This window comes from Apis laboriosa, unplaced genomic scaffold (assembly GCF_014066325.1).
Source record: "Apis laboriosa isolate Shangri-la unplaced genomic scaffold, ASM1406632v1 scaffold47_cov149, whole genome shotgun sequence".
NCBI classification, from domain to species: Eukaryota; Metazoa; Arthropoda; class Insecta; order Hymenoptera; family Apidae; genus Apis; species Apis laboriosa.
The window spans coordinates 2,178,142-2,466,499 of NW_025223437.1; the positions used below are offsets into that span (position 1 = coordinate 2,178,142).

General features: G+C 30.2%; 22 protein-coding genes, 1 long non-coding RNA gene and 3 other non-coding genes across 53 annotated transcripts in view; 14 read left to right on the top strand and 12 right to left on the bottom strand.

Annotated features, from left to right (window-relative positions):
* The first annotated feature begins 15,744 nt into the window (after positions 1 to 15,744).
* On the top strand, positions 15,745 to 55,902 carry LOC122716601 (BTB/POZ domain-containing protein kctd15-like). 2 transcript variants are annotated; one of them, XM_043939849.1, is made up of 5 exons: positions 15,745 to 15,938; positions 39,610 to 39,693; positions 40,234 to 40,437; positions 52,740 to 52,945; positions 53,612 to 55,902. In XM_043939849.1, the coding sequence occupies exons 2-5, from the start codon at positions 39,665 to 39,667 to the stop codon at positions 54,118 to 54,120; spliced, it is 948 nt and encodes a 315-aa protein (XP_043795784.1). In that variant the 5' UTR covers positions 15,745 to 15,938; positions 39,610 to 39,664; the 3' UTR covers positions 54,121 to 55,902. The 2 variants fall into 2 exon arrangements, with proteins under 2 accessions (XP_043795784.1, XP_043795785.1); XM_043939850.1 differs by lacking the exon at positions 15,745 to 15,938 and adding an exon at positions 33,547 to 33,613.
* Positions 55,903 to 58,251: 2,349 nt separating this feature from the next.
* On the bottom strand, positions 58,252 to 68,675 carry LOC122716713 (transcription initiation factor TFIID subunit 4-like). 4 transcript variants are annotated; one of them, XM_043940057.1, is made up of 12 exons: positions 68,187 to 68,675; positions 66,884 to 67,084; positions 65,436 to 66,192; positions 64,991 to 65,203; positions 63,505 to 63,621; positions 63,048 to 63,380; positions 62,538 to 62,687; positions 62,000 to 62,262; positions 61,745 to 61,911; positions 61,529 to 61,659; positions 61,226 to 61,408; positions 58,252 to 61,128 (listed from the first exon to the last, which is right to left on the bottom strand). In XM_043940057.1, the coding sequence occupies exons 2-12, from the start codon at positions 66,997 to 66,999 to the stop codon at positions 60,850 to 60,852; spliced, it is 2,709 nt and encodes a 902-aa protein (XP_043795992.1). In that variant the 5' UTR covers positions 67,000 to 67,084; positions 68,187 to 68,675; the 3' UTR covers positions 58,252 to 60,849. The 4 variants fall into 4 exon arrangements, with proteins under 4 accessions (XP_043795992.1, XP_043795993.1, XP_043795991.1 ...); XM_043940058.1 differs by lacking the exon at positions 68,187 to 68,675 and having other exon boundaries at positions 62,538 to 62,684; positions 66,884 to 67,523; XM_043940056.1 differs by lacking the exon at positions 68,187 to 68,675 and having other exon boundaries at positions 66,884 to 67,523.
* Positions 68,676 to 69,179: 504 nt separating this feature from the next.
* LOC122716715 (peptidoglycan-recognition protein LA-like) lies at positions 69,180 to 73,852 on the bottom strand. Its single transcript, XM_043940060.1, has 4 exons — positions 72,858 to 73,852; positions 71,240 to 71,813; positions 69,924 to 70,082; positions 69,180 to 69,812 (listed from the first exon to the last, which is right to left on the bottom strand). The coding sequence occupies exons 1-4, from the start codon at positions 72,912 to 72,914 to the stop codon at positions 69,295 to 69,297; spliced, it is 1,308 nt and encodes a 435-aa protein (XP_043795995.1). The 5' UTR covers positions 72,915 to 73,852; the 3' UTR covers positions 69,180 to 69,294.
* Positions 73,853 to 76,192: 2,340 nt separating this feature from the next.
* Positions 76,193 to 77,776, top strand: LOC122716637 (tubulin delta chain-like). Its single transcript, XM_043939910.1, has 2 exons — positions 76,193 to 76,737; positions 76,834 to 77,776. Exons 1-2 carry the CDS (start codon positions 76,410 to 76,412, stop codon positions 77,745 to 77,747), a joined length of 1,242 nt encoding a protein of 413 aa, XP_043795845.1. The 5' UTR covers positions 76,193 to 76,409; the 3' UTR covers positions 77,748 to 77,776.
* Positions 77,777 to 79,255: 1,479 nt separating this feature from the next.
* On the top strand, positions 79,256 to 88,925 carry LOC122716559 (mitogen-activated protein kinase kinase kinase 12). Of its 4 annotated transcripts, none has more exons than XM_043939763.1 (12): positions 79,256 to 79,900; positions 82,937 to 83,103; positions 85,361 to 85,635; positions 85,737 to 85,923; positions 86,010 to 86,201; positions 86,330 to 86,756; positions 86,847 to 87,073; positions 87,144 to 87,462; positions 87,536 to 87,933; positions 88,044 to 88,253; positions 88,318 to 88,513; positions 88,585 to 88,925. In XM_043939763.1, the coding sequence occupies exons 2-12, from the start codon at positions 82,964 to 82,966 to the stop codon at positions 88,702 to 88,704; spliced, it is 2,691 nt and encodes an 896-aa protein (XP_043795698.1). In that variant the 5' UTR covers positions 79,256 to 79,900; positions 82,937 to 82,963; the 3' UTR covers positions 88,705 to 88,925. The 4 variants fall into 4 exon arrangements, with proteins under 4 accessions (XP_043795698.1, XP_043795697.1, XP_043795701.1 ...); XM_043939762.1 differs by having other exon boundaries at positions 79,257 to 79,900; positions 88,041 to 88,253; XM_043939766.1 differs by lacking the exons at positions 79,256 to 79,900; positions 82,937 to 83,103 and adding an exon at positions 83,745 to 83,958 and having other exon boundaries at positions 88,041 to 88,253.
* A 2,688-nt stretch (positions 88,926 to 91,613) lies between these two features.
* Positions 91,614 to 93,351, bottom strand: LOC122716574. Its single transcript, XM_043939786.1, is given in 6 exon segments — positions 91,614 to 91,886; positions 91,969 to 92,178; positions 92,297 to 92,632; positions 92,691 to 92,795; positions 93,278 to 93,325; positions 93,328 to 93,351. Coding segments are annotated over 6 exon segments (897 nt in total). The 3' UTR covers positions 91,614 to 91,712.
* LOC122716575 (SOSS complex subunit B homolog) lies at positions 93,286 to 94,974 on the top strand. The gene is made up of 2 exons (XM_043939787.1): positions 93,286 to 94,280; positions 94,575 to 94,974. The coding sequence occupies exons 1-2, from the start codon at positions 93,825 to 93,827 to the stop codon at positions 94,809 to 94,811; spliced, it is 693 nt and encodes a 230-aa protein (XP_043795722.1). The 5' UTR covers positions 93,286 to 93,824; the 3' UTR covers positions 94,812 to 94,974.
* An 826-nt stretch (positions 94,975 to 95,800) lies between these two features.
* LOC122716573 (solute carrier family 35 member C2) lies at positions 95,801 to 98,173 on the top strand. The gene is made up of 8 exons (XM_043939785.1): positions 95,801 to 95,859; positions 96,067 to 96,078; positions 96,364 to 96,592; positions 96,667 to 96,881; positions 96,965 to 97,037; positions 97,108 to 97,360; positions 97,475 to 97,650; positions 97,737 to 98,173. The coding sequence occupies exons 1-8, from the start codon at positions 95,816 to 95,818 to the stop codon at positions 98,088 to 98,090; spliced, it is 1,356 nt and encodes a 451-aa protein (XP_043795720.1). The 5' UTR covers positions 95,801 to 95,815; the 3' UTR covers positions 98,091 to 98,173.
* Positions 98,174 to 99,499: 1,326 nt separating this feature from the next.
* Positions 99,500 to 106,626, bottom strand: LOC122716572. Of its 2 annotated transcripts, none has more exons than XM_043939783.1 (13): positions 106,568 to 106,626; positions 106,390 to 106,500; positions 106,011 to 106,180; positions 102,209 to 105,791; positions 101,843 to 102,068; positions 101,600 to 101,752; positions 101,320 to 101,518; positions 101,087 to 101,235; positions 100,701 to 101,010; positions 100,226 to 100,632; positions 100,051 to 100,149; positions 99,666 to 99,968; positions 99,500 to 99,586 (listed from the first exon to the last, which is right to left on the bottom strand). In XM_043939783.1, the coding sequence occupies exons 2-13, from the start codon at positions 106,473 to 106,475 to the stop codon at positions 99,500 to 99,502; spliced, it is 5,772 nt and encodes a 1,923-aa protein (XP_043795718.1). In that variant the 5' UTR covers positions 106,476 to 106,500; positions 106,568 to 106,626. The 2 variants fall into 2 exon arrangements, with proteins under 2 accessions (XP_043795718.1, XP_043795719.1); XM_043939784.1 differs by having other exon boundaries at positions 106,390 to 106,482; positions 106,568 to 106,617.
* Positions 106,627 to 107,254: 628 nt separating this feature from the next.
* On the top strand, positions 107,255 to 108,718 carry LOC122716638 (LITAF domain-containing protein). Of its 3 annotated transcripts, none has more exons than XM_043939911.1 (4): positions 107,255 to 107,371; positions 107,860 to 108,004; positions 108,086 to 108,242; positions 108,322 to 108,718. In XM_043939911.1, exons 2-4 carry the CDS (start codon positions 107,890 to 107,892, stop codon positions 108,425 to 108,427), a joined length of 378 nt encoding a protein of 125 aa, XP_043795846.1. In that variant the 5' UTR covers positions 107,255 to 107,371; positions 107,860 to 107,889; the 3' UTR covers positions 108,428 to 108,718. The 3 variants fall into 3 exon arrangements, with proteins under 3 accessions (XP_043795846.1, XP_043795848.1, XP_043795847.1); XM_043939913.1 differs by lacking the exon at positions 107,255 to 107,371 and adding an exon at positions 107,415 to 107,460; XM_043939912.1 differs by lacking the exon at positions 107,255 to 107,371 and adding an exon at positions 107,555 to 107,618.
* A 1,221-nt stretch (positions 108,719 to 109,939) lies between these two features.
* On the top strand, positions 109,940 to 114,011 carry LOC122716712 (pyruvate dehydrogenase phosphatase regulatory subunit, mitochondrial). Of its 3 annotated transcripts, none has more exons than XM_043940053.1 (14): positions 109,940 to 110,316; positions 110,395 to 110,607; positions 110,679 to 110,842; positions 110,904 to 111,067; positions 111,148 to 111,331; positions 111,403 to 111,608; positions 111,665 to 111,980; positions 112,100 to 112,257; positions 112,427 to 112,575; positions 112,679 to 112,886; positions 112,970 to 113,059; positions 113,149 to 113,328; positions 113,416 to 113,616; positions 113,795 to 114,011. In XM_043940053.1, exons 1-14 carry the CDS (start codon positions 110,072 to 110,074, stop codon positions 114,002 to 114,004), a joined length of 2,688 nt encoding a protein of 895 aa, XP_043795988.1. In that variant the 5' UTR covers positions 109,940 to 110,071; the 3' UTR covers positions 114,005 to 114,011. The 3 variants fall into 3 exon arrangements, with proteins under 3 accessions (XP_043795988.1, XP_043795989.1, XP_043795990.1); XM_043940055.1 differs by having other exon boundaries at positions 110,208 to 110,316; positions 110,400 to 110,607; XM_043940054.1 differs by lacking the exon at positions 113,795 to 114,011 and having other exon boundaries at positions 113,420 to 113,555.
* A 115-nt stretch (positions 114,012 to 114,126) lies between these two features.
* On the bottom strand, positions 114,127 to 123,879 carry LOC122716711 (CCR4-NOT transcription complex subunit 1). 2 transcript variants are annotated; one of them, XM_043940052.1, is made up of 14 exons: positions 123,386 to 123,879; positions 122,607 to 122,819; positions 121,992 to 122,426; positions 121,617 to 121,913; positions 120,600 to 121,543; positions 120,373 to 120,526; positions 119,304 to 120,305; positions 117,592 to 119,229; positions 117,264 to 117,527; positions 116,983 to 117,200; positions 116,696 to 116,902; positions 116,498 to 116,618; positions 114,885 to 116,413; positions 114,127 to 114,810 (listed from the first exon to the last, which is right to left on the bottom strand). In XM_043940052.1, the coding sequence occupies exons 1-14, from the start codon at positions 123,485 to 123,487 to the stop codon at positions 114,732 to 114,734; spliced, it is 7,203 nt and encodes a 2,400-aa protein (XP_043795987.1). In that variant the 5' UTR covers positions 123,488 to 123,879; the 3' UTR covers positions 114,127 to 114,731. The 2 variants fall into 2 exon arrangements, with proteins under 2 accessions (XP_043795987.1, XP_043795986.1); XM_043940051.1 differs by having other exon boundaries at positions 116,492 to 116,618.
* A 3,106-nt stretch (positions 123,880 to 126,985) lies between these two features.
* On the bottom strand, positions 126,986 to 129,557 carry LOC122716603 (negative elongation factor B). 3 transcript variants are annotated; one of them, XM_043939853.1, is made up of 8 exons: positions 129,543 to 129,557; positions 128,826 to 129,391; positions 128,558 to 128,725; positions 128,351 to 128,476; positions 127,996 to 128,265; positions 127,639 to 127,923; positions 127,340 to 127,540; positions 126,986 to 127,244 (listed from the first exon to the last, which is right to left on the bottom strand). In XM_043939853.1, the coding sequence occupies exons 2-8, from the start codon at positions 129,267 to 129,269 to the stop codon at positions 127,080 to 127,082; spliced, it is 1,659 nt and encodes a 552-aa protein (XP_043795788.1). In that variant the 5' UTR covers positions 129,270 to 129,391; positions 129,543 to 129,557; the 3' UTR covers positions 126,986 to 127,079. The 3 variants fall into 3 exon arrangements, 2 of the variants coding, with proteins under 2 accessions (XP_043795788.1, XP_043795787.1); XM_043939852.1 differs by lacking the exon at positions 129,543 to 129,557 and having other exon boundaries at positions 128,826 to 129,523; XR_006347056.1 differs by lacking the exon at positions 129,543 to 129,557 and having other exon boundaries at positions 127,224 to 127,244; positions 127,340 to 127,458; positions 128,826 to 129,523.
* Positions 129,558 to 130,393: 836 nt separating this feature from the next.
* Positions 130,394 to 133,112, top strand: LOC122716606 (coiled-coil domain-containing protein 102A). Of its 3 annotated transcripts, XM_043939857.1 has the most exons (7): positions 130,394 to 130,826; positions 131,124 to 131,857; positions 131,962 to 132,187; positions 132,277 to 132,486; positions 132,578 to 132,825; positions 132,926 to 133,011; positions 133,087 to 133,112. In XM_043939857.1, exons 1-7 carry the CDS (start codon positions 130,716 to 130,718, stop codon positions 133,101 to 133,103), a joined length of 1,632 nt encoding a protein of 543 aa, XP_043795792.1. In that variant the 5' UTR covers positions 130,394 to 130,715; the 3' UTR covers positions 133,104 to 133,112. The 3 variants fall into 3 exon arrangements, with proteins under 3 accessions (XP_043795792.1, XP_043795790.1, XP_043795793.1); XM_043939855.1 differs by lacking the exon at positions 133,087 to 133,112 and having other exon boundaries at positions 132,926 to 133,080; XM_043939858.1 differs by lacking the exon at positions 133,087 to 133,112 and having other exon boundaries at positions 132,896 to 133,055.
* Positions 133,113 to 133,922: 810 nt separating this feature from the next.
* On the bottom strand, positions 133,923 to 139,722 carry LOC122716576. Of its 2 annotated transcripts, XM_043939790.1 has the most exons (9): positions 139,569 to 139,722; positions 138,841 to 138,942; positions 138,339 to 138,479; positions 137,911 to 138,271; positions 137,707 to 137,820; positions 137,301 to 137,606; positions 136,482 to 137,225; positions 136,365 to 136,409; positions 133,923 to 136,239 (listed from the first exon to the last, which is right to left on the bottom strand). In XM_043939790.1, the coding sequence occupies exons 1-9, from the start codon at positions 139,626 to 139,628 to the stop codon at positions 134,192 to 134,194; spliced, it is 3,921 nt and encodes a 1,306-aa protein (XP_043795725.1). In that variant the 5' UTR covers positions 139,629 to 139,722; the 3' UTR covers positions 133,923 to 134,191. The 2 variants fall into 2 exon arrangements, with proteins under 2 accessions (XP_043795725.1, XP_043795723.1); XM_043939788.1 differs by having other exon boundaries at positions 136,365 to 137,225.
* Positions 139,723 to 142,286: 2,564 nt separating this feature from the next.
* On the bottom strand, positions 142,287 to 147,515 carry LOC122716540 (zinc finger protein 182). Its single transcript, XM_043939715.1, has 3 exons — positions 146,877 to 147,515; positions 144,720 to 145,553; positions 142,287 to 144,542 (listed from the first exon to the last, which is right to left on the bottom strand). The coding sequence occupies exons 1-3, from the start codon at positions 146,947 to 146,949 to the stop codon at positions 143,863 to 143,865; spliced, it is 1,587 nt and encodes a 528-aa protein (XP_043795650.1). The 5' UTR covers positions 146,950 to 147,515; the 3' UTR covers positions 142,287 to 143,862.
* A 1,677-nt stretch (positions 147,516 to 149,192) lies between these two features.
* Positions 149,193 to 154,744, top strand: LOC122716552. 2 transcript variants are annotated; one of them, XR_006347053.1, is made up of 6 exons: positions 149,193 to 149,334; positions 149,704 to 150,086; positions 150,157 to 150,343; positions 151,053 to 151,341; positions 153,197 to 153,971; positions 154,237 to 154,744. It is a non-coding gene; the product is annotated as an uncharacterized LOC122716552 (long non-coding RNA). The 2 variants fall into 2 exon arrangements; XR_006347052.1 differs by having other exon boundaries at positions 150,157 to 151,341.
* Positions 154,745 to 159,143: 4,399 nt separating this feature from the next.
* On the bottom strand, positions 159,144 to 160,225 carry LOC122716696 (A-kinase anchor protein 14-like). Its single transcript, XM_043940025.1, has 2 exons — positions 159,348 to 160,225; positions 159,144 to 159,279 (listed from the first exon to the last, which is right to left on the bottom strand). The coding sequence occupies exons 1-2, from the start codon at positions 159,516 to 159,518 to the stop codon at positions 159,160 to 159,162; spliced, it is 291 nt and encodes a 96-aa protein (XP_043795960.1). The 5' UTR covers positions 159,519 to 160,225; the 3' UTR covers positions 159,144 to 159,159.
* Positions 160,226 to 160,247: 22 nt separating this feature from the next.
* Positions 160,248 to 181,938, bottom strand: LOC122716697 (protein furry). Of its 5 annotated transcripts, none has more exons than XM_043940028.1 (46): positions 181,834 to 181,938; positions 181,006 to 181,136; positions 180,371 to 180,457; positions 180,172 to 180,213; positions 179,655 to 179,828; positions 179,405 to 179,586; positions 179,142 to 179,335; positions 178,856 to 179,065; positions 178,578 to 178,785; positions 178,355 to 178,492; positions 178,044 to 178,278; positions 177,567 to 177,970; positions 176,765 to 177,476; positions 176,515 to 176,685; positions 176,213 to 176,402; positions 175,938 to 176,114; positions 175,022 to 175,168; positions 174,551 to 174,721; positions 174,341 to 174,490; positions 174,065 to 174,234; positions 173,727 to 173,998; positions 173,498 to 173,652; positions 173,173 to 173,336; positions 170,944 to 171,150; positions 169,714 to 169,850; positions 168,039 to 168,143; positions 167,833 to 167,967; positions 167,495 to 167,763; positions 167,292 to 167,418; positions 167,031 to 167,221; positions 166,243 to 166,877; positions 166,005 to 166,170; positions 165,607 to 165,916; positions 165,209 to 165,512; positions 164,597 to 165,105; positions 164,197 to 164,505; positions 163,928 to 164,096; positions 163,320 to 163,492; positions 163,169 to 163,243; positions 162,347 to 162,520; positions 162,104 to 162,241; positions 161,839 to 162,020; positions 161,580 to 161,772; positions 161,254 to 161,511; positions 160,594 to 161,095; positions 160,248 to 160,512 (listed from the first exon to the last, which is right to left on the bottom strand). In XM_043940028.1, exons 3-46 carry the CDS (start codon positions 180,411 to 180,413, stop codon positions 160,349 to 160,351), a joined length of 9,741 nt encoding a protein of 3,246 aa, XP_043795963.1. In that variant the 5' UTR covers positions 180,414 to 180,457; positions 181,006 to 181,136; positions 181,834 to 181,938; the 3' UTR covers positions 160,248 to 160,348. The 5 variants fall into 5 exon arrangements, with proteins under 5 accessions (XP_043795963.1, XP_043795965.1, XP_043795964.1 ...); XM_043940030.1 differs by having other exon boundaries at positions 179,712 to 179,831; XM_043940029.1 differs by having other exon boundaries at positions 161,851 to 162,020; positions 179,655 to 179,831.
* On the top strand, positions 168,282 to 168,354 carry Trnaa-agc. Its single transcript has one exon. It is a non-coding gene; the product is annotated as a tRNA-Ala (tRNA).
* On the top strand, positions 168,583 to 168,655 carry Trnaa-agc. The gene has a single exon. It is a non-coding gene; the product is annotated as a tRNA-Ala (tRNA).
* Trnaa-agc lies at positions 169,434 to 169,506 on the top strand. The gene has a single exon. It is a non-coding gene; the product is annotated as a tRNA-Ala (tRNA).
* Positions 181,939 to 184,331: 2,393 nt separating the features above from the next.
* Positions 184,332 to 187,509, top strand: LOC122716564 (ADP,ATP carrier protein 2). Its single transcript, XM_043939770.1, has 4 exons — positions 184,332 to 184,586; positions 185,827 to 186,088; positions 186,196 to 186,430; positions 186,508 to 187,509. Exons 1-4 carry the CDS (start codon positions 184,424 to 184,426, stop codon positions 186,748 to 186,750), a joined length of 903 nt encoding a protein of 300 aa, XP_043795705.1. The 5' UTR covers positions 184,332 to 184,423; the 3' UTR covers positions 186,751 to 187,509.
* Positions 187,510 to 187,987: 478 nt separating this feature from the next.
* LOC122716628 (vesicle transport protein GOT1B) lies at positions 187,988 to 189,113 on the bottom strand. Its single transcript, XM_043939897.1, has 4 exons — positions 188,820 to 189,113; positions 188,611 to 188,702; positions 188,363 to 188,541; positions 187,988 to 188,261 (listed from the first exon to the last, which is right to left on the bottom strand). Exons 1-4 carry the CDS (start codon positions 188,842 to 188,844, stop codon positions 188,135 to 188,137), a joined length of 423 nt encoding a protein of 140 aa, XP_043795832.1. The 5' UTR covers positions 188,845 to 189,113; the 3' UTR covers positions 187,988 to 188,134.
* A 1,142-nt stretch (positions 189,114 to 190,255) lies between these two features.
* Positions 190,256 to 221,833, bottom strand: LOC122716538 (calpain-C). Of its 5 annotated transcripts, XM_043939710.1 has the most exons (17): positions 208,233 to 208,468; positions 207,246 to 207,713; positions 207,040 to 207,183; positions 204,297 to 204,366; positions 199,865 to 200,147; positions 192,832 to 193,015; positions 192,655 to 192,729; positions 192,409 to 192,578; positions 192,086 to 192,258; positions 191,872 to 191,966; positions 191,553 to 191,785; positions 191,298 to 191,467; positions 191,154 to 191,212; positions 190,914 to 191,061; positions 190,718 to 190,834; positions 190,585 to 190,643; positions 190,256 to 190,505 (listed from the first exon to the last, which is right to left on the bottom strand). In XM_043939710.1, exons 3-17 carry the CDS (start codon positions 207,175 to 207,177, stop codon positions 190,479 to 190,481), a joined length of 2,001 nt encoding a protein of 666 aa, XP_043795645.1. In that variant the 5' UTR covers positions 207,178 to 207,183; positions 207,246 to 207,713; positions 208,233 to 208,468; the 3' UTR covers positions 190,256 to 190,478. The 5 variants fall into 5 exon arrangements, with proteins under 5 accessions (XP_043795645.1, XP_043795644.1, XP_043795646.1 ...); XM_043939709.1 differs by lacking the exons at positions 207,246 to 207,713; positions 208,233 to 208,468 and adding an exon at positions 221,394 to 221,833; XM_043939711.1 differs by lacking the exon at positions 207,246 to 207,713.
* A 27,363-nt stretch (positions 221,834 to 249,196) lies between these two features.
* Positions 249,197 to 288,358, top strand: part of LOC122716613 (serine-rich adhesin for platelets) — a 110,943-nt gene continuing 71,781 nt past the window's right edge. The window contains exon 1 of the mRNA XM_043939865.1: positions 249,197 to 249,983. Within this exon, the coding sequence (XP_043795800.1) occupies positions 249,692 to 249,983 (292 nt within the window). The 5' untranslated portion in view covers positions 249,197 to 249,691. The remainder of the gene's footprint in view (positions 249,984 to 288,358) is intronic.

The following is a 288,358-nucleotide window of genomic DNA, read 5'->3' on the forward strand; positions in this document are numbered from 1 at the left end:
CGACGAAAAGGAAGGATGATGAAGAAGAGGTATACCTTGCCCGGGGCGCTGCAGGCAGATGCCAGTACGTGTACTTACATGCACACATACATACATACACATTTGTAAGAGCCGTTTCGGTTAGCCCGGGGGCGAAGGCGCGGAATCATGCAGCGTGGAAGAAGGAGGAGGAGGAGGAGGAGGAGGGCCCCCTCCGCCCCTCTGGCCCCCATCGTTGCACGGAAGATGGCCCCGGGGGCACACGCGGAGGTGTACCCCACCACGAACCACGGAGAGGAGCAACGGTCGTTCCGCTTCGGGCGCGGAAACGAGAGGAGATAGCGGCGAGCTTCGTGCACCCTCCGCACCCTCTCCCCTGTCTCCTCGCGGCCAGAGCCGGCGAAGGGCGGAGGGCACCGTGGAGAAGGGGGAGGAGGTGGGATTCACGGTGCCCTGAGGACGTTCAGCGAGACAATACGCTGTTCGTGGACCCTGCGGCGACTTCACGACGGACCGCTTGCTTCTCCTCTCCTCTCCTCTTCCCCTCCTCCTATTCTCTTCCCTCTCTTTTCGTTTCTCTTTCTCGCCGTTTATCCGCCCTTCCTCGTTTCATCCGCTTTCAGCCCCCTGGTCCTCGGTATTCGTCCTCGGATTCTCTACGCGCGTTCTTGTTTCGCAATTTTTAAACAAGGAGAACATTTGTGATGGGTATATTCTACTTCTGTCTGGTAGAGCAGAGAGGAGGTAGGTTTGATTGTTTCTCTTTCTTCGAGACGGTATCACGAATCGATTTTCAATTTATTGAAAATGGTAATGTGTTTGACGAGTATTCTAATTCTTTTTGTCAATTTAACGTTATAATCTTCTTTCTCTTCCAACGCTTCCTGAAAACTTCTTTCTTCATCAAACCTCTACGATCTACGTTCACGTCATACGTTCACGAACATCTCAAAGCAAAATTTCTTATACTATATTGCAACCCTACGCATAAATAATTTTAAATACATCCACGGATATTTGAAGATATTTGAAATATTAGATATAAGACATTCAACGCTGCCAAGTTTAAAAGATTGCAAGAAACGTAATAATTCCTTCACGAATACCTTAAAACATTCTTACGCAACTCCACGAATAATTTTGAATACACATATATTTGAAATACCAAAAGCATCCAACTCTGCTGTCAACTATGTCCTAAGAGACTTCTAGAAAGAAAATACAACGAATCCGCGTATCCATCGATAAACACCGTAATCCATCCAAAGGCATCCAACGCTGCCGAGTTTCAAAAGACTCGAGGAACGATTCAACGATGCAAGGGACGATGGATGTACAAGGAAGTCGTCGTTTCTCCCAGAGAGTAACCGGTAACAAGGATTATATTCGCGGAAACTTCGTCCTTGTTTGCGGGGGAGGGGTGGGAGGAAGGTGAAGAAACTATCTCCGCGGCTACGTTCCGTCTTTCGATGTAATAAAGTGCACCACGACCTCGCTCCGGGAATGGTGCGCCTCCTCCCCTCCGCTCTATATATATATATATATATTTGTCTTCCCTTCTTTTCCAGGGATTCTTTCTCGCCCTCTCCACCTCTTTTCGCCCGCCTTGTGTGCCCGCTCCTCGTGGGGGAGGGGGTAACGATGCCCCGAGGCGGGCCTCCTCCGCTGCCGCGCCGCGCCGCCGCTGCACCGCGGTAACGATAAGCAACGAAATGAAATATTAATGAAGTACCCTGGGCGCGCGCGACCATTTTTCGCGTCGCGTCTCACCACCGACGCCTCGGGTGTCGAAGAAAAAGTCGCGGGGGGGGGGGCGGGTGGATCATCCGGTGCTTCCTCCGGTGGGGGCGGAGGGGGTGAGGGAGGGAGAAAAGAAACGGGAGAACGGGTTGGAAAGGAGAAAACCGCTGACGGGAGCTGTGTCTCATCGCTCTCGATGGGTAAAAGTAAATTGATGACGCGGTGGGATTTTTTTATCCGGGCGTCGTGGTCAATCCTGCAACGGGATGAGTTGTAGGGTGGTGAGTTAGCGTAGGACTCGGTGCGTTTCTGGCGAGTTTCTTTTTTTTTTTTTTTTTTTCTGTTGGGTATTATTGTTAGAATATTTTGGTTGTATCGAGGTAAATAATAAAAGAGAATTTTCATATAAGTGGAACTAAGTATATAAGGGGAAAATTTTAATATTGTTGAATAATTTATTGTTCATTTATTGAAGCATTGAATAATCGCAGATAACGAGGTTGTACGAAGAGCGGATCAATTATAAGAGCTACGAATAATTGTTATTCGAGCATTTTAAATAAAGTATCGTTTAAAGTGAGTTTTATTCGAAATTATAATTAATTATTTTTTTAGTTGTTCAGAGTTCAATTCTTAATGCTATTGTTATGATACTTAGAATATAATAAAATAAAATGAATACATTATATTCGTAGATACTTTTTATTTTATAATAAAAAGATATTGTTTTTTAAATTAAATTTTGAAATTAATTAAAGAAATCAAATTTATGGATTCCAAATTTTTTAATTAAATCACGTTCCTAATTATAATTCCTACGATATCATCAATTTCTCTAATATTTCTTTTAGCTTCGAATCATCGAAGCTCTGTTTAACGAAATTTAAAAAAATTGATATTCAGAATTATTTTGGCTAAATCGCATAATCTCTAAGTCTAAAATTCTATCTTTCGAGTTGTAAAATATCCCGACTAAATCTTTCTAACTGTTGTCACAGGTTTAAATAAATAAATCTCTTACTTTTCCAACGATGATTGCTCGTCTGGATGCAATTATCCATACGATGCGCGTATGCAACATGGATTCGTCAAGGAGAACGCGGATCGCTTGTGAAAGGGTTAATCTATCGCGATATATCATTCGAGCGTCTGGCTCTGGTCATCAGGGAGTCAATCAGCGACACGTCGATCATATTTTTCTCACTCAAAGAGTTTCCTCGATAATTAACGATCGACACAATCGCACTTTCGATCACACTTTCGAGACATAATTTCTACGTGAAAAACATAAACACGTGAATCCATTTGAGAAAGAAAAAACTCTCGAATGAATATTATCACAGTCGTGAGCTGAGAGAAACCGTTCAAAGTAATTCCAGTCTCAAAAAATTTTAAATAAAAAGTCAATTCAAAAAGTTTCGCAAAACTTCAAATGCATTACGATATAATTAAGACTTATCTCTGTACAAATAGTCTATTTTCATTTGTATCTCAACGTTCTCAAAGTTTACAATTAAGTTTAAAATTTTAAATTTAAAAGGATTAAAAATATACTAATAAATATCGAAACGCTATTAATAAGAAAGGTAAGCGTTTTGAAAATTGATAGCGCATTTTCCCACCTAAAATGATAATAAAGCAACATCAAATCTGAAGCATTATGCAGCAAAACAAGTATTCAGGAAATACATACAACTCTCTATTATCGTTTGACAAGAATATATATATATATAACGAAAAAGAAAAAATAGAGGAAAGTAGAGAGAATCTACCATCCATAAACGAAACTTTCAACATCCCCCTTAAGAAACGATCCAATCCCACCCCAGGAAAACAGAAAAACGTAATATACGCGATAGAAGGCAGGATTCGGACTCGAGGAGCGAGCTAATTCGCCGAAGCCGCGTTTTCACGAACAATGCATGAAAATAACCCATTGCACACTTTTACCACGGCGGTTCATGTCAGCGTGGTTGCATTTGCGATGAATGCGAGATACCCCGGGCAATTCCCTAATTGCAGTGAGAGGCAAACGAGGCGGATGAAAGAGAGAGCTGGATGACCGCCGCGCGACAAGGACGACGAATCTTATCGAAAGAGAAAGACAGAGAGAGAAAGGTAGAGAGAGAAAGAGTGAAAGCTAGAGGAGCGAACGGTGGAAAAGGGAGAAGGAGAGAGAGAGAGAGAGAGAGAGAGAAGGCTATTCTCAGCTATGCTTCGAGCGCTCCAGAAACACACCGTGTCTCTCTCTCTCTCTCTCTCTCTCTCTCGTTCGTGCCATTCGACGTTCATCTTCCTCCTCCATCCTTCTCGACCAGCATCCCCCCTCCTCGCTATCTCTTCTCCCTTTCGCGACGTGTGCAACCGCTTCGAACGGCTCGAACGCCCCCGCGAGCCAACACGGGCCAGCGCCTTCTCCGTGTATCACCGTCTCCCCTCGATCTTCACGATCTTCACGAGTCGCCCGCGGGATCCAACTGCCTATAACCAGACTTCACGGACCGAAGAAAAGGGAACTTGGGATCCTTTACCAACGTTTCCCTCGATCTTCGCCTTCTTCCCTCCCTCCCTGTGCAGCCTACATCGACTCGATGTCCCTCTGCACGTCATTACCGCTTACTTCCATCTCTATCGGGATGCTCGTTCTTGAGTCGAGAGAATTTAAGCAAGTGCTTAAAAATCGATGGATATCGTCGATTATAAAATATATATTTTGTCGCGTTTGTTTCGATTTTGTTTCGATTTTGTTTCGTTATTATGGGAGGAAGGATTCATCGAAACGTGTCATCGTTTCCAATTTCCGCCGGATTTTTTTTTATAAAATGACCACGTAAAAAAAAATCGAGCACGGGCCAACGATCCCCGCTCGTATTTAATATCCTGCTCCCCGACGCGGTATCATTGCATTTTCCATGCCAATTGTTTTTAATAACTCTGCATTCAAATGAAGCGAAATTATCCTTTCCTCCCCTGTTCAGTCTTCTGTAAGGGAGCGGAAAAAAAAAACGGTTTCGAATCAATGGCAATTTATTCGAATAGCGGATGTATTTTGTATCCGTATAAAATGGGAGGGAAAAAAAAAGAGGGAAAAAAAGGGAAGAAAAATTAGCGAATAATAAATAATTCGTCGCGCTCACTCTCGCTTTCTCGTCGGGACAAATCGCGATCGTTCTATCACCGTGCAACGATCCGGAAATAAACGACAAGCCAATTAATCACGCCAGTACAGTTATCGATTCCACCCGCACGATCCTTCCATATACCCGATATCGTGGCCACGATCGCGATATCGAATCAGTGAACCGGATCATCCGAATCTGGCCATTCGATGGAAATACTACGTCCGCGATGGGATCGTCCAAAAATCGTCAGGATCTAATCGTCCGAGTTGCACGTCCGATAACGGAGCACCCGAGGCGGGCGTAATTACGAAACGCCTGGTTTCGGCGGAGTCGAAGCCAAGGGGGCGAAAGTTCGCGGCATAACGTGACGGTCCATTTAACAAACTGGTAAAAGTTTTGCTTTTGGTTATTCGATCGACTCGTTCCCCTTATTCTTAGCGTGTGTAAGTATATGGAGTAAGTATGTAGGGTGTGTTCGGCGGGAAAACGAAAAAGTTCACGACGGCCGGCCGGGAGTAAATCTTATTTCCCCGCGTAGGGATACTAGGCGATAAATACGAGGCGCGCTCAAGCGGCGGAGTTTAAAAGCTCGGCGTGGCCCGCTGGTGCCTGTTAATGGAGTGGTTATGGGAGAATTATTAGACGAGTGTGTGAGATTAATTGCGGTTAAGCCTCCTCGTTAAACTCACCGAACGGATTGAATTATAGCCGTCGGTGACGATAAAATAAACCCGCGTTATTACACTGTAATTTTCTTCGCCCGTGGATAGGCCGTTCCCTTTGTCGAAATACTTTCTTCTATTCTTCGTTCCACGATTTTATGTACGCGTCATATTTTATTACGTATTAAACGTAGAAATCAATTGGACGATTTCTACGTTTTATATTGCTTGAGAGATTTAACATTTAAACGTTTATTTAACGTTCCATTCGGTGAGAGAATATTGGTTAACATATCTATGGTTTATATTTTATCTTTTGAACAGATTTAGAAAATCCTTTGTTAAACAGTGTTAAATGCTTCAAAATAATATATTTTTAAATCCATTCTGATTGATATTTAACTGACGAATGGAATGATACTACTGAATTCCTGTGATCAGATTATGGATATTGCTACCAGCATCAACCGAATAAAACCCATGAATGTTAAATTTGAAAAGGAAAGTTTCAGTCACGATTATTCTATTTTTACACGACTTGCTTTAGCCTCAGTTTTTATTAAATCAACATCTACACAAATCTTTTCTTTATAAATCAGACATATTTAAAAAAAAAAAAATACAACCAAATGGAAAGTATTCCAAAAAATAAAAATTGTACGATAAATAATCCTTATGTAAAAAATTAAATAATTTATCCATTTTATATCATCTTATTGATCTCGTCTTAATAAAAACAAAAAAAACCACGAGTTGAAAAGCGAATGAGAAGTATCGAGGAGAGAAAGACGAGATACCCGACGACTTTCAAACTTACTGACCTCGAACGAACTTCTGCCTTTCTCCGCCAACTTTAACCCTTCAAACTGACGAACGACGTTCATTCCAAGTTCAAATATCGCGGATGATCATTGGAAACTCGATCGAACCGCATTCGCCATCGATATCGAACGATAAGGAACGAGAATTATCGAAATTCACGAGGTTCGTTAATCTCGTTTAAATCCTCGCGTGCGAATAACAATGCACGGATGCCGGGATACTGTTACGCGATTCCAATCACGTTTATATTCGTTTTATAATGGCCGATAAATTATCGTTGATGCGACAAGCGAGTGAAAAAAAAAAAAATATCGAAACACGAAGATTACACTGTCCATCCTGCCCATCAATAATCGTGTGATTATACGAATTGCTTTCGTTCATGCATGAATTAGTTCTGGATTAGAATTTTTATAACGATTCCACGTGATCTGCCTATCGTGGCAATTTTTCATGCAATCTTGGAAGAAGAGGAAGCGAGATCTACCACTCGATTTCATCTTGACGTGTGTGTGCGCGTATAGCAAGATGATTCTCGTCTAATATAATAGCGTGATCACGATCGTTCTGACAAGTTGTTATCTTTGGCTGAACGGTGGCGTGTCTGAAACTTATACGTGGCTTCCACTAATCCAACTCCTTAAGTAGCATGACCCTCGCGCGAGTAAATCGAGTAACATTTAGCTTCCACGTGTTACGAAAAGAGTAATCATCATATTTCTGAAACATCAGTCAATTGCTGTGAAAAGGATCCCAAATTAAAAGTCGTAAACTTTACTTGCACTATCCGAACGAATTTAATCGTTCGTCGTGTTTGAAATAATACACATTCTCGAAGAATTAAAATAAATTTGTGATACACAATTTGAAATAACGTAACAGAAATACGTAGTACGTTAGAAAGAATATCATTGTTCTCGCATCGATAAATTGCGAATATTCGAATATTTATGGAAAATTTAAATCTTCACGCACGTATCAACAAAATAAATCCAAAAAAAATTTTTAAAAAGGCAAGATTTTCCGCAACAAACATCTGCAATTTGATAATAATCAATTTTATAAAACAATTCATCTAATATTTACAACCAAAAAGTCAATATTTTATTTCCATCAAGAGGATATATAACCTAAGATTTTCAAACAAATATACACACATATATATATATATATATATATATATATTCACAACCGGTGTCCCCGCTTTCTGCCAAGAATTCCACAATTTCCATCGTGGAACCCGCGATGAGGGTTTCGTGAGGACGCGCGCGGAGAAAGAGCGAGGCCCAAGGCGGTTAATAAACGTTATTGGCGGGGCCCGGTCGCGCTAGGTGGGAGTTAAGGCCCAGAGCACATCCCACGGCCATCTATGGGAGCCGGGCTGCCTTTTCTCAGGGAGCATTCGGTTACCTTACGTAAGCGGACGAAGGTTAGACGAGGAGGAGATAGGACGATTGAACGAGGACAACTCTCGATGAGGACGTAGAAAAAGGCGTAGAAGGGGGTGAAAGAGGAGGAGAGAGAGAGAGAGAGGAGGGGAGGGGGAAAGGGGTATCAGCAGGCAGACTCGAAGAGAAGGAGCCCGGGGGCTGTCTGGAATCTTCTCAAAATGATTCACAGCCTCCGGTAATTTACATTCGCTTGCGTGGGTGATCGTCGGAGTCTCGGTATCCGGGGTGGGGGCGGTTGGGTGGTGGCGGGGGGCAAGGGGACCATACTCCTCTCTTTGCCGACTGCCATCGAAAAGGTTAAACATACACCCACAAGAGGTCACGTAACCAGCCGAAGAGAAAGAGAAAGAGAAAGAGTTCGCCACCTTCCTTCTTTTACGTTCCACGTATATAAGCGAGAACGTGGTGCACAGCGCGTCGGTGCGCATCAACGGTGGGCGAGCGGAGTTGACCCGTTAAACCCGTTGAAAAAGTCGAAAACTAAGTTAAAAGATTTCGAGTAAAGTCATTTTTGAGTGAAATTATTTGTTAAAATGGTTAAATAATTAATTTATTCGTTCGTCCATCACAGTCGATATGATTTAATTCTCGACCGATTATTATTATTATGTTTTGAACAATAAATTTATATTGAAATAACTTATGGAATTGACTTTACTCGTAACTTCAATTATTAAATTTATAATAATAATTTTACCCATTACTGGTGGACGAGGAAAGTAGAGGAAAGAGAGGAAGGAAGGGGGTGGACGCTCGAGTAGGATTTTATTCGATAAATTCACGAGTATCCACGAGTATCCATATATTTTCAATGGAACGGATGCTTAAGCTTCGAATTAGTCCAGAGTCTAATTTAATAATTTAATAATTTATTTTGTTGCATTTATATTTGTTAAACGTTTCGTCTTCTGCCGATAGATTTGAATTTGAATAAGATTGGATTGTGCATGGATGCACAAAATTGATAGATCCCTCTTTTTTTTAAACGAGGAAAGGAGATGATTAAACGACCATCAAGTTTTTATCACTCTTAATATTTTATACGCAGCTCGTTTCGAATTTCAGAAGAGAAATTTCAGAAGGGATTTGAGAGACAGTGGTCCCCCACAGGGGATACTTTTTAATGCTCTTCGCGAATTGTATCCTGCAAATCGGATTTAATGCTTCGTGACTTCATTGGACGGACCACTGGAAGTCGTTCTCTCAACCATTTGGAGCGTTCCAGGGGGTCGAACGCACTCGCCCTCTCCGCTCTTTCTTGGCACTTGATGTCTTTAGTTTCGGTCCACCGATCCAGACTCGACTCATCAATCGTTTCCTCGATCATTCGGGAATCAGGGATTAAAATAGCATCTGTGCACGGTCGTCATCGTTACATCAGCAAATAAAAAGGAAAATACTTAGCTGGATCCTCGAAAATTTTTTCGTTCAGAGACAAAGATTCTACGAATGACTGATTATTACACTCTTTCTCTCCCTCTCTCTCTCTCTCCATGATTCATTCAAAAGTGGACATCGAAAGAAATCGCGTAGGAGCGACGATGCTTTATTATAAGAGGAAAAGCAAGCATCCAATAAAATATCGATTTCAGTAAGCACTCCATGTAAACATGACATCTTACATCCATTAAATAATATTCCAAGCAGCATTCACATATGAAACGAGATGCGCGCAAAAAGAAACGTATACGTAACACGCGATTTAATTGCCTTGACTGGCGTGGACGAGGACTTGTATCGCGGTTCTCTAGCATTAACAGAAGTATGAAAGGACAGGGGGAAAGGACGAGAGAGGAAGGAAAACGAAAAAAAGAGAAAAGAAAAGAAAAGAAAAGAAAAGAATTGTGGAAGAGAGAAAAGGAGGAAAGAGACAGGAGGAGGTTCTCGCCTTGGGCACGACACGACCCGTTTCAAAGACACGTAGGGCCAAACCAGAGGGCAAAGGAGGGAGGGAGAGACACTTCTCCCTAAAATATATGGAGCCACGGGCAACACTCGGACTCTCCTCGTTACATCCTGGTGGACGCCTCGGGCTCTCACTGGTCTGTATATATATATATATATATATATATATATATATATATATATCATATGATACAAAAACATCGCGTTATTTTCATCTTCCTTCATCGCGACCGCGTTGTCTCTGTCCTGTCCATCGTTCTCCCGTCTCTTTTCTTTGCTTTTCTCCCGCGGACGAGGCAAGAAAGTTGCCGGGGGGCATGTGACCACCACCATTATGCCTTCCTACTCCCCTTCTCGACCTCCTCCTCCTCCTCGTCGTCCTCCACTCCCCGTCTACGTACTCGACGAATGCACTTCGCCACAGTGTACGTGCGTGCGTCCTTCCTCGTCTCCTTCGTCATCTTCGACAACGAGAATTACGCATTCGTTGCGACCATATCCGTCTCAGAGATCGTAGATCAAATACATACATACGAGTTTGACAACAGAGAATTTTCCTTCTTTTTTTTTTCTAATCCTTCACGAGAGTGAGGAGTATCTGTATGAGGATAGACGTGGATGTATTCGTAATTTTCGTTATGCAATTAGAATGAATTATTGTTGCGACGTGTTGTTTAATTGATTAGAAGATCGAAACGGATATTTGAATCGAAATTATCTGAAAAAAATTAAATATGGTATAAAATTGATTTTCGATTGGTTTCAATTTTCTTTAAATGGAAAATTCTTCGAGTAATTTTTGTTTTTCTTAAACGAGGATAATAATTCCTGTGGGAAGTTGTTAAACGAACGCGTCAATTGATTCGAAACGAAACAATGGCTCGTTTTCTTTAAACAGTTCCTGTTTAATACATAGCATTCAATAAAATATTCCAAAAATATATGGTTAAACGTCGGACGGCATCATTGACAAAGGCATATAAACTCTAATTTTACGAAGGTACTCGGGGAAGATAAAGAGTACTACAAGAGTTTAACGAGTTACAACATGGTATAACCGTGCATCAAGTTTTTCCCCCCAACGAGTCGAACAGGTGGACAAATGAATACTTGAATATATATATATATATACAATCCATAAATCTATTAAAGACTGAGGGAAAAGATAGATACAAAGAGATGGCTAATAAATCGACGACAATTCCGATAAAACTAGCTGTAAACTGTGCTCGTCTCGAGTCCATTAGAAAGATAACGCAATCGTATCGTGTTTCCCCCTCCTTGCAATGTTCCACGAGATCTATCGTGGATCGCGTACGAACATGGATGGATCGATCCATCACTGTGAACGCCAGTTGATTCGACGATTCGACGTACATTCGTCTCCTCGCGCTCGAAAAGAACGATCCGCTCGATTTGTTGCGTTTTTGTGGACGGAGGCGAGAGAGAAATCATGAAAGAAACGAAGAAGAAGTAAGTAAGAATTACGATGAAGGGAAATGTGACGAGTTAATTTCTGATGAGATTTGGCGATTAGAATACGAAAAGAAGCCGTTTAGATATTTAAATGTAATTTTGAAAAGAAGAACAGAACTTAGAAGTTTGAAGATTTGAATTCTGTTAAAAATAATAAATTTAGGAAATTTTAAGGATTATTATACAGTCTTGGTAATATATTGGATTGTAAAACAGAAAATGTTTTGTAAAAAAAAAAAAAAATTGAAGATATAAATCTCTGATTCGTTCTACAATTCTACAATTAGAAGAGTAGTAGAGAAAGTATAAATTATCGATCGTCAAGTAGATCTGGAACACCAAACACAGACATACTCGATATTACGAATTTCTGAATCGCTCTGACTCACTCATCCTAATTAGATAAGTAGAAAAGAAACTAATACAAAACCGTCTTTATTCGCGCTAATTAATTCTTCTCTCGTTAGTCTGTGCTCTTTATGGTACTCTTTGAAAGATCTCCTTTCTACGATGTTCTATTAAACAGATGTAGCAAAAGCAAACTTAAAATCTTTCGCAATACGATAAACCACAAACAGAAAGCATATTCATTATATTTTTCTCTTAGAATTCAAAAGAGACAATACAATTTTTTAGTTACAATTTCAAATAAAATAAAACAAAAACTTTTTCCTTCGATCTTTCTTCACTTATATCCATCCTAAAGCATCTTAGATCAAGAAAGAAAAAAAAAGGAATACATTTCACAATATTCCCTTTAATTTAATAAAAATTAATTTATACAGCCGAATTTTCAAATATATATATATATATATATCAAATTCCTTCCTTAACCTTTCTCCTTCGATCCCTTTAATGCCTTTAAGAAAAAAAAGAAAAGAAAAACAATTCCTCTCCTCTCCCTTCCCACCATCAAACCCAATCATCTCCCCGTTGAAAAAAAAAAAAATCGCTCAACATCGACTCGCTTCCACGAACGATCTCCTCTTTGACGAAGATGGCATCATCATCGCGGAATCGGATTGCTGACACCGGTTTAACGCGTCCCTTCGATCGAGGATCCGAAGCGAACGATCGAGAGGCGGCAAAAAAAGCCGTGGACAAAAACGTGGCGCGGATCGTGCCCAACGATTTCGAATGTTACTCGAAATGGCGAAGTAACAACCCCCTTTCCCCTCCTCCCCACCTGTCCACCACGACTCGTGGTGGCACGTATACACGAGAGCGTCACTTTGTCCCTGACGAAGTTAGCGTTTACGTATGCGAGCAGCATCGTCCGTTCGGTGGGTTTGGAAGTGCCCCGGGCATTCTGGAACGATGTTGTCGGCCGTGGCCGTTTCAGCCCGGGGCGGCTCGAATACGACAGACACCGAGAGGCTTGCCTCCCTTTATATCGGCCCTCGCCAACTGCCCCATTATTCTCGATGGCCGATGGCCAATCGTATCGGCCGAGTACCAACTCTAACTTTACGAGGTATACCCCGACGAAGGTGGCCGGCCCTTCGCTTGGAAAAGCTCCAGCTGCGGATTCGGCGAGCCAGCCTCGCCTCACGAGAATCCACCACCTATTCGAAATCCCCTCCTCCCCCTCTCGCCGATTATATTTGTCTTTTATCCTTTGTCTCATGTATGATTTTTCGACCGTACCTTGTCCGGACGTCTGGAAGAGAATTCGATTCGAGGGGAACAAGTTTGAAGAGATTGGAAATTGTTCTCAGAATGGATCTATCTATTAGTTTGGTTCTGGAAAATTTTCAGAGAAGCGGAAAGAGAAATTTTGGGAGAAATTAAATTAAAGAAGAATTTGTACAAGTTGAATTATCATTGTCGTTAAGTATTTACGGCCACGAATTGTTTTCTGAACGAAAACTGAATCAAAAAAAAAAAAAAAAATAAAGGATTAATAACAAAATACCAATACCAGATTGTGCATATTTATACATGGGTATGCGCAAAAATGATTCGAATTTTTGATCGATCGATCAGTATGTAAACAGTGGTGGTGAAGAAGAAGAAGAAGAAGAAGAAAATACATTAGCCCTATACAGACAGTTTTTATACAACAAGAAGAGTAAGAAAAAAAAAAAAAGTAGTAATTCGATCGAAGATTACCCCCTTCCGGGATAAGATACAGTGGCCCGTAGGGTGCTCGATCCTGTTTTCGTATATAAATCTTTCGGACAACTCACTTCCCCGCACCAGTAATTTCAATCGTGAAATCATCGATTCCTTTTATTCGCGCCGATATCACTCCGAAACGCGACAATATCGCCTGCTCGCCGGTAATGACGCACGTCCAATGCTTCTTGAGGATAATTTATAGCGGCGCGCAATTACCGTCGTCCCCCTCCCTCCCCTCCTTTGGCCGACTTAAAAAAGGTAAATGAACGGGTGAGCACGACCAGGAGGAGGGAGAGAAGGGGAAGAGGGAGGCGGTGGGCAATACCGTGCATACTAAATATCTCATTAGTTAACTTGAAGGTGGATTCGCAAATTATTGTTATTAGTATAACGTTAAGTGGAAGCGGTAATAAATACGGGAGAAGGGAGGCAGATAGACAGAACCGTTTATCTAAATTGTTTATCGAGCAAATTATTTTCGAAGGTGGAAAAATTACATGACACCGAGGTCGCGTTTCCGTTTCTTTTCTCTTCGATTATGATGAAAAAAAATATCACGTTCCCTATGTGCGATAAGAATACGAGTTTGAGGAATAATAAAGTATAAATAATAATGTGTTGAGTTAATTGGTGCATGACGCGTGGAATGGTTGTTTCTAAAGTTTTGAATATTATTTACGAGACTATGCAAATTGAAATTTTTATGAAACAATCGTATCAATTTTCGTATATCACGTGCATTTTCTATATTTTTGTATATTTAAATTTTTTATAAATACATAAACATCTGCAATCTATTTACATGATGAAAGTTATGTCGTATAAAATTTATACGACATATATATATAATAATATTAAAAAATCGCTGATGAATCAACGATTAAAACATTTATACAATTTTCTTGTAGAAATTGCCATAAAAGTTACTAAAGAATGTACATAAAAAAGAGATTTGAAAGAGATATCGTCCATCCATTATTTTTTATGAAGATGAATAAATTGCGAGAACTATATTCTAAAATCATATGTATTATAAATATGATATATGATCCTTAAAAAAAAAAAAAAAGAAAAAAAAAACATGAAGCAATGTTTCTTATACATTATAATTTGTAATTTCGAGAAAAAATTTCATTCGAGAGAAGAAAAATTTCATACGATGTGCATCAATCTAGGTATCTGAATCGACGAGCTATGCAAAAACAAAACGATATCGATTCTTAGATAAGTCCTAGAAGACCAACCTCCTCGAAGAACAGAGGAGCTCGGGGCGGTTATCAAAAGGCCGCGAGACGTCCAAAGGAAGAGAATCCAGGATCTCCGTTGAAATAGAACGAGGAACAGGATGACGAACGCGATAATCTAAATTAAAAAAGCTAGACATCGGATTAAAGGATCGAAACGCGGAGAGACCGCGACACCCCGGGCGTGCAACGGGATGAAGTTGTTTCTCCGTTGATTAAATTTGCATCGCAACAAAGTTGTCCCCACCGAACCCCATTTTTCCCGCCGATCCTTCACGAGCAAATCGAGTTCAAATTACACACGCGGAACGTTGTATTGGAAAAGTAACTAACTAAGTAGTACGTCGAAATCGTATGATGGATCTAAACGTCGCGATCGAATCTGATAAGCATCTGAAACTTGGAACGGTAAAAGATTGGATAAGTGCACACAGATGATCAACTGAGTAAAAGGTATTCATCCTCGCCGCTGCGCGAAGGATGGACTTCTTCTCGACGTATCACGAGAATCGAATAATATATCTATTTTGCACAAAGACGACGATTTTTCTACGTATGTTTGGCATATTTTGATTAAAATATATAAATGCAATAAATATTGGACAGAATATTCGAAAATCTGGATTTAAGTTAGCGCTTAATTAATAATAATAACAGTATTTAAAGATTGAAATTTAACCTCGATATAATTCGACCAAAGCTCAGAGTTATCTTCGTAGTTTATTGGTGTACGTAGAAAAGAACTGGAGTGAGAGGAAAAGAAAACAAAAATATTAAAATAAAACTTCATCAATATTTATGCAACGTTTCCTCCTAATCGAGATTAAATTTCAATTCCACTATGGGATTTCGGAATAGTTATTCAACATTTACCGTACGTAAGTTAGCAATAGAGAAATAGTGGAAGAGAACGTGGTTGGAAGTTGTAACGATGATAACCGCGAATATCGAATTGACCGGGGGGCGTCCACGGGGTTGAAGCCAATTGACACACGGTAGAGTGGGGTGACCTCGAGGGTGAAGAGGATTGCAAGCTCAGAGCGCTTACGGGAAACGCTGGCGGCTGTTGGAGAGCGGCGGCGGAAAGAGGGATAAGGCTGACGTCGAGATAGCCGCAGGTGGTGGGGATACGAGTGGTGGGGAAAGTAGCGCGAACGCGGTGACGCCGGCAAAGACACTTCAGTTCTGTTAAAGCTACGGTGACGTGTGGGTCGTGCTCGGTTTACATATCGAAAGAAAACACGTGAACTGTGACCACGTGGATCTGTGCGTGACAATCTATTGCGCGATACCTGCACCGTGTGGGTTCAAGTGTTGAGTTTACTTTTTTTTGGTGAGCAGTCGGGAAGATTTTTTTTTTCGGGACCTCGTGGACGCGAGAACAACCGTCAACCTGGAGCCCACGTGTCAAAAACGGTGAGTGATAAAATGTTTATTTTTATTTAATATTGAATATCGTGAAATCGATAGTGCAAATGTTTAGTGGAATTTTTATAATATTTTTGAGAATGTAATTCGTTGTAGAAACGTTAAATTCTTCGTGAAATTATTTAAAAAAAGGCTCAAGAAGATTTTTATGATTTTTGAACGATTTTTTCTGTGCATATAATTATTGCATATAATTGCATATAATGCATTAATATGCATAAATAATTGCGGTAATTTTCGAGATATTTGCAAAAAAAAATTGCTATACTATTATATAGAATTTTTCTTAAATATAAATCGTTACTTATTCTCTGTTATATGTAAACATATAATGTCAAGCAATTAAGACGTATAACGAAAATGAATAAAAAATTCAATCAAAAATTATATTGGATACAAATCACGATTTCGATACAAACATAACATATTTTGTTTCGTTCGAAAATATATATCTCGAAAATTAAATCAATCGAGCGACAATTATATGCATTTTTGAAAAAATTGTTCAAAAATTGGTGAAAAAGTTCTTTTTTTAAATAATTATCGTGAAATTCTTTATTGTTCAAAAGTTGAAAACTGAATTTTTGATACTTGTATAATTTTTAATCATTATGAATAATATTATTATCATTTATTATATTCCAAATAAAAATAATAAACATAAGTAGTGAAAAGTATCGTGGTATATACAAAAAAAGAATAGAAAAATCCATAAATATATTTCATGCTCCGTTTTTTCTTATATTTTTCTTCAGAAGTTAAAATAATAAATCATTTCACGCAAGCATTTCAAAGTTTAAAATATTCTAACATTGTTCCAACAATATTAAATTTACAATTTCGTTATCGTAACATTAATATTTGATTTAAAAAAAAAAAGAAAGAGAGAGAGAAAGAGACTCTAAATATTAAATTCCATAGAGCAATTGGAGATCTAAAACAATCTTCGTATCACGTGATTTATCTAATCAATCGTTTTACTTTCGCGCTGACTGCATGGCAATTAACTATCTAGCGAATTTACCGCTTAGACATAGTTAGCAGATAACGCACGACATGCCTCTCTCCTCATCAGCCACTAATTTAAACCTCTCGTCTAATGCTAAACCCGTCTTTAGTGAAATTTTATGCAGGCCGTATGCAGCTTTCTACAGTCGCAACCTTCCCTCGTTCTTTACAATTGACATAAAACGATAGAATGTACAATTAATATGTACATGTCGATACTCAAATTGGAGAAAAAAGCAAAAGTTTCCTATTTTTCGAAATAGTCATCTTCATCTCTATTTTTCTTTTCCAATATCATTTTTAATCTTTAATTCGCGAAATCTTGCGATTAGATTGCGATAAACGTTTATGCAAATTCGATACGTTATTAATAATATTATATACAATTAGAATGTAAATCAAGATTTTTTTTTTCGAACACGATAAAGATCATTTTATATTATTTTATTGTGTTTTCTAATTTATTCACAAATATTCACAATTTATCCACGATAAATTAACAAATCAATACCCGAAAACATAAATCCATCCACCAATTAAGCGTCTTGATATCCGTCAAATGTCAATATCTTCGTGATTCAAATTTAAATAAATCGATCACGCATCGAGCGATGACGAGTAAGCATTTATCTCGTTGATCACGATTAACCTCGTGATTAACCTATTGGTTCGTCGTTCAACGTATATGAGCATATATTACTTCATCGAAAAATATTTAAGGAAACGTGAAAAAAAAAAAACGGAAATGTTAACACGATCTCTCCATGACTTTAAAAAGAAATAAAAGAAACGACGGGTTAGCAATGTTCGAACGGTCAGAAGCGATAGGATGGCAGAACACCGAAGGCACAATGAAATTGCTCAATTGTAACCTGCATTCCGGCGTCATCGAACAATGCTTGCGATCAATTATGCATCTAGCGTTCTCCAACGGTGACATATTGTGTCGCATGGAATCCGCTTTCGAGAGCTAATGCAAGAAGTAACTCGATATACGTTGCATAAACCCTCGATCGTTTCATTCCATTTCGTGGATTATCAATGGTTAACAAGAAATGATATAAGAAGATTGGGAAGTTGAAATTGCATAGGCTTTGAACACTTGGCTGTGTACGGTTTTGTGTGTAATCAAACACGATGTTCCCTTGGAGATTAAACAAGAAGATTATTGAGCGTTTTAATAATTATTTTGAAGATATTGTCATAATTCTTCTAATATTTTAATTATTTCTGATACGAATGAAATACAGGTGATTATATATAAATGAAAAACAGAAAAATTCGTGACGAATATTTATTATTAAAAATGAATTAAAAAAATTTTTTGAGTTGGAAATTTGTTATTCTTATTTTAATAAATTTCTCTTGCTATTTTAATGACATAAAAAAATCCGTGATTTGCATCCAGACTTTGTCAATTAACGAATCGATAAACATTCGTCTTTCCTCTCTCCCCTGCATTCAACGTGAATAATTATTTTCAATGAAAGAAGGGAAAAGAGGAAGCAAAGAGGAACCAAAAAGCAAAGAAGAAAATAAAAAAAGCTCGAAAGTGTTTCGTGATTTCGAGGAAAATTTACGAGAACCAGCTCGACAACGAGCTTTTAAATTTTCTCGCGTGTCAGAGTTTTATAGCGGAGCCGATCGTACCGTATCGGGCAAGATTCCAAGCTCTCTGGAAGCGACGAACTATGGAAGAAACGTTCCAGTTCGTTAAGACGTTCCCTGCTATCTGAAATAATTACCGGCCTGTCATCCGGAGGGATCCGTGGCAATCCGTGACAAAACGAGATAACGGTTCAACCCGCAACACGGTTGTAGGAAACGCGTTCCTCCATGGTGCATGAAAATGACAAAATGACGGTGTGCACGACATTTATCTTCCTTCGTATATGTATAGTTTTTTTTATTTATTTTTCCGTTTCTCTAAACCTTTGGAAATTTTGAAACTCTGATAGTGGGGGAGGAGGAGGAGTCAAAATGCAATGAACGAGAATTTCATATAAAAAATTGAAATATACGAAATCAAAGTTCCCTTTATTTTGTTCACTGTTTAAAATTCCGGAACTCGTGCGAGGATTGGCAAAATGCAATGAACGAGGACATTCTTCGATAAAGGAGGTTGCAACGAGTTGACGAGTTGTACGTGTGTTATCCTCCTCGATCCATTTAATATCGTTAATAACGAAGCCACGAGGACTGTTACCATGAAATTTGTTCGTTTTAACCGTTCCACGCGATCGATCCGGCTGATAGATCGATCAGGGTGTATCGGGGCTCTTTCCTACGAAGATCCGGTTAGCCCCGTGGCGAGACTCGCATCAGTCACGAGTCTGACAATCGCGATATCGAGTAACTTTCAATTACGACCGATCCGTGACGCTTTGACGTTCTGTGTATTCTGCGCTAGAGAGAGATTCGAGAATCGATGGCCTCCGTGCACCTCCGGTTTAATTAGCGAATGGCTGTGTCGTAAAATTATTTTCGATTTCCATTTTTTTTTTTTCCTTTCTTCTTTCTTTTCTCTTGTATATATTCCTTCTGTTTATAAGCGTTCGAACATTCTGTTTGATTTATAATAGGTTTTAATAATAGTAGTTAAATTTTTATGAAAGTACAAGACGGCGATGGGCTGACGATGGCTCCAACTCGTGTTTATCATCGTCTTATATATACTCGATAGACTAAAAAATTATTATGCACTAAAGAAAGTAGTGTCTACTGGTATGTTATGTAAATTCATTCGATTCCTCGAGTGCCATGTTTAACGTTGTAATGAAAAATCCATTGATGGGTGTAATGGCATTAAGAGAATCTTTATTAGTTTAGAAGAATTTGTGTTTCCTATATATTATATAATCTTATTTGCAAATAAATTGATAGTTTTATTTTCGCAATCAACCATCATTTCAACAATTTCGAATCTCGATTTCGAACCATTCAAACCCCTTTTCATTTAAAGTCTAAAAAATTTTTCTTAACTACGTCTCTCTTCTAATATCATCCCTCGAAATGAATCGTCGTCTCGTATACACTTGAACGAAATCCACTTGATATCTTACTCCAAAAAAAGAAAAAAGAAAAAAAAGCGACGATATCGACCGATAACAAAAACTGCAATAACAATCTCTCTCTCTCTCTCTCTCTCTCTCTCTCTCTCTCTCTCTCTCTCTTTCTCTCTTCACGAAATTCAACGTGTTTCACCGTTCGAAACACGTATATATACATACATATATACATCTATTCCGCGACATCTCGTTCCTCGATCGAGGAACGCAGCAGCGAGAACGCTTTCAAACTTTTGAAACCGGTTACCGTTGCCGCGCCACCATGCATCCCGGCCGACGTTGGCAAAAGGAAGGGTGGTAGGTGGTGGTGAAGGGAGCCGTAGGTGGAGAAGGAAGGAGGGAGGAAAGGAGGGGTGCGGCGGCGGCAGCAGCGTTTCAGAGAACGGACGTGGAAGGGATGTGGACTCTGTGGAAATTGTGCTGGGGTAGGAAAACCGGAGGGGGGTTGGAAACTGACCCGAGGGATCGCCCCGGGCTTAGACGAGCTCTGCAGTTGCCGTAATTAGAACCGAGCGCCCTGGGCGGCTGGCCGACGGCTGACGAGTCTCCTGCGGACTGAAATTATTCATGAACCTGGCTCCCACCCACGGCAAAATTTTCCCGTAAATATTTTCCCTTGTCAGATATGTGTGTGTGTGTGTGTGTGTATGCGAACGGAAGCTTTCGAATTCGATGAGAGAGAGAGAGAAAGAGATGTGATCGTGTTTATGCAGAAAGGACATTATTCCTTTTTTCTTTTTTCTTTCTTTGGGATGGACCTGTGTCCGCCTTTGTACAAATGGAAATTTTCGAGGCTGTGCACGAGGATTTTATTTTATTCGATGAAGCGTTTCGTAGGCTTTCTCAAGATTTTATTTATTTATTATTTTTTTTTTTTTTTTGTAAAAATTCTCTTTTCGAGATATGGAGAATGAAGCGTTTAAACGAGTGGACGTTTGAAATTTTCGAGTTTTATGAAGCTGTGGATACTGTTTTTACTGTTTTATTTAATGGCGCTTTTTGAGCTTTGGGTAACGAGATATGAAAATATTTATATGTACGTTAGGATTTATTTTTGTAAAATTTGGAATTCTAATAATCGGAGTAATGTAAAATAACGATATCGATTTCACGAAAAAATTTTTATTTTACATTAGGAATTATTTAATTCGCGATAATCCAAGTTATTCATTTAACTTTAAGTGGAACAATTATTCTTAACTTTTGGATCGAGAAATTCTCTTAAGATTCACTATTTTTAACCCATAATTTTTAACGTTATTTATCTTAATATAATTGCATCGTATATTAATTCATAATCCTACTAATCGTTCCACCGTGATAAAATTATTCTCTATGGAGAATTGCAAATTATTCGAATGTTTACGAAAACGAAGATTGGAATTCAAGAAAAATTAGGAAAAATCGTTATAGAGAAGAGGAAAGGGGAAACGTTTGGCTATTATAATCGAGGAGAGATTTTAATCAAATTCGATCATCATTTAGATTTTATGATCCAGCCAAATCAAACAGATTTTAATGAAACTTTCGATGGTGTCTCATTTAATGGGTTCGAGAACACGATATTGATTAATCGTTGAAAACGATAAGGCTGAATTAAAATAATCGTAATAAATTACTGTGGTCCGTGGAATTACAGTAGTCGATGCACTCGATCTCGATACATCCATTGATCCATCTTCTCCCGGACGAGGAAGATCGAAGTACACGTAACGCAGATTGCAGAACAGAAAGTCGGATTACAAAATACCTGCATGTAACATCTAGCAACGCATAGACATCGGCCGATCATCAAAGCAATAAAATCAAGACCGCCGACTGCGCGGTATTCCTCTTGCATTTTATCGAATCGATTAATTACAACGATCGCTTCTATCCAACTGTTCCCACATCCATCGATCTTCTCCAAATTGTATCTCCCTGTCCGTTTGAAGAGCACGATCGTTCGCCAACTGCGCTTCTCGGGATCCTCGTTGACGGATACATCTTCGGATCGTGAGAATGTTTGAGATATAGACGCGATACACGTGTCAGATTTGCCGATAAGTTTCCGTTTATGCATTCCGTGCACATGAACATTCAAGTGAATTGAAACGCGAGTAAAGTGGAAAAATATTTGTTATAAATAAAGAGATGGAATATTGAAATGTTAGTAGAGAAATGAAAGTAAAGATTAATAAGCTTCTAACGATCTAAAATCTAAAAGTCCAAATTGCGTCATTGGAATTCTCCTCGAATTTTTTTCTAAAATTTAATATCACAAATTGTTATTTAAAGTAATTGAAACTACATTTTACAAGCTAATTTTGGAAAATTTTTTTTATTCACTATTCAATAGCATTCGATTATCATATTAATGAATACAAGATTTAATGTTAAAGCAATAAATCTACGGAATCATCTGTAAGAACATAAATAAACACTTTTAAATTTTAAAAAAAATCTTAAAAATCGATTACAAAGCATAATAGGATGACATTCACGAGTGAAAAGAAAAAAGAATCGCAAGAAATTTATGCATATTTTCATCCAATTGGCAAAGTGGTATCACGATACACAGAATCGCAAAGATATTTCTTCGCGCGAAGTCTCTAAACGTAAAGTGATAAAGCGATAAAACGATAAAGCGACGCCAAGTTCTTCTCACGACAAAATTCCTTTATGCAAAATCCTTAATCCCCAACGACAAAGCAACACGCGTGTAAGTAGAATCATCTCACGTGAATACCGTGGATACCGCGTGAACATAGATTTTCTTAAGAAAATAACTCTTTACGCAAACTCCATAACTCTACAAAATAACGTGCGTGTAAGTAGAATGTAAGAGAATCGTAGAGACGCAAAGTTGTGAGAAAATGACTGCGCAAATACTATAACTCACAACGTAATAAAGTAATATGTAGAATCTAGAATGCAAAATAATATGAAAATTTTTATTTACGCAATATCCGTAATTTTCTGTAATAAAAAAAAAAAAAAGAAGAAGAAGAAAAACGCTTGTACGTTGCATCAATCACTTGAATTTCATGATGAAATTTCTTAACGATAAAGCAGTGATATATAGAAACTTAAGAAAATTCATTCACGCAAAATAATAACATCTTCAATAGTTGATTTTCAAAATCGATAATGTAAATCTTTTCACGTGAATTTCTTTACATAAAAGAAATCCTTTTACACGAAAACCTGCAATTAAAGTATACATTTTATATATTTTATATAGAATCGTTTACCTGTATATAAAAATCACGAAGAAAAGAAAATCTTTCATAAAGGAAATACGTATTAAATTTCCAATAAATTAACGCATACACTACCATAGATAAAATCACGAATATTTTCAAAATATAATTTTCACAAAATCCTTAACATAAAGTATATTCGTTATATATATATAACAAATTACACAACTTCATATCTAAATTTGTACAACAAACTGTATCAAAAAATTATTGAATATTAAGAAACGTATAACAATTTTCATATTACACAATACGCGAATACGCAAAAGAAAGAACGTACACCATTCAATCTACCTTATTGTTTCAACAATAATATACCATTAAAAAACTTTAAATTTTGTATTCCATACATATTGTACCATTGTGCCAACGGAAAAGCAATGGAAAAGCAATGGATAATGGCGCGCAACATCGGATAGAGAAGTGTCGACACGAAATTAAGGAAGCAAGGAGAGGTAAGAAAGAATGAAACTGCAAGATACGAGCGCAGCTGGTCAATCGCGGCGCGTGTTGCAAGAGGCATGGTGTTGCATGAAATTCCAATCTCGGCCGCGGCTCGACAACTCGCCAACGTCTCGGTCAGAGTTTCCGTCTCGTAGGGTAAGTAGGTGAGCATAAGTGGTGGGAATAGGCGAGGATGAAATGGAGCAAGACACGCATTGGCGCGTGTCGGGAGTGCCTTCTCGGCCTGTTACGTGGGCCTCTATGAATACTTGGTGTCCAAGTAACGACGGCGTGCAACCTCGTCGTAGGTAGATATGCATGTACAGGGTGATCTTGATTAAACCGATGATGTCAATATACGTACGATTGCAATTGTGTTTGTGCATATATGTGTATGTGGTATTTGTCGATTAGAAATCGATGGCCATGCTAGTTGTAATGAAATAATTAAGATCATCCTTTTATACATAGTAAGATGTAAATGATATGATCCATCGTTTTTGATGATTTCTTTTTTTTAATAATATTAATTTAAGAGGATTTGAAAGATGAATGAGTTTAAAAGTTTCTCTATTGTTGCAAAATTGAAATTAGATATTACATTGAAATAGTTATTTAGTTGATAGAAAATGTGACTGATACCGAGCCTCCTCGAATTAATATTCAATCGATTATTCAAGTAAATCGATTATTCAAGTAGAACGTATTGAATGTGAAAAAAAACTTGAAATTATATGCAGTATAATAATGTTAAATATTCAATACACAAAGCAATATATTATTAAAAAGACAAAAGGACAATACATTATATAGCAACATGTTTCAAAAACTTGCCAAACTGTTTATCAACTTTCCCGTTTGATTTAATTTTTAGAATTTCCTTTCCTTAAATTTTTGAATACTTTGTACAATATATTTATATTAGCCATCAGTACGTGGCGATACAACACGAGCACGAAGCTCGACTTGAAAGATTCTTCTCGTGTCCTCCTGTCACTCGCGATTTTGAATTAATAAAAAAATCGAGTGAATTTATTCGAGGATAAAAGGAGATTGGCTCGCGACAAGCGTTTAGAAGGCACCGTTTTTGTTGGCACGCGAGCAAGAAATCCTCCCGTGGCAGAATTATATCCGATTCTGGCGATAAAATTCGTTAAACGATCGGCGTTCGAGAGAAAACGTGTTCTCCGCGTGTATCGTATTCGATCGATTTTTTAAGGATGCACTCGCGAAACACGTTGCATATTGGAGATATAATTGAGCGATAATAGGATCGTTTTTTGCTGGTGGTAATAATTCCAACTGGTCTCGATAATTTATGCTCATTAGATAGAGAATAGCGATCATTCCTTGATTGGAAAATATCGAATAATGAATAACGTCCGCTTCGTTATATAATCCGATGTAGACGATTTGATAAGTTTAAATTTAGAGCTTCTTCGATAACTGAATTTTTTACCTCGTCAAAAGAAATATATGTATTTATAATCGACTAAAAAAGAAAAAAGAGGATAAAAATGCGTCGCATACGAGATTGAGGATCAATAGTGAAACATCTTTGAATTTATCGAAGATCGAAACTTTACACAATACGCGTAATTGGGATCCTTAAAACGTGTAATCGATCGTTCGAGCACGGACAGACTACACATTGGGTACACATAGACATTCGGTTTTTTATGTTAACTGAAACGCTCGCCGAAAGATTTACATCGCGGTCGGTCGACAACACATGTGCACATATGTTACACGCTCCTCGCGATCAATGAAAAATATAAAAGCTCGCGTGGAATTTATTCGCCGATAAAGGGGATACTCCGTAGGCGAAGCGGGCAGTTAAGTTTTTCGGGGAAAAATTACAAGGCGGGGATAAATTATCCACGGTGCCTGATAGAGTTGACGCGATTAAACTTATCCGCGAAAGTGTCGTAAATCACAGGAAACGCGTAGGATGGTGTGGTGGCAAATGTGACGAACGTTTAGAGCTTTCTATGCACGTTGTCGCCGTTTCTTCGGAATTGGAAGAAAATTAACGTTGTTTGGAATGATAAAATTGATAATGGATCGTCAATGTGCCAATATATCGATTAACATTAATTAAAAATTGAAACTACCAATCTGTAACTTTTACCACACATGTATGTATAAAATGCTGTCGTGAAAATAATTACAAAAAAAATCCATAGTTAATCAATTTAACTCGATTTAATAATCCTACGTATTAAATTAAATTATCTATTTATAAAAAAAGAATAAGAACGTTTCTTTTCGGTAAACTAATTTCAATCATAAATAATATTAGACAATAAAAAAGTAACTAGCAATGAAACTAGAAATAAGTCACTAGTTTAATCCTTCTCGTATTATTTCGTAAACATTTTGTGCATTTTGCATTTCGAAAAAAGATATTTAGCTAGGAACGTGTTCATATCCATCCTAATAGAAGAACGATAGTGGTTACCTTTCCATGATGTATCGCGGCTTAATTGAACCTCCTCTAAACGAGAATTAAGCGACAAGCGCTGGCGTGTGCTCTGAAAGGATGAGAGAGACTACGTGCCAGGCCGTGGCATCGATAAATTTCAGACTACCTACATATATATATACATATATAAATGTTCGTGGTAACTACGAGCGCAAGCCAAACCGGTCGGCACGCGCTTCGACCATCCGCTATCGAAGCACACGGTGCATGCACCAAAGAAAGGAGCCACTCTCCTCGTTCGTTCCCTTCTTTCGCCTTCTTTTCTTTTTTCCCTCCTTTTTTTTCCCTTTCCTTTTTCCTTCTTTTATCTCGTGCCCACCTTTCTGCCCTCCGCGTCAACCTTTTTCTTCGCCTTTTCTTTTTTTCTTTTTTTTTTTTTTCCTTTATTCGCGCAACCGTACACGGGATAATCGACGGGGCAATGAATACACGAACGCCTCTTCGTTTCTTTCGCGTTACACCTTCGGTGACATTACCTCCTTCTTTCGTGTTCAACTTTTTGCCACGTCTTCCTTTCACGGTCCGCGTCGCCGTTGACATTTTGAATTTGCCGCCTCTTTCGTGCGTGACGCATTCGCGGATGCACGTGCGTTTCTTTTTTTTTCTTTCTTTTTTTTCAGCGAAAATTTAGTTGGAAAAATTTGCGTTCCTTACGATCGAGGTGGAAAAATAACGTACGATTGAAAGGGAATAATTCTATTTCGATTATTAAGAATCACCGTTTAAAACGAGTAGTGAAGAATTGCACTCAGAAATTTTATCGTAATTCTTACAGGTTACAAGTGGCCAAAAAATTGAAGTAATCATTACGTTGAACTTCCCCGCTCATCAACGAAAATTGCTTTTACCCGATTACCTTTTCTAAAGAAACGTTTATAATCCAACGTGATCGTCGTCGTTTTACAACCTTCCCCTCAAACCCCTCGCGATCATACTTTACACGCGACACCTTCCCATCCACTTCTTCTCCTCTCCACTTCTCTTCCACTTCTCCCTCCCTCGTCCTTCCTCCCTTCTTCATCTTCATTACATCACATCCTTTCTGACGTGCTCACGATGAACTAAGAAGGCTTCATCTATCTAGCTGGAAACACCGACGCTTATTAAACTTCGTAATAACTGCCATTCCATCACCGATCTTCAATCAACGAATCCAACGAGTTACCCGCAAACTGGCGGATGTAGGTCAGCGCGAAAGCTCGGTAACAGGAAGCTCTGTCAGTCAAGGTCTTGGATGAACGGATCCTGATGAGTTGGTGATCGTAAAAAAACGCGATAAGGAATCGATGGACGAAACAATCCTCGTTGGATGCTCTCTAGAGAAACCAAGCTTAAGTAGAAATTTTCTATTCGATTCTTCAAATATTATATTTTTAGATGCAATTATGGATTTTTTTAGGTTGAAGTTTTTTAGTATTTCTTTCGATGATAATTGGCTCTGGATTTTTTAAAGAACGTGCATTTGTTATCGAGGAGAAAATTTAATTTTATTTCTGAAGACTTTCTATCCTTATGTTAATATTCAATCTTATGCAAGATATTATAATCTTAAGATATATATTTTTACAAGATTTTCAGCAGCGGTCAACTGATTTCAATAATTTTCTGATAATAAAATTATATACAATTTAAAATGAAAATTAAAAATTTTAAATATTGTCTTAAGGAATGCAATTAAAGAATGCATAAATATCCGTGTATTGACATAAGAGTTTAAAGAATCGAAATTACATAATTATATTCCATGAATATATGAATATTGTATACAGACTTGTATAAGCCTCTAACAAATGTATAATTCAGAATTTATTTGCACGAATTTATTTCTATCGGATGAATCATCCTAATGCATAAACAGATCACGTTCCACCTGTTTTTTACATTTTTATTAAAAAACAAAACTGCAAGTTGTAAATGTCATCCAAATGTAAAAATTTATATGCATCACAAATCGGTAGAAAATTGTCATTCGATCCGTATAAACCTCGTTCTCCAATCATTCAAGTTGGCAAAACGCGAGTCATCGACATCCCATCATCGTTATCGGATTAAACGCTGGAATAATTTTGTTTTTACTTTTTCTCTTTGATAAAAACCACTTTATTTAAGATAAACTCTTGTCCCAGATCCGCTATAGCATCGAAAATTCATTTATCAAGTTAAAAAGAATCCATTTTCTTCTTCTATCCTCGAGAATCCGTAGATTTCGATCGATACTCGATTAATCGAACTCACGATTTATTCTCGTTCCATCACGCGATAATTTCAACGTGAACGAGGAACAGAAGCGAGAAACGTTCGTAAAAACGTAAATCGCAGTCGTTTTCACGCGTCGCTGATCCACGTAGAAAACGTAAAATACAAACAATTCAATCGTGTCGTTCTACTTAAAAGAACAGAATTCAAAAGAAAAAAATTCAATGACATTTTGCGAAAAAAATCAAGTTTTTCGATATTCTATTTTCTAAATGTTTATCGATCTTGAAAATGAAAATATTAATTAAATAATAATAATACGAATTTTTAATGAAACATGTAAGATCTAACAAGATTAAGAATAACGATTGAAAAAATGTATATATTCATTCAGAAATTTAGAAAACAATCGTAACAGTTGAAAACAACAATAATTAAAGATTGCAGTTTTAATAAAAGATAGGATATATTTGATAATTGCAAAGTAATCCCAAATTTTTTGCGATTATAAAATATTTATTGTTATTACAATTAATCAAAATTCGATTATTGGAGAACTCTATTTAAATAATAAAACGAACATCGATTGCTTGATCTTAACTCTAAACTACAATGACAGAATGAAATTAAATTTTGAAATAAACATATCGAAAATATCGATAATTATTTTTCTAGAAAAAGAAAAAAAAAATATCACCGAATTTTTCAATTCGAACCACCATGTGAAACGTAAAATCCTCATCGCCGGATAGAAATGCAATGGAGGATACGTGACAGATTAGCAGAATTCGCTTTAAAACGGGCGAGTGTTCGAGCTTAAATAACGACGGTTCACGCCGACTAATTTCTCTGAAAAGACGCTTACGACTGGTACCAGAATCGGCGAGGGTCGTTAACGTCTTTCCAACCCCGTTCTTCCTTTGTCGATGGTCGCGTGGCTCGTCCTGAAAATTTATGACTCTGTGAAACCGAGTACCGGAATTACTAGGATGGAGAATGGATTGGGAGAGGAGGGGAAGGAGGTGAACGAAATAATTTCGAGAGCGAGCAGACACAAGGGACTCTGTAACTGTGGCGAAGCATTTCTGAAAAGCGATCGCGAGTGACGATTACGGAGGTGACGTAAGAAGTGGTGTGTAGTTAACAGTAATGGCGTTTTATTTGAACGCGTCTTTTACAACTTGGTGAAAGTGCCGGCCATTGTTTTCCGAGGATTTAGAGGAGGCTAATGAAGCTGTGATTGTATAGTGTGTTGAAATGATCGTTGTATACGAGCATGTTAATGAGGGATTATTTGAGGTCTCGTTGAAAACGAAATGGAGATTCTTACGAAGAAGATTGTTGAAGAGATGTCAAATTAGTTTTAGAAAATAGTTGCTGGAACAAGTAGTGTGGTAACACCAATCGAAATAATTTTGAATTAAATTTTTTCGACTGAAAGAAACTTAAAGAAAGAAATTATTCTTCCAAAGAAATAATCGTTTCATTATTAGAATACTTTCGATCGTTGTATTTTTATATATATAAAACTCAAAATCTGATTTAAAATCCTTTCGTATTTCGAGTCACGAAATTTTAAAAGAATAATAAAAGAAGTATCGAAGCGTTAAAGATATAATTTCGAATTTAATAGAAGAATTTTAAAAATCGGACAAAAGAAATTGGATTTGGATTTGGACTGAATAAATTCTCTTAAATAGTACAAAGTATGCGATGTTTGAAATCCAACACGGAACACGTGCATGAAAGCGAGCGGACGTAATTGGCAACAACAGATTGTTGATCGTAATCGACACACAATCGAAACGTTCCTCGCGGTAAAGCGGTTCTTGTACGAGAGCAGCTGTGAATCAAGAGCGAGGCAACTCTCGAGACCAGATGGTCCCAGACTGGTCGCCACTGAAAATCGATGCAAACGAAACGCAAAGAGGAAGTTAATGAGCCACGGGTATTTGCGATGCAAAGCTCGCGTATAGGTGAACGTATTTATAGTCGTTTTACGAACACGAAGGGTCAATGAAACATGTCGGTGAACAGATGCACGCGTTAATGTAGCGCGGATAACTTTTTAAACGTTTACGTTAAAAGAGGTGTGCCATTATGAGCGAATTATTTCGTTAATTTACAAATCGTTGTCGTTGTTCGTCAAAGGATAAACGAATGATAAATATTTTCTTAGGAGTCTAATAATAAAAGCATCATCAAGAATATTAAAAATTCGAATAATACGTACATCTGATACTCGAATTATTTATAAATGGTTTTTTCTCGGAGCTTGGCCTATTATTTATCTCAATAGAATGCAAAATGTTTCAAACTTTTCTAACAAATGAACGATAAATAAATATGTAAAATATATACAAAGGAAGGAAAGGAAGAGGAATTGATAAATAGGAAAGGAACAATGAATAAATTAATTAATTGTTACTAATATTCATATAGGATTCATCTTCTTCTTTATCACTCTCTACTTTCTCTTCCTCGCCATCTTTATCATTCTATACTCAACAGAACTTTTATCTCTCTTTATATTTCTTTTCCTTTCTTCCTAAATATCTCTTTATCGTACATTTGTTTAAAAAATGTTTTATATTCGTATTTTTTATATCATAATTTAACATTACTCGTTTCAAATGACAATTAAATTCGATTTTCATAGACATATATATATATATATATATATACATTCAAACAGAATGCAACAACTTGGAAATGCACATGGATCATCGCTTCCATCATGAAAAATCATAACTCATAATTCAAAATCAAAAAAAAAAAATAATCAAATTTACGAGACATAACTTCGACTTGTCGAAATTGAGAGAATGAAAACTTGTACAAGTCCGATCCCTTTTAAGAATTATTATTTACAGCTTCAGCTCCACTGTTCTCGCTCGAATGAAAGCTTACACGACGTATCCCTCGCGATCAAGACCACCCGTGCCCACCGTGTTCTCTCCTCGAGCAGAAAAGAAAAAAAAAAAAAGGAAGCGCTGTTCCCGCGGTAGCCTCGTCAGAGAGAGGAGAGAAGTCCCGACTTCTGACCACGACGTATCCCGAGGCGTTTAAAATAATGCTATTCGCGAACGAAAATGAGGCATTTTCGAATTTGCATTCGCCGTGGCCTCGAGCCATCGGTGTCCTCACCGCTCCCGGACTCTGAGTGCAGAGAACAGACACAACCACACGTTACACGCGTGTAAGTACGTACGATTGATCTGTGCAACGAGTTGAACATCGCTCGCGTCTTTTCGTAATCTATAATCGAAGCTTCCATTTTCTCTTGAATTTATATATATATATATATATATGAATATTGCGACGATTTTGAGATGCTTCGATGAATTTTTTTTTTTTTTGGAAATCTTAATACTCGTACATTCGTGGATTTAGGATGTAAAAATATAATATTCATTGGTAGGTGAAACAGGTTTTGGTTTTTAAACTTTCTCTGTATTCGTAAAAATATGATTTATGCACAAACAATCCGCAAATTCTGATCGTAATGATTAAGTTCTAAGAGATAAAATTAATCAAATCACATTTTATAAGAAATATTATTTAATCACTCTGATTATTTTCATTCGTATCATTTTATATAGCAAATAAATAATAACAAGTTGAATCAGAATTGAGAATGATTGATGAAAATATTAAGATAAAAAAGGATAGTTTGTATTAAGTAAAATTGAATCAGAATAATTATGGGATTATATTGGACTGAATAATTTTGATTCGATATTAAGACAGGAGATATCGACTTCGCGAATAATTCGATCAGACGAGAGAAATATCGAGAGAAATATATTCGAATATATGAGAGCACATTGTTTGTTCCTCGTTTTTTAATTCGATATTTTGCCGATATGGTACAACAAATATAATATTATTGTGATAATATCGATAATGGAATACGTAAACAAGCACGAAAATACCATTCTATTATGAAAGTTATTCAGCGGAAGGCCGACGTGGTCGTAATGAAATCACGTAATGGAAATCCGTCAATTCCCAACCAAATTAACATTGTACGATTTTATCAATTTACACTGCAATCTCGTTATTTCTCAATGCGTCCACATACGTGTAAAGGGATTGTAACATCCAAATGAATGGACTATTAAATTTTCACGGTCGATTCTTCAACGAGGATGGACAACGAATCGCAATTAACCCGAAATTTCGAATACGAAAACATTACACCCGCGACACGTTACACTTGTCGTGTAATATAATACTCGTTATTTCTTCGATTAGAATCGCGTATAGCCTATAAAGATTACATAAATCCGCGAAAAATTATATAACACATTATTAATTGAAAATCCACCTCAAAGACAATTGTATACAAGGAATTGCTGATAATAAATTAATAATTACTATTCTACTCCTCAATATGATATTTTGACTTCATGGTAAAACATAATCTATAAATGCTACTGCTTTCTATATTAATAAAATTAAAATTTTAATTCCTCATACTCTATTTAATTTAAATGAATAATAAAATATATTTATAATACGAATATATATCATTACAAAATAAAATGAAGCTCCATTTATATAAATAAGTTGAAACACTCATGTTGAATTTATATCTTTTATAATAATTGATCAAAATGCAATATCAATATCGGGGCAATAATATATAATGATAAAATAAATCCTGAAATAACTTATTATTAAAAAAATATTAAGAATTGAATCAAAATTTCATATATAATTAATATTTATTGATATTGGTAAATAAATTGTTGATATAATTATTTCAGTAAAATATGAAAGAAAAAAAGAACGCGATAAAAAAGTAAGAAAAAAAATTAATTTTTTGCGAAGCGATTCTCGATCACTTTTCCCCATCACGTGATCCCCATTCGAGAGAATTTTCACGTGGAACGACACGTTTTGCGGAAACGCGTGCTCGATTGGCCGACAACAGGGAGAATTTGCATACCGCGATGCCCTCCGGTAATTCGACGACGTCCACGCAAACTTACCGGCAGACTTCTAGTTTGCGACGTCGTACACGCGCTGAGGACACGCGCATGTCCTCAGAACGTGTTAGACCCTTTCTCACAGATTCCCCCCGGGTATACTCATCTTGGCACACGTGCATGCGGCTGGTCACTTGAAGCGGGGTGCCTCGCCGTTGTGCACACAAGAGGACACAAAGCGGCCACGACCATCTTCTCGGTAATTGTGGGTCCACACTTGTTGTACGTACGTATCCGCTGTTTGAGTATCGGTGTTACCAATGCCCTACAACATTTTCTAATTTTATGTATCCCTGTATCCGTATCGGAACTAGGAATGCGTCAACGATGCAATTCGCTAACGTAATTTGTTCGATAGTGATGGAAATCAATCAAAAACAATTTTCTTTCGAATTAATTTAATTACACGTGGCTTTTTTTAAGATTAAATTTACGAATTTACTTAAAACGAAGATTAATGAGAAAAAAGAGCGAAGTATCCTTCGAAACTTTGAGGGAAGATATGATGTATAGGAAAATTATATTTTACAATTACTCAAATTGCGATTTCTTTGTTCATTCCTTTTGAAAACTATTCATATTGATCTGACTATTGTTCAAACGATCCACAATTCATTTTAAAGTAAATTATTATCAACAAGCTCTTTCAAGCTTTCATTTGCATTCTTTGCATCAAAGAATTTTTTTTTCTTTTACACGTTTTCTTTTTCCTAGCACAGTCTGAATATTAACCAACCGACTCGTATACATTAATACACATTATGTGAAATTCCTGAAATTCCATTTTTTTTTCTTTTTTTTTCAGCTTCTAATTTTATTACCAAGAATATCACCGCTCGTATAAATACTTTCTTATTTCCTATCATTCGCGTATCTCAAAGATGTCATCTAGGAACGTTAAAAACGTTCTTTAGCATCCACCCCGCGGGTGAATGTTCATTATCCTAATGCACGACTTTGCTCCACGACTTTGTACGTATATTGATGACGCGCATTTAGACAACACTCTTAGAACTTACCCACACGCGCGTAGAAAACAAGGACGGATTGATTTTTGCAATTCGAGGCGCCAACGCGACGGGACAGCTGTTACTGAAATCGTTCCCCGCGATGTTCTTTCACTTTCTCCGACTAGTTCTCTCCCTCTATATTCGTAATTTATCGCGAGTGTCCGCAGACACAACCGTAACTAACCAATCGAAACAAGAGCAATTAAATTGCCTTGATCGACGAAAATTTAAATTAAAAATTAATGTAAAATGACTTGCATGTCATACGTTTGTATTTTTAAAAGTTTGTTTTATTTTTTTTAACAGACACATACAGCTTATCGTTACCAGAAATAGAAATAGATCAAAGAAATAGATGTAATATTATTTATATTATTTCGTAAAAATGAATGAAACTTGTTTCAAGCTTTCACGTTTGATTTCTTGTTTATATAGCGATAAAATAGAGGTTTTTAAAAAAAGAATCGTAAAATTATCAAAAAAATTTCTTATTGAAAAAAAAGAAGACACTTTTACTTTCTATCCAGATTTGAGATTAAATTCAAAGATGCAATGATCAATTCATAAACGAGGGTTAAAAAAATGAGAAATTTTAAACAACACTGTTTTGATCGATCGATGTTTTCTTACACAATTTTTGTGATCGATTTACCGTGCAATTATGATCAAAGTTAATTACAACTACGTTCATACGCGTATCTATATTAATGGAATTTGCATATGCTAATCGATCGCCCAAAGGCATCCAAAGGTCGATCTCCGTTATTGGCGCTGTAGAGCTTCTTCGATCGATTTCTTTCGGTTCAATTTAACATAATATTTAAAATACAAAAATTATTTGTACGGAATATTAAATATATATCGATTATATGATTCTAGATATAATTATACGATTCTGATATAAAAAAATAATATCGATAATGATTTATTCATTGCGAGCAATTTAAATTTGCATTAGATGAAAAGACGAAGATAGTGTCACACAACTTACGTAACTTACAACTTAATAACTTAATAATCTCAATCGAAATTTTTCGATATCGATTTTCCCGTTTTGTTTTAACTTTCACAATAGCACGAATATATCACTCGATATATGATTCGTCGCATTTTGCTTCAAAACAGTTTATTTACATTATTATATTACCATATAACTACATAACTACATTCGTGTTCAACCGTACACATGATTTTATTTTGCATTTATTAGACTACCATAAATCAATCTCTCAAAAAAACCTTACCATATATATATACATCCTTTCGAAATTTTACTCCACGTAAAGATTCATAACAGAGTTGCGATTCATTAACCCGTTGAAAACTGGTTAAAAATTTCGAACGAAGTAATTACATTTATTCATACCTCTTATAATCGATCCCGTTTCTCATGTAATCTCAAGCCATTACAATTATTATTATTACATTTTGAACGATAAATTATCGAGGTAACTTTCACTCGTAACTTCGATTATTAAATTGTTCCCCATCACTGATTCATAAACACAGATTGCCGATCATCGTTCAAAGATACAAATTCGATCGTTACCCCTGTCGTTCATCAACGAACGGACAACAAGTTTTTCTTCGCGTTCAACTTGGCGGCGACAAGGGGACCGCCCGACGACCTCTAGAAAACGAAAACGGTGTGCGATACGCCGCGACTCGTGCCCCGTGCAACGAAGAAAAGAAGAAGGAAAAGAAAAAAAAAAAGAAAGGAGAAAGAAGGAAGGAAGCGGAGGTGGATAAGGCGGACGGCGAAGCGAAAGGGGGCGAGAGGGAGCCAGAAGGTGGAAAGAGAAAACCAGTCCCCTCGGCCTTACCTTCGTCGTCCCCTTGCATCGACGACGTCGCAGCAACTCTGCCCGCTCGGAGGCTGAGAATAAATATCGCCGCGGCGACGAGAACGTTCTTTGCCTCTCGAGTTTCGTGGTTGATGGTACTCCTCGGCCTGCTGGGTTCCTTTAATACCCCCTCGACTGTTGCACAGTCTCGTATTTATCGGTGTTTATACGGCGGAGGTTAACGTTGCGGGGACCGGTGTAATGATTTATGCCGCGCAGAGGGAGAGAGAGAGAGAGGGAGAGGGGGGGGGGGGGGAAGGTGGAACGAGAGCTCGAACGCGCACATCGAGAGGGGGTGATGTTGCTCCGTTGATTTAAGATTGCGGTATCCTTGATGCGCTCGTCTCTCTGACGAGCGTGCTCGTGCGTTATTGTGGGAAAAAGATTTCGAGATGTCGATATGGTGGTAATTGAGGATTCGGATTACGAGTTGAAAATTAGAGGATTGTTTAGAGGGGAGAGAAGTGCAGGTAAGGCATCTCAGTAACATTGGAAAAATGTACGTTGTTCGTATGTACGTTGATGAAATTATGATCGATCTGATTGACATGTGGTGGAGTAAAATTTATTATTATTATTATTATTCGCATTAATGGAGATCTGATTGATTCGAATGATTTTACGAATGGGATATTTAAAAATTTGTGATAAGCAAATTCTTGAATAAATGTACGATATAATATATAAGATTGTTTGTATTGTAGGAATTATCTGATTCTCTGTGTTGAAGTCTGGAGAACGCGCTTTGCGGATCAATTGAGAATTAAATGGCTTAAAAGAAAACACGAAGTGCATTGAAACAGAAGAGAATTCGTGTACATTGCTGCGTGGGTTGTACGATAAATCAATGTTACCTCTTAAGCCAGCAGTAATATTTTAAAAACGTCAATGGAACATGATCAATCGTGAAACGTACAGGAAATACCAGACGCCTCGGTGTTGTGAAAAATCAAAGAAGAAAAGTAATGCGTGAATACGATTCACGTCCGTGAAAGAATTAATACAACGTCGTATAATCGAAATATCCGAGAAGTGTATTTGAAAAACGAAAATTAAACTTTTGGTAAATTAATTGTATTTGAATTAACGAGAAAAGTAATTATGACGGTTAATTATTAAGAAAAAACGAATATCCAGATACGGTGTGCAAATGTAACTCTAAATTACAATCTCTGATAAGACGCAGTCTGAAACGGTAAACCTGATTTCACTCATAAATTCGTTCGCGTCGTGTTTCACGCTTTCAAATATCTCCAAACGTATTTCTAACCTGAATCCGAACAACGAAGCAAAATTATGCACGATCTACTTTATACCAGTTACAGTTACGTATCCTTATTTTCCAATAACAGCTAGCTCCATATTTCATTTCCATAACATTCCGAATTTTTGTAACGGATATGAAAATCACTATTTTATATTACAAGTCCTTTCGTTTTATCCCACTAATCATCGTTATACCTTTGTCTATATTAATTTTATTATATAATATCCTTCTACTAATAGAAATAACTTCAACGAATAAAAATTCCTCCAAAACTACTCGCCATTTTTTTTCGCTGAGGGAAAAGAGTGAAATTAAATTTAAAAATTCCTCCACGCATGTTACAAGCACTCCCTCCCTATTTTCTATTTCTATTTCACGTTTTCAAGAATAATAGCGAAAATTTGCCGGCATTTTATTCTCGAAACGAAACCACGGTTCCGTTAAAATCGCGAAACCGGAAGGATATCCGCGCAACGAAGGCAGGAGCCGTACTTTGGAACAAAGCCGGGGCCAGGATCTCGGTGTGTACACAAGCTTGGAAATGAATCCAGCCTTCCCTCTCTTCGCAAACCATCGTCCACCAAAACCTCCGTCCATCCTCCCTTCCACTTTTCTCTCATTCGTCGGACCAACCCAGCCGGGGGTTTCGCTTTCCCTCGTTAAACATTGTTCCCCCCCCCTCCCCTCTCTCTCCCCAGGTTAATTGCCTTATTAATACATATGGAAAATCCACGGGCGCGGTATCCAAGGGGTATGGAAGGATACTTGCGCGTTCCATTCGATCGGCCGAAAATCAAAAACAACGCGACCAGATCATCGTCGGCTTTTGTCGTCGTCGTCGACCAACCGCGAGGATCGATAAATTAAATCGAGCCGGTTGAAATGGCGCGCGACCTCGTTAGAGGGAAAGTTAGCCGCGCTAATGTCAGCGTGTGCACCGTTGTTTTGACTTCTAAATGGCGGCCGTAAACCGTGGCTTCGCCTTGGTTGAATGTACGTGAAGTGAATCGGCTGTTCTTTCCACGGCTCGTTCCATTTTTATCGTGTAAGTAACGGAAATAAAAATTTCGGCTCATTTAAAAAGGGGAAGAAAAGATTAAGAGATCAAGTTGTAACAAGAGTGTTAACAATTTTGTCGTTTTATCCCCTTCAATATTTATGATTAATAAATTGCGGCCTTTAAATGGTTATGGAGTGAAAACGATAAATTGGGTACCAATTCGTTCCATTTTTATTGTGTAAATCAATAAAAGAAATTTTGATGAAAAATCGAGAAATGTTAATATTTTGTGTCATTTTGTCTCATAATATTTGTTTATGAGTTACGCGCTCTTAAATCTTAAGTAGCTACGATACAAAAACGATAAATCGTTTCATTTCTCTATTGTGCGAAACAATGGGAAAAATTTTGGTTAATTTAAAAGGGAAAAAATTGAGGAATGAAATGGGAGATGCAATTAGTCATAAGAATATCCAAGTACGTTTTGTCTTCTCTAATGTTCACTTATGACTTATAAATAGCGGTCATAAAGTTTAGCTATGAATCGCATACGTTACGGCGTGGAAACGATGAATGGAAGTCGAGGATTTTCTTTCGTTCTTTCTGTTTTTATCACTCTAAAACGAGAGAAAACTTGATAAGTGTATTTAAAAAGAAGTGAGAGAGGAAGCTATTTTAAACATTGTTTCCTTTGATACTCGTTACGAAAAGTAATCGAATGTGACTTCCGGAATAGTGTGATTTCCGGAATAGTTTTTGGATCCATGAAAAGGTAATCAATCGGAATTTAAAGCGAAAGATAAAATATTTATATCGCGTTTTGGAACTTCTTTCAACTTACTATCAAGTCTCTTGATTGCAATTCTGGAATTTGTTCGTTCACACAACGTTTTAAAAATATATATCGTGAGATATAGTTTATACGTGATATATTTCTGTAATTATCACTTTTGTAAAAACTTTTGTATGAAATCCGCGAATTTTTATTTTATTACTAGCACAAAAGAATTCAAAGTGAAATTCACGTGAAGAATTTCTTGAAATTAAACTTAAACGAAGAAGTTGAGCATACTGGAGGTTTTTAATCATTTTTAATTGCAGACGGAAATGTGAGGCCGACGTAAAGGAGGCGAAGGCGGAGCTGGCGCAACGCAATATGTTCCCTAGCGCTCAAATTAAAATGAGGTAAATAGAACTACGCTCAATTTATACCTACCTCTTAAAGATCAACGCTTAATATACCGTGGAACACGGAGAAAATGATACATCTCGATGCAATTGAAATTCTTCGATCTTGCGTAACGTCTCACAATTGATCGTGGCGTGTAACGAGAATTGCTCACGAACGCATAAATCTCAATAATGAAAACGGTGTAATATCTTTCCTCTTGCTAAACTGATAAATCAATTGAATTAATTCGAAACGACGGACGATAAAAATTAACACGAAATAATTCTCTTCGAAATTGATATCAGAAGTAATTTTAAAGTTATAATCTTCAAAAATTTGCATCCCCTCTTAAGAGTATCGATTCGCATCGAAATTAACGCAGAATAATATTCTCAAGAGTTTGAAAGAAAACACTACCCTTTTCGAAACAACAGCTTGAAAAAAATTGTAATCTCTCCGCCATCATTTTCGCCAAAGCATCGAAGCAAACGCTTCGAATCCTCGTAGAAGGAACAGGGCCTGATGGTGGTTAATGTTGAAAGTATCTTTTTCAGATTGCTGTCGCCAAGCAGTTCGCCGGCCACGTCGCCCACAATGTCCAATTCTTCATCACCGACGCCACCGACTCCGGCTGCAGCATCCTACAACCAGAAGATGACCGGAATACCCTGCGTGGCAGCCGCTTCCAGGTACACGGCTCCAGTCCACATCGACGTAGGTGGAACGATATACACCTCCTCGCTCGAAACTCTGACCAAGTAAGTGTGCCCAATATCTTTAAAATTCGTTAAAAATAATATATTACGATTTTCGAGTATCGATAAAGATCGAAAGGGTTAAAGGTCGAATGTCCTAGTATTGTGGAAAGTTCGAAAGAACGTTTTAATATATTACGCGCTGAAAAGTGAAATCTGATAATGAATGCGAGATAGAGATTTTTACCAAGTATCGAGAGACGTTCGACAACATTCCAACGGGAAAGTTGAAATCGACTTCGAATATCTTGGTTTAATCAATTTTTGATTGATCCATCTTCATCGCATTTTTTATTACTTCAATAAAGATATATTTAGAATTTTATATTATATTTGGAATTTTCTTATTCGAAAATATATTATCAAAGATGATCGCGAATATTATTGTAAAGTGGATATTAAATCATTATCTGAAAGCAAAGGTCTTAAGCGATTTCGCGAAAAGCGTTTCCACAGTCCGAAGAATTCCATGGCGAGAGAGTAGAAAGGGAGCGTGATGTCCGGATCGCGGAAACGTGACCATCGACAACGCTCCAGGATGTTCGTAGCAGGCAATATCTCAGAGAACATATCGTTCGTAATCAGGCACACCGTTACCATACCCGACAGTGTCCAAAGGCTATTTGCGGTATATTCGTGCACTTTATGCATAAAAGAGACGTAACGTGAAAGCACAGCGCCGGTTTGCGCCAAGAAGACGCTTTAATCTTATACCATTTTGATGTCTAAAGTCTTGGTAACCAAATCGAGAAATATTACTGATCATCTAAAAACTCGATTAAATCTTAAACCGCTATAAGTCTAAAAATATGAATCTATAGAGAAGTCCTCTAGTCTTCAATGAAGGATCATTAAAAACCTGAAACCTTGTTCTTTAAAATACCTCTTTATTTATCTCGATACGACTTCCGGTTCCCGAAATATCATCGTACAAAGAAAAGAGTGGTTTTTAATCGTACCAAATCCAATTGTATCCTATTAAAATTAGAAAAACTTTGAATCGTTGTAACTCCGAAGATAATGACTTCCGGTCAACGAGTGAACGATCGTTGGAAGCGTGAGATTTTCCACTTTAAAACGCTTTTCGATTTATTTCGATACGACTTCCGGTTCCCGAAATATCATCATACAAAGAAAAGAGTGATTTTTAATCGTACCAAATCCAATTGTATTCTATTAAAATTAGAAAAACTTTGAATCGTTGTAACTCCGAAGATAATGACTTCCGGTCAACGAGTGAACGATCGTTGGAAGCGTGAGATTTTCCACTTTAAAATGCTTTTCGATTTATTTCGATACGACTTCCGGTTCCCGAGATATCGTCGTGTAAAGAAAAGAGTAATTTTTAATCGTTTACCGTCTTCTTTTTGGTAGCTTACATGGACTCGCGCTCACCTATCCCAAACACCAGACAAATGACAGACGCGATTCTTGGAAAAGTACACGCGATATCTGGAACAACATAGTAAACATTTCCGGGAAAAAATATAGGTCATTAAATCGCGACTTTTTTTTCTTAAGCGCTACGGTGAACTTTGAATTCTTATAACTCGACAATGAATTGTGATATCGAGACGAATCAAAAAGTGACTTCATTGGTATAGTTTCTTCTATATTCTGAATAAATATAATAAATATTAATAACATATGACATGTATAATATAATATGACATGTTTTCTATTAGAGAAAAGAAATCTTTTCAAACTTTTCATCTCCTCACTGATCAACTATATACACGTCTCGATATAATAACGATAAATCTATTATTGATCGATGTTAATAAATTTCGATTCACGACGAGCACATATCGCGTATACTTGCTTCGTTTTCTCGTGTTGCTTCGAGAGTAGTCGCGTAGCACGGTGAACCATAGAATGGTACCGCGATACAGTTACTGTTCATCCAATCCGATATTCACGGCGATACTCGTTACGATCCACGTAGGCCAACTAACCTGGACATGGATGGATATCCAATTTCCCCCAAAGAGATGTAAAATATAATCGTTAAATCCTCGAAACCGAAGGAATAGTAAAGTTAATTCTAATTGGCAAGCTGCTGTCTGTTATCGCGGTGGATCGTTAGCCGAATTCTGAAATCAAGCATCGTGTTCCAATCCTCTCCTTCTTTAATAATTTAATATATTTCTTTCCTTCTTTAATAATTATTTTTTATTATATTTATTATTATATTTTTTATTATATTTATTATTTTTCTCTCCTTCTTTAATAATTTATATATTAATTTAATATATGTTTATATTTTAATATAATTTAATAAATTATATGAATAATATAAATATATGAAATTCAAATTTTAAAGAAACGAGAAGAGAAATTCATGAAAAATTTCTTAATCTTTACCCGAATCATTTATTATTCCTTAAACCTGTCATCATTTGCATGATAATTTCCGCACAAAAAAGTTTAGCATCGAATTGCAATCTATCGATTTCCCTATTCGCATCAATTAACCATAATAAACTTAAGAGAAGAATCTTTATCTTGAGCCAAGAAGAAAACAAAATTCAAACTCGGTCGGCAATTGAAAAGATGGGTTGAAACGAGAACGAGGGACGAGATTCGATAGAAGTCTTTCGCTTTCGTGGTTCGCCGAGATCTCCTTAGATCCAAACAGATCCAATTTTAATCTCTAAAGGAACGAATGGAAGTGTCGCGCGAAACGAAATGAGAAAGGTGAGACCGATCGTGGATACGTGGTAAGAAAAACCGCCTGGACAACCTCACCGCCATCCCCTTCTTCCGTCACGCTTCACTCCACTTCCCTCCACTTCGTTCACAAACCGTCGACCTTATTGTTTTGTCGAAAGCGAGATTACTGTGCCCGCTCGATCGTATCGAAGGGGGAGGGGGGAGAAAAAAAAGGAACTCGCGACAAGGTCTGCGCGACCGTTGTTGCCGTGTTTTTCCTTCATCTCAGGCCTTATACGAATATCTTATCGATTGCTGGGATTATTTAACGTGATTATTTATACGTGCGAGTGTGTGGGTGTAAAAGTTTCTTCCAAACAACAAAGATCGATTTCAATGTAAAAATGACTCGATTCTTGGTGTGACTAACAAAAAGGAAGTGTGTACTGGTGTTCGAAAAAATTAGACGTGAGACTTGAGAAAGTAATTCAACGATAATTGAAATGTTTTATTAACTTGTTAATAAAATAGTTTTATCAAGATTCGTAGAAAGTATCGATCGAAGAAAGCAATTTTGATGAGGGAAGAAAATTTCATACTATGTGTAGCGAAAAGTAAAGTATAAATATAGCATTTAGAAGAGAATTTAAATAATTTAAATTCCAAACTGCCAACAAAGATCGATTTCAATGTAAAAATGACTCCATTCTTGGTGTGATTAAGAAAAAGGAAATATACTGGTGTTCGAAAAAATTAGATGTGAGACTTGAGAAAGTAATTCAATAATTTAAACTCCAAACTGCCAACAAAGATCGATTTCAATGTAAAAATGACTCGATTTTTGGTGTGACTAAGAAAAAGGTAGTGCGTACTGGTGTTCGAAAAAATTAGATGTGAAACTTGAGAAAGTAATTCGTTAAATTCCAAACTGCCAACAAAGATCGATTTCAATGTAAAAATGACTCGATTCTTGGTGTGACTAAAAAAAAGAGAATACTGGTGTTCGAAAAAATTAGATGTGAGACTTGAGAAAGTAATTCAACGATAATTGAAATGTTTTATTAACTTGTTAATAAAATAGTTTTATCAAGATTCGTAGAAAGTATCGATCGAAGAAGGCAATTTTGATGAGGGAAGAAAGTTTTATACTATGTGTAGCGAGAAGTAAAGTATAAAAGTATAGCGCAGCACTTAGAAAAGAGGGGGGAATTTAAATAATTTAATGGGATACAGGTTCTTTGATTGAAATAGGATTAACGGGAATGAAAAGATCGATCTTCTCTGTTTAGACTTGCAAAAGCGAGCTAGTCACTTCCTGGTGTAACCATCGAATGCATTTTACATACTGTGGAAGGAAAAAAAAAAAAAAAATGCATAAGCGAAAGGCAGTAAAAGTCACGATCGTTTCAATACATGGCGCATTGTATGATAAGTAAGTTACACCTTTCACCCATTAAACGCACGCCGAATCGCGCCTAAAACGTCTGGCTAGATAGATACGATTCAACGCCACGAATCGAATCGCTTTAATGGGCTGTTTGCTTCGAAAACTGTGTGTAAAATTTCTTTCGATTGAATTTTCTCGAGATATATTTATTTTCTCGCAAAACATAGAGAATTGAATACGAATCGATTATCGGCAATCTTTAATATTAATAAATCTGGATAATTAGTGTCTGAAATATATTTTCCAGACACTTTTGTCAAATTTTGTTAAAGTTATCCAAAAAAGATATTCCGAGTTTTCAGTTTATACTCCACAATGATAGAAAAAACGAAATGAAAATTCACTTTGGATCGTCGTTTACGCTAAAAGTCCACCACGTTAATTGAGAGCGAGATTCATTTCAGATAGAATTTTCAAAAATATTAAAATTTATTTTCTCACGGTGGAAGATAAGAATCTTTTATTTCGTAGTTGTACGAATGCCTGTACATTCCATCTATATATAATTTCGCAAAAGTGATATCGAAACGTTGCAGAATAGTTTCGTACCCCCGTGTTACACGAAAAATTGATTTACGCGAGATAAATTATCGTGTAACGGCACACCACTCGAGATCGTATCGAAGATAGTGATTTCCCAAGCTGAGACACCTACGAGGATTTATACTCTGTTCGAGAAACGAACGACAATGGGCAGCGATCCATAATAACGATGATGGATAGATAAGATTACAATCGGCAAGTTGCGAAAGAGAGAACCGTTCTTGAATCGTCGTTGGAAAATATTTTCTCGAATCAAACTTTGGCGAAAGGGATGGGCGAAAGAAAGAAAGAAATGACGAGTGTACGTGGATACGGAATTCTACCGGTTTATTATTATAGGCATAATATGGGATGTTGCAACAGAAAATTATTTTCGCTTGATGGCATCATAAATATCGGACGAAACGTTGTATTAATCATATTATGATGTTTAATGTGAACAAAAACAATTTGAGAATTTTCAAGAACGGGATAATACCCGTGAAAATTTATGGTGATTACTTTGAGTTATTAGAGAGTACAATCTATGAAATCATTCTTCACTACTCCTTTATCCGTGAAAAACGTTTCACGAACAGTTGTATATTTTCATGAAGATTAATAAAACAAATTCCTTGTATATAATTATTAGAAACGTTCATTTTTACTCGAATCCAATATGATACCGATGATATAATTTTAAAGATCTCTAGAATTTTTATAGACTTTCCAAATAAAATTTACAACTCTAAAAAATCTTCAAATACTCTCTAAAGTTCTCAAAATACTAGATCAACATATCTACAAGATCTTTCAAGCCTTCGATATATATTTCAAATTTTCTTAAAGATCCATGAATCTGATCGATCGTTGAAATCGTTACCTTTCAACTTAAGTTTTCAAAATTTTTATCTTTCCTCAATAAATCTTACCTTCCTGATCATCGTCGTCGCGTCGATGAAATTTTCGAAACGAAACTGATCTGAAACCAGGCAACGCACCGTTTCTTCTTCCGCGCACTTTCAGAAATTACGTAACCATCGATCATTAGTTTGCGCTTCCGGTATCACGTAATCCCTAAAACATCGTCCATCATCCCGCCGGACCGGAGAGTCCTGTTGAAGACTTAGCAACGCCCTCGGGCAATCCCATGGAGATCCACCTAGTCCTCGTTTCCTCGCCCTTCGGTCCACCACGTGCAATTTGCCCAACTCTGACAAAGCGATCCTGTATTGGTCGAGATGTTTCGTTCTTGCACGCTCACATATACGCATCTACGAGCGAACTCTCGAGTCCATTGTCGCTTGCGCGCATCGAACCACGGCATATATTAAACCGTGTCTCGTACGTATCATCAGCGTGTACAATATTACCAACCGGAGCCACTCTTGTTGCTAACTTTTCATATCGAAACAAAGAACGAGGGAAACGAGTTTATAAACCGATTTCCGACAAAAGGAAAACGAATCGTATTTATATTTATTAAAGAGAGTGAATGAGAAATAAGAAAACTTTACAAATCTTTCGTATAGATACAATTTCGATAGAATTCTTTTTTTTCGAAAATTTATTTTTAGGTTATATTCCATAACGTCATTGACAATGAAACATGGAAAATTCGATTCAACTCGCGAGAGGATCGTAATATCGATGTATTCACACTGATGTATCAATATTCGCGATCGATTCTAAAAATTAATAACAATAAAAAATCTAAACAATAAAAAAAATAGAAGAATCGAATTATGACCGGTTGAAATGTAGAATCTTTAGAATTTAATTCAGGGATACATCCGATGCATTGTGTAATGTCGGACAATGGGTGATCGCGGCACGAACGCATATATATCCACGCGTGGACCAAAAGCAGGGCAGGAATCTGAGTGATGTGAGCCGATCGTTTAGCGTTTTCCCATAGCGAGCGGATCTGACCCGGGATCGGACCTCGGCCGGTCGGTGGGCCCAACAAATCGCCCCGGGTAATCACGCCGCTCGTCCTCCGCCCCTGGTACCGTTTCCTCCCCCGCACACCCACCCTTACCGACCGAGGATCCAACTCAAGAGCAACGCTTAACCCGCTGGCGCATACATCCTGCTCCTCTTCTCCTCCTTTTGTTTCTCCTCCGTGCTTTCTCGCTTTTTTTCACCTCTCAACACTGCTCGCCTTCGATATCGCCCTCGCCTTCCCTCTTCTTTCCTTTTTTTTCTTTTTGTCTTTGTTATCTTTCTGTTCGATTTCAAGTGGTGGTCTGGTTTCTTTCTCTAGCATATAAATTGATGGAAGAAGTGTAATTGTACAAAATATAGACAGACAGAGAATATTTTTTATCGAAATTTTAGAATTTTAGAAGATTAGAAGAATATAATTCGAGAAAAGGTGGCGAAAATTTTCTAAAATTATTATTTATTTGACTGTTTTGTGTTTAATCTTTATGCACTTGTCTGTTTACGCGAGCAATTGAATTTATTTTTAAATTTAATTGGGAAATTTTTTTTTTTATTTATATCATTTTTAATTGTCAACTTTATGCTTTAAACTGTTGTACATATACAAAAATATATAAGAAAAAATATATATAAAAATATATGGAAAACATGCAATTTAGAAATATTAATTAAATATATTTAAAAAATTCAGGAGAAAATAGAAATATATATATATATGAAATATACGCGTATATAACATATAAAAATACAAAAATATGTATAAAATTTGGTATAATGTATAAAAACATGTAAACATTTTGTTTATTAATTAGAGAAAATAATTAAAGAAAATAAATAGAAGAATTTAGTACCGGTGGCGCCATCTCGCGTTTGGACGCTGGAAGCTCCGACTTGTTACTAGCATAGCAGGATATGCAAGGAGGTATTCGTGACGTCACACTAGGACATAAGGATAGCAATATTGTGCGAGAAGGACAGAAATATTAATATGTCGGAAACATAACATTGAAAATTAAATAATTAATTATTATTTTTCTACTGAAAACTTCTGCAAATTTAGATTCATATCTTAAAACTGAGACTTCAAAGAAGTTTTTCATATTAATTCTAATTTAAAATTCTTTTCAATTAATTATTTATTAATAATAAATATCTCATCGTGCAATTCATATAACCGATATACAATGTATTTTTCATTAATTTTACGTTATTGCAAGATTTATTTCTAAATATTAATATATGCATTTTAAACGTTGTTTCCTTCCCTACATTCACATATAATTTTTATTCATAATTTTGCTGTTATTTTAAAGAATAAATTGATTATATATTACTCGATTACGAAGTAAAAGTTATCGACTGAAGCACTCTCTATAATAATCATTTATAAATAATTAATTAAAAAGAATTTCTTATCAAAATTTATACGAGAAAGTTATTTGAGGTTCTAGCTTTGAGATACAAGCTTAAAAGTACAGAAATTTTTCCTGATTAATTATTTATTAATGATTATTATGAAGAGTGTCTCACGCGCAAACCCATTATTCCATGGTCGAGTAATAAACAATCAAATTAATCATTTAAACAATAACAAATTTATAAATAAAAATTATACGTGAAAACAGAGGAAGAACTAACCTTTCAATTAAGTATATTTATATTTAGAAATAAATTTCGTAGTAATGATAAATTAACGAAAAAGTATTGGTTATCGATCGAGCGTCGGCCCGATATGACGCATTAATTATTAATAAATAATTAATTGAGAAGAATTTCGAGTTAAATTTAATATGAGAAACTTCTTTAGGATCTCAGCTTTCAGACGCAAACTTAAAAGTATAGAAATTATCAATAAAAAATTAATAATTAATTAATATTCTTATATAATGAAGAATATTAGGAGCCGCATAACCAAAGTTAGTGGCACGTTTTCTCTATCCTTCTCGCACAATATTGCTGTCCTTATGTGTGACGTCACGAATACCTCCTTGCACATCCTGCTATGCTAGTAACAAGTCGAAGCTTCCAGCGTCCAAACGCGAGATGGCGCCACCGGTATTAAAATTTTTCATTTACTTTTTTGTTCAACTTATATATGAAATATAAACAGTTTATAAGAAATGCAATGAATTTTATCATGTTCAGAAATACATATTCGTTTGAAAAATATCTCAAAGGAACTTTTATATAAATATTCCAATATGAGAAATTTGTAGAAAGATAGGAAAAAAAAATTTGTTGGAAAAAGGGAAAGAAAATAAAAAATATAAAGATATTAAAATATACGTAAAATATATTTTTTTATTTTATTTTAAATAAATATTACAGCATATAAAAATAATATATATCTACGTATATAATATTCTTATAATTATTATAAATTCATATTATATAAATATACAAATAACGTCAAAATTAACGAATTACTATCTTATTTATTACATATATACATATATATAAGAAAATCTTCAATATGAACGAAATTCTACGTTCTATTAACTTACATTATAATTTCTTTGGCAAATCAAAGACGTACAACTGAAAACTCATAGCTTCAAGTAATATAAACTAATATTCATAATATAATGTTTTTTTTTTCAAAGGAAGAGAATTTCCAACACAGGATTCGCAGAATTTTCATTTTCTCGAGAGTTCTTCTTATCCTTCGCTCTCGACTTTCGCGGTACCGTCGAAAAGTACGAAACAGGGTGAGGAAGAGTAAAAGAGATGCCGTTCACCCGTCTCTCCCTCTCTCTCTCTCTTTCTCTCTCGGCCCGTATACACGTATATATAGCGTCCTACCTACCCCGCGGTATCTTCCCTCTTTCTCTCTCTTCCCCGCTGAAGTCAGATCGCCCACGGGCTCCACCAGGCCGTCGTTATTATATGTTATCGCCGTGGAAGGTATGGGAATCGGCCTGAGGGGGCACCGGATACCTACGTCGGTATTTCCCCCTCGTTGTGCCATAACGCACCATCGAGGTACACGAAGAACCGAGCTCTCCAGCTCTTGTTCTCTTTCTATCTTCATCTCTTTTCTCTCTCTACTCGCGCTCGTTCTCCCGGCGGCCTTCGTCTTTAGCGCACTCTTCCTCCTTTGTCCCTCTCGTCCTTTTTCCAGGGCACTCGTCTATTATATGCTAAATTACAACGACCTTCGGTCGTGCACGCAGAAGAACATGGCCGGTACCATTGAAAAAACGCATTGAAACCTATCTATAGATAACGGATGACACGATCACGCCAAGGGTTGAAAAGCATTGGAAAGTTGGTGGTCATTGAAAAGTGACCAAACTTTGGTAAGGGAGGAGACTCTTTTTTGTTTTTAGATAATTATCAACCTTTTTGACCTTTAATTGAAAAATTATTCAATGAATTTCTTCGATGCATTGCGCTGTTTTTTCTTCGAAAAGTATTTGAAAAACTTAGATCGATTTGTTGATTGACGATAGTCATTAGTTAGTTGAGAAAGAAATATGTCAAGCAAAGAGTTACGATGAAAATACGTTGGATATTTCTAAGAGAAAATATCCTTTACATTTCAAGGTGACCTTCATTCCTCTTTGAACATAATGTTATAAATATATCATGAATATAAGATGCATAAATTGCCTATCATTGCACCGAGATATAATTCCCAGATACGACATGCAAATAAACATAACAAGAACGTGACGCTCCTCCATTAGAAACCTATTGGAAAATGTCACCAGCCACTTTCTCTAAACCCAAACCGGAAACGATTCGACCATTCATATCCGTTCGAATATCTCTCATTAATACACGTTGTCAGTTCTGTCACCGTTATTAAGATTGGACTCCATTTCCTCCGCACTTTCAATGCGAAATCAAAAAACATTAATTATGTTGCAAAAGTTTTTATTATGCATCGAGGAATGACATCGTCTTTAATCGACTTCAATATATAGAAAATATTACAAAATTATCAATAATTTTTGACCTCGCTATATCTAGAATATCAATTTTAACGTTAAAAATTTATAATATTGAAACTTAAGAATTTTTAAACATCAATGTTGATCTAGGTCAATCTTTAAATGCTTTTAAGTAACAACACACTTCAGGCGAGTAGCCTGGTATCGATTTATGGTTATTTATTAAATATCTGTATATGTTAAATCTTATTATTCCTTATTATTATTATATTTTATTTTGGCCCAATATATACGTTTCCAGTCACGACTACTCCCGATTCCTCCCACGTCCGACCTTTCTCCATCCCGAACGGATCCAGAAGGCATTCGTTCCGGCAGCTTTCACGAAAATGATAGCGGCTGTGTCCTCCGGCATGATAGCCGCAATAAAGAGATGAAATTCGAAGCCTTCCCGATGTCGATAATCGATCGTCTTGGATTGAGCGATCGAAATCGCGCTCGTGTAATAATCAACCATCTTGGAAATATTTTAATCCAATTTCGATCGTATCTTTATTTATCTCTTCTTCTCTATGTCCTCCTATCTAACTAAATTATCCGTCATTATATAAATGACTTTACAACATAGTACAAATGTATTATTTATATTATATATTAACATAGTGAAAATGTATTATTTTCCATCAATCAGAATGATTTGTTAAAAAATTATTAAAAAATTAAATGATAAGAATATCTTTTTGATGAAATACGATAAATTTTAATACATTCGATAAACGTATGCGTTAAGGAAATTTTCTATTCTACATTAAACTTTTAAAAAAATGCAAAAGATGGAAAAGAATTTTCACACGCGATTTTGTGTTCAATCAATGTTATCATTTTCAGTCTCGTTATATTTTTCGCCATTTTACAATTATATTTCTTATATTCATCAAAAATTAATATCCGGAAGCATTCATTTTAATTTTCAATGAATCGTATCGACCGTGTTAAAGGAATCACTCGACGAATCAACGTTATTTTCAACCCGTCATTTTATCGAAACTGCCACTTTTCGTCCAACGATCCCTTCTCTCAACAAATTTCCTTTAACTTTTCATCGGTCGAAAACAACCTGTTTACAATGCGACGTTAATTGGCCCCGACTCGTCCAGTAATCGTCAATTAAGTCGAAGCAAGGGAGGCATATATAAATTGGTTAAGAAAAATTTTGGAACAGCTGCGGCTACTTCACGGTCTCGCTTCGAATAACTCGAAGCGTTTTCGGCAGGTGACCGAAATATCGGCACCTGCCTCGCCTCAACGCGACTTCTTCAATAAGAAAGCGTAATTTATAACCATCGGTGACCAAGAACCGGGCTGTGTACACGAGTATGTATACCCTTAAGTAAAACTGGTCAACGATTTATCGAGCGAGCCGATCAACGAGATTTAACAACAAGCGATATAACAAACCGTGACCGTGTACGTGGTTAAAAACGACATCGTTTTAATCGTGAAATTAAAGGTAATCAGATTTCGAATCTAGAACAATCGTGTCACCGTGATATTTTCATATTTTCGAACGTTTATCTTTTTTCGTGTGAACGAAACCGGAACGAATCATTACAATTAATCTCTCTCAAATATTCGTATGAATTTGGTGAAATATATTTCCAATAATACAATAATTCAATAATAATTTTCTATGAATTTGGTGAAATATATTTCCAATAATATTTTAATAATATTTTCAATAGTAATCGCGAATAAAAAAGTCAGTTTTGCGATTTCCTCGTTTAGCTTATTAAGAATATATATTAAATATTGTTTCTAAAAGTACATACTATTTTCTTCAGGTATCCAGAATCGAGATTGGCAAAATTATTCAACGGCAGCATCCCCATCGTGCTGGACTCCCTGAAGCAACACTACTTCATCGACAGGGACGGCGGCATGTTCAGACACATTCTAAACTTCATGAGAAACTCCCGTCTCCTGATACCGGACAACTTCGCAGATCTGGATCTCCTGCTGGAAGAAGCGCGATACTTCGACATCGCGCGTAAGAGAAATTTATCGTACATCCCCTCGATTCTGCTAACCCCACGATAGATACGCTTCAATTTTCTTCCAATCTGGCATCGATTTTAAAAGAGAGGGATAGCTTGAGTTAAGAGTTAAGAAGAAAGTATTCAAATTCCCTTGTAATTATTACTTAATAACCTCGTTAATGATCTATTTAAAAATCAGCACATGCTCGTCGAACACCAAACTTCTTTAACTTCTGTAAAGAAAGAAGGAGAGATCATGATTCGAAACGGTAACGATAAATCGCGTAATCTGGACCCCGGAATCTCGATTCTCGGATCATTTTTCCTCCCATTAAACTATTAATACAGCAGCGTTACGGGGAAAGATCGAATTAAAATGCTAGTATCTCGATAAACGAAAGACCACGGCGCGCTCGCGAAAATCTCGATATATCTTTCGATCGTAATCACGTCTCATTGATCCACGTTTTGCACTGGGGGAGAGGGGATACACAGAAGCGTTAAATGATATTTTAATCAAATATTCAAAAATTCGATCGTGAGACAGAAAAAAGGAAATTTTTTTTTTTTTATAGAAAAACCGAAACGTTAACTTCGATCACACGATATACCTCTTCCTCTCTCCTTCCATCCGCGTGCCGCGCGACAAACTCATCTCTCTACTCGTTCTTTTGCAGCGATGTGCAGGCAATTGGAGCAAATGAAAAAGGAGCGGATAAAGAACGGTTCCACGGGCACGACGACCATGTCCTCCTCGTCCCCGAGCCCCCCGCCGGCCAATCAACTAGGAAATCGCGGCACAGGGTGCACGACGGTGCCGAGCAACCGGGATTCCGAGAAAATCCGCGGCAACGAGGGAAATTGCAATTACGAGTGCGTCGCCCTCCACGTGAGCCCGGATCTCGGTGAACGGGTGATGCTCTCGGGCGGTCGAGCTCTCCTCGACGAGGTGTTTCCGGAAACGACGCAGGCGGTGATCGACGCCCGATCAGGGGTCGCCTGGCACCAACAGGACGCCCGCCACGTCATCAGATTCCCCTTGAACGGTTACTGCAAGCTCAACTCCGTGCAGGCCATCACCAGGCTCCTGAACGCAGGATTTCGCGTGGTCGCGAGCAACGGCGGAGGGGTGGAGGGGCAACAATTCTCGGAATACCTGTTCGTTCGACAAGCCGTCAACACTTGACGGAACACCGCGCACCAGCGAAAGACCAGCTCGAGGATGGTGCGCTGCCTTCAACGCGACCACGACCCCGAGTGAACCTGTCCAGGAGACATTTATTCAGAAGACTGCGTTCACGAACGATGAACGATCGGTGTTCCCTTCTCTCGTTGCGAACGGAACACCGGAGGTGATTTGAAGCTATCGTCGTTTCAGATGAGATATCGTGACTTCGTAACTTCGTCGATCCTTCGGTCAGGGATAACGCGTATATTTAATTACTCATTCGGGATACTCAGCGGCTCCCCTCCTTCCCATTGTTCTTTCTCTAATTTCTTTTAAATTATGTTGACGGGATGATCGATTAATGGTAAAAGATAAAAGGAGAGATAAATAATGAAAGACAAATGTATCGAAGGTAAAAATTTCATTTATTTTTTGCAATTAGTTTGTATACATTCTGTGATATAATTTTCGGATTTTATTATTGGTTTGTAGGGAGCTATTAGTGTGAAATATTTGCGCTCGTTGATCGTGAGATTGTTCGAGAGTTCGTAGTTATTAAAGAATAATATGAGAGCGAAAGGGGGTAATTATGTGAAAGAAATTCGCAGGGTATATTCTTGATCAAAAGTTTCGATTTTCGTCCAGATTTTCCAATCGCGGTTCGACTTTATGGAAATGTTTATGTTTATAACTTGTGTGCTACTTACGAGTCGATAAAATCGATTGTATTTCAATTCTGATACGAGTTACGCGTGGAAAATAAAAGAGAGATTAGCCATCGTATTTTTGGAAATCATTTGGAATGTAATCTAACTTAATTTACGCTAAATTTTATTCGATAATTCCGAATATTTGACAAATCGAGTGCCTTGAGTTATGCGTATTTAAGTTATAGAATGTTCGACCGTGCATAACGTAACGAAAATTATAAGAATCACCGTTCAACGATTCTTTCTAAAAAAAATCGAGCCAACAAACGTAATTTTCGCAGTTATGCATTCGTCGAACGTATCATCACGCATGCTCGTGACCCACTTATGCATATAAGTATTGGTAAACCGCTCCTTACTTTGCTTTTATTTAATAAGGTGTATCTATATGTATTTAAATGCCATACTAATTACTGTAAATACCGCGAATAAACGTGTATCTATATCGATATATATATATATATATATAAATATAAATATAATTATTCTATGTACTTAAATTGTCGATATCTAAATGCGGAACATTCGGACAACGAAATAATTCGCGTTGATCTCATCGGCTTAAGCTGTGTTTCTAATTGATAAACTAAGATAAAAATGGGTTTCGAATGGAAGAGAAACAAGACGAATAACGTTAAAAAAGGGGAAATAAAAAAAGAAGAGAACAATTCATACGTTTATTTTAATTCGAGACTTCGCTAAAATCATCTCATTTGTCTCGATTATTTTTAACGCGTTAAAAAAGAAATAGTTTCTAATTCTCGATAGGAAACACACTTATCGCTACGATAATTATCGTTTCGATTGATTTAATAAAAACGTTTATAAATTGAACTAGTAGAAACGATCATTATTTATTTCGTATAAATTAATCACTTTCCCTTCCACAGAACGAAATTATCATTTAATGTTCTATTTAATAGGCGAAACAAATATGAGAGAAACATCGAATGTTATTTAAATATAACTACTGTTTTTTGTATCGACCTGCACACGTGCAAGAGGGAGGAAAATTGTCGCGACGAGAGTTGCTGCGTTTGGTCCAGTCTCGAAAGCAAAAATAAAATCTGGCAAAGCAACCAAATGGAATAAAACCATTAGTCGGACAATGCAGTTTTCATAACGTTCCGACAGAAAAATCTGGAATACGTTGAAAATTGGTTACGCGATATCTGATTTCGACTTTTCCACCTGATTGCGAGTAACTCGTGCATCCTACGCGTTGACCTTTCGCTCCGATGACTTTCCATCGATCCGATCACTTTTAAACGCAACGAGGACAAAAGATAAAAATAACGGTGATAAAAAAGTCGCATCCTCGAATTCGAATCAACGAATTTCGTTTTTTAAATAATCCTGTAATCCACTCTGTGCCATTCAACGAACCATCCAATTTTTCGATAATTTTCGAGAGAAAATCTCTGTCTCTGGTAATTAGCAAGGAACGAAGAGAGGAGAACAATGGTAATAACCAGATTTGTAAATCCATCTAACAATAGATCCTTCGTAATATTAGGATAAAGAGAGAAATAAGGCGATATGCGGAGGAACGAGAAGAGGAAGAGGCGGAGGAAGAGGAGGAGAGAAGCAGGAGAGAGCAAAAGAGCTCGGAACCGCGTTGATCACGTAACCGCGGGAATAAGGGATAAAGCGCACAAACGTCATTGCCTCGGGCCCCGTTTCCATGGTTACCGTGAACTCAATATCCGCGACGCCCCGGGGTAGCATGGGCCGCGGGCTGTCATCCCTCGAACCTGGTGAGCGAAGAGCCCAACGTTCCGCTTCGACCCTCTCTCCCGACTATCTCGCTCTCGACCGTTCTCGCTTCGCTTCTCATTCTCTCATCCGCGCTTCTATTTTCCTCCTTCCTTTATCTTTTCGTCCATTCTATCTTATTGTTTCCGTCATTCTCTTTACAATCCCCTCTTTTTCCCCACAAAACTCCTTCTCTCTTTTCTCTCTATCATTTTCCGCACTGTATTTTTCCTTCTTCCATCTTTTATATTTTTCCTTCCTCCCCCTCCTCTTTTATAATCCTTTTATAATCCTTTCTTTTTTTTTGTCATACCGAAAACTCTACTTCTTCTATCTTCCTCTCTATTCATAAGCATCTTTTTTCTCTGTCTCGATCGTGCGTCTTTTTCCTTCTACTCTTTCCCTCCTCTTCCTCTCTTTTTCTCTTTTCCTCTCTATTCTCCTCGTTTCTTAAATCCTTACTTCCCCTCTCGCTAGCTATTGCACATTTTACCACCCGCTCCAATGTTCTCCGTCTCTGTCGAGCTCCGATGTTGATTATATTCCATTTCTGGATCGCCTCAGGGCCATCTCAGTCCCAGGTCCTTCAATACACGACACGAGGCGAAGTAGCCTTTGGCGTCAACATGGAAGACGGGCTTGAAATTCGAGGATACGCTGGTACGCAATTCTCTACCAATATCTGCATCAAGGTTGAGCGAGCAATATTTTTCACGATATCATCTCTTTTTGCTATACGCAAAATTTCGCCGTAATTTCATAACATTGCAAATTTTTAATCATTTTAAAGGTAAAATTGCTTTAATTCTCTTTGTTCTTTCGTCACCATCTTATTGCTTTATTTATTTTCTAAATATATTATATCTATTTTTAATATTTTTTTGTTCTATTACTTTCTTATATCGCAAAAGTAAATTTTGTATATTTAAATAATAGAATTTATTTAGGGAAACCAAAACTATATTTGTAGTACGGAAGAACTATCTTTGACAATCAATTTTAAAGATACAATTGAGAAAAAAAATTTATGATCGTGATTAAAATAAATGCGCTGGTATTCGATTGTTTAGTGATTTTTTTAAATACAACGCCATATCGAACATTATTTGGAATGATCGAATAATGAATAATCACAATCCGATGTATATTTTAACACGCTTGTATATATTATTATATAATCGATCTTTTTGCCACGTATTTTCGCGATTTTTCATTAAACGATGTAGAAGTTTTGCAAGTTTTAATTGTTGTAAAGATTATTACAATTTTTCTGATGGGATTTTTAATCCAATTTCAAAGAATATTATTCGATGTAAACATATGTTAAATATTTTTTTGTTAACATGATATCTTAAATATAAATGATAAAATTCAGATAAAAATGATACAATGATATGATGATAAAAATAACATTTACTCGAATATACTATAATACTTTTAATATTTATATCGTTTAATTTTTTAGATTTTTAGATTTAACAGCCCGAAATTTTATGAATTTTCATAGTTTTGTGAAAAATATATCTAGAAATTGAACCATGTAACCATACAAAATAGAAATTTCTATATTCCTATTCGCAGAAACTCAATAATTTTTATGTCACGCATAAAAATTAAATTTTTTTTGAACGAAAAAGAAAAAAAAGAAAGTTAGTAGCCTAAGAATAAACAATTCGGGCTATTCTTTGGTGAAACTTATTCTCGTGTTTTATTATCTCTCGGTTACGACTTATCCAATTACAATTTGTAAAAATATCATAGTGTACCAAAACTGCTATGTACTTTAGGTTTCTTTTTTTTTGTTTTTTTTTTTTTTNNTTTTTTTTTTTTTTTTGTATCTTTATACATTCTTCTATTTATATATTTATATTAATAATTCCACCTAGTGGCAGTAAGGAGAACATTATAACTAACTTCGGAAATTTGCGTTTTTTTCAATCGAGCTCGTAAAAAACGATGCAATCATTGTAAAGAGGAACACGCAGCTAAGTAAAAATTTTTTATATGGTGAAGTGCGCGGCAAAAAGTATGGTACAAGTAATGGTATGTGCGCCTTTTCCGATAAAAGTATATAGCTACTAAAAAAACGAATTATTTACATTTTTATTCGAATAATTTTGCTTCAACGATCCGCTTCTTTTTTAATTGTAAGCTCTCTCTCGCTCGCTCGCTCGCTCGCTCGCTCGCTCGCTCACTCTCGTAATGAAAAACTTATCAATTGCTATTATATATATATATATTTATATATTTATATATAAAAAGGCAATCGTTTCTTGGTGCACGCAATAACAAATAGAATTATATAGTTGAGATCAATATTGCAATTATAACTTTGCACCTATTACACTTTTAAATAATTTTCTTCCTTTCTTTTTTTCCTTTTTCCTTTGTACTGATTCATCTCATAATTAATCAGCGCTATGGATAGTTAATGTTAATAGTTCAATTTAACTTAATATCTTTTACACAATTCAGTCTTGTGCGCGTATTATTATTTTAATCAATATTGAACCGTTGAAGCAATTACGTTTCACGTAATTGTAACCGAAACGTTACGTAGATTCGCTTTTTATTTTCCTGTTATTTACACTAGAAGACTCACAGGTGTACGTGCCTTTTTAATATATCTTATTTTTATTTTTTTTTTTTTTTTTTATTTTATGAATGCCTGTCAAGAAATGTATCGTGCATTCCAAAAAAATATGGAAGCACGAAAATGATTGAGAAATCATTTCAGTTAATTCAGATTATCAGGATATTTTAGATTCTCTATAATTCTTGTATATACTCGGATAATCTGAAATAACTATTTTACATGGATTGCTAAGAAAAATAAATAGTATACTTCGTATCATATTCTGCAACTTCAAACTATGACAATACAATAGAAAAATTTCTATTGTGTCAACAAACTTATATCAAATTTATATTACAGCTTATAAAAATCGATGGCTTCTGGTATCGTTATCGTGTACAGTATTTAATACATTTGAGATGAAAATTCAATTTCTTGTTCTGTATATAGATCTGTAAGAATGAACACAAATCATTCAAAATTAGAAGCTATTTTACAACAAAAGCTATTATAAAAAATTCTAAACCAATATTGTACTAAAAATCAAATCTAAACGCAATAAATGATACGTGCGTATACTTGTATATGTATATATATGTATATGCATCGATATCTTTAATAAACATATACAATGATTTCTTTTTTTTTTTTTAATATTCCACAAAAATCTATTTCGGGCACATGTAAAATGCTCATGTGATGAGCAATTTAGGAAAGATCGATATCTTTTTAATTACTCTGTACGATAATAGGCACCCACGTACATCTGCAGCAAATTTTTTTACATTATAAATCAGGTACACGCTTTGAATTATTTTCAATTGATTATGTGAAGCACACTTTTTTTGAACATTAGCAAAAACTGCATTAATTCCAAAGAGGAAATATAAATAATTAAATTAACGTTAATCGAAAAAATATTCGTAATTTTTACTTTTGTAAATATTTCTTTAATAAAAAACGTAACAGCTAATTCTTTTATAAACACTGAAAATGTAGATTACAACATAATATACTGATAACAATTCCATCTTACGTGGAGAGTAGCTATATTCTGTTGTACCAACATTGAAATTATCACTATTTTTGTATTTTATATGTAAGGTATTGTACAAATTATTCCATACTTTTTGGACAGTGTGCTCACAGTATATTACATTACAATTTGCAAAAATACGATTTACTATGTTAACAAAACCTGCACTCTTTACACTAGCGCTACAGTGTCCAAAAGTATAGGTCAAGTGTTACAATGCAGCAGGCATATACATAAATGATAATGTACACTCATTCATTCAGCATACATGCACCATATAACAACATTTATATATGATCATACATGTCCTTGCCATATAGAAACTACCCAAGACTGATCATCAGGCATGTGCTCATACACATACTCTTATCAATGATGCAATTTTGTGTTGAAAAATAAAGAACAATCTATTATATTACATTTAAAAAACCTTCAGTCATTTACATTAGGGAAGCTTATCGACATGATAGAAATAATCTTATTTTGAATGTATGTGGAATCCTGATGTGATTCGTAATGAATTGTATGTAACTTATCAAACACTGTACAACGCAACGTACACTAACGTTACATGATTCGTTAAGGTCCATTGAGGCCAGCTCACACAAGACCATACAGGTAGGGCGCCAAAAATTGGGCGGATCACATAAGTTCCTGCCCTTTACAGAACATCACTTCAAGTATGATTTATACAACATTGTACTCCTACACGTTTCTTTCTCTTGTTCAAGGAAAAACAATAAGTCTCTAAAATTCACCCTCTTTAAACGTGGTCTCATTGGCATTTGTCTATTAATTCCAGTAGCTGAAGTGTTCAAACCGGTATTACTGCCTGGGCTACTAGCAGATGCACCTACGTCAAGTTTAGGCTTTTTACGTGGACCAATTGCTTGCAAAGCTGTCAAATTCGCTTCTCTTTGCCTTAATTCTTCCATCTCTGCACGTTGCATCTAAATAAAATTTCAAGAATAATTAGTTTTTCTTATACATTTTCTTACTTTTTAATTATCATATTTAATGAAAATATTATCATAATTATGAAAATACCTCCTTAGCTTTTGCCTTTAACTTAGCTTGTTCTGGATCTTCAGTTTTCGCACGACTTTTAGCAGCACGTAAAAGTAACTCTCTTTCTTGTTCTTCATGTCTTCTACGTTCCACCTTATCCAAGTCTTCCAAAAATTTTAATTGTGCTCTAACATCCTGTGTTACTTCGTAACGTGGATCCACCTAAAATCATTATATTTTATTTATTTTCTAAATATTTAAATAATTAATTAATAATTATAATAATAATTAGAATATAAAATTAAATTTTTAATCTAATTTTTTATAGTCTTTGAACTTCACCTTTATCAAATCTATCCTATGTTCTGCAATTACTGCTAATTTTTCTACTAAATTTTTTAACCTTTCTTGTGCAGCATGCGATATCAATGCCGCAACTTCTTGATTAGGTTCTTCTAATCCATAATTAGAAACTAAAAAAATAAATTTATATTATCTAAACTTTATATTTATATGTTATATTATATAATTATTAAAATAACTAATAAAAAATGATACCAATTTGTTTAATTCTTTGTTGTAATGGCGTCATATGTAAAAACACTTCATCTTTACAAGATCTTATTTGTGTTCCAACAAATTCTGTAGAACCAAGTATCCTTTGAGATTCTTCAGCAAGATTAACACCACCCATAGCTGCTACATCGTTAATATCGTCATCTCCCCTATTTAAAAGAAAAATATACATATATATATATATATATATATTAATAACATGATAACGAATTATATTTGGAAACAATAATTACTTACGTATATCCTGCAGATGAAAATGTCTTTTTTTCTTTTTCTTTAGTAACTGGCTTTGGAACAAAAGAAGGCACTATGGCTTTATTAACAGTAGTAGTTGTGTTGACTGTTTTGCCTTGCGTTGTAGTTGTAACTGTTTTAACAACAGTTGTTGTAATAGGTGGTTTTTGAACTGTAGGGACAGTAGGTCGAATCCCAGTTACGGCTACCGTTGATTTCACAGTATATCCTGTAGGACTACGAACTACTGTCGTAACAGGTCGTATCTAAAATAATAAATAATTTTTTATAGTTTAATCATTATAATATAATTTAATATTTATTTAATCTTATATTATAAATGATTAATTAAATATAACTGATTGAACTTACGATTGATAATACTTACATAGAAAGATAAAAATATAAAATTTTTATATTTATAAAATTTGAATAAATATAAACCAAACATATATCAATCATTACAGTTTATTATTTAAATACATTCAATATATTTAAAATTTAAATATATTTAATACAACAAAATTAAATGTCTTCTTACCAGCCTTTGTTGAACTGGCTGAGCTGGTCTGGGGACTGTTGTTGTAGCTGCAGGTATTGGAGTCATTACTCTTACTTGTGTACTTGCAGTAACTGCAGTTACAGGAACTGTTGTAGGTGTTACAGAGACGGTCGGTCTAAGCTGATTCTGCTAAATTATATTATAAATAAATTAATATTAAATAAATTATATAATCAACATATGAATAAATGATATAAATAACCAGTAAAAAGCACATTTTTATCTATTTTTAATAATAAATTTAAAAAAAGACTTAGTATAATAATAAAAAATCTAATAATTTTTTTTTTTATCTCAAAATAACAAATCATATCAAAATCAAAATAAGTAATAAGAAAAATATTTACTTGCGAAGTATTATTCAAATAGTAAATACTAATATATGAATATGACAATATGAACTGTTGGGTAATCTATATAAACTATCCATGATATCTGTAAACGTTATATTTTAATATTTTTAATTTGTAATATTGTATAAAACTTTACCTGCGTTACTACAGGAGTAGCAGATGTTACAGGAAAAACAACATTAGCTGGAGGAGGTTTTATCCCCTCTATGACTAATTCTTTTGTCACAAGAGATTGCCGTAAAAGTGGCAAACTTTTCTTGAGAAATCCAATCAGGCATGGTTGAGGTGATGCATTTAATAATCTTTCAAGTCTATCACAGAACTCTTCAGGTTCAACTTTAGTATCAATTAATTCTTGTATTAAAGTTCGAACATTTCGCTCCACTGCTTTAGGTTCTCGACTAGATAACTCTAACAAGTTTGCTAAAAATTTACGGCACTTTTCTTTGGTATTATCTGTAGTTTGACGCTAAAAATAAAAAATAAAATTTAATGAAACTAATATATCATAAATAAAATCATTAATAAAATTTATATAAGTAATATATATATATATATATATATATATATTTGTGATTATTTTTAATACATACTGGTGTAGGAGTTTGAACTGTTTGAACTGTAGTAACAGGAGGTGTAGGTGCAGTTGACACAGCTGCAGTTACTGTTACTGGAGTTGTAGTTGCTGTTGTAATAGTTGCAGCCACAGTCTACATAAATAAAAAGAACAAATTTCTTATAATTTTCTACATTTAAAATTATTTAAGAAAAAAAATTTTATTTGATAAATCTACATTAAAAAGATTAATAAATATTTACAAAATTTTTGAAAAATAATATTTATAAATTCATAATTTCTTTAAAATTCTATGTAAATTATAAGATGACAATATCACTCAAAAATAAAGCATTTTGCAGCATTGCTAAAAATAAAATATAAATAGCAAATTTATTAAAAATTTATTATAAATAATAATTTTGTATAGCATGCTTTTATTTTTAAATTTTTAAATAATTTGTTTATAATATGACTTTTTTCTTTCTATTTCTACAATTATAATCTACTATGTGTTTTTTCTATATTCGTGCTGAATTTCAGATTTTTCAAGCATAAAATCTTTTATTACTCATTTATTACTCTCATTTATTTTCATTATTTTCATTATTTATTCATTAAAATAGATATATATAATTATATTGATTTGATATAGTAAATTGTGTAATATATTAAAGACGCACTTGTACCTTATACAGACTCGCAACTTTTTATTGAAGAAGTATTCTTTAGTTGTTTCTTATTTAACCATATATGTATTAAATTATTAAAATATTCATAAAAATTTAATAGAAAGTTAGTATATAAAGAATTTAAGAATGACGTTAATTATATATTTATTATTGATGATTTTTAATTATATTAGATATAAATATTATCACTTAATCATAAAATAGTTTATAAAATTTTGTAAGATAAGATAGATAAAAATAAAAATTACATATTTATATGAAAAAAGTTTCATTATTTTAAAATATGTATATTAAATTTTAATTATAATCTTTCAAAATTTAAAAAATAAATAATTATTCCATAATACCCTTAACCGATATAACATGCAATATGTATACATATAATAACAGCATTGAATTGAATAAAATAATTGCACATTTTAAAAATGTAGAAATTCTACAATAAAGAGGCATCCCAACAAATAAGCCAATAAGAAAACAAAACTCTCTATATACTTTATAAAACCTTTCAGTCTTATATTAACTGAAAGCTTTTACAAATTCTTATAATAGTTATAATATATAAATATAAAACTTCTTTTACATGTCAAATGATATTTGTATAATCAGTTTAAAGAAAATTTTATATAACAGAAACAACATAAAGACAGAATGAAAGAATATAAACATAATACATAGCCTTACCAATAACACCATTCCAACTAATAGCATAAACTAAAAGTCTACTATCGCACTACATCGAGTCTTGTAAGAGGTATAAGACGTCACCTGAACAGATTTTCTTAAGGTGGCGAGTGGTGGGCCAGTGAACTGTGTGTTCAGCCTACTTACAGCCGGCACTGAGGCTAAGCGATAGGTAGTGCCTGGAGATGGTGCAGCAACCACTGCATTTCCTGCTATACTATTTGGTGTAACTGCAGTACCAGGTGTACCTGCTGTTGGAGGTGGCCCTACCCTTAGTAATTGATATTGCCCACTTTCTGTTTTTAATAATATATGACCTTGAGTTCCAGGTTGAAGACCATGTAACGTTTGTAATGTTATCTGAAAATTTTTAAAATAAAATTTTACTAAAATATATTAAAGTATTCAATATGCATATTAAACAAAAATAAATATTTATAAAAAATTATTAATATATATAAATATTTTATATAATATATTATATTCTTAAAACAGAATAACAAAACCAATAAACATAATATATACAAATTAATGGAATGATCATGACCTTCAAAAGTATACATATATTGTTTATCAACTACAAATATCTTACCCCTGGAGCTCCAGGTCTTGTTCCAAGCATATGTTGACCAATCACTACTCTAGGTGCAACTTGTTTTCCTGCTTGTTGTCCTGTCACTGGTGTGCCAGGACGCATTGTATTAACATTAAGAATTTGCACATTGCTAGGTACTATTGTAGATGTAACTCCAGCTTTACCCTGTAGTGCTGTGCTGACTGCATTGCCAGCCACAGAAACAGGAACAGACATTGGAACCGAAACCATGCCACTGGGTGCTACACTAGTTTTTATCACCAAAGCTGTACCTGTCTGCTTATTTACACTAGCAACTGTTTGACTGCCTGTTTCACTGACAGAGCCAACATTAGAAACAACATTTGATGTTGTCTGTAACACTGCCTGCGATGTTATTCCTAAAGTACCATTGGCTAATTGTCCAACAGTTTGTGCAGGAAAAGAAAGTTTGTTATTTGCATTTGCTACCCCTGTGGTTGCTATTACTTGACCAACAGTTGGATAGATAATCTTGACAGGCTCATGTGTTTTAGTAAGGCTTGGTATATTTGTTGTTTGATTACTGGTCACCTGGTTCGTAGTAACTTGATTAATATAAGCAGCAGGGGGGACTGCTGATTGTGTATGCTGTTGCTGTTGTGTAGTAACTTGTGGCGCCACTGTGTTTGAAGTAACCACATTAACAGGGAGGAGAGTACTCGTAGTAATGGACTTTGTAACTTCTTGATTCATCAGACTATTTACTGTAGTAGCACCGCCGCCGTTTGAAACCCTGTGGATGCACATGTTCGAGGAGGGGTTAAGTATACTATTGCTGATGAGACGCGATGATTTAAATATGATTATAATTTATTAAATAGTCTGTACAAAGAATTAACTCTAATAATAAATTAGTAGCTGACCGTATAAACGCGAATATGTATAAGCTGCGGCGCGTGAAAACGGAATGAAGGCACGTGGACAATCGACGAGAGCAAACGAGAATCTGGAAGAATCTAGAAGAAAGCGCGCGCAATCAGCGTCTGCAAAGTGGCGCCGTTCACCGGCTGTTTGCAAAGGTGGCTAAGAAGCCGCCATCCACTCCCCCCAAGGTTTTGGGAGGGGTTTCACGAAGATTTGACTTTTATACGATGTGAGCGGGATCAGAAGGAGAAGAGAGAGGAAAGAAGGCGGGAAAAGGAAGATCGTTTCGTTCAGGGCCTGCCAGCGAACTCGTCAGTAAGTTTATTGGCAGGCCCATACCTTAGACCCCTTGGCAGGGGGGTGTTTTGACGGCCCTTCCTATCCTCGCCACCAGAGGGACAAGTATACGAGCATTTTCTCGCGAGTGCTCGCCGCCTTCAACCCGCACGCCACAGCACCACAACCCCATGTTTCTGTGACTGTACCGCGGTGATGGTGTCTCCATTGGAAATACCATTGTTCACCTAATGATTCTGCTGACTGATTGACGCAGAACTTACTTGATAACCGGCGTCGATGTTACCAGTTGGGTTTCAAGGGAGCCTACTATCGCGTTCACTGCGGATTCATCGACGTCCGTGCTCAGAGCTTCCTCCAGAAACTTAGCTGACGCCATTTTCTTCCAAGCTCCAACTGTAAACTGATCTGCGCATGCGCCTGTCACAAATTGTTCCCATGGTGCATTGCCCCTCCTAGCACAACTGAAAATTATACGCGGCTTTTCTTGTTTACTATCTGCTAATATTTAAACTCATAAATGTTTTTTCACTATTATAAAAAAATTGTAATAATCTTTTTTTAAATTGAGTCACAAATTTTCCGCTTTTTATATATCAGAAAAGCATTTATGACCATATTACATGTATCATGGATTTATGTAATATGGTGTCAATACTCTACATAGAAATACATCAGTTAAATCAGTTATCTTTAAAATTTGAAATTCATATACAATACATTTTTTTAATATGAGAATAATATTGACATATAAATCGAAAAATTATAAACATGTATACAACCTATACTTTAAATATAAAGTATATCATGATGTTAAACTTGGCAATGCTGTTTTGCTAGTAACAAGAGTCTTATTATAACATTAGAACGAGAACTAAATTAGAAGACGAAGTGTTAATGGTTTTTTTAAAAAATTGATTTAAATATCACAATGTTTTTGAAACTCATTCATAAATAATATATAAATATTATAATTGTAGTAAATAAAAATAATATATAAATATTCAAAGTGATAAAAAAAGTGTATAAATTTTGATTTGAGGTTATAATACTTATTTTAAAGCATTTATAATTAAAAATATATTAATATGAAATAGATTAGATTTAAAGCATTTTTTAAACAAATATATAACTTTTAAAAATGTTTAATTAAGTATAAAAATATTTAATTAAGTAATAAAAATTAAAAAAGAAAATAAGATTTCTGAATGAAAAAATTAGATGAATATATAAGATGAATAAGATGAATAAGTTAATAATATTTAAGAAAAATCATATAATATTAAAAAAAATCATTATATCAATTATAAACATTAAACATGTTAAAAGATAAAATTATAATTTAATTATAAATAAATATAGTGATTTTAATGTAAAAAAGCTACATAATACTAGTGTATTTATAAATAAAAAAAATTTTAATAATTATAAATATATTAGAAAATACTAAACTATAATCGTTTTATTATATTTTATCTATGCACTTTATCATGATACATATTACTACAAGCACATTTTATAAAATTACAGAAAACCGCAAAAATTTAAAAGAGAAAAATTCCCTACCGTAGGAAAAATTACTATATGAAAGCGACTTGAGCACACCACACAAAAATTAATGGTACTAATATCTTCACAATTTATACACGAATCATATACTTATATATGAAAGCTTGTGTCGCCATCGCATGCACGTCATCAGTTTCTATCATCGACCTCAACTTGTTCTCTTTTACTCGTTACATTTTTTTATAATATTTTTTAATAACTAATCTGAAATTAATAATTTTTAGTAAATTGATTGATTGTATTAAGATGTGAATTTAAATATTATTGTCAAATTTACTTTTACTACATTTTATATTCAAAGCAGGCATATGTAAAAATTTTCAATTCTTAAGAGTTGTGAGTACAATTATTTCCTTTTAAAATACTATTAATAGTAATAATTTCCTTAAACAATGTGTTCCATAATCTATCAATTTATTAAAAAAAAAAAAAACATTCTTTTTGCGTTCACAAATTTTTCTATCGAAACGTGTCAATATTGAAAATAAGACTTAATGATTTATAAAACAAGATTTAGCGCCCTCTAACTATAAAAGTTGAATTGTTTTTTTGTTAATATAATTATAGAAAACGATACCGAACTGTAATAGAATCTACAATATTTATGTATTATTTGTTTAATATAATGAATCATAAAATAAATTTTTTAAAGAAATTTTTATAAAAATGAATATTTAATATATATACAATATTTAGAATAAAAAATTTTATATATTTTTTATATATTTTTTTAGGTAATTCTTTATTTTACAATATATATATATATTATTTTTTCTACTACTATGTAAAATTATTTACATAAAAAAATATATATTACATTTACAATTAAAAATATAAAATTTTTATATATACTTTTTCAACTAATTTCTAAAACAATATCTGTATCAATATGTTTATTTAATATATAATAATTTAATATCAAATATATTTAAACATGTTATTTATAATTAAATTATATAAAATGTCACGTTTTAAATTGTATATTAATAAACAATAATTTCATTGTCACATAGTAAAGTTATGTAAACAAATAAATATCCATCGGAATTTTTATAATAAAAATGAAAAATTCGAAATATCACTGATACAAAAAAAATAATTTTTTTTATGGTTCTTTTGACCAGTGAGGCCAAGTTTGAATAACACTATATAATGCATCACCTGGACTTACAGTTCGAGAAACTTGACGATGTCCTAATAATTTATAATCTGACGCAATTTTTCCTTTTTCTACTCCTAATTCGATAAGTTTTTGCACAGCGTATAACTGTTGTTTAGGTGGTTTTACCGTATTAAATGTTCCAATAAAAGAAATACCTATACTTATGTTATTATATCCAAATGCATGAGCACCCATATAATCCCAACTGCGACCAACATACACATATCCGTCGCCACCAACAAGAAAGTTGTAACCGATATCTGACCAATTTCTAGATTCAATATGAAACGTTTGTGCAAATCGAACATAAAATGTACACTCCGATTGTGTGTTACAAAATTGTGTTGCTGTATGACTTATAATCACATACGGTACCGGAAGTTTCATCTTTATTAATTGTGTTGTAGGTGGTTGAGCACCCCATTCATTTCGTTCAATAAAACGGATATTTTTTATCTTATCTGCAATTTAATCATTGTAATTTAATTAGTTTATTATTGGTTAATTATTTATATTTGATTAATATATAAATTGATTAATAATATGATGATTGAAAGAATTATAAATATTACCTCCAAATAAAGAATCTGGTATTTCCGGAAAAACTACGGCTGGCGGAATAGCAGAATTGCGTGTAAAATATATACTGACGATGACCATAATAATTACAAGAATTAAAGCTAGAATACACAAAAACGCTGCATATCGCCAAGTCCGCAACCATTTTGTTACTAAAATAATATAAAAATATTAAAAAAAAAAATATTAATTATTGTATAAATATGTATTATTACTTATATAAATAAAAAATATAAATGATTTTGATAATACTTGTTTTAAATGTTATCTTTTCTTAAAAAATATATATAAATGTAAATATAAATGTATTTCGTAAATATTATAATTACTAGCATTTTTTTTTTCTAATAAAATTCACAACATGCAATATCTAAGTAATCTATGCCAATATAAGGGTAATGTTAAATGAAATAAAAAAAATTGTATATCAATTAATATAAAAATTACATATATATATATATATTAATCTTAAATAAGATTGAAATTATTACAAGTACATATTTTTATTCAGGTATATAAATGATTACAAAAATTATTAGACATATTAGTCATTTTATTATTATAATATAAAAAATAATATATTTTTAAAATGATATCATGAAAATAAAATAGTTTTGATCTACATGAATCATTACATATTACATTAACCTTTTATTGACTTTAATATTAATATCGCAAATTTTTTTTAAAATGAAATATAATTTACTTCAACAAAATTTAAGTCATTATTTAATGATTTCAAATTTATTTAAAATAAAATATAAAATTTCGAATTTTATATTTTTTGCTTATTTTTATGGAAACGAATTGCATTTTCTGTTAATTTCCGATAATGATCATTCTTGAAAGTTTTACTTTTATTCATAAAAATATTCCTTAATAATTTAGATTAATTTAAAATTAAACATTACACAAACTAATAGAATATTATAAATAAAATAGATTAGACTTATATATATTTAAAACAAAAGTATTTGAGATATTTAACTATTTATAAATAATTTTCAAAATATGAAAAGATAATTAATAATATATACATTCAAAAGAGATATTTATCTTGTAATTCCATTGTAAAAATGGAAAAGATTGTATATATATATACACATGCAATTTATGAATATGCTAAAATAATATATCTGCATATAATATCTATATCTATATAAATTTAGTTTCAAAAAATAGTTAAAGAAATCTATATTATGCTACGTAAATAAAACCTAACAGATTTTACCTTTATTATGAAACATTTTTACGAATCTCCATAAAAACATCATCAAGATCTAAAAAGTTCTAAAAAAAATATTGTTACCGAGATCAGGATTTTGTGATAAAATTGAGTTCTTCGCAGTCGACTCTCCTTTAGCAGTTGACAAGTCAGATGTGTTGGTATCCGATCCTATAATATTATTATTCTTCACCGTATCAAGGTCCTGTATTGAAGTCGGATTCGTGTAAACGAACTGTTTTATTGTCACTGGACCCTTATAAAAGGTCTTATTACCAAGATGCACATTAGTCGAATTCTTTACGCGCACATTACCAAAATTTGAAATGTCTGCATTAGGTAACACTACATTGCCATCTGCGGTTGTTACTTCTTGATGTTGTTGAAATACCGTTGATACAGGTAAATCAGGTATCCAATCTCCTTCCTCGATATCTGTTTCATTATCATTATCTTCTACGTTACTGCACTGCGTAGACGAATCGGCAATGCTGTCATTTTCGGTAATGCTGACCGCGCTATCTTTGACAGAATGCACTATTTCGCTCTGACAATTTTCGATATTACGATCTTCAATGGAGATATTACTTATTTTATCCTGGTTCTCGTCCGATAACGTTCGTTGATGCTGTTGCACCGATGTCACCATACCAACACACTATAGGAAAAAAAGAATTTATCTGCCATGTTATAATGTTATATATACATGATACGTATATATTTAAATTATTATTAATTATTATTCACGAATTCATGTAATAATTCATAAAAAACAGAAACAATTTAATATATTATAATATATATTTAATATATATTTAATATATATAATATACTGATAGAAAAAATATACAATATTTGATAGAGAAAAAATATTTTTCTGATTGCATTCATAAGATTTCATTGATGAGAAATCTGATTTTGAAAGTTAAATAATGACATTAGCGATAAATATATAAGTATTTTTTAATATATATTGCAATTTATACTAATATATAATATGATCTAAACGATCTGTTTCTCATTAATATATGTACGCTTAAAATATATTTAGTATTATATTTAGCTAAATATATTGTAATCCAGAACATTAGGCATATTGTTTCACAAATTTCGCATTTTATAAATGATTAAACGAATATTTTATTTTATACAAAAAATATAATAAAATAAATAGCATTTAAAAGATTTTTTTATTATTTAGAAAATTTTTTTAGAAAATTTTATTTCTAGGAAATTTATTATCATATTTTAGAAATATACATTTCAAAAATCATAAATTTATAATTAATTTTCACATCATTAAAGTATTTTTAACTTTAAAATTAACAAATTAACAAACAACATAAATTGTTTTTATATACATCTATTCGTATCTTTTTCTCTCTATTTAAAAAATTTGATAACAAAACAAATTGGTTATATTTCATTATGTTTTATTTAAATAACTTATCATTTTATTTCTGCTATTAATCACGTTATTAAAACGAAAATCAAATATAATAAAATTTACATCACGAAATATCAAATGTCAGAAATTAAAAAAATTCAAATCTGACAGGAAAAATATTTATAAGATTCAAATATTTATAAGAATCAAAAAAATAATAAAATGTTTAATAATAACAATATAAAATCCAATGAAACGAATTTTGATTTTGAATTTTGATTTTCAATATATATTAAGAAAATCAGAAAAAATTACCTCACACAAATCATTGTTTCCATTGCTTGCAATCACTTTTTCAATGCTTTTGACCATTAACTTGTAACATGGCGTCTTTATGGATGAATTTTCCTTGTTACTCCGAAAAATAATATCGATAAAGAAAATTCTTTCAAAATTTTTTGGTTTTGAAATTGTTTATACATATTACTCATTACACTACTATATTATTCATTATATTACACTTATTAGAATATGCGATGCACAAATTCTGATTTTGAAAGTTTGTTCACAAAATATACGTTTCATATTTCATAATGATTCTATCGCACTACACAGTACGAACACTACCGCAAATACTAGTGCCGATGACACTACGTGTTATTAAAGTTCGCAATTGAAATTGAAATTTCGATTCATAAAAATATGTAACACAAAAAAAATATACGATACGTTATTGTGCATCACAAGTATAGATAAACGAACGAAATGTTAAATATCGGTTAATTCACTTGAGGTTCTCGCTTCGTCTTTTGTCGTTTCATAATTCTACGTCATTGCTTTATGACGTATAACGAGTTTTACGAAGGACGCGGCATGCACGATTGAAGAAGGAAAATTTCAAAGCACGATATGTCAGCATTGAAAAATTAAAAAAATGAAAAAAGAGTGTTTAAAATTTTAATAGTAGACACGAATTGACAAAACTTTTTTGTTTTATGACTGTGTGATAAGAAGAGCAATAATCAATAAAAAAGAACTTGAAACAAGATTTTTCAACGTTATCTGTCCGTGATTTGTCGTCATGACGAACTGTTGATGATTTATTGAGTAAGCCGCTAAATTGTATCCAACCCCACTCTTCATCTTACTTTCATCACATTCAATTGGAAATTCTATACACTTCTACATTTAATCATCGTATTATAATTTCATTCTAACGTTGGTTGCAGAGTTCAAATATACAACTTGTTCGTAATATTTTTTCATTAAATTATACACGATATGATAATGACAGATAATTCGTTACATTACAATATTTATTCATCATTTCGTATTTTTTCTTTTTTTTTTTTGCATGATAACAATACTCTATATCAGATATATAAATAGATAAATTTCCATATTATATTAAATATTTCCATTTGAATTTTTTATTTTTATTATAAATTAATACAATTAATTTTTACAAATTAATTGTATTTTTTTCAATTTTATATTGAATATTATATATTCGTTTTATACTTAATTTTCATATTTTGTTATTTATTTAATATTTAAATTTTATATTTTATCAATGTTATTAATAATTATAGTAATTTAAAAAAGACATTCATGTTTTGTTAAAGATTATTCGTAAAAATGATGCATATTTATTTTAAGAAAAACATTTAATTCTTCATAAACTTTAAATAATTATCGTGTAATAATAATTTGTGAGAAATATTAGTTAAAAATGATAGAATTTTATTAGTTTAAAATATTTAATAAATTTAATAAGTTATTATTTATATATTATTTATATATTAGAAAGAAAAATAATTAAAGAATATGTTATTCTTTACGATAAAATACATTTAAGATAAAATAAATTAAAGACAAAATATATTTAGTTACGTAACGTTTTATTGTAGATCTTTTTCCGATCAATAGCATTTTCATCCATTTTTAATATAATCTTGCATTCATTGAACTATTTATTAAAAACTAATTTTATAATTTCATAATTTCATAATTTCATAATTTTATAATTTCATAAAAAAAAATTATTATAAAATATTCTTTTTATTTTAAATTACATATGTTATTTTTATTAATTTTCTTTCAAAGATAAATTTGAATTATATGTTTTAAGAATATTCGTGATTTTTTAAAAAAATTGTTTTCAAAATATTTTTTAAAAAAAAATTATATTCCAAATAAAAATAATAAATACAAAAAATAAAATTAATAAAATGCGTTTATCCTTTTAATAAAGTAATAAATTATTTATTTATTATTTACATAATTAATTTATATGAAATTAAATATTATTTTAATCATAATCATTATTTTCTATATAATTATTCTATATAATTCAGTTTATATTTTTTTTCTATATGCGTATATATATGCGGAATTATGAATTATATAAAAATTGTTATTGGATATTATAAGAAGATAATTTCACATGAACAGAAATTGATTATTTTATTGATTATTCTTTATTTTTTTATTTATTTATTTAGTTTTTTATTTAGTTATTTATTTTTTTTATTTATAATATATAAATCTCATTAATAAAATTATAGTTATTAAGCGATATCTATGAGAATAATTTCTTATTATGCAATTAAATTTTTTTTTAAATTTGATTATTTTTATGATGCACGTATAATTAATACATAGATTCTTTATTAAACATATTGTTACATTTCAACATAATATAATTTGTAATTACGTTATAATAATTCATAAATTTTATTTCTATTTTTAATAATTTTATCTTATATTATGATTGTGTGATCTCGTGATAATTTGTTAAATTATTTACAAATATTACCTTTAATTGGTCATATAACAATCTTATTAATATAATTTTAATCTTAATAATTAATTTTAAATTTATTCTATAATTTATTCTATAATTTTATCTTAAATGTTATTTTTCTTTTTTTCAATAAAATCATAAACAAGATACAAATGAAATATATAATGTTCTTCTTATTATTACAGCAATTCCTTTTTAAGATTAATTAAATAAATAAATAATCTTTATTATGATTGGAGTTAAACTTAACGAAATTAATTTATAGTATTGGGGACTTTCATTTCGTTCCCAATAATTTATTTTCATTACTATATCAAAATAATTATAAATATAAAATTTAAATATTTAATTTTATAATTATTAAATAAAATATCCAAAGATATCAATAAATATCAATGAATTTAAAATTTTTTTTTATGATTTAAATAAAAATTATATAGAATTTAATAGATTTCAGTGTTTGATTTCATGTTAATTATTTGAAAAAAAGCAATACAACATTGCATACTTAAGTTACAAATATGATAATAATGAAATAAAATTTTAAGCTTTTATAATATTCGTTTATCTTTGTAAATACTTAACATTACGATATTTATATAGAGATATCAAAAAAGATTTTTTTATATCTATTAATATTACCAACTTTAATGGTTAAATTAAATATAGTTCCTAAAATTGCACTTCATATTTTAAAGGTTATAATATAATCTCTCAATCTTTTTTTTGATTGGTATTTTAGAATATAGAACATGAAATTCACTTACTAGTCTATTCTGTAGATTGTCTGTGATAAATTTTTATAACTTATTGAATATATTATTCTTTAAATAGATACTTTTGTAGTAAAAAAATTTATTATTAAAAAAAATATGAATATTTAAATGTATTAATCTTTCTAATATATTTTGAAATATAAATTATTTTAAACAAATTACGTGTTTTCATGCATTAATTATATGCACATCAAAGCAAAAAAATATATATTTATTTAATATAATAATATAATAAATTAGTGAATTGAAAAATATTGGATTAGTAAATGAAATTATATTTTAATAATGCTTACAATACAATTTGGACAATGTGGAAATCAATTAGGACATACATTATTCTCAGAAATATCAACTGATATGGAATGTGTAAATACAGGTGTATCATATAAAACTAATTATCAATACATAGAAGATACATTTAATAGGTGGTTTAGTGGTATAACTAAAAGTAATGACCGTTTAGCAAGAGCAATTCTTATAGATACCGAACAAAAGGTTATAAATAAAATTTATAATAACAAAAATAATTTATGGACATATTCAACAAAAAATGTAATTTGTCAAGCTGGAGGAGGTTGTGCAAATAATTGGGCATTTGGTTATTTAATAAAAGGTTATGAATTAAGTGATGTGATATTAAATTGTATAAGGCAAGAAATAGAAAAATTAGATCATTTTGATGGATTTCTTTTATTATTAAGTTCTGCAGGTGGAACAGGATCTGGCATTGGAAGTTATATTACAAAACTATTACATGAGGAATATAATAAAAAACCAATTCTTAATACAACAATATTACCATTTTCATTTGGTGAAGTATGTACACAAAATTATAATACATTATTAACTTTAGCAAAACTTTATAATGAAAGTGATATAAATATTTTATTTGAAAATGAACAAATATATAATATATGTACTAGTTTATTAAAAAAATCATCTATAAATCTACAAGATATGAATAAAGTTATTTCAAAAAAATTATTAGCTACATTTCAACCAGTAAATTATGAAAAACATAACATAAATTCATTATTATCTCAAATAGCATGTCATCCTTCATACAAAATAGCAATAATAAAAAGTACTCCACATATACCGGTAACATCTACAAGCTATGAACCAATATATAATTGGAATTCATATATCCATCATTTAAAGCAAACACTTAGAATACCAAATTTAAATTCACAGTTAACTAATGTTGAATTAAAAATGCCATCTAATTTATTAAGCAATACTATACATCATACATATGCTACTTCAGTATCAAATGTTTTAATAACACGTGGAACAATGTCAGAACAGGATCTTATAATGAAAAATATACTTAAAGAAAAACATTTATATGCAAACTGGAATACAATTGATTGGTTTACTCATTTACATCAAAATCGAAAATTTTTAAATCATGATAAATTTCTTGCTTTAATAACCAATAATTCTCAAATTTCTTATTCTCTAGATATATTTTTAAATAAAACTTGGAAATCTTATGTTCATTCTGCATTTTTACATCAATATAAACAATTCGGTTTAGAAGAGGATGATTTTCTACAAGCATTTTCAGTACTTGAAAATGTTGTAAAAGAATATAAAGAATTGGTCTCTCATACAGATTAATAATAAATTATAGTTGAATTAAATTTTTAATTTTTTAAGTATACAATAAAAAGAATAGTTTTATGATTTTTTGAAAACAATAAAAAAACATTAATTAAAATAACAAATTCAAATATTGAAAGTTTTAAAGGCATAAATGAAAGAATAACTATGACATAAGAAAATCGATCAATTTACGATATTATATAATATATGTATATATATATATACAGTAATAAAGAAATACAACAAGAAAAAAAAAAATTTAATATAGAAAAAAATAAGATAATAGATGGAAAATGAATAGATTTTTAATTTAATCTATAGAAAGAATAATAAAATAGAATGAATGTCTATAGTGGTAATATGCATCCCTTCTCTATGAAAAGTACATTTTGCGCTTGTGCGAACAAACAGCTAAATTCGACGAACATAATACAGAATGAAAAAGTTATTTCTAAAAAAAATATTTTCAAGAACAAATCATACTTCTGTCTTCTTTTTTTTTTACATTCAAGAAAAATCGAAAAGTTAAATTTCTTCGGAATACTTTCAAACATAGTAATATTATTTTTGAAATTATAATTAAATAATAATCCTAATGAAATTATAATTATTAATTATATTAAATAAAATTATATTAAATAATTAATGCATTGCGTTTTCATTGTTTAATATGATTTTTGAAATATTAAATAAAAATAAAATTATAAATATACAAACGATTAAAGAAATTTATATATACATATATATATATATATATATATAAATCTATTTACATATATCATATAAACAAATTCAAATATTTTTTATATCAATATAAGATAAAATTTTTAAATAAAATAAAATGTTTTATTATGGCTAAGATATTTCAAGATTTTAGTTTTAAACATATTATGTAAAGATAGAAAAAAAAGAAAGAATATATAGCGTGGGAAATACTATATAAACAACAGATGCACTATCCACATCGTTTTCTAGCATCGGTCAAGCGTTACAGGTATAGCTACAATTGTTTAAAACTTGTTTGCTTGTTTCTTCATTGTTCACTGTATATTTTAATTTGAACAACTTAAGATTAAATATACATATAAATATACTAATTTTTAAAATCTGATATAATATATAATATTTAAATTTATATATTTATATATTAAAAAAAAATTTTTCTGATTATAAATTTATTGTATTATATATATATATATTTTAAAATATATATAATCAATATATATATATATATATATTAACATATATGTAATTAACATAGAATTAATCATTATATCTATATTTTTTTAACAATGTATTCTTAAACTATAAAGTAGCAATTTTTCATAATATGGGGTTGAAGGAAATAGTATATATAAAAGTAGCGCCATCTAATAACTATACAGGACTGCAGTTCTATTTTTCTATAAATTTACTTATATATAATATATTAATATCTATATACTTTATATTTTTAATTAAATATATTTAAAAATTAAATCATTTAATTAAATCAAAGATATAATAAAAAACAGGATATAATAAATCAAAGATATAATAAAAAACATACCAAAATATATTATTTAATATATATATTTTAGAATATGTTCTATTAAAAGAAATTTTCTTAAGTATATTCATTTCTGTAAATCTATGTACAATACATCACATAGTAGTATTTGTACGAGACTCGAATACCAAGAGGTGTGGTTTGAATAGATGAACCTGTTCATCTATCTACTTATTTTGTCCCCTTCTGCTAGATATAGAATAATCGTCCTTATACATTTGTAGACAGGCGCACTCTGGTGTCGAAGCCATGGACGATGCTACGCGCCATTTTGTTTAGTGTCCGCTGGACGCGTCGTGCGTCAGGGTGTTGTGGGGTTGTTTTCATGACCGTCAACGGGAATACATTCGCGGCTCTCTGAGCTCGCTTGCACTTTAAAACGTATATAATAGTGATACTATTTAAACAGTGAAATACATATATGTATATTTTTGCATGATTATTGTGACATACAATACAAAGATACACTTCTTGAGAGAGTTGAAAACTCTCAGGCTTATAGTGTTAGATTCAGATTTGCAAAAACTTTGCAAATGCATGGCGCCAGATACAACTTTATGGATACTTCGTAAGAAATTACGACTGTCGCCGTCACCGTCGACAGATATTTTTTATAAAGGTGAGAGAAGAGGGGTTGTCTGAATTTAATCGATAAAGTGTCTCCCATACTCTTCCTCTTCCCCGTTTCCAAATACAAAACTTTTTATTTTATCTTTATTCGAATATTCGATGCTTCATGCTTCGACGAGTTTTTCGTACTAAATGTCGTGCGCCCTAACCACGATAGTGTCTCGCTTGTGCAAGTCGCTCGAGGAAAGTGAAAGCTTACGTTCCCAATCGTTCTGCATTGAACACGGATCTCATTCTGTCCGCAGTGGTGCACGTTTCGTGGGTCTTTTTCAAAGATTATAGCGTTACTTAGATCAAACTGTTGGTATTTTGAAACGTAGTTTTATTAAATTAAAAAAAAAAAAGATGTCTATAAAAAATAAATAATTAAAACTGAAACAAGTTTTTTAAATTAATTCATACATATTGAAATAAAAAAATTTTTATTGTTCATATTAAATGTTAAATGAAATTCAAAATAATAAAACGAAATTCCAAATTTTTCAAAACCAGTAAAATAATAAAATTGAGTACTGGTATGCAGAATAAAAAATATTTAATTTATATAAAAAATTTTATATGATTTAGAAAATATAATTTAAAAAAAAACTTTTTTTCTTAATAATTCATATGCAATTTTTATATTTATGAATTAAATGTAAAATATAATATCAAGTAAGTATATTTTTAACACAAAATACATAAAAAATTAGTATTTTGTCATTGAATTATTCTGATATATCTTTGTATAGTATATTATACTACAGAATATATATTATACTACATTAAATAAATACTTTATATTTTGAATTTCATTTCATATTTATTAAAAAAAATAGTACAGTTAATTTTTTTAATATATTAAAATATACTTTATTTAAATTTATATTGAGATAATAATGATAATACTGATTCTATCACTGATTCTATGTAGCATCGCGATCACTCAATTTATCGGGTGATTTCAACGCTAGGATGTGTAGCAAAACTTGCATGTTATTCTAATGAATATTTAACATGTATATATGCACATAATAAATACATTAATTTTTTTTTTATAAATACTTATAATTTTTTGATAAAAATGATGCAAATACAATAAATATAATAAATTTAAACTATCAGATTAATTTGAAATCTATTAATAAATTATTAGATTTAATTATTAAATCAAAAAGTTTTTTGCATTAGATTATACAAGAATTATTAATTTTTTATTTTATTATTCAGTTTAAGAAAAGTTTAATTATTTCTATAATAAATTAAATTTCTTCATTGAAATTCATATTGTTATTATTTCATTTATATTTTTATTGTCTATTTTATTATACAGATTATATTTCGTATCTTTTAGAGAAGACAGGGAAACTGAAATTTCTTCTATCATTTAACTCTCATTGCATCTCTCCCCAAGGGAGATTTTGTTCAAATAGGAACAAAAGTATAAAAAGTATAAAAATATAAATAAGTCAACAAAATATATGAATAATGAAAATATTATCATATATATTGTTGTTTACTTTAATGTAATATTACATTCATTCATTACGTTCTATGGAATAAACAATTTCTTAAATTTTTCTGTTATTTTTAATTAGTTTTATATCAAATTTTTTTCTTTTGTTTCATAATCTCTATTTTAAAAAGTATTTTTAGATTATTCTATAAATTTTTTGATGATTTAAAATCTTTTGATCTCCTCAATGTAATAGAGTCATGTATCTATGTATAACAAAAATATAAAAAATTGAAATTAACGTAATATTCTCTTAGTTTTATTAAATTTGTTATTATTTCATTTATATTTTTATTGTCTATTTTATTATACTTATTCTTAATATCATAATTAAATTTATTTTCTAATATATAAAAATTACTTTGTATTATAATAAATATTAATCTTATATTAAATATTTATATCATGTTTTCTTATACAATTATACAATATATAAAGATTACGATATTCTGGTCAGCTAAGCGAATCAGGATAGATATTGAATACTCTAGATATTATGATTTTTCCTAACTTTGATCACGAGTTTGTTCAAGAAAAAAAAAAGGTGCAACACCTTATTTTTTCAGAATATTGATCTGTTATGATTCTAGTAAAATCTTAAACAATTCTTTTATATTATTATTTTATATATTATAACCTTATAAAATGCAAAAGTCTCTAGAAATTCTTCGTATAATAAAAAAAAAAGATATATATATTTAAGCATACAGATATTACATATTAATATAAATACTTAAAGTAGTTATAATTATTCATATTAGTTAGAATAATAATACAATGTTATACAATTTTATATTCATATTATCTTCACATTTTGAAGATCTGAATTTCGGGGGTTGTACTAAATATGTAAACTTACCTAGACTTCAGCACAGGTGTTTAGGATTAATCCAAGGCACGCCTACGAATGACTCACTATACAAAACTTCGGTATGCTTTTTTTCCTTTTTGTAGCGCGAAAGGGTGCCATGTTTAAACCAGTATCTGATAGAAATTTTTATAAGACTGATTAAATTTTTAAATAATAAAAATTTTATAATTATAATTAAAAGAATAATATTCACTCTCTTATAAATTATATCTCATGAGACAAAATTTTTATTATTAAGTTAAAATTAACTTAAATTTTAATTAAATCTTTTATTTTGCACTCCATTATTAATTTTTTTGTTAATTTCCTCCTTAAATATATTTTTTATAGTTAATTAAAAATTATTTAAATATAATTCGATTTGACTTAAGAAATTTGCACAAAAAATAAATCTATAATTGTTAAATATGTGACAGTCACATACCACGCCTCTTACTAGATTGACATTCCATTGAATCAATATTATATTAAAAAGTTTAAGTGATTTCTTATTTGTTTTTTGTCTTTTTCACTCAGTTTTACTCTTGTAATATTGTGAAGAATAGCATCTTTTGATTATATATGTACAACATGCATGTAAAAATCAATTTTTTTATTTGAAATAATATTAATAAAAATTTATCATAAATTACATTATCATATTATATATTTTGTTATAGAATTGAAATAGAAAAAAATAAGAAATCATGCGCACTCCCGCTGAAACAGAAACACTGTCTCAACCTGAGATATACAAATTTGAACCTCAGGAGACAGAAGCATCATCGGGAGTTAATCAAGTTGTTTTGTCACCTTCTCATCCAGAAGCACACATATTTACTAATAGGTAAGAATATAAAAATTTTTACTGCACTAAATATATTATATAATAATATAAAATATTTATTTATACAATGAGAGTCAAATTAATAATATTGGATATATAATCTCAAATATAATATATTAAAAACACTAATATTTTTTTATTATCAATTTATATATAGTTTATATTTTTGCAATTAATTTTTAATGTATGCAACAAAATTTTAAAAAAAAATTATTTAATAAATTCTTTATCTTTAAGATGTATAATTCCTTTTGACTCTTACTATAAATATTCTTACTATAAATTATAATATTTAAAATATTCGCCTTATTATATTAAATTACGCGCGTACTATTACGCATGCGTACTTTTAATTACTCACTATGAAACATTTCAAGAATATTATTTAAAATTAATATATTTATTATGAAATAACGTTAATATATTTAATATCTTGATAATAATTCTTATAAAATTTCAATTGTCTATATGATGGAAAATATAAAATAATTATAAATTTTTTAGCATTTTCAAATTATAATACATTATACATAGTTACGAACAATATTGTTTAATTGATGTTTAATCTAGAATCTAGATAAACGATAAATGTAGCCCTCTACCGACGAACTTCTTAGTTTACGATATGTTTCGTTCTCGTATGCGTCTTGCATAGTTTTATCATTCTTTTTTTTTTTTTTGTTTATTGTATAAATGTTCAATTAGTGGCATGATTTTGTGACACTTTTTCTCAGTGCATAAGATAAGATTATTATATCCATATGCTACGCATAAAACGATGGTATTTACACGATTTTTCCTCCGGAAGACACAAAATGACGATACGGCCATTCCAAAGAATGTCGGTACGAGGAGGTGAGCATGAAGGCCAAATCGTCGGAATGCGCTTCCGATAACGGCACCATCATTGACGACTTCAATCTGGTCCTTGTACTAAACATTTATATAAAGTCGTACTGATAATCTTTGTTAATTTATTATATATTTATATCATAGTTAATCAGACGACATGTATTTGTATTATTTTCATGAATTTATAGTTTTGTCAGATATGACTTTATTATATAATTTAAACATTTTTGATAAATACAAAATATTATTGCTCAATAATGCTGTAGTAATAAGGTACATATTACATTTCATAGTATATTATAGATATGTTGGTATATTATAGATATTAATATTTGTATTTATCGTCTTATTTACGATAGCCACTTGTTTCACAGGTTATATGTTTGACAGGTGTACAAATCATTTATAAAATTTATGTCAATAATTAACGATTCTTTTCTACATAAATATCATTAATTTTACTTGCTTCAGTTATATTTACCTATTTCGTGATCTAATATAACGATATATTTTGATATACATATATGATGTTGATTATACGCATATATATGTAATAAATCGCTTTGTTGTGATCACGAAACATTACAAAAGTTTTAATCAATAGATTTTTTAATTAGATTTACTTTATAAATCTTACCTTATAAATTTATAAAATAAATCTAATAATTGAAAAAAACATTAAAAAATGCTAAGGTCATTATATAAAATGTATATTTATTAACAATATATTTATGATCATAATATAATTAATTTATTGTATTATTTAAATTAAGTCTTCTTTTAATTAATTTTTTAATCAAAAATATTTTTCAATCACATTATTTGTAGAGATCTAAATTCAATTATTATGATTTTAAATTTGAAAAAGATGATTTACTATTAATAAATCTACAATTTCATATTTAATATTAATATAGTTTAAATATAAATATAGTTTATTTTTATTAATCATAATATCATTTATATACAATATATATATAATGTATTAAATAATAAATAATTATTTTTAATATAAATATTTTTACTTAAATAATTAATTATTTAAATATATATATATTAAATATATATTATTTAAATATATATAATAATAATTTTAAAATAACATATGTAATAGTGAATGAGTGTATATATATATATATATATATATATTCATACTTCTTAGTAATATATAAGTAACATTAATAGTTTTTTGTTTGCACTATTTTTCTTATAATTCTTATATAATCTTCTTAATATTTCAACATTCAATATCAATATATAGTACATTGGTTGAAAATGAAAAATGAAGTTGGATCTTTAAAAGATAAAATAATGAAAAATAATGAAAAAAAATTTTTTTTTTTCTTCATTTTATAATTTTTCATGACATGATATTATTTTTAATATTTCTAATTATTTATTTTAGCATGTTATGTATCCAAGAAGAATTAGGTCAGTTGAGTGGAATTGCAGGAGGTCCTATTATTCCTGATTCACGTGATGCTCAATTACCTAATAACAATCATAGCAATTCGGAAAGCAATAGTAATTCTAGTGAAACAGCAACAAAATGCACTCCAGTTTCTGGAACTTTAGATGCACAAAGATCAAGTTGGGTGGAAGGTATATTAGGATGTATGCGTCCAGTTTGGACTATGCTTTCAAAGGCAGCGGTAAATGAAAAAATTAAAGGACATCAAAGTAACTATTTTTTTTTATAAAATTCATATATAATATAACATATAATAATAATAATATTATATTTATAAAATTATAATTATTTTATATTTTATATTTTATAGCAGATGATTGGGAAATACCATTTGAATCAATTAGTGAACTTCAATGGCTTGGATCTGGAGCTCAAGGAGCAGTATTTAGTGGAAAATTAAATAAAGAAGTTGTAGCTGTAAAAAAAGTACGGGAACCACGTGAAACTGATATACGGCATTTGCGAAAGTTAAACCATCCAAATATTGTTCAATTTAAGTATGTTTTTATCTCTTTATAATATATTTATAATATATAAAAATAATGATAATTTATTGCAAATAAATAATTTGTTTATTTTTTAGAGGTGTTTGTACACAAGCACCGTGTTATTGTATAATAATGGAATTTTGTCCATATGGACCACTATATGATCTTCTTAGAGCTGGTGAACCAGTTCCACCCCCAAGATTAGTATCCTGGTCAAAACAAATTGCTGCTGGAATGGCCTATCTTCATGCACATAAAATTATACATAGAGATCTTAAAAGTCCAAAGTATGTGTGTGTGTCATTTAATTTAATATAAAATTTATATACATTTTTTCTCAAATTGAATAATTTTTTTATTTATTTAATATAATAAAAATATCTATTTATTCTTTGAATATTATATATTATTTCAGTGTATTAATAGGACAAGGAGAAGTTGTAAAAATTAGCGATTTTGGAACTAGTAGAGAATGGAATGAAATTAGTACAAGAATGAGTTTTGCTGGTACAGTTGCTTGGATGGCTCCAGAAATTATTCGAAATGAACCTTGTTCTGAGAAAGTAGATATATGGTCATATGGTGTAGTATTATGGGAACTTTTAAGTGGAGAAATACCTTATAAAGATGTGGATTCTTCTGCAATCATTTGGGGTGTAGGCAATAATTCTCTTCATTTACCAATTCCTGCAAGTTGTCCAGAAGGATATAGGTTACTTGTAAAACAATGTTGGGCTGCAAAACCACGTAATAGGCCTTCCTTTAAACATATTGAAATTCATCTCGGTATTGCAGCAGTTGAAGTACTATGTACTAAACCTGATGATTATTTTAAGACACAGGTAAAAATTTTGAAAATAAAAATTTTTAATTTATTTAATTTTTCTTTTCTTTAAATTATTTAAAATATAATATTTATATTTTTATTACAGCAATCTTGGAAAAAAGAAATTAGGGATCATATGAAACAAATGCAGACAAATAGTTGTAGCAGTCCAAGATTTGAAGCTGATCTCATTCGACGACGTGAGGATGAATTAAGACATGCTCAAGATATTCGAGAACACTATGAACGCAAACTTGAACGCACTAACAATTTATATTTAGAATTAAGTGCTGTTTTATTGCAATTGGAACAACGTGAACGAGATGTAATTAAGTAAGTAATAAATTTGTAGTGGAATATTTGTATGATTAACAATAAATAATAAATATATTTTATTTTTTAGACGAGAACAACAAAATGGATATAAGCAATGTAAGAAACGACTTGTACATCCTCTTTTAAAGGCTCAAGAAAGACTTCATCGTAGACGTAATCCTCAATTTTCGACATCATCTACTCCAACGACTCCACCATCTCCAACAGATTGTCCTCAAAGTCCTATAAAAGCAACTATGTATACACAATTAAATGAATCTAATCAACCAGAAACAGTTTTAGCCCCTAATAATAGTTTTAAACAACGCAAATATAGACATCGCAGAGTAGGATCTGGTTGTGGTGTAAACTCTAGTCCACGATCAAGTCCTCATCGTGAAAGAAAAGTATGTATTTAATTTGAAGATATATATTTGTTATTTAATAAAAATATAGCGCTGAATGTATCTTTGTTTTCAGAGCACAGAAGTATGTGCACGTTTTGTTGACAATCAAACACAAACAGATATAATGGATATTAATGAAATTGATTTTAATCCTGTTGAACGTATAACAATTCCATCAATAGAAAAGCTTTCTGTAAATAGTCTTAATAAACAATCATTAAATAAGCAAGCAGCAGAGTGTTTAAATGGAAATTCAGTTTTATCCGAAGCTCATTATAGAATAGAATCTAGTCCATGTTCCAGTCCTGAACCTTCAAACGAAAATCGTACAAATGGAAATGAACGTTTAAAGGACTGTAGCGATGATGATAATCTAGAAACGCTTGGCCGAAAAGTTAGTGAAATTATTAATGCTAATCGTCTTATTTCTTCTATAGATAATGGAAATTGTGATGATATAATACAACACAGGTAAAATATTTAATATATATATTTAAAAGTATAAAATTAATAAAAAATATAAAAAATATGAAATTTAATAATAATAATAATTAGAACTAACAAATAATTTCTTTTAGAAGTAAAGAAGAATCTATAAAGTTACCTGGACATTTTTGTGGAATAATTATTAACAATACACCACAAGAACAATCAGAAAGTAAAAATCGACCTTGTTCCGAAAGTATGGATACTTTATGTGATCGTGAAGATGATGCATGTGAAGAAAGTTGGTCAGATGAAGAGGGTGAAGATCCAAGTTATACATATAATTATTCTCTTAGACGAAGAAGGTATTTTTTAATGTAATGTGAAAACATCAAATTAATTTATATTCTAATTTAATTTATTTTATAGTATTGCAAGAAGACCAATTGGTCCTGGATGTAGATTAAGAAGATTTAAACATGCAATGGTACGAATAGAAGGAGTATTAGCTTCTGACGAAGAAAATACTTCTGAATATTCACATCCTCCGTCCAGTCAATCCTCCACGTTAGAAAGTAATCCCGATATGCAAAGAGTATTTCGTAATATTCACTATTCTCATAAGGTGAGTTAAAATAAATATTATTTGTAATTTTTATGTAAGATATAATAAATTATATTTTTGTTTTTATTTAGAGAAAAGAAATAGATGATGTTTCTGATACATCAAGTCAATCAGAAACAGATGAAGTCAGTGAGATTACAATTGCATCTCAACCAGTAGATGCAAATTTAAAAATAGAAAGTAGTGTATAAATTAACAAATTTTTTATATTTCATTTTCGAGTGATATATTACAGTACCTAACAGCCAGTGCATTTTTGTAATGTATGTTTTCATTCTGTGTTAAATATTGTAGATATTTATCAATTTAAGATATGTTAGATATATATGTACATTAATTTTGCATTATACATTATTATTAATGAAATATTAAATGCAATGCATTATTTATCAATGAAATATTAGATTAATATTATCGAAATATTGAATAGTTACTGAAAAAAGTTTGAAATCACATTCTAAAACAAAATTAGAGTTAAATTATTTTTTTTTTTTTGAAGTTTATTATTCAAATTCAATAATTGAATTAATTTAATGAAAATATATTTTCTATCATTATTTATGATATAAATTATTCTACAGAAAAATGGACATTTAAATCAATAACTATTTTTTCTAGGAAAAATATTAAGATGTAGATTTATGATATTTTCAACGGAAATTAAAATTTGTAAAAACATGTTATTATATAGTATTATATAGTATTATTTAATGACATGTTATTATATAGTATTATTTGTAAATATATGCACCTCATGCTTTCATACGAAAAAAGAAAAAATTAACACTTAAAATATTCATTCCATTATGTTTTACTTTGTTTTATAGTTCCTTTTAATAAATATAGAATTTTCAGCTGAATATGAGTTTATTATCAATGATAGCATTTATTTCATATATTAATAAAAATTAATCAATTAATGAATCAATCATTCCATGATCAATGAATGCAATAATTGTATTCATTTGTATTTATAAACAAACTCTACAGTAGTATAGGACCAATTAAAAAAATAATAAACTCATATATTATAAAATAGTTTGAAGAGGAGTTTTATATAGAAATATAATAAAGTCATAAAGTAATAAATGTTGTATTAGAAAAACATAATTTCAAAAATGATTTAAAAAATATGTAATGGAATGACAATTATTAAAAATTAAATGTTACAACATAAGTGCCTATGGCAATTTTCATAAAATATACCAAATAGTGACTATTAAAGTAAAATAACAAAATTTATTATCATGTGCAATATGAAATAATTAAGCTTGTAATTGGAAATAGAATCACATCAGTACAATAATTTTTCAACTCAACAAATATTCCGATAGAATTAAATTATAAATAACATGAGGTATTGCATTAAAATTTTATTGCAATAAAGTCATTAAATATTTTTGATGCACTAAAACTTTTACCAATAATCTTACTATAAAATATATTAATATACTACATGTCACAAATTTTATTGTTTCATTTCTTAATTAATAAATGGAAACAATCTAATTTAATGACTATGTTTAAAAAAATTAATATAAGTAATATTATAATGTAGTCAAACAAACAATGCAGGTTGTCTGAGTTTCAAACTGAAACTCTTAATAGTATTGGACTGTATGTAAAAGTCATACTCATTCTTTTAAATCAGTAACAATAAGTATATAGTATTTACATGCAAAACTAAAATATGTTAACTCAATTGTCCAAAGTACTGTTCTGCATCCATCTATTGTACCTGCTTTGAAACTCAAATTGCCTTAATGACAATTATACATTGTACATATAGACAATACAGTATATGAACTTAAGAAAATAGCAGCTAAGATATAACATATATCTAACACGTGCTCATTGGACGAAATAATTAATAAGATATACAAAGATGTACTTTATAATAATCATATATATTATATCTATTATATTTATGCGAATAGTTGCATAAATTGTTCCTTCTTGTGCAGTGGCAGCTAAACTGATTAGTTTTATTATTCCTTAATAATAAATGCGATACACAAAATTTGTGTTATAAACAAATAAAGTTGATTTACAATAATTGATTTACAATAATTAAATGTTTAATTAATAAAATAATAATAAAAATCTTAAGAGCATGATATAAGTTATTCGATAATTCAATTTTGTTAAAATAAAAGTTCTTTTATATAAGATAGAAAGTGTTAATTATTTATATTCATTCACATTTGAAAATGAAATATATTATTTAAAATTTTCATTTAATTAAAAAGTTAATATACATAAAGAAAAATAAAAATATATATTATGATTTTATTTCATATATAAATATATTAACTTATTAAAATATAAATATTTCCACAGCCTATCTTTAATAATAAAGTATACACATTATTATTACTACTATAATAATTATTTAATATTATTATATTAAATATATTATAATTATTATTAATATAATATTGTAAAAAGAAGCTTCTTATAAGCAAGAAAAATTGCTATAAATACATAAAAATAATGAAATATTTTGAATAGTTTTCACTTATAATAATTTACTATTATAATGTATATATATATATATATATATGTATATGTATATAATATATATAATATATATATATTATAAATAATAATTTAATTAAAATATATGATATTATAATTTGAAATTAATTCTTTTTTCTACAGTTAATGCAGTTTTATATTTAGCATAAAATATTTATGTGAATAAATTTTGTTCATATTTATCAAATTATTAGTTATAATTTTTTTTATTCTATTATTGAACATATAAAAGTTTTCAACTAATCTTTTAAAATATTATAATTTTTAAATATTTTTATCATTTTTCTTTCAACTATAATTTTTATTACATTACATATATACAGTTTAATTAAAAATAAATAATAAATATAGACATCAAAGATTTACTATTATTATCAAATGTAATAAAAACTAAATTTATTTATGCTTTTAATATATATTTAATCTATTTTAATAAGTATAACAAATATTTGAATACAATACTGAATATAATGAATGATAAGTTTGACATAATAATAAAATAAATAAAAGTTAAAAAATATCAAATTATCAGATCAATGATTAAAGTTACTTAATATAAATTTTTGCATAAAGTTATAGTTTCAAATATTTTCTAGTTTTATTAAATTGTTCATTGATAATAGAATAAAAAATAATATTTATTGTACTAGAGCTTATAAATTTACCAATAAAATGAATTATGCAGAAATTCAGCAGTGGATTTATACAATGATGATGCACTTTGTCTTAATCCAGTAAGTAATGATACAACTCCCTCTTTTTCATTTTCTTGCTCATCTTCTTCAGGTAAATAATCTGGCATATCTTCAGTATCACCATTATTTCCTGTATGAATCTTCAAGTAATAAATTTTATTAATAAAATAATCTTAATAAATTTCATAATCTTAAAATTTAGAAAAACTATTATGCATTTACCAATTTAACAAGATACTCTTGATTGTATTTATTTCTTGTTACTAATCTTGCTTCCATATTTTCTGAATTTCTTTGTATAGCTTCTGCAATTTGTTTTGCAGTAACATAACTTAAAGTACGCATTGTAACACGTTGATGTTCTACATCAACTACAAGGGAAACTAATCCATTGATTCTTATTAATATTCCTTCTAATTCTGCACGAGTTTCCTATTTCACATGAATTCACATTAATATTTATAAAAATATTTATAAATTTATAAAAACAGTAACAATGTAAAATTAATACATATATATATATATATATGTGTATATTATTTAAATATACCGGTAATAAACCTTGAATATGTAACACTATTACATGAGTTTTTAATTTTTTAGGTTCTATAACTCTTCTACATCTGCTACGTAAATTATATATTGGTGGTTTCATTCTTTCTATATCATCTTTTATACATTGTGCTCGTTTAGATATCTTTGGTTCATCTATATTATACTTATTTATAATTGCATCCAAAGCTTCACGAACTCCAAAAGTAGAGGTTATATGTACATAGTTATCCACGTTTTTAACAAATAATTCCAAAATATCTAAACTCAAATTAATAATTTCAAAATCTGGTATTTCTAAAACGTATGCTACATATGACAAAACTGTTTTATCCTGAAATAATAAATTGTTAATAAAAAAAATTAAATATAAATAAATTTGAAAATATTACCTTTAAAATTGTGTCATGGTTTGCAAAATCATTTGCCAATTTTTTATATGTTTCAAGGGTAACTTTTAATTCTTTTGGATCCAGAGATTCACTCACGTCCATTATCTAAAATTGTAATGTTGATAATAATATATTTTTATATTAATATTAAAACAGTATATTAATTATTAAAACAGTAAGAAAGATTTTTTTATTATTACTTATAATTATCTGATTGTATTAACATTGATAGATATAAAAATTAAAAGAATCTGTCAATATTTTTATTTTTTAAACGATTAATAACTGTAACATGAGCTATGCGATAATGAAATACATTTATGATTTAACTGATATGACAAATTTCAGAGAATAAATTTGAAATTCTTTATTAGGTTAAACTTTATACATTTACAATTAAATTATACTCTATATAATATTAAATAAGAAATAATTTAATTTTTATTATTATATAAAATTATATTATTTTTAAAAAATACAAAAATAGCATAATATTAAAATTTAAATTTTTATATAAAAAATATATATTCTTCATAATAATAAAGTTGCTTTTTAGAAAAAAAATATATATATATATATTTGCATACACTTAATGTATGTTTAAATTTTGTGTATAAATACGTATATACACAAATTATGTGACATAATCATATACATGCATAAATACATGTAATACACATATATATTTTGATGTATCAGTTTACTTTATGTACTTTATGTAGTAATAACACTGGTAAGTCATGTTACAACCAGCTGCTGCCAGATTATTTCGATGACGCGCATATTGTTGAATAGTAGCGAACCTAGTGTTTGTATAACGTACTAAAATAAGATGGCTGACATTCACTCTACTAGCTACCAACAGCATAATACCCGTATTAATTCTCTAATGAATTTCTTCCTTATTTTACGTAAATAAATATCTTAAATACTCATCCATTAGTGTTATACTAAGTACTGGTAGAAAGAAATTGATGTAATATACGATATTAAACGCATATTGAAGATAATAGAAAAGTTAAATTAAACAGTACGTAAAGTAAAAACATACATCTGACGTATTTTTAAATATACATGTAAAAGTGATTATTCGTTAAGAGTGATAGTGTAAAGTGTATATTGATTGTTAAAACAATGGAATACGTACTGATAAAAGACATACGGCCGGGACAGAAAAACATTAATGTAGTGTTTATTGTTCTGGAAGTTGGTCACCCTACTATTACCAAAGAAAACCGCGAAGTTCGAACATTTAAAGTAGCAGATGGTACAGCATGTATGAATGTTTCAATTTGGGACGAACCAGGACAGCTTCTTGTACCAGGTGATATTGTAAGATTGACAAAAGGTTATGCATCTGTTTGGAGACAATGTTTAACATTATATTCAGGAAAAAATGGAGATATACAAAAAATTGGAGAATTTTGTATGGTAATAAATGAACAATTGAATATGAGTGAACCAAATCCTGCTTTAGCACAACAAATGATTAATCAAAGTGGATCTGGTCCACCTGGTAGTAATAACAATAGTATTACAAATAATGGAAATGCAAATAATATTGCTGGTCAACCTGGAAGACAACCATTAGTATGTTATTATCAAATAAACTCGTATTTTTTAATTAAATATTTATTTATTTATTTATTAAACAAAATCCATTAATATTATATAATATTTACATGTATTAAAATAGAGAAATATTTACATATAATTAAAATAGAATGAAATTAAAAAATAAAAGAATATTGCTAGTATTAAATTTATTAATAATAAATAATAATAAATAATAAATAAACAATATATAATAATAAATAAACAATATAATGTGTTTTTAATATTTTTTGTTAATATTAATATTAATATTAATTTATTTTATTATAGGCAATTCAAAGTAATTCAACTACACCTACTAGTGGTACATCTGGTAGTTCTACAACAACAAAAAGTGGAAATAATAATAATAGTAATAGTGGTGGAAATAGTAGTAATACCTCAGGACTTCCAGGAGGATCTGCAAGATATTCTGGTGATTCAACAACAAAAACAACTGTTACACCAAAGACTAATTCTCGTGGTCGTGGGGGATACAGAAATGGTGGACGCAGTGATCGTAGATAACATATAAATAAAAAACGTTTAATTATATATGTGTAATAAAAATATGCGATTATATTTAGGTCAACTGTAATATACTGTTTTTCTAACAATTCTGTATATGTATATTCATGAATTAATGTATACGATAAATCTTGTTAGAATATATCTTCATGAATTGAAGACAATCCAATTTAATAGAATAAGTAACAAGTAATATCATCAATGATATCTTAATATTTTATTTAAATATTTTTTATTTATATAATTAAATTCTTTATATCTTATAAATTTCCTTATAATTTGGAGCTTGTCTTCAAATCATAATAGAAATATTAAATTTCTCTTATTCTAATAAATGAATGTAATATATATAAAGTATATAATCTGCATTTAGTAAAAAATGCATTTAGCAATAAATAATTTTATTTAGTAATTTTTTAAAATATATTTTATAAGATAAAAAAATAATTATATATTATATATGTATATTTAATTTACACTGAGTAAATAAGAATGAAATAATTTTCAAAAAATTTTAAAACATTTTTTAATATATATATTTGTATATGAATTTTTTATTTGATGTTATAAAAAACTCATATAAAAATATATTTTAAAATAAAAATACATCAATTTTTTATATTTTTATTAAAAATGTTAAATAGAGAATTTAATATTATTTATATTTATAACTTAATATAATATAATACATCTATTTTGTAATTTAATATAATATTTCATCTATGTTAATATATAAAATAAAAATTGATTTAAATTTTTTAATAAAAAAATGTATCACGCATTATAAATTTTAATTATTTAATTGTAGATTTATGTTAAGTATTTGTGTTTATTTTGAAATCAATAATTTTGAAAAGACTTAATCAAAGAATTTATACATAATTTTTTTCTATAAGTAAATTTATTATCACAGGAAATTTAAAACTAATAAGAAAATTTCTAAAATAATATTTATCAAATTATGCATATACATATTTTTGTTTTTTAACAATAATATTTAGGTTATGTTTATATATGGCTTAACGCTTATATCGTATGTCATATCGAAGTAAGTGATAACGATATGTATTTTAATTTTTATTTTCTTTTAAGTGTTCTCGTTGTAATTTTGAATACAGCATAAATTTGCATAATGAATGCAATAATTTTGTCTACATTAGTATATGATTAGTTTTATTATTAAATATATAATTTGATAACAGATGTCTAATATTAAACATATAATAATTTATGACTATTTTTTATGTATTTAAAGAATTATAAAACGGTACGTTTAACATATTTATTATAATATTTAATTATATTTTACTACATTGCATAATGTTCATAATTTATAAATTTTTATAAATTTTAATCAAAAATGTTAAATTAAAAAAAATAAAAACAAAAAATAAAAATGATATTTTATAAAAAAATTTTATTAAAAAATTTATTTGATAATTATTTATTTCATATAAATATTTTAACATTTATGTTATGTAGTAAACAAATTTATTTTTGCATTTTTAAAAATAATATAAAAATAATATATGATAAAAATTTATACTTACAGATTATATTTATTTCAAAATATGACAAGATCACATATAAAATATCAAATTGCAAAAGATGCAGATGATACATCAGATTATTTTCTTCAACCAGTCCAAGAACTTTCAAATATATCCAAAAAGGAGATATCTCTTTGGAAAAAAATTTTTCGAACTATTACATTAATTTTTTGTTACTTTATCTTATCTGTAGGTTTAACATTTTATGTACAATGGCTTTATAATACATATGTAAGTGAAGAATTTTATAATTTATAAAAATTTATTATCTAATTTAATTTTATTTATGTGTACTTATTTTTTAGGGATTTCATTTTCCACTTACTGTGGTAATATGTCATTTATTATTAAAATTTTTGTTATCTGCTTTAATAAGATGTATTAAAGCATGTTGGAAAAAACAACAGCAATTAAAACTTCCTTTACAAAGCATAATAGGAATGGTTATGCCAGTTGGCATAGCTAGTGGTCTTGATGTTGGTTTATCAAACTGGGCAATTTCACTAATTACTATGTCATTGTATGTATCTATTATTTTACATTAAGAATATGATAAAATATGATAAAATATGATAAAATATGTTAATAAAATATATGATTTAGATATACAATGACAAAATCAACTACTATCATTTTTATTCTTGGATTTGCACTTTTTTTGAGATTAGAGAAAAAGGTAATTGTAATAATTTTTTTATGTGAACATTGTAAATATAAAATATATTTAAAAAATAATTTTGTTATAGTCTTGGTCATTATCATGTATTGTAGTAATGATATCAGGAGGCTTATTTATGTTTACTTACAAATCAACACAATTTGGAATTTTCGGATTTGTAATTTGTCTCTTAGCATCATTTTCAAGTGGTATTCGATGGACTATGACACAATTAATTATGCAGAAATCTAAATTTGGAATGAAAAATCCAATTGATATGATGTACTATATGCAATTGTGGATGTTATTACCTATTGTACCAGTAATGATATGGTTTGAAGGTATATATATATATATATACACAAACATATAACTATATATATTTCTTGTTTAATTATTTTATATTGTATTTAAAAATCATGTTAATTTGTTTTCAAAAAAAATATTATTTTTAGGACCTCGTCTGTATAATAATTTTAAAAATACTGATTGGAATAATGTGCATACTATTGCAATGACTGTAACTGCTATATTTGGAAGTGCTATTATAGCTTTCCATATGGAAATTATGGAATTTTTAGTTGTTACATACACTTCTAGTCTTACACTTTCAATTACTGGCATAATTAAAGTAAGCTAAAAAATATATATATGTATATACATAATATATTTACATACATACATAATATATTTATGTAAAAATCTTTCATTTTTTAGGAAATATGTATTTTGATTTTAGCTGTGGAATGGAAAGGTGATCAAATGAGTGGTCTTAATTTCATAGGGTTATTAATGTGCCTTTGTGGAATCATAATTCATACTATCCAAAAAGTATTATCAAATAGAAACAAAATAGCTGAAAATTTGGAATTACAAGTAAATTCTCTTTCAAGTAACAATTTAAAAAATGAAGATGGTATTGATACAAATTTACCTTTATTAACTCAAAAATCAACATCGTTAACAAATCTTTTAAATGCAGAATTCAGTTCAGATGAAGATGATACATTTAAACATGGTGAGAATTCTACTCAAATATTATCTAATATATTGCAACGTAGGGAACAGTAAAATTTAAACTTTAATATTATTATTATTAGAGTGATAAGATTTATTCTAAAAAATCATTCCATGTTTAATTATATACCTCTCTCATATAAATATTTTATATGTATCTTTACACATGAATTTAATTATTAATCATTAATTAATAATTATCACAAATGTTTCTTTTTTAAGAGTATGATTTATGTCTGCAAAATTATTTCCACTAAATCTATATTTTTTATATTATTTTATAAAATAAAAAAAAATTTTTATTCAAACAAAAATTTTAAAAATAACAAATATGTATATGGTAAACAAAATTTAAAAAAAAATTATATTATAATTATTATTATTTAATTATTTACTTATAGTCTGTATTATTAGTTTCTTGCCAAAAAATAGCATAATTATACAGTACTATTAATAGTATTTTTTTCAATTGATCTTATTTATAATATATATCTTCGTATGTAAACATATAAAATTTCCGGAAAAAAATAAGCATAATAATAGATAAAGTAAATTGAAATTGAATGAAAACTGCATATTTTATGAAATTCTAGTGAAAATGAAATTAATTTTAGATTTAATTAACAACTTTTTAGTCATAATTTTTATAAAAAGACAATTTTGTTTTTTACTTTTTTATAATATACATAAATATATATATGATTGATAATTTGTTACATTCATAAATCATTTTTTATATACATGATTTTAATAAAATATTTTAATACAAAACAATTATAAATTAAAGAAAATTTTTTTTTTGTGTTATATAATATTTATTTGATCTTATGATGTTGATTTGCATAATAATATGAATGATATAATTTGTCAAAGAAATTTATTTAATATATATATATATATTCTCATATTGAGAATATTATAATTTTTATTTTATAATTTTAAACTATTAATAATAAATTTTGCATACATAAATATTGTGTTATTTCTTAATTTTTAAATAATAAGTATTGTAAAATTCACCTATTAAGAAGTAAGAAATATTTAATAAGATTATTTCTATAATTTTCTATAATTATTGAAACATAACTTGTATGTATTCACATATCTTATATTTATCGCTATGATATATGAGAATAAAACGCATAAAAATATATATTTAAATATCGTACTTAGAAGTACGATTTACATAGTTAAGTATAAGTAATTTTTTTATTTTGAAAATCAAGAATTTTATTAGTGACGAGCATATGATTATCTATTCTTTAAATATTTAAGTTGATTCGTCTTAAAATCGTTATTAAAACAAACTTATTTTTTATATACAATTATATTATGACAGAAAGAATAAATATGATATATGCAAAAAATCTCTTATAATTATTTTATCTCTTATAATTATTTTTTGAAATAGATTAATAAATAATTTTTACCTATGTAATTTAATAAATTATTTTGTAAATTTATTATTTTGTTTGTTTAATTTGATTAGTCTTTTTAGATTTGGCTTCAATTCTTTCTTCTAGTTTATGAATCAAATCATTTAATTCTTCCTGTTTAAAAAGCAAACATTTAAATAAAATTATTATTTATAAAAACTACTTGAATTTATTGAAAAAAAGACATATTTACCTCATTGTATGTATACATTAGAGTAAAATGTTTTAAAATTTGCTTTTTTCTATTAAATAATTGTAATGCATGTAATAAACAATAAACACTATCATCTTGTGAATTATTAACTAATGAAACAAATAAATTAGCTCTACAAGTTTCACATTCAAAATCACCATCATCTTCTTTCACTTTTTTTCCTTTTTTTCTTTTTCCACTATCTGGCAAGGGTAATCTTTCTTTATTTGTGAGACCTACTGATTCTAATTCTTTACGATAATTTATTTCTTTTTCGCGAATTTTAATTACACTTGGTAAAATCTATAAATATAATATATTTATATACCTTTTATATATATATAGTGTTTATATTTTAATAAGAGTTATTAGCTTTAATATTTACCTGTTTTAATACTTCTATATGAGATCTAGAGTCATTAATAATGTTAAATAATAATCTTTCAAATGAAAAGATTGATGGTTCACAACTGTCTTGTATATCCTATAATAATTATTTAAAATTATTTTGATATATTATAAAATATAATATAAAAAATAGAAAAATATTATTTACATACTTTAAATACTTGTTCAGCAGTTTCTAGCCAAGATAGTTGTGCAAAATAAACACTTTCAGATACTACATAACCAGTACATATACTTGATGTAAATGCTTTAGGAAATACAATTATAAACTGTCCTGGTTCTTGTACAGTCTGACATAATGATACTCCATTACTAACCAATAATTCTGGAGGAACCATTGCTGTATCTGATGGTAGCCATATAGTTTTATTTTTACAATATCGTGGAACCATTTTTGAAAGAGCCTCTCTAAAATTATTGTTATGTTCATCTGGTATACCGTACCAAATCTTCTTAGCACCAGTATGTAGATATTCTATCCAAGGAAGACCATGAGGATCACGATACCAACAACATGCGCTAAATAACATACCTACATGAAGTGTTGGTACTGTCACACCTATAAATAAAATTAAAATATTTATAAAAAAAAAAAATAATTAGAAGCTTAAAAAAATATTTTCATACCCATTATGGGACCTAAAGCTCTTAATACTGATCCAGCATTATTAGTAAGTACTTTAAGATTCCATGGATGTCTTGCAAATGGACTATTTTTAGCAACTGAAAATCCAAAACCACGTCCACTTGAATCAATGCTTGCAGCATGTACACAAACATGTCGTTTTCTTTCTGCTACATGTTTCCAAAATGCACTTTCGACTTCATCAGCAGAAGCACCTTCAGATTCATTTCCAGATCGTTGATTTTCACCGAACCACATACGTTGTGTATTCCGTGCAATACGATAAAATGCATTTAACGGCATATTTCTACCCTGTAAAATTATATATTTTTCATAAATTAAAAAGAATTGCAAATTATGCAAATATTTATGATTTCAGAATTCTTACTTTTACAATACATTCCTCAATTTCATCAGAACTATCATCATCTTCTTCTTCATCATTTTCACTTATTGGTGCATTTTGCCTTTGTAAAGCTTTACTTTCTCTTTTTATCCATTCGGATTCAACTTCATCAAATAATTTACCTCGTTCCTCTGCATTATATTTTTTTATTGGTAAAAAATTTTAAAAAATTATATGGATTTTTGCATTTTATTTTTAATTTTATATACAAATACCTGGCGATAATGTATCATACGGTAATAAATATTTGCAATAAATATCATCTAATTTAGTTACACGATCTTGAGCAGATTTTGGTATTTTCATTCCATCAGCTACTTTTTGCCACTTCTTTTTTTCAATAACTTCTTTTAATCCACCTAAACTTTGAACTGTTTGATATAAATGAGGCAAGTCAACTTCCATTCCACCAATCTATAAAAATAGGATTATATTAAATATGTTAAAAAAATAAAATAAAATAATATGAAAAAAATTATAAATATAATATTCTACCCAAGGTGGATGAGTTAATGTTATACTTTGTGTAGCTAAATATTTTTTTATAGCCATCATTTCTTTCACATTAGGACCCCATCTATGTAGCATACGATGTACGTATTGGTTATAAGCTGTAAATCGCATATCATCTGATACTTTGCATTCCGGCTGAAAAGAAAAAATTATACTCATAATATATATATATTTATAAATACAATATATGTACTTAATCATGCAATAATATTCAATAAATTTTACTTTAAAATTAGGTGGTGGTATAACTCTGCATATTCCAAATTTTTCTGCAATTGGTCTTATTTTATCTATATATTCTAAAGGATCTTGGAAATCTTTTTCACTTGGATGAAATGTTGGAGCCTCAACTAATCGTGCTTCGTTATTTTCATCTTTTGCATTTGGAAATGTTACATTATTAGTTGGAGAATAATTTTCAAAACCTTTATGTTTTGTTTTAATTTGGCATCTAAAATTTTTTTATTATTATTAATATAATATAATATTTATTATAAAAAATATAAAAATTAATATTAAAATATTTATTATTAATATTGTAATTTAAAGAAAATGAAATTACAATTTTTTTTCATATTAAAATTACATTACCGTTTTCCATTCTTATTTGAATCAATTGAAGTTTTTCTTTCTCTAGAAGTTTTTGGAGATTTTGGTAATTTTTCAATTCCTATATTTAGTGCAGTTCCAATAGTTTGTCTACTTGTTGTTTGTAGTACATTTTCATTTTTACTTAAAGAAGATGATTGAAATTCAGAATTAGATGTACTAACAATAGATGTAATATTTGAAGAAGTAGATGGCATTGAATGATCAGTTGTTATAAGAGTAGAATTGGGAGGGCTACGAGTTGTAGGTTGCACTGTACCTACAGGAGGACAACGTGCTATTGATGATGGAGGTTTGGTAACTAATTTTGCTCTTAAAAGAACTTTTTGATTAGGACCATTTGGTCCTTCAGTGCCAAGTTTTACAGCTACACCTTGAATTAATTGCTGTCCTTGAATTAAATTTGGTCCATTTCTTGTGACAGCTAAAGGTATATAAAATAGTTGACCATCATTTTCATCATCATTTTCATTATTGCTCTCAGTTTGAGTAGATATTTCTGTACTTTTTTGTTGACTTACGTCTCCTTCTATTATTTGTTTTTGTGTTTGTACATTATCATCAAGATTTACTTGTACTGCTATTGATGTACTACAATTTACATTACTCCAAGTTGTTGTTAATTTATCAAGTGGTAAAACTTGTATATTTGCTAAAGTTGCAAAATTTTTTGGCAATTCAAATTTATTTACATTTAAAGTAGTATTTGATATATTTTTTATTTCTATTATTTCATTTTCATTTTTTGAAGAATTATTGGAATTTTCTTTAAATATTCGTTCACAATTATTTTTGCTTGCTTTTTCAATATTTTTATTTACTTCATTTTCAGATTTATTTGTTATATTTTCGGATTTATTTGAATTATCAAATTTATTTGTGTTATTTTCAAATTTATTTGTATTATTATCAAATTTATTTGTATTATTCTTAGATTTATTTGTATTATTTTCAGATTTACTTGTGTTAGTTTCAGATAAATTAAAACTTGTGTTTGATTTATTAGATTCTCGAATTTTACGTCTAAAAGGAGTATTAACGGGAACTTCTGTATCACTTTCAAATGCATAAACACTGCTTTCATTTTCTGGAGAAAATGCATTTGCATTAGGAGTTACTGTTTTACGTTCTTTAACTTTTGGTAAAAATGGTTTCCTTGGTTGAAATATAGTTTTCTTTTCTGTTAATAATTTTTTCTCATTTGAATTATCTGAAGTATGATCAGATTTTAATGCAATTTCACCTTCTTCTCCAGAACATGAATCTTTATTCAATTTTATATTTAATCCTTTATTTATGTCTTTAAAATTTGTATTATGTTTATTAATATTAATATTAGATAATAACTCATTGTGTTGTTTTAAATCTGATTGCAATTCTCCTGCTATAATAGGGGCATATTTATTATATGTATTTATACGATCTTTTATATTAGCCTTTTCTGTTAGTTTAGAAAGTGTGACATTAACTGGTCTTACCAAATGTTGAATTTTTGTTGAAATTGATAAATGTGATATATCAGTTTTTTTTTCACAAGCATCGTATTTGAAAGTAGATACATTCTCCATTTCTAATTTACTTTCTTCTTTAGCAAGTGAACTTTCATTCAACCATTTTTCAATTTGTTCAGTCGACATATTTACTTTTTCTTTCCTTATATGTAATGTTGATAATGACATATCTATGGAAGAAATTTCTGTTTTATGATGACATTCTTTTTCGTTATTTTTTATTGATATTTTATGTTCTATTTCATCAGATACTAAATCAGGCAATTCCAATTTATCCTTTTCAAGTTTTTGATGATTATCTACTACATGTATCATTGAAGAAGAACTTGTATTTAATAGAGGTTCATTATTTGACAATTCTTTTTTATCTTCTTGTTTATTAGTTACATTTGAAGTTTGTTCATCTTCTATTTTAGTTGTTTCTAATTTGTCATTCGATTTTTTTGTGACAAGAAGATTAACATTAACATGTGTTTGACATGAATTTAATACTTTGGATATTGCTTTCTTTGTAAATCCTCGAAAAGATTCTTCATCATCTGATATTTTTGAAAGATCAGTTTTGACTAAATTTTCTTTTAAAGATTGTTCAATTTTATCTTCACTTTTATGATCATTATTTTTATTAATAATATCTTTTTGTATATTATCATTCTTTTTTCTTTTTAATTTATTGAGTAACATACCTAATGTTTCTTCATCAGAATCTGTACTTTCAATTACAGTATTTTTTATTTCTTTTTGTTTTAATCCATTAATTTTTTCAGATAATGATTTATTCGTATTCTGTTCTCGTTTACGCTTCATTACAAATTTTTCCTTATTAAATTTTAAATTATTTTGAACTTGAGATTTTGGTTTAATGTTTACATTATCTTCAATTTCAATTCTTGTAGTCACATTTTTAGTAGAAGATCTAAGATATCGGTTTATAGGTTTATTTAATTTCCCTAAACTTCTTCTTGTAACAGGTCTTGTGTTATTAGTTCCATTGGAACTAATAGATTCTTCATCACTATCAACTTCACAATATTTATGGACTCTTATTAATCTTTTACTTTTAAAAGTAATTTTATTTGTTTTAGTTTTATCCAATCTTTTATTTGATGTATTATGAATAGAAGAAATTTTATTATCTTTATTTTTAGTTGTTTTTGTAATAGATTGTTTTACTTTACTTTTAATTTCATTTTCTGTCTGAGAAATTTTACGTGTATTTGGTAATTCTGGAAAACTATCCATAGAAACATTATCGTCATTTTCTAAATCAGGACTTACAAGTTTTCGACCCAAAATTTCCATATATACTGCAGCTGCTTCTTTAGTTTTCCTTGTTGGTCTTCTACAAAGATTTTTTGGAGAAATTGTACCACTATGAGAACGTGTAATTCTTCTCATTTCAGATTTACTTCTTGTACATATATTTTTCTGAACAGTCTTTTGAATTGTACGTTTCATCTGTGATACTGATTTTTCTGAAGGACCTTCTTCTTCAGATGTAGAATCTGAATTTGATGTATCACTGTCTTTTTGTTTCATTACAATTTTTTTCTTTGGTTTAGGTGGTATAGATTTAACTTTTGATGGACCTTTTTTTGTTTTATCTGCAAGCACACTACTTCTCAAACCAAGTCTTTTAGTCTCAATTCTTGGTAAAAATTTTCTGGGTGCTAATTTATTTACAGATTTTAACAATGTTCGTTCTGTACAAGATCTTGTTCTCATAACACATGATGTTTTAAATTTATTTTTAATCCTTTGCTTAGCAAGACGCTGTTCTTGATATTTTTTTTTAAGTGCTTGTACAGTAGATGTTGTACTTTTAAATGTTGAAATATTTTTTTTTATTGTATTTGGAACTTTTTTTTTATCAGTAATAACAGGTTTTACTTTAGTAGTAGTTTTCTGACTTGATTCTGGCTTTTGATTTTCAACAGATATATTAGTTGAAGTTATATTTTTATCTATTATAGTACGTATTGGCTTAGGATCCAATTTTTCTTTTTTGTTACCAACATTAAAAAAATTTAAACTTGGAGGTAAAATTGATGTTCCTATACAAAAATTTGAATTAATTATTATTATTAATTATATTAATTATATATAAATTATATATATATATAATTATATTAATTATATTAATTATATATAAATTATATATATATAATTATATTAATTATATATATAAATATAAATAATATATAAATACATACAAATTATATATAATTAATATGAAATATAAAATAAAAGATTAATTAAAATTAATTAAAAACCTCTAAAGCACAAAAATGTCAAAAAGTCTTCTGTATTTGGTCGCTTATGAGTTATTAATTCTGTTATAACTGCTGGCTTAGTTTTTTCTTTATCCTTAATAGGAGTATGTGAAGGATTAAAAACTGTTGTTGCACCTTGTGCAAATTTTCTTTGTGCATGTACTTTAGTCCTATAATAATAAAATATATATAAAAAATGAAAAATAATAATAAATAAAATAATTTATAACTATCATAAATAAATAAAAATTCTTTTAAATCATTGAAAAGTATATTTTAGAAATTATTATATTTTATTTATATTATATGAATATTTATAATTGTATGAAATATATATATTTTTATACTAAAATAGTTATTAAAATACTTAAATATTTACCTCTTTGGAGATTCTGAGAGTGGATCCATAAGATCCACCAAATCTCCTTCCTTTCTTTTTCTTTTATCATTTCGACTTAATACCATTTTTTAACTTTATTAAAAAATATTTCTGTTAATTAATAATAAAAAATTGATAAAAATATGTTTATTAATATTCGAGTATAAAAGATTATTACCTGATCAATATCTTCATTTTTATAAAAACTAAAAAAAAAGTTAAAAAATATTGAAAAATACTGTATTACATGAAATAAGATATAAATCTTATCATAAACAATAAATATATAACATAAAAAAAATTTTGAAATTTTTATATCGAATAATTAATGATATAAAATTTAATAATATTTAATAATTAAATCTTTTTAATGTTTTAAATAATTTAAAATATTTTTCATTCAAAATAGATAGATGATGAAGAATTAATGATACACAAAATCACTTAACATCTGTTCTTTACACTGAATGAATGATTGTTTATTGTGTCAAATATGATTAAATACCACGTTCTGATCTATGGTTTAGATACACATAGATATGCATTATAAAATGATATTGATTTCTCAAGACTTATCCACATTGCAAGCAATACATTGTATTGCATATAGTGCGATTTACTTTTCATATTACATTCAACCAATGAAAGTAATATATAAGATAACATCTATAAAATAAATTATTATTTCTTTTTTAAATATTAAATTTATATATATTTATACATTCAATTATTGATTATTTATTTAAGTAATTTAATTAAAACACAAATTAAAACATTTGATTTTTGAATAATCAATATTATTTTCAATGGAATGTTCATGAAACTTGTGACCTGCCATCTATATATAAATATAAAAATATTTGTTACCTTTTTCGTGTTTATACTTCAAACCTATTAAAATTGTACACATGGATTATATATTTAGATATTACTCATATACTGTTTAAATAATTAGTGAATAATTTACTATTTTTTTATTAAGGTAAGAAAAATTATAGTATACTATTTTTAGATGAACGTTAATGAAACATTATCGTCATTTGTTATGCTTAACATAATAAACTAGAATGTGTAAGTGTCAGTTGTGATTGTGACATTAAATTTCGTAATTAATCAATTGATATTAAAAATATGATAATTATTTTATTGCTTTTAATGAATAATCATATTTTGTAATATAACATAGATTTTACAGTATAAATATACATATTTTTTTATAATCTTAAAAGGTAAATTGTTTTATTATTAATAACATATTTGATTGTATGAAAATATTTCTAATTGAGTCAATAATAAATTATATAAAATTTATTTATTTCGTTTATATGTTATTATAATGTAATGAAATTTTTTAAATATATTTATTTAAATACTTGTATTAAAATACTTAGGATTATAAATATACATTAATAATTTCATTATTATTCATTGTTATTCATTTACATATTATATAACTATATTTAATTATAGATAGATACTTAATAATTCTAATAATACACCATGTATAATACTGGACCACCACCACCTTATGAATCACCTCCATATGCACCACCTGGTTATTCACAAACAGTGGGTGGTGTTCCACCTGCTAGTCCTTTTACATCTGCAGAAACCTGTATGTCTTAGTTTTATTTTGTACAATTACATTTATATATTAAAGATAAATCATATATATTAAAAAATTGATTTGTTATAGATACAAGTGGACCAACTATAGTAACAACAATTGTTCCACTTGGACCAGGATCAACACATACAATTTGTCCACATTGTCATGCAGAAATTGATACTACAACGAAAACAGAACCTGGAATGATTGCTTATATATCTGGTGTAGTAATTGCATTAATGGGGTATTTAGAAATATTTTTTCATTCATTAATTTAATATTGATTAAATATCTTATATATCATTTTTCATGTAATTTTCAAGATGCTGGTTTGGATGCTGTTTGATTCCATGCTGTATTGATGAATGTATGGATGTTCATCATAGTTGTCCTAATTGTAAAGCTTATTTGGGACGTTACAGGAGATAAAGTAATACAATAGTATTTATTGCATTTTATTTTAAAACTATTTGAAAGTTGCATTATATATTGATATATAATATAGAACAATTTTTAATCTTTATTAAAAAATATTTTCAAAGTTTTAAATATACACAATCAAAGTTAAATATTTTTCACATAGAAGTTTGATATGTAAATGCACAATACAAAGTTGCATATGATATTACAAATATATTTGATACTTAACACTTTTAAAAGAAGTCAATAATAATATGGATTTAAATATTAAATGAAAAAGTTCCTAAAGATTAATTTTTCTGATATGCTTATAAACTTTTTCATTAAAAAATACAAAATAATTGAATCAAATGTACAAATGATTATAAAATTTATTAATAATTTTGTTTATAATAAGTATTACATAAAATTATATTAATAAATTTTCATATGTAACATATATATAAATTACTTTTTAATTGAAACTATTTTGAGTATTATTTTTGTTGGATACATAAATATTATAAATATTTCTTTACTTAATGTACTAATGACTGACAACAAATATAATTAAAAATCTATTTTTTTAAATTGTTAAAAATATTGAACTTACACAATTTATATCTTATATTTATAAAGTTTAATTTAATGTGTGTATATATATATATATATATATATATACATAATATATTAATAATAATATATTAAAAATATCTTTTGGAAATGATGTGCACTACTGTTTTTTTTACAATGGTTATAAAAATTGTATGTTTTTAGACAAAAATAAATATTTTATAATTAATATAATATATATAAAAGTAATATATTAAAAATTTATATTTTAAAAATAAAATATTAATTAATAATATCAATATAAAATAAAATTAATGTATTGCATATTATATATAATTAATACCCATTTTTAATTTTTAATAAAAATAACAATGTAATAATATAAATGGAAATATATAATATATATATATATTCTTATATATTTATATAATATTATTTATACTTTTTATAAAATATTTTGTTAGTACAATATTGTACAAAATATTTATTTTCAATAAAATAATGATTTTTATTTTTTTTATAAATATATAGTATTTGTTTTAATTATTTGTTTTAATCAAAAATTAATTATTATATAATTTTTATAATATATTTTTATAAATAAATATTGTATTTTATAGAAATAATATTATTATAAATGAAATATGAAATGAATTTAATTTTTTGAATTACCCATATTGTTTTTAACTATTAAGTTTTCAATTTTTTATATTTTTATTTTTATATAAGATTAAAATTGCAATTTAAATAAATATAAAATGGATAAATTGATAAATTAATTATAATAATATATATAATAAATTGAAATATACTAAGTAAAATTAATAAGAAATGATTACATTTATGAAAATATATAAACTCTAATAAAGATTTTAAATTTTATTTTTAATACTTTATGATACTTAATGATACTTTAAAATAAGTATGAGACGACAATATCGCAGTAAATCGTCTTGCGTTCTGTAACAATCTAACCTTAGTAGAAATATGATGATTTATAAATTTTATATTATGTAAAAATTTATGTCTTTATATTGTTTTTATATACAAATTAGTAAGAAATATTAAATTTAGTTATTATATATTATATATTCTATAACAATGTGGTATCATTCGAAATTATTTTGTAATAAATTTATAACTAAATGGGATAATTTTGTTTTTTATAATTGTAATAAAAGAATAAGATATAGTAGTTCAAAATCTAATATAACAAATGAAGATGTTGATCTTCCTAAGGAAACAAAAGTTGTTATATGTGGAGGTGGTGTTATGGGTGGTGCAGTTGCTTATCATCTTTCACTTATGGGATTAGGATCTCAAACTATTATAATAGAAAGTGGCAGGTAAATTTTGTAATATGTTTTAATTTAAAATGTTTTATATTTTATGAAAAATTTATTTTCATATATTGTTGAATTTAGATTAGGAGGAGGAACAACATGGCATACTTCAGGATTAGTAGGAGCTTTTAAGCCAAGTTTAGCACAAGTTAAACTTGCCCAAGATAGCATAGCATTATATAAAGAATTAGAAGAGAAAGGTTTATCAACAGGATGGAAACAATGTGGTAGTCTTTCTTTAGCACGTACAAGAGATCGTATGACTGTATTCAAACGAATGAAAGCACAATCTATGTGAATAATTAATAATTGTAATTATATAGATAATTATAATAAACTATAATTGATAATATAAATATTTTTAGATCCTACAATATTGAATGTAATTTAATTACACCAAAAGAAATACAAGAAATATGTCCATTATTACGAATAGATGATTTAATTGGTGGATTATGGATTTCAGGAGATGGTGTAGGAGATCCATATAAAATTTGTTTAACACTAATAGAAGAGGCAAGAAAAAAAGGTATTTGCACTTTACTTTCATATTATGATTAAATTACAAGATATATTTAATTTTTTTTTAGGTGTTAAAGTATTTGAAAACTGTAAAGTTACTAAAATTGTTACACAAAATAATAGAATTAAAGCTGTAGAAACAAATCATGGTACTATTGAATGTGAACATTTTGTTAATTGTGCTGGATTTTGGGCACGTAATGTAGGCAAATTAAGTGAACCATATGTGAAGGTTAAATATTTTTTCTATTATAAATAATAACGAAAAAAATATAATTATTAAATAATTTTAATTCTATATGTTTTTTGTAGGTACCTCTTCATCCTGTAGAACATTATTATTTGCATACAAAATCAATTAATGATTTAGATCCTATGACACCTGTTATAAGAGATTTAGATGGATATATTTATTTTCGTGAAAATAATGGAAGTTTATTAGCTGGTGGTTTTGAACCAGTTGCAAAACCAGCATTTGAAGATGGAACAATACCTGGTTAGTTATAGATTTTTATTTATTATTCATTTTATATAAATTTAAAAAATATAAAATAAATTTTAATTTAGAAAGTACAGAAGAAAGATTTTTACCAGAAGATTGGGACCATTTTCATATTTTACTTGAACAAATGCTTTATAGAATTCCAAGTTTAGGAAATGCAATTTTAGAAAAATTATGTAATGGTCCTGAAGCATTTTCTCCAGACTGTAAATGGATAGTTGGTGAAGCACCAGAAATACGCAATTATTATATTGCTGCTGGTATGAAAACAGTAAGTGAAAATAAATTAAAGTTTATTCATAAATAAATAATATAAAATTTTCTTAGGTGGGTATATCAGCAGCAGGTGGAGTTGGTCGAGCAACTGCAGAATTAATAGTTAATGGTTCAACATCTTTAGATGTATATGAATTAGATGTATCACGCTTTTTGGGACTTCATAACAATCGTAAATTTTTACGTGATCGAGTAAAAGAAGTTCCTGGAATGCATTATGCTTTACAATATCCACATCATGAATTTAAAACTGGTAGAAATTTAAGAATGTCTCCAATTTATCCAAAACTTCGAGAAGCTGGAGCTATATTTGGCCAAGTAATGGGATACGAACGACCATCTTGGTTTCAATTAAATGATGATAATGGTAGATTTATTAAGTTTTGTAAAAAAACTATAATTTATGAATATAATATTATTTATTACTATATTTGTATTATAAAAAAAGATACTGGATTTTATTATACAGATTAATTTGCTACACAGATTTAGAGACAATTGATGGATTTCAAAGATGTAAAGTAGCATACACAAATACATTTAGTAAACCTCCATGGTTTGAGTCAGTTTCAAATGAATATGCTGCATGTCGTGAATTCATTGGATTAAGTGATTATTCTTCTTTTACTAAAATTGATTTATGGGTATGATTCATTATTATAAATAGATATAAATATATTATATTATAAATATATAAAAAATATATCTATATTATAAATACTATATAATATATATAATATATATTAATATATCTATATTATAAATCTTAATTAGATATATAATAATAATTTTTTAATTCATATGTTGTTTTAGTCAAATGGAATGGAAGTAGTAAATTTTTTACAATACTTATGTTCAAATGATGTAGATGTTCCAATAGGAAGTATTATTCATACAGGTGTACAAAATTATCGTGGAGGCTATGAAAATGATTGCAGTTTAGCACGAATTGCTTTCAATCAGTAAGTTATGCAAATAAATCATATATATATTGATAAAAAACATAATTATATAATTTATTTTATTATTATATATAGTTATATAATTACTTTTTTGATATTTAAGTTACATGATGATTGCACCTACTATTCAACAAACTCGATGTAAATATTGGATTAATCGTCATTTACCTGTAGATGGTTCTGTAGCAGTATCTGATGTAACATCAGCATATACAGCAATTTGTATTATGGGTCCTGCTACTAGACAATTATTATCAGAATTAACAGATACTGATCTAAATCCAAAAAATTTCCCATTTTTTACATTTAAAGTAATTATTATTTAATTTTATAATAATTTTAATAATAATTCATATTTAATTTTATTTAATGTATTATATATATTTTTTAAAAGGAATTAGATGTTGGTCTTGCTAATGGAATACGTACAATGAATTTAACTCATACTGGAGAACTTGGCTATGTTTTATATATTCCAAATGAAGTAAATATTATGCTTTAAGAAATATCTTTTTTAAATTGTGATTTTTATTTTATTTAATATTATAATATTTATATATTATGCATTTGTAGTTTGCATTACATGTTTATACAAGATTAGTAGATGCTGGTGCTAAATATGGGATAAAACATGCTGGGTACTATGCAACTCGAGCTTTACGAGTTGAAAAATTTTATGCATTTTGGGGTCAAGATTTAGATACCTTTACTACTCCTTTAGAATGTGGACGAACTTGGAGAGTAAAACTTGATGTAGCTATCTTTACAATTTATATAATTTATAAATAAATTTATAAATTTTTGTATTGTAATAACATTTTAAAGCTATATGTTTAATAGAAAGGAATAAATTTTATTGGAAGAGATGCCCTTTTAAAACAACGCGAAGAAGGTGTAAAACGAAAATATGTACAGTTATTATTAAATGATCACGATCCTGAATTAGACACATGGTGTTGGGGTAGTGAACCTATTTTTAGAAATGGAAAATATTGTGGAATGACAACTACTACAGGTTATGGATTTACATTCAAAAAACAGGTATAAATTTAATTTTATTATATACATATTAGATATTATATATTATATTAGATTCATGATAATTAATAAATTTATATATTAGTAAATATTTTATATATTATTTTTGTAAATTTTGAGAAATTGCAAAATATAAACATTTTTTTTTTTATGTAAAAATAAGTAATAAATTTATATTTAGGTTTGCCTTGGATTTGTTCAAAACTTTGATTCACAAGGACACTCACAAGAGGTGACGAATGAATATATACTATCAGGAGATTATGAAGTAAATATAGCAGGAATAAAATTTCCTGCAAAATGTCATTTACACAGTCCAAATTTACCAACCAAATTCCCAGATAAAGAAAGGGATTCTTATCATGCAACACGTGATCAACAAGCCATCTAACTTTGACAATATAAATTTTGAATTATGTATAAATGATGTATATAAAGTTTAATAAATTATTTAATAAGTGACAATTATAAATCACTACTTAACATTTCGAGCAAAGGATCACATAAACCACATTTTAATTAATCAGCTTTATCTTTTTTTATAGCTACAATTCTTAAAAAATTACATCAATGTATACTATTAATTATGTACTATATTACAGATTTCCAAATGCACCATACATTCTGCAAGTACTCCCTAAATGACTTACATAGCACAACATATTAATTTTGGTGACTCAATATACCACTTATTCATAATATATTTATATTCAATTTAACCTACAAAAATTCACTATTACTTCTTGAACACCCTTGTTGTCTTAACTTCTTCATTATGATACGCATTATACTGACATTTGTGCTATAATATTACAATGTCATGGTAACACACTGTTTCAAGTACACTGTTCGAAAGACACGTTTTGTGAGGTTGAATGTTCGTTGCTTTCTGATCGATGCAACAATATTTTTATTAAAATATTAACATAGTAGTCTTGCTTATTCTAGTTCAATTGATACACTTAATATACGATTATTCAATATCTATCCACCAAAAATTAAGCCCAAAGTATAGTACATCTATTCGTACATTAACAACTTTTTACACGCGATTCTTATTATTTATGTTCTTTTTTTTTTACTGTACACAAATCGACAATGAAAAATAAAGCGTTCTATCACTCTGGAATCTCCGGTTCTGGAGTGGGCTGTACTTGTTTTTGAACCATACACGATCGAGCTATCGACTCGAATAATCTGAAACAAAAGTTAAAAAATAAATAATATATTAAAAATTAATAATTATATATATATTAATTGTAATTACTTACTTTTCGATTTCTGGTGCACAGTGAACAAATTCATGCGTCCAGAATTTATATGTTGGATTTTTAATAAGTTCAACAAAAGTAATAAGAAGACCCCATGGATGAGGTCTATTTACAATAAGTCTCTCAAGAAGAACTCTCGTAATTTGTTCTTGTATCGCTTCTGTATTAGCTTCAGCAAACAAGTATAGAAGAGTGCAACTGAAGTAATGCGTGTGACTGTTAGGATATCGCAATTGATTTGCAATTGCATTTACGAATAAATAACGACCCTCTGTATCGAGATCGACTGCTAAGTTTTGAAATATATCCATATGTGCAGAATGTGCAATAGTAGACATATTAGGAGTATGTCCTTTGCTGCGAATAAAAGCTATAGCTTGTGTTCCAACATAAAGTACTAGAGCATTCATTAACTGAATATTATAGCGAACACCAGCTTCTTGAGATACTTGTAAATTACTGCGCAATTCAGAAAGAAAAGTAACTGGAGCTCGCGCTTTTAAATACGAATCAAGTTCTTTTTTGAAACTTAATGGTTGTATCATAGACGCAAAATTGGTTAATACTCGAGGAGCATGAGCTATCTCTTGTAGCATATCAACTTTTAAGTTTGGTGTAAATGGATCAGGTAATCGCATATTTCTTGGATATGCACTTAAAATAAGATTTTTCATTTGTATGCAATTAGGTGGAATTACATCACAAAATCCATAATGATAATCACAAAGAAATTCAGGAAAATCGTGTAATAAGACTAATAGTACTCTAAGAGTTCCTTTGTATAACAAAGTAACAGGTTTTGCAAGTTCAGCATTTCGAAGGTATGGTGCAAGATACTTAAATAGATCAATTAAAAGTTGCGCATACATGCCCCAACATTTTTGTTGCGGTGTAATCGCAAGCATACGCCCAATAAAAACTCTGTGTGAAACTAATTCTAGCCAAGCGTAACAAAATCCTGAAGCTTTGGCTGGTCTAAGTATATGTAGCGTATGGCAAAAAGCAGTTAATACTTGATAATTTACTGCTTCTAATACAGGTTCAGGAGCACAAAGCTCCAGGAAAAGCATGATGAAAATTCTGTGATAGGGCAATTGATGAAAATCGGTTCCTCGTATTTCATGATCCTGTAGTAATACACCAGCCACAATTCCCAAAACCTTGTTTAGTAAATTAATTTTTGTATGAGTATTTGTACTATCACCAGAATGTTTTACCAAAAGCGCGACTAAACGAACAAATGCATCCAACGAATGGAAACATTTTGCACGAACAACTGATGGTGCAGCATTTGTCTCAGCTAAAGCACGATAACACAGATCAACGCACATTTGAGTGCTTAATTTAAAAAATCTTGTTATGAGATCATCAGTTTTAAGAATTCCATGAATGTTCATTTGATGAACAAACATTCCAAAAGCTTTTGTAGGATCACGAGCGTGTGTTGGGTTATGATGCATTGAAACCCATTCGCGTAATAAATATTCTGTTTTCTCCATCAATCCAGGTGGATCATCGAAATCACGAGCCTGTAAAAAAACAAACAACATAAATTGTAAATATAAACGTGTGTTCTTGATACCTTAAAATTGGCAGAATTTACTTACTCTCACCTGTAGAATTCCAGAATGAATATGTGCTGTAGGACCAGCAGGGGCTCTATCTGCTAATACTGCTGGATCATGATTAGCACGCAATGATTCCATTAAACTTGTCAGTCTAAATAGTAAAATCCTAAGAAGAATATAAATTTTATTTTATTCCATATTAATTACTTTATTAAATAATTTTATTATATTAATAATAGTCACCCTTCAGGTGGTGCTCTATGATGAGCTATTCTTGCAAGTATCTCAATTGTATTACATAAATCAGATTCAGTAACATGTGTAGTTTGTCTTTCATCAATTAAATAAAGTTGCATCAATTGCATTGCAAATGCTGTTGCCATAGCATTTCCAGAATCTATAGCTTGAGCCAAAGCTAAATCATATTGTGGAAGACTAATTAAATGAGATCTAAAAATACAAATATTATTTATTTGATCATAATCAAATAATTTTAGTAATTCAATAATATTCTATGAAAAATAAAATACCTAATAAGATAATCGACAGCTTCAAAATTGTATCGAAACTCTTCTCTGCATTCCGTTAAACATCGAGTAACATGTTTGTTTGTCCATTGCATACCATAAGCACGTGGATCTTGAAGACATTTTAAAATGCGTAAATGAAGTTCTCTATATCGTAATATAATTTCCGAATCTATTACACCGCTGGAAATGGTAGGACCATCTAATAATCCTTCTACAGCCTAAAATTAGAAATGTATAAATTTTATAATTCATATAATTAATATAATTTTATTTTAACATACCTTTTTAAGTAATGCCATAGCAGCACCTGCATCTCTTGACCTCCGTGTTAGGATAATCGATTCTAAGAGACTATGAAGGGCAGCATGTTGTGGAGGAGGTGCGGCTGGACCCATTGCAGCGAGCAATACTTCAACTTCAGTTGCAAGCTTTTCTAACATGGCTCCAACTTCATCATTACTCACTGCTGCTGCATATGCAGCGACCTGTTGTGCTGTTGCTACTGCAACGGCTGGATTAGCAGCAAATGCAGTTACAGCAGGCTCCTTCAAAAAAATAATTTTTTAAATAATATAATTTTATTAAGACCATATAATATAAAATACATACTGTAACAGGTTTTGGCATTAGTAAAGCTTGTGTATCTCGTTCAGATAATGGTAAAAATCCTGGAATATTTCTCGCAAATTCTTCATAAACAGCCATTTGTTGAGGAGTTACTCCACCAACTTTTAATCTTATTTGTTCAGGCATTCTTTCAGCCTGATATTTAGCTAATGGATCGCAATATCTTCTTCCTTCTTGCCGTGCAATTTTTCGTAATTCAATTTCATTTAATAAACGTTTATCCATTTCTGGAATTGCTTTTTCAATAGCTGTTTTTTGTACAAATGCGCAAGCAAGTTCCATATTGTCAGCAGCTACTACATTAGCTGCTTGTTCTGCAAGTTCTTTTTGTTGTGGAGTTGTGCCCATCATTGCAGTTAAAAAAGCTTGTTTCAGATTTGTACTAATTGACGCCAAAACTTGATCGCGACAAGTGATCATAGCCATTCCAGCAGTTAAATTACGAACCATATGTCTTGCTGCTGTTCTCATACGAACTTCTTCTGGATCTAATGCAAAATCTTTTCTCACAATTTGTTCACTAGTAGTTAGAGCTATTTTTATTGATCTATCCACTACAGGATGAATCCATTCTTGAATTGCTCTTTCAACAGCTGGACGAACAAATTGTTTTAAATGTGGATGTGTTTGGAATAATGGCAAATTATTATTAATGGTGATATGCTGAGAAATATTGGCAATTCCCGTTACAGATATATCCATATAATTAAAACGCGGTTCTGGTGGACCAGTAGGTAAAGATGGTGTTGTATTTGCTGGAGCTGTTTGTGGAACAATAGTCCCAGTTGTAGTAGGTCCAACTAATTCTTCAATAGGAGCTTGAGATTGTTGTTGATTGTTATTTGATTCAGATTTTTTATTAGGATGTGATAATTGATACTCTAAATTTCGTAATTTTTCTGGATCTTTTAAATAAAGTGCAGGTTTTAATTCACCAACATCAATACTTAAATTTTTACATAACACTTCGATTTCAAATTTTAAATTAAGTTTTAAATCAGGTTCTTGATGCAATTCTGCTAAAACATTCATAATTGCCATTGTCCAAGGATTAGGCGGACGAAAAACACGACTTTTTGCACAACTTTCTAGTACTTTAGCAACAAAGGGAACAACATAAAGAAGTTCTTGTTGACCTTTATGATATGCTTCAACAAGTAAACTCTTTAAATCTATATCAATATGTAAAATAGGTTTATTTCTGCCAAGGGTTAACATTCCCAACCAATGACCTAAATTTTTTAAAAGCGAACGATCAGAAAAATTTGCTATTCCTTTATCACTTCGCAATAAAACTTTTATGTTTCTAAATGTTTCTCTAGTAACCATTTTATACACTTCTGGCGATTTCAAACAATCTAAAAAATTTGAATATAAAGCATGGAAATTTAATTCTATGCTTGCACGTTTCATTACTAAATACTGAGCCATCCAAGGCCAATACTCTTCTGTAACAATTTCCCGAATTTCATCACATTTTTGTTGTAAATTGAGTTGACTAAGATTATTAAAAATAAATGCTGTTTTATCTTGTAAAGCTTCTGGTGGTGTCGTAATCTTTTCTTCTTTATCTGTTGCTACTAATAATGTATCAATGTTTGTTGCATTAGCAATGGAAGGCTAAAATTAAATAAAAAAATTATAAATAATAATAAAAATGCACATATGATTGTTAAAATTATATTTTTACTTACTCTAGCTGAGAGAGAAGTGGTTGGAGTCGTAGACGATTTCGCTTGAGTAGTACTTGTTGTTATTGTTGTTGTCGTAATGGTTTTATATGGCGTAGTAACTGGTGCCAACATAGCTGCTAAAGTTTTTGGGAGAACTGGACCTTGAGGTCTCGTGGGAGGCTCCTGCCCCTGTAATCCATATTCTATATACTCAATTAAATGTGGTGGGAACTCACTGAAATGTTGAATTGCCCTGACATGCTCACAGTATGTTTGGTAGTCTTTTAAACGGCTCTTGAAACGATCCAGAGCTGTTATGCCAAAGTAATACATCTTGCTGCCTTCTGGTTTCCTAAGTGCATCCAATACAAATCTCAAAGCTAATCCAAGTGTCATATAGCTATTAATCAACCCTCTTTCGATAATTCCTCCAAACAGTTGTGCCGTAATTTGTAACTCTTTATCTGGGTATTGAGGAAAAAATCGGTATTCCTCAAATAAGTTTCTTAACATACAATTGAATACTTCTCTCTCTCTTTTACTACCAGAATCTTGAAATTTTTTTAACATATCAAGAACTTCATCAATTGATAAAGTAGGATGTGGTGGATGATTATATATACGCTGAAAGTAACTATTTGCTTCATCTTCAATTTCTTTGGAAACATTTTGTGCCATATCAGGAAATAAGTTTGATGTTTCAGGTATTCTTGCTTTTTCAATGCCTGTTGGTGGTCCAAGTCGTCCTAATCCTCCAATCGTTGTACTACCAGGTAAGACAGATGGTCCTTGTGTACCAACTGGTCCTGAATGTAATTGTGAAGATAATGGCAACATTGGAAATGGACTTGGGGAAGGTCCCATGAGACGGGAAGGAGAACCAGGTGCTGATACTAAAGGTCCAAGAGCACCTGGTAAATTAAATGCAGAACTACTTGGTGGACCAAGACTGGAACCCAAACCCATAGATGCAAGACTTGAACTTAAATTTCCAAGCGGATCCACTTGTTTTGAAGAAAACAACTACAAAATTATATAAGATATATTTAAGAATAAAAATAGATGCAAAAAATTATATTAATTTCAATACTTGTCCTCCCAAAGTTGCTGGATTAAAAGGTTCCAATCCACGATGTCGTAAAACTCCTGGCGGAGGAGGTCTACTCATTGTACTTTTACTCAACATTAGACTACAATTTTGTACCATTGTCATTATTGCCTCTGAACATTCTTGAGATACACTACTGCAAAATAAATTAATAATAAAGAAATATTATTTATATTAAAAATATTCATAATATAATCAATGGAACATACCCAGCACACACTTGCAAGCAAGCAAGCATTGTTGTTAATGTTTCTTGAGGAAGTTGACTTGCTTTTGGTACAGTAAGATCTTCTTTTATACCAGGTCCCATTACTTGAGGACAACGTCTTTGTAAAAATTTTACACATGCAGTAACAAATACTTCTCCTTGTTCTCTAATTTTATCTGTCAACCATTTTTCTAATTTTAAATATTCTCTTCTTGAAGCTAAACAAGCTAAGTCAATAACAAATGGATATGATTGAGCAGTCAATAAATGAGTTAATGCTTTAAGATCTTGAGCAACATCAAGAATACGAGATAATCTTGTTTGATCATGATCTCCACGTATATACCATTCTGCCATAGCATGCATAATAATAGATTTTATTTTAACTGTATTTCCATGCCACGCGTGATGTAGAATAACAGCTGAGTTTGGATGATTTCCCAAAAAAATAGGCATCAATGTACTAAGTAATTCTTGTCTGAGTAAAGTAATAGGAGCATTAATCTGTAATAATGCCAATACAAGAACATCAGGGCAGTGTTGAATGGGCCACTTAAATATTTCTTGAACTGGTCCATATAATCCTCTTTCTGCCATATGTAACAGTAATTCAACTACATTTAAAGACCTCCAAGTTTGTGCTTCTTTACTATCACTTTCTGGCGCTGCTTTTAATACATCAACAGTTACAGAATGATATGGATAATCAGCAAAGCAAAATATATCAGGGCACTTTAAAATTTGTTGTACTAGAGAAAACTGTCCTTCTACATTGTCCCAATGACGATAAAAAAGTTCCACAGGAAACATATCTGGAGGATATCCTTGATGTTGCAAGCCCAGCCTTAATCCTGTGATTAGCAAATTCAATCCTTGTCTATCTTTAATAATGAATTCTGCATGATCTAATTTAACTATTACTTCATTCCAGGATAATGTTGATTGCTACAATTAATAATAAAATTAAATTAAAATTTAATAGATAAAAATTATTGGATATTAATTATTAAGTGCTTACAATTTCTTTTAATGCTTGAACAAAAACTTCAATATTCCATGTAGAAGGAGCAGAACTATCATTTGATTTCTCCTTATTTGCATCTTGTGTAGCTCCAGAATTACTCCAAAATGATTGTAATCCTCCAGCATCATCAAGATTATTACAGCTACGTGCCATATGAGCTAAAACTCTAGCTGCACATGTTGGAGAAATTTCTCGAGCTCCTAAACCAGCTAAAGCTGAACGACATTCTTCAACACTACTAGTAAATCCATATCCTAATTCCATAATCAATTCTACTAGAGAATTCCCATCCTAAAATGCATATATAATAACAGATTTTTAATTTGTGATGTAATAATTTCATATAGTAATTATTATTAATTATATTACCATTTGGTTAACAGCCATGTTTAGTTCGATTTTGGTTTGCGGAGTTTCCCCGTTGTCTGGGTACAAGAGTGGTGCTAGCACCACTGGTACCAGTTCACGGGGAAAATCGCGCCTTAAATTCTTGAGAAATTTTTCTTTTGCTTCAGATAAAAGGCCAAATTGATTGGCTGAATGAAAAGCCTGAGATAATATAAGATGAAGAACTTCAGGCAATGAATCGTGCAATCCTTCTTCGTGATGTCTATTGCTTGTCTCAGAATTAATATAATTTTTTATCAATTCAGGCAGCTGTTTTTGTATGTGTTCTAAAGCTAATGTACGAATTTCAGTATTCTCAGAATGCAGCAATGCAATTGCAAATGCAACTTCTTGTACTAGAGTTAAGCCAAGTACCTTTTTTAAACGTAAAAAAAACTTTGGTGATGGATTCAAAGTCTGAAAAATAAAATTAAAATTAATAAAAGTTACTTAAAAATTTAATAAAAGTTTAAAAAAATGATATAGTATATAGAAATATTTAATATATCAATCTATATATATATATATATATATATATATATACACATACATATTACTTTTGATATAATCTTAACCTACATAAAAAATAAAATAAACCTTTTGTTGATGAAATGGATGATCTATAGCAAAGCACAGATTAGAAATAAAAGAAGGTTTGCTAAGAAGATTAGTACACTCTTGTTTTAGAAGTTGCACTTGAAAATAATCTTTTGCACTTGATTCTGGAGGTTCTCCTGTTGAAAAGTCGATGCACGAGAGTAAAGAGCGCAGCAAATGTCTGTCTGCCTCCAAACCCTTCCACTGCACCAGCTATAATATAATAAAAAAATTTTAAAATAGAGAAACGATATATGAAATATCTATATAAAAATAAACATATTAAACATGACTTCTATGACATTATTATTATATGTTCAGTAAAAAAATAAAACATGAAAGATTATTACAAACTTTGAACAAAATAAATATTTCAAAACTTTTATTTTTGTTAAATATATTGAAAAATATATTTGTTAAATTAAATTTTTATTCTTAATAATTTTTCAATAAGAAGAGTTGAAAAATATAGAGTTTCTTCGTTCGAAATAATACGTTGGAACATACAAATTACGGAAAGAGGCTAAGTTCAAGATGTATTTCATGCCGCGTGAATATTCAATTGCCAATAATTATAAAATAAATCTATTAATTTGTATGTAAATCCATATTTATTGTTTTTAACAAAATATTTTATTTTAATAACTAAAATTAGATAAAATCTGTAATAATATTCACAAAGCATATTGCGCTGTTTCGAGGACGGCGTGTGATGAATAGAAGGTGGAAGGGGTGGACATAAGAGATGCAGTAGTACAACAGGTTTTTTTTCTACTTACAACTGATATTTCTTGGCAGCTGTCCCGAAAATTTTTCTTATTTAAATTCGCAACCAAATAACTGATTTGTGACAAAGTAAAAGACAACGAGTCCAGGTTCATAGTTCCATGAATACGACCTCGAAAGCTTCAAACGTGTTTGAAGCTTTCTTCGGTATCCACGAATTGCCTCCCCGGATTCTCTCCTCGTTAAAAGCATGAAAACTACATTGGCACAGTCCTGCGACCAACATCGGGATTAATATTTTGAAATACAATTTCAAACCAACGTCATGGCGAGCACAACAAGATAATACTGAAAACGTAACACTACTTCAAGATCACACCATACAACCAGTCACACTCTACTGGTCTCTTTTTCCATCTACTTCGGTAGACTTCTACCTCTACAAGACAACCGGTTGAATATTTCTTTAAATCATCACTAGAGAGCGTTAACATTCAAACTAAAATTATTATTGCATTTTTATATTTTATATTATTAATTTTTACATAGTTATAAAGTACATTTATATATATTTAATTATAAAGAATATGTGAAACCAATGTTTTTATTTTATAATTATATCGATTAAAAAACAACTAAATTTGTTTAAGTCTTTGATTAAATGATTGTGACAAGATGATCAACTTTAATATGATTATTATTTCACTAGTAAATAAATATATTTATTAAAATATTTTCCAAAATAGAAATAAAATTATGAATTTCTGTTTAATTGTATTCGAAAATTAATATTAAATATATTAAAGTAAGTAATAATAACGATCTTGTATTCAATAATATAAATACTATAAATGTTATCAAAGCATGAAAAAATATTTACTTTATTTTATATTTAAATTTTAAAAAATTTTTAAAAATATATTATATATTACTAAGAAAAATATTAATAATATATAATATTTATATATAATATTTTACATAATATATATGTACTTTGATTATTTTATTATTTTTTTTATTTCCATAAAAGATAGGAATTTTTTGCTGTAACTTTTTCCAGGCATGTCTTTCATTTGTAAATGAAAGAGAAATTCTCAAAACTCTTAAGATCAATGTACGAGAAAAGATCGTGATAATACAAATTTCTACTTAATATAAATTTTCTTATAATTAATATTTGAAAATGGAAATATTTATAAGAAATCAAACATTTGAAAGAAAAAAAATAAAAAAAAAAATGAGGTAAGATTTTTATATAAGTATTTTTAAAAATATAATCTAAATATAACGGAATAAAATATATTATATGATCTATTTTATTTTTATTTAAGTAAGGCAGAAATGCAATTAGCAATAATTAAAAAAAAAAAATGTGATGCTAAAGCTCTTACAATTGTTGAACAACTTTTAGAATCAAAAATTGATTCCCAATGGCTTTTAAGTAATGTAAGTATAATTTTTGATACTTAATTTTAATTAAATAATTTATTTAATATTTATTTGAAATACTTATGCATTTTTTAGTTAAAATATATTAATAAAAATCATATGGAAGATGTAATTGAAGAAAGAGCCATAATTAAATTATGTGGTTATGTATTATGTAATAATGCATTAAAGATAATAACAGATCAACGGTATCACATATCAACAAAGAAAAACAAAGTTTATGATATAACTCGGCGTAAAAATTTTTGTAGTTCACATTGTTATGGAGCTTCTAATTATCTTTTAGAACAAATGCTCACAAGTCCTTTATGGTTAAGAGATAAAGAAGAAATACCAGAATTCCAAATATTATTAACTAAAGATAAATTTAGAAAAAATGTAGTTGGAGATGAAATTTATGTGACAGATATAAAAATGATATTGAATCCTGAAAACACAGATAAATATATAAAAAACAATAAAAATTGCAGAAAAAATATGCTTTCAAATAAATGTTCAGAATTTAATGCATGTAATGAATATATAAATAAAAGTTCTCAAATTAATGAAAATATACAAACAATCAATATCACTAAAAAACCTGTTTTCAAAGAATTTTCAAAAAATTTGGATGAAACATCTAAAGATATAAAAAATATATCCATTGATTCAAAAGATAACAGTATTAAAAACTTTATAAATAATGATATAGTTAAAGAAATATATAACTCAAAAGATAATGGAATAAATACAATAATTCAAGATACTGAAAATATAAATAATGATGTTATTTTTTCAAATGAAAATAAAGATTACAATATAAAAAGTGAAGAAAAGGATGAACTATTTAAAACATCAGCAATAGAATACAATATAAATATTATAACACAAGATAGTATTATTGATGATAAAGATCTTATGTATGTGTGTAAACAAAAAATAAAACAAAATAAATATAAAAAATATAAAGAAAATTCTGTTAAAGAAGAGCAATCAGATAAATTTTATAATCTTACAATCCATATTGAACATAATGTAAAGGAATGGATTACTAAAGATACTATTGCTTTATTAACAGGAATAGAAGATATTAAAAATCAATTATTAGAAAATATAATTCAACATGATCGATATTTACATTTATGTAAAAAATTGAATAAATTACAGATGGAAGATGAAAAAGATGATTGTATAGATTTAACTGCAAATATTTTAAAACCATTACCTCATTTATCTATTCTTCAAGAAGAAGGAAAAAGAATGGAATTAAAAGTAAATAAAATTTAAAAATATTGAAAATTATATTAAAAATATATAGTTTTTGATATAATTATTATTTTTAGGTTCGAGCATTTTATAAAGGAAGTATGGTTATAGAAAATCATAAAAATAGTATAGAAGTTACTGAACAAGATAATGATTTTATTCCTGTATTACCTTTAATAGATGCACATGCACCTAAAATACTTCGACGTCGAATATTTTTAGATAAACTTAATAAAATGTATGATCTTTTAATATTTTTTATTTATAGATGTATAAATATTAATATTTATTTTACATTTTTTTTTCTTGTTATAGATTACCTGATTTATTTAATGCTTTAACTAAAAATAAATTATCGCAATATGTATACAATAGTGAAAAAAGTACTTTAATTAAAGTTTTAATTAATACATTTTCATTGTCTGCTTCAAATGTTATTTTTAAGACAGCCGAATGGATTCTTGTGGGTCTTATTATTGTTAAAATGCAAGTATTGTAACATAATGGTTATAATATTAAAATATGTAATTGTTATATAAATTATTAATACTTTGATATATTTTTTTTAGGTTGAGTATGATAGATCCAGAGCTGAAATGTTTATTATCAACTAAACAAGCATTAATGTATATTTCAATGATTTTAATGTCATATAAATTAGATTCAAATTATTTAGAAAGATTAATAATGGAACTAATTAATAATAGAGATTGAGTATATATAATAATAAATATTAATCTTGTAAATTGTTTATTTGTTATATGTTATATATTGCATATGTTGAAGATATAAATTTTTATTTTTATTAATTAATGTAAGTAAAATATAAATGAAAAATATATTTTTTGTATATAATTTATATATAATTTTGAATAATTATTTATATTAGATTTAAAATTATGTAATTTTTTTATTATTTTTTGAATTTATGATTCAATAAAGTATAAAATAAAAACACATTTACAAATTAAATTGTTAAGTTATATTCGTGAATGTACAAAAAGATACACAATATGAAAATTACACAAAATTAAATAATATATTATATTGTTATTATAATGAACAAGAAGATGGTGTAGGTACACCAGTAAGAGGAGAAGGTGGACATTCGAGTCCTAATGTATCCATTTGTGCTGTTGTTGTTAATTGATCTTCTGTTGAACGATTTCCAATTTTATCACGTAAAGCTTCGTAAAGATTATGTACTGCTTCATTATGCTTAAATTATAAAAGTCAGTTATGGTATAATAAATATTTAAAATTATTATGATATTAAATCATATTCTTTTCTCAATTAAAATAAATTATATTACCTGACTAGTTGGCTGAAGTGCTTTCATTAATGTATGAAGACGAGTCGGTGGTAATTTTGGATGAATGTACCAAAGTAATTTTAATAAATGTCGAGTAACATTATCTCTACCTAATCCAGCTAGAAAAAATTCATCAAATATAACTGTACAAAATGATTCATTAGAAAATTCATCAGCCATGTTTAATATTAATAAAGATACCTATAAAAGAACAATTTAATACAATTTAATTTTATGTTATTTAAATTTATCTTATCTTATTAATAATTACATAAGTTTTAAATTTGATTGAAGCTTACCAAAGTGTGCAAAAAAGGATCTTCAAACGCACGTTGTGCTTGACAATTTGGTAAAGTAGCTAATACTCTCATTAGACCTCTAGCATCACCTCTTCCTTTTCCTACTCCACCACCGCCTCCTACATGTAAGGCATAATACATAGATAAAACAGCAGCAACACCTGAAAGTTGTGCATATGCTTGACAAGCATCAGGAGGAGGACCAGAATGTTCTATTATAGCAATTGCACTTTCTCTCTCATCAGGTGGAAGTTTACAATTTAATTGTCTTATTTGATCATCTACCTAAAAAATAAATTGCTATTATTTTATCATATTTATTTAAAATTATTTATTACATTTCATAAATAAGTTTACCATTAAAGACATAAGTGCAGGTAAAAATTTTGTTACAACTTGACTATCCAATTTTGGTTCTTTAAAATCTTGCGAATCAATCATTTGCCAAGCAGATAAACCTAATGCAAGCATTCTGAGTAACAGTACAAGAACTGCATTTTCTCTAGGTAATGCTTCACCATTTATCAAATGAAGTGCAATTTTAATAGCACTACTAGCAAGGAAATTTACTGCATATGGGTCACACAATATCATACTTAAATCTCCCAATACTTGTTCTTGACCTCTCTGTAAAAAACTATAGATTATTTTACTTTTCTATCAATTAATAAAGAGATACTTATTATTAAATACTATTAATTTTATTATATACCTTAATACTATCCAGAAAACCTTGTAATTCACGGGATCTTTTAATGTCAACATTTTTTTCTCTAATACATGCATCAAGACACCAAGTAAATTTATGACATGGATCAACAGAAATAATATCTTGTACCTAAAAATATTAAGATATAATATAATATATCAATTTTATATAATATTTATATAAATAATTTAATATTATATATAAGTTAACCTCTAAATCATGTAAGGCCATTAATAATTCTGCTCTTAATGTACAGTAATGTATATTTTTTGTACGTAAAAATAAAGTTCTTAAAAATTGTAACACCATATCATATAATTTTACACTATGTCCAATCATATGTGCTAATTTTTGTACCACTTCACCTTGTCTTCTTACCTAAATATATAAATTAAATGTAATTTATAAAATTTAATTTTTGTTAAAAATATTGTAAAATTTAAGATTTCTATATTATAAATATTTATTCTTAATATACCTTTGGAGAAGGCATAAAAAAAAGACTATTTAAATTACGATGATCAAATAGTATCTGTTCTTTTTCAATAATGTACCGGCTAAATAATGGAGAAACTTCATCTCCAAATAAACTTTGATTATCTTTCCAAATTTGACGTTTAACTTCAGTATCTGCATCATTATATAATTCTTTTTCTCGAACAAGTACTCGTAAATATTTATCTTCTATATGTGGTGTATTTCTTAAAATACACATAACAACTGGTCTTAATGCTGTAACTCTTACAGCAGGAAAACTTTTAGATAATAATTCTTTTAATCTTCTGTCTCCTGCTGAACCTTTATCTGCTCTTTCTGTCCCAATTTCATTGATTCTTTTTATTAATTTTTCTCTTAATTCTTCAAGAACTGATGCATGAAAATCTAGTCTTCTTACTCCATGAAGATCAAGCAAAGGTAACATAGGTCTTAAAGATGGAAGTAGAATACCATTTTCTAATTGAAATTCTTCAATTGCTTTTAATGGATCTGTACAACTTGTTAAGGCATCTCTTAAAAAACCTTGTCCAGGTATACCAAGATCATCTAAACCATTTCCAATTTCACAATTATTTTTTACAGTATTCATTATCTTGTTTATATTTAATAATTTTGCACACGTGAATGAAATATATATAAATTTATAATATAATTTCTTAAAAATTATGATGTTTTATAATATAAAAAATATTATTACCAAATATTCTTCATTTTCAAATAAAATTATTTATTGAATATAATCTTTTGTTTTCTAAATAATTGTGAATTACTGCAAATACTTTTTAAAATAATTTTATAAAATTTGAAATTGTTAATGTAACATTGCATATTACAATATTATAAATTTAGCAATGTTAAATTATATGTATTTCTTTAAATTATTTAAATTCTATATATATGTTTTTTATCTGCACTGTATAATTAATTTATATAATTTTTTCTTAATACATAACATTATATTTAATTTATATATTTATTTAAATCAAATGTGGATTAAGATTGTCGGATAATTCTCTACATCGACTTATGCGTGATGTCAATAAAATATTGAGAATCAGAACATCAAAATTGCCACTTTTATGTTCTTGTCTCGGCAACTATTAGGATAAAAACATTGCCGCAAAAATTTTTTTTCGAGGAAATGACATTACATCCACTCCCACTTTTATATCTATATCATGTTGTGTCTAATTGTAACAGTATAAATCCTATTTTCATTTATCTACAATATAAAGTTCACTGATTAATGCTGACTATGTTAATTCTTTTCTCAATTTCTTGGCTACTAATTTAGAAAGTAGTAGAGAGGAAACTATTGAAATAGAAATGTGTTACTTAACAACGCTATGCATCAACGTTATCTATCTGCTATTTTAGTATTATATAGTGCATCATATCATCAACTAGATGGCATCATACTATCGCGTCGTGTTGCTAAGCAACGCGTTTCTCCATCTCAAGGGTTTCCTTTCTACTATTAATCTCTGTATTTCAATGACGTCATATTTAGATTGTTGTGTGCTGTAAAAAATTTTCTGTCAAGTTTGGGGAGAGAAAGAATACGTATATTTATTCTATCTCTCGAAATATCTATAGATATATATATATACATGGATATGTTTATATATAGATAATACAAATGTCAATTCAGAATCTGAAGTTCAGATGAATATGTGATATAATATAAAGATTAAAATTATATAAAAATTATATTTAGGTTGCTATTATTATAAATATGATGTGAATAGAAAAGATAGTGAATATAAAAGATAGTAGAATTCTTTATAAATTTGCAAAGTAATCCAATTCAAGAAGAAATAAATTACTTTTAATATATATTCATTTAAAAAAAACAGCATTTTAGGTTATCATGGCACAATCAACAACTAGTGGAACGTCTTCTCGACGATATATGAGAGAACATGATGTTAATGTACCATCTTCATCACGTTATGTGGATAGTGAATGGGAAACAAAAGAGGTAATACTTTAAGTTATCTTTAAGTTACAAAAATTTATTTTTGTTGAAAAATAAATTACTTTTAAATTTGATGTATATGAAAATTTAAAAATATTTAAATTTCATTTATTTTTAAACAATAAATATTTGACATAGTTACATATTTATTTTTTTATTATGTGTATTTTTATTTTAATATGTTATTTATTATAATTACTATTTTATTATTATTATTATTATAAATTAAAATTTATAATAAAATAATAATTATAATAAAATAGTATTCAATAAATTATTTGCTTAATAATAATATTGTAGGCTTTACGACAAAGAGAACTTGAGGAAGCAAGAGCACGAGCTGCACAGATGGAAAAAACAATGAGATGGTGGTCAGATTGTACTGCAAATTGGCGTGAAAAATGGAGTAAAGTACGTAATGAAAGAAATATGGCAAGAGAAGAAGCAAAAATGCTTAGAGCAAAATTAGAAATTGCTGTAAAAGATGCAAATAGTTATAAACATGAATGTCAGGAACTTGAATTACAAAATGAGCAGTTAAAAAAAGAAATGGAAAAAATACACATGATATTATTAAAACATGCTGGACAATTTGATCAACAAATTTTTACAGTTTTAGAATCAGATCCACAATTAAGAAATACATTAGATATTAACGAATTATTGAAATTTTATAATAACGTAGAACAGAGTGAAAGTGTAAATTCCCAAAAGGATTTACTTTCTTGTAAAGTTTCACTTGATGAATCTAATGTTTGCTTAGGAAGTCATAATATTTTACCAGATAGAGATATTGAAGAATATGTATTACAAGGTGCAGTGCCAAAGCATGCTGTAGAAATATATAAAGATAGTTCCCTTTATTCATTAGATAAAGATATTGTGAGATTAGTTGATTCTAATTCTACAGAAAATAATTTAGAAAAAAAACAATCTTCATTACAAACATGTACAGATGAATCTTATGTACAAAAAATATTATTGCTTCAACATAAATTGGATGAAGCTACAAAAACTATATCTACAGAAAGAGAGTAAGAATATGAAAAATTATTATTATTCATTAATACAGAACTCTTTACTGATATTCTAAATTTAATAAATAAACTTAATAAATTATTTAAAAATTTTTTAACAGAGAAAAAAATTCATTACATCATGGTATGGAGAAATTAAAAGCAGAAATAATGCAATTAAGAAAACAGTGTGAGGAATTAGAGGAAAGTAAAGCTGAAATTACAAGAGAATTACTTGAATTGAAAGATCGATTTCAAATTGAATTTAATGATGTTCAAGTTGATATAATTGATGAAGCTTCAAGTAGAGAAGGAATGAATCGTCGTTTGTGTGAACTTAGAGCAGAAGTAAATAAATATACATATTTGCATTATACACACAATATTTACAATATTCGTATATATTTTTATTTATTTATAATTATATAATTTTTTAGTTAGAAAGACTTCAAGCAGAAAATGCAGCCGAGTGGGGAAAACGAGAACGTTTAGAAACAGAAAAAATTTCTTTAGAACGTGAAAATAAACAACTTCGTAACGAATTAAATGATTTACAAGAAAGGATAGAATCTCGACGATCACGTCCTCTTTCCACATCAGATAATGATGCGAGACAATTACAACAAGAATTTTTAGTTAGGAATGTGGTTTGTATTATGTATTTTAAATATAATATTTTAAACATAATAAATGTATGTAATTTTAGTATTTAATTGTACTAATTAAATTAATTATTAGACAATATTAAAAAAATCTTTGGAAGAAAAAACAACAGAACTTTCACATGCTATGAGAAGATCAGAACAATATGAAGCAGAAGTAAAAAGAGTTAGAGCAAGAGTAGAAGAATTGAAAAAAGAATTAGCTGCAGTTCAAGATGAAGTAGATGCTGCAACTAATAGTGTTCGTAAATTGCAACGAGCAAATGAAGATCTTTTAGAACAATTAGAATCAGCTAATGTACAATTGGAACATTTTCGAAATAGGTAAATAGCAAAAATATCTATTAATATTCTTAATATATCATATATCCATATTTTTCTAATTAAATTATAGAATTGTTACTGACAATTAATTTGTTATCAGTACTGATTCTTACACAGTTGGTGTAGGAACAGGAGAGACTCTTGAAGAAAAATTATGTACAACTAATAATGGTAAATTAACAAATGGTAAGTTTTGGTATATCTTTTTTTACATATTAATTTAATAAATATAATAATTATATTTTATAAACATTGTTTCAGAGTTTGAGCAAGCCTAGTATTTAATTATTTTAATAATTATATTAAATTAATTTGATTAATGATAAATGAAATTTGGAATGTGAAAAATAATTTTTTTTACATTTTCTAAAATACATCAATTGATGTAGCAATATTTTTGAATTATATAAAATCTTATTAAATGTATAAATAGAATAATTAATAACTGAACTTAAATAATGAAAAGTTATTATCTATTTCAGTATTGTATTATTATTTAAATTATATTTTTTCACATTTATATATAATTTTCTTTTATATAGATAATTTTTTTTTTTATTAATTTTACATATATCTATGTATATAATTTTTTTCTAATTTTTTATAATATAAAAAGATTAATATTTTTATAAAAGATTTTTTGTAAATATTTGAAATTTTTTTTTATTTGTAAAAATTCACATTCCAATGTATTATATTTTAAATATTATTACTTTATGTATATAAATAATGTATATAATTTAAATCATAAATGTAATTTCAAATTTTGCCTCCTACCTAAAGACTGGTGAAGTTAGATAATGGAAGATTATATGTATTGTCTATGATACCTGATATTTATACTTATTATTTTTGTGTTAACAAATAAGGTCTAAAAAATCGTGAATGTATGTATATCTATATTATGTAGAAAATACTTTAAAAAACTGTTTAAATTTATATTTGATTGTAATGAATTTAGAAAAAAATATATTCAATATATATTTATTGATTGATATATAATTCATATCTAAAAACAAATAGAAAATAGAATCTTTTATTTGTTTAATACATATTTTATTGATAAAAAAGTATAAATATTAAAAATTGATGTAACATTAAATTTTTATAATATACTCTCAATACAAGTACCTCAATAAAAAATGATATGTAATATGTGTATATGTAAAAGAAATAGTAAGAATATGGTTACATTCATAAGATATATGAATGATCATAAATATTGATGCAAAGATAAACAAGAAGAATAATCTAAGTTGTAATAAAAAAATATTTCTAATATTAATAAAATATGAAATAATCTATAAATAAAATTAAGTTTTTGTAAATAATATAAAAATTTTCAAAGTTAATGATCATTATTGACCTAACATTTCATAGGTGTACCATCAGGATATGTTGGCATTTTTGGCTTGCAAATTTTTGTTCTACCATTAGAACCATACACAATATTACAAGAGAATGTAAAATATCCACAAGTTGAACTTTTAGTATAATAACGATGTTCATATTTTCTCTGTGAATTTTTATCATCCATTTTACCAGCTACACTATTTGTAATTGTATAATAACTTGGTTTTATTGATATATTAGGAGTAACTTTTGTATATTCTGTAGAACTTTGATGTTTTTGGTTTTCTTTAGATGAATTATAACTTTCTATTAATTTTTCATGATTAGTTTTAAGAGATCTGATTTCTGAAATAGGTGATTTAATTTTATAAATCACATTTGATTCCTTTGGAATTAAAGAAACTGTTTGAGATTGAGATTTTCCATTGCCATGAGCAATAGTTTCACTACCAGCTATAGATGTTAGTTTGCCACGAAAACCTGGTGGTATAGTATATCCTGATAATGATTGTCCAGGTTGAAATATATTTCCAACTTGTGCTGTATTTGTATTTTGTTTCATATGAAAATTGTATTGATTTTTAGATGCAACTTGTATTGCTTGTGATTGATGATTACTATTATTTTGTTCTGCAGTATAAATTTGTGAAATTTTTGGACTTGAAGTTTGTATTGGTGAGATATTATAATCTTCACCATCATATTCTTCTTCATAATCATCATATATTGTATCATCTATTTGTGATTTTTCAGTAGATTGATTTGGTTTGCTTACAATGTTTGGTGAACTAACATTTGTTAAATTAATAATAACTTTTCTTTGAGAACTAGAACTAGTCTGCAAACTTTGAAGTTTGTCTTGATTATATTTGTAATCTGTATTTAATGATATATTTGATATTTTACTATTATTTTTTGATACAATTTGTCCATAAGATGGTTTAAATGATTGTCCATAAGATGGTTTAAATAATTCAGTATTTGTAAGATTAAAATTAAATGGTTTTCTAGAAGCTGCTGCACCAGATCCTGATCCTGCTTGTGCAGCACCAGTATAAGTAATTCCATATTGAAAAGATCCTTCAAGTTGAGATTGAGATTGCCCTGTATATGTTCCACTTTGAGCGGAAGCTGTTCCACCTCCGTGAAACGGTTTTAAATATTTTTCAATTTTTTCATCTGTCTTAAGATATGGTTGGAAACCAATTTGAGCTTGACTTGAAGTACTTCCTTCACCGTTTGCTTGAGCATCCGCCATTCCACCTTTTGAACTTGCTTGTACTTGAGAATTTGTACCATGATTCCAACCACTGCTTTGTGCACCTGTTGTTGTAGCACCTAATTCTGAATTTAATTGTACTTGTGCTTGACTTTTTCCATAACCACCATGTGCTTGAGCATTACTTACAGCACCTTCTTTATCACCATTAATTTCTGTTTGTGCACTTTTATTAATATCAGTACTACCAGCTTGAGCTGAAAATGATCCAGAACCGCTATAAGTACCTGTTACTTGAGATTGAGCTGTACCTTGTCCAAATTTTCCTTGAGCAGATGCACTTGCTTGAGTTCCTAAATCTGTTTGTTTTACGGAACTAGATGCTTGAGAATTAGAATTATCATTTTCTATATGTAAACCAGTATTAGATTGTTGATAATATTGAGGAACTTTTTTAATATTCGATAGGAATTCTCCAATTAATGGATATTGTATAATAGGATATTGTTTAATACCTTGTTTTTCATTTGGATATTGTTCTATATTTTGTCTATTATCAATTTGACCTATAGTTAAAATTCCTCTATTATCATGCCATATCCTAGGATATTGCTCTTGCATTGGATAACCTGGTATTACTTGACTATTGGGATATTTTCCTGCTTCAGGAGCTTGAATTTTTACAATGCCATGGGGATAAGAAATTCCTGATTGATCAGTTTTAATTTTTCGATCAGATCCTTGAAGTCTATCATCAGCACTAATTTTTGTTTGATCACCTATTATAAAATGTCCTGTAGTTTTTGGAATATCTCCAGAATAAGTAGCTTCACCACTTGGAACTGTAATAGAAATTTATAATATAATATTTCTATTTGTCTTATTTGTTTCTTCTCAATAATAAATTATAAATGTAAATTTTTTTATTTGATTTCGCAATCATGAAATAGCATCATGAGATAAATACCTCTAATATCTGTAGTTCCATGTGCAGTATGACCAGGTGAAGTTCCTAATGAACCAATATTATGATATATATTCCCTTCTATTTTATTATCTCTATTAATAAAGTAAGATTTTTTACCAAAGAATTGTTTTGAAGATATTTGTCCAATAGGATAAATTTTGGCATCTGCAATTGCTTTTGAATTTGTTATAATTTGACTATGACCATCATTAGCTACAGTGCCAGGTATACTACCAGCTATACTGTCACTAGTTGTAGTACTAGGTGCAATTCTATCACCAACACTAGGGTAAGTAATACCATCATCAATTGTAGCATCAGATAAACCTTGAGGATGAACATCACTTCCAATTGTAGATCCAGGTATATTTCTATAAGCTGTTGCATCTCTAGCTATAGTACTAGATATACCACTAGGATAAACTATACCACTATTAATAATAGTATTAGGTACATTTCCACGATAAATTATACCACTATCAGTTGTAGTATCAGATATATCACTAGGATATACTACACTAGTTATAGTACCAGGTATATCTCTAGGATAAGCTATGTCACCAGTAATACCAGCTATATCTTTGCGATAAGTTGCATCACCGTTAGTTGCAGTACTAAGTATATTTCCAGGATAAACTGCACTATTACTAGCTGTAGTACCAGGTATACTTCCAGGATGTGCTACATTATCTCTAGCTGTAGTACTAGATGTATCTCCAGCATAAGCTATACTACTACCAATAGCAGTATGAGGTATACTTCCAGGATAAGTTAAATGAGTATCAATTGTAGTACCAGGTATTCCTTGAGGATAAACTATGTTACCACCAATTGTAGTACCAAGCACACTTCCAGGATAAACTATGCCAACAGTTTTAATATTAGATAAATCTCCAAGATAAACTATATTATTATTAATTGGAATACTAGATATACCTCTAGGATAAGCTATATCACCAACAGTTTTAGTACTAGATATACTTCCAGGATGAGTTACATCATCACCTGTTATAGTATCAGATACACCTACAGGATAAGTTATACTTCCACCTTCAGGATAAATTATTCTACTATTTGTTGTACCACCTACACTACCAGGATAGGTTGTCACACCATTGGTACCATGTATATTGTTAAAGTAAGGTATATGACCTCTAGCAGATATTCTATCAGAATAAATAGTGCTTATTCCTGGAATAATTTTACTAGGATGAACAATAGTATCCTTTGATTGTTTGATTGCTGAAATAATTTCAATAATTAATGTTTGTATTTTATTTATTATTCATATAATAGTATCTGAAATCTATATTATAATAAAAAATTAGTTAATATATAGTACCTGGAATTTGAACATATCTGTCTGGAGCATTTTCATCAGAATATTTTTGACAATCTTCACATCCAATATTACCTAATGACATACTTTGTGCTTGACCCATACCATATTTTCCGCCTAAAAATATTTTATTCAAATATTTTATTTTATATTTAATTCATAATATAATAGTAAATAATAGTAAAAACATTTATTTCAAATACTTACTAACAACCGCGCGTGAAGATTGTTGAGTAGCTTCAGCTTCAGCTTTACCTTCTTCTTTATTATTATTACCAATATTTAAATACTGAGATTGCGTTTGCCCTTGAAATTTGCCTGGAGATTGTTGTATTTGACGACGTAAACGATTTTTTTTAAATTTCTTATTAAATTTTTGTTTTTTTTCAAATACAACTTGTCTTTTGGCACGTTTTATCAAAGATGGTTGAAATAAATATTTTTCATAAGAAAGTGAATTAAAATAGTGAATATTTGTTGGATCTAATATAGATGCAGTTCTTTCTATTAAAATAATTTTACGTTTATTACAAAAATCAACTATTCTTTCTCCTGCAAGTTGCCATGCCTATAAAAAATAATTATTTATTTTATAATAATAATTTAGTAAAATAATAATGAAAAATAAATATTACCTTTAATTTTGTTAAAAATTCATTCGAAATATAAAAAGTTTTATATCCTTGTTTGATTTTATTTTCTGAAAGTTCCTCTTTATCTTTAAATTTCTCTATATAACATTTATTTTCTTTTTTATCTTTATATGCTTTAAAATGCTATAAAAAATAAAAATCATCAATTATGATTTATTTGATCAACTGAGAGATCTAATGAAAAACTGGTATATGCCATATTTTCATAAGAGATTTTCAAAGGAAACAAATTGATGATAGCTTTATGTTTATAGAAGATATTGCACGTATTTATATTTTTTTATTATTATTATTTTTTTTAGAATGTCATATATGATTCTATTTATTAATGTACATGATAGTATATTGAAAAACTTTTATATTATGTATATTTTATTATTCATAAATGAACACATAAATGATAAAAAAACAGAAATTAATATATATATGTTATATACTTGTTTTCCACTGGATCCCTTAATTTCAAAAGTAGAATATTTATTACCGTTTTGTAATCAGTAAATGTCCATTGTTTATTTATTGCGAATTTACGAGTATTTGATATTTCAAAGTCATCATATACGGAACGATCGAAACGTCTCTTTTCCTATGAATGAATCTTGTTAATAATTGAAATGAAAAAAGTTTATAAAAAAAATATAAAAATAATGTTATATTAATATATTAATAATATAAACGATTACAACAGATTTTATTATACATACAAAAATAGTTACAATTTTTAAATATATTTGAATATTAATTTTCCTAAATATTTTTTATTAAATTTTTTCTTAACAAATAAATAAATAAAAATAATATAAAAAAAAATTAATCTAATAAAGAAATTAATAGATTGTGCTATTTTCTATCAATTTATCTTATGAACTTTGATCTCCAAATCTGTCTTTCAAATAATTACTAATATTTAATTTCTATTAATTCTATTAATTTCTTATGAATTACATTGCTTTTAATATAAAATTGAAAAATAAAATTCATTATGTTTATTTAAATAAATGATATATTATCAGTTGATTAAGTTTAAATATTAATGTAATTTTTATCGATAAAATATATTGATTTGTTAATAAATCAAAAAAAAATAAATATAAATTAAATCAATAAATAGTTCTTCTTTCCAAAAATATTTTCTAAGGATGCTTTGAAATGATTCATTTATGAAAGACAAATATTAAATAAAAAAAATAAAAACAATGAATGGTAACTTACGTAATATCTTGAGAGTACTGTTCCCGAAAAGAAAATTAAAATGATAAAAATTAGTCGCATAGCTTTAGTTTAGTTTGATCTCTTCTTTGTGACTGTTAGCTTCTATTTGATGATAATCCTATTAGATTGGTCGTCGAAACTATGCTACCAAACACTTCTTTTCATTTCTTCTATGCTATTTCTTACTTATGCTCGATCTTACAAAGAGATCAAGAAGTATGAGGATTTGGATTAAAGTGAAGAAGGGGAATCAGTTTGATAGGGGAAATTCTAAGAAACGCCGGTATGTAAATGCGTCTGCAGTCTCATAAGCATTATAAGCATATATTATCTTATGTCGTCTCATGATGTTCAGATCTCGTTATCATCACGTTTTCATGAACATTTACATAAAATATTTACAAAATTTATGTTCATATAAAAATTGCATTAGTAAAATAATAAAAACAATGATAGATCGAAAGAAAAAATAATAGAATATAAAATAATAATAGAATATAAAATAAAATTAGTATATATGCATTTTTATCTAATTTTCTCTGAAAAAGAGCTTTTGAATTAAATCCAAATTTTTTTTATTTTAAAAAATTATTTATATTCCTATAATTTAATTAAAATCATCAATATGAAAAAGTAATATATATAGAATTTGTTTTATTTTTAATATTTGTGATTAATTTAACAGTATTATTTTAAAATGATTTCTTTTTTCTTTGATTATTATATTAAATTATATAGAATTACAAAAAATTACAAAGATGATATTTTGATTTACGCAAAATGACTTATTCCGGATAAGAATAATCTATTTCACCATACTATTTTCGCAGCTTTACTTTCAAAGACGCAAATATCTTTTTAATCGTACAAGATATCGTCTAAAGTCAATTTATGTGACCATTATCGACTGACGAAGATAGATGTATTCCCCTTCGTTGCCCTAATTATAAACTCCAATCCATTTGGTAAATACAGCAAGTCGTTGTTTGTTCTATTCCGATGCATTATTAAACTATCGCATAGCATAGTTCATCAATAATATAAAAAAATTAGATGAATAAAAAAAAAATGAATTTAAGATGAAATATTTTATGTAAATTTGTATGTAAAATTACAATTAATTTTTTGATTACATTATAATAATATATAATGATAAATCAAATGGATGTAACTGATATATCAAAAATAGAAAATAGATAATATACTTACTACAAAAATAATTGGATTTTTCTTTATTATAGATATTTTTCTTTAGTATAGATTATGGAACAGAGATCTAATGCATTTTTATGTCACATAGTCCAGGGACCATGTAACCCCATTACTTTTTCATGTCATATAAAACATCGATTCAGATTGGAAGGAAATACTTATTGAGATAAAACAAGTTATAATTAAATATAATAATATATAAATTTTAATATATTAATTTGTTTTTGACATAAGAAATATAATTTATTTTCTAAAATTTTTACATTTTCTATCTAAAAATCTTTTATTTCTATCTGATATCTAAATATTCAATTACAATTCAAAATCTATTTTAAGAATCGAAGATAGGATAAGTATTTGGATATTCAGATAATTACAACTCTTTCAATAAATGTTCAGATATCTAAATTAAAACATTTAAATCTGATTCACGTATTCAATATTCAAATACTAAATAAACTATATTAAAACTATATTATTTTAATATAGAATATCTACATTATTATTAATTATCGTTATAAATTATTATTTATAAATATTATTATAAATAATAAATTTTAGAAAAAAATACATTGTAAAACTAAGAAATATAATATTTATCATTGAAGATTGACATATTATATATTTATAATATAATATAATATATATTTATAATTTTGAAATGATGAAAGTATGTTTAATTCACAATCTGTATTCCGTTTGTTATATAAAAAGAAAGCAAATAATAAGAGAAAGAAAGATTAAATTCGATTAAAATTCGAAAATTAATGCCACAAAGAAGAATGCCATGAAACGCATAAAAAAAAACAGAAAATAATAGGAAAAAGGATAGAAATAAGATAAGAATTGACTATCAGCACCATCTCTTGAGTACCAAAAAACATTTAGTCAAAAAGCATAGAATAAAACAAATTAAGAATTGAGAATTAACATCATCTCTTGGTTGGTTTTAAAAAGATGATTTTTTAAAAAAATATCTTTAATATTTAAGAGATAATGTTGAAGATTCTTAATCTATTTTTATTCTATTCTTTTTTTATTATTTTTTGTCTTTTTTTAATATATTTCATGTACATTCTACAGATGGCGCTGATTTCTGAATTTTTATTCTATTTGTGTCAAATTTATTATGCTCAAGCACAATTGCAATATTTAGTTATTTGTGAAAAAAAAGTTTTGGAAAATGTATTAGTGAAACGAATATTAATCGGATAATCTACCAATATAAAAGTTCTATTTTTTTTTCATTTTAATAGATAATATTTGCACAATTTATAAAAAAATTGATAAAATGTTTACTTAGGCACTCCAATGTACAAATAGTTCGTGACATACAGAAAACAATAATACATTATAACTATACTAACTATTAGATCATTTGTTATATTTTAAATATATTCTAAATACTAATGTATAACGTAGGGAATGCTATTTACAACGTATGATTTTAAAGAACTATACAATCTAATATTACATTTTGGGATGTATATAATATAATGTTCTATATTTGATATCAATGACTAGGATATGCATACTTGTGTATGCTTTTTATTTCAGGTTATAAAACACATGTTTTAATGTATGAATTTACTGTGAAAAATGGATGAACTATATTATTACATCATATAACCGCTGCCATTCAATTATTTGTGCAACCGTCATTTTGTAAGTTTTTATTTTAAGTTAGAAATAAAATTTAATATGAACATGGAGTTATAATTATGAAAAATTAGAAAATGATTAATGGAAAATATGTATGAATTATTTCATGAATATATATTACAAAAAAGTTCAATAGTTGCACTTAGAATAGCAAAACGGGTTGGACTAGTTTACACTCAGATCATTATCGATTATCGATAACAGATCAAAAACAAAAAAAAATTATTAATTATTATATAATACCATCAAGGCGCTACTAGGCTGCATATGGCCATTAGTTTCGTTTACGAAAGTTCGAATCACAGACGATACGCGTTCGTATTTAAAAACGCAATTAATGTATTACATTATAAAACTATTTTCTTAAATATACATTTGCAGCAAAATGTGATTTTTGAAATTACATTTATCCACATTATTTGCTGTTTTTTACAACATCTTAATTGCTATTCAGTACTTTTTTCATTTAAATTTTAATGGTTTTTTTAAATTTAAATTTAACTATTATAGTATACAATATATAGTTTAGTATAAACGCGTAACAGAAATTTTATACAGAGTACTGTAAAATTACAGAAGTTTAAAAATTTCTTCTTATATGAACTAATCAAAAAAAATAGTTATATTTTTTTACATTATTTCACGATTATGTGAATGTTTATAATCCTATTTGTTGGTAATCTACACTTTAGTATATGTTAGTTTCAAGCCTGAAGGAATTTATAGCTGCCTGGAAGAGCTTGGAAAACTTGATACGATTAATACTAAGGTAAGTAGTATGCATATAGGCACTGCAATTCACGTTAAATCAATAAATTATTTTTTTTTCCTAATGCAACGCATGATATGTCTTTAAAAAACTGTAACTACGTACAACTATTTAAGGCACAACACTAGGAATTGGTAATTTTCTCTCACAATTTTATCATTAATATGACTATGTGCTATATGGTCCCTAATTAGGAAGGTGCATGGAATAACATTCGTGATTTCTATCTATAGTAATTGTTATGTCAAATTTTTTTTCAAAAATTGATTCTACATTCAACTATAAAAAATGGATACTCATTGCAGAAAGATTCCATCAAGTAAATATAATAAAATTTTAAACGTTTCTTGTTAAAACTTAACAAACTTATCTCAATATTGATAGGAATGACACTAGTTGTTATTAAGTAATTACGTCTTTATGTTTCTACGAAGCAACAATTTAATTATTCATTTTTGGATGGTAATTCTTTCATATTTATGAAATTATATTCGATCTCAATAATTTACTGATCCGTAAGTATAAAATAATCTTTGGTGTATCTGTATCTGTATACGATAATATTGCCATTATTTTATAAAAATACTTGCCATAATTTTTGTTCTATTGTTTTGAACGAAGATATTTCTATTCTTCGATATTTTTTCTAATCTATGCAATAGCTAAGTTAAGTGTCATTGTCGTTGGTTGGGAAAATGCGGAAGACCTCGTAGGATCGGAAAAATCGTAATTATTGGAAGAAGTTTGGCTATCATTGTTAAAGCGACTGAGATGTTCCGGATTAGGAGATATGACGGATGTTCTAATGACCATTCTTGATACACATTCTGGATTCTTCGTTACATTATCAGATATTTTTCTTTCGCGTTCTTCACTTGGAGTTTTCTCTCTATAAGAACGTTTCGATGGTGGAGGTGATGTAGATGCATCGGGAACTCTAGTGTGCCTAATAATCGCAGAAAATGCCGAAGATGAATTTCTTTGATCACGATTGAGACCTAGGCGAGGAACAATAACGCTTGTAGGAGATGCCGTAACACACGATGTTGTTTGTAATCTGCTCAAAGAAGATGGTAATGGTGCACAAGATTTTGGTGATGATGATGCTATTTTTTGGTCATTTCCATCGATTTTATCCGTGGATGATCGATGATGGGCCCTCATACACGATGATTCTTCATGTTTATATAGATATGATTTCAGAGCAAATGCTTTACCGCAACGACTGCATACATGTGGCTTAGTGTTCGAGTGCGTTTGTATATGAGCACGTAAATTTGACTTGTCGGCAAATGCTTTATTACAGATTGTACATTTAAATGGTTTCTCACCTAGTATACAAAAAAAAAATCATTAGAATTATATTTAGCGACAAAGATAAGATAATTACATTTAATAAAATTCGAAATATATATATTTAAGTAATTTTATATATATATAATTTATTTTATTTTATTATTATATTATGCTTTAAATATAATAGCATGAATTTTATTATAAATTCTCACCTGTATGAGTACGTATGTGTCCCTGTAGGAGCCATGGTCTCGAGAAACATTTGCCGCAATAATTACATTTACATCCCTGATTATGTGTTCTGACGTGCATACTAAATGCAGGCATACTAACATAAACTTTATCGCAATGTGGACATCTTCTAGCTTTCTTATCTCCAAGAGATCTATGCGTTTGTCGATGTCTGGCCAAATTGGAGGATGTCGAATATTTTTTTCCGCAGTCAGGACATTCGTGATCTTCATTGTCTTCGGATTTCGACGTTTCTGTTGAGGTTGAGGTTGTCCTTCGATTTTGGAAAATCGTCGAGGATGGCGATTGATTTGATTCCAATTCAATTTTATCGAGTGAATTCTCGGAAACTTCGATACTGCGACGTTCTTCTTGCAAGTGATGAGAACGAGATGGTACGTGAATACCTAGAACTGTGTTTTTCTCCGAACGATTCTGTAAAATTTCACGTTCGCATTCGATCCTCTCAAAAAATAGTCTTGTTCTTTCACCAAGTGATTGTTCATCTTCAATGATCCCTGGATGTTCTTGAAATTGCGATTCCTGCTGTTTTGTCCGTGGCGTTATCATTCTTCCGCATTTGTCCGAAAATTGAGCACACCTAGGCGAAGTTGATTGTTGTTGATAAATCACGTTACTCGGATGAATCAGAGTACCAGCAGCCGCGGCTAAGCTCACTTCTGCCAATTTTGTAAGATTATACAATTCTTCGGGACACTCTGATGATGTTTCGCTACCGCATTCACTCGCACCGTCAGAAGTTGGATGATTTCCGCTATAATCGGCCAATCTTACACCTCTTTCAGGACTGAAATCTATTAGAAATTGAGAAAATTAGATTCATGATCAGTTGTATGTAAGATATTCCTTAAATATTTCTATTCAAAATTATAATTTGTAATATATATAAACAATGTGAAATATTAGAGCTATTATTGCGTTCCATAATAGAATTGAAGATCAAAATGCGACACGTGGAATCATTTATCATCGTTAGCGTAGGTTTCTACAGTTTGAATGCGTTTTGGCGAAACTCCAACGGAAATCTCGTGATCAAACTAAAAGAACTTTCAATTGATAGTTCGATTTCGTTGTATTTGACTACTTTATAATTAGTTTTATTTCTACATCATTATTTCACAATAAAAAAAAAAAAGTTTGATAACTTTTTTCTGTATTTTTCAAATTATGTTTTCAGAAAATAAAATTTGTTCAAATTTATAATTTTTTTTTTTTTTGCTTTTCAGAACAGGTGAAGAACAGAAATGTAAAACCTAGAACAAGTGGTTTTGTTCTATAAATGAGCATTAACAGAAACATATAAAAAAATTTCGATCAAAGGATTTATGATATTTGCAATTGTTTTTGCAATAATTTTTATATTATGTATTTACGTCATAAATCGAATCAAAGATCGAACAAAGAGATTCGTGATTGACTTGTATATCAAGGCGTTTCGTGAAATATGAAACATCTTCGCGAGTCTGTTCTGTTTTTGAGGAGAACAGAAATAGAGTAGGTATCTTTCTCTCTTACCATCCTCTTAGTTATCTTTCTTTCTCTTTAATCCTCGTATTTTCTGCGTATTTCTATGTATCTATACTCGTATATGTGCGTTTGTATGAAAGTTTTAGAGGGGTTGACGGCATCGCGACGGTATGCGTCGTGAGTTTCGTGACGCATCTAGTATCTCCTATTCTTAAATCTACTCCATGTACCACCTTAATCACGAAGCAACGACCAGCATACTCTCTTGGCCTGAGATCAGCAACTTTGATTGACGAGATCGACGTAAGCGGCGCGGAAATTTTACTTACATCGATTCGAGTATCCGCATTTATGTTTCCGGGCAGTTAACATTGCCATTAAAGGAACTTTCACGTTAACCTTTGAACTTTCAACCAATTTTCTTTTCGTCATAATGTTAAAACTATACGTGAAATTGATCGATAATTAATGAACAATTATTTTTTCATCAATAGAATTTTCATCCTAGAAGAGAACGCAATGAATACCGTCGTAGTTATTTTTAAAACGCAGTTACAATATAAAAGATGGAAAAAAAGAAAAAGAGAAAATTTCTGGTATGAGATAAATGAAGAATATTCAAAGTGACAATTACGAAAGCAAGAGTGTACCTCTTCCGGATCCATCGAACTCCTCTTCGACTCCATTGTATCGTCGATGAGTGATTAGAAACGCTCTCGGCATTTTCTTCCTGTTATCGCGTGTACGTATGTCGTCTTCTTCTTCTTCTCTCTAATAGTCTCTTCGAATCACACAAAACATATCTTAAATCTGTTTGATCTAACTTCACTGTCACACACGATCACTAAGGGATTATTCTTTTAAAGTTGAAAAAAAATACCGTGGATGAAACGTTGAACCGATTAAAGAAGATGTCACGCGACTTTAATAAAATTTCTCACGTACCCTGTACCTGTTGCTCGACAAGCAAGGGGGTGCGTCCGCCTCGAGAATTTCGGGCGTAATAGTTGCTCCGGCTAAGATTCGGGGCTACATATAGCAGCGCAGCCTCCCTCGCCCTCCACCGTCTCTTTGTCAACGTCTTCTTCTTCTTCTTCAGCTGCTGCGCACCGCGTTGCACGCGCTCAGAAGGGTGCCTGACTGGCTCGTGTGTCGATCGCTGCTTCTGTTTGAGTGGTGGCGAAGTGTGCGACCACCGTATGCACATCCGTGTCGCTTTTTCGAGCGTGGACGGGGTATAATGTACACGCTCGTAAACATACACGAGTAAACGTATTCAGGATTGAATGTTAAAGGCTAGTTACGTTGAGATTAATTGATTAATATTATCATTATTTTTTTCTTTTAATTTTTTGATATTTTAAACTATACGATTATTATGATTATTTTTTATTTATCTTAGTGAACGACTTTTTATAATTTCAATTTCTTAATTTCGTTACATATTAAATACTTATAATATATTCTTATATTTTTTTCTTATATTCTGAATTCTTTTAGAAATGGATTCATAAGTATAAAAATTTGTTGAATATTTTTTAGCTGGAAAATTACTTTGAATTTTTTTCAACTGAATTATGGAACGTTTGTAAGAAAGGGTTATGAAAATTTATTTATTTTTTGGACATAAATTGAAATAATGGAAAAAAAATAGATCGAAGGACGTATTTTTTTATTCATAAGAAATATCGATATAATTTGTAACTAATTTGTAACTGCGAGTAATAACATACGATCAATGAAGATCTGACATAATAACGAAAAAACCGTAATCAGAATCAAATATATTCACATCTTTTTATTTGTTCTATTACTTTGGAATTTTATGACATTGCTTTTGGATAGATATGAACAGGTGTAAACGTTTAAAGTGCATTAGAGCATTTAGAATCCATTAAATTAATATGTCATGGAAAAGATTTAAATTCAAATTCAATTAGCAACACGAAGGTAACATCATTTCTGTTTATTTATAAATTTTCTTTATCTTGAATCATGTTCAAAATCGTTGTATAAAATTGCAACGACATTAGAAATATCGGTGTTAAATATTTTGAGATTACATTACTCTGCAGAAAACGAAGGAAATGGAAGAAAGAAAGCAGATTATCGACACGATATTTACCAGTTGGCAAATGAAAGGATAAGCATTCTATTTTTAATGTGAAGCCACTGTTGGTAGACAGATTTTGTGGGATCTACGGCACGCGTCCGATGTTCATTAACCGCCACTGGACCGAGAAAGAAAGAAAGGGAAGGGAAAAGAACGTGTGTCATTTAGTGCGGCATCTTTTAACCATCTCATAGATGGGGAAACGGAAAAAGCGCAAAAATGCTAGACGCGATTCATCGAGACACGCGTCTTTTTGCTTTAGAGATGAGTGAAATTTCCTCGAATTTGATGTCACAGACACATTTTAAGAAGCAAAATCATGGAAATTATAGGAACGATAAATATATTTAAAAAAAAAAAAAATGAATTTTTTTTATGAAATGATAAAAAAAATATAAGGACAAATTAAAATTTTTAAATTAATTTTCCTTAGATAGAAAGTTATTACATATTTTTTCCTATGGAATCCCATTAAAAATAAACATTATATTTCTATGAGACGTATCATATATTTACGATCTTCTGTAGTATTTTATTAATACCAAGTCGTTATTAATAAAATGACATATTTATTTTAGTCACATATTATCGATTATAACATCCCCACGATTGTTTAATAATATCACCGACAAACAATATTTCTCAAAAGAGTTTTATTATCTTCTTTGCTATTGGTATAATTGAATACAATGAACTACGATGAAGAATGAAACGTTGTATCTTTATAGATATCGAAATGGATTTTTAATTCGATTTCCAGGATATTTAAAGGGGAGGAGAAAAATGAAAAGCGAGGTTTTCCGAGCAAGTACAGGGAGAGCGATGTCGTTCGTGCAAACAGAGACTATGCAGTGAGAGACTATGCAAGCAACGGACTTTTTGGTCGGCGATTGAATGAATGCCACGCGAGTTAGTCAGCGTCGCGGTGCTAAATTCGGCGGACGCCTGGCGTCGCTCCAGAAGAACCACCCAGCGCACCAACCTGCTTCTATCCTGTAAGCCACCAATGAAACTGCGAGATTCGACGCCGTTTTTTTTATTTGCTTGCCACCTTCTTTCGTCCCGCATCGATGTTTCACGATGCCTCTCTTATGTTCCTCACGAAAATACGATGCCGAGTGTTAAGCTCCCTTTATCGATGCTCGTAAATCTTCTGCAGTAACGGGATAACGGGATTTCGATTTAAGTATATTATAGTTTAATATTTCTTATTTGAGAAAGAATTAATGAACATTAACAAATATATACACACATTAAATTATATATAAATATAAATATATATGTATATATTATTTTGTTATATTTTTTTATTCCCTTGATTTTTTCAACAATCTGAAATTGATTGAAATGTTGATTGTTTTCAGAATGATTCGAAGAACAGGTGTCTCGGGAACGCTATTGCAATCGCGGTACTATCGACGTTGGACCTAAAAATAAAGTCACGAGTGTCGAGCATCTCGATTGACGCAACTATGAAACTTGCCAACCTTTTCTCAGCGATGGATTGTCAGTATCCGAGGCTTCTATGTGTCATCAGATACGCGTAAAGAGTAATTTACTTCGTGGTTTCTACATTAATAAACCGACGGATAGATGGGACGCATCCTACAGGTGCCTGAACGCAGTTTCGATGGAACGTGTCGCGTAAAACGCGTATTTTCGGCGTACTTGGAGAAGCTCCAGGTGCGGAGGAGGAAGTACGTGTAAACCGAAGAAAACAGAGAAACTGGATGGATGGCGAGACCACGTGCGTTGCCATTTTTTGCAAAAATGAAACTTTAATCATAAATAATCTAACGTTTCAATAATTTTTTCAGTTTCTTCTTCAATAACTCCTCAATGGTTATCTAAGTTCTCTTGCCGAAGAAGAGGAAGATCTTTCTTTTTTGCTCAGAAATTCGAGGAGAGATTTTTTTACTCGATAAGGAAGACAGAGTCATTAAACGTAATCCTATTTCATAGGATCATTCTAAAAAAAAAAAAGAAAAAAAAGTAAATGTTTCGGTGAGTGTATCGGATATCGTTCCGAAAATTATCCGGAAACGCCTGGTACCTCTTATAAATCAGGATCGGTACATTCCCTCTTTCCACGATCATGTCGTTTAGCGAGAAGTTTTCTGGTGGGAAAAAAAGGGAAAAGCACGCGATTGCTATTTAAAAGGCTCGTAGGTGGGTGGCTTTTTAGCCGAGGTATATACCGACGTAGGGAGAGGGCTTCGACTTCGCTCTTCGGCCTCGGTATGGGGTTGCCGTGCTATTTTCAGGCCGGTGGCTCGATGCAGCTGTCGTGTTCTTCGGGTAAACCACCTCTCTTCTATTCCATGGTCACTCGCGGGACAAGGTAGAATGTACAGATTGGAATTCTAAATTCACGATTCGCAAATTCGTAAAGGATGACGCACTTTCGCTAACACTCACCGAAATTAGACGATCATAATAAAAGAAACATAGGATCACTATTAGAATTTCGAATCCTTTTACTTATTCTTGAAATCTATTTCTTTTTTATCTATTCTTCTTTTGCATAATCACCTTCATTTGTTCATTGTTTTTCTCTTTTCGGTATTTTTGATATTTTCCATTCTTTATAATTAACTTCTCTCTTTTGGGTTCTAGAGGGCGCATTTTAAGTTTGTATTAATCACAATCTCTTTTAATTTTCTTGAAGAAGAATTTTCTTCAAATAATAAATGAATATATTATATTTTTGTAGGAAATAGTAACAAAAAAAAAACGATAAGAAAAAGAAAGATAGAAAGTATAAAAAAAGATAGAATAGTAGAACTATTTAAGTGATTGCCTCCAGCAAAGCTACGAAAAGAAGAAGTGCGTGCTGGAGAATGGAAGACATGGATGAAGAAGATGACAAGATTCGAAGATCTTGGCAACGAGCCAGAAGAGATTTTCAGTCGTCTACGTATTTCCAACTTTCATCTTCTAGCCGTCCTCTAGAACCTAGGGTGCAATGACACCAGGTTTTAGATGACAATTTTCTATTTACAGTACGTGTCATTATAAATATATATTTTTTTACTTTTTTTTTTATATAATTTACTTAATAATTTACTTCTTTTTTACATAAATTTTTTATATTCCAGAGATAGTATTTATGTATAATATATTAAATTATTAATTTGTCACATTTATTAATTATTAATTTGTCACAAACATTCAAAAAATATAAGTGATTCACTAGGCACAGTAAAATACAGAAAAAAAAAGAAAAAAAAGAAAAGAAAAAAGTATTAGGAGATTAAAAAATATCGACCGGAACGACCCTTAATTTAGTTTCGGGTGCAAGAGGTTAACAGAGAGTGGGGATGTCAGTGGAAGTGCTTCTACGAAGGGAGAACACCGTCATACGAAGCACGTTGGTTCATGTTTGGAGGAATGTCTTTGGGTATAAAGGGAGACAGTTCCTTCCGGAGACAGCGAACAGCCGCCTGTTTTACCCTTCTTGTCCCTCCCATTTGTTCCCTTTTTGTATATCGTATTTTTTTGCGATTCATCATATTCTCTACCACTTGTTTTTCTGTTAATATTAATAAGAAGATACTTTTATTCAAGATTTTTTTTTTTAAACTTTTTTATCTTGTTATAAATTTCATTAATAAAAATCATTAAATTGCTATTATAAAAATTCTTTGAAATATATATTATTTTGCATATTATTATTATAAATACATAGAAGAAATTAAATAGTAATTTAATAATTAATTATCAAGAAATTTAGTAAAATTTCTATAAGAATAAGTAAGTGTTGTAATTCGGAGATTAATTGCATGTCGATCAAATTGTAGAACTAACCGGTTCGCAGGTGGCAAACAAGCATGCAAATCTAAAAAAGGGTTACGCACACGAGCACGTGCTCGCATTTTGCAAAACCTTTTCAAAGGCGATCAGCTGGCTGTATTCTTTCTTCCTTCCACCTCCCCGCTCTTATCTTTTCCTACGGCGAGAAAAAAGAATTAAAATGGATAAAAATGAACGTACACCCCCTTCGTTTGCACCCGCATCCTGTGCCAGTATAGTGCTGCTTTCGTAAAAACCGGCCCGTCGGTTTTCATTCAAAATGTGCGAGTCACGAGGGCTCATTCACAAATTTCACGACGAAATTCTACACTCAGCCGGACCGTCTGCGATCTTGATCGAGACAAGAGAGACGAACGCGTAAGAGCGAGAACGATCGGAATATTCTTTTTCTTGAAACCTCTTGTTGCTGGATTTATATTCACGTGATTCTTTTTTTTTTTTTACAACAGAAAAAAACCGACGATTCATAATGACGTACATGCTGCATTTAAATTGTTGTAACCGGTAAGCATATAGGAATTTATCAAGCAGTCAGCTGATTTTCATATATGAGATCTTTAAAACTAGAGTTCAACATTTTTCAATATTTTTTTTCATAATTTGGCACTTTAAATTTTACTTGAAAATAAAATATATAGATATTCTTACATATCTTATGATTTTTTTTTAAAATTAAGAAAATTGAAAATAAATCTATAAGTTAAAATAAATTTTAAGTCAAAGAAGTAATTAAGATACGAATTTTTTAAAAAAGTTATCTATCTTGCGAACGATTATTTTTAATTAAAATTGAAGAGTTCATGAACATTAATGATATTCATAGAAAATTGTAATAATTTCTCAATGTGACAGAAATATGCTTAATGACTATGAAGATTATTGCTCATTTGAAATCTAGAGAATGTTGATGACTTCCGTCTCCGATATCAGAAGATCGGAAGTGTCAGAATACAGAAGTATGAGGGATGTTAACGTGGTATAAGTACTGTTTGATTATTGTTCGACTGAGTGTCTGTTTTCTGATGGATACATCTCCTGTTGCAGTAGGTTCTTCCATTGGCTCGCGTACAGACCACGTGCCACACGTGATCCTCCCTAGTTGATTCCCTTTCTTCTATTGCCATCGTCCAGACATCTTTAAAGAGGAGATGAAAAAAATTAAGGGGACGGAAGAAGAGGAAGTGGACTAGACGATGAGGGAGCTGAGATCGTAGTATTAAACAGTACACTGGTGGATTCATGGAATTTCGTGAAACCCTGTTTTTTAAATCGGTATAATAAAATAATAAATTACTTAATAAAAATTAATAAATAATTATACATCATATTTTTTGAAGAAAAAATTGATATATTAGCTTGATAAATATGTTATAGAAAGAAGAAAGATGAAAAAAGTAAGAAAGAATATGTACCTGTGTTAACCTGTATTCATATTGTAATAAGATTATTGATATGTTGATATTTTTAAAAGCCTAGTGATTATCCACATATTCGTTCATGGAAAAGCTGTAGGAGGGGTTAAAGGACAGGAGGGTCGCAGACACCGAGTCACCAGCGGCAACGGGCACGCGACCGACACGCGCCCTTCTTCCGTCTCTTTTCTTCCCATCTTACCCTTTTTCTACGCTTCTTTTTCCACAGCAGCTTCCCTTTGCCCGCACATGTATTCATCTCTTATACGTGATCATCTTGAGTTTACGTGCGCGTGGGATGAAAGACTGGTGGTCTGCCACATGATTTAAGATAGCATAATTTAGAAATTAGTCAAGAAATGTTAATTGTTTCTGATATATAAGATAATCATAAATATAATCATGAGGTAATTATAATATATATTCTTGATATTTACATCGATACGTAAAATATATAATATTTTACTTGATGTTTTTTTTAACACAGATATAATCTTTGTGAATTAATCATTTGTGAATTCATTAAAACACACACGTATAAATTTAGGTAAAATGCATAATTTTAAAAATCAACTCATTTATTTTTAATATCGTAAAAAAATGTTTTAAATAATCATTCGCGTTTGTACACTACATATATACATGGATACTCATTCAGATTTCCTTTTTTAGAGGCCCATTGAAGAATCCAGGCACAAGAAGGTTGTACATGAATGCTCGTACAACGACTTTATCTTGACTGCAACCTTATCTTTAAGTAGTTTGATAGCGATGAATGTCTACTACGGGTAACATTAGAAAGCGCTTACTGAAAGAGCTTTGCTTTAATGAAATAATAAAGATCATTTAAGGAAATTTAATCAAGCTATACTAATTTGTTTAAAAATTATTATATGTCAATTCCGAAAAAATAATTAAGGTCGATGAAGACGAAAATGCAATCTGTCGTCGTAACGAGGGAAATCGGACATCTCTAAGTATAGCTCGTATTTGCATGCAGATCAGGGACGGATTGTATTAGGTTGCCAAGCTATTACAACGTTCAATCTATAAAGTTTGTAATACTAAAATTTTTAATCTATTTTTTTCATCTTACTATAATGTTTTTATAAACGATATAGTATCGTTGTTATCATGTTATAATCTTTTTACCCAATCTAAAAGCATAAACATAAATATTATATTTTGAATATTATATTTTTTATTGTTACATATATATATATATATATATATATATATAGGAAAATTCATTCATGATGTTTTAACAATCGCTTATATGAACCATTTCGATGACGATTACGAACTTGGCAATGTTTGGAAAGAAGTACCATTACATATGTTACACAACTAAATTCCTTCTTTGAACTTAGGGATATTAATTTCAAAATTTCTCATTGAGAAATCTTTTTTGTAATTAAAAAATATGTTACAAATTTATATGAGAATGAAATTGGCTTCTGTATAAAAATGATCATTTATCGTTATCATATGATGATCGAATGGAATTTGCCAACGAGGAAAATGAGAAAGCTGTGCCAAGAACGTTTAATGACACCTTTATATAAGACACTTCGTAATGCTAGTAAAATGTTAGTGATAGCTTTTGTTTGTAAACATACAATAATTTGTAATAAAAAGGAAAAATGATATAGTGTAAAGAAACAAGAGACAAAAATTAATTGATAAAAATGATAAATATTTTTATATAACAAAATAAAAAAAAATAATAGAAAATAATGATGTTAAATAATTATAATAGAAAAAGATGAATTATATATACTTAATAATATTTTAAATCAGCTTGAATTCATAAAATTGAAACTTTGATTATTTTGCAAACTTCTGGCCGATCACCAATGATTAACCATTTATAATTACGAAGATGCCACATCTTGGCACGTGACACAGCATTTATAGATCGCGATTCAATTTAATCGTCGTCGTTTCGATTATTTTTCTAACTACCTGTCATCAGAAGTGTGGATCCGTGGATCCAGTCGATGCCAATGATCGAAAAATAGATCCAAGCGCAACCTGTTCGAAATAGCTGGCATGAAACCTGTAACGACTGCTGCGTGTGTACCGTTAATATCAGTACATTGAACGGTACTAGATCGGTATTAGAATACCGACGTATTCAAATACAAAAGATGATATATGAATTAAATGACTATTATCTTTAGCGAATATGTTTTAGATTTTTTTTAAATCTATTAGGTTTTTTAGATTAGTTTCTATCAATAATTTGATTAGATTTTTGAAGATTCTTTGCTATCAAAAGAAGAAATTGATCATGTTAATTGCAAAACTTTCGACGGCGTTTCTAACCAGGTGGTAAACTATGATTCGCGGGGCAAATGGAGATTATATTCGAAGGTGTCTAAGCTAAAGGGAAGGAAATCTAATTATAGAAGTCGTTGTACCGCGTGCTGAAAGTGGTGGAGGGTGTGAGTACGGGTGCACGAATGAGAATCGGTTGCATTGGGCGGCCATAAAATGCAGGCTGCATCCGCTTGGCGCAGATGTACTTGGAACGGAGCTCCAGTACCACGACAAAACCAAAAGGATCGTTTCGAGATTCTATACCCTAACTGATATCGAGGACAATGAACTTGAAGTGTACGCGATAGAAACAGATTCCACGGATTCTTATTCGACGGAAAATCGATCGAAGGAAAGGAATGCAAGATAGTTCGTTACTCTAAACTAAAAATCTACTTGATCGCTTCCGGATATCTGGAAACTTTCGCTTCTACATTCCTCCATTAATGCAGAAGGATGTCAAAATGTTTATCGATTTTCTGTTATTAAATATGAGAGATTAAAAGCTGCAAATATTTAAGAAAATGAAGCTAACCGTTTATACATGGATACAATACTTGTAATACATTTTCATCAAGAACATCAACTTGAGTGGTTCTCTTATCACAAGTAGCATAAGTTCATTATGGGTATACTATTCATTCATGCACAGAGAAGCCATGTGGTTCATTAATCCAAAATACTTCCTGTTTCCATGATAAAAAAAAATTGGATATTATTGCAAAGAAATATTACAAAGCAATGAAAGCAACAAGTTTATTTCCTCTTTTCTAAATAACTATATATATAAAGCGTATGAATTTATTGGTCTGGAGCCAATGAAAGCAGATTCCAATAACGAAAAGTAATGTTACCTGTCATTATAATTTGTAACCAAATGAAAATCAAACTACCTGTGTCACAGTTTTATATCGATTAACTGTGACTTACGGGTGACACGTTTATCGTCAATCTTACCCGTACGAATGATTGGTCATTTGAGTGCACCAGCTGTGATATTTCGCGCACGATCGGCTCGTGCCGTTTGGACCGTGATTATTATTGTTTCCTTCATCTTTTTTTTTTCCTCTGAAAGTGCGGCGCGTGTGCCCGTGACGTGGCCATGTAAGGGCTAGGCGGGGGTGCTGGTCGCTAATTTTAGTACGTCTTCAGGGTTCCTGGAGTCGTCGGCGAATCGGCAGCTGGTGATTCAAGACGTAGCCTTGCACGTGGGTACGTGTCTCACCGTTCACGCGCGACGGACATCCCCCTTCTTGTTTCTCCTCTCTTCGAAGGAGGTCGATTTGTCCACTCCGTTCACTCCAGATGTGTGCTGTGTTTGAACTCACTCAATATATTAGACATATTGCTTGATATGAATGAATTTAAAATTACTTTTATTTCTCAATTGAAATTAGATACGAAATATTCAATTTCTTAGAACATTGTTGAAACAAATTTTTAAATTAGATTTTTTTATAAAATTATTATTATGGATTTTTTTATCGCATTTAATTTCTCAAAGATATTTTTTTAATCGATATCTTCAATTTAAAAGCAATCAATTTTTTTGAATCAAAAGGCAGAGAGAAAAGATCAGAGAAACGGAGAAGGAAAAGGAAAGAATGTGTGTCTCTTTGAGAAGGAGTTAAAGGGGAAATGGAGGAGAGGTAAACGAGATCTGGCGGCGGCTGGTGCAGCGGATGTTTGAAGCTGCTGAAAGTGAGGCGGTGGTTCCTTTCGTGTTCTTTCTCTGTCTTTCCTGTTACGTTTCCTTCATCAGTTAGCCACGATCGCGGTAAAACATGGTCCGCCGAGGAAGCACCTCGGCGGATGTGATGTTTAGGACATAGCCCGGACAAAAAAGTCTTTCCGTATAAATAGTGGTTGGTCCCAGTATTGCCATTTGATTTCTGACCCATATATTGATTGTTTATCAAAATATATATATTTTTATGTTCATTTTTTTTTTAATTAAATGTTTGACTAGAAATATTTATTATTTCTTATTTTATTAAATTAGATTTTAATTTTTTGTAATATTAACAACAAAGATAATGAAAATGTAAATATATTGGTAAGACGATTATTAAAACTGCACTTGATTGGCTCGTTTCCACTTGTATTTTGGAAGTCAATCTTTTTTGACCTGCAACCTGCTAAGTCAAAAGATAATGATCAATAATATAATGATTACAATAAGAAAAATATAACTTTTAATGTATTGAAACTAATTACAAATAATTCATATTTTTCTTATTAATGTATATAATATTAAATATAAATATTAATTAATATTTAATATAAATATGTATCATATATAAGTAATTTTTAGACATCGATGAAATATATTATAAAAGTATAATTATCAAGTATAAATATATTTTTATAAGATATATAAGATAAATATTATTATCTAATTAGTAAAATTAAAAAATTACATGACACGTGAATCGAGACAGATATGCTCGACACGTGGTTGTCGATATTCCAGGCTCCTGCCGAGAAACTCAGACCTCCCAGTGTCATTCGACCACCATGTGCATGAGCACTCGGTAAAATCCCTCTCAGGTTTTGAAATTGTCTTCTATTTGTCGTAGTATCACCAAAACCGAATAGTGTGTAAAAAACACAGAGAAATCGTTCGAAAGACCAACGCACGGATTACACCTCCTCGATGTGCTCGATGAAAATTTAAATAGATTCTTTCGAAGCGACAAGTGCGCGGCATGTACTCCGCGGGAGACTTCGAAATTACTTTTTTTACTAAATATATTATATAAAAAAATTAATCTATAAAAAAAATCTAACTAAGAATTGTAAATAAATATGATTAATGAATGAGAAATGAGTTCATATTTTAAAAATATTATATTTTATATAATTTATGCCGGTTGGTAATTGTAAGCGTTTAAGTCACGCTGAAAACAATAGTTGCCATAGTTGTATTTTCCTTTGTTAGTTGTCACCTGCTCTTACTGCTTAACCAATTGGAGTAAACTTATATGCGTCTGCCATTCAACCAGAGTACACAAGGCATGTGCTCCTTTTAGACGAATATGATACGCTTACTTTTACGACACTTTGCATATGCCTCTTAAATTCGTTATTATTTACTCTTGCTAAATGTTTTAAACATAATTAAACTATAATTGCACAACGTATTTTACTCACTGAAATCAATTAAGATTTAATATAAAATATGTTATAGCATTAAATCATATAATATTATACATATGTCATGTAATAAAAAAATAATTTATATTAAAAAATTACTAGTTAAATTAAAAGTTATTAAAAATCAATAGTCTTGAATATTATTGTTTTCATATCTAAAATATCATAAAGCCATTTAGGTCTAAAAATCATATTTAATGAATGCTTAAATTGATGTCCTTCAAAAACATATGTAATCTAAAAAAAAAAATAAATATGTTATATAAATTTATTTTATTATTCTATAGATAATAAAACTAACTCACATCGGCAGGATAATGAGGTGGATAAATGTAACTTATTGCTACATAAAAATATACACTGACTGTGACCATTGGTTCGGGAAATTCAGGAGTAGGTACACTCCAAATAACTTGATATGTGAAAATTTCAACTCTTTGTTTATACTGAAGACCAATAAAATTTATATGAAACATCCAATCCTTTAAAGCCTATAAGAATATTATGTAAAAATATTCAAAAAAGATTTATTATGACTAAAAATGTTTAATAATAAATAAATTCTGACTGATAAGGCATTCCACGATTTCATTTCACTTGTTATGGATTCTAATCCATTTCGTGAGTTGAAACTACCACATGTAGCCCATTCATTACCAAAATAGCCTAATTTTCGAAAACTTACATTATCGTCAAAAGTGAGATCACCCTGTTTCGAAAAATTTATATTATATTATAAAATTAAATGAAAATAGTTTTTTACAAACCAAATTATCGATTATTGAGAATGTATTCAAAATTGCTTGATTAATGAATCTTTTAATAAAATCCGTTGTAGTACGATAACTTTGATATTCATGATCAACATATTTAACTCGAATATTGAAATGTGATGATTCTTTACATACAAGCATATTTTCAGGATTTTAAAATCGTAGAAAAAAATATTTGTCAAAAATTCGAGTTTTCAAAAATTTATTTCACCGAACTTACATACGTCATTGCGTTCGTGTTAAAAAAAGAAACAACAAAATCGACGATTTCGTGCTTCCGCTCGTGCATATTTTTCTAATTCCTATGACAATTACATCGCGATATATATACATATATATATGTGTATATATATATATATATATATATATATATATATATATGTATGTATATGTATATGTATATGTTATAGTTGTATACATAGTTGTATACAATATACATGAATAAAACGCATGATACAATTAAATTATATGAAGACTTGAATTTAAACAAATAACTGTCTATAATATGATATAACATTAAAATTTATGTTAAGTTAACAGTCATTTTTCGTATTATTAGGATGTTCATGTTGAGATCGTGCTGCTTTTGTTGATGCTTCCAAGCCTGTAACAGCTGCTAAAACTTGGAATAAACTTTCCATCAATCTACTAAATATTTCCGACATTTCATCGTCTTTTCGTGTAACTACAAAAATATCTAAAGAAAAAAATATAATTAATTTTTGAATTATTTATCTATTTCAAAAAAGTTTGATATTAATATTTTTTAGTATATTACCAGATCTATCTTGTCCTAAGTATTTGCAATACATATTAACAGCAGTTGTTACATCGTCATCATCATGAAAAGGATCTCCTGGCCATTGTGCTCTATGTAATCTTACAGCTTCAAGAGCAGGAGACCATCGTGCATTTTTAAGTAGTTCTGCTACACGAGCAACTTCTTCAACAGCACCAGTACCGGGTAAAGGACTAGGACTAGGTGTTGGAGTTGGTGTTCCTCTTTCACTTTCTGTACTTTCTTCGAGTGCTCTGCTCAAAGCAACTTTCATATTTGCAATTTCTGCAGATATATCTTGAAGTGGAATTTGTACATTTCTTGCAGCGTTCATAAGAGTGCTTAACATCTTGTTTGAAGCTTCAATCAATAATAGCAGTTGAAGATGAAGTTTATAAAGTGCTCTACCTAAGTCTAAGAGCATCTCTTCAAGACCTGTTTCTGTTGTATGACTACCACCTAAAGCTTGAAGTTTTGCTGTTGCTTTGGCTGCTTCTAAACACTATGAAAATATGAAAACTATGAAACTATAATATAATATAAATATAATATAAATATGAACACTATGAAAATATATATTATAATTTATAATAAATTATAAATTATAAATTAAAAAAAAATTAATAATTATATATGTATATTTAATAAAGAATTACTTACTTCGGTAGCATGATCTTTCTTATCAAGAAATGTTTCAAGATGTTCTTGAATTTCTAACATTCCAAATCGTAAGGATTCGTTTAATCTTTGATTTGCAAAAATAGCAATCGAGAACCAAATTAAAGGTGGTTCAGCTTTTGAGCTAAGAAGTTCTGCATGACTAGATAAATGATAGCCTAATTGAGTGGAGGCAGAACTGCCGTTACACAATAAGGCACTAGCTTCTCGTGTGAGAGTAACTGATTTACTGCTTACATCCTGAGTATAATAATACACGATATTAAAAATTTCATATTAATATGTAACAAGTAATGTATAATATTTACCCTTAAAATTCTACTCAATAATTGGAAAAAGTCTAAGGTATTGTATAGGGATTGTGTGATAAGATTTTGAATCTGTTGACGCCAAATTTCTTCTGCATCATCTCTTACAACTTGTCTAAAAGGCATTAACGCTGACAGATTTGGTGATGCATTACAAGGTGTTACATCTCCTAAATCTCCTGCACTAGAACCACTGGATAAAAATAACAAATAAATATCAATAAAATAAAACTTTTATTTATTTTAATAAGAAACTTACGATGTGTCAGACCTTGTCGAAGAATCATGACGTGTACGACTAGGTATTAGAGATAAAGAGGATGGTGGAAACATTCCAGGAATATTATTTGTTTCCTGTCCTGTTCCAGAACCACCGGGTACTTCATCTAGAGGTGATTCTGATCCAGCTTCATCATCTGATGATTCTTCCGTAACACCGCGCTGTAATTTTAATATACATTCAATTGTTTTTCATTTTATTTCAACTTGTTTCAACATACTATTTAAAATCAATTTTTAAATACCCGACTAGTGTGTTTACTAGATGATTGAGTCTTTTCACTTAAACTTTCTTCAAATTGCCTTATACTTGATTCTCTCTCTTCTCCTTCGCTAAGAGGACGACGCCTTACTCCCCAGTTAAAATTATCCGTACTTTCACCCTATATAAAAATTAAATTTATTTAATTTATTTTAAATTTATTTTAAAATTATATTGAATTATATAAATAATATATGAGTAAAATATATTAAATTACAATACTTACTTCAACACTTTCACTTTCATATTCAAGAAAGTCAAAATCTTTAAATACACCAAATTGTTCATCATCTCTTCTGGAGCCTCCACTTAAATCATTATTTGCACCAGAAACTTCTTCTGTTGAGGAAGCCATAGATGATTGCCTTTCCATTAAATCTGAACTTTGACTGAATATCACCTGTATTAAAAAAGTTTATTTTTAATTAAAGAATAAATACAAAAAATTAGTAACAGAATCTTTATCTGTCATATCTTAATTTTTATCTTTACTAATGCTGTGTACTTTAGCAATTATTGTGCATTTTCGTGTTCAATATTGAACTTTTTATATAAATATATGTCGCTTCGACTATATAGTAATAATGTAAAAATTACAATGCACGCGCAGATTTGTATTTTTATGTACGACATTTTTCATACAGTTAACATGCTACATAAAGATATATTATACATTTATAATCCTACAAAGATTGAAATAATTTTTTTTCATTTTCAAAATTTTGTGCAAGTTAAATTATTTGCACGAAGCATATAAAAGCGTGAATATAATTGTATTGATAGGACATCACATGAGTATGAGTATAAATAAATGTTTTTTACTCTTGTGATAATGAGTGCAGATTGCGTTTAAAGAAACCTGTTACCTTGCTATATAATGTCATTGAACTAATGTGTTCATCCTAAAAAGGAGTATAGAACCAGAGTCAGTGAAAAGATACCGTTTTTTTTCTTTAAACTATTGGAATTAAATATATATATATATACATACATATATATTTATAACACATTTTTTCGAAAAAAATTTTCAGTTTAAATATAAACTTACAGATGGACTCTTTGGTAATCCAACACGTTGACCACATGTTGTTAGAAGATTTACCAAACATTCTCTAACACGACCCTGAAATTTTTTAGATTTAGATTTTTATATTTATAATATTTATAAATTTTAATTTATATTCTATTGTTAATCTAACCTGTGACATCCATGGTCTTTTCCAACCAGAAACAGCATTACTATCAGCTGGTGAAAGGGATAATGAACATCGAGGAGAACTAAGCGATTTTTCCTCAACACCCTGACGTATTAACCATCGTCTACCAATTACTGGTGTTTGTGATAAATCAAAGGTGAAATCCATAGTTCTTCCTATTTATAAATAAAACAATTTATCTTTATGGCAAGGAATATAAGAAAAAAATTAAGAATAATTAATTAGTTATTAAATAATATTCCTAAAATACTTTTTACCTTTTCAAAAAATTTTAAAAGTTGAAAAAAATAATGCGTTTGAAATATAAAATGATAAAATAAAAAAAATTTATAAATAAGATTTTTTTGAAGCGAACTACATAATCGTAATATGATATTTAATTTTATGATTTAATTTTGATTAAAAAAATAATAACTATATTTCATGAATAATTTACAATTTATTTTTATTATTATTTTTATCGCAACCTGAGTATCATCAGATAAGCAATCCATGCAGTGAGTGTTTGGCATTGCAAGAGGAAAAACATAACTTAATAACTTTTAATGTTTACATCCATGCAAAAAATGTTTTAAAGAATAGTGTTTTACCGGGTAATTCTTTTTTAGTAAATATCTCAGTATCGGTAAAGCTTGGATGTGGAGATGCTATTGAAGATTCCCAAGATGATCCGTGTACTGATGTAGGTGGTGCTACCAAAGTTGAGGATCTTGTGACTACCAATTTTAATATTTTAAGGGCTTCTTTCCAATGAGGACCCTAACATTACATTTATTATTCTATAATTGCTTGTAAAAAAACTAAATAAAAATATTATGATTTATTTTTTTTAGGAATCAAAAAGAATTTTTATCCATACCTCAACATATTTTGAAATCACTCTAAGAAGTTCAGTATTGATTGGTTGTGCTGCTTGTGAAGCTAAATCAACATAATGTAACATACAATGTATAATACTAAGTACAGGTAAAGCAACACTTCCTGGTCCTTTTTCCAATACTTCTACCAAAAAAGCAAGCATATTGAAACTAAGATGAGCATATGTATCATATAAGTATTTGACGACGCATTTAGTCCATTGAAAACTTTCTTTGCTGAAGGTACGTCGACTATATAATGTCATAACAGTACCCAAATTTTCTAATTTTTTTCCTTTTTCTGCACTCATCTATAAATGAAAAATATATTATATATGTAGGAACTTTTTATTTATAAAAAAATTATATAATAATATATAATAATTATATAATAATAATTACTTGTGCAATGTTTTCTGCACTTCTAATACACAATTCATTAGCATCTTCATAATTTAAAAGCATATACGGAAGCAACGATACAACGTTCATTGGAAACGCAAGACTCTGAGTAGGATCAACTACTGGCAAATCTAATAATGGTGTAAATTGAGATAATAATGTTACAACAGGTTCATATGTATTAGGACTAGTACATCCTTTCAATAATAATGCATGTACACCAGGAAATGAGGTCCATCTTAGTTGTTGTTGTAATTTTTCAACTTTATCTCTAGCATCTGGTCGATCCAATGGTAATCTATGAAGTACACGACTAAGTAGTCTCAAAGCTAAAAGAAATTCATGTTCATAATCTGATTCAAGCAAAGATACTGATAACCAGAACAATTGTGCTAATATAGTCATTTTATCATCTTGTGTTGCAGAATCACCCAATAATTTTAAAGATTGAGCCGATCTCGATCGTGAAAGATTAGAATTAGGATATTTATTACATCTGTTATCTAATTCTATAAAGAAAATTAATATAGTATTACACTTTACAATTAATATATGTGTATGTATATATGTATATATATATATGTATAAATAAGATATTCAGATATTACAAACCTTTTATTTCACTTGCTGCTGAATTACCACCACTTGATTTTTTCATACAATAACTAACTGAATAACTAGTACTTCTTGTGTGACCACCTTGATTTAAATGAGAAAACATATGTGGACCAGCTGGATATCCATTACCTCCTCCTGGACTTCGTTTTCCACCAATCAAACTGCCTGAAGCAGGATCTTTATTATTTAAATTTGGAGTAGATTTAAATATTTCTTTCATAAAATCGAGGGGTCGAAAATCAGATTCTAACGAATCGACAGCTGCTTCAAGTGTTAATAACAGTTCTGTTACATAACCCTATAAAATAACAGAATTGTAACTATTGTAAATAGTATTTACAATATATCTAATATTTTTATATTTAATACTTAAAATTTAAAATATCACATACTTGCATATCTTCTCCTTGTTCAGCAACTGTTTCTACCAATCTAGACAGAATATCAGATAACATTCGAGATGTTATAGGAACTCGTAATGCTCTAAATACTTGAAGAGATCTTCCGGCATAATGTCTAGATGAACAAGATAAACCTAATTGTAATGCAGTTTGTGCCCATCGTTGACTAACCAATGCATGGGGCAAAGAATCTCTAAAAACTCGTAATACATGTCGCAATAATACTGTTAATTGTTCAGCACTGCGAACCCACCAAACTTTAGAAGTCATATCTTCATAATTCCACAATGGTTGATTTATTCTATTAAAAAAAAAACATACTTACAAATATTTACAAAAATATTTAACAAATATATTTTCTAATATATTATAATTATCTATAAATATACCTAGAAGCTAAAAAATTGATCAAAGATTTGATTACATCTTGGATTGGCATATTTGGACCTGGTTGTGGACCAATCCAATTATTTGCATCTTCTGGTGTAACAATAACAGGTGGTACTGTGTTTGTTGAACCTGATGTTGAAGGCCAATTATGGCACATTGGTGATTCTATGGCATCAATTTTTATATTAGTTTTATTTATTATAAGAATTCATAAAATTATAGAAAAATATTTCTCACCATATGTATGAGAATTCGAATAATCTTTACAGTTGTCCATAATTGATTGATTCACATGATTCATCGATAATGGAGGAGTAGATGTTGAATTAGGAATAGGTGAATGAGTAGGCGTTCCATTATTAGAAGGAAATGGTGGCGGAGGAGGAGGAGGTGGTGGTGGTGGAGGTGCTGAATTAAAAATAGAAGATTCTGGTGGTAGAGGTGGCGGAGGTGGTGGTGGTGGAGGCGGAGGTGGAGGAGGAGGTGAAGAACAAGGTGGTGGTGGTGAAGATGATGGAGGAGATGTTGTAGGAGGCGGTACTGGAGGTGGACCATATAAATAACTGTCAAATTCTGGATCAATCTCAGTGAAGTTATGTTCAAGTATTGGCAAAGCTGGAGTAGAAAGCCCTAAGCCCAATTGTTCAGTTTTTGATGCCAATAATACCCGTGCTACGCCGAGATGATCTCGATGATCTCCGAGGACAACCAATAGATTTAACAAAAGACAACGGCAGTGATCCCTTACAAGAGGTCTTGAATGATCCAATCCAAGAAAAACTATATGTAACATTAAAGGAACATGGATAGCCCAATCAAGTTGTATACCATCAACGATAACATCAGTAAGTAGCATAACGGCAATGTTGCATCTGCAATTTATAAGAATAATTATAAATATAATAGAAATGTTTTATGTTATATATGGAAATATTCTTATTTTTTATCGTAAATAAATTTTTTATTATCTGTAAAGATTATTCTAATATGCAAGTTAGATAAAATTATAATATAATGCTTCTCACCTATGGAACCCACTTATAGGCTGTGAACTATCTGGTAGATACTCTGTTAAAGGTGCAAAATATCCACCATATTCAGGCATTGGTAAAGGATGTGGCTGAGGAATATCGAACTTTTCACCGCCACATGATATTTTTCCATTTACTCCTGCGGGTCCATTTCGTGTACCATAACAAGATTCGTCTGTAGTTAACTGAAATTAAATATGAATTATATAAGAGTTATGAAACAGAATAGAATAAAATAAATAAATAAAAATGTACTTCGGCTTCTGTCGTAGGAGTGGACAAATCATCCGGAAGAATTGGCGGACCGCTCGCAGTCCTTGTTTTTTCCGTCCTTGGGGTTTGAAATCCAGCGAGTGCTCGTAATGCAGTATCAGATTTGGAACTATGAATTAAAATATATATGTTAAATTAATTTCCTTGAAAAAATATTATACAAAATTGTCTGATATGAATCTTACCCAGTTTTAACAGGATCTTCCCCTGAATGTCTTTTAGTATGAATGGTACCTTTTTCAACGCCTAAATCACGTGGAGGATTTCCAGGATCAGCAACTGGAGCATCACTATGAGAAGAAGCTTTTCTCATACTGGTTAATCTATAGAAAGGTGGAGTTTCAGTTCTTTCAATTAGGCAATTTAATGTTTCAACTGTTTGTAATTCAATCATCATTTCATCTACCAAACGATCTGGTCGAGCTCTCGCTAAATATAAAACAACGCGTTTTGCCTATAATAGAATTAATAATTTAATTAATTGAATAAAAATAATAAATTTTCTAATGAAAAGATGACATACATATGGAAGTAATTCTTGTGGAGCCATTCCAGAGACAATAATTAAATAACGAATGATTACTTTTAAATTATTAGGCCAACAACCACATAAAGTTGCCCAAAGTTCTTCCATTTCTTTAGGATGCTCATCAGAAAACTATAAAATAAAATTTCTATTATTATAAAATTACTAGTAATTAATCAAATATTACATTTCATACATAATACCTTAGCAGTTATGTAAAATAAATTGTTCAACACCATTTCTGTTGCTTCAGCAGTACCCCAACCCTCTCTTCGTGCTCCACTGCGTGATATATCAGTCGCATAGTACTGTTATGAAAATATTTTAAATTGTAAATATCGATAAAATAATATTTGTTATTATATATAAAAAAATTATCAATCAATTTAAGTTTTTATATTTTTATTTAAGAAAATTATGCATATGTAAAACATACTAAACCAAAGGGGGGCGTAGCTCAAATGGTAGAGCGCTCGCTTAGCATGCGAGAGGTACCGGGATCGATACCCGGCGCCTCCAAAAATTTATTTTTTTTTCATACTTTTATTAAAAATAAATTACATATGGTAAAAAAATGTAATAAATAATAAATCAGTAAAAATATAATTTAAATAATAGAGCATTCATTTTATATGCAAAAAGTACTAGGCTCGATACTCGATATCTCTAAAATTCACTTTTGATTCTTTCATTAAAATTCAATTATATTGATATTTCAAAATAAAAAAGAAAGTAAATTAAATTGAAGGGGGCGTAGCTCAGATGGTAGAGCGCTCGCTTAGCATGCGAGAGGTACCGGGATCGATGCCCGGCGCCTCCAAGTTGGGTTCTTTTTTATTTTTAATTAAAAATAAATCTTGTTCAGTTTTCCAAAAAAAAAAAAAATGATTATTAAATACGCTATTATTGTTGATGACTAATAGCAGTTAGATAATTATAAAACTATTAATATAATAATAGTGATAAAATTTATAATAAAATAAACTGTTTTTTTTTTAAAGAAAGACATAATTTCATTTTTAAAAAAAATACAAAAATAAATTTTCGTTTTAAATTATAATTATAAGAATTTTATAAAATAATACATAAATATTAATAAAACTATATAGAAACACTATTATTATGATACTATTATTATTATTATTATTATTATTATTATTATTATTATTATTATTATTATTATAAACATATTATACAGAAATAATATTGTTATAAATTGTTTATAAATTATTTTTATTATATATTAAATTGTATATGTATTATGTGTAACATTTTAGTCTAAATAAATTACTTGTGCTTTAATATGTAAATAATAGAGATCTAATAAATGGATAAACGGACGCGTTCCTATGTCTGACATTGCCTATGTTATACTACTAAATTATAATTCTTTGTCTAGAAATCTTTTATTTTTGATTTGAAATTGATTTTTAAGAAAAGAAAATTACAAGTGAGAGAGGGATGTAGCTTAGATAGAATTATAGTACTTGCTTGCGAGAACTACTAGGATCGATACTTCAAAATCTTGTTTTTAATCCTTTCACTAAAACTAGATCATTTGGAGATTCAAAATGATACTTAAAATAAATCAGAATAAAGGGGGCGTAGCTCAGATGGTAGAGCGCTCGCTTAGCATGCGAGAGGTACCGGGATCGATGCCCGGCGCCTCCAAATCTTTTTTCTTTTAACAGTTAAAATAAAAAAAACTTTTTTTTTCTTTATATACTATAAAATGCAAACCAATAATGATCATCAAACATCATACATTATATTCAAAATTTTTAATTAAATGCTGATGAAGATTAATATTAAATCAATAGCAAATAAAACGATTATTTTCATATTGAATAAATGATCTATAAGATCTATAAAGTTTACCTGATAATAACTCAATGGGTTGGAAGGTGGTGGTACATTTGGATCCACTAATTCCATATTATGTAACCAAGGTAACAAATACTGAAGTAACAATTGTCGAACTTCTCTTCTAGCCGTTTGAAATCTATGTGTAATTTCTATAAATGATATATACATATATGATAAAGATCGATATTATCATATTTATTATAATTTTTTTTTTTTATAAAATATTGACCAATTTAATATGGATATCTAATATTTGAATCAATTTCATATTTATAAAGATTATACATTTTACATATTTTTATTAATTAAGTCGATGTAAATGTTGACAAATGCATTTTTCATTGAAATGTATTATTAAGAAAATATATTATATCAAGTATAAACAATAATCATATAAATCTATTTAATTTTGTTTTTTATTATCTTCATTAGTTATTTTATTACATTATTTATTATTGATATTTATTTGTCATTTTATTATTCGATATGTATTGTAAAATGAAAAATAAAGAAATTTTAATTTTGATTTTGATTAGATATGCAAGTACATCCTTATAAATAAGAGAATGTGTATTCATTTATGTAAAGTATTATTTAAAGTCTATTTAATAATAACATTTATCACTGTTCATCAGCAATAGTGATTTAAGCTGGTAAAACAAAATGTATTTTCTGTGCAAATATACAAAGTAAACTAGAGAGATTGAGGTTTTAGGTTGAGTTATAAATGGATGAATTATTTCTAGCTTACTACTAGTAAAAGACTTGAACTGTCTAAGGCATGTTTATTTACAATATTATATTAAATTGAAAAATCAGAATAAATAAATAAATAATTACGACAAATATAAATCATAAAAAACTATATTTTTAATAATTTGTACTAAAAGATAAATAAAAAAGTATTCTATATTGTTCTTTCATTTTTCATATTGATATAATATTTATCAAAAAATTCTTTGAAATGAAACAAAATTTCAAAATTTTGACTAGATATGAAATATTTTATTAAAAAATTTTATCTTATAACTTATTAATTATTTATCATTCACAAATAATTATAAATAAATAAAATTATAAATAATATTTTAATTTTTAGTTAAGTATTGATTATTAAATGTTTTCTTAAATATTGCTTAAATATAATAATAACTGCTACATATATTGTTTAATATATGTAGAGTTTACATTACAAAAACATTTCTGTTTCTATGAAATGAAATGAAAGAAAGATTTACTTACCACTGAACATAGGCATTGTTAGCTCTGGATGAAGTTGAGCGAGTTGACGAGAAAGATACATTTGATTGCGACAATATGTAGTCGATAAAAGCACGTCAAGAGTGCCACCTCTAATTGTACCAGTTGAGGACATCCCACCGATAGGATTATTTTGTTGCCCTGGAGCAAAAGTAGTAGTCGATGAACCTCCAATAGGGTCATCCTGACCTAAAACAACCGACATCATTATTACGATATTATTTTACGCCAATATAAATATTAATTACGTAGTGATTGACATTTACAAAAATATTATAATTAATATTCGATATGTTTATTGTAATAAAATAATTAAAATTCGAAGAAGTATTTTTAATAAAATCGATAAGATAAACCGATTTTAAATTTTTCAGGAATATAAAATAAGCTTATGAAAAATATTTTACAATCTTCAAAAATTTTAAATTTCAACAATTATTTTTACAAATATAATTACAGAAACTAAAAATAAATTTATATAAATAAAGTACTATTTTTTCATCTATATCTTGTTAAAAATTATATAATAATTATATAATGATATTGTATATTATATTATAATTTGGAAATAAATATATTATTATTTATTTATCTTTTTGCAAAATATTTCAAATAGCTAACAAGAATTTGAATATTGGCTCGATGCGCAGAAATTAAATGCATTGAACTTCATCCGGATTGCTGATGCATTGGGTATGCAGAAATAGCCAAGCCGGCAACTCGATGTATATTACTTAACTTTCTCATTTGTTATCTAAAAGAATTCTATTTTTTTAAAATAAACAATTTTCAAAAATTTCGTCATTAATAAAAAAATTTTTTAAATAAAAATAACAAATGTAAAGAAATATATAAAGAAATAAATAAACATAGTATTTTTATTAAAAATGATTAATATAATTTGTTGAATATATAAAAAAAATACATAATGTGCGTAATTTTCAAGTGAATAATGATAAAAATATTGATTTAAAATTTTTTTCACTATACTATATAAAGCTGCAAATTATGCTAAAAAAATGTTTAATAAAAACTTTCTTAAAACTTACCAATTTAAAATCGCAGCATTTCGTGTGAGTGAGATAATTTTCAAAAATCAATAATAAAAAATATAATTTTTTGTAAATCTTAAAAAATGCTAACAAAATTTGGCAATATTCCAATATTTTTATAATGTATTAAATAAATTTCGAATGTTTCTATAGAATTCAATAAATTGCCTGAAAAAGCTAAACATAACTGAACTATGTAAACCAGATAATAAAGAAGACTAATATTAAAAAATTGAAGTTTTTTTTATTAAACTAAAACCATATTGAAAAAAATCATACTTAAAATCATATTTCGATGAAATGATAATAAAATATCAAGAAAATAATCAATATTATAATTATTTGTATGAAATAAATTTTAAAAAGTTAAATTGAAATATAAAAAATATAAAAAAATTGAAAAATATAAAATAATTGAATATAAAAAAAAAATAAAAGATTTTTTCTTAAATGATATATCAGAAAAACAATTTAAAAAATAATGAATATAATATTTATAGAAGATATAAATTATCCAAAAATGAATTTGTATATGGAATATCAAATAAAAAACAAAGGCTAAAAAATATTTTCAGATATCATTGTGAATATCTATTGGCCTATCCTCTGGGATTATCCTATAATTTCATTAATTGAATTTAAAAAAATACAGTTTCAGGAAAAAAATAAAACATCCTGATTGCTGGAAATGAAAATTTGTTCAATACGAATTTTGGAAAAGATTTTTTTATATTGATTATTTTATATTGTGCAACAGAACAAAATTTTCGGAAAGCAATACAAAACATATTTCATATATAATTCAATTCATGATTTCGAAAAAAAAAATGTAATTCAAATATCGAGAAAAAAAAATATGGATTGAAAACCGATAAATTATTTTAATAGTAATATCTTTATAAATAATTGATTTATAAAATGATAAAAGTCACATTTATTCTTAGCTTCAAATTTTGTACGATCAATTGCAATAACTATTACAAATACAAATTACGATTTACGAAGCCATGGAAAAAATTTCACGAACTAAATGTAGAATAAAACATAATAATTTAAGATATAATTATCATTGAAATTGAACATATTGTAAAATAATACATAATGTTATTTTTTCGTTCGAAGACTGAATGAAATGAATAAGCAAATTTTATAAACTTACTAATCTCTGGCTCTGTAGCTGGAAGAGGACCCACGTTTCCAAAAAATCTTTGATCTAATAATTGAAGAAGTTGCAAAGCTGCATCGTGAACAGGAGCACGTGGACAGCCGGTACTCATCAGAGTAACATTGATGATACTTGTGTAATGGTCACAAGGATACTCTCTATAAATTAATATTAAATATATTATATATTATTTATATTTATTTATAATTATTCTTATATAAACAGACAGTTAAATCTTTTTGTATTCTCATATAACTTAATATTGTATTTAAATTTTTCATAATACTTAAACATTCGAATGTGCTAGTAATATACTAACCTTGCACTAAAAATTGTTGCTAAAGCAAGAAAACAACCGTCAGCTACTTGTGGAGCACCAGTATAACATCGATCAACTACCCAATCGAGAAGGGGTCCAATATCGGGATTACATTCTAATAATAAAACTACTGTTTCTCGAGCAAGGGCATAGATCTGAAAATTTTTGTTAAACATATAATATGATAATGTTTGAAAAATTATATATTAAATGTAAATTGTAAGTTTACTTTTTCATCCTTGCTTGCTAATAATAAATCTAACCACTGATAAAGAATTGCTCCTTCTTCAGAAAGTGATTGAGGATTGAAACAAGGACCGCAACATAATAATCCGCTCATAGCTTGTAATGCCGAAAGCTGTAATTCTGTACAAGATTTTTCTTCTTCATGAAGTGAAGATGTACTTGCAAGTGGTTTTCCATAAGGACCTGACCAGCTAGCAAATAGCATAAATAAGTTTCGTCTTAAGTCTCTTTTTAATAATGTATGACATGTTTCCACTAAAATAAAAAAAAAAATAAATTTCAAGTGCTTATTACAAATTTTTTATTATGTGAAATACTTACGTGAAAAGCTCTTAATCATTTTTCTGATAAAATTACAGAAATGCAGTTTAATATCACGAACTGCAGGAGCTTCTTTATCAGTTTCATTCTCTAAATATAAACGGGCACCATCGATATATTCAACAAATGTTGGATGAAGCGATTGTGTTTCTCTATCTAATACTGCAGGACTATCACAAAACAAATAAATAAAATATAATACAAGTTATAATATATATAATTTTCTAATAAATTTTTTAATTCAATAATGACAATAGTCTCAAATCGATTACTAACCAAATACCAAATGTTCCATATTCAGCAATTAATTCCAATACTCTTACTAATTGCAACCTTAGTGCATCTCTTCGCCTCCTACGTCTCATATTTTCTTGTTTACGATCAACTGCCTCACGAATATAAGGAACCAATTCTTCCATTAAATCTCTAAAAATAATAATTATTCATAAAAACATATTACGTCAAATAAGTTATATATTTACTTACTTTAATGCATCAGCGTTTACTTTTCCAATTGCTTGCACAGCAGCATCTCTAACATCTACTACTTCGCATCTCAATAAAGGTACTGTTAATTTATATAAAGCTGCAGGACTTGCATTTGTACCAGGTGATTTATTATCACCTCGTTCAGCAGATAGACTATCTGGCGATGAGCTATGAAGAAATTGAAATTTTTCAAATATTAAATTCTTTGAAATTGATATGTTAACATATAAATCATACGCGATCGATAAATTTCTGATTAAAGCGATTGGGAACGGTCGTAAGGCTAGATAAAGAGAATAAATAAAAATATATGTACAAATTTGTGTTAGCACAGTAGTTTGATTAAATAGCTAAAAGATTTGTAAATAAAGAAAACAGATTCATGAAATTATTGTGCAAATTACCAACGACCGTTTAATCCCGTGTGACTTCGAAACATGGTCGTTTGCTATGGTTAATTAGGCTCACCTGGTCCGCTTATGCCTGGTGTAGATGCCGGAAATGGACGGAACGGAGAAGCGACCCGGCAGGGTCTGTGCCCCGCCGAGATTCTCCAGGCTCTGACTCAACTCCTTACTCATGCACAACACACCAAACTCCACCGTATGCTGACCACTAGAGTATGCAATACAGTGTACCACCAATGCTCCTTGTATCAGACATTATTTACTGCTCAGAAACTACTACTCTAAGGTCTAGATGTACATGTGCGAGATAATGACGAGTAGCATGCGAGATAAAGAATGTTACAGAAAACTAAAGCAAAGAAATATGTGCTTGAGAAAATATATGCAAAATTGTATTCCGCTCCCGAGTGCAAAGCACGCCTTGGTAGAAATTGGTGCTCTTCTATTTCATATACACCTTATTGTTACTAATGTAACGATAAATTCCTGGAGGTGATGACATAATTCGTGTGAGATTAGACAATCTTGCAATATAATAGATGTTAGGGATATAGATGCCACGTGCATTCACAACAGAAAATGCATGACATAATAAATTATGATTCATAGAATACTGTACTTTAATTTTAATTGAAAATGTATATGATAAATAAACACCGACAAATATTTCCGTCGTACACAACAGACATAAGCAGACAAGACCCCACACCAATTAATACCAAATAATATTACTTTCACTTGATAATCCAACATTTTATATAATGTCTAAAGCTCTAATGACTGAATTATAAATTTCATCATTTAATATATGATTCTAATTATTTAATAATGATTTGTGCATATAAGTTTAAAGTTGTATAACATACATTAAACATTAATCTTTCATTTTGATATAATGATTTTATGTAGTTTAAATAATATTATAAAATGATACATTATGATAATATTTCTATAATGATATTTAAATACTAATTTACCTTAAGCTGAGATCTGGACTAGCACATCGTACCACTGGACTTGGCACTGGTGGAACCACTCTATATCCAAAAGTTAGATAATTTTTCCAAACATGCATGTACATATCTCTTTCATTTACAGGTTTTCGAACTGTGGTTGAACTTCGTAAAAGAGAAGCTCTATTGTCATTCACAGGTCTAAAAAAAAAATAGAAATTTTCATTTTTATTAATTAATTATTAATATTATGTAAATAAATATAAATTATTTTTAAAAAGTTATAAATATAGACTTACGTAGGATCGATTACTGAGAAAAGAGAATTTATTCGAGTAAAAACAATAGGCCACGAATGTGCAACTGCAGTAGAACATAATGTTAGTACTCTATCTTTTTCTAAAAATGCAAAAAGACAACTTCCCCATGGATCTGCCCCATTTAAATTTAAAGATGAAGAACTTTTTGTACTAGTATCATCATGTAGACCTATAATTTTGTTATATAAAACTTTTATATAACTGATAAATAATTTAAATGACATAATTGACAAAATAATTTAAATGAGTATATTTAAAAATATTTATTCTGTCATCATTACCTGCTGTCCATATACAACTACTTCTTTCAGCTATCCACTGGAGATCAACATTAGAAGTAGAAGCTGCTGCTGCTTTTTCAGCAGGTGGTAACATATGATAACATTTTTCTAAAACTGTTGGACAACAAGCATCTATTACATCAATAACAGGTTGATCGTCTTCCAAACCTCCTACAAATGTTTTTTTATTATTTAATATTTGATATTATTATTTAATATATAATAATTTATAATATAATAAAATATATACCTAATGTTTTTAATAAATGTTTTACTTCACGTAATATATGAACAGCTATTCTTCTTGGATAAAGTCGACAATTACAAAGCATTACCAATGCGAATCCTTCTACTAAATGAAAGACACTTGAAACAGGTTCTATTTTTTGTCCTGATTCACTTTTTTTAATAGTATTATCTGCGCGTATATTTGTTCTTGCATTATCGACTGATTGCTCTTTAGATCTTGTACTAGGACTTGTTAGTGCATTTTTCCAACTTGTAAGAAGTTGAAGAAGCATTCTTAAACCATTATCAACAAGTTGCGGAAAAGTATCTTGAACATCTCTAGCAAGAAATTGTGTAAATCCAAGAACGACATCTTGTCTCCAATCAGGAAAGTCTAATACTAAGGTTTGTAGACTTTGATATGCTAATCCACGAAGTTCTTCATCCATGTGAACAGTTAAACGAGATAATAAATCTACTAATTCAGCACCAGTCATTCCATCAGGTATTAATCGAGGAACTGCAGCAACGCAAGTTCGGAAAAGATCTATTCGAGGTTTTCGTTCTCCAGTGATCATTTCATCTGGTTCTTTATTCATATTTTGTGTACTTGTCATCATAAGAGGTCTACCATAATGAACATCTAAAGCACGTAATATGTCAACAAATACTCGTCGAACATGTGGAAAATACGAAGATATTCCTATACTTCTTGCAGTATCTTCTGTTAACATCTAAAATATATTAAATTATTTAATTAAAATAATAGTCAATATTTTAAATATAATAGACTAAACAATATAATAATANTTTACTATACTTACTTTATTGAGAAATGTTTTCTTAACTCGCATAGTATTACCGCTTGGTAATACACCCATAGTACGAGGCATAGGTGGTTCTCCTTCTTTTTGTTGCAAACTATCAGCTACAACCAAAAAAGCTCGAAGTCCAATACTCATACGTTCGGGAGTTAAAATTATTTTTACTGGTCTACCCACGGATAATAAATCAAATACAATTTCTCGCATTGCAAAATCTAATCTTTCCTGTGCAATGAATTGAATGATTTTAACAAAAATATTTAGTGGAGTATCACGTGGTACTACTGCCTTTGAACCTTTTGGAAATAAAGAATTTACTATGCTTTGTAATCTACTTTGAGTAGCAGAATTACTTTCACATTTAATACGAATCATGTATACCCACAGTAAACGGTATAAAGCCTCTGAAAAATAAATATAATAAATATTTAGATTATTTTATTATAATATACAATTTTTTTATATAAAAAATCATACCCAAGGCAACACGACACATCTTAGGATCTCGATTTTTTAAATGTGATAGACACATTGCTAAAAAATAATGCCAATTTTGCAAAAAGAATGTTTTTTGACTAACACATAATAAACAAGTTACAAGAGGAAAAAGAGCTAATCTATGTTTTGACTTTGTACACATATCTAATGTTGTAGAATATAACATTTCTACAAAATTTTTTAAACAAGGTACATTAACTTCATTTTTTACAGCCTAAAATATAAAAAATAAATTTTATTATATAATTATATATAATATAAATAATAGATTTGTAATTTTATAAACTTACAGCAGCAACAGGAACAAGTATCTCAACAAAAAGTCCAGCCAAAGCATGTTTAACATCTTTATCTTTGACTTCCAAAAAATATTGTGCACATTCTTGCATAAATTGAAATGATGCCTCAAATTCTTCTATTGGTACCATCTACAAATTTATATATATAAAAATTAATATTTATAAATTTTTGGATTTATATATAAAAATAAAAATATTTCAGTTTTTTAATTACCTTTACTCTAAAAAATTTCATTCCCATTAATAATGAAATAATATTTTGTGTAATATGAGGTCCTGGTTCTTTAACACGTAATTCTTTTAATTCGACCATAAAACGTTTTCTAACCGACATAAAACGAGACTGTGCAAGAACTCCTATTACTTCTGCATAAAGATCAGCAATGATATGAATATTTGCTGCATTTGGTTCATTTTGAATACTATAATATAATTTTAATCTTAAATAATATTTTTAACATTTTATAAAATTCTTATTATATTAATCCTTACCCTTCTCTATATTTGAAATGTTTAAAAGCTATATTTTCAATGTAAGTTACTAAATCTTCATGGCCAGGGTGAAATGGTAATTGACGTAAAACTTCTATTAACATTAGGCAAAATATAAATTCTACTGCAAGATCTCTTCGTTCTTGAAGTAAATCTGCTTCACTTTTTTCAACAGTTTCTACACTTCCTGATACTATTGTATACATAATGCTAAAATAAATAATTATTTTAAAGTTTTTAATGATAATGAAATAATAATAATAATTTATATAAAATACATTTTTACCTTTTTCCTTTTTGATCTTCTTTACCTGGTTTTTTTTGATCGCTACCTTGATCAACTAGTTGGCGTTCATACCAATTAAAAAGTGCTCGTAAAATAGAAGGCAAACAATGTTCCGCAACTGAACCAAATGCAGATAATAATTGATCAAATTGTGGATCTTCTCCTCTTTGTAAAACTTTTGAAAGTGGTTTTTCCTATAATATATTTGTTGTAAAAATATATCTTATCTAAATAATTATAATTGTCTAAATAATTTGACTTACATGTTCTGTCATTACAGCTTCCATTTTTTTTTCTGCTTGAGTAGTAAATTCTGCAAATAAAGTACGCATCACAAACTCTCCAGGTCTTAAATCCATATCTCCAATTTGTTGTTTCACTGTTTCTTTTTGAGCACCCCAAGGCAATACGACAGTTATTGCACTCACTCTACTGGAACTTGATTCTAAAAAAACCATAAATGATAAATATTTATTCACATTTCATTAGCTCACATATGAATTGTATGTTTACCATTGCCAGAAACTGAAGTACTGGCAGTATGAATGCTAACAGCATCACTACTTTCACCTTGTGTTGTTCCATGAACAGTAAGTAAATCTTGATTAGATTCAGGTATATTTTGAGAAGATGATTCTGCTGCAGTTTCATGTAATCCTTCGCCATGTGTGACTCTGGCTTCAGAGGCTTCTGATAAAAATGAGAGATTTACTCATTTGAAAATGATAATTTTTATTTTAATTTTTATTTTATTTATTAAAATATATTGTTCTAAACATAATATATATATATATATACAATATATAAAATATCTTATATTATAATATTTAGAAACTGTTACTACTATAAAAACATTAGTTTTAATACTAGTAATTCTATATGATAGTATAGACTAATAGATGAAGCCCCATTCTGTAACGTAACAGATGCCCACAATGAACATTAACTTAATTATATTAAGCTTGATAGTTGTATTTTCTCTATATATAAATTTGAAAAATGTTATCAATCAGTAAGAAAAAAAACATACCAGGTTGAGCCTCATTTCCAGGAGTTGGTTGTGTTTCTCCTCCTAATAAGATTTAATTCATTTTTTAATTTTAATAAATATATTATAAATTAAATATATATATTAATCAAAATATACAATAAATATCACATAATAAAATTAAAAAATAATAATAAATTATAAATACTATATTTATACTTATAATACTATATTTACTAACCTTCTGTCATATTGTTTAAATATGCCTTATTTTCAGGCAACATTAATACATACTAATGTCATACTGCAGATACATAGCATTTTCATTCTAAAACAATAAAGAAGCTATGTTATATAAGATACTTCTTTTAATATTTACTTTTTCTAAAAATAACAAACATAAAAGCAAATGAAATATAACATACACACATTTATAAATATATATATTTACATATGCACACGCACACACACACAAAACACACATACATTATTGTTTATTCTACTCATTCATATATTAACATTGACATTAGATATCGTGATAATGTATAATTTTTCTAAAAATAATATTTATAATTAAAATTAAAAAATAAGACATTTGTATTTTTCCATGTATTGTCATAAATATATAATAATTTTTTAATATTTTAATTCATTTATTTATGTAAAATAATGATATAATATATATGAAAAATAAAAATTATTTAATTAAAACGTAATAGAAATGATAAATTACGTGAAGCCATAACCTGAGATAAAAAGTGAGAATATTATAAACTGATAAAACAATATAAAAATTTCATTAAAATATTAAATTATCATTATTATTAGATAACCATTAAATGATTTAAAATTGTTAATAAAAAATAAATTATTTACCATAAAATGCCATAAAATCGTAATTTAATTCTAAGTCTGACGTTTCATAAATGTCCGGCTTGATTCGTATGTATTCTTCACAGTTTCATATTCCACACGTTCCTTCATTTAACATTTTTTTCATTATTGCACTAGAAAGTGTTAAATATAATTATTCGCTAAATTCATAAAAAACGATGCAATATAGTTATATTTATTTGTATTTTTTAATATTTTTAATTATATAGTTTATAGCATAAAATTTATTATATACATAATTATGATATCTTTCAATTAAAGTAGATACATGTTTTAATTGAATAATATAAATAATTTTATTATAATTTAATTGACAAAGTATAATAAATATAAAATATAATTTGTCATTTTTTATCTAATCTTAATATGATGACAGTAATATGATATAGGATTTATTCTACTATACCAACTGTAGATATTATTCATGCTTAGAAACCATAGAATAAATTATTAATAGTTTCTTACATGTGAATGAATATCTTGGCAATGAAACATTTTGAATATATTATTAAATATATTTAATCATTTAAGATATGTAATATTAGTATAATAAATTCAGGAAGTATGAAATTTTATTAATTTTCTTTTGAAAACTATTAATAAATCATTTATTTGATTTTATTGTTTTATTGTTTTATTATTGTTTCTTATTTAGACAAGAAAAAATATTAATATTTAATTTTATATAATCTATGCATTGTGCAATTAGAAATATCAATCATATTTATTTTTATGCAATTAATAATAGACTTTCAATTCGCAAGACAAAAACAATAAGTATTTGATCATTAATTTTTATGATGTACGTACTTGTATATTTGTATGATTTGTATGATATAAATTATATATACACTTTTATTCATTTTAAAAATGTAAATTCTATGGATCCACATCAAGTATAAAACCACTTTGAACTACTTTCAAGTGCAATGACCATTATGACTTCAGTTATTGTACTATGAGCAGACAGCGCGTACGTCATCAAGGTCATTATTTAATCTAATCCACACTCTTTCACAATGACTTCCACGTTGCAAGTTCGATGTATCGTATTTGAGCTATACTAATCATATTATTATATTATACATATATACATATATATATATTCAATTAAATGATATGTATATATATAATTTCTTATTTGAATTAAAAAAGTTATAAATTTCAAAAGTTTTTTGTTCCTAAGATTTTAATAAATACCGTACTTTATATTCTGATTTTTGTCTTGTTATTGTAGATTTAAAAATGGTTACGTAACATCGTTTCTGAGAAAACTACTGTTAAAATAATGACATTAATAAAAATTAATGACATTAATGGCATTAATAAAAAATTGAATTTTTGAATAGAAATATTATAGTTAATCAAATTATGATGATTAAATATATTAACTATATAAGTTATTTTGCTTGTGTTCCCACAAATATTATCAAAAGTACATTATAGAGAATATTATCTATCCAATAAATATGGAATTTCCCGTTATAATTCAAATATCAACATAATATGGTGAAAATAAATTATTAACATGATATATATAATTTAAAAGATATAATTTTAAAAAAAGTTATAAAAATAGATGTTAATATAAATATTTCAAAAAAACGTATTATAAGGATACAGAATTTTTAATTTTTTAAATTTCTTTAAATGTTTAAATAAGTATTTAATTTACAAAATAAATACATTGAGATTAGTATAACATTCATGTATAACATACAATATTATAATTGCATATAATTACGCATATATCATTGTTCTTAAATTCAGCTGATATGATTAACAAATACTTGCACACGCAAAGAAATTTACTTGATGTAGACAAAAGACATTTTTAGCATTAGTCTATTCTTTACAAGGTCCACACGTGTACGAATCTTCAAAGTGTATAAATACATTTTATTTGAAGTTACTTCATTGAACTCTGGCGTTGTGCTCCGTAACATACTGGCCGTACGCCAGGGTTACGCAAGTCGCGCCCCGTTGACCTCCTTCTTCATGAGAGATTGACCTTGTATCTCGTTCTTGTATCTTAAACAGCGCAAACTCGAAACCACCCCAAAGGCGATCACGGTACAACACGTGTACAGTATCGTAATTACGCTTACTATAATTGCCTATTTATGTTAATAATTGAAATTATGAAAAGTGTTGACAATGAAAGTTCTTATCAATGAGAATATAACTTGATCTCTGTATTTACATACATGTATAATCAATACTAAAGAGTGTAGATAGTGATCGATTAGTATGACAGAATATTCTATAGTAATACTTACTTCGGATAGTGTTATATTAAATTGTACAAAAATCGGTCAACTTTTATTCTTAATATAGTGCTTTTTTACTTCTTTTTTAATTAAATGTTATAGTGTTTCTTAATTTTAGATATAATATATAAATATTTTAGATATTAATAAAATAATAATAGAGATAATAAAGATTTATTAAAATCATAAAAATATTTTTATGAAAATCAAGAAAAATTGTTAAAAAATTAAAAATTTATTACATTAAAATTAATTTCAAAAAAAATTTATGAAATTATAAAATATAAAATAATTGTAAATTATATCTTGTATATTAATCATGAAAGGCAATAAAGATAGATGTACTACGCGGGTGTTTCAAATGTGTATACAATTGACTTATAATTTTATTTGTTAAAATTTATAATTACAATTGTTTGCAGATTAAATTTTATAAAAAAAAATAATTATTATTATATTTCTTTTGATTAAATGTATAATATTAATTATTAATATTAATTAATTTATATTTCTAAAAATAAATTACAAAATATTAATATTATTCATAGTTATTAGTTTTCTTGAATACTTACGTTCAATATTCATTTAATTTTGATTCTTAGACACAGAAATAATTATAATATAATGTATAAAATATAATATATTTTTCATTATTTTATAAAAATAAATTCCCGCCAAATTATACTTCACATTTCAAATACTTGACACTAGCGACAATTTCTATAGGTTCTTTACCGGAAATACGTCATAAGCGCGGTTAAACATATAATTTTAAAAGAAATGATTATAAATGCATTTTATTAAATTGATATACACGACAACTGACCATAAAAAAGTGACAGGAAAGCAAAGTGTCGCAAGATACTAAAGAAAGGTCACGAATTCGGGAACAGAGTACATGTTTGAAGTGCATGAAGTGTCACGGTCTTAAGGTGCGGCCGTGCCAGAAGATTGAACCTGCGCAGAACTCTGCACGTGACCTGCGCAGCTATTCTTAGCAGAGGTCCGTTCAACGAGAAGAACTCACTCTTCTCGCTCACTCGTCGTCCGGCGCGCGTCCGAAACATTGGAGTTGGTTCCTCTTGTTTCTTTTGTTAACCCGTTTTCATACACCAACTATCCGATACAATATGTCTGGTCTTGCGGATCCAGTGGCATTCGCCAAGGATTTTTTGGCTGGTGGTGTAGCCGCCGCAATCTCGAAAACGACGGTTGCTCCTATTGAACGTGTGAAGCTATTGCTGCAGGTACAGCATATCTCTAAGCAAATTTCTGAAGAACAACGTTATAAGGGTAAGTTTTGAGATAATTATATTTATTTATAATTTAGAAAAAGATAAATCATTAATATTATAATATAAAGTTAAAGAAGAATCACAACTACTGTGCTTAACAGTAAAACAACGACGTAAGAGACATGTGACAGAAACATTTCTCTCGTGTCGGCATCGTGAAACTGCTAAGCATTTCCGCTAAGTTCATCTACGGCAGTTAGATTCCTGTTATGTAATATCATTTCATTCTATACACTAATAATACGTCAGTAGTATCTAGCACCAATTTTCTACTTTATATAACAAAGATGAAGTTTCGGGTCTTACATAATTTTTATTACATCGATTGAATAGGAAGTCAGTTTTATGACAAACGAGTGGGTCGATATTCGATAAAATGACTCGTCTGCCAGATGGCAGTGCATGGCTTTGCTTTTTGAACGAGACTCCTAAGAACCGATCGATGACCGTGCGGTCCAACATGGCCGTCTTTATGCTATAAATTAGTATTATAGATAAATTGCATTTGAAATCATGAGTTTTTGATATTAATGAATGACTAACACAATGCTTATGATAATATAATTTATCATATTCTAAGCAATAATTAATATAAATATGAAATATGATTAATAATTCATTTAAAAATTAAGAATTAAATTGCAAAACATGAAATTATATTGCTAATGAATGATAATTTTTTCATAATTGTTTTAAATGAATATTTTATTTAAAATGAAAATTTAATAAATAATTTTTATAATATATATAGATTTTATTAATTTTATTAATATCTTCATAATATATTATTATTTTAACTTACATGATATATAAATAATGTGATTTTTAACATTTTTTTATTAGATATAGATTTTAATATTATTATAATATTGATATGTATATATATGTATATATATATAAATATATATATATTATATATAAATATGTATATATATATATAAATCAATATTACGATAAATTTTATATATTCGTTATATATATATTATTTTTGTAAATGTAATTTTAATTTAAAAAATAAAATATACGAATTTATAACTATTAATTTGTTATTGTAACTATTGATTTGTTATATAACAATTTGGAATTCGGGATATGATACAAAATAAAGTTTATAGAATTTTGAAATTTAATATTCATATAAAGAAAGTATTTTAATGAAAAAATTAAAATATTTTGAAAATATTTAATTTTATGTTTGGAACAAAAAGAAAATATAAATATATATTTTTACATTCCAGGTATGATCGATTGTTTTGTGCGCATTCCAAAAGAACAAGGATTCCTCAGTTATTGGCGTGGCAACTTGGCTAATGTTATTAGATACTTCCCAACACAAGCTTTGAACTTTGCTTTTAAAGACAAATATAAGCAAGTTTTCCTTGGTGGTGTTGACAAAAACACACAGTTCCTGCGTTACTTTATTGGAAATTTGGCCTCTGGTGGTGCTGCTGGTGCTACATCTTTGTGTTTTGTTTATCCCCTTGACTTTGCCAGAACTAGGTACTTAATACATTTTATTTTATTTTATTATATTAATATATTTATTTATACTCAATTGTTAACATTTGTTAAAATTTGTGTAAAATAATTATATATATTATTTATAGATTGGCTGCTGATGTAGGCAAAGCTGGTGGTGAACGTGAATTCACAGGTCTTGGTAATTGTCTGACCAAGATATTTAAGGCTGATGGTATTACTGGTCTTTACCGTGGTTTCGGAGTATCCGTCCAGGGTATCATCATCTATCGTGCTGCCTATTTTGGTTTTTATGACACTGCCCGCGGTATGCTGCCAGATCCCAAAAAGACACCATTCCTTATTTCATGGGGTATTGCCCAGGTTAATAATTTTTATCTTAAATCTTGTTGATATAATTATAATTCATTTATTAATATTTTTTGTAATATTTTTTGCAGGTTGTCACAACTGTTGCTGGTATTGTATCTTATCCATTTGATACAGTACGTAGGCGTATGATGATGCAATCTGGTCGCGCAAAATCTGAAATTTTGTACAAAAACACTCTTCACTGTTGGGCTACCATTTACAAAACAGAAGGTGGCAATGCTTTCTTCAAAGGAGCATTCTCTAACATTCTTCGTGGCACAGGTGGTGCACTCGTATTGGTACTTTATGATGAAATTAAGAATCTTCTTTAAGATATTATAACGATCCTCACCTCATTACCTTCACAACTACAATTACAACTACCATCTTTATTATCCTTACCATCCAATGTAATACCAGATCAAGTGGTTTCCAGACTGAAACAGTACACAAGCTGTCGAGAAAATTGAAATACACTTTAGATTATAATTCTTTTGGTAGTTTCTTATGAAATGCATGGAGCTCGGCAGAGTATGTATTTTGACTTTAGAAGGAAAGAATTCGCTTAATTTATTGCCGGATTCAGTATTTTCTTGAAAAGATTCACATGTGCCATATTTCATATTTCATTTTCGTAAAAAAAAAAAAAAATAAAGATATATTTATATAAATATATCTATGAAATTAATAACATAATGGCAATATGAAATATTTGATACATGTGACTACATAGAAGATGGTCAGGACATAAAGTAGTAAAATTAATTATCCAAAAAAGGAAAAAAAAATAAGCGTATACAATTGAGCAAGAGAAGGACGCGCGACGAAATACCATTACGGCGACGGCGGGGCGCGTAGACTTGGGCCGCCCCCCGCCCTTATTCTCGGCCCATTGTAGATAATTAATAAATGATCATATTTACGATATCAATGAAGTTCATCGAGTTTCAGTGAACAGTAATTTAATTTCGCACTCCAGACAAATACGTGTAAGATAATGAGAAGCGTTACTTGTAAGTGTATGCATCCAATATGTTCATGTTAGGATGTGTGCAAAGAAAATAACAAAATCAATAAAAATAATAATAAAATTTGTTTTGCAATTTTTCTACCTTAAATCTATTTTCTAAATTTTATTTTATGATTGGATTTGTTATTATATGACTTGTATTATATTTATTTAACATATAAGATAATTATCCGAGTTCTTATTTATTTACTAAAAAAAATATTGAATATAAAAAAATACATTTTTATATTATATATAAAATAAAATTATATTTTTTTGAAGTAATATTTTTACTGTTACATATTTTATATATTTCATTAAAAACACTCCAAAATAAAAAAAAAATTTATCATTTAATATCATTAATCCATTGAAATAGTAAATTAATGATTATAAATATTTTTTTTTAAATTTTGATTTTCCTCCTATCTTTTTAAATATTTTCAAAACTTGTATGATTTTTATAGTAATAGTAATATAGAATTTTATAATAATATGAAAATGAAAAATCTATGTATTATTTCTATATAACATTTCTAAATTAAATAAATTGACATTAATTAAATTTTATTGTTTACATTTTAATATTTATAGAATACAAAAAGAGATCTGTAAAATTTCAGAAGGGAATGACAAGAATGTTTAGGATATAATATAAAATAATGGTTCTTATATACAATGATTTGAGTGATACATTAACAAACATATTATACAGTTGTTCTATTTGGATCTCCTGCAACTGAATCTAATATTTTAGATATACCTGGTAAATTTAAAATAATTTTTAAACCAGGTACTTTTCGTAAAACATTTATCGCAACTGGGAGAAAACCACTGTAACATTAACAACATCAAACTTTTAATTAATTGTGTAAAAAATAAATATATACTTCATAATAAAATAATTATTTAAATATATATATATATATATATACCTAAATAATAATACAAAACCATATGTTTCTATTATCATGCCTATAATAGGCCAACCCATAAGTACTACAATGATGCCTCCTAAAAATGAAGCACTGGCTTTTATTTTATGTTTTTGAAAAAAAAAACTGAGAGTTCTCTTTGGTCCAATAACACATGCTAATCCAGATATAAACAAAATCTGTATAGAAATAATTAATTTAGAAATGATGGAGTAAAGTTTTTACAAAAATATGAGAATAATTCTTACGTTTCCAATAGCAAGAAGACCTTTATCAAACAGTAATAAAACCCCAAGAAACAGAAAAGATATTCCAAAACCTACAAGTCCCACTCCGATTTCTGAAATCAATATCTTATTATTATATATTGTTTTGAAATTCGCATTTCATTTTATGCTTGAGAATTATTAAAAAATCATATAAATTTTGTATAAATTATAAGTTATTTATTACTTACTTTGTGTATCTGTTATTTCGAACATTATTTATGATTTGTATTTAATGATAAATAATTAATAATTAAATTATTTTTATAATACTATTTCGACGAGAATTCTAGTAACAGTTGTAACGTTGTGCATAACCTAACCTAAATCCACGTCATTAATTGTGATATGATACTTTTCAACTAAACACTATTTCTAATCACCGTATAAAAATTGTAAATTGAATACTGTATATATATTGTAATAACCATCATATCATTATTTTTACAAAATTTAGATATGCTCAATCATTAGTGAACTGAACATCATTATATATATATATATATATATATATATATATACATACAATCCAATGATACATATATAAGATTGTTTAGACTTGTAATCTTGTATTTCATTATTATACGATATGTCAATTATATAAAAATATTATTTATAATAATTATAATAGAATTTAATACAATATATAAGAATAGAGAAACATATAATAACAAATTTTATTACTTATGTAATATTATTTCTAAAATATAATTTTAAAAAATAATTTCTAATAAGAATTTTTTTAATAAATGAATAAATAATTTTATTATATATAAACTTATATTATCTAATTTATTAAATTAAATAAAAATAAATATATATAATATATAAAACTCTATTGTAATTTATATTAAAAATAAAATATAAAATTATTATATGGGATTAAAGAGATTAATTCATAAATTAATCCTATAATAAAAATTAACATTTGATAAATTAAATATAAATAAATTTTGAAAATAAATTTTTCAAATTTTTTTAAAAAATTACAAATCAAAGATTTAAGACATTTAATTGTTAAAACACAGATTTAAAACATTTAATTGTTTTGAAAGAAATATGATGAATGAATATTTTATTGATATTTTAAATAAGTACTTCGTCTAATCACGCGTCAAGAGTAGTGGACAAGGAAAATAAATAATGAAAAAAGGACACAGATAGGAATAAAAATTAACTACTAACGGCATCTCTTGAATACCAAAGATATCTTCTTAAAAAATATAGGATAAAGCAGACTAAGAATTAAGAACTAGCACTATTTTTTAGTTGTTCTTAGAAAAATGATTTTAAAGAGATATTTTTGATACTTAAGAGATGTCACTGAAAATCAATTTTTATTCTATTTTTATCCTTTTTCTACTATTTTCTATCTTTTCTTTATATATTTTATTTATAGTATAATTTATAGTATAATTCTGAATAATCATTCTGAAAATGATATTGATTTTTAAATTTTTATTCTATCTTTGTCTTTTTCTTGTTACTTACTTTCTTTGTCTATTTTTATTTATGTAAAATTTATACACTTAAGTATAGCCTATTTTGATAAGAAATTTATTTACAATGAATAATTGTTTATTTTGAATAAAGGGACTGTACAAAATAAATTTATTTTATTATGTATTATGAATTTCTTATACAAATAACATATAATACATAGTCACTTATAATGTTTAATCAAATGAAGGAATGATGATTGCTAATGGCGAAAAATGATATTTTACAAACAAAACAAAAAATGGATTTTATCGTTATTGTTAATATGGCTAAAACTTATATCTATATACGATGTAGAAAACATTATTTACAAATATTTCAAGGTACACACATTATGTTGAGTAGTAAATTCAGCACATCAGAGATGATCTGAGCCACTAAAAATAAATATTAATATTTTATAAAATAGATTTATTTTCTATATTTAAATTAAATAAAATATGAAATATAATGTACCTCAGTTAAACTTAATTTTATAGTTCCATTTTGCAAAGGATCTTTACTTTCAAATATTCCTATATATAAAATAAAATTAAACATTAGTAAAAATAAAATATAAAGATATAAAAAACAAAAGATAAAAATATACCGAATGCATCACTCAAATGTAAAATTGCTGAAACAAAGTCACCAAATCTAAGTGTTCCATCTTTTCTCATATATCGAAGAATTAAAATTGAAAGAACATCTGTATTTAATTGGAATCCTAATAGAAATATTTTTTAAATGTTAAAAATATATTATACGTTGATAACTGAATTAGGTATCGATAAATATTTACTTACCCACTTCTAATAATGCATCTCGTAATCGTTCCGCTTTAAGTATACCAGTCTTTTCCTTCGTATGGTTTTTAAAAGCAGCTTGCCAATATTTTAAACTACACATAAGATCTTTGAAATCATTAAATTTCAATCGACCACTTCCGGAACTCTATATTGATATCAATTTAAGGAAAACAAATAAATTTTAAGTATGTTATTAAGCAGTCGAAATAAAATTGAAATAATTAATTTTAAGGATACATCCATTGTAAGAACTACTTGTCGACATACTTCCATACAAGCACAGCTCTTTATGTAGTCTAGAAATAAAATATAATAATATTTTTTTTAATTTCAATTTTTCTTTTAATTTCGATCACAATTTTCAATAGTTTTAACTTTTACCATTTGGTAAACAAGCTTCGAGAAGTTCTTGTAATTCAAAAGCGTTTACTGTTCTATGCTCATCAGCAAGTTGCAAAAAAACGGCTTCATATTGTGAAAAACCTTTGCCTTCAAGAGGTGGTGCTTTAATAATAGCCGATTTTACCAAAGATGGCGGAGTATCAAGAAGTCTAGTGAAATTATTATATAAAATATAATTATATTTTTAAATAATGCATTAATATTAAAATTGAATTACTTACTTAAATTACTTACTTAAGTTTTAAGGGTTTACTACTATAAACTCGCAATGTAAAACTTGTTTCTTGTGTAGGTTCAAAAGTAGTGGGAACTAATAAATATCCACCTTGATCTAATTGGCATCTATGGCTGACTTGACGGCTATTCGTATATTGTGAATTTACTAAAGATTTATTTTTTTTAAAGAACTGTTTATTTATTGATTCTGTGCTATTTTTCGGTAAAGTATACGCCGTGAATCCTATTACCTTGATATAATGAAAATATTATACACATTATAATTAATATAATTTTTTTAAAATATATAATGTATACCATAAAAAATACATCTTACTTTTATCTCCATAATAGAGTGTTGATATAAAGAAACAATTACTTCTTCCATTTCGCTTAGAATTAGATGTAATTGTGGATTAATATGAAAAGTTTCTGTAACATAAATACATTAACAAAATCATAGAATATTTTATTATAATTTCAATAATTTATATGACGTATTTTCAAATTTTCGTTGTAAAATGTTTATTATTAATAAACTGCATATGAACCTTCATTGTTTCTACATCCTCCCGCAGTTACACCTCTCCTCCAGCTACCTTGATAGAGTTTCATTTGCCAAGTATGTTTGCTATGCAATGATGGTTCATCCCTCGACGTTTCAGCATCAAGATGTACGACTTCTAAATGAGTGAATGTCTTCACAAAATCTGAATATGATATCCTACGATTGAATTACGATTGTCATTATCATTTCAATAATATATTCATATTATTTATCATAATTAAATAAAATAATAATATTATTAAAATTCTTTTTTATCAAAAATGTTATTGCATGAATTAAGAAATTATAATATTAAAATTAATTCACCAGAATTCCCCCTCGGCCATGTTCCTGACTGCTAAACGATCTCTTTCCATTGGTGGTATTTCATCCCATTCGAGGCCACCTCTCGCCCAAGCGCCAACATATTCTCTACCAGGTCCAAGAGGATTTCTTAATTTTACTAATTGAACTGCTTCGCCATTGAATGTTTCCACCTAAATTTATTATATAATTAACTAATTTCAGATACAAGCTAAAAAAAAATAAAATCATTAAACGAATGTTATTTACCCTTTCAATAGCATATAATCGATAATTGATCCCCATTTGAATACCATTTGCAAGTTTCTCTGTACTAGTACGAATCTAAAATCACATAAGAATAAATAATTTAGTTTTAAAATATTAGAGATATTTGAAATGAATATCTACAATATATAATTTAAAAAGAATATTAAGAAAGCTTACTTGTTGCTGATTATTATTTACTGTACACGTGATAAGAGATGTCATGTCAAGAAGCTTCGCAAGGACACGTCCGCACGCAGTAGGATCTTGACGTATTGCGATACTCTCTGTGATTCCTCCAGTAAGATCAGATAAACCATCTAACAAAGTTCCATATTTGAGGGCTTCGTAAGATCCGTGCAATCTGAAATGAGCGAAAATCAATTTCTCTATTTCGAGATAACTTTCTCAGTGAATAATTATCTTCATACAACGGATGAAATGATACACGAAAAACTTTATCTATTCAATTTCAATGAGCTATCTGGTATTTCTAGTCACGCCAGTTAAACTCGTGGAGAAAACTCGTCTATCACACGTACGGTCTTTTTTAAACGCAAGAATGTTAAGATGGACTCAGGGAAAGCGAATATATAGAATTTTTCGACCTGTGACCTCTTCTTATTGACGATGAAACACCACAATTACTATGCGATCGCGAGTTGCCCATCGATTACGCGAAGAAAGTTGAGTCGATGCGACGCGACGGCTCGTTAATCTCGCTTGCCACGCTACCGGAATATCTTTGTTCCGTGAAATTAAATCTACCGAGTTGATTAAGCTGGCAATCTCGTGTTGCCGTATTTTTCATTTCGGAAATCATCCGTTCGAGATAGGAAAGAGATCTCGTTTCAATCGATAAGAGAAATAAGAGTTATGAGAAGTGAGCGATGTTATCTGTACGTATGTGCCGTTTTTGCGAGAATTAACGTTTTCTAGATAACGGGGTTTCTTTCTCTTGCTCTCTTCGTCAACTGGCTCGTCCTAGTAAACACCAACGCCTTCACATCCATAGGCTTTAGGCTAGATAGGGAGTTTCCCGTGCCACATGCAAGGTGGTATGCATACACCTAGTGTACACGTATAGGTTAATCTCTAAACCGTAACCATTCACACGCGTCGCTCAAACAGTCACATGGGTATTTTCTCAGGGAAGGCAAGCGCAACGCCATCAACAGATAGATCCATATATATACCATTGTGTGCCTTTTATGAGCTTCGAATTCGGTATGTTCCATTGGCGGAAATACACCAGCTCGGAAGTGGTCAGTGTTGGTCTACAGTTGGAATAATAGTGAAACGAGTTAATAGGGCAATGATCGAGGATCGATTATTTTCACCGATCGAATCACGGAAATGAACGATACAGACGTTAATAATTACTGGTTAAATTGTTCGCTATTGATTTGGTGTAAGTAATTTGATATGCAGTAGATTGGGTTATTGAATAGAATTCAAAAATAATAAATAATAGATAGTGAATCTTTATCAGATTATGAAGAAATGAAATTATCGCAAGGATCATCTTTGATTAAACACTGCTAACTATGTAACTGCCATTGTCATTTGTGAGTCAACGATAATGCGAATCTTACCATTGACGTATTTCCGTCCTATGATCATCTAACGGGGTAATGACGCAGATATGAAATGTTATTTGCAATTCTTTTATATGATTACCAATGTTAATATATATTTTATATTATTCATAATATAAAATTAAACAACAATTTTGAAATTAATAAATAATATATGTAAACGGCATATCTACAATAATATTATCTACATAAAACAGTTTCATAATTTAAAAAATAAATAGAATTGATAATCTCTATCTCTATCTCTTTCTCTCTCTCTCTCTCTCTCTCTCTATATATATATATATATATATATATTCATAAGTAATAAATTTTTATCGGAAAAAAGGATATTCTGAAATATATGTTTTTAATTAGTGAACTATCCATGAGAGAACTAAATTCGTAATTCCAGGACAGAATTCAAGTATTCATAAATCGATAAAAATTTCAACATTATGAAATCAGATAAGTAGATGAACTTATTAACAAAGCTCGTTTTCGAGTCTCTATTAGCATGAAACGCTGTTGCAGCAGTTTTCGTGCCCGCAGATACAAGCTTGGACTGTGGTCACCGGTGCACTGACCTCCGATCCATTGCTGGCAACCAACGAACCGACTACTCGTCGAGTGAAAGTATCCGCGGATATACTTGCTTAGTATATCCATGGTTGGCATGTGCGTGCACAAATATACAGCGCCGAATATAGCCCGGCTGTACCAACGTATTCTTAAGCTATGCCGAATTCTAAATTCTTATTGCTGATGAGCCAAAACGGACGATTCTACTGCTGAAAATTTCGTTCTCCGTACATCAATCTTATGAATCATCGCTCTTGACTTTATAATCTACGAAAAACAAATTTTTTCGATTATTATATGATTATTATTTTTTTATATGTAATTTTTTATATGTAAAAATTGCTTTTATCATTGCAAAATCTAAATTCGTTCAAAGTTCAACTTTCATATTATTCTATATATGATAGATATATCATATATACGAAAAAAAAAGAGAGGTTATGTAACAATAGATTCAATTTTGTATTCCTTGTGTTATGTCATTTACTTATTATACTTTATTTTTAATGCAATGAAGAATTATATATTATTGCTTACAAGTAAGAAATTAAATCACATCATTTATCGATCGTAAAACACGTTAATTACTCCACAAAATGGTTACAGTTACAAAATAATTGGTGGTATTATCGTAGGACTAACCGGTGTACGCATAATGCGTTATTTAGCGATTCTTCGCTTGAGGTGTATCAGGCGCATGCGCAATGGTTTCTAATGGAAATCGCGTCCAGCATAATTCTTTCGCTAGCTATGCACGCGATGGCATGTGAACATATGAGCTTTCTAACTGATTTTAATATTATTTATAATGCCAGATTATTAAGTTTGGATTCACGGTACATTCCGAATTGATTCGATCCGCGCGACAGGGTTATCGTGAAAGATGAAAGGTCGGCCAATGAACGATTCTCTCCCCGTGAAAAGAAGTGTGCCATCGACGAGAGATTCTCTCAGTTGGAGAACGTGTCCTCTTGTGCGTTTGCATTGAATCGAAACGCATGGAATAATTTGACATTGTCACAAAACCCATCGGCTTTATCATATCGAAAACGGGAATTTTCTTGCGCTAGACGAATTCGATTTCAATTCACTGTTAGCTAGATGATATCAATTTTATAAAATTGTAAATTTTTAATGTTGTACAAAGAAAAAAGCTTCGTTAGACACGGTTCGTATGTAATATAAATTTTGAGATCATTTTATTGCTGTAATTAGATAAATAGTGAAAATAAATGGGATGATTAATAACTCAATGACACACTGCGTTTTCGTATCGTCGAATAAACCACTTAGTAATCAGATTAATTAATTGAAACTTTTGTAAAATTCTTAATTTTAGTGTGAAAATGTATAACTTTTTAAAAATCAAATGATTAGTTTTTTTTAAAGTTATACTTAAAGGAAATTAATTTAAAATGAAAGATTTTAATATAAGAAATATTTTAATTGCAAATTTATTACAAGAATTTTATATTTACTTTATATTTGAAGAATATTTTTTGGCAATTTTGGCAAAATAATGATCACATTTAGTAACAACAATTAGTTTAACTATTATAATTGTATTTTAAAATTATGACATAGTTTGCCAGTGAAAATTAATGATAATATCGCTGAAGATTCTCGATATTTGCTCATAAAATCTACCACGAGTTGACTGACATAAAAACTAAGTACATTACAATATACAATCGCGAAATATCGTTTCATCAGAATTATTTATGGGTACCAGTTGATTTCAAACGATTTAACATTAATCGACTGCATCGTACATTCAACGTCAAACGGAAGCCATCAAGAGGTAACAACGCATTATCAATTATTAATGAATCCCGACCTCGATTCCTTTGCCGAAGTTGTTGACCAGTGCAATCGTAGCCGCATCACAATATATATTTTTCCCGATGGATCTAATCGAGCGAATCGAATTAGCAAATCGTAAAAAAATCAATCGAAAAGTAATTTCATCGCTTGAAGAATCGTGTGTTTTTAGAAATTAATAAAAACGTGTATATATATATATATTTGTTTAACTTTAATTTTTCATTAAATGTCCTCGCGACTTTCGATCTTTTTTCAATTCGAGAATCGTGTCATTTTTAATCGATTTAAATCGATAATAATGCTAGATCTAAAATGATATTAATCATTTTTAATCTGGTATACTTGGAGTATTATGATCATATAAGATTTATTACAAGTGTAGGAATGTATTAATCGATTATTTCACTTTCGTGCCATTTTGTGATGCAAGTTATAAGGTTTGGTCTCTTTGTTCTGCTTTCTCCTTGTAGAACGCGGCACAACCACGACAATTTCTCGTTACGCGTGTACATATATTCGCCATTGTGACGCAAGATGAACGCGTTTGATGATGAAATTATAACGAGCTGTGTTCTCGATCGTTAAATAGATGTACTCGTTGCAAGTATTCCTCTTAAACTTATATGCAATGCTAAATAGAAAATTTCAAAATTTCATGAGTGAAAAGAAAAAAATAAATGATGGAATAATGGAAAAGATTAAAAATTTGACTCGATCGTATTTGCGTCGTAATGAAAATGACTATATCAAATAGAATCCTAATTTGTAATGTTAATAGAAATCATATTTGGTTGGCCAATATTTGAACGAGTAATTAAAAATAAGCATTTTGTTTGAAATTTTGTTAGTTTCAGCACGATATATTTACGAATATTTTTTTTTTTTTTGTAATTCTGTAATTCGAATAAAATTTAAATGAAAAATAGGACTGTTTAAGTCATCTCGCGTTCGCGTTATCCAGGCGTTCAAATCTCCAGTTTCTGTATATAAGAAACAAGCAGAAGCATTCTATTTTGAAAAAAGATTAATATATTAAATAATAACATTTTCTAAATATTTTTACACTACATTTAAATATTTATCGAATTAATTATTCATCATTTAATGATATAAAAAATATTTTTTTTTAATAGTTTCAAAAAAAAGTATCTAGGGAAAGCATAAGTACAAGTCTTGCGTCTGCTGATCTTCAAATGATCTACAGTAATATTTATCTTTCGATATAAAACATAAAATGTTTAAATCTTGTTTTAAAAAAACGATTTACAGATTGAAATTTCTTTTATTAAAAACTTCGGATAACATACCTATAAAAAACGAAAAAAGAAAAAGAAAGAAAGAAAGAAAGAAAATCCTTTTTATTATCTATTTAATGGCGCAATATCAAAGCGTTCTTCAGCTTCGATAAAGCAACGATACACGCACACGTACGCTACGAGCGTGTAAATATCGCGTTATCGTCGATGAGAAATTTGTCACGGCTATGGATCTCGGTAAACAAGAAAAAAGAAAAAAGAAAGAAAAAAAAAAAGGGAAGAAAAGAAAAGCCAGGTATGAAACTCGGCGATTCTTATCGACGATCCCTCTGCTCTTCTTTCGTTGCCACTCACGAGGTCGTCTTCCTCTCCGAGGCCGTCACGTTGCAGTCGTTTCAAGTGCAACGCCCAGGGTTTACATCCCTGACGGCAAGAAACGAGGAGAAGCCGAGGAAGGGAGGCGAGTAAGAAGCGGATAACGAGGTGAAGGAGAGAAGAAGGAAGGAGAAACGGTCATCAGCGGAAAGATTAAGAGGAGGAGCAAGGACCTTCGGCAAAACCGGTCATCGTTCGTTCGTCCGCGTAAACGCTTCTTCCACCTCGCAGAAGAGATCTCGCGCTGTACTCGCGGCGAAGATCCGCTCCGTAGATCTTGCGAGACATCGGGAATAAATTCTGTGTCTCTACGATATGATGTCCGTTTCGTTTATAGTATTCGCGAATCGCTCGATTACGCTTCGCTTCGTTACAGATCGTATCTTCCAAACGTCATGACCAAATGTGTGTTTTCATTAGATCATTTGAAATTGTTGTTGGTTCATAAGTTTTATGTATCTATTAATGATTCTCATTGCTTCTCTTTAGTTTTCTCTCGCTGGAAGCCACGTTAATTTTTCCTTTGAGAAATCGAATGAATGATTATTAGAAATCGCATATACTTTTGTAAATTTAAGAAAGAATTTATGTAATAACTTTTTAGAAGTTTAAATTTGATATATACGAGAAATATTATCTAATATTAGCGATAAAATTTACGTGAATAATTTTGTAGAGATTATAATAAAAAATGTGTAAGTTGTTTCGAATAAGAATCTCTTGGTACATTGTTTATGAAAAGCATCGAAAATCAGAATCATCGAACGACTTTCGAATTTTCATCGAGAATGGAAAACCGTGGGTGGATATGCAAATACGCAAATAACTTTCATGCTATCACGGCCAATCTTGTAAGTTCGGGTGGGTGGCGTGGGTGTTCATCAGGTGGACGTTCACGTGGTGCGTTAGCACGAGAATCGACCTTACCGAGATCGATCGATGAACCCAGATACACCACCTTATACGCCCACGCGAAATCGCGTTCGATTGAAACTGATCAATTGACCTTTTCGATGTTATAACATCCCATCTCGATGTTATAACATCGTAGAGTTACATACGTTTTTTTAAAACTCGTTTTCTACTAGTGACATTATCATTCAAGTCCATCATATTATAATCAACATTTTTACGTAATGAATATTCGAATGAAATAAAAAAGTTATGAAAAAATAAAAAAATTCAATTATTCGAGAAAACTGGAATTTATAACTTCGTTATGCGACAGAGAATATTTATTCAAATAAAAAAAAAAAAACTTTCGACTTTACGTTTCTTTAAATTTTATCAGAAGATGAAAAGGAAAAAGAAAGAAAGAAAGAATAGCGAAAGAAAAGGTACAATGTGCGATAGAGTAATATAGTCGCACGATAAAATTACGCGATAAAAAGCATTTTTACGTAATTGCAATTACATTATTCGAAGAAGAAAAATTCTTTCAATCTCACGTTGACATCTCGAGTCAACTCACTTCCCTTTTCTCTAAGCCATATTGGAAGGTAAAGACAAGAGGCAAGCGCGAGAAAGAATCTCATGCGCGGCCGATCACTTGATGGACAAATAACCGAGCGCTCTCGAGTTCAAGCACTTCCTACTCACTTGGCGTACGCTTTCTCCAGAAGAGCCGGCCAGAATTGATCACTGTGACGACTTTGCACGAAAGCTAGCCGTCCGTGAATCGCCGGTAGCCTGTCGTCGACGAGAACTTCGACCCATGCGCCGCACCACCATAAACGGAACCTGAATACCCCGGCGTACTCGGCCGTCGGTGATCCAGGCGGTTCTCCGCTGTTCCCAAATCCTTGGTCAGCTGGCACCACCCTGTAGAACAGTCCTTTGCTCAGGTGAAGAACTCCCAGACAGGAGACCAGCCATTTGTCACCTGAATTTAAGAATAAATCATAGGATATTAATTCTAATGGTAAAAATATACGCGTTAATAAATTCTGGTCAAATGAAGAAACGTATTAAAAAAATTTATTCTTTGTTTATTCTGAATCAAACGATTATGTTTTATATTTCCCTTGCTATTGAATAAACAGTTTTATTTAAACACAAGATCAGTAATATTATGTAAATAAAAATAATATAAGAGTATAGAGATCGATTATTCAAGCTTATTCTTTTATTATTGAATTAACTTTTACTGAATATGAATGAACTCTTGTGATGTATATTGTAAAGCATATTGATTTCTTTTTAAAGAAGAAGACTTAAAACAGTTTGTGGTAAACAATGGAAGACGGGGAAACGTGTTTCGCGAATTAGGTAAATTATAACTGAACGTTCTCGTTTATATCCTTTCTTTATTCATCGCACGTGAGATCGATATATAGATATAAAGTGAACCACATTGCGATTCAAATTAACTTTCTGTTAAGTACGTTCCGCGTTATGCGTACTGTTATCGTTAATTAATCTGGCGTAGATTTACGAGGAATACAACTTCATTGTTCGCTGCAATTATTCATTCTATTATAAACAAAAGCTGTCAGAAAATGCTGAATAATGACTGAAAGTAAGAGGATATTAATATTTATATAAATTCAAAAAGAGAAAGAAAAAATTATGTATTTCATTTTCTTTTTGTCTCATTATTGAAATTTAAAAAGAAATGTTTGAACGCATAATCGGTGATTTACACATTTAGAAAACGAAAGTTGACCGAGTAATGAATCGTTGTCGTTACGGTGTTCGATCGAAGAAAATGTTCTCACGAAGTTACGACACGCGTCGACCGAACATTACAAATCTGTTTCGCCTGTTTACATAGTTTATTAGAGCTGTTCCATAATTTATCGAATAACTTTAACGCCTCTTTCTCGCGGACTTATTCATGATCTCACGTATATACGATCTCACGTTCGTTTTTATTCAAAACGAATAAATCAAATTATAAATATATATACTTTCCATCCATAAAATAAAGTCAGAAAAGAATCTGGATCAAATGGCTCGATTAAAAATCAATAAATTCGATAAATAAATTAAAATTGAAATTTTCTTCCATTTTCCATTTTTCCCTGTATGTACCGATTGAAAATTGATCATTTCAATCGGTTTAAAAATCGGTACATACACATTTTGATTTTCTTAAAAAAAAAATTTGCAAAATAATTAGAAAAATTCGTGAATCTGACGTATTCGATATTTCTGACATTAAAAACATCATCCATTAACAAGATTTTTACGATTATCCATAAATAACTTATCGTTGAAGAAACTACCTTTGACTTTCTTTTCGAACGAAGAAAAAAATGAAGTTGTTATGACACACTGGGAAGAATATCGCAATTCATTCACGCGCGATGATCGTTTCTCTGAAAGATGATCATCAAGAAAATTATCGTAAACGCGGTGATCGATCATTTACCATGATCTGATTAGCTCGTATCTCTATTCAAACGGTGCGCGCATCGATCCACTTTCACTGAAGGCCCGATTTTCAACCGCAAACGATTACAGATGAGCTAACCCCGGTTTCCAGCGAGTAGACAAATATTTCTACGCGAGCAAACCGATCGTTTCGTCGAGCTTGGACAACTCCTAGAGGAATAATACCCACGAAAGCGCGTCCATTGTAATTATGTCCAAGTGGTACTCTGACAGTCAGTGGTACTGACATTGGTGTCAAGAGCTGAAAACACATTGTGCAATGACAAACGATTTGAGGGGGATTCGAATCACGTGAACGTGATGGCTTGGCTTTCGTCGAATCGTAGGAAAATAATTATTAATATAATTGTGTAATTCTTATTTTAACGGCTAATATATAATAAGATACGTGTAATTCTTATTTTAACGGCTTCCACGCGCGCGAGACAGGATTGCTTGATATATTAAACGTTCAAATAATTGTTACCATCGTCGCCTTCTATCTGCATTGTTCTCATTTGATCGTAAACATGTATGTCAGCGCTTGTAGAGCGGAAAAAAAGTGGCTTGATTATTCAAATAAACGAGAAAGAATGGATATCTGCGATTTATCATGCAAAGCTGTAATTGTATGATTCTTATAATTTAGAGATCGTAGAACTATATGTAATGATCTTAAATTTTTAAATTTTGACTTTATTTATTGTTATTATAAATTATTTTTCACATTTTTTGGAAAAATTCATGATATCCGCATTGAATACGGATTGCAAAGAATTAAAGTAATTTTCGACTCTCATCTTTTTTTTTTTATTTTCACATATAAAATTATCTCCTATTAAAAGTTTATTCGTATCTAATCGAAAATTAATCAATTTCGCTTGTATAAGAAAAAAATATTATTCTTTTTTCTCATACAGAATCACTCTTCAATTCGTGTTCTAACTAACTTGAATCACTATTTCAGAGATAAGTTGTACATCATTAAATATTACGTAATAAACGAATAAAATTAGTCAAGAAAAAAAAAAAATCCGAGGAGACAATATTTATTTTAAAAAAAATCGAATATTTCCAGTCACTATATTCCAATCACCTTATTTCGTAACGCGAGCAATTTAAATCGTCTTAATGTAGGTCGAAAAGAAATGATCACGTGTCATGGTAATCCCATTCGGTCGCGCATGCTGTTACATGCTTATGCACACTAACGGGACACGGTGCTGCGTCGCCTTGAAGAGAACACGCGTTTGCACGAATTCCCGGGTCGTTCGACTTCCGTCCATGATGCTCGTGAATTGCACGAGTCTCCTCACGAGACGGAGATTAAGACCGCGATGCGTTCCACGTTCTATACTTGGCGTAACTCGTAACTCGTCGACAGCGATGCGACAGGTCAGATAGAAACACGCTTGCTGAGAATCTCTTACCGTTTAACACACGTGTAAAAGGTACATAAAATTACAAATTGCAAATTGTCAAGAGTACATTCGAAGGTATGGTAAAATTATTTATATCTTTACGTCGAAATTTTGTCTTGCAAATTGATCATTAATATATTTTACCACTATATTTTGGAAATAAAAATCTTCTCAAGTAAGGTCAATTTCGATCTTTACATCTAAAAATTATTATTCTGTATTCAATAAAGTTATAAATCTTATTTGATATTTAATAAAATTGATTTTTGATTTTGATTAAAAATTTATATGATCCTTAGCATGAAAATATTAATTTCAATTTTTAATAACAGAAATAATATGATTGAAATATGGTATATGGTACTTCAAATTTATAATGACTTTGAGTATCGATAAAAATAAAATAATATTCATTGGCTTCCAGATTCCTTTAAGGCCATATAAAAATAGAAGTACGCGAGATAGCCGTGCGATTATCATACAATACCGCAGTTCGGTTATTCGTTAATTAAATTGCCGGGAATATCGATTATATCGGCACATGGTCGTATATGTCGTGGCTGAAAGAAAGTCGTTTGGTTCTAACAGCTTTGAACCACAGTATCCGCAGGAATATCTCCCACGTTTCTCAAAGGTTATCCGAGTCACTTTCAGGGTTTGTACGATTTCGAGGTCGTTCATAGAAAGACTTGACGAGCGTGTATCGATTCGTGTTTTCATGATGATAATAACATCGTGTTAAGAGGAAATATTATAATCGTTGGAGTTAATGTGAAAGATGTGAAAGTGCCTGGAAGATGTCATCACGGATATGTGAAACATAGAGTATGATTCTTCGTCACTTTCTTCTTCTAAAATCGAAATTCAATATTAGGAAAGAATAATATTAGTAAAGAAAAATAAAATATAAATTTAATCGATATAAAATATTTTGAATTGAATGTTTATAACTTAATAATAATTTATATAAGATAAGCGTTTAAATAAAATACAATAAACTCTATTTTAATTTCCATCAAGAAATCTATTTTAATTTCCAAGGTGAAATGATTCACTCATTACGAGCGTATATTTTACACACTGAATCAGAATAAAATGGAATTATTAAATATTTAAATAGCTTTGATTATTTCTTTACTTCTTCTATTTATTTTTTAACGAACTAAGAGATATATACAAAATATATAATAATAATAATAATATGAAATGAAAAATAAAAATTTTATTACACTTACCCATTTTTCCAGGAATTACATCGAATTGGGCTGGTGTATCGCTGACGAATATTGGACGATTGCATAATTCCTAAAAAACAAAAGAAAAGAAAAATTATTCGTTGGAAAATAAATTATTATTAGTTTCAGATGTAATTATTTATTAGTTTCAGATGTAAATCCTCTTATGTTTCATTATGTTTAAAACATAAATACTAATTCTCTTATTCGTATTAATTATATTTAAAATTACTAGAAGTTTTATGCAATTTTAAATCGTAAGAAAAGTCAAAAGCAATTAAGAAATTTATTTTGCATTACAGTATTAATTTGTCAGAAGTTTACATCCTCAACCATGGAACAAAAGCTGATTATATAACGTTTTATGTTCCACAACGGATAAATATTCCCAGACAGACTTGGAATGCGATTCGCAATGAGTTCTATGCTTGGTCGAAACCTTCAGAACGTACTTTTTGTACAGGTGTCGTTTTTTATCATTCCTTTTGCATCTCAGAAATTGTTTCCACCTTGTTTCCGGTTTCGGAAGAAATTTCTTATAATTACGTGACGTAAGATTTAGAATGCCCGACACTATATGATAGATAGTCGTTAATTATGGATAATTACAATCCTGGAAAATACCATAAATGCCGTTTATATTTTCATTGCCATGTTCATCCAACTTTTTCCACTTCCGATTCATATTATACAAATATGCTTGACTTTCCATTCATACTTTTCTACAAATCAAATTTTTCTACGATAACATTTTATAAGATAACATTTTCATTCGATGATTTAATAGAAAAATATTTAAATAATAAATTTTATCAAATGAGAAACATAAAGAGTTCTAAAAATATATAAAATTCAAATTTAAAAAACTTTTCTATTTCGTTACGTTATAAAATTTTAAATTTAAAAAATTTATTTTCTAACCATTTTCCATTTCCTTATTAAAAATTACTCAACAGACTTTCAAAAAACAAATTAAGATGTTATGTATCTATGATATAATTACGTCATAGAATTTCATTTTGAGTTATATTTTATCGACGATTTTTCTTTTCAATACAGAGTATTTAACCTGTCGTTCTTCTTCACTACTCTCGTCACGCTCACCTTCGATCCTTTCCGGTCGCAGTAAAGTGTGACACGTAAATGTGCGTCTCACGTAATACCTATTGCGTGAACGCAATTGTCGACACTGTTGTAGAAACCAGCCGATGTCAGTAGCTTTTATTACGATCATTATACGCAACAAGGAGAACCATAATGTTTCGTTTCAAAGGCTAAATAGGCTCCAGTTACGCGTAGGCAACCTTACGCTTATTCTCGTTTCTCGGTTCGTCGTGCAAGCTGCGTAATTAATCTATCGAATCGTTGATCCCTTGAAAATTATTCTCATATTCTCGCATTTATTTTTAAGATAAGCAAGGTAACTTAGATACCTCACAATTAAATATTTCGCAGCAAAATTTTTCCCTCCAAAATTTTTGTTTCCGTTTAATTATTTAAATTGTTTTAATATTTAATAAATAAGTGTTTAATAAAAATTGTTAATCGTAAATATTTTGAATAAATTTAGAAAAAGCGTACCTGCTAATTTTTAGAAAAATCCCTCTGTGAGAACGTTAATAATCTTATTTGGAGACTCTAGAAGATGATGAACAAATCCTTTTTGATGAATCTTCGTAAAAATTGTATTCTGAATATCTATATTTAAAATTATATTATATATATATTAATAGAATAATTATTATAACGATAATCTTAAAAAAAACCGTTAGTGCATCATGTACAGTAAAAATGTTACTGTTAAATGTGATCATAAGCACGAAGATGATAAAGACACGCACTATGTGTCAAGGTTGCATACTGTCGCCGTTACGGTTCCTAGATTTCAGATTCCCCGTTCTTCCGTTCTGTTGGAACTGAAGCGAATCAATGCTACTGATCTCTTTATTCGGTGGTAAATGAATATAGATCGCATCAATAATGATATATTGAAAGTTATAAATTTTTTGGAATTAATGGTTCATTATAAGATACATAATAAGAAATATCAGAGTCATTAGATATATATATATAGAAGCACACTATAAAATCGTAAAATTTAGTACAGACTTTAGGATTGTAAGATGTAGCTGGAAAATCTTGACTTATAAAGTTTTGAAACAAGAGACTGGAATTGTGCAAATATTTAACGTTAAATTCTGAAGTCTCAAGAGAGACAAAGATTATCATGGAGTGTTAAAAAATGAATATTTATCCTTGGACTAAAATCATATATGTATCAAGTACAAGAAATCTCAATAGAGAAATCTAGTGAATCATGAAAAGCAGAATTTTCTAAAATCTAAATGCTTTAAGAAAACTAGAAGAAATTTTAATCAAATTCATTTTTTTACGTGAAACTTCGATTACAGTTTCATAATTATAAAAATAGGTTATGATTTTTTAAATTTTAGAATATGTTGACCTAAAGTCTTGACTGAAATTTTTAAAATTCTAGCAGAATTCCTCATCTAAAATCCCACGGTTTCAGGGAGTCTCAAGTTCTCTATGTCAAATACTACAATCCAGAATTGCTTCGCCTAAATTCTACGAACCGAGAGGTTATGTGAACTAGGTAGAGATGATATTAACTAATCATACACAAATCGTAATTGAAAATTATGCTTTTCACATAAATTACTTTTATAATGCGATTAATAATGATAATATGATTCATACGAATGTAATTATGTCGAGAAATTACCTTTGGTCTCTTCCATTGAAACTGAAACGGAGGTGTTTGATGATAGAAGACCGAGGTTTGCGTTGCTGGAAATTCTGGATCTTCCCATAATTCACCTCGTTTCAAGCACGAACGCTTGATTCGTTCGTACTCGCTCATTACGTCCTATAACAATAAAATTCCAGCCGTTAGTTAATTACTACAATTTTTAATCCATTAATATTTACTTTCTATTCTTTGATTCACATTGCCATGTAACTGTCCCTTTCGAGAATTTCTCGTTGATATTACTACAATGAGACTATTAACACAACTGGATCAGTATATTGCATTCTTAATTAATATTTGCAACAAGTTATGTATGAAAGATGAGAAACTAACAGTACAGCACTCCATACTTAAATTATTATTTTAATTATTTCATGATTATCATGATAGAATTCCATTGTAACGTTGTTGGTAATATTAAATATGTATTAATATTCCATCGCTGACATGATCAACGTTTTTATATTACGTAAGATAGCACCGTGAACATTAAGCACATTAAAAACGATTATTACGACCTCGATAGGATGTGATAACGCGTTTCATCGAAAACCCATTGTATCGAGGTCAACACTTTCTCTCCTGGCTGGAAGACTTCGTTACTTTGAATACGATATTTCCCTTTATAACCGCAAATAAATTCATTCCTATGAACAAATGAAAATATTTTTAGATAATCATTGAGCGTGAAAAAAAAAATGACGACTCATAGTTTATAATCATGATCATCATAGCTTTAAATTATGTTACAATCTGTGTTAATAGCTAATAAATAGACATATTTCGTTTTATATTTGCTATATCCTTTGGATTATTTACGATATGTCTATCATATCTTTCGTCGTTAAAAATTTTCTCAATTTGAAAAAATTATAGAAAAATTATTTTAAATATATATAACTTCTCGTTTATACGTACTAAAGTTTTTCTTCCAATATTAACAATTTTTCTATTAAAAATGAAATTGAAATATAAAAATTCAAACATTCAAACAAATTTAATGAAATAATACTAATGCATGGTAAATGAAATCGAAACTTATCTTATTATTCTGTTATATTGTAATGTATAACCTATATATATAGTAAAATATACCTATCAATAGTTATCAATCAATTTTTTACAAGATGATATATTATAAAAGCCAAGATAACTATGAAAATTACTTTTCTTTCTTTCGAATATGATTTCTTTCGCCTAGATCTGCAGATCTGCGTTAAAACACGATCTCTCGCCTAGCCCGTGCAAGAGTAAACGCTTTCGAATCCTAACGAATCGTCGATTTCCCCTTGGCAGAATCATCCGTCTGTTATTACTGAAGATCATCTTCGTCACGGAAGAGATACCCACAAACTAGCTAATATTGTAATTTGCACGTTCAAAAAGAGGATGTTCGTCGTGGTTGAACGAGTAGTGTCACCGCAATTATATTTCACAACAATACGATTGATAATACATTTTTCACTTTGTGTAGGCGATAAAGCGAGAGAATGCGCATGCGTGTGCGCATGCGTGTATACACTCGTGAAAGCGTCACGATTGCGAAACGCATAATTATATCGGTTGGCCCGCTGCGTTCTGACCATTGTTCCAACCAGCCAGCTAAACCTGTCCACAGAACAATCCAGTGCACCAATTAAGATCGTAACGAGTCTCAACTGCATAGCGGCTAATTAGAATGCCTCTGAGACTCTTCCACATTGAATCATTTGAATCATTTTCTGCTATACCGATTATAGCTTGGCATATTGAATTAAGGTGCGTCCTTTTCTATTGTTATTTAACAAAGATATGATATTTGTCTCTTGAATTTGTCCCTTTTGCAATAGGATAAGAATATGATCGTTTCAATGATTATTTTATGGTATTATTTTACGCTTTCTTTTTTTGAAATAATTACATGTATCTAGAATAGAGTATTGGTATGCAATTCATTCATTTTAATTTTTGAAAATATATGTAAAAATGCTATTTTTAAGGCAATATTATCAGAGACAATTTCATAGTGCAGAGTTAAATTACTATGATAATTAAAATGTGATAACGAAAATGCAAAAAGTAGAAAAAGAACATGGTCATTATTGCTTCGTATTTCAGGCTTCGTATTTATTTTCTACAATAATTGTATGGCACTTAAATATTTAATCATATTAATTTGCTAACATTATCATTCTTTTTTATGTCTTCCCTAACTAAATGCGTTTTTCGTTGTAATAATCGATCGAGAATGAATATTTTAAATATGCAGTAATTTTTATATTAAGAGAATTGAATAAATTATGATGATATATCTATCAACATATCGCATAGCAACACGATCATATATTGCTATGAAATTAATACTAATTCTAAACTATATGCTCACAAAAGTTTTGAAGCTCTCATAATTATATCGATTTCTTAGAAAGTGTATGATTGTAATAATGACAACCGAGGTTATTCAATTATTCACTATTAATACAATTTAATAAATAGTTCTTTGTTCAATCATGTTGCAGGTAACACGTTCGTTATACCAGAAGAATGATTCAGATTGTCGTTGATAAATTTTAATTCTGCGAACCGGTTTAAAGATAATTGTTTTGATAGACCAGTAATGAAGAGCAGCTTAAGCGCTTATAGATTCCAATATTGTTTCTACGCAAAAACCTAGAAGATCTATGATTCTTTCATAATCATAAAAGAATGGTTATATGATATATTTCTCAAAATTGATCTCGTTTTCGAAAATTTTCATTCTATTTTACTTCGTACTATCTTCTTCAATTTAAAACCATTACGATTTTAAGAATATATTCAACAATCATGTAACATTGAACTATGTAACAAGATAATAAACTGATCACTCGCAACATGATTCGTCGTCAGATTAGTGGCCTTGACCGATTCTTGTTAAACAAAGAATCGACCAAACGTGAATAATTAACATTCCGGAACTTAGCTTGAATTAACATCAATTTGAAACGTTAATTTTCGCAATCCTACACCTGTATTTTTTATTTATTCAAGTTTGCAGTCGATTAAATAAATAAATAACGAAAATCAAATAATTTATGATTCACTAATACTCAAAGTAGTTGATCGAAAATCATCTGCAATCTCATTTAGGATCCGCATACTTCAAGAGTTAAGTTTCCATTTGAAAAATAACATAATTTAAGAACAAAAACGGTCGCAAGAAGCGGTCATCGGAGTTCACTTCGCAGGAAACCACATTTTATTTACAGAATTACCGGTTGCTCGGTATTTTTTCCTTCTTCTTTTCTTTTCTTTTTCTTTTTTTTCTTTTCTTTTTGCACGGCCAGCATCGCGCCGCGTTGCAATCATCCGACGAAGGGAAGCATGAAGGCGCACCAGCGGCATGGTATTCCGTCAGAGATAGATGCCCCTGGCACGTACCACGGGGAGAGAGATTTTACATTGTACGTGCCGGGTTATTCGACTTCGCCTTCCGCTAAACCGAACACTTCTCTCCGATCCACTATACACGTTACCCGTATAATAGCTACCATACTCTCTCGTACCGGTCGGACTAGTTTCACGCTTGGTTCTCCCGCGGCCTTGAAGCGCGCCAACCGCCGCTTGCAAACTTGCGACGAGAGATCACCTTTATGGTTTTGCCTCTCCCGACGATTCTTCGATCAGGAGTCGCGCGGTCTCCATGGATTCCCGCTCCCGGCCTTCCGGAATTTCAGTTTTTAGCCTTTACGTGGCCGCGATGGAAGGCAACACGAGCCAACTTGGGACGCATATTACCGGCGGTAATTCTAATCTCGGCGTGTCTCTGGTTTGAAGCGATGCTGGTGCTGGAAACGAATCGATTGGAAACGTTCTTTCTGAAAGGAAAGGTGTGGCTCGGAATGATAACGTTTTTCGTAGAGGGCACACGGAGTTTAGCAAATGTTGGATCAACTAAAGAAAATTTAGAAGCAATATCACGATATATCAGAAAATTATGATAGATTACGATGTATAATTAAGTTTTTGAGGAATATAAATTTAGTTTACAGGGTATTGGTATTATCAAGATTCAGAATAAATTTTGCTTCGTTTGGTGGAAGCGACATTTTTTTGTATATTCATTTTAATCTTTAAACACTTCCAAAGACATATCCACGAATATATTTACATCCATATTTTACATGTATAAAACCACAGAAAACACTTGGCGTGAACGTGATTCAGTATTTACGTCCTCGATGACTAATCGTGCACTTTCTATTCCGTCGATCGTTTTTTTTTTTTCTTTTTTTCTATTCCACATGCTCGTTCATAATCCTTTGAACGAGTCCTTTTAAAACTGGTATAACTAAACGCTCTGAAAAATCTGGAAACGGCACGGAATTACGCAAAATGCTGAAGACGAAAGCGTATCAGAAATTTCTCTTTTATTCCCAAATAGTCGCGAGTCGACCTCATTCGTGGTTATGGTCCGTCAAAAATCGCGCGCAAGAAACTCATCCGTAACGAAGTTACGCGATTAACGGGACATACGCGAACTATCGCAGTTGCGTTCGTTTCGATTGGCATACGCAATCAATTATCACCTTACAGTTATAAGCGTGGAATAGGTAAGACGATTGCGGCTTCGTCGTTAACGAGAGAAACGTGTGTCACCGTTGAAGATTATTTCTCCGATGAAGGCAAAGCGGTCGTGGCAAGTTGCTCGCCGTAACGGGATACCACAGGAGGAGAGTTCTGTGCAACCTCGTGCACTACGACCTTAATTTCCTTCCTTCTATTATGCGCTGCTCCATTTTTCCATCCCCCTTGCTCGATTCCGCTCCTCTTGCTCGCGAACAATTCGATTTCGAAACCACTGAATTCTGAACCCATCGTGAATTGTAATTCATCTCCTTCATCTTCTTATTCTTGTTATCTTGTTATTCATCTTTCTCTCTCGCGCTTAACGCTCGATTATTTTATCATTTCGGGACGAACGATCTTCACCTACGAAATACGCATTCACATTCACATTATATTGTTCAAGTTGAAGAGCGCGAATATATCTGAGAATAAATAATATATTCTCGAGATCGAATCTTTTCGTTTCGATCTCGAATAAAATATACATACTTACAATCGTATCGTAGAGGTTTCTTTAAGTTAAGACAAGATATTAATTCGAATTGAAAACCTGCCATTACAGATATTATTCATCGGTTATACGAGCTTATAATCTATAATAATACTTATTATCCTTCGCATAAATCGCGAGATAACGATAATAATATCGATAATGATAAATAATAATAAAAAAAAAAGAAAAACCAATCAACCAAGAACGAAATCGAAAATTCCTCTGTTAAATGGAAAATTTTACCAATTCTCGATACAACCGCAGAGAGAAAGAAATTATTTTCAAGGTAGGCGAAATCCTCGAAGCGAAACCGAATGTCTCCGCAAGATGGAAGGAGATGTATATATTAGTTCGTAAATGCAGGAATCTCTTGTCGTATTATTTTAATTTAAAGACCGAGCGGATCACTATAATCCCTCGCAAGATTATCCTTAATAGTTTGTTGATTCATACCGGCGAGATATACCGATAATTTCTTCTAGGAGTCATTGCCAGGTAATCCTCGTCCTCCGACGATCTTGGGGTTCGATTCACAAGTGCGTTTCCTCGCTAGGATGCGCGTGGTACGTGTCGGAAATGATTAACGCGACCATGTATGGATCTCTATCTGTTGTTTACCCTTTGCCTGCCCTCCTCCGATAAATTATAGCTCTTCCATTCCTCCTCGATGTAAGTATTCGGACGATTGAATATTTCTCTCGTTTTTTTTTCTTTTGTCTAAATTTGTAGTAAATCATACAAATGATTTTTAATTACGTTTTTCGATGTTACCTACAAACAACGTTGAAATTATTTTATTATCAAGTGATTGAATAAATGTATGTTTTTTTTTTTTTTTTTTGGTAAAATTGTATTTAATCGATCTTTTTCATTAAAGAAAAAGAAGAAACAGAATATATTTCTATTTTTGATAATTAAAGATAAATTTTTTACGAAAGAATATTTGATTCTGAAAGAAAGAAATATTTTTATGCTAGAACTTTCGATTTGAATTGATACGAATCGTGTGATGTAACTCGATAAAATGTAATTTGATATTTGGATTGAAAGAATTTTGATAAAGGAACTATAGATTATCCGTGAAAAAGAAAACGCTCGCTTTCGTTTATTCTAGTTCCAGTTCTCTAGCAGATATGTTTCTTTGAGAGGGATCCAGTGTCACTGTTTAACGATTGAAGGAACAATAGTGTATATACTTGCCGCTCACCACCGGTGACCAAGTTCTGAATGTTTGTATAAATGAGACGAACGTTCTTTGCTTTCTCGTATTACAAATAGTAGACATTAATGTGAAAACGTAGTAATATGAATTCTTACATTTCAAGATCTTTTCATATAAAACAATACTAACGTTTATTACGTATAATATTTATATAATCGATCTCGTAACATCAATCTTTATGATCATTTTCAAAATTTATTATCCCTATAATTCAATTCTGGAAACGATCAGCAATTTCGAAAATCATGCTCGTTTCTGTCCATTGATCTTACTTTCTCCGATTTGAGTATATTGAGTATACGTGCTGCATCGAATTTACACAAATTTCTTCATTTCTCGTTACCTTCGTGTGTGTGTATATATATATATATATATATAAAACGTTTAAAAATTAACGTTTCGTTTAACGAGCGAATTCGAGCGAGACGTTCATTATCGAAATGCACCTGGAAGTGGAATATAATCGTTTCATATCTCTGGTAACTCGTTGAGTGAAGGCGATTCCGCCTCTCGCGAACCACTTCCTGTTTGAACGCGCAGATTCCGCAGCAGGAGGGTTGCATAACCGGTAATATATCGTATCCGGATATCTCGAGCTCTATGCCAGGATTTCCGCGGTGTCTAGTCGGAATTTTTACTTGGTTTCGAAATCAGGAACCAATCGGAACTAGGAATAGGAACACCGTTTCATATTTATTCATACCGCTCGTATTCATGGCTCGAATGGCAATCGCCATTGATTATAATTTAACAACCCACGATAATATCGGTATAATACGGTACTCCCTTTTGAACGTGAAACTAGTCACGCATCTTATATACATACAACCGAAAGCATATTTTTTCTTCGAACGATTCAAGCGAGTAAATATAAAACCGCTTTGTTAAACTTTCCATAAATCTTGCCCTCGCTGTAATTAAGTTTGCTCGTAAGCATTTGCGACTTGTAATTTAGCATCGAAACATAGCTTCGAGATATAAATCCAGTTTACACGCTGTCCTTTAAGGTGCGTTTTCACCGACTCCTCACTTTCGACTATCGACTGACTGACGATTTATCATTACTACGAAGATTAAAAATCGTGATATTTTCGATATCACGATTTGGAACGTCGATTTTCGCCGATCGTCCCAAGTTTTCATCAGTGAATACTCGGAATAGCAAGCACAATTTCGTATTATATTCAAGCGGAACTGGAAACGGCGAGGGAACGATGAAATTTCATCCTCCAACGAGGAGGTTCGCCGATTTTCTGGGGGTCTAAATGGCCGCGCTCTTTATCCTCCTCGGGCCGTTCTACCTTCGAGATCGCTTCGCACGATAATGAAACAACCTGTAAGCAGCCGGCTCGTGCTCCCACTCCCTCGGCAAATACCGGAAATTTGTGCAAGCGCCTTAACGCTATCGTCCCGACGATCGAGAAGCACCACGAGCCTCGATCCTCCTCCACGCATTTCACCCCTCGCCCCCCCCTTTTGGCTCGTGGTTCTTCCACTGTTCGTTCTCCTATGCATCATCATCCTTTTAGATGCAAAGTTTAACGGAAGGTTGGTGGAGGAACGTTGGTGGTGGAGGCACGGCCAACGGCTATCTTGGACGATTTATCTTGGAAAAGTCAGCTCAAGATTTTACAGCGTATCTCCTTCGTTAAGAGTTCGAGACTTCCTGATTCTGGAATAAATAGATACTTGTTGGTATAGAAGAGATAACGCGTGACATCAGAAGACGCGTTATGACGGTAGATCTTGACTTGAGAAGAACGATCAACGATTCGCTTATTTACACGTGACTAATCGATTTGCGAAGAAATTACTCATAGATCGGTGGAACTAGGTGAGAAACGATTTGTCACGGTTTTACAACTTTTTTTTTTTTTTCTTTAATTCTTTTCTGATCTTTAAATTTGTGTCACAATTTCGTTCTCGTTCGTAATCTATAAGGACCCTTGTAATTTTTTTTTACAATAAATTGTAATTTAGGAAAAATGCGTAGTACACGCAACCTCTTTTTTTAAATTTACGGAATTTTTTTATGGTCGAAAAAAAAGTCCAATTTCTTTAAAAAAATTAAGATTAATTTGTACATTTAATATATCACAAATTTTATCTTTGTTTTAAAAATTATTCTATTAATAAAATTAAACGATTAAACATTATTATTATTATTATTATTATTATTATTATTTATAATAAATGGAAATTTTGCTAAAAGTGAGAAATGTGAAACATAAATATTTTTTACGGCTAATGTAGTAGCAAGTGACATAAAGACACAGATGAAATATTACAGGTATAATTTCTTTACGATAGACGTTGCTTCATCGAAGCATTTTGCCTCTCTAATTCGCTCATTAACCGATATTAATTTCAATGAACATTACTTAATATCACAACGCGTGTTAAATGTACATGTAGCCACTTTTACCGTTTCTCATGGATCGTGGATTTACCATTGCGAATGACTCGATAATTACGAACACATCATTCCTGCGGCTAATCCCCGTGTCGAGAAACCACAATGGGAAAAACTTTCAGAGATTGTTAACCGAGTATAAAAGGATTAAAGAAACGATTGAAATGTCGACGTGATTCAACGAGATGCGGCTATGATATAAATGCAGCTATGATGAGATCTCTCCTGAACGACCTTTCGAAGAATGTTCTTTAACACTGAAACCTTGACTTCTTCTTTTATGCGTTACAAAATAAACTTCAATAACTCTGAATTCTATCGATCATTACCGTTTTTTTTTCTTTTTGATTTGTAAATTTTTCCGAAGAAAAATACATACATTTCAAACTTAACGAATTATATAGTACGATAAATAAAAATATCGATAAGTATTTTGAAATCTTTTTAGATTTCTTGAAAATCTAGTAAAAGAATTTTACAGTATAGTAAAGATGTTGATATTCTAGAATTTTTTAGATTTTTTAAAACGATAAAGAAATAAATTTTCGTCTACGAATGATAAAAATATTTAAATTTCTCGATGAAATTATTTCATGCACAATATTTCGTAGCATTAAAACAAAAGAGAAGTTCATTCTGTGTAGCAATGCAAATTTAATAAGGTTTCCAGATATCATAATGAAGATTCTTCGATACTTTTGCTCGTGTTTCTCGAAGAGCGATTGTTAATTTACTATTCGATTCGTGGCCGATTTGGAACGAAGGTATTCTTTAACTGACATTAATTTCATCTTGAAGAGAATCTGATTTACGAGGACTCGTCCAACGAGTCGAGTTTCTTCTCATCGACAGCGAGCTCTAAAATGTTTTTCTGATTCTGAGGTTGAGGTTGTTGCTCCTTACCTCCATTTTCGATTAAAATCCAATCGAAAAGTTCAACATGAACATATTCTTTTCTTCCATAATAAATTTCTTAGGTTAATAAAACTAACAAGTTAGATATTTCAGATTAGATAATAGATCTAATCTTTTTTCGAGTATGGAATTGATACAAATTTTAGCTTTTAGATTATTTTTTTTTTTTTTTTAAGTTAAGTAGAACTATTTATATTAAAAAAATTCTCTTTCCATAGGTAAAATTCAATTTTAAAATAAGTTAATCAACGAACCACAAATATTCGAAATGTGTAAATGTATTTTGCACAAACCTTTCCTTTCTCTATTTCGTAAATCGCAATTCCACTTTTCACGATATTGCCAACCATTATCCACGGCAGTGATTTAAAGAAAATTCAACGATGATTCATCGTGATTTAGTGGTTCGCCAACATTTTTAGTCCGCTTCTTTGCGGTCAAAGATAGTTCGACTCGAAACTCGTGTCCTTGATCTCTCTGTATTCTTAATTTCTTTTTCTTTTTTATCATTTCTTCGCTATCCTTGTTCAATCGTTGACATTTTCAATAATTCTCGATTAAAAATAATTTCACACAAAGTTTACGAACAATCTATCTAGAGAAAACTAGCTTTCTAAGTTTTACTTTCGTCCAACATTCGATATATCCAGCAATTTTATTATCCAACTGATTTTTTAACATTGGAAAACATTCGAATTTTCTACAAACTCGACGAACACGCTTTCTCGCGTGTCGCAATGTCGGTGAAAAACAATCGAAAAAACAGCAATCCCAAAATTTCCTAAGTTTAACATCATAATTTAGAGAAACTATCCTTCTTTTTTTATATCTTATTCGTTCTTACACGCATAAATTCATGCTAGAAAAAGAAACAAAAATATTATTGTCAAGAAACAAAAAAAAAAAAAAAAAGAAAAGAAAAAATTCAATTTATCTTCAAATTTTAAGATAAAAATTACAAGAAAGAAACATCCATTTTTCTCGAATATTCACGACTTGTTATCTTTAACAAATCCTCACCGAAAAATTCTCCTCTCTCAGGTTCGTTTAAATTTTCCCTCCTTTTCAAATTCAAGAGAGGAGCACGCGACGTGGCGAAGCATCGTGGCTGCAACGTTAATAAATCTTTGCAAGAACCAAGAGATTCCCTCCAATTTATAATCCCGTTTCCCCTCGTGGGAGGGAACGAATATCTTCAAGAGTCGAGGGAGTCGTAAATTCTAGGAAGCGAGCGGAGCCAGGCCAAGCTATCGGAAGCGCTCGAACTACGGAGTTAGGGGAAGGAGAGGGGGGAGGCAGAGGAGGGGACTTTCTACCCGTCTCCCGTCCCCGGGAAAGAATTCTTCTTTCGTTAGGGTAACGCGACGATCGACGACGATGACGACGACCACGGCGACCAGGACGACGACGACGACGACGACGACGAGAAAGATCACGACCGGTCTTCTCCTCTATTGCCTCTCTTGTACGCACGCGTTGCTTCGTGCCTTCGTAATTTGTGTGTTTCGAGGTCGTGGAGAGAAGAAGACCCGGTTTCGAGGCAAGGGAATCTCGTGATGGTAGGAACGTGTCGGTCGAGTTCGAGGTATGTAAGTACACGGGCTGTTGCGAACATATCTTATTTTTCTCCTCCTTCTTTTTTTTTTCTTCTTCTTCAATTAGAGAATTGAGACAGATTGGGTTGGTTGTTATACATTGTGCACGTATGCTGTGTATACGATACACATTTGTATACGATAATTTATTCGTTACAGTGGAACCTGCAAGTGGAATTTATCAATTATTTCGATCATTGTAATTGATTATAATTAATGTCAAATTTTTAGGATTGTTCGCAGATTTAAGTAGGTATGGATTGCGTGGAAATTGCAAATTTCGTGTGGAAATTCTTCGAATAATCTTGGGATAAATGAACGTATAAATATTGAATTGACGGAGAATTGCTTATAAAATATTTACACGTACTCGAGGAACCAACGCAATCTTTTCCTTTGGAATGAGACGTAACTTGCAACAGATTGACCTAAGCGTAACGAAGAATATGCGGGATGTGTCGAGCGAGATACGATTATGTACCGCATAGGCAACACAAGTATTACGGAAAGGTGTCGATGCCACGGATGTGGGCGAGGGCGTTCGAGAAAGTAAAAAATACTCCAGGGCCATTGTAGTACATTGTCTTATGAGCACGGTGCCACACCGCCCACTGTCAACGTTATCGTAATCGTATGCGGGCACCGTGCGTTCAACTTACGAAATCACAATAAGAAGAACGGAGGGAAGGATTTTGAAGAATGCGAGATCACTTTCGACGGATAGATAGATCTTTTTTTCTTTTTTCTTTGCAGAGAAAAATTACGTGACGGTCAAATGATCTAAAGTAATCATTATCTCGAATATAAATTTTATTCGATGATTTGAACTTTATTTCGTCAGACGTTAATTTGTAAATCTTCCGTATCGTAATTACGATGAAATTAAAACGAGAATCTGAGAATATTTCTGTGAAACTCGACCGGAAAAAAAATACACGAGGAAATCGAAGATTAGAATTAAATGATAAAAATTATATATAACGTGTTTAGCTCGTGTATTTATCCTGTAACCAATTTTTAATTATACGAATGTTTAATGCTGTTTGGAATTACATAGAAATTAAATTAACTAGTTACACCAAAAGGTTCTCAATCTTTCATAAGTGTATACTACTATTAAATTTTGGTATCATTAAGATATCATCCAGATATGTACAAATCTAAACTATAATATAGTTTTTTTAATTTTTATTACAATTAAAATATAATAATCCTTTCAAAAAAAGTGAAAACAATATCTTGGTCATATCGAGATAGCAATTTATATTGTTTTTTTTTTCTTTATTCCATTTGAGTTATCTTCTGATTATTAAAAATGAAATTTTTGAGAACCTCTGAATTACACTAATAATATTTCACAATTTCTTTTTATTACACAAATTACAAAATCACGAGAGGATGACGAATTATACAATTTTCATTATATATATATATATATTGTTATATGTCAAGAGCGTCGATGCACACGAATTTAATGCATCCTGTTATCGAAATTAATCGAAAGAGAATTTAAGAAGCGGAAACGAAAACATGGTGCGTTTTAGCTTAAAGGATAAATTACATTTAGTCACGTAAACGAAAGCTCGTGTTCGGTGTGTTAAAATATCTATAGCTTTCGAAGTCGTGGACAGTGTTACAAAGAAATCACTATTCTTCGCTCGTTCCTTCGCATGCATTATCCTGCCGATATTCTCCTCCAGACCAACGTTTCGTATCTTTTTACTGGAAAACGTATTCGTGATATGAGTCTAGACGGTACATATCTATGTAAATACCTACAGAACACGTATCCTGTACGAGTAAATTATACAACACTGAGGTGATATTTTGCTGAATTTCTAGTTATAACTTTTAAAATATTGAACTTTAACGTATAGAATGTAGTTAGCATTAAAGTTTTATTTTATGATATTATATTCATTAATCTTCGCCTAATATGTCCTAATTCAATGAACCATCAATGATATCAGTAGAATATTAATTATACGAATTTCATTTTATCTAATAGCCGATTATCTAATGTAATTGGACAAGATCGGATGTTAAAACTTTTTTGTCGAAGGATATGATACTTGTTTAAGTTTCGACGAATTCTTGAATGAGTATACCGTTATTTTTTTACAAGTTTCTTCAGTTATCTTACTCGTTCGCATTTCACGTGGATCAAATAGTTTCCATTTCACTAGCTAGATTCGGTGTACCATTCCAGGGTGACTTTCACGCAAAGAAATCATTCTGGTCACATAGCGCGGCGCACCTCGCTAGAAATTCCATAATGACCTACTACTAGGAGGGAAATCTTGGCGCGCACGAGTATCCTCCTCGAGTATGTTTACCGAAGTGTGGAGAAAAACGAAGAATTTACTTTTCACCGAATGCGATTTATCGCCACATCGGGCCGAGAAAATGGATCCACCTCGTAAAATATTAACTACGAATCCATCCACAGGTGTTCATAAACTAGAAAATGTTAACCAGAAGCAATTGTGCACGAGGTTTGAACGTTTACATTCATATGCAATTGAAACAAAACCCTCGGCTATCCCCTTTCTCGTGTTTCGTTTCTTTCATCGTGTAGGAAACGGTGTGAATGGTTTCATAAGTAATGCCAACAACTACTTTCTCCAGTCTCTTTTAATGGCCTTTGTTACATTACGTCGAAATTGGATGCCAAGTAACGTGAGATGCAATTAAATATTTAAGCCATTTATCAAAATTATTGTAAATAAGAAATATTCAAACAATTCATACATACGAAATGTTAATTAAAAATTACATTACGTTGAATGATCGTATCTTATTTTCATTTTTTTAAATATAATTTTATAATAAGATAAAATTTTTATGCTTTATTTTCCCATCATAGAGAATATTTTAAATTATTAAATGAAATTATAAGATAAAAAAAAGTTTTTATATACTCGAAGAGATTTTTCAAAAAATAAATTGTTTTATCTATAATTATCTCATTACGCTCTATACATACAAATTACATATTTTGCTTGTAAGATAGACTTTTGTAAATTGATCGTACATAAATTTTTTATATTCAAATTCGATCAGAAAGCTACAGGTAGAAAAATACATCATAACAATACTCACGTTAACCATCCGTGGCTACGTTTACGTCCCGTCTTCTCCAGACTGTCACCTCTTCGTGGAGGTCCTCTTCGAGATCCTGTTCAAGGTCGCCACGTACCTCTCACTTTATCACTAATCCCAAGTCGGAAGAAAGGAAGGTCCTTACGCACACACTGACCTTACTGCCACTTGCACTTTCATCGATCGACTTCACTGCGCAGAACCAACAACGAGTTGGTGAAAATAAGATTAAAGAAAAGAACGTGCAAAAGATCGAGAAAACGATCACGGTGCTGGTCGATAAATCGTAACGAAGCCGTGTCGACGAGAAGTTGAGTAATACATTTGAGAATCATGCGAACCGAGATGCGAAAGGAACATGTCGCAGCTCCGCGAGCGGAGCGAGTTCTGCCACCAACTGACTACAATCGACCGACTGAATGACTTGACTGACTGTGCGCTCACTACTAGCCGTGAACTGCCACTCGCGGATCCGGACTCGATCACCACCATCCTAGCTGGCCTTCCTTCTCTTTTTCTGACGACTATCCTCTCTCTTCACCTTCCTCTTTACCCGCGCGACGCCGCGCCACTTCCCCTTGCCTATCACAGGTATCAAACTTTGTTTACGTAGTTCACGGAGCTTTAAGAAAGGATTTTCGATCGATTAAAATATTTACCTAGTTGTGCGATGTAGAATATTGAATGATTCGTTGAGCGAAGAATCATATCTGCAATAAATAGAAAATTTATTAATATAAAATTATTTTACATTATTTTGAAAATTAACATTATTTTTTGGATTTTTATATATTATATATTGAATTTTGATACGGTAATTCTTCTTTTATGTTGATAAAGGGTGCATTTTTCGTGTAGCCTGAAATCCTTCCATTGTTTTGAGCGGTGTAGCATGGCGGGATCTTGATAAAGTATTCCATAAAATGTTCAATTCACGTATAGTTACCGGAAGTCATTTCTTTTGTAAAGAACTTTTCCTCGATGTTGAACTGAAAGGAATAAATATATAACAATGTTAAGAAAAAAAATGTTTGCTCTTTCTGATTATTTTCGATTAATTATTCATATCATGGGATAATCCAATATACTTAAATTTTGATATGAAGTGAAATTGAACTTTTTCAAAAATTTATATGTTTAAAATCAAGCTTCAAATTATCACGATTTGCCTGGTGATTATCTAAATGGCAGAATTACGAACAGTTTTGAAATATAATCTACAAAACAATGATATATTTATTTAAGCGATCGATTAAATTCTTGTAACGATAGACAGTTTAGTCTACTATAACGGTGAATTTTGTACGACAGAAAATATACGAAATTTACCTAAATGGCAAGTGAAAAGTACGCGAGAGGAGGAATAAAATGGGAGCGACCGAGAGACTGTATTGAAAAAAGAACGTGCAAACGAAATGTAGTTGAAAGAAGAGAAAATGAGGATCGTAGCCTCTGGCTACAGGCTGCTCTGGTGAAAGCTTGTATACGTTGACTTTGCTCGAAATATTCGTTTCAATTTTATTAAGCGAGATATTGTTTATTAAGCTACAACTGATTTCTACAATATCATCGTATGTAAATTGAATTTTCTGAAAAAATTCTTTTCATATGACTTAATAAAAAATCTTATTGGAATATTCTTTCTACGTATTTAATCTTTTGATTACTATACCTTAATTATTATATCTTTGTTTATAATAAATATTCGACGATAAAATTGACACATAACAAAATAAGAATACTAAACGAAATTGTAATAGATTAATATAATAAAATAATATAAATAAAAATTCTTACCAGTTTAAAAATAGTTTTAAATGTTGTTAAAAAAAATACTACCAAAAAACTTAAATTGAAAAATTAATAATAATAATTAAATGAAATAAGTCAGCGTTGAAGCTGAATGATATCTTGCGTTGAAACATTCATATATAAACATTTAGGGTATATTACATTTTCTAAAACTGTCAACCAAGAGATATATTGTAAAATTAAGGTTATATATAAATTTTCTATATTAAAGATTAAAACACATTGTAATTTTAAAAAAGATAGGAGAAAGTTTAATTGAAATTTCGTATCTCATCGTATGCGAATAAATATAGATAAAAATAATAGAAACAGAGCAGAGATAGAATAAAAATTTGAAAATCAGTGCTATCTCTGGGATGCTGTAGATAAAACACAAATATGAATAAACAGAACAAATAGTGAAACAAGAATAGAGATGTAGGAAAAATTGTGAAATCAGCGCCATCTCTAGAGTGCCGCAGATGAAACACAAGAATAAACAAGAAAAGTAAATAGAAGGAAAAAAATAGAGATAAGATGAAAACTGACCTTTTGCGCAATCTAGTGAATATTTTTAGAAAAATAATTCTTTGAAGAGATATCATTGGCATTCAACAGATGGAGTTGATGGTCAATTCTTATTCATCTTTTTTATCATATTCTTTTTGTCTATATTTCTAATTTCATGTATGATACTTTAAATAATACTAATTTTTATCTTATTTCTATCCTTAATATACTATTTATTCTTCTTATCGATATTTTTTTTTCACTTTATAAAATTCACGCACCAATATTTAATTTAACTTTATTATCTTTTTTGTTCAAACTATTGATAAAAATCTTAATAAAATATAATTAATTCAATCTTTCACGTCATAAATAAGCATGTACATTTTATTTATGTTTATTTTAACCACTTATTCTCTTGATAGAAGCACTAATTATAACCAAAACTGATATTTAACTAATATTTAACTAATATTTAAGTAATTTGTATTCGAAACGAATATTTAAAGAAAAAAATACTAACACGACCGTTAAGATCGATGAAAAATCGTTAGATATATAAATATATAAATCGATATATAATCGATAAATCGATAATCGATAAAAAAATCAATAAATAAATAAATTAATAAAAAAATATATAAATATAAACATTAAATAAATAATTATTAAATGAATAAATTAATAATATATAATAATAAATTAATAGTTTTATATATATTTAATTAGAATAATTAAAATATATTATTTACGTAATTATTTTTCTATTCGATTTCGATTGTAGAATTGATATAAATGCTAGCCAATCAGAATGCTTCTATTCAAATGTAATATATGGCAGTCTCCTGTGAAAAGTCATCGTGAGAGGTTGTGTTACTCAATTTTCATCGACAACAATTCATCATCGAGTACGCAGTAAGTAATTTTATTCTTATTCTGTTATCGAATTTATAAATTATTATAAGTTTTGTTTATTTATTATTGTCATCAATTAATTAGTGTTTCGAGTTTCTTTATACTTTTCGTCAATCGTCGAGGTTACCGGTAGCTCGTACTTCGTGAAGATTTGAATTCACTTTATTGTTTTATCATAATATGGTTTTTTTTTATTTTATATTTGTTTTACGTTTTTTATTTTTAATTTTTATTTGGAAAAGTCGTTCCATTATCAGAATAATTTCGAAGAAAAAATGATTTATAGTATGCACATGTCACTATGATTTATAGTTGACTTTGATGTTTTATTTCTTTTAACAAAGGTTATTAACAAGTTTCTATAATTTTTTTATCTGTATTGAAACGAATATACAAAGTCCATTTTATTTTATAAAAATAATTATATTACGTATTACGTTTACTACATATTACGTATTACATTTACTATATATTAAAAATGTTTCTAAACATTTTTTCGTATATCTTGTTTATATTTCTGTTTCTTTTTTCGTTCAATGTTATATTCGAGATTGATGACATTTTTTTTCATATCATCTTTCAAGAAATTGAAAGTTCGTATCAGGTTCGATATATTTCAACATATTTCGAATTGCTGAATTACCGCGTATTTTCTCTCTAATTCGCGATAATCGATTCGCAATTCTTAATTCGATAATCGAAATTGTGACGCGGTGAGTTATTGTACTAACGATATTGTAATAATTAGAAGTTCCATTTTTCTTTATGTGCTGTGTGATTTATTTGCCGAGTATATATTTCCTTTTATAATTTTATATTTATCATTTGTAATATTCGATCAATACACATGTATTACTATAATTCAATTAATATATTTATTACTATAATCGACAATTTTTCGAAGGTAAATTATTTGCTTTTCTTTATTCATTATTTAATGGTTATAGTTCTAGCTAGTTCATATTATAACATTCATATTATAACTTTTTAAAAAAGAATTTGCGTTTGATTATTATTTTAATTTAATATAATCGATTAATTTTATACATTTTATATGTTTATTTGAAAATTCTTATTTTCTTTTATACAGATTAATTGATTATTGGATCAACTTCAAAGGAGGGAAAAATTTCAATATGGACATCATCATATTTTTCCAAAGAGAAGTTTGATATTTTGCTTGTGTACTGTATGTATTTATTCTGTTTTTATTCAATCATTTTAATATACTTTATTATTTTAGAGTATAATTATATTTTTATAATGAATATTCACCACAAATATACATAATACTTTAGTTTAAATAATAATTTAAAAATATGCATTCTATCTTATATATGAAATTTTTTTATTTTGTGAAAATTTCTGAATATTTTCTGAAACAAATGTTTAAACAAAAAGAAGAAACAAAAAAAATTTTGTTTTTTATGGAATATAAATTTCCTTCTTTTTCTAATTCTTTCATTATAATATATAGTTTCATAATAATACAGTTTTATTTCCAGAGAATTTTTGGGACCACGTGCAATGTGGTTGATAGATTCAGTGTTAGTTCTCTAGTAACTTTTTTTATATTTTAGAATATAATAGCTTAAATTAAATTCATTTATTATATTGAAATTAGAATCAGTGCTTGTTCATTGTCTATATTTTAAACTGACGCGTTAGTAGTTTTTTATTTTTATTTTTTTTTTTAAATATTTGTTTTTAGTACAGGGTAGACTCAGTGCTTCTCGAAGGAATAGGGCAATCATCCACCACCTGAAGAGGTAATTATTTATATATATTTTCCACTTCAACTTTTTAAATAATCAGTATTGTTTTAATTATGTTTCATGTTTTGTTACAGTTTCCACTTCCTGATAATGACTACTTTGGCGACTTTTCTTTTTGACTACTTTTCATCTTGAACCACGACAATGCAGATTCTTCGCATCTATCGGTGAGTCGCATGCATTTATGTTCCTCCAGTTACTCAATCATGTCGTAGGACGAAAGGTCTGAATCGACACGGGTGACTGGTTGTATACATAGATTTTTGCACGAGCACAATGATCGCGGGTATTTATTATACGCGTGTAATAATATTTCTTTTTTTTATATTTATTAGATCAGGATAGATCTTCTTGTACGTCGCATTTTTCAGAAAATTTTTCAGAAAATTATAATAAATGAATGATATTAATAGAATGATAATGATATTAAATCTTTTTTAGTGAAAAAATCAGATATTTTCTGGATTTGATACAATAAAAATGTCAATAATGTACATTATTATTAGTATAATAATCAATTTTTAATAATTAATTTTATCTTTTGTTATATTGTAATATTTAATTATTTGACGTTTTGTTATAAATTAGATATATTAATATAAATATTTAAAATATAAAAATACTTCATTTTCTCTGCAAAAAAAAATGTATGATATATTATGTACAAGAAGATATTTCGCGACAGGTAGATTTCTGAATCAAAGTAAAAAGTTTTAAAAACTGATTTTGCATTTTCGAAATTGTACTTTGATGATGAGATCACCTGAGGCATTTTCATTAATATTCCATTTAATTATTTCTTATTATATTAATTTTCATAATTAAATCTTATTAAATTATTTATATATTTTTTCTATATATAATAATTCATTAAATTTATAAAATAAATTTATCAAAATTTGAAATAAAATAGATAGAATCTTGAATTAAAGAACATTAGTCCGTTAGATATATTAATATTCTTTTTAGCTCAGGATTTTCAGGTTTAACCTTTTCCATGTTCATTGCCAGTATTTCATTCACGTGCCCAGGTGTTACTTGGATGAGAGAAAGGCGATGGGCATGATGATCATAGTTCATAAGTTTTTAATAATTTCTTAGCGACTGGCGATGCGTTAGTGTATCGTGCACGACGTACTTTCCACATTGTGTGTGTGTGATTAGGCTGTGGAATTGCGTCGTTTCAATTACTATTTCACTATTCAATCCCTTTTTAGAATCACATTCGTAATTAAATATTGTAAATAACTAATAAATAACAAGATTATTAATCTTTAGTCTTAAATTATAAAAATGATACAATTTTGATTCACAATAATGGTATCGTTTAGTCTGGTGACTAATATTTTAGTAGAAAATATTACATATTCATAAATATTCAGAATTAAAATGTAGATACACACGTTTTTGTCGCGTTTCACGCAATGGTCGCTAGCCATCGTCAGTCGATTTCAGGAAAATGGTACGTAAAGTTAGAGTATGAGAGTAGTGTGCCAAGCTCGGGTGTCGGAGGTGTCCCGGGACATTTTCCCTAGTGTAGGCTTTTGCGCCCGAGTATTATGCGTGAGAATCGTGGAATGAATGTGTTGGTATGCCTGTTTTGCCATTTTTTAAATATAGGATTAGGTAGGATAGGTAGTATACTTCTGGTATGTCTGTTAATTATAAGTAGGTAGGGCCGGGCAGGTTGTCACAGTCTCTGATCGGGTAGGCGCGTTTTCGCGTGACAACCTGTTTCAGGGAAAAAAATTTGAGAAATTGAAGGTGAAGCTGAGACAAATGGAGGACAGTGCCATTCGTCTCTGGCTTTTCTCATCGATTTTTCGAATTTCGCGGTCGCGGTCGTGATTTGCTTTCGAAACGAACGTTGCGCTCGAGATTCTGTACATGTTCGGAGAATGATCATTGCGATCGTTGGTCGTCCATGTGCATTTAGCTTCCGCGATTTAGTCCCTTTTTTTTTTCTTTTTTTCTTTGATTTGCGATTAGTGAATCTCGAGCCTAGATTTAAGTTTCAGCGGGCATTGCGCCCGAAGGAGGAAGATCGAAGAGGCCTCGACAAACTGTCGCGAAGAGGGGCTGCAACGAATGGCTTCTCATCTTTTGGATTTTATCTGGGTCCAAAGAATGGGAAGAAGTCATTGTTATTACTTTGTCATTGTGCTCGTTTTAGTAATACGTAGTATATGTTGTATCGTCTTGGTCAAATTGCATGCTGGCCCAACGTTGATCCAGTCATCATGGGCATCGCGATTTTTTTTATTAGTGTTGCGATTGATCAATAACGGGTTGAATTAGAGTTGCGATAAAATGATAATCGCGTTTTCTATTAGCGTTGCGTTGAAAACAATATCGCGGTTGCTTTTAATTATTTTCATTATGAATTAATATATTTTTTATTTATTTTTTTAAATATAAATTTGAGTTTATTCTATATTTATTATATCGATTTATGATATCGTGATATTTCAAATAGCTTTTTAGATTTATAGAATAATAATTCATTAAATTTTGTATTAATTTCATTTGAAGAATTAGTGTTGCGTTAATAAATGATCGCGCTTTTTATAGTAGTGTTGCGTTTATTTGTCCAAATTGCCCATATTTCTTCTACTTGGATTGTGGAAGTACAGCTCCTGAATCACTTATTGCAGCCAAAAAAGCTGTACAAAGGATGATTGTACGACGGCAGTCTCTGACTATGGCTGCAATCTTCCGTTATTAGTGTTGCGTCTATAATGAAATATGAGTGCATAAATTAATTTATCAGAGTTTCGAATATGTTTTCGCGATTTTATTTTATTTTATATTTTATAATATTTTATTTTTTTTTATCTTTTTTTTCTTGATAAAGAATTGCATTGAAAGTATAATGAAGCACTCTTCGCGTTTTCTTTTGAGATTTTAGCATAGTGTTGCGAAATAGAAAAAAATTCCACTCACGGTTTGCTCGTATTTATATTGAGTGGATAATTATTTTGGTAACCCTTCTGGTTATCTTTTCGTCGTTTTTCTCTTTTCAGCATCCCCCTTGTTAAGAGCATTTGTTTATTGTTAAGAAATATATTTTATTTTTTTATCGATGAATATCTTTCATTTAAAATCACGAATTGCCTGACAACATTTTGATAATTTAATTTTTTTTTTTTGAATTAATATCTTTTTTTATTCTTTGATGTAAATTATTTTTTAATTACTAATGCTATAATTGAGTTTGTTACAGATATGGATTTAAGAAAATAAACAAGAAAAAATAAATTCAAGATAATGCGTGATTTGCTAATTATTTTTATTATTGAATTTCATTTAATTATAATATTTTATAGTGTGTTTCAGGAATCCTCTTCAGCTTTCAACGGAATGGATTACATCATGAGAATTGTGTATTGTGTATATAATTCCTGGAATAAGTTCTTGAGAGACTTTCTATGATGTTGTCCTACTAAGTCGAATTTCTGCCAAGTATTTCTTTCGTTTATTTCATTTATTTATTCCCGAAAATTTCAAAAATTTCTGTGAATCTCTTGGTTATCATTGTCCAACGTTGTCCATCGACGTTCATCGGTGAAGTCTTAAATTAAACTTAATCTAGATTTTAATACTAAATCTTAAATCTATCTTACATTATACTTAAAATTAGGACTTAAATTTAAAACGTACGCATCTTATCATTTACATCGAATATAATAAATTATAATAAAGAAAAATCTATGTCCAATGTTGATTATCCAACGTGGTCCAACGTCGTCCAACGTTGTCCATTGATGTTCATTGATGAAATCTTAAATTAAACTTAATCTAGATTTTAATACTAAATCTATCTTACATTATACTTAAAATTAGGACTTAAATTTAAAACGCACGCATCTTATCATTTACATCGAATATAATAAATTATAATAAAGAAAAATCTATGTCCTATGTTGATTATCCAACGTGGTCCAACGTCGTCCAACGTTGTCCATTGATGTTCATCGATGAAATATTAAATTAAACTTAATCTAGATTTTAATACTAAATCTTAAATCTATCTTACATTATACTTAAAATTAGGACTTAAATTTAAAACGCACGTATCTTATCATTTACATCGAATATAATAAATTATAATAAAGAAAAATCTATGTCCTATGTTGATTATCCAACGTGGTCTAACGTCGTCCAACGATGTTCATCGATGAAGTCTTAAATTAAACTTAATCTAGATCTTAATATTAAATCTTAAATCTATCTTATAATACATTTAAAGCTAGGATCTAAATCTAACATGCATGCATGTTATCATTTACATCGAATATGATAAATTATAATGATAATATTAAAATCTAAATCTTAATACTAAATCTTAAATCTATTTGCAACCTCCGTATCAAAAATATTCTGGATCAATTTATAGCGAAAATAACAAATTTGAAAAAAGTTATCTTTTATTATTTAATTTAAAAAAATCGAATGTTCGACGAAGACAAAAAACGAAAGACAAGCGAAGCAAGATAAAAATAAATATTGAAGAACACAAGACATGCCATCGATAAAAATGATAAAAAAATTAAAAAATAGGAATATCCTATAAATCACTGTCATTCTTATGTCACGACTTACATCAGTGGACTTACAAAAGTCGTCGGATAGATGATACTTGCCAGTCGTGGTCAATCAAGAGTTACGACTGCGGCCTAACAGAGGAAGATAATTGTCCCAGCAACACAGGAAGGAACGAGGAAGATCCTCGACCACCTGTGCCGGCTAACAAAGACGATGTTCGACCGTAAGGCCTAACTCTGATCGAGTACTCGATAGCACCAATCGATCAGAGCGCGGACCCTTGATTGACCACCGGAAGTAAAACACCAATCCAACAACTACTGCCATTGTTGCGTGACACGTGGTTGACAGTGACTTGAAAGAAACGAGAAAAGAAACAACAAACCATGATATAGTCATAAGGATAAATTAAAGAAGAAAGTAAGAAACGATTCAAAGGACCAAAATAAAATCTCGAATTGAAAAATAGTCAAAACGAAAGATATCAAAGAATTGAAAATCTTATTTTTCGCTTTAAACTGGAAGAATATCTTGATACGGAATGCACTTAATAATAATAATTTAACTAACATTCATTTATTAACTTATATCTGTATCAAGGATATTCTGATCTCATTTAAAAAAAGAGGAAAAAGTTAACGTTACTAAAATTTTGTTAAAAATTAGAAAATAATATAAAAAGAGAAAAGGAACCAGAGTATCCTTGTTTTTTTAGATTTTATTAATATCTTCAGTCTAGTCCATTGATAATTAATCAAAATAATTAAAAGCAATCATATTTTAGACTAGACTGAGGATGTGCATAGTTCTTGGCTTGCCATCGCTTTTCGAAAACTATTAAAATATTTATAAAATATTTTTTAAATAAAAAATATAAAAAGCGATGCCAATTACCGGGTCTCACCCACGAGGAGGTGACTATGCATCGAGACCCATCTAGTTAAATTTATTTAACAAAATGATTAATACATTAAAATGATACAATTATTTATAAATTAAATCTAAAACGCACGTATCTTATCATTTACATCGAATACAATAAATTACAATAAAAATATTAAAATCTAAATCTTAATACTAAATCTTAAATCTATCTTATACTATACTTAAGACTAGGACTTAAAAAACGCACGCATCTTATCATTTACATCGAATACAATAAATTACAATAAAAATATTAAAATCTAAATCTTAATATTAAATCTTAAATCTATCTTATACTATACTTAAAACTAGGACTTAAATTTAAAACGCACGCATCTTATCGTTTACATCGAATACAATAAATTACAATAAAAATATTAAAATCTAAATCTTAATACTAAATCTTAAATCTATCTTATACTATACTTAAAACTAGGACTTAAAAAACGCACGCATCCTATTATTTACATCGAATACAATAAATTACAATAAAAATATTAAAATCTAATTCTTAATATTAAATCTTAAATCTATCTTATACTATACTTAAAACTAGGACTTAAATTTAAAACGCACGCATTTTATCGTTTACATCGAATACAATAAATTACAATAAAAATATTAAAATCTAAATCTTAATATTAAATCTTAAATCTATCTTATACTATATTTAAAATTAGGACTTAAATTTAAAACGCACGTATCTTATCATTTACATAGAATAAAATATATTTGTCGCAATTTTTCGCACGCATTTAATCCCACGTTGTCCAACCATGAGGCTTAAATTTAAAACTTAATCTATATTCTTAATAATTAGATCTTAAATCTACGATTTATATATACTATTGGCATCATCCGTATTAAAAATATGCTCCTATTTAAAAATAAAAAAAAATAAAAAATAAAAAAAAAATAAGAGAAAAAGAAGCAAATGGATTGAAAATATATAATATAATTCATTTTACGTTAAGGAGCGTATTTTTTTATCGAATGTATTCACAGTAAACTTAATCTAAATATCTATCTTATATTAAACTTAAAGCTAAGATTTAAATTTAAGATTTAAAATTTATTTAAATCTTAAATTTAATTTTAAATTAAAACGCAAAATCACTACACTATAAATTAATTAAAAACTTTAAATATAAAAAAAAATAAAAATTTTATTTTGTTATTTCACACAGAAATTCCGAATATTTATTCAACTATTTCATAATTAAAAATGTAAAAATACTGACAAATTTTATTCAATGTTAGCGAAATTGAAATTGTTAGAGAAAAACTTAATTTTAATTTTGACAACGAATAATTATTTGTCATTTGTTCTAAATAAATCAATTGTGTTTATATCAATATATTGTAGTAAGAATATTATTTTATAATATTAAATAAATTAATATTCTTACTATATAATGTAAACGATTTTAAATAATATTACGAGATTTAATATTTATAAGATAAAAATTTACGAGATAAAATTCAAATGAATAAACTTTTTAGCAGTATTTTCATTAATAAATGCTTTAATATTTAGGGACGCTGAAAAAAAATGATAGCCAAAAAAGGCTATAAGGACCACACTTGTGATCCCAAAACAGGATCATTTCCACAATGTTAGTGGAACAATTATGGGCATTTTATAAACGCAACACTACTTTCAAAAACGCGATTATTTTTTGACGCAACACTAATTCTTAAAATGAATTTAATATAAATGCAAATGAATTGAAAATTAATATCTCTATAATTAAAACTCTAAATAAAATAAACGTAAAATTTTTTAACACTACTTTTTATAAAAAATTATATTATTAAAATTAAAATTATTAAAAAAAATCGCGATGTCTCATTAAACGCAACACTAAATCAAACGCGATCGTTATTTATTCGCAACTCTAATGCAAACCGTAATTTATTTGTCGCAACACTAATTAAAAAATCGCGATTGCCCGTTTTCCCACTTCGTGATCCAAAAGTAGGACCACATTTTTGCAGCTCTTACAACTGCATTTTATGATCCCAAAACAGGACCATTTCCACAATATTAATGGAACAATCATGGGCATTTTATAAACGCAACACTACTTTCAAAAACGCGATCATTTTTTAGCGCAACACTACTTTTAAAAACGCGATTACTTTTCAACGCAACACTAATTCTTAAAATAAATTTAGTACAAATGCAAATGAATTGAAAATTAATATCTCTATAATTAAAACTCTAAATAAAATAAACGTAAAATTTTTTAACACTACTTTTTATAAAAAATTATATTATTAAAATTAAAATTATTAAAAGAAATCGCGATGTCTCATTAAACGTAACACTAAATCAAACGCGATCGTTATTTATTCGCAACTCTAATGCAAACCGTAATTTATTTGTCGCAACACTAATTAAAAAATCGCGATTGCCCATTTGCCCATGATGATTGTACGTTGGGCCGGAATTCACATCGGCCATAAATACTACTACTACTACTACTACTACTACTACTATTACTACTATTACTGACTCTAAAACGAGCATAGTGACAAAGTAGTAACAATGACTTCCCATTCTTTGGATTCAGACAAGATCCAAAAAATGAGAAGCCATTCGTTGCAGCCCCTCTTCGCGACAGTTTGTCGAGGCCTCTTCGGTCTTCCTCCTTCGGGCGCAATGCCCGCTGAAACTTAAATCTAGGCTCGAGATTTCCTAATCGCAAAGAAAAAAAAAAAGAAAAAAAATAGACTAAATCGCGGAAGCTGAGTGCACATGGACGACCAATAGTCATTACTGACCATTGTCCGCACATGCGCAGAATCTCGAGCGCACGTTCGTTTCGCCCAATTCGCGACCGCGACCGCGAAATTCGAAAAATCGATATAAGTAAAACCAGAAACGAATGGTCATCGATGACCACTCGTCTTAGCTCCACTCTCGATTTTTCAAATTATATTTCCTGAAACAGGTTGTCACGCGAAAACGCGCCTACCCGACCAGAGACTGTGACAACCTGCCCGGCCCTACCTACTTATAATTAACATACACACCAGAAAGTATGCTACCTATCCTACCTAGCGCTATATTTAAAAAATGGCAAAACAATCACACCAACACACCCACTCCACGGTTCTCACACATTAAACCCGGGTGCAAAAAGCCTACACTAGAGAGAGCGTCCCGGGACGCCTCCGACACCCGAGCTTGATACTACTTTCATACTCTAAATTTACGTACCTTTTCCTGAAATCGACTGACGATAGCTAATGATCATTGCGTGAATCGTGACAAAAAAATCGTGTTTATCTCGATTTTAATTATCAAATAAAAATCGCATTACTAAAATTTAATAAATTTGGTACCAATTTGCAATTTATAATCTTATAGTAATATTAATAAATGAAATTGTAAATTGTATAATTTATAATATAATAAATAAAAATGAGAATCGTAACGACGCAATTCCACAGCCTAATCGCACACACACATAATGTGGAAAATACGTCGTGCACGATCACTAACTTATCGTCAGTCGCTGATAAAAACTTATAAACTATAATCATCATGCCCATTGCCTCTCTCTCACCCAAGTAACACCTGGGCACGTGAGTGAGATCGTGGCAATGAACACGGAAGGGGTTAAACCTGAAAATCCTGAACTAAAAAGATATTATAAGTATCTATTTTTTTCTCTAACGGACTAATATTCTTTATTTTATCATCAACTTTTACTTCAAATTTTATTTAATGATTCTAATTTTATTAAATATTAAAATCTAATAGGCAAAAAAAAAAAAAATTAAAAATAAATAAGAAATTTATTTATAGCAATAAATATTAAATGCAAAATAAAATAATTGAATTAAAAATTAAAGTTAATATTAATAGAAATAACCTCAGGCGATTCCTTCATCAAAACATAGTTTCGAAAATAAGAAACACAATATTATTGCTTTGATTCCGAAATCTACCTGTCGCGATATATCTTCTTGCACATTTTCGTATACAAAGGAAATAAAATTAAAAATTTTATATTTCGTATCATATGATTGTTAAAAAATCGAATAATTAAAAAATATTAGTATTGTATAAAACAAAATATAAAAAAAAAAATTTTCATTTTACTAGTATTTAAAAAACGCGATGTGCAAGAAGATCTAACCTGAGCTAATAAATGAAACAGAAAATGTTACTACTCACGGGTATAATAAATATACCCGTGATCACTATGCTCGTTGCAAAAATCTACGTATACAACCAATCACTCGTGTCGATTCGGACCTTTCGTCCTACGACATGATTGAATGACCGGAGGAACATAAATGCATGCGACTCACCCTTAGATGCGAAGAATATTGGCAAGTGCAGGAGGATGTTGCAAAATATCTGTAACAAAAAGCGGAACAACATAATTTAAAACATAATCTAAATTGTTTGGAAAAATTCAAATAAAAAAAAGATAAAACTCTACTAAACTAATTAATAGTAAAATAAAATTTGAAATTCTAATGTACTTTAATAAAAATAAAAATTAAGACTCTGATATAAAAATTCTAAATTTAAAAATTAAAAATATAATGATTTTATATTGACATAGAAAAATAAAAATTTAAATAAAATGAAAGATAATTACCTCTTCGCGTGATGGATGATCGCCTTATTTTCTTGAGAGAAGCACTGACTCTAAACGAATTTAAAAACATAGTTTTTTAACGCGACCGGTTAAATTAAATTCGGTGAACAAACACTGATTCTAATTTCGCGTTATTCATTAAAGAATTTAAAAAAACTTTTACGAAAGCAAACACTGATTCTAGTAACCGCGCGCGATTACAAAAATTTGCTGAAAATAAAATTGTATTAATAGGGAGGGATGGGGTAGAAAAAAAAGTAAAATATTCTTTGATATTTTTCCTTTTTTTTCTTTTTTCTTTCAAACATTTGTTAAAGAAAATACTGCTATGAGTTATAAAATACTTTTTAACATTCAGAAATGCTTATGAATTATTAATTTGGAAAAATTACGTTATAATTGTTCTTTATCAAAATTTAAATTATAGTTAATTATAATGAATTATGTTGTGAATTATAAATATTCGAAATTTCTTGCAAAATAATCAAAATTTTACAAGTTAAACATATAATAATAAATTAAACTTAAAACTAAACTAAAACTAAAAACTTAAAACTAGTGTAGTTCTTAGCTTGGCATCAGTTTTCAAAAACTAATCATCCTAATATAATTCTAATACAATGTAATTGTGTAATGTAATATTTGCAATAATTTGATCAAATAATATAAAATGAAAACCGATGCCAATTACCGGGTCTCACCAACGAGGAGGTGACTACGTCGAGACCCATATATTATAATTATTATATAATTATAATAATATAATATAATTATTATATAATATTAATATAATATTATATAATTATTATATAATTATAATAATTATAATAATTGTGACAGTATAAATGAAATGTTAAAACAAATTAAATGTTAAATATAAAATTAAAACAAAATTATAAATTAAAATCTAAATCAAATTAAAAATTTGAAGTAAAAGTAAAATTAAAAATTGAAAGTTAAACTAAATTAAAAATTTTAATTAAAACTAAAATAAAATTTAAAAATTAAAATTGAAAGTTGAAAGGCAAATTAAAAATTAAATGTTAAAGCAAATAAAAAATAAGTATAAATAAAATTAGAATATTACAAGAAAATTAAATAGAAATAGAAAAATTAAATAATTAGAATATTAAAGTTAAAAATTAAAAACTAAATTTTAAAAAACTAAAATTTAAAAATTAATAAAATTAAATAAAATTAAAAAAAATCAAATATTTAAAGTTTGAAATAGAAATATAATATAATTATTATATAATTATAATAATTATAATAATTGTGACAGTATAAATGAAATGTTAAAACAAATTAAATGTTAAATATAAAATTAAAACAAAATTATAAATTAAAATCTAAATCAAATTAAAAATTTGAAGTAAAAGTAAAATTAAAAATTGAAAGTTAAACTAAATTAAAAATTTTAATTAAAACTAAAATAAAATTTAAAAATTAAAATTGAAAGTTGAAAGGCAAATTAAAAATTAAATGTTAAAGTAAATAAAAAATTAATAAGTATAAATAAAATTAGAATATTAAAAGAAAAGTAAAGTAAAAGTTAAAAACTAAATTTTAAATTTTAAAAAACTAAAATTTAAAAATTAATAAAATTAAATAGAATTAAAAAAAATCAAATATTTAAAGTTTGAAATAGAAATTGAAAAATAAAATAAATTAAAAATAAAATAAAAATTAAAAATTAAATCAAATTAATCAAATTAAAAATTCAATGTAAAAATATAAAAAATTTAAAATAAAAATTGAAATTTAAAAATTAAAAGTAAAAAAAAATTAAAAATTTAAAGTTAATATAAATTAAAAATTAAAAAATACAATTAGATAAAATAAAAAGTAAAAATAAAAAAGGAAGAATGTATGTATAATAAATATAAGAATAAATAATAAAAAATTCTCTATGTTATAAAATTTCAATCAAAGTATTATCAATTCGATGTTATCGCGACGCGAGTTCGATAGGAAATGATCGTTCTCGCCGTTCTGTCCTCTATTTATACAAGTGCGCGAACCGAAGTCGAACGAAAATATACGACCTTTCCCGATTTTATCAAAATAGATTTTTCGAATATATTAATCAATTATTTATCAATTTTTAGATTTTTATCGTTAATTTATTGTTAATTTATGAATTTAATAATAATTTTTATATTTTTATTATTATTTTATATTATTATATTATTAATTTATGGATTTAATAACATATTAGGATATTATATATAATAATTAAAATATATTTTTATGAAATAAAGTAAAATTTTGTATTTTATAACATCAATTTTCGATTTGAAATTATGTTAAAAATTAAAACAATTGATTATAGCAAAATTTAAATGTTAAACTTTTTTTTTATATGTTGCAGCTTTGTTAGATTTACTTAATTATTATGTTTTAGACTTTGTTAACTTTAAGATTAATTAACTTCCTCTATTATATTAAAACTCTTTTTGTTTTATAATAGTTAACTTCTATATTATATTCTCTTTTTATGTATTTTATATATTTGTTCATTATTTATATATTATAAAATTAAATTCTTTTATATGTTACAACATATAAGAAAAGAATTTAATATTGTAATATATAAATAATGAATAAAACATAAAAAGAAAATATAATATAAAAATTAATTATTATAAAGTAAAAAGAATGGAATCATAAGAGAAGAATTTAATCTCAAAATTAAAATAATCTAAAATACTAAAATAATTAAATATAAATAACTAAAATATAAATAAAGAAAAAATTTAATAGAAATATTACATAAATAAAAATAAATGATATTAATAAAAATTTTATAATATAATAATGATATTAATAAAAATATTTAAACCAAACAACTAAATATAGCAATATTTACAATATAAAATTATTTTTTTTATGGTTCAGCTTTATTAGATTTAATTAATTGTTCTTTTGAATTTCTTTTTCACATTTTTTTTTAATCTCAGATTTTTTTTAACTTTGAAATTAAATTTTTCTCCTATGTTTCATTTCTTTTTTATCCTTTAGTATTTAACTTTTATGTTATATTCTTTTCTTGTGTTTGTATATTTATTCATTATTTATATATTATAAAATTCTTTTATATGCAAATAAAAGAGAAGAATTTAACATTGCAATACATAATGAACAAACAAATAATGAATAAGACATAAAGGGATATATAATATAAAAATTACTTATTATAAAATAAAAAGAATTAAAACAAGAAGAAGAATTAAATCTCAAAAAAAAGAAAAAAAGAAAATTTAAAAGAACTAAAATATAAAAAGAAGTATTTAACAAAAATATTATTCTAATTTAGGTAATACATAAAACATTTAAACAAAACAACTAAAGAACAAAATTTACAATGGTAAATTCTTTTTTACATGCTGAAGCTTTATTAGATTTACTTAATTATTATGTTTTAGTTTTTTTAGACTTTGTTAACTTTAAGATTAATTAATTTCACTGTTATATTCTCTTTTTATGTATTTTGTGTATTTGTTCATTATTTATATATTATAAAATTAAATTCTTTTATATGTTACAACATATAAGAGAAGAATTTAATATTGTAATATGTAAATAATGAATAAAACATAAAAAGAAAATATAATATAAATATTAATTATTATAAAATAAAAAGAATTGAAACATAGGAGAAGAATTTAATTTCAAAATAAACAAAATCTAAAAGAACTAAAATATAAAAAGAAAATATTTAACAGAAACATTATCTCTAAATCTATGCAATATAAAAACATTTAAACAAAACATAGCAAAATTTATAATATTAAATTCTTAATATTCTTAATATTCTTAATATTAAATATTATATAATATAATATTCTTAATATATTTTTTTATATGTTGCATCTTTGTTAGATTTACTTAATTATTATGTTTTAGTTTTTTTAGACTTTGTTAACTTTAAGATTAATTAACTTCTTCTACTATGTTAAAATTCTTTTTATTTTATAATAGTTAACTTCTATATTATATTCTCTTTTTATGTATTTTATATATTTGTTCATTATTTATATATTATAAAATTAAATTCTTTTATATGTTACAACATATAAGAGAAGAATTTAATATTGTAATATATAAATAATGAATAAAACATAAAAAGAAAATATAATATAAATATTAATTATTATAAAGTAAAAAGAATTGAAACATAGGAAAAGAATTTAATTTTAAAATAAACAAAATCTAAAAGAACTAAAATATAAGAAAAAAATATTTAACAGAAACATTATCTCTAAATCTATGTAATATAAAAACATTTAAACAAAACATAGCAAAATTTATAATATTAAATTCTTTTTTTATGTTACAGCTTTGTTAGATTTACTTAATTATTATGTTTTAGTTATTTTAGACTTTGTTAATTTTAAGATTAATTAATTTCTTCTTTTATGTTACAATTCTTTTTGTTTTATAATAATTAACTTCTATATTATATTCTCTTCTTATGTTTTTGTATTTATTCATTATTTATATATTCTAAAATTAAATTGTTTTATATGTTGCAATGTATAAGAAAAAAATTTAATTATTGAAATATATAAATAATGAATAAAACATAAAAAGAAAATATAATATAAAATTAATTATAAAATTAATATAATATAAAATATAATATAAAATTAATTGCAATAAAATAAAAAGGATTGAAACATAGTAAAAAATTTGAATTAATTAATCTCAAAGTTAAAAAAATTTAAAAGAACTAAAGTAAAAATAAAAAAAGTATTTAACAGAAGTATTACTTAAATCAAAAAAAGAAATAAATAGTTTAAACAAGATAATTAAATTTAGCAAATTTACAATATTAAATTTTATATATATATATGTTTTCTAATTCAATTAATACTTGTGTTAAATTTTTTGTTTAATGCTTTAGATTTTTAGATTTAGATCTTTTTTAACTTTGAGATTAAATTATTTCTATCTTATGTTTCAATCTCTTTTTATTTTATAGTAGTTAATTTTATGTTATCTTTTTTTATATTTTATTTATTATTTATTACAATGTTTTTATTTTTTTATAAATATTTTTTCAATTGATATATATGTTGAATTCTATTTATATTTTTAAAATTTTTTATATTTATTTAATCCTTATGTTAATCTTGTTTTATATTTCAATTCTCTTTAAATTTTGTTCAATTCAATATAATATATTTTATTAGTCTTTTTTAATAACCTCGTTGAATCTTATGTTAATAATTTTATGTTAAATAATTTTTTTATGTTTTTTCTGATTCAATTAATTGTTATGTTAAATATTTTTTTGTGTTTTAAGATTTTCTGTTTAATTGATATCTATGTTACATTGATTTCTTTTATTTTCTTAATTTAATGTCTTAAATTTATTTATTTTAAAATTAAATTGAACTCTTTTGTTACAATTTATGTTAAATTTAGTTACTTTTATACTAATGTCATACTTATATGTTATATTTACACTGTTGTTATAACTATATGTTATATTTTCTATGTTATACTATATTATTTTTTATAATTTTTTTATTTTTTAATTTTTATGAATTTATTTACATGTTTTTTTGTTAAATTTCTTTTTTATCTTATTTTTATTTTACATTTAATTAATCTTCATATTAAATTCCTTCTTTATGTTATAATCTATATCATTTAATTTAACTATTTTGTTAAATTAATAATTTTACTAATACTTTTATTATGTTTTTAATAAATATATCTTGCAAGATTCTGAAATGTTAAAGTAAAAACAATTAATATATGTGTTATATTATATTTCAATTTTTCGCGCGATTTTTGAATAAATAATAAATAAATAAATAATAAAAAAATAAGCATCATGAGTCAACCAATCAGAATGTCGCTTAATTCGAGACGCGGGACGAATCAATGCGCATCGCAGTGCGCAACGTAGTGCGCAACGCAATGCGCATGTCGTCAGTCTACAGTTGAAAATTGTGTGGAGTGGACGTATCGTCGCAAATTCGGATTACGCAGTAAGTTATTTTACTCTTATTATTACCAAATTTATCAATTATTGCTAATTTAGTTTTTTAAGTAATCTATTCCGTATAGTGAAAACAAAATTAATTAGTGTTTTGTGTTTCTTTGTGTCTTTTTCTTCGATTGTTCATTTGGCGTCTATTGCGTCATTAACATCTCGGTATCGAAATATTTCGAGACAGAATTTGAAATGTTATATCGGTTTTTTTTTAATATAATTTTAATTGCTTGTACGTTTATTTATAATTTTTTGATCTTTATTTTTTATCGTTTTAGTCATATTAAAGTAAAAGAAATTTTTTTCGGTTTATTACGTATTCATTTCGTGAAATCGAATTATTCAAGTATCACATATATTTCCGAATATATATATATATTATGTGTCTCGCGTGTATGTTATTGTTTACTTTTTTTGGTCTATCGTTTATATTATGCTCGAGGCTAGAAATATTTTTTATGATATTTCATTTCCAAGAAATTGGATTTGTGTTCAAACATGTTTCGACTTGTCGAGCGTATCCCCTCTCCATCTTATTCGATGCGCGAAATCGAAGCGCAAAGTGACATTGTTCGTTGATTTTTCGTGACGATTAGACATTTGAAATTTTCTCGAGACGTGTGTTTTATTTATTGCATACTATTTTAATATATTTTTTTTTATAAGTACTTTTGTTATTATTTGTGTGTTAATTAATACATTTTTATTCAATGTTTTATTCGTTAACGTTATTAGAATTGATAATTTCTTGACAACTAAATAATTTCCTCGTTTATCATATAATTCGAGTGTCGAATTACAAGATGGCATATATTGTGAGTTTTTATTTGACTTGATTTTTGTGATACTTTAACATAATCATCAAATTTCATATATATTAATCATTTATTTAGAAGTTTTGATTTTTTCTGCGCAGGTTTAATTGGTAGCGTTATGGTAATACTCTCGAAGGCGGGAAAATTTCCAATATGGACGCCATGTCTTTCTTGGCAATAAAATTTCTTTCGTGGTAAAATTTTATATTTCGTATGTATAAATTTTTATTTTGTTTTATTGGATTATTAGTGATTGTTGTTAAGTAATTCGTAATAAAATTACGTTTTAGTTAAAAAAAAAGTGAAAAAATTAAAAATATATGAGAAACTTTAATGATTTATCATTGGAAATTAAATTTTAAAATCTGATAATGAATTTTATTAAATTTCAAATAAAATCAAAGTTAATTAGTAACATTTTTATATATAATTCATAATCAATTAAAATAAAAAGGCAGTATTTTCAGAACAAATGCTCAATAAGAAGAAGAAAAATATCAAAAAGATATTTCTTCCTCTTCTATCATTCCCCACCCTTCTACTAATTTAATGTTAATTTCAGAAAAATTTGTGACCGCGCGCAATGCGGTTAATAGAATCAGTGTTTGCTTCGTCATAGTATTTTGAATATTTTTTAGAGCACAATAGCTCTGATTAAATTTAATTAGAATCAAACGCGAAGATAGAATCAGTGTTTGTTCGCCGATTATAATTTATTACGGATGCGTTATTAGTTTTTTATTTTTATTTTTTTCTTTTTATAAATATTCGTTTTCGGTACAGAGTAGAGTCAGTGCTTCTTTCAAGAGAATACGGCGATCATCCATCACGCGAAGAGGTAAGAGAAATCATTAAATTCTTATTTTTTAGATTTTAATCTTTTATATTAGAATTTCATATTTTTATTATTATTAAAATTTATTAGAAACTTAATTTTTTGTATTAAACTATTTGTTTTATTAAAGTTTAAAGTTAAATATAGTTATATTTTTTTACTATTCCAAGATTTTAATATTATAATGAATAAATATAATGAATATTATATTTTTAAGGAAAAAATAATATAGAATATTTTATTTTTTATTGCAGATGCTGATGAAAGTTTTTCTTGGACTTTAATCTTAAAAAATATTTGTGACCACGCGCAATGTGGTTAAGTAGAATCAGTGTTTGCTTCGCAACAGTATTTTGAATATTTTTTAGAGCACAATAAGTTTAATTAAATTTAATTATAATAATTATACGCGAAATTAGAATCAGTGCTTGTTCGCCGATTACAGAATTATGTACGAACGCGTTAATGGTTTCTTTTTTTTTTTTTTTTTTTTTTGAATATTCGTTTTCGGTACAGGATAGAATCAGTGCTTCTCTCAAGAAAATAAGGCGATCATACATCACGCGAAGAGGTAATTATCTCTTTTTCTATCTAAATTTTTTATTCTTTCAAACAGAAATTAATTAGAATTTCAATACATATCATATTGCAAATTTAATAGTTTCATATTTCAACTTCTTTGAATAAAGAGAATCGTGTTTTAAATTGATGATGTTTTGTCACAGATTTCTTCTCGATGACTTCTGGGGCTCCAACACAATGAAGGCGTTCGTCGCATTATATGGTGAGTCGCATGCTTTTTGGTTCCTCCGGTCATTCAATCATGTCATAGGATGAAAGATCCGAATCGACACGGATGACTGGTTGTATACGTAGAATTTTGCACGAGCACAATGACCGCGGATATTTATTTATAATATCCGTGAGTAGTAACAATTATTTCTTTTGTGTTTTATTTATTAGTTTAGGCTAGAATCTTCTTGCGTTTCGCGTTTTTGATTAATAATATTTAATAATTTTCTAATGTCAAAACATATAATAATTATTGTATTAATACAATACATAATACAATAATTAATTTGAATTTTTATAATTCGAAATTCTTCAGAATAACATTTTAAATTATTTGATCAAATTTGATTATTGTTATATAATAATTTCATATAATAATAACTTCATATGACTTACAACATCTATAAACAGTAAAATTCAATTTTCTTCGTTTCGTAATTCACAAATATGAATTAAATTTTGTGCAAGAAGATATTTCGCGACAGGCAGATTTTAGAATTAGAGCAATAAGTTTTGAATACTATTCTTGTAGCTTTGAAAATATGCTCTGATGAAGGAATCGCCTGAGGGTATTTCTATTGATATTTATGTTAATTTAAATTGCAATGAATTCTAATTCTTCTTTAAATTCAATATTAAAAATTAATATACTAAAATTTCAATAACTTGTTCAATTAATAAAATAAAATATAAAGTAGAGTCACAAATAATTTGAAATATAATAAGAATATAATGCAAAGTCAAAGAATATTAGCCCGTTAGATACAAAATGGATATACTAATATTTCTTTTTAGCTCAGGATTTTCAGATTTAACCCTTTCCATGTTCACTGCCAGGAACTCATTCACGTGCCCAGGTGTTACTTGAGTGAGGGAGAGGCAATGGGTATGATGACCTTAGTTCATAAGTTAATACAAATTTTAGCGACTGGCGATGCGTTAGTGTATCGTGCACGACGTACTTTCCACATTATGTGTGTGTGATTAGGCTGTGGAATTGCGTCGTTTCAATTATTATTTCACTATTCAATCTCTTTTTAGAATCACATTCGCAATTAAATATTGTAAATAACTAATAAATAACAAGATTATTAATCTTTAGTCTTAAATTATAAAAATGATACAATTTTGATTCACAATAATGATATCGTTTAGTCTGGTGATTAATATTTTAGTAGAAAATATTACATATTCATAAATATTCAGAATTAAAATGTAGATACACACGTTTTTGTCGCGTTTCACGCAATGATCGCTAGCCATCGTCAGTCGATTTCAGGAAAATGGTACGTAAAGTTAGAGTATGAGAGTAGTGTGCCAAGCTCGGGTGTCGGAGGTGTCCCGGGACACTTTCCCTAGTGTAGGCTTTTGCGCCCGAGTATTATGCGTGAGAATCGTGGAATGAATGTGTTGGTATGCCTGTTTTGCCATTTTTTAAATATAGGACTAGGTAGGATAGGTAGTATACTTCTGGTATGTCTGTTAATTATAAGTAGGTAGGGCCGGGCAGGTTGTCACAGTCTCTGATCGGGTAGGCGCGTTTTCGCGTGACAACCTGTTTCAGGGAATAAAATTTGAGAAATCGAGGGTGAAGCTGAGACGAATGGAGGATAGTGCCATTCGTCTCTGGCTTTGCTCATCGATTTTTCGAATTTCGCGGTCGCGGTCGTGATTTGCTTTCGAAACGAACGTTGCGCTCGAGATTCTGTGCATGTTCGGAGAATGATCATTGCGATCGTTGGTCGTCCATGTGCATTTAGCGTCCGCGATTTAGTCCCTTTTTTTTTTCTTTTTTTCTTTGATTTGCGATTAGTGAATCTCGAGCCTAGATTTAAGTTTCAGCGGGCATTGCGCCCGAAGGAGGAAGATCGAAGAGGCCTCGACAAACTGTCGCGAAGAGGGGCTGCAACGAATGGCTTCTCATCTTTTGGATTTTATCTGGGTCCAAAGAATGGGAAGTCATTGTTATTACTTTGTCATTGTGCTCGTTTTAGTAATACGTAGTATATGTTGTATCGTCTTGGCCAAATTGCATGCTGGCCCAACGTTGATCCAGTCATCATGGGCATCGCGATTTTTTTTATTAGTGTTGCGATTGATCAATAACGGGTTGAATTAGAGTTGCGTCGTAATTTTTGCGCTTCTTTATTAGTCAGATGCGTTAAAAAATCGTGTTGGCATTATGAGATATCGCGGTTTTTCTATATTATAATTTTTTATAAAGTAGTATTTATATTTATACCATTTGTTATTAAATTCTTTATTTTAATAGTAACTATCTAGTCATACAAAAATAATTATTTTTATTAAATTTGTTTTAAACAATTACGTTGATAAATAATCGCGTTTGTTCAAGTAGTGTTGCGAATATTGAATGCCCAAATTTCTTCCACTGAAATTGTGGAAATATTCATACTCCTGATTCTGAATCACTTTAAGTGGCTAAAAAAAGCTGCAAGAGTGATATGTCAGCAGTCATTAAGGAGACTGCATTGGATTTCTCGCGTTTATTATATTGCGGTATTAAAATTTGAGTGCATAGAGTAGTAGTATTGCGTAAATAATTCATTGTTTGCGGGAATTTTCTAATTCTTTTTTTATTTTTTTTTTTATCAACTTAAATATTGCAAATATAATAAAGCACTCATCGTGGTTTTAAAAACGTTTCGTTACCGAATGGAAGATATTTTTATCTTAGTAACCCTTCTGGTTACTAAATTCTTTTCTTTTTCAGCATCTTTTATTATATTCTGCGTTTGTTGCAAAAAATATTGGTATGTATATTTTGTTTTTATTTATTGGTTAATAATTTTTCAAAATTTTTCTACAATAAATTTTAAATTCTTTTTATTAAATTTTTTAAAATTAATAATGGTGAATATTCATTATAAAATTTATTTTTTTACTATTTGAAATTAATGTTTCAGTTTTTTTTTTTTTAAACATTACTAATACTTCAATTAAGTTTGTTTCAGAAAGCTCCAGTTATATATTTCAAGAAATTGTGACATTTGAGTAAATCATCAATTAATAAATAATTATATTTTATGCAATTTTAATAATTATTTGTAATTTTATTTGTTTCAGAAACTATTGTGAAATGAAAATACATATTTATACATCTTTCTGTTTTTTTATATTAATATCATTCTATAAGAATGAATTCTAAATCATAGATTTTTATAAAAATATATTTAGATTTTTTATAGGTAGGATAAGTTATATACATAAATCTATAACCAATTGAAATAATTAAATATATATGTTTTATATAATATATAAATAAATGGCTTATAGAATTGTTGTTATAGAAATATTGCTTAAAATATAAATGCATGATACATAGATGTGTTAATAATATTAGTATTAAAAGTGGTGGTGGTTAATATAAAATACATCTAACTCTGTGTAGAATACATTTCATTTTCTTTGGTTCTTTAATTTCATAATTATCAATATTTTATATTTTCATGATAATGAATGTATAAAATATCGATATGTACATAAGTAATTTGTAAAATTTTTTATAGAATTATTAAGATAATTTAATTTTAGATTTAAATTGTCTTGATTTTCCTTAGAATTTTTTTTGTTGTTTGTTGTAACAACGATTGAACGTTTTGTAATTAGAAGGAAAATTTATCATTGATTTTAAATAAATTTTTGCAAAAAGGATAGATAAGATAGATCTTGTGAATTTTTTCATAACATATATATATATATATATAAATATTTTTCGAAGATAAACTGAATATAGTTTTTATATTGATTATATCATAGAAAGTGTCAGAAACAGGTCGGTATTTCAGAATAAAGAAATAAAATTCCGTAAGATGTCGTGTTCATTCTGTACTTCGTAATCGACGTGATCTTTTCTCACTCGATAATCGTAGTTCGTGTTAAAATTTATTTTATGGTTAGTTTAATTTATTTAGATTTAAAGTAAATTGAAAGTTTTGATTTAAGTTTTACAAGTACAAGTAATTTGCTCATTTAAAAAAAAAAAGTCATTATTTTCCGTGGACATTATCATGTATCGATAAAAAAATTTTTTATGACTATTTTATCGATCTCGCTTAGATCTCGTTAGTATAAGAAAATCACTGTAGATGGCTGATACGAAGCGTCGTAAAAGGCGCCATCGGCGCGTTCGAAATGAATGGGAGTGTACCAAAGAACGGTCGGCGACACGGCGGCAGACCGGCCGGCACTTCGTGTATCGTCGTCGCGTCGTACGGACGTGTTGTTCATCGTTCTTTTCTTTCACAAGGATCTCCTAGCAGTATGACACTCCTAATCAAAACTTTATATAACGAAAAAATACATCGATAGTGTTATTGCCATTTGAAAACGATTCATTTTCACGGTTCTCGTTTAAATAAAACTCGCGTTAATTCGCCAAGGAGTCGTATCGTTTATCCAAAGAATGCGATTCGGAAGAAAGAGATTCGAACGATGATTCGGAAGTGAATGGAAGAACAGTGTCTTATTGTCAATTAAGTGTAAAGTGCCTGTAGAGAATCATCTTATTTAAAATAAAAATATTAAAAATGGAGCCGCAATATTCATCGGAAAGAGTCTCGTTTTTCATAACCGCCAGATGTCCCTCTTTTGGTTGGATCACTGGCGGGAACGATCGTTTTATAAGCGTCGCGAACTTGTGACGGTTGACCGGTGTCTCGCGTTCGAGACGACAGTGTTTCAAATCCTATTCTTTCGGTTCTAGTGTTATGTGTGAATGTGTCGGTTGATTTCGTTTGAGAAATCATGCCGTTCGTGCTACGCAGAGTGGAGCCGCGTTTCTTGTGTCGCGGACACGTGCCAGCGGGATCGACAGCCCAGGGTTGGCCAGTGGGTGCCGAATTGGAGGCGGTAGCGAACGGTGCGCTGACCACCTCGTTGAAGCAACTCGCCTCGCTTCTCACCATCGCCGAGGACATCTTTGCGGAACTGACTGCCGAGTTGACCGCTGTTGCCGATCGGAGCAGCAATCTGCGCCAAAGGATAGACAAGGTCGAGGAACGTCTCGCCACCGTCGACCCGAAGAAAGTACCAGTCCGTGAGTACCTACCCACTTGCTTATACCTTCGCTCGCTTCTGCATTTCCGCTCACCGCCTTATCGATGCAACGCACAAGCGGCTCGTTGTGCGAGATTGAAGGCGGTTGAATGTCGGTGTATAAAAGGTTAAACGTTTTAGAATACGACAGATATTAATTTTGAAGAATTGAATGAAAGGAATTTTTGAATAACGATTTTTTGTTTTATCCTCATGTATTGTAATAATCTTTTCTCAATCATCTATTCGAATATTTATTAGGAAATTTATTTATTTATTTATTTTTTTATCTGAAGAATATAAGAAACATTCGCTCGATGAATTCTCGAAACTTGCGAAAGATATTTAAATCGAAAACGAATCAATAATAGATCGAAAGTGAATCGGTTGTAAGATAATTTTGAGGTTCATTCAACCGCAAAACATTCATTCATCCCGACCGATATCGAAATATTTGATTTGAGCCGAATGATAAACGATACTTTATGTTACACATAAATGTTGTGTATAGATATTCTGTATGCATTCATGGAGCTTTGAAGTTAAGTATCACTTAGTTTGTGTTTCGTGCACGGTTATTCTTTATCGAGAGGAAACTTTAACGTCGCGTCGTAAAGTCGAGTTGATTTAACTGTTGATCCGTATTTTGGCGATGAGATAGTGTGTTAGGTTATCCGGAAAGTTCATGTCTACTTTTAGGTAAATAAGGTAAATTAGATAATATAGTAACCAAGATTGATTGAATTTTTATTTGGTGGATAGAAATTTTGATATTTTTAATGTTTCTGGGATTCTCGTGATTTTTTATGTGAATTATTTTTTTGACTGTAGTTTTTTTTTTCGAATAAATATAAGAAAAAAATACATAAAATTTCACTTTTTTTTTGTATTTTATCATAGAATAATTTAATAGTTAGAATATAATGATCGTGATCAGAATATTACAATTTTATTTTCTAATTTCATGTTCTATAATATTTTTTTCAAAGTTTCATTTTTATCGAATATATGAAATAAAAATCAAATTCAATTCAATTCAGAAATTACGGAAAATACGGAAATCATTAAATGTACAAAATTCTACTTCATGATTCCTTGAATTATTATCAATTATGATCTAATTAGTTAAAATAAAAATAATTTATTATCCGGGAAAAAATATTTTCTCATTTCTCGTTCGAAACTCTATTCGATTTAAAAGAATTCATTACTTCTGCGCCATAGACTTCAATTAGAATTCATCATTGTGTTTCGTTATATACGTCAATTATTTTTTCATCTCACAAAATCATTCCCTTTTCGTTATCGTGCATCGAGGATTGATTTAATAAAAACTAAATTAAATGTACGTGAAACTTTTGAGAGATATATAAATCCATATCTCAATAAAATAAATTGAATCCAATTAAAACTGAATGTTATTTTATACAGTAATTATATTTACATAGAATAAGTAAATATTAGAATTTTCAATAAACAATAAATCATTTTTCAAAATTTTTATCGATATAAAAAAATAAGCTTAATTTAAAATATTTTTGGATTCTAACTTCTTCGAGAAGGTTCTAAGGTTTTCTAAATTTTTAAAATTATTTTTGTTATATTTTAATTTAATTAGCGTTTATTTCGTTATATAATACGTATTTTTGAGATATAATAAAACTTTAACTATTTTTATTAGTATTTTTATTAGTCTTTATTCGATAAGTTAATTTTTTCCAGTCCTATTATTTTAATCCAGTCCTATTTATTTTAAAAAAATAAAAATTCAAGAATAATTTTGATTAACAGTTCCTTTTGTGAAAAAGAAAAGAAAGAAAGAAATAAAAAGAGAAAAGAAACAGGTTTGAAGATCTTAGAATAATACATACGTAAATTCATACGTTTTTCAGGTTGTCGATTTCACTTTTAACACAGGTGTAACGTTTAGGCAGAATCAATAAAAGACACAATGAAATATTTCGTTTTCTCTCGAACAATTTTAACATCGTATCTGAACTCTTTGCGCAATCGGCTGTTCATCTTTTTCGATAAGTTATCTTCGAATTTTAAAATAATTCAACGGAAGCAATAGATTTAAAGAATTTTCTATTTAGCTCATTTATCATTTCTTATACTTACTCTATTCGCAATTACATCGAACTTCACGATAGATATTGAATTTTAAAAATTAAACAATTAAAATACAAATTACTTGTATACTTTTCTATCAGATCGAATCTAGAGTACATTCCAGATGTTACATTTAATTTTTTTTGGAAATATAAATAAATATAAATCTTCCTTTTTGTCACAGAATAATCGTAAAATTCTAGCTTATCCTACAAATAACACGTAATACTTACATAACATTCCATCCACGTCGAAAGTTTTGCTCGCCACCCAATCGAATCTCGTGGTACACACGTACCTATTATACACCTATTGGCCCTACACCAGATCGTACAAATATTTCTCTCGACGCGAACCACGTCTTTGGGAAGCGTCTTTATTATCCAAGGCAAAGAATCGTTGAAATGCTGCAGGGAGAGCACGGTCGTGCACAATGCGTTCGAAGTGCACGGAACGGGTGGCCTTCCTCTTCCAAACTCTCGCCAGTTTCGAACCTTTCCCTATTCGCCTATTCTCGTGGATCCGTCTTATTAACATTCCATTCGCCGATGCGAATGCATCACCGACGTAACTTTGATTGGCGTGTTTTTTCCCCGCGATCCTTTCTTTCCTTCTTTCTTCGTGGCATACCTAGAACTGTACTTCCTGTAGCGAAAAAATTACGATTATTTCTTTCCGGAAAATCAATTGTAATTTTTTGTAAAAAAAAGAGAGATTCCATTCTTTTTAATTTTATCTAGAAATAATTCTAAGTAACTTTTTCCATAGTTTCGATATGAAAATGAAATGAACGTGCTCGTGATTGATTTCATCCAACACCTCTCTTCTTACTTCTCTTCAAAAACTTTTGAATTATTTTCAAAATAATTCGAATTTTTCGTTACACATATACACGTATATATGATGCATACAGAGTGTTTTAGAGAGTCGATTTCAGGTAAAAACAAACACAAAAATATCAATAGCTTCGAGCTTACTTGTGAGCAATTTAAATTAAGACAGAGTCTCTACTTCCCTCGCATCCCCGTCTATCCAACGTAAACTTGAACCGACACTTTTGTGTACCAAACTTTACGTTTATCTTCGAACCAACCCTTCGAATCTATTAACACCCTATATTCCAAGCGTTTCGAATCCCATCGCCACAAGCAGCATAAGAACCATAAGATCCCGAAGCGGAAAGATAAGAATGTCGGATGGGAGGAGGAGGAGGATCGAGGAATGAGTGTAGAGAGGGAGAAAGAGAGAGAGAGAGAGAGAGAGAGAGAGAGAGAGAGAGAGAGAGAAAAGAGGGATGAAGAAGGAGAGCGGAGGGAGCGGGAAGTGGGTAAGGCAAGGGGATGGGAGAGATGTATCGTGGAGACCCACATTACGGGGAAAACGCTCCGGGTTACCTGGCGTACCGTGGGAAACGGACCTCGTCGCCGAAAGCGAGTTTCACCTGAGGAGGACGAAGGATTAGCCCGACGCTCATGCCTCCTCGATCTCCACAAAGAATCCCTTGTTCCGTTTTCTCTCTCTCTCTCTCGAGCTTGGGATAAGGAAGGATAAGGAAGGAATCAGCTTCCGTCGTATAAAACCGCCACTCCTCGGGAAACACCTCGGTCTCGTAACAAGATGGAATATAATAATTATCGGGGAAGTTGATTCCGTTGTGTAATCTAAGCGAGGAGGAAGTTGGGTCGTTAAGAATTTCTCTATTGTTCCTCGAATGCATCTCGAAAGTGAATTCTCGCGTCGCGTTGAAGACGACTTCGTAGTCGGAAAATGTATAATCGAGTGGAGAGAGAATATGTTATGAAGAAAATGTATGTTTGAGATTGTTTCAGGGATTGTGTGTATATAGTTATTGTAATAAATAATATTTGAACAAAGTAATGATAAAATCGGTGGAAAAAGATTTGGAGAGGGCAATGGATTCATTTGTGATATTTGAATTATATCTTCATTTATTTTTAAAATAATATACGGGATTGCACGGGATGGTAATAATAATAATAGTGAAATCTACGTTGTATTCGTACGATATTGCAAAATTTCGCGAAGAGAAAATCTCTATCTCCAGATCCCCGTCCGGGGTTTCGTAACTAACTCTCTCGGTGTGGAGAAACACTCGAAGCGTAACAGCTTCGTTAGTAGCATCGTTGTTCCAGCTACAGCCATTTCAACCAACGTTAACCGCGACATTACTGTTTTAATTAAAGACACCTTCCTCGAACGATCACTCTTCTCCTTAACCATTATTCATTTCCTCGGAACTTCGAAACGCACCAAAAGAGACGTTAAAAAAAAAAAAAAAAAACGAATAAAATATTATTTAGACAAACGATCTCCATCTGCTTATCCATTACTTATTCCTCGAAAGTAATTATGAAACACCTTGAGCAAAGGGTGGGGGGAAAAGTATTATTTTATTTCCGAGATGTATACCTTTCTCAAACCAATCTTCTTCTTAACCGTTATCTTATTTCCCCAGTAAGTAACTTCGAAGCGTATCGAAAGGATTTGAAAAAAAAAAAAAAAAAGAGNAAAAAAAAAAAAAAAAGAAATACGGACAAAAAAATATTTAACATAAACATTGTAAATTTCGGATCCGGTTGGCAGAACGATGAACTCTGGGCATACCTCTCCTCCAACATCCTCCTCCTCCTCCTCCTCCTCCAACGATAACCTCGCCACCGTAGTCACGCTACCCGCTCCACCCGCTCCTCTGCATCCTCTCCTAAACGCGCGCCGAACCGAGGAAGCACGTGGTTTCGTTCCGCCAGGTTTCGAGCGTGTCCTGCCCTCGAAATACGATCTACAGCGCAGATCCTCCACGTATGGTCCTTCGTTCCTCCCTCTCCTCCTCCTCCTCCTCGCTCCTTGCCTTCCTCTCGTCGCGCCACCAAGCCTTTCTCCAACCGTGCCCTTTATTTCTCTCTCTCTCTCTCTCTCTCTCTCTCTCTCTCTCTTTCTCTTTCTCTCCTTGGCCACGGTGAAAGATCGAACACCCTCGACCGTGCGAGGTATTACCATATTACCGTTCGAGCATATCAGCCGCGTATTACCATACACGACTGTATCCAGTAACAGCTCGAGGCGTTTCTGTGTTGCGACGCGGAACGCACGGCCTACAGGCCTACGAGCCTAGACGCTGTAAAAAGACGGTGGTAGGGCTTCCATCGGCAAACAGCTGAGGCTTCTCCCTACGGTCAGGGCCCCTAACCCCGAGGGATCGCTCGAGTCGTGTCCCGGGGCTCTCTCGGGGCGCCTCTTTTCAGACGTTTGGGGGCCGCCCGAGCGGACAGCTGACTGTGGTGCACAAGCCCAGGTAGACGTTCAGCTGGACTATCTCTCTTGCACCGATTCTTCTCCGCCTCCCTTTAACGCAAGTTCAAGGGTGGTGGGGGAAAAGCGAGGAAGATGGTGGTTGAATCAATTTTTGTTACAAGATCGTTACGAGATCGCGTGGAAAACGCAACGTAATTCGAAATGGTTGTATATTGTATTATCGATGGTGCGATCACGTGTGTGCTTCGTTCGTAACGTAAAATTTTCTGTAAAATTGTATCCACGTTTGAAGGATATACATGTATTGTAATTTGTAACACGCGAAAAGTAACATTTGGTATATTTCTATCTCAAAATTTGAGGAAATGTTGGTTGAGAAAAACGCTGTTTTATAGAACGCAAGATTTTAAATCTTCTTCCTATACATATAAAATCAACGCTTTAGTTTTTGAGATAGTTTTGGGGGGAAATGGCGACCTCGCCATCTAAATGGATACACGGGTACTTACTTACCTTCGGATCCGCCGTTCGAAGGAGATAAGCGTGTCGTATGTCCTCGCGCGTTCACGAGAGAAGTTAAGCGATCGTTTTAATTGAATCAGGAGTCGCGAGGCGTTGCTCGGTTCGACTTTGACGCGGTCAACGATTGTGTCCGACCGGTTAATTAAATCTTGATAGAGTGGCACGTCGTAATTTCAAGCGTAAGTTGGAGGTATACGCGAAGGCTTTGTTCTTCTTGTGGATTTTTTTCTTGGGGAAATAATTGATATACCATGGTAGTGTAAATTCAATTAATAGAAAACGCGTACTGTAATTTTATATTGTTTCGAGTTAATTGGTATATATAATATTTGTATTTATTAAAAGAAATAATAAAGTATAACGTGATAAGCTGATCTTTTTTTTTAAATATTAATTTACAAGATCTGAATCTGAAATGATGATAATATTCGAAATAAACTCAAACTAAGGATTGAGGAGATTAATTTTTATTGCTAGTAGATTTACCGTCCATGTTTAAATTCGGTTCGACGGATAGAAAAATTAGCAATTAAAAAAAAAAAAAAAAAAAAGAAAAATGGTGGACATTCCAAGGAACGTTTCAACGTTCATAAAATTGCGATACACCGCAGCTCGAAAGTATCGACAGCCTTGAACCCTCGTATAGGCAGGTAACCTCGTGAAGGGTATCGTGAGCTGTGGTGAAATCGCGATTTATGTCCACATAGGGAATATGGTGTTTGGAGGGAAGAATATGCTGGTATAAACATATCGTTTAGCTTGTTTGTCGGCTTCGTATTAGCATAAAGTTGCGTGTCCTGTTCTATGCTCTTGCTTTGCATCTTCTAGAGGTCTGTTCTCTCGGTTTCCAATGTTGGAAAGTTATTTAAGCGCAGCTTAGTGGCTGTGCAAGTATACTTAGGCGAATGTTTCAAGTAAATAGAAGATTATCTTCTAAATTTAAAGGTAACAGGTTTATTTAACAGGCGTGTAATAACCCCTCCCCCCTATTTTCTCATATTCTTTATTCGTATCTTTTCGTTATTCGAGACTTATCAACTAACCCCGTACAAACTGGGTTAGTGAAATTTTTAGAAATCCGATAGAATTAATTAGCATAATTCAAACAGGTTCAACCACTTCTATTTTTCACAGTGTCATATTTCTACAGATACATAGTTGCATAAATTATAATCGATAAAATTCGATGTGCAACGCACGTTCTAAATCCAACTTTCCGGCAACGTTCTCTATTAAACTGAATGAATCGAATAATCCACCTTACCTTCTCTTCCGTAAACAGAATCTTTGAACAACTTAATATCCAATTTCTTCAACTTAATCCCATATTTCTAATATCTATCGACTCGCAAAGTATTCGTTACTCAACTCTTTCAACAAAGTGTTTCGAACTCACAACTCCAACATCCGTTTCATCCGATTTTTTCATCCGATATCCAAGAGAGGATACACAGAGGATTCGCACAGGAGAATCTTTTTACCATTTTTACTATTCATAAAATAAAGGATCAACTAAAATACATAGCCGGTTGGAGAAATTAAACGGCACGCTCGGATGAAACGGAAATAGAAAGTTCTTGAGAAACTGGCGCGCGGACGTGGTAGCGAGGAACTCGTTCGACTCAGCACAGCCTTCATTCAGCATTCCACTCGTAGAGGCAGTTCATGTTTAATCACGGTTTAAAACGCGTTCGATCATCTCCATACGATCGAACGGGAAGATAAAACGCGATGGATATTGCGTAAGGATATCTCGTAATTACGTTGGCCGTTACGTTCACCGTTGTTGTACGGTTTCACGTGTTTCACACGACGGAAACGCGGTCGTGTTCGACGAGGCTGCATTACGCATTTCGCGTAATTACGGCATAGCCACGGTGATACAACGCGTGCCCTCTCCTCGTCGGGCACGAGGAGGAGGAGACTCGAGGAGAGGCCGATGGCAGATGGCATGCAATGGCACGTCTCTCGAATTATTAATTTACGCTGAATAAGCCGCCAGCCGAAATTCGTGGTAATTGAAATTACCACGGTCGAGGTTGTTTTGGGGACAAAGTGGCATATGAAATTGGCCCGTGGTGAAATTAATACTTGTTGGCTACTTGTATGACGAGTTTCAGGTTCGGTGTTTGTTTCAAGAACGTTTCGTGTCGATCGCGCGATTACGATTACAAATAATTGTGTTTTGAAAAAGATTTATTAAGAAGAGAGGAAGAGGGGGGTTTAAGATTTGATAGTAAGATAGAAAAAAAAAAGTGATAACGTAACGTTCATTCTGGGAAAAATTGATTCTGTAAGTTTCTATTTTTTTCAGAAACGAATGTCGAAATGCGATTTATGGAAGTAAAGGGTTGTTCGTAATCGAAATTCAATTTGTATTTTAATTTTAATTTTTATCTTTTGATCTTTTAGCGATTAAATGAAATTTCGCTTATGTCAGGATTACGATTGCGATTGATTTCAAATTTCTTTTTCTTCGTAATGTAATACAATTTCACTTGAAATATTTTATCTTGCGAATTCTCTACATAATCATTCTTTCGAAGAAAGTTATTTTGCCTATGCAAGTAGTAGATCTTAGATTTCTCAATTTCAATAAATTTCAAATGTCTATCTTCTTTACATAGAAAATATTTCTTGATTAAATTTTCATATAGATTTGTAATAATTAAATTTGGACGATCGTGAAATATTTTATATTCAAAGATCATTTTCATTTCGATCATTTTTTTTTTTTTTTCATTAAGGAATTTTTCAAACATTTAATTTCCTTGATAATTCTAATAAACGAGTATAGCTATTCAGTGACGTATTTTTCTTCAACAATTTTCAATCATTCAGTCTCCGCGACTTTCTTTCTACTTACGTTTTCTTCCTTAGCACACACAGTTTGACTTCTTTTCAAAAAGACTTCAAAATAAAACAAAATGCGTTTCAAAAAAAGAATCATCTCGAACGATCTCGATAATTCTTCTCCAATCCACTATCGCGATTTACGACGTTAAAGAATTATTTTAGAATCGATCTCGTGCCAATGAACGATAATGATCGCGTTCGAATCCTTTTTGTCTCTCTTGTTCTCTGCCAATTATAAAAAAAAGAAATTGTTTCGCGTTCCCGGCACAAATCCACACAATTTTTCTTTTTCGACTCTCGAAGAAGAGAGCCACGGGAGCCCTCGATATCGGGAACGAATCGAACGGTTAGAGCGAAGTAATTTTCTTGCGCCTTGCAATCTTGCGAATCCTCGAAACGCGATGGTCTTCTAATTACAGGGATCGAGCGATGGGTGCAATCAGTACGTTTACGTGCAGTTTGCGAATAATTTCTCGAGATGGAGCTGGAAATTCGTGATAATGGAAGGAATTGCAATCTTAATGTTTCTGAAAAGAGGTTTTGTTCGATGCAACTATTCTCTCTCTCTCTCTCTTTTTTTTAGAGATGATTTATTACTTGGCAACAATAATATTCCTTTGATTACTTTTGCTTAGATTTTCTTATCTAGAAAAAGTGGGGAAGATGAAACGAATGATTGATTTTAGATTTTGCAAAGTTTTTTTTTTTTAGAAATTTATTTATATAATATATCGTTCGTCTCAAGATATTTTATTTAATTTATCTTCGAAATTATATATTATTGTTTGCAATCGGATCACTATTGGAACTTGGGATGGAATAATTATAATTTTAAATTAGGATAATTAAGTGTTTTTATAAGGAAAAAACAAAATATTAATTTTACATTATTTTGAGAAAATTAACACTATATGTCGATTAATTGGAAATCTCAGTCAGTATGTTTGACTGAGATAGCAGGAGAAAGTAGGTATAATACTTACATGTATCCAGATAACTCGTTGAGAAGAATAGCGATGGAGCCATTATATCTAAATTACGCAGTATTGTTGCACAACAAGTAGCTGTTCGGCAAATAACCGAGTAATATTCACATCATGGCAAATTCCTTCTTCCCATGTTCATCGTTCTCGTGTTTATCATTTTCTTTTTAACATACAACTTATTACATACGATAGAAATATTACGAAACTCGTGTTCGCCGTATATCTTATGCAAAATTATCTGGATCTAATTAGATCTTTAACAACGCAAATTAATTCTTGATTACACGCAAAGTTAATCGCTATAATATGATAATTGGATTATATATAATAACATTATTGTTATTACGCGTAATAATATTATCATAATTGTTATTACGATACATTATTTATATTAGCTTGTATCACGATAATAATCATTATTGTATCGCTAATTAGAACAGTAAATTATTTTACATAACGTAATACACTTCTTACCTTGCACCGATTTTAAATTATTTGACTCGAAAATTTTGTAGAAATTTGATTTCGTTTTCATGAATCTTTCAGGATATTATTTAATACATCGAAATTCAAAAGATGGAGTACAATTCGATTTTAAAAATTTTATGCTTTTGATAAGTTCGTAAGATTAGATTCGTAAGACGGGGAAAATATTCACGGTGTTTCATATTCACGAAATATAAGAGGCGCACGTTCGAGGATCGATGTTATTTTCTAACGGGTACTTGGCCATAATGAAACGTACTGTTCTCCGTGTTCTTTTAACTCGAGGGTCTTGACTGCTGCTCGATTCGGGAGTTCGAAAAGTCAGCTGGTCGATGAGTCGGCCAGAAACCCTTGAAACCAGCCGAACAATACAAACCCGGAGAACAATCGATCGATCGAGCAGCGGCAAGGCTGACGTTTTCAAACGGCGCGTACATCTCTGAATGATTCCACTGTTTCGTAGTTGGAAGGACTTTTCTTTGTCGGAGGAACGCCCTCTGAATAAAAATCGGCGTTCTTCGACGCGTTAGCGTCTCGCTGCTAAGCGACTTATCGCCATTAGTGATACCGTTCCATGACGTTGACGTTGCATTTTGCGTGTATCTTAATGGATTGCCAACCGTTCAGACAGCCGTGAGACATTTTTATCATTTATCATTCACGATGAAAGATATTTCAGCTCTTTAGCTGCGTTGATCTAAAAATAAAACCTTTTCTTTTCTTTTCTTTCTTTCCTTTTTTTTTTTTTTTTTTTTTTTTTTTGAGAGAATGATTTTAGATTGGGAAGAAGTTTGATAGAAGGATATATTTTTCTTTTGAGAAAAATTGAATTTTTGAGAATAGCTTGAGAATAAGTTGGATTATTTATTAGTCGGATATTTATTCAAACTGTAAAAATACATAGTTTAGTCATTAGTAAATTTCTTATTCTTTGAATTTATTCTTGAAAATCATCCATTATGGATGCAGAAAATATAACGAATGAGAAATAACAAGTTTCAATATTTACTTTTATATTCTTTCTACTAAAATCGTTCCTGATTTTGCGTTGGCTTAGTCGTATAGGATTTCTTAATTTACGTGAAACGTGATATAATAAATTATATCATACCACAAATTAAAATGATATTTCTAAAGAATAGAATTTTGATAGATAACACGTATATTTATTCATAATTAGTTACTTTCAAAATAAAATTTTTTTAAAGATATAGTTTGTAACTAAGTTAAATAAAATAACAATGCGATAAAAAAAGTTTCAAGATCGATGACGAAACAAATAGATGCTTCGATAGTAACTTGCAATGAGTTTTTTAAGCTCTTGAAAAACTTTGCTTACTACGAGCTGATTGCTATTTCCGGTGTATCGAAGCTCCCCCAGAAAAACGTATAAAAGTGTTCCATTTCAATTCGACCAAGTTTCGAATGGTTTTATTCCTTCTTCTCAGTAAATACATAGTCTAAGGAAAAGACTCAAAATGGTTCTTTTATAGGAAACGCTTTGAATTGCTTGAAAAATTGAGTCTGTATATACGCTACTACAAAAATGTGATATATCACGTTTAAAGAAATGATATTATTATACATCACATAATTAACATAAAAATTCCTAGAATATCTTTCAATTTCACTAGTTACAATCACAAGATTCAAAATTCCTACAATATTTTCTTAGCCAGCGGCTAAGTTCTATCTTGGGTGAATCGTTAGTCCGAGGGGAGTTCACGGAAGGCGATAAATCGATCAGTAATGGATCTAATTGGGCCGTGCCGCGAAAGAATCCGTGCACGAAAGGCGGGGTACTGACGAGGGCACGAGGATCTGGCCGATAAACGAGATATCGCGCTCCTTGTTGTTGTGAGGTAATGGTAATCGAGGATGGCTCGATAAGGACGGCCAAGTACATAACTACAACGAGATCGTTCCTTAAACTCGTTCTCGTAACGAACTCCCTTAGATCCTTTGAAGATGTTCTCCGTCAGATTTGTGGACTCTCGTACTTCGCGTACACGTAACTTATTGTCCGCCTCGGCCGTAAAACAATGTCCGGCACAATGAAACGATTTCTCAGCATACGAGAATCGGAGGCCAAAAGGCATCGAAACTTTTAAAATTTCGTCTGGAAATGATGTAGGGAGATCTTCTGGATCGATTATCTCGAGGGGCGAGAATTTAAACAGCTCATTTTTGTTTGTTGTAAATCTGTTTTTTTTTTTTAAATATTATATAAAATTTCGAGATTATTTTTTTAATTAAATTACCCGATGTCTATCTCTGGAAAATACTCTCGAGAGAAACTTTCGAATGTTTTTATTCCCAAATAAATTTGAGCCTTTAGAGTCTTGAGCTCTGAAGCTTAAGTGGATTCATTCAGAATCCTGCATGGATTTCCTCTGGAACTTGGCATTATAAGTGTATTAAAAATTTTCGAAACTTTAAGTTTCAAGGGTTAAGGAATTCTTTTTTAAAGAATTCACAAATAGGTATTGTTTTCGTAAAAAAAAAAAAAAATGGTAAAATATTTTCTTTCATCTTGAATCACAGCAGAAATTTGTATTAAATTTATTTTCAAATATTTTCTTAATGCTTATATCGATCTTCGAATATCTTTTTTTTTTTATGAAAAGTAAGAAATGTGAAATTTGTACCAAATAACAGTTTCAAAGAAATATCATGAATATATTATATCGATGGAAGAATATAAACTTACGAATTCAATGTCTATAACATAGTTTCAAAAGGAAGGAGAAATTTTCTTTAATTAAGAATATTCTTTAAACAGGATGCCTAGAAATATTTATTCTTTCTTTTCTAAAAGATAAATACGTGCTTTGAAGTTGAATTTTATCGCGGGAAGGTTTAAATATTACCAGACATATTAAATATTACCGTTTCTAATTTGATTAAATTCCTCTTGTTATTATATATTGATTTCTTGGAAATTAATTTTAACATAGAAGAAAATTTATTTCGTACATAAAACTTTCTCTCATTACACGTGGATAAAGTTTACACGATTTTCAATAATTTTATATTTCCATTAACGTAAATTGATTAAATACATCGACAGCTTTCGTTATTCGCTTTTTATCACATTTATTATTAAAATTATCTATTTCAATTGACTCCATGACTCGATACTGATTTATCTAAGCAATATGCAAATCACCGCATAACTGCATGATTTAAATTTGTCGTTGAGCCCACGCAATGCACGCATTTCCGTAAATGTCTCTCCCACTTTGTTTTACAAGGACACGTGTATTATATTTGCATATATCACGTTACATTTACAAGATATCGATGCGCGGCTCTGCCACTTTTAGGCATCGTACAAATTGTAGAAAATAAATTGATCGTAATTATGCGACTGCGTCATTGAATGTGATTGTTAATAGCTACTTGAAAAGGGTTAAATATAACTATAAAAAAGGTCGAAGAGGAAATAAAATAAGAGTCAGATATTTCTGTTTGAAATTATAACTTAGAATTGATGTAACATATATATATTTTCTTAAGTGTATAGAGTAAAACCTTGAACTTTTAAACGTTATTAATATTATCTGTTTGTGTAAGTGAAATTATATTCGCAATTTTAGTTATATAGTCTAAGGAAATATATTTTGGTAATAGACTGAAAAAAAATATAAATATATTTCTAAGGGGAGAAAAGAGGAATATAGAAATATGGTTTTAAAGAATTTTCTTTTAATTCAGAGTTATATAAATATTAAACAAATGCAAGAAATTTTTCTATTTCACGGCATTAATGCTTCGTTTAATCGTGATAAGCGCGTATTTATCATTCTTATCAAACTCTTTCGCGCTCAAATGCAAATTTGCGCACATCGTAGAAAGAATTTAACTTGAGAAAACTTGCGATTCCTTGAAATTTGATGTTTAAGTACACCAATTACATCATCATGTTTCGAATTCCGCAAAAAGAATTTAAAAATCGGCATAAAATAATTCTAAAATAATTCTATCTATCCACAAAGAAGAATCAATCGTTAATAATTTTTAACAGTTGTAAAATAACATTCTCTTTCGCGGATTTTTTAACGATTTTCAAACGAAGCGAATAAATTTAAAAAAAAAATCCTACAGCAATTATAACATAATTCTTAACATTAGTTAGTTATCTATCTAAAAATTATCTCACCCTCGAAAACTTAACGATTTCTCGACAAGCAAATGCTTGTCAATAAACTAGATGCACTTGAAAACCTCTCCTTGTTCAAGAACGTGACGATATCGCGTGCATCTACTTTATGTACACACACATACACACACATTGATGATCACGATATTGACAAACTTGCGCTTCGATCCAATCGTCGCGTTTCACTTGGACTGGCCTAGCCTAGTTTAACCAACGTCGCATTGGCAAACACGATAAGAGCACGTTTCGAGCCACCATCGAGTAACCATCGAGTACTTGGAATACTCCTAATAATTGAATGGAGCTATGATTGAAAGGGCAAAAAAAAAAAAACCACTTACATCTAATTGTCGAAATATCATAATTGATCTGTGTAACGAGGTTCAATGGGTTCATGCCACTTACACAAGTCTCGAATCCCGGACGGACTTTTCCACACGGACTCTCGATCACATATCCGCGCGTGAGAAGTTCAAAGGCTTCGCTGTTTCGCCATTTCGAATGGAAGAGAACAATCCAAAACCCGTTCGATCGAGTTTGCCGCGAAAAAGTAAAAATATTTGATTCTCGGGATTCTATATTTCTAACATTTGGATTTCTTATTACATGATAGTATATAATGACGCGTATTGGAAATTTTTATTTATATCTAATTCGTAAAGATGATTTTAAATGACTTATCTAAAATTATTAACTCTACTTTTATATAGATTTATTTTATACATTTAACTCGTATATCTTTTTTGACGAAACTATGGTCGTTATAGGTCGTTGACGAAGTTTTATCGCGCGTCAATAAAGGGATGCGGGTAATGTCGAATAAGTAGTGGAAATAAAATAATTGGACGTATCGACATGTTACGTAAAGCTGTGTTACGTACGAATCATTCAACAACACAGTAGGAAATAAGTAAACGTAAAATTTTTCATAAGATTTAATATATTAAAAAATCGAAAGGGCATCGATATAATTTTTTATTCTTATGCAATCTCAACTCGACGTTTCTTCCTCTCCAAATCGTTATCCGAAGAGATAACAATTCTAACGCAATTTCTTCTTCGTCTTCTTCTTTCTTTTTCGAGGGCGAAATCTACTACGCGCGAATGAAAATTACGCGAAACGTGGTAAACGTATACCATCTTTTCGTCAATCACTGTACTTAGTCACGCGTTTAACCTTTCCGCAGCGGCCTTCGCAGCGGGCTCTCGTACGAGAGAACGCAGTTTTCGCATCGCGCTTCCATCGTACCGGGGCGTGACGCGTTTCGCCGCGATTTATCTTGAGCGGCCGAGCTGATGCATCGTAAACAGAAATGTTTGAGCAACGGGGTCATTACTCCCGCGGGATAATCGAGCTGTAACGTAATGTAACGTAACGTAACGTCTACCGAGTGAGTTAGCGGTTACTCCGCTACGTGCTTGGCCTCGGCTTGGCCAATCGCCGCCGTTTCGATCGTTTGAAAGCTCACTTTTTCTCGATTCCGCGTACGTACACTCGCTGATTTTCTCGCCAAACTGAACTTCAAAGGGGCTCTGTTGCTGTTTAAAAACTTCATCATGGCGATTTTGTTATTCCCGTTTCTATCTTAGTTTCAACGGTTTCAGTTGGATGAAACGTGATTACACATCTTTATGTATATATATATAACGTATAATCACGCTATGACTCGACAAATTTTTGTATTCTGCGTTTCTTGTTTCGACCTTTAGAATAGACCCTTCTCAAAGATATACGAATATATTAACACTCTATATATATATATATATATATATATACTCGTTTTAACGTTTGCTTAATCATTAATCTTAAAAATATAGATATCAGAAATGAGGGCAAATGAGATGATGCGGAACAAAATTTATTATCGATTCTTTTACTCGATTCAAAGTCATCTGTGCTAGATGATAAAATTGATTATCTTGAGAGTCTGTCGATAATTCTGCATATTGGCGATTAACGGTGAAAAATTGAAACATTCTGACCGGCAAGAAGATCACCATAGATAGAACGAGAACAAGAAACGTTGGTTCGTAGCTTGGCTTCTCTAGGAACGGTCAGAGGTCGCGGATCAGCTTTGGCAGGCTAACATAGCCGAGTAATGGTAGTTAATAACAGACTCGCGAGACGTTGAGGGCAGGTGCGCAACTCGTCGTGATTAATTAACCAATGATAGGCTTTCTTGCTTCCACGTGGAGTTGGACAAGAATTCCCATGGATTCTCTCACGATAAGGATTTCCTATAAGAGGCATATATATATATACACTGTTTTAGGATAGATATGTGAAAATGAGATTTTGTATACACATAGCTGGATTTCTTCACTTATAAGCACGTAAGATATTTATCGGTTTCGACGAACGATCTACGTACAACGTAAATCATTCTAGGAATTACAAACGAAGAAAGAAAGATTAGGGAAGAGTGCAAGTTTCTAGAAAAAAAAAAAGAAAAGAAAGAAAAAGGAAGAATACTAATACTAAATACTAATACTAAAAATTTGAAGAAATTTTTGAACTAGATATTTAACGACAATTTATAACCTTTTAATTTGCATTTACGTAATGACGATAATTAAAAATAGCATTAAAAAGGAAGAAAAGCAAATAATAAATTAATTTTTTCCAAAAATATCTTTTCTGTTTTCAATTTTAAAACAAAAGAATCGAATATTTCGTCTCGTTATTTCGATTCATCCCCATCGTCGATGATTAAAAATTACGTTTGAAATCGTGACGCTCGTGGAAAATCTTATCGTCACGATTTTTCTTAGGCCACGCTCTCCTGGGATACCGTGGCGCGAAACCGTTACGGATGCGTTCCCTCGAGACGTCGAGGAATAATTACGATTTCATTTCGCAACGGATAGACTCGGTTAGGAATTTTCTCGAGTAACGTTGTTGTTGCTCGCTGTATACGCGAGAGCTGTGGTTGCTTGGATACCAAAGCAAGATGAAAGTTTGGCGCGGCTCGCGTGGGACGATAAACGCGATGCCGAACTTGGAGAGTTTCTGTCAGGAAGGAAACTTGAAATTAATTAACGGCTTTTATGCGGAATATGTGGGTTATCGTAAGGCGCCACACGGGGATAATAAGAGACGGCGGATAATTGGCCACGTTCCGTCTTTACGATTTCGAAACTTCGTTGAACGGAACTTCTAAATTGGTTCATTTCACGAATTAGCGACTAATTTACTTTACCCCTTTGCCAATTTCCCCTTTACCTCCCAAGAGGGAAGTAAATTTTCATTCACTTATCGCCGCGCATTTACTCGATCGACGAAAATTCAACTCTATTAATTTATCATTCCGTAAATCATTGCAGATATTAATCTCTCTCCGTTCCTTACGATACACGTTTACAATGTTATTACATGCTCTTACAAAAAGACTTAGTTTTCAAGAAAATTCGGGTAACGTTAAATTTAATCTTTTCTTCAATTCGTTCGTTATTAATCTCGATACAATAATTTCGCTATATAATCTCCAATAAATTTAAAATTCTCATCGATCCAACGGTCGGCCTTTCGACACAGCCTTCGCATCCTCAACCATACGAAATATATAAAATAGAGAAGAATATTATTTCTCGAAGCTAAGTAAAAAGGAAATAAAAAAAAGAAACAAATATTTAAGAAAGAGCGGAACAAAAAAGTTGCTGTTGTCATGCCTCGTAACCGTGACGACAACAACATTGCTTTCCCTTCTCTCCCCCCTTTAAAAACGTTCGTTTCTTTTAACGCGTGTTTCCACGCCGCCGTTCGAAATCGCGTCGCTCGTTCGCAACGGAATACGAAAACGCAGTGAACGGTCGCGACGTGACGTTTCCGCGCGAGGTATCCAGGTGAGATGAACGGATGATGCGCGTCGCGGTGGTGGCGTCCGGCGTGGAAAATATGCAAAGCTCGTTGAAGTGGGCCGTAAATCATTCGCCTACGTAAAAAATGGTCGACTCGCGCGGAAATATTACGCGGGACTTTAGCGCGGGACTACAGTGCAACACCTTCTTCGACCAGGGAAAATAAATTTCTAGTCAGTTTTGTAATCAGTAGATGAATCTTGAATATCTGCAAATTGTCTTTCCGTGTTTACACGAATGTACGTTCGTTGAAAGTAGGTTAGAAAAAATTTTAAGAAATCGTTGGAAGCTTGAATATCGAGGTTTATTTATTGTATAGTTGGTTAATTTTACATTGGACGGGAATAGAAGATCTTCTCACTATGTAATAATAAATTAAATTATTCAGAGTATACGATATGTAACATTCGAGGAATAGATCAAATCTTTTCGTTTCATTTTTCAACAATCTGATTTTGCATCCAAAAACTCAGAACATAAATCTATATCCACGAGTAAATTTCATAGTAAATTTCAAGTATAATGTACATATATATATATATATATATTTCCTTTTTCTTCTTTCAATTATTTCAATTATACGTACATTCCTCTTCTGAAACCTACGATTCACACAAGTAGATGAATATTTAACGCAGCGTTCCAAGGTTTGTCCAACCTTGACCACACAACGCCTCCACTCTTTATCGAAAGAAATTTGAAAGGTCGTGGCTACGATAAATTTTTCACAATAATAATAAAACTGTCAGAATTCGAGCGTTATTAATGATTGGCGCTCGCGTTCACGCTGTAGTACGTTCCGGGTTTCTCGAAGGGAAGGTTTCAAGAAGTGTTATCGCCAAAAATATCCGGCAATCATCGAGAGGCATCTGTTTTCCACCCATACACACGTGGTTCCTCGTGGTATGGAGGACGTGGAAATGAGAAGTGGGGACGAAAGTGGCTGCGCGAGAAGAAGGTATGCCCGCAATGTAGGGAAAACGAATAAAAATAACGATCGATCCAGTCTGGAGACCGCTCTTTGTCCTTATGGGATGCTTATCATTCTTTCGACAAGTTCGCCTCGTCGACCAGGGAATTCCTAGTTAACGAGAAGTCGAACACGGCTGGCGCGCACTTACATATTGGGGTACTTGTATTTCCACGCTTTTTCATCAGCAAACCCATTTATTTATATTATATTATATTATTATTTATATTATATTATTTATATTATATATTATTATAAAGAAACTTTTTGTACTTGTGAATAGGGAAATTATTATTTTGAGTCGAGTTTTTTTGATGATAGATGAAATTCTTCTTCAAAATTCTAATAATTATGTATGTTCGTAAATCATTATCATATTTAAAGAAAATCTATGGTGATTCTATTGCACTTTTTTCAACGATTAACTACAGCGAAATTACTAGGTAATCTAGGCATGCTAGGGACTTCGGATTATCGAATAGAGTATATTGGATTATTGGAACTAGAGCGTTAGCTGCGTATAGAGAAAGGCAATATAACAGTGCAATTTGTTAATAAAAATAAAGAAATAGGATTAAATATATTTTATAGTAAATTTCTTCTTCTTTTTGTTTTTGTTTATGATAGTAATTCATAGGATAAAATTTAATGCACGATTAATTAAAGGAGTTGTCTTATAGCGGTAAGAACTTTAAACATTAATTATACACGGATTGTGAAATTTTTCGAATCAAAAGGAATTCGAGGAAGCGGATCTCTTGCTTGAATGTTTATGACGAAAGGTTTATGACTTTGGGACAGGAGACGCGAAGGTTTATGCCAGAAATCGTAACCATTTCTCCGCTTAGAATGTTACATTGTCCTTTCGTGCTTTGAATATAAATTATGTCTTGTGATTCTACTCTGTGCGAATTTATTGCATCTTCTGCTTCTGAATATGATTAAAACACAATAGTGTACTGTTTGTTAAATCTTTACATTAGATAGATTACAAATCATTAATCTACTATATTAATATTACTATTATCATTTATAAAAAATAAATGAATCTCATCTTTTTTTCTTTTTTCTTTTTCTTTTAAATAAAGTAAATTTATTTTATTGTATTATACGTGTATACAAAAAAAAAATGTTTCTTTTGATAAAAAATTAAACTCATTTTGAATTCTTTGTCTCCTTAATTCAAATACTTTCATTTAAAATATTTTTTTCAACTTGTCAGAATTGTCCAGAAAATCGTGCAATCTAATTGATGAATATCCTACATATATAGGATATTACTCATAATAAATAATACTCAATAAATAGATAGTATAAATAATAAAATATTAATAAAAACATTAGTAAATATATAATAGAAATATAAATCATCCTCGGTTAATACTTTTTTCTAATCTGTTTCGTGTATAGACATTCCTTTTTTTCTCTCTCTCTCTCTCATATCTTTTCTCGTCACCTTCTATTTGCGTTCCAAATAGACAATTCGACGCATACATCTTCAAACAACGTTCAACTGTGATCGTTAGTTGTCACTTGACACCAATCGCTCTAAAAAATGAACAAATTGCAAGTCGTGTAATTTTAAAAATTTCAACGATAGATTACATCATAAAAATTTTATCATCGTAAAAATTTATCATCTGTAAATATACACATTTACACGATATTCCAATCTTTTAACAAAACAGATTTCAACAGATTTCGAACGAGAACAAAAGACAGACATCCCAAGTCAACAATTCCTTTCCCAAAAATCACCCGCCACTCGCTCTTTAGCCACTCGTTGTATTCCTTGACCCCCTTAATCATTCTTAAAGAGAGATGCCGTTGAACCTTCTTCCGATTTTCTCGAGGTAAACTCGAGGGAAGGAAAAGCTTCGATTCGGAACACGTGCCCGTTGATGTCAAGCGGGCTAAAATTAAGCGGGAGAAGGGTCTCCTTCCCTTCTTCCCCTCGTCCCTTCACCCTGAGTTACTTTGCCACATCCAGCTGGCAGCCGGAAGTGAGCGAGTCGAAAAGAGAAAGAGGAACGCTTAGAGGAATAAAAGAGACACTTCGAGGGGTGCAAAACAGGGAGACACATATGTATATGTATATGTATATATATATATGTAGAAGAGTAGCGTTGCATTCGACTAGTGGCCTACTTTTATTTTTCGTTCGTTATTATTCCGCCAGTGGCTCCCTCTTGTGGCTGTCAAATTCCCTGATCACCCATCGAGAATTCGATAAAAACTTAAATTCCATACCGAATGTTCCGGTTCGAAAAGCACGATTCGTTCACCACGTGAGAAGCTGTTTCACAATTGAGGACTCGACTAGTTTTTCCAGACGGGTCTCTCTGACTTTTCTTAGATTTTAAGGATTCAATGGGCGATTCGTTTTGTCAGCCAGATGTAGTAAATCGTGTTTGTTGTGATCGATAGATTTGTTGCAAAATTAAACTTTAATTTTTCGTATCTTTCGATACGTTTTATTATAGCGTTCCTAATTTTTAGAAATTTTCATTGATTCGTTGCAAAGGAGTAAAAATATTTCACGATATCTGAGATAAATTCACGGGAAATAAATTGATTAATATTAACTTCGATCTCATTTTGGAATTAATGACAAAATAAAATTTCAAATGAAAATATATTCTATAATTTATTTAGTAAATTCGAGCCGATGGTTGTATTGGTTTTCGTTCGAGATTTACGAGGAATCGATAGATAGATTTGTACAAAAAGTGAAAGCTCGAGTTTCGTTCGAGGATCCACAAGGTCTTGGCTTGAAAGGAGAGCCACAAGAGAAGACCGTGTCTTTCTCATTGTTTGGAAGGATATTGAGAAAAAGCAGACCTACAAAGAGAAGTACGACTTCTCTATAGGGAGTCCCATAAAAATGACTTTAACCTTCGAATCCATTGAACCTGTTCAACCAGATCGAATGATCTTCTGTGGTGAGATTTCGATTTGTTTTCAATGGATATACATTCACTTTTGGAAGTTTAGACAACTGGAATCTTTCGTGTCGAAGGAAGTGTATTAATCGACAAGAAACGTTTATTCATGGATAAAATCGGAATATAAATATCTAAAAGTTTCTGTTAAAAGTATATCTGTTATAATAATAATTAAATTTTAAACAATATTAATATTCGTCTCTACACAATTATTATTCACAACTGTTTCTAAATTTTAATTTAAAAAAATTTTTAACAAAAAGAATTTCTCTTATTTCTTTTCACAAAATGAAAACTTCGAACGGTTTCTCAATTGTAAATGGAAGAAAAATTCTTTTCCTCCTCAAACTGCGTAATTTCGATTCACTGAAGTAGTCGAGCGCGTCACGAACGCATCGAAGGCACGAATCATCACGTGACGCGTTCCTCTTAGGCGACGAACAGGAGGAAGAGGGTACAGGTGACCAGGTTCATGCCTCCTGTCCTGAGCACGAACCAGGGCAGGAACGCGCGTTACAGCAGATGTAAATGTATGTATATGTATACCGCGCACGCTTCCACTGGTGGCCCGCGAGTTATCAGGTGTTTCCCTCGACCAACGGACCGACAGCACCTGCTGCAGGTACACACGTTGGAAATAGAGTCAACGTACGATGCCCGACCACGCGAAACCACTTTCAACGCTCCATTCCTGACAGCCTGTGCACGTGTTCTTTTTCGCGTCCCTTTTCTTCCAATTACACCAACTCTGTCTTCCGTTTATGTATACGGATTGTATACGATTGTCGAAAAAAACCCACGATCAGAGAAACGAAGCGAGAGAGAGCCCTTTGACAAGAATTATCACGATGTTGTCGCTACTGTGTGAATTTGAATGAATTTTACTGTAATATTTTTCAGAGGATAAAAGAGAAAAGGTGACTTTTTTCCAATGGATCTACGCTTTCCTCCATTCCAGAAGAATTCTCAAGCTTATCATAAGAGGTTAAATTGTGGAGGAAACGCGCGATTTGTAGAGCTGGAAAATTTTCCAAACGAGTGTCCATTTAGCGTTCGATCGCTAGTGGTGAGTTGTCGCCAAGAGCGAACTTGTAGACATGGAGGGTAGCGGGCAAAGGGTAGTTGGTCGAGGATCGAGGGGGAGGGGTGGTGGTTGGTTTGATCACGCGACGGCGACCAACGAGAGCCAAGGTTATTGACATCTTCTCTGTATGCAGACCCTGAACGTGTACAAACCCTAAAGGTACCCGCTCGTTCCTTTTTGCGCGTATCGTGTCAGCTTGTGGATGGATAAGCATTTCGCCCTGGGTGTCGAAAGGTATGAAGGTATATGGGCTTAGGAGGAGGGGGCTATGTAGATAAATAATTTTTTTTTTACTATCGTCACAAAGAAACGATACGGTGTCGAATTTATTTGGACAATTTTAGTCATTCGTTCGCTTGTTCAGGATATCTGTGATTGCTGTTCGATTTATCTTTGTAGAGAATTGTAACGAGAACAGAAAACAATTCCAATTAAAATTTGTCTTCTTATTATATAATTCCAGAAATAATATTTATAGGCAATAATTTTCTGTACATTTTGTAGAAACGAGGAAACGCGAGAGAAGATGTGTGAAATAGCTTTCTAATTCTATTACACAATAAAATCTATCTATGATGATGGATCAGTGTAAAATATTTCTTCGCATCCTAGTAAAGTACACCGTGTATCGTCTTAAGCCTATTCTCTGTCTTCTCGACAAAAATACTTTTCTCTTCTCTATAGACAACGATAGACATCTCTATCCTTATGGAAATCTCGTCGCGTGAAGTCGACGGCCAGAAAAGAGTTCTCGTATGTAGAAGCATCGTAGAACGACAGACGAGATTCTCGTATACTTCTTGGCATCGAAACACAGCGTGCAGCAAAGAGAAGTTTTCCAGCACGAACATCACGCTTGCTTCACTTCACCACCCTTTAATTACGCGGCCACTAATTGGCAATTTATTCATCGGCACCGTGATGCCATTATGTACGGCGTCTCTCTCTCTCTCTCTCTCTCTTTGTCGGCGTCATGCGCCTCGACGACGTGTCCCTGAACAAGTATCAATTTTTCCATCGAAAATTTACACGAATACCTCTTCTCCTTTGATTTTTTATTTATTGCTAATAGTATCGTTTTCCTTATTGTGTCGATATTAATTTTTTAAACAAATTTAACTTGACGTGTCAATTCCTCCTTTTAAAGATTATTGTTAGGAATTTTAATTTCTCACTAGATCGACTCTCCTTCTAGAACAAAATTAAATTGTTTACAAATAAACATCCTCGACTCTTTCTTTTTTCTACCAAGATAACTTTGTACAAATACGTTGAATTTGTTCCCAAAGGTAATCATCGTAAATGGAACTCGAATATCTAACGTTTACCTAACGTTGTACAAATTTGCAATAATATTCAGAAATGCGACACGAGCGTGTTGACGATGATATCCTAAAGGCGGGTGTTTCAAATAGCATTCAAGGGGGGAGCAGACAACTGCATTGTGCCCGCCTCACAATGATGAAAGCGATCGAACCTTGGTTCGATTCCTGCTCCGGGGAAACGAGGCTTTAATTCACCGTAAATGAAGTGTCTTTCAGGCTGACAATAGCGGTTATAGGGATCGGTGCAAACACACATTTCGACTCCTCGCCACGAGAGAGGGTGCATAATACGTATCCAGGCTTAATTATCGCGCGTGCCGACCCACATTCTTCCCTTCGTTCCACTTTCCAAGAGTCACGGATCCATGCGCGATTCAAGAAAGTTTCCCCTCCATCCACGGGATTTGGAACGGCCTCTTTCCACCGATTGTATAACCACGAGGCGAGCCATTGTGTCTTTCTAATTACGATCAATGCCCCCGGTTGTGGAAAACCTTTGTTAACCGTTCCTCGCCAATGCGACACGTTTACTTCGCGCTTCTTTGTTCTTTTGTAGATCTCGAATGTATCTGCGCGAGATTGCGGCTTACTTTGGAGGATTTTTAATTTATTCCATCGATCGATTGTTATTCTCTTTTGAGAGAATGTGAAGATAGTGTTTGCGTATCAATATCTGTATAAGAGAGATGATTCGTTGATGGATAATTTCTATGTTTAATAAAATTAGAATGTGTTGAAAATTTAATCAAAATAATTTTACTTGCAATGAATTTATGTCATGAACGACGAATGGCTGTCCTTAGAGTACATAAGCACGGCCAGCGTGTATTTGAAAATTAATCCATACTCCCACGTGTCATAATACATGTCAATCTATTAATCCACTTTAATCTCACGCTAAATCGAAAATTAGTGAAAATATCTGTTTTACTTTGCTAGCATACACATTCTTATCACAACTATAAGTAACATCGATATATTAAAATTAATAATTAATAAACTTAATTTCAATAATATTCTTAAAAAAAGGATCAGAAACAAGGTAAAGAAGATAAAGAAAAAGAAAAAAATACAAAAATATATATACATAAACAATAATCTCTCGGGACATTTCTGGCTTAGCTAGTTGAAATATTCAAAGAACGCAGGGCGAAGAAGGAAATTCCGTATTCCGCAACCTGACGCCGGCTCACGCGTGGCGAATGTCGTTATTTGGAAGTGCGAAAGCAGCGTTGCAAGTGTTCCATTCCTACGTGACTGAAATTTCGTTCGGTCGAACCCCCTCCCCCCCATATTTCATGGGGTGGCGGCGACCCTCGATGCAGAATTCATCGGACCGTAACTCTTTACTTTTTGGAGAGAGAGAGAGCACATGCCGGCTGCTACACGGTATCTTACGAACACGATTATCGCCGATTGTCGCCGGGCCCTCGTCGTGGAATTGTCACGTGTTCATTTTCGCAGGCCAGCTAGCGCACCTGGTATTGTTGTTGTCGTCGTTGGAAGTTTTGCCGCGTTGGAAATCGCGATGCGGTTAGTAAAAGTTATAATGTTTCTTCATCGATTGAATTGTCGACGATTGTAGTTTTTAATGTAACGTTATTGCAATTCAATCCCATTGTCCCCTTATTGGATTATTTATATCTCGATAAATATTTATAATACTATAGATTGATAGAATCGAATTTGTCTGCAAAAGTATATTTATATGGAAATTTATAAATAGAATTCAATGAAGTAATATTATTATTTATTGGGACGTTTTAAATTAAATCTTGTAGAGTTTCACAATTTTCTTGTGAAAAGTTTGCTCTCTCTCTCTCTCTCTCTTTCTCTTTGTTATGATGATATTGCGAATAAATCTGGAGAAATAATTTGACGCATAATGGAGTTTAGAAGTTTCGGAGGAGCGAATACACCTGGCATGAAAGGAGATGTATATATAAAGTCGAAACTAGTTACAGTAGAACTTGAATCTAAACTTTTATTCATATGCAAAGTAACATTGGGCAGAGTGTCTATATAATAATATCGATCCGTAAACTTCTCTCTATAGTTCTCGTCTCAATCGTTGCTCAATTGCTTACTTTTATGAAAGATTTTCATAAAAGAAGTATCGATATATTGATTAAATATTTATCTTATCGAATCGAATAATTGAAATAAAAATATTTAATGTATTTTGCAAATTGTCGTTGCTCGCTAAAGAAAAAAATTAATCTTTAACCTTTCGATAGAGATCGATAATTCTAATATTAAATGAATCTCTCGTTCTCTGAATCGATCAGGATTCGCGGCGCGTACCTCGCACATCAGCTTCCATTCCTTCGAAACATAATAATAATCATCCACTCGAGTGCGCATCAAATCAAGCGTTATTGCAACAAGCTTGCCAGGAAATGATCATTATCGTTTATCCTTCAAATTCCAAACGAAAATCAAATCATCGTCCGCCAAGCGTATAGGTATAAAATTCGTTCCAGCCGTAAGTATTTGCCGCGCCAGTGTATATTCGACGCGATGAACCTTACGCCACGAGGTGCACCACATGTCGGAACCCCCTCAAGTGCTTTGGCTGATATCTAAACTGATGGTTATAGCACAAGTGTGTCGATATTGCGATTTTCATTTCGACCCAAGGGTCCCACCCTTTTCGACCAGGGTGTGTGTGTGTGTGTGTATACACACCCTTCAAAATCTAACGGGCATTGTAGATCAAATGTACTGAAAAACAACGTGTGCGCTTTATCGTGCTCTACTCTCTCGAAACGTTTCAGTGTCGAACAATTGAAATTATGCGCTGTTGATTTTTTGACTCGATTCCTCTGGGGATTATTTTTTTAAGAAAAATTGTTATCCAAGATATTCATCTTCTTTTTTTTTTTTTTTGATAAATATTTTCTTTCAAAATATATTGCTAATTTATAATTAAATTTATCTTTCAATAAAATGCGTTTCTTTTTTTTTTAATAATATTTACAAAATCTTGGTGATATAATTTGTTATTTTTCGCGTAAAGATCTTTCAGAGGATTAAACTTGATTTTTGGAGCAGTTCTCGGTAAACGAAAACGTTTCTCATGCCCTCGGGAGAAATTTCTTAACGAACTAAGTAATTCCGCGGAACACCGGTGAAAAAATATTCTAACGAACTAAAGCGTACAATGTATTCAACCGGAACAAGTTCTTTAACGTAATTAAGGAACTCTCTGTTTTCCACGAGAGAATGTAAAATTCCTCCTCGTGTTACGCATTATCAACACGAATTTTTCCTAAGGAAATTACCTAAGTTTTTTAATATAAAAAAAGAAAAGATGTTATATAAAATTTTTTCCGACTTTCTTCTTTTTTTATTAAGTATTCTCGAGTTAAAATTTAATTTTTTCCAAAATCATAAAATAAAGTAGCATATATCACGTTAATTTAAATTTCTTTTTAAAAACAATTCTAAAATTATAATAAAATTATGTTTGAGATTATTTTAGAACCTTTGTTATTTCTAAAGAGAAGAAAGCCAGTTTAAATAATCGATGCTAATCTCGTCATTTCTGAAAAGAAAATCCATCTCAAACAATCGTGGAAAGGTGTTAAATCAATTCTTCGCAAGGTCAGACTCTACTAATCGCTGGTGCAAACGCGAAAGAACAAGTGCGAAAAGTACAACGATCTCTCTCTCTCTCTCTCTCTCTCTCTCTCTCTCTCTCTCTCTCTCTTATATACGGTTATTACAATAAAAATACAGTTACATGCTTACTAACAATTCCATTTTATTATATGAGAAACAATCATAGATTCATCTATAACCACATTGTTCGCATAATAAAAAAAATTCACCTAATTCCCATTTAATCAGCTATAAATTTTCAATTATAAAGCACCATTGTACTTTTATTCCATCTATTCACAAAGGTTATAAATTTGAAAAGAATTATTATATATATTCTCTTTCTTTGGGAAGAATACGAGGGGAGAAGAAAGAAACAAAGAATAAATTTCAAAAGTAATAAAACGTAGTGGCGCATCCTTAATTATTCTTCAAGCATCGAATATACATTGGCGACATAACGTGATCTCTCGAAACTGCACAAAAGATATTGCTCGACGCAACGGATGTTTCGTCTTCCTGCTTCTTGCCAGCAGGGGAAGAGAAAAAAGGAGAGAGAAAGAGAGAGAGAGAGAGAGAGAGAGAGAGAGAGAGAGAGAGAGCATTATCCGAGTATAAAAATGTATCGCACTTGAGCATAATGCGAAATCGTGCAGGTAACGAAAGTTGAACAGATGTTGGATAGTTCTTTGAAGGGCGCTGTCTTTGAAATGTCGATCGTATTGTCGCTCGGGAATAATGTCTGTTGTGGTTTGACAGTGAACGCGCGCTCCGTATGAAAGGGACTTAAATTGCGAGTGAATGGATAGGAAATTATAGCCGGTGTTTTTGTTTCACCGGAACATCGATCCTCGCGTGTTTTCCCCTCTATTCTCGCTCGATACTCACTCGTCGAATAGAATTCAATTGTGCGAGAATTGAAGATTTTTGAATTTGAATTGATTGGGGCAATTGATCGACAACTTTTTTTCTTTTAAAATTACGGGATTAATTATAAAAATTAGATTGGGGTTTTCTTTTTTTTACTATCGTTTGAAGAAGTTTGGAAGAGATTGACTAGAAAATAAGATTAATAATTTTTGCAAAAAGTTTTCGGTTAAAACTTTTTTTTGGAACGGATGTTTTATTGTTTTGAACAAGTTGTTATTTTTTAATAACGTATTCTAATATCGATTTAATAAATTTTAAATCGCGTGCATTGAAGATCATCATTTTTCCGTGTTAATTAAATAAGAGATTTCTGTCTTTAATCGTATATACGTGTATTTTGAGTAAAATACACTTCGATGCACATTAAGTTAGAAATTAAAAATAGGATTTAACGATGTCGAAAACGATTACGCGCTTTATTGAGTTGGCCATACGAGAAACAGAAAAGAGTCGAACGACAGAAAATCGCTATACGCTTCTCGATGAAATGAAATTGTCCATTCGAAATTCTCGATCGATATTTCACGTTTTCTTGGCGAACAGCGGTCTCGTAAATCTAAATCGTTGATAGTAGGAGATTAGACGAGTTTAAGAGGATGAAGGGATGATCTGCTTAAATGGAAGTGAGGGTACTGCAAAGGGTTCATCCCTTCTTTCATTTGTCAGATTTACCTTAATTCCATAATTAATTTTGATTGTTTGTATAGCATCTGCATTTCTAATACGATAAAATAGATATTGGAGCGTAATTTTTATTCTATTTTAATTTAAATCTATTTTATTTTATTTTATTTTTGAAATTGTATTTGTTATTAAGTATGAAATTATTTTGGAAAAAATATCTATAATTTCTAATATTTATAATTTACTTTTTTTCCAAATTAATATATCACTATTCGTCGATGATATATCATGGAATAATATCGAGAGAGATAATAATATTTTTAAAAGAATAATGCAAATCTTTTTTTAACAATTATAGCATGTAGTTAATTCAAAAAGATTAGCGATTCGTATCAATTTATATCGATCGAATGGGATCAATCTTTTCAATAATTCTTCAATGAAGGGATACTCAGAAGTTTATAAGGATGAATATAGTTAGATCCAATGTTAAATCTAGTTGAACTATGAATAGAGTTAATAGGAAATAGTTTGTGGTCTGTGGGCCAGTCGGTCTCGAGTCCACGCCGAAAACGCGGATTGGATCCTGTCCAGAGAAATTTATCCCAGAATAAATAGAAAGCAATCTGGGTCATTGGATGTGAAACGAAAACATTGATACATATTTGCGTATGATTCTCCCAAACGGTTCGTACAAAAGAATAGCCTTTCCTTTACACGCGAAACAATTTCATTGCTCGTATAATACGATACTTACAGATTACTTACACTTACGAATTAATAAGATTAATAATATCGAAAGCGAACGAGAATTAAGATTTAATATTTCGTAAAATAATCAATTAATTTTAACAATCGCGCATAATAATTTTTTTTCGAACACGATTCGAGCTCGAAGCACACTTTCTCTTCTCTACAAATGTAACGATTGAAAGTACGCTTTGGATATATATACATATCCGAGGTAATAACGCTTTAAGCTGAAGTGAAATTGCTCCACGTTTGAAGTGACACTTGAGAAGGTGGCGCCTAATGGCGTGTTTGCATATTACACGTGGAAACTGGGCACCGGCTTATCGCGTAAACTTTGTATAAATGGCTGTAAACAGGAAAATTATACCGGAACGTGTTTCAGATTAATTTCGAAGATTATTCGCGGCTAATGGTTGGCCGCGTGAACCCACGTCGCTACGCGGTCCATTGCGAAGGCGTGCGTGAGCGGATCATTAGCGTCAAGAAAGAAGAAAGACGCGACGGATTTATATATTTATATCCGCGCTATCAGCTGTTTCAACTTTTCATTTAACGGACACGTTAAATTGAAAGATACAATATTCTCCGATCCTTCGTTTCGAATAGAGACCTTACTCGCACGAAGTCCGAGTAATTAACTTAAAAATCTTTCTCCCTGAATATTTTCCATTCGCTTCGATAAAACTATATTGTATTATTAAATTTCCAATAAGAAACGCTATTAAGAAACTTGATCAACTTATCGCGGAACAATCCATTACCATATACCTGTTACGCTTCAAAGATTTAAACTTGCGCTCGGAGCAGTCGTATTACCAGTTTTCGTCAAACGTTAAAAATTATAATGTTTCCTTCCAGAAAATACGATCGAGCGAAATCGTGAAACGCGATTGAAAAAGTGGTGGCGTATACACGTCACGTATATACACGTGAATCCTCCAAATCTGACCAGATACCATTGTGCAAGCAAACGCGCCTGCTAACTAAAACGATATCTCGTACGAGATAGCCAAAAACAAACTACACGGTATTGCACAGATTATCTCTGGCCGTCGTCGTTCTTCTCGACGCGAGAAGAGGGGGCGAGAAGAACACGCGATACCAAGTTTTCAAGAGGCTAATTCGATCTTGATAACAAAAAAAAAAAAGAAAGAAAAAAGAAAGAAAGAGATGCACGGATCCTCGAAGAAAGACAACACGAGAAGAAATACGCGTATTTCACTCTTTCTATCTCTCTCTCCCTCTCTCTCTCTCTCTCTCCTTCCTCCATGGTCGATATGCTTCCATTGGTAATTAAGGTTGTCGGGCGCAATATCAGGGTGTAGTTGAGCAACGGTTGATCGAGCAACAACAATTTCGGTGTACGCTAATTAGGATCGTAGACGCAACCGAAACTTGCTTTTTATCGATACCGCGGGGATCAGGATCATATTTCTGCGCGTAGGAAGCTTTACAACCGCTTCCCTTTCCGGGATCGAACTGCATCTGCCCTCACCGCCGTCCGTTCCTCCTCCATTCCCATAATACAATAACCGTTGATTCCACGTTTCGTTGAATGGGCGTTAAAGGAGTGAAGTAAAAGGTGCCTCCCTTTTTTTTTTTCTCTCCTTTTCTTTTTCTTTCTTTTTTCTTCTTCTAAGGGGACTATTAATGCAGCCCCTAGATGTCACTACGGGATCGATACGTTCACGTTGTTCGAAATGGTGGGAAATGCAGCGTAGGAGGGTTTTTCAAAGATTGAACTTCAAAGAAAATAGTAGCGTAGGAGGTGCACGCTCGAGCGAGAATATTTTACGAGAGATCGAAGTTGTAAAGGGACTTACTTACGTATATTAAAATAAGTATATTGAAATTTATCGAAGTTGGTATCGGAATTGTGAAAGGAGGGAAATTTAACTCTCTCTAAAAACGAACAAATGGAAGGAGAGAAAATAATAATTTTCTTTCTAAGTGAAAAGGAAACAAAGAGGAAGAGAAACAGATTTCATTTGCCTCGGTTTCAAAAATTTCACGCCTCGGTCACGAATCAACAAAGAGAATATTCGTAAATTTTCGCGCTATCGATCTATTCTCGGTCGAATATCGATCGAGGACAAACTGTGCCATGCTCAGACGTCACAAGAGCCGTCTAAACGCGGCCGATATCTTGGTTACAAAGCACGTACGGGGGCTCCCACAGTTCTTACATCCTGCACATATATCCGCGCGCATCCCTTTTCCTTACATATTCCACTCCAACTCCGGGAATTCGTCTCGAAGGGAGTCTGAAGTGAGTCTCTCCTCGAGCCGGATGAACGAGTGCACAATCCGACGTCTACTCAGACCACTCGAGCCAAATTGGATCAGTTTGCCCGATTAGTGGGCTGAGAATGCGATTGACAATCGTGTGCGGCTGCCAATCTTATCAGGTGAATGTGTACGAGATCGAATCACTTTTTCAGATTCCTTCTTTTTTGTTTGATTTGGGATGATAAATGATTGAATTTTTTCTTTTACTAGTTATTAATATTTGTTTTTTGGTAGTGGAAGATATTTGAAGATATTTGGGTGTTGCCTTCGAAAACACGGTGATTAGAGATTTCAAAATTTTAATTTCGTTGTAAATTGAATCGATTAAAAAATAAAAAAAAGCAATTGAGCGATTTTTAAAATTTATTTCAATATTTAGGAAGCGCAATTCTTCTTCGTCGTCTCGATGACAGCTTTTTAATATTCAAAGTGATTTTTCTAAATCGAGTTTTCCCATCCAATCACAGAAACTTATGCTATATTCGATATATCCGAACATTTTGCATTTGACACGGTATTACACGAGTAAATATGTAGTTAACGCTAACTCAAGTAGGCAAGAAGTAATCCCGTTAAGGCTTCTCGAGAATCTAGCACGTTGTCTTTTTAGAAGTTTTTTCTTTTTCCTTTTTTATTTTAAGATTAAAAATATCCATTATTAATATATTTTTCATGAAAATTAATTAATTCGATCATCTTGCTATATATATATATATATTATAAATTAATTGTGATTTTAATACATTTGTTTCAATTATTGTTAAACGAAATAATTTCCCACGTATTCGATAAATTATTTTCAGCTCGAATTTACAGTGACTCAAATTTATACAACTCGAATGCATTAGATAATGTTCTTTCCTTCCAAGCTTAATTCTTTCTTAATCGTCCACTTGATATCCCATATTTATCGACGAAATTAGATTATGCTATTCACGTTGATGTAAGAAACTAAAAAAAAAAAGAAAGAAAGAAAAAAAAAATACGCGAAATTATATATATATTCGTGGTTAAAATTTGTCACTTTTACCTGAGGGAGCACGCGTTAATTTCGGTGTCGTGGAGGATATCAAGGTGTCCCGGGTCGTAGCAGCCGACATCAATAAGTCCCGACGACTCGGGTCACACGATGCGATAAGAAGGATTCGCGAGTCATGAAACTTGACGCTAACAAGTACTGGTTCTAGCGATCCGATACCGCTGGGTCGTGGAACTCGAGAGCAAAGAGATCGTGGGAGCGAATATCCATCGACCCGGGGCTCGATATTGATTCACTTATTGTTGGGACTGTTCGACCCTCGATACGATGTCGGGACTTGCCGATCGAGTCGTTGGTACAATTTTCTTTCAGTACAAAAAGAAAATGAATGAAAATTACATTAGTATTTTTAAAACGTAAAATTACCTTATTGCTTCGTTCTGAAAAATGAATTTACTTTAATTCGAACGACTCATACGTTTAAGTGTTACTCTGTCGTTGCAATTCAACTCGAAATATAATTTTGTAAAAATTAAATTTTTATCATCCTTTTGAGATTTTGTATTTCACTATTTTGAGATTGAGATCGTATTTCATATTGTACGATTTAATTTTACAACATTAAAGAGAAAAGATTTTCTCGTCAACCGCGTAAACCGTATTTAAAGTGTTCGCTCGTATCGATACTCGGAGAGAAGAAACACTGAAAGCGCTGATGACGTCTTCGACAAAGAAGAGCCGAGAACCAGTCGAAAGGTTTTTTCACGAAATATCCGAGGAACTGGTCTCGCGGAGTTACGAGCTGATACCTTATAAACCGGATACACGTCACGTCGTGTCAACTCTCCGAGTATCGACGGTTGTACACGGGGATGCATGCAGGTTCAGTAGCCCCCGCTCGGTTCGAGCCGAGAACCGTAACAAAACCTGCAAGTTTAATTGCATCGCGAGTACTCGTTTCCCAAACGAGCGACCACACCGACGAACACGCTCACCAACCGCTTCTCAGAAATTCTTAATTACAAGGTCGGTGATAATTGCCGGTTTACCCAGCGTTGAATCAATCGCTGAATTTCGTAACAAAGTACGATTTCGTAACGAGGATAACTTGATTTCGCGTGATCTCGAATCCTCCGCAAACTAAATTTTACTTTTAATTTTAATTGTCGTTTTTAAAAGATTTTTGTTTCTTAGAATATTTAGAATTTTCGAAAATCAAATCGATTCCCGCTCGCGTAAGATCCTCAATTTTATATAATTATATTATTTTCCAATTCTCAACAAGCCTGATAATGTATCTATCACGATGGTATATTAAGTGTGAAAAAAAGAAAAGAAGGTAAATTACGTTTCTTAATTTTCATTAATTTTGAAAATTGATGAAAAAATTCTATCGCCCCCCGTTTCACCCCGCTAAATATTTTCAATTTTCGGAACAAACCTTCTCGACGCACGGTTTGCGATAAATTCGCATATTTTTTCCAACCGCGGTTTAATAGGAAACCTAAATCACTTGGATGCATTTCCATGCAGGTTACACTATGTACTCGGAATTTACGATTAAGCGATACGAATCTTTGATATCATCATCTTCTGCGAGATTTAACTCGCTTACCAGGCTGAATTTATGACAGGATGCTCGGGCGATTTGAAGTGCAATTTGAATCCTTGGATTAAATATCGGTAACGTTACCTTTATCTGTGGAATGTGTTTATAATACGGGAATATTATAAAAGCAATGAGCGTAGCGACATGTGATAGTAAGAAATGAGTCATTCATGAGCAAGTAGCATTAAATATGCTTATTAAGCCTGATTTCCTCATATTTATGGATCAGGGATGGTTAAGCGCGCGTAACCCGTATATCGGGTAGCGATAACTTAACTCTTTGCAACAAATTTAACGCGGTCGAACGATCCAAAGAACGCGTTACAGTTTGATTGCGATTTATTAATTGTAAATCGTTCAGAGATATACTCTTTCCTCGCTTAGATCTCATCTTTCCATTCTTTAAAATTTTTTTCAAATACTACGTAATCATCCTTAAATTAATTTTCCTTATAATTTTCAAAAATTCCGTATATAAATTTCGTTCTTATTCTTATTTCTTATTTTTTACTTTTTCAAAAAAACTTTTCAAAGGATTCTTTCGTAAATATTCGATAAAAAAAATTTCGGTGTTCTTTATCGTGAAAAAAAAGTTCGTAAGCGATGTAGAGAAAATAAACAACGGAAAAAGTGAAATTATCGAGAAGTTCTATCCGGCACGTGCCACGACACGACTATAATTATTACGTTTTATTATTCGATCTGTTGTTTATCCGAGGCATTCAAGGGGCGCGCTCGAAACAAGGACAGGCTGTGTACACAGGCGTCGGATACGTAATTTACGCGACGTCGTTAGATGGCCCTATCGGGTTTATTTTAAGCGAAGAAGAGCGTTTGTTGTCTCAGCACGGATCGCGCGCGAGATCCCCCATGTTCTTTCGCGTTTCTTCTGCACTTTCTCTTTCCCCTTTAACCGCAGCCCGTGGTTTACGTTTCAACCTTACTGCCGTCCCAAGATTTCGCCGAGATACGTTTTATAGCCCTTGAAACGCACGTTTCGTGATTGACATCCGGGATATACCGGGAGATCGGCTATTTTTTAAACCAATAGTCGATTCGACTCTTTCCTACGAGTTTTCGAGATTTACGATCCTCTTCACTTCGCCTTCTTCGTTGCGTGCTTTTTTTTTTTTTTGGATATAAGCGATTTTTCAATATCGAGGATGAAGTTATGGGAATTAAAGATTCGGTGGATGAGATCTGGTTAGAAGTTTCGTGATCAATAGAGCTTGTTATTTGCTATATTGTTTTGAATGGTTTATTTTTTGCGAAATTTATAATGGATAACGCGAATAAATTAATTTAGAATTTTTTTTGTTTTTCTTTGCCCACCTGTTACACTTTTATTTCTTTCAGTTTTTCGCGAGTTCGATTCGATAAATAAATAAATAAATTCTCAAATGTTCATTGAATCAAATACCGAATTGGGAAATTGAAATTTTATCACAAAAATCCAAGGATATAAAATGTAGAAAATTTGTGAAAGCTATTAGCTCACAATTGAAATTGATTCCAAAGTTTGGAATCAAACAATCGGCGACAATCAATCCGAATGAATCGAGACTCCATTGCGACGAACAAATCCGAAAGCCTGTTGTTACACCGAGCTACAATTAAACTTAATCCGCGTTACAAGCGTAACTCGCACGTTTCGTACACGCGGGGAATGCTGCAAGTGCAACGGTCGACGCCGCATAATCACGCGATCTTAAGAGCATTCGTGCGTTCGCCTCTTCTTCGTTTCGTCGTAAATTTCCTCTTGCGATTTTCTCCATTAGTGTTAATCGCCCCGGGTAATTAGCGATTAGCTTAAGAAGCGGGTATCGCCTCTTGTTGGAAACAAATTAACCAATTAGGAATCGATTGGTGGAAGAGTTGGCGCTCGAATGGAAGAGAAACTTACCACTCGATGACCCCGAGAAATCTTCCTAGGAATATTAATTTCCTTTCCCGCTCTTCGCATTTCTACACGAATGGATAATAAACCGAATACAATCGGCTTTGTCCCGGACGCGAGAAGAATAAAAGGAATTTATTGAAAATTCATCGACAAAGAGAAAAACCTATTCGAATACTCGACCGACGCTCAAACGTTAATTCGTCCAAAAAAAGGAAACCCCTTTTAACCGATCTCCCGATTTTCGTCTCATCGATCCATTCCCCCACCGTTTTATTCGCATCGCGAAATAAGCTATATATATTGGCATAACTATAAACGAATAGTCTCTCGCGTTGGAATCGAGGGTCGTAAAAAAGATTTCGCAATTCGCCGATAAAGCATCAAAATCTAAAAAAGCTGACGACTCGTCGTCGTAAATGGCAGCCATGTACGGATCTGTCGTCCGTTCCACGCACGATACGCACATTTCTAGAACCCGTCGCAGCGACAACGAAGGTGTGCAGCCCTTCCCGTCACAAACTTTTATTCACCGAAAAAGAGTCGATCGATTAAGCGCCGTTTCGAAACCAGCCGCGTCGTTAACTCGCGATCGCGTTCACGGTTATGGCTCGTGGTGCACAGGTTGTGAATATCATTCGTGGAAAAGCCGTGTTCTCCCTTGGGCGTTGCGATGCCCATCCTCTTCGTCCGCGTTTGCCACGAAGCGCCGGGTTGACGGCTTCCGAATCAGGATTTTTCTTCCTCGAACGCTCGAAGCGGTTTAAATCCGCGTCCCATAGCTGGAAATACGTACGAAAATGGATTAATCTCCAAGATGGAGAATTTTCCCCAACTCACTTTTTCCTCAACTTTTCATACGTTTCGATTATTGCTCGACTCGAAAAGAGTTTTCGATCGTTTTAATCCTCTGTCACCCCTCTTTCCAAGAACTCTTTTTCGATCTTCTTCCTTCATTTCGAATTTCTCCCCGACTTGTATATATATATATATTAATAAATCGTATGAAAACGGATCTAAAACGCACGGCTCCACAACCTCGCAATGACGATCAATACGGGTGAATACTACGATGGAGGAGACGAGAAGAGAGAGAGAGAGAGTTTCGTTAAC

Bases quoted from the DNA above. Each gene is read 5' to 3' on its own strand.
- LOC122716603 (XM_043939852.1), bottom strand. From the start codon at position 129,434: ATGAATACTGTAAAAAATAATTGTGAAATTGGAAATGGTTTAGATGAT. The intron at 128,477-128,557 runs GTTAACTTATAT...TAATATTTTTAG, and splicing joins TGGCCTTACATGATTTAGAG to GTACAAGATATTATTTCTGT. The intron at 127,245-127,339 runs GTAATATAATTT...TTATAATTTAAG, and splicing joins CACTTCAGCCAACTAGTCAG to CATAATGAAGCAGTACATAA.
- LOC122716559 (XM_043939762.1), top strand. From the start codon at position 82,964: ATGCGCACTCCCGCTGAAACAGAAACACTGTCTCAACCTGAGATATAC. The intron at 85,924-86,009 runs GTATGTTTTTAT...TTTATTTTTTAG, and splicing joins CCAAATATTGTTCAATTTAA to AGGTGTTTGTACACAAGCAC. The intron at 87,934-88,040 runs GTAAAATATTTA...AATTTCTTTTAG, and splicing joins GATGATATAATACAACACAG to AAGTAAAGAAGAATCTATAA.
- LOC122716601 (XM_043939849.1), top strand. From the start codon at position 39,665: ATGTTCCCTAGCGCTCAAATTAAAATGAG. The intron at 40,438-52,739 runs GTAAGTGTGCCC...TATTTTCTTCAG, and splicing joins TCGCTCGAAACTCTGACCAA to GTATCCAGAATCGAGATTGG. The intron at 52,946-53,611 runs GTAAGAGAAATT...GTTCTTTTGCAG, and splicing joins GCGATACTTCGACATCGCGC to CGATGTGCAGGCAATTGGAG.
- LOC122716696 (XM_043940025.1), bottom strand. From the start codon at position 159,518: ATGTTTCATATAAATTTTATTGGTCTTCAGTATAAACAAAGAGTTGAA. The intron at 159,280-159,347 runs GTGAGTTAGTTT...TTTTTTTTTTAG, and splicing joins CACCTCATTATCCTGCCGAT to ATTACATATGTTTTTGAAGG.
- LOC122716712 (XM_043940053.1), top strand. From the start codon at position 110,072: ATGTGGTATCATTCGAAATTATTTTGTAATAAATTTATAACTAAATGG. The intron at 110,317-110,394 runs GTAAATTTTGTA...TGTTGAATTTAG, and splicing joins ATTATAATAGAAAGTGGCAG to ATTAGGAGGAGGAACAACAT. The intron at 112,887-112,969 runs GTAATTATTATT...ATTTTTTAAAAG, and splicing joins TCCCATTTTTTACATTTAAA to GAATTAGATGTTGGTCTTGC.
- LOC122716711 (XM_043940051.1), bottom strand. From the start codon at position 123,487: ATGAACCTGGACTCGTTGTCTTTTACTTTGTCACAAATCAGTTATTTG. The intron at 117,528-117,591 runs GTATGTATTTTA...ATTTTTTTGAAG, and splicing joins TAATGCCAAAACCTGTTACA to GAGCCTGCTGTAACTGCATT. The intron at 116,903-116,982 runs GTATTTTATTTT...TTGTATTTTTAG, and splicing joins GCTGTCGATTATCTTATTAG to ATCTCATTTAATTAGTCTTC.
- LOC122716575 (XM_043939787.1), top strand. From the start codon at position 93,825: ATGGAATACGTACTGATAAAAGACATACGGCCGGGACAGAAAAACATT. The intron at 94,281-94,574 runs GTATGTTATTAT...ATTTTATTATAG, and splicing joins AACCTGGAAGACAACCATTA to GCAATTCAAAGTAATTCAAC.
- LOC122716606 (XM_043939855.1), top strand. From the start codon at position 130,716: ATGGCACAATCAACAACTAGTGGAACGTCTTCTCGACGATATATGAGA. The intron at 132,487-132,577 runs GTTTGTATTATG...ATTAATTATTAG, and splicing joins AATTTTTAGTTAGGAATGTG to ACAATATTAAAAAAATCTTT. The intron at 132,826-132,925 runs GTAAATAGCAAA...ATTTGTTATCAG, and splicing joins TTGGAACATTTTCGAAATAG to TACTGATTCTTACACAGTTG.
- LOC122716628 (XM_043939897.1), bottom strand. From the start codon at position 188,844: ATGTTCGAAATAACAGATACACAAA. The intron at 188,703-188,819 runs GTAAGTAATAAA...TATTGATTTCAG, and splicing joins CGAAATAACAGATACACAAA to AAATCGGAGTGGGACTTGTA. The intron at 188,542-188,610 runs GTAAGAATTATT...ATTTCTATACAG, and splicing joins GTCTTCTTGCTATTGGAAAC to ATTTTGTTTATATCTGGATT.
- LOC122716538 (XM_043939709.1), bottom strand. The intron at 191,213-191,297 runs GTAAAAGTTAAA...TTTTATTTCTAG, and splicing joins CGAAGCTTGTTTACCAAATG to ACTACATAAAGAGCTGTGCT. The intron at 190,835-190,913 runs GTAAGTAAATAT...TATTTCTATTAG, and splicing joins AGATGCATTATTAGAAGTGG to GATTCCAATTAAATACAGAT.
- LOC122716572 (XM_043939783.1), bottom strand. From the start codon at position 106,475: ATGGTATTAAGTCGAAATGATAAAAGAAAAAGAAAGGAAGGAGATTTG. The intron at 101,753-101,842 runs GTAAAATTTATT...TTTTCTTTTCAG, and splicing joins TACCACCACCTAATTTTAAA to CCGGAATGCAAAGTATCAGA. The intron at 99,969-100,050 runs GTAAATATTAAA...TTATATTTATAG, and splicing joins ATATAGAAGTATTAAAACAG to ATTTTACCAAGTGTAATTAA.
- LOC122716638 (XM_043939911.1), top strand. From the start codon at position 107,890: ATGTATAATACTGGACCACCACCACCTTATGAATCACCTCCATATGCA. The intron at 108,005-108,085 runs GTATGTCTTAGT...GATTTGTTATAG, and splicing joins TTTTACATCTGCAGAAACCT to ATACAAGTGGACCAACTATA. The intron at 108,243-108,321 runs GTATTTAGAAAT...GTAATTTTCAAG, and splicing joins GTAGTAATTGCATTAATGGG to ATGCTGGTTTGGATGCTGTT.
- LOC122716713 (XM_043940057.1), bottom strand. From the start codon at position 66,999: ATGGCGTCAGCTAAGTTTCTGGAGGAAGCTCTGAGCACGGACGTCGAT. The intron at 63,381-63,504 runs GTATGTATTAAA...TTTTATTTTTAG, and splicing joins CAGTTCAAACTCCTACACCA to CGTCAAACTACAGATAATAC. The intron at 61,660-61,744 runs GTATCATTTTTT...TTATTTTTTTAG, and splicing joins ACAAAGAATTAAACAAATTG to TTTCTAATTATGGATTAGAA.
- LOC122716715 (XM_043940060.1), bottom strand. From the start codon at position 72,914: ATGGTCAAAAGCATTGAAAAAGTGATTGCAAGCAATGGAAACAATGAT. The intron at 71,814-72,857 runs GTAATTTTTTCT...TTTTTCCTATAG, and splicing joins GAAACAATGATTTGTGTGAG to TGTGTTGGTATGGTGACATC. The intron at 69,813-69,923 runs GTAATATTTATA...ATTAAATTGCAG, and splicing joins ACCAGATTCTTTATTTGGAG to ATAAGATAAAAAATATCCGT.
- LOC122716540 (XM_043939715.1), bottom strand. From the start codon at position 146,949: ATGCCGAGAGCGTTTCTAATCACTCATCGACGATACAATGGAGTCGAA. The intron at 145,554-146,876 runs GTACACTCTTGC...AATTTCTAATAG, and splicing joins GTTCGATGGATCCGGAAGAG to ATTTCAGTCCTGAAAGAGGT. The intron at 144,543-144,719 runs GTGAGAATTTAT...TTTGTATACTAG, and splicing joins ACACATACGTACTCATACAG to GTGAGAAACCATTTAAATGT.
- LOC122716576 (XM_043939788.1), bottom strand. From the start codon at position 139,628: ATGCGACTAATTTTTATCATTTTAATTTTCTTTTCGGGAACAGTACTC. The intron at 137,821-137,910 runs GTAAGTATTTGA...AAATATTTTTAG, and splicing joins ATCTTCACGCGCGGTTGTTA to GCGGAAAATATGGTATGGGT. The intron at 137,607-137,706 runs GTACTATATATT...AAATTATTTCAG, and splicing joins CAGATATGTTCAAATTCCAG to CAATCAAACAATCAAAGGAT.
- LOC122716697 (XM_043940027.1), bottom strand. From the start codon at position 180,413: ATGTTGCCTGAAAATAAGGCATATTTAAACAATATGACAGAAG. The intron at 179,066-179,141 runs GTAAAAATGTAT...TATTTATTTTAG, and splicing joins GAAGATCAAAAAGGAAAAAG to CATTATGTATACAATAGTAT. The intron at 178,786-178,855 runs GTAAGGATTAAT...ATTATATTATAG, and splicing joins CATTTCAAATATAGAGAAGG to TATTCAAAATGAACCAAATG.
- LOC122716564 (XM_043939770.1), top strand. From the start codon at position 184,424: ATGTCTGGTCTTGCGGATCCAGTGGCATTCGCCAAGGATTTTTTGGCT. The intron at 186,089-186,195 runs GTACTTAATACA...TATTATTTATAG, and splicing joins CTTGACTTTGCCAGAACTAG to ATTGGCTGCTGATGTAGGCA. The intron at 186,431-186,507 runs GTTAATAATTTT...TATTTTTTGCAG, and splicing joins TTTCATGGGGTATTGCCCAG to GTTGTCACAACTGTTGCTGG.
- LOC122716573 (XM_043939785.1), top strand. From the start codon at position 95,816: ATGTTTATATATGGCTTAACGCTTATATCGTATGTCATATCGAA. The intron at 96,882-96,964 runs GTATGTATCTAT...TATATGATTTAG, and splicing joins TCACTAATTACTATGTCATT to ATATACAATGACAAAATCAA. The intron at 97,651-97,736 runs GTAAGCTAAAAA...TTCATTTTTTAG, and splicing joins CAATTACTGGCATAATTAAA to GAAATATGTATTTTGATTTT.
- LOC122716637 (XM_043939910.1), top strand. From the start codon at position 76,410: ATGCTTACAATACAATTTGGACAATGTGGAAATCAATTAGGACATACA. The intron at 76,738-76,833 runs GTTATGAATTAA...TAAGTTCTGCAG, and splicing joins ATTTGGTTATTTAATAAAAG to GTGGAACAGGATCTGGCATT.